The sequence below is a fragment of the Poecile atricapillus genome, chromosome 3, assembly GCF_030490865.1.
Source record: "Poecile atricapillus isolate bPoeAtr1 chromosome 3, bPoeAtr1.hap1, whole genome shotgun sequence".
NCBI lineage: Eukaryota > Metazoa > Chordata > Aves > Passeriformes > Paridae > Poecile > Poecile atricapillus.
This window is the reverse complement of record NC_081251.1, coordinates 109,295,347-109,583,704: the sequence shown is the minus strand read 5'-3', so window position 1 is coordinate 109,583,704 and position 288,358 is coordinate 109,295,347. Positions and strand designations below refer to the sequence as shown.

Below are 288,358 nucleotides of genomic sequence, written 5' to 3'. Positions count from 1 at the left end.
GCTTGGTTTGTTTAACTGGTTGGTTAAGTTGGTCAGGTACCTTCTGCTAAACAGAGCAATATAATCATCACTTTCCTTTTCTACAAGAAATTGTTGCTGTTTTCCTTTTTTACAATGTTGATTTTCTAGACCTTACACAGTGTATTACATCCCTCCACAGTTAGAAGTCACAGGTGATTAACATTATGCCTATAGTATTGTTCCTCTGAGATACCATCCTCCACCTGAGTCTGCTCAGGGAAACTTGGCCATGTGTATGGACATAAATGTGGTCTATGCTGTTCTAAAACTGGATCAAAGTATTATTTTCCTAATCTCTATCTCATTGGAAGAGTTGTTTATAAGGTGCTCACATCAAAGGCTTATTTTCAGAGTGCACAGTTTCACACTGCTTTCAGATATGTGGAAGAGCAAAACACCCCAATGCTGAAGAAATTCCCTTTCTGTGAAACAGTTAAAAGGATGAACCCTAATCTTTAATCCATGTTTAATGTTTAACCCTAAAGTTTAATCCACCATTCCGTCTCATGGATTCTTTTTGACCTAATATTCCTCAAATGACACATATAATTTTGCACCTCTAACGGCGGCTCCACAATCTTCAGCATCTTGACCTAGCACTGTGCATTCAGCTCCTAAAATATTCTGACTAGGGTATAGTGTGAGTCACAAAGAGCAGAAAAGTGTTAACATCTATCATTTTAAGTAACTGCTAGTAACATGCTGTCACTAACATTTTGACTGGTTGTTACGGGCAAGTCATTAAAGCAATAGCTGTCATCACCTGAAAGGTGTGGAGGGACCCAAGAAATTTCATCACACCTGAGTGTCTTTCCTTTCATGCTGCACTGAACCCAGATTAAATTAAAATACCCATTTTATGTTTGAATTAGAGAGTTCAGCAATGACAAACCACATGTCCATTTGTATGCAGGCTAACCCATGGTTGGGATTGTGGTCACACTTTCAATGTTCCTAAACAGGCAGAGCAGGAGTTGTTTTATGATATATTCTTCCATGGAGTGTGGCTAAAAGTTTTCATTGTATCAGTATCTTTATAAAAACCAAAACAAAATGAAAGGAAGAGAGAAGGTATTGTCAAAGTGTAAGGTTTTCCTTCCATTCGAGTATTAACTGATGTTGTTTCACTTTTTCTGTTGATCCCTAGATACAGTTTCCTATTTCTCTGTGCTTATCCATTTTTCCCAGTGACCTACTGTTCACTCTGTGAAGCACAAATAAATGTGTTGGAAGGGCAAAGTAAGCAGTATGGCAATAGAATTATTGCATTACTCCTGAGCTGTAAAATGCCTGAATTCCTTGAATTTGATGCCATACAGTAGATTTTGCTGATGTAGAATTGAAGCCTGTGAAACGTAATCACTGCTGCTGGGTTTAATATAGCTGGTGGCAGAGCCCCCGTCTGCTCGGCAGGAAGCAAACCTGTGATGTTTAGGATTGAAAGTTCAAATTTAGCCCTGAGAGTTGTTGTGATGGAGAAAAGAATAGGTGATTAAAGTGTTTGCTGAGGGGCCTGTGGAGAAACCTGGATCAGATTTCTTTGGCATTACCTGTGCCTCTGGAAGAGGAGACAAGAAGCTGGGATCCAGGCACTGAGTTCCTGTCAAGCTGCCAAGTGGCTGGAGTCTAATGTATCACACCTGTGAGCCATTTCCATTGAAGTAAATGGGATTTGCACACATTTGTCTGAGAAGAGGATTTAGTTTCTCCTAGTCTAATTATTAGCTGTTGGTTTTGATGAATTAAAAGAACTTTTAATGGGGAGCCTTGAAGATTATGAAAGTTCTGAGTATGTGACATGAACCACAACTACATGTCTGAATAATTTTATTTAGGTAGGGGTTTGTCTTCACCTCCAAGAAGCTAGTTGTTGTTTTGTTTTTTTCTTTTTAAAAGAAAAACTTAGTAGTTAAGGTATATAAACAGTCTTGAATAAAACACAACAAAGGCAAACACTGCCTGAGGTCAACTTGCTTGAATTTCCCTTAGGGTAAAATTGAAAAAATCCAAAATCACACACAAGAAAAGTAAACAACTATAAAAAACAAATCCCCAGAAAACAAACAAAACCCCCAAAAAGCCCAACCCGTACCTTTTATCAATAAAAGCAAGTCCACATTTAGCATAGGATATTATTTTCCCCTTGGTATCATGACCAGGTATAAAATATTTAACAAATATACGCTGAGACATGGGAAGAACCCAATGTATTTTCCTCTGCTTGGTTGTGAGTGTCCTTTTAGATTGAAGATGGGAGTACAATTTGCAATGAGAACAGCCTCGTGTCTGCCCTCGTGGCAGTCTCTGAAACCTATTCCACTGAGTTCAGCAATATTTCTGCTGCAATATTTTTCTCCAGCTCACCAGGCTGGTTCATTGGCTAGAGGTAATGGAGCAATATCATTTCAGTGCATGTTAAAACCTCCACAGAATATTGGGGAAAGTAAGTTCCCTTATTACCCTCTTTGCAATCCAGGAGAGTACGTGGCTGTGTGTAAGGAGCTTGCTTTGCAGTAAGCTAAAATAAACACTTGACATGCTAATGAAAGCAATCTTATACCAAACCACTAAAGTATTAATGGTGTCTGTTATTATTCTATTAGATATATTGTTCTCTGCCTCCAGATTGTTGGTAGAGAAAAGTAAATGTGAACTGTGCAGCAGATTCTTATGTCAGTGGTTGTATTCCATAGATTTTCACCACAGAGATATTGTCTGTGAAAATGGATAGACTAGGAAACATCTTTTACTCACAGGTTCCCTGCAGTATTTCAGGTTTGACATGTGCAAACATGCCATATAATTTTCTTCTTTTTTGTTCTTTTTTTCTTTTTCTCGCACCGCTTTCCTGCATCCTGGCAGAGTAAAAGCAGCCAGGGATAATTCTGCCTTTCCCTCAGTCAGGTGCATTCATTGACAGTGATTATAAAGTGTCAGGTGAACAAAATATGTTTGGCACTAAACAAAACATATGCATGTCTCACTTCAGTAGCTTCATAACACAATCTTGAAGTGGTTACACAGACAAAATGGCAGTACTTGTCACAACATAGCAGCCACAAGTTGGCACAAATGGCACAGTCACCCATTCCCATCCTACTTATTGCCACCAAGCAAAGGCAAGCCATTTATACAAAAGCCTAACAAAACAAAAATTTTAAATGTTCCTAGTTTCTCTTACCTACCTCCCCATGTGTCCTCCCATATATAGTTAGCAGCATGGCATGTGTAACAGGGAGAAGCAAAACTCTTTTCCCTTTCCTTCTTTATGAGATTTCTTAGATATAAAGCAGAGCCTGCCAAAGAGCTTCCCATCCATTCCCTCCATGGTCTGTGTGAGGTCAATATTGTATCAAAGATGAGTAACACATCTAGTAACAGCAGCACAAATGCCTGCTTTTTCTCTTCCTCCAGCAGAAAAATAATCAATCCATACAAGAACAACCATTTCCTTGCCCTCCTTCAAGGGATGTGAAGACATAGCTGGAGCTCTGGAAGTTGTCTTGCTCCAGTTTCTCTCATAAGCTGCTCCCCAGATGAATGACCAGATTCCTTCTGATAGATTGATAGGCTGTTGTTCTCCCAGGATCACCTGCAGAAGGAGCAGGTCTTTTGGAGTTATTTGTCCAGGACATACTTTGTCTGTTTTCCATTCACTTGGTGGGAAGGAGAACAGGTTGATGAATAAGCCAAACCACAAAGCTCATTTTGAACACAAATCACCTTTAACAGAGTTTATAGTGTTGGTTCCTTTGCCTGATGGGGTCATCACAATTTGGCCTCTTGGCTTTCAAAGGTAACATCACGTCTAAATGTTGTGTCAGAAATCCAGGCTCACCAGCTGGCACCTGCCTGACTTGGTGGATGCTCTGTCCATGAGAGATGTCAGTCTGGTGATTGAAGTACGCAGCAGAAATGAGGCAAAATAAAACTGCATCTGATCTCAACAACTCATAGGTCCAGCAGGTCATGGCCAGTCATTAGCATTCTCAGAAAGAGGGAGACACCCTGGCTCCTCATCCCCTCTCCCGAAAAAGGTTTTGTGAAATGGTAAAAAGTGCACACTCTTGGGCCCAGAAAATGAACCTCTGTTTATGGCTTAATCCTCTAATTGTGAGATTAACATAAGGCTTCCTCTTCCTGCTTCTCCTTTACTTGCCATGGATTTTGCTGCTGTGCTGCTCACTCTCTAGCTTCATGGAGAGGGATCTAGTGTATGCACCCACCACAGTCCATGGCACTTGGCTAGTGCTACATCCTTCCCTCAATCCTCTCTGGAGCCTGTGGAATGCACACAGTAGCTGCTCTTTCTTGCCATTGCAGAGAGATGTTCTAAGCATCTCTCCTAAAGGTCTTCTAACACTGTGCAGGCCTGATTGTCTCTCTCTTTAAGGGATGAATTAGTATCTAGATTTGACTTCTGATTAGTTCTGCAGTTTATAGCAAGGTGTTATTTTATCCCTTGATAAATTGTAGCTACATTCATACTTTGCATCCCACAGGGCAGTCATTCTTCAGTAAATTTTTTCTCCAATCATAATCTACTAAAAATGAACATCGAGACATATAATTATGCATCAAAAAACACAGTCATTTATTCAGCTTTAAAAGTGTTGCTTTTTATTAAGATAGCTTAGAATTTACTGCCTTCTTTTTTCCACCAAACCTAATCCTTTAATAAAATGTTAAATGAAGATAAAGTACTACAGAAGAAATTCCCTGGGAAGGATGTGTATCAAACATGTCTGTGAGACGCTTCACCTTAATGCAGATGGGTTATGTTTAAAAAGTGGCAATTAACCTCCATCCACTGTGGTTGATAGCTTCTCTTTTCACTTCTGTTTTGAAGTCCACCATCTGTCCTGACTGATTACAGCTTTCAGAATATTAGGTGATCAGCTTGCACTTAGCCAGGGGTAAAATAGGATGTTATCTGTATTTTCAGTTGTATTTCCTCTCTGAGCAAACATTTTTTAGAAGATTCTTTTTATCGGTGAAGTGGCTTCTGCTGTTCCATTAAATTGCCATGCAGTGGCTGTGCAAAACTCAGAAAACACAGCTCATTTTGGCCTCCATAGGTGATGTGCAGTCCTGTTGTGTTGGCCATTTACCCATTTGGGTTTCTTTTGGCAACCAATTGTACATCTGTGTAACAGCACCAGAAAGACACTTGCAATTCCTGTTTTCACCCTGAATGCTTTGGAGTAGATTGTCTTCCTTCTGAGATGAGCTAAAGTGCAAAAGACTAAGTTACTGGGGTGATTAATGCAGTGTTGTCAGAGAATTCCACCCAGTGACCCACCCTCAGGCACCTGCAGGGGGCTCATCTGTCAAGGAACTCATTGCTCATTTCTAAGCAAGATGTGAATAGCAGTAAACCATTATGATTATTCAGGTCCACTGCAGGAGATGGGGCTGGTCCCTTCATTCCAAAATGCTGAGTATTCCTAAGTAGTCCATAGTTTTGTTTGCATTTTGTGAGGGTTTTTTATGAGTGTAATTTTCTCTGTGACTTCTCTGTCTGTTTCTTCAGTTGGTGAAAAATCAAAATAGGTCTCAAGTTATTTTGACTGTGGCTTGGAAAAGATGCCATGTGGCCATCCCATGTAGTATGTATTTGCTCAGACTTCAGGTACACTGTAAAAATATGAACAAACACTAAATTTACATAGTAATGATTTGTTTCGCACTTGCCCTCATGAGGTCTTTTTATTTTTCTTGGATAGGACTAATTGTAGGGCCGGGAATCAGGGCTTCTTTATACTGTTGTAAGCTCTGCATCAACTCAAAAGAGCAATTTCTGTCCCCTTTTATACACAACAAGAACAGAGGCAATACTGTGCAGCACAATCTTGAGTCAATGGAGAGTCAGACCCAGTGAAAAGCCAGGTGAGCACAATGTTCCCAGCAGTGAGTTGAGACAAACTAGCATGCTCCTGTCTTCTCAGGACTCAATTTGATGCTGTAGCTGTTATCCCCTGGTTCTTCCCTAACCAGAGGGGTTATGATGAAGCTGAGTTAGCTGTCTTCTGACCCACAGAAGAGTGAAGCAAGGGGAGCATGCATGGTGACTTCAGCGGGCTTTAGCCAAGACTCTTGGATTTCTCAGGGTGATAAATACGTGAGATACAATAGTTTTATTTTTAACCTCTGAGATAAGCCCTCAAGCTACAGTTTTCTCATTCTTTTCCCACACTCCTGGACAAAATGCTGCATGGAAATGAAATCCTGTTATTTATTGGACTGGCAGCTTCACTGGGCTGGGTGCATTCACAGTAGCATGTTCAGGGCTGCATCTGCAGCATGGTAATTTGTTGAAGGAGCACAGAGGGCAGAGTCTCATAACTCCATTAAACAATTACTGCAGATAACACGTTACTAACCCTTCTTAAAATTTACCCCAAAGGGGTTATATACAAGTAATGATTAAAACTGACCTAAATCATAATTTAATTAAAAGAAATTAAAATGAAAACTGAAAATGTTCAGCAACTTCAGGCCACCACATTAATGATTCACTTTAATGTGTTTGTAGTTCTGCAGTAATGGCCTTTGAGTGTATGTGCTTCTTGGTTTATGTCTGATATTATTTTACCACTGGAATATTTTGAAAATGGTTGCAGGCTGTATGATCTCAAGTGCCTATATGGATGTACACGTGCTTTCTTCTCACATTTTAGGGGTTTCAGCGAAGCCAGCATATCAACTTGTGTGCAGAATGCAGATCAAGGCCTATATTTTTCACTTTCTCATCAATTAGTTTCTCTGCTATACAATAAGGACCTTCATGCCATTAGTATGATTACCATGGCAGTATTTCTGGGCTGTAAAAAAGATAGTTCAAAGCTGGCATTCTTGTCTGACAGCCCTTGGTTGTACTTGCATTTGTTATACAAGAAGGAAGCACAGGTCAGACGAGTGGAGAGATGCCAAAGTCACTGGCCATGCAGAAAAGCAGAAGATGCTCCTGGACTTGTGTGGCAGAGCCATTCAGAGATGTCACAGGATTAAACCCAGTGTCCCAGGATGTGGCACCTGCACAAATATGGATGAAAGCCTCAGGTGTTGGCCATTTGTCAATTTTATTTCTACCCCAGGAAGGAGGAGGAGGTTTGAAGAAACCTTATTCTAAACAGTAACACCCTATGGATGATATGAATAAAGGTTTCTCAGTAGCAAAACCAATTTTGTTATTAATAGTATCTGTATTCATTAGTTTGACTTGATCCTTGTGGATCCTTTCCAGATCAGGATATTCTGTGATTCCTTGTTGGAGGGGTAGAAATGGACTGCTTTGTACTGCTTATGCAGAATTTCTTCCTTTAAATACAAACATACAGTATCTGCAATTCTGTTTTCTTCTGAAAAATGTCTTTTTGCATCCATTTTTGAGGCACTTTAGCCTAATCTCTAAGTTGTCGCCAGCTGCTTGTGAAGAAAGGTGCTGCTGAAGAGGAGTAGGTGTGCAAGCAGACCTAGCATTTCCTCAGCTCTGAAATGGGAAGAGCCAAGAGGCCAGCAGGCTATTAATATTTTTGACTTGCCATGTCTGTCATAAGAACAGTGGAAGATGTAAGAAGCCACATATTTCCAGGCTCTTGCAGAGAAAACGTGAAGAATACTAAAACCTGCTCCTAGGGTTTGTTCCCTGACTTTTCATCCAGATCTTGTCCCAGGCCTCTCCTGTCTGATGGCTGGCTTATTATTTATTATATTATCTGCTTGATTTGGGGGCTGCCACTGCAGCTGGCACCTCACTGGGCATGCTAAATGCCTCTCCATAACAGAAAGTGGGCAGGAATTCTTGGAGAATCCTCTTTTCTGGTGGAGTTAAAATTGCCTCTGCCAGCTTGCTGAGCATGCTGATTGATCCTTGTTTAGCTTCTTTTCTACCAAATACATCATTTGGGGAAGGGGAATGGATTTTCTTGATGACCTCAAAGAAAATGCCATGGGAAGACAGCAAGAACCTATCATGCACTAGTCCATTGGCAAGAGAAAGCAGAATATATGGACAGAAGAAGGTATTTTAGTGTCTGATGTACTTGTTTTGTTTGTACAGTACAACTGTAATCCTCAAATTTCTATTTTTTTAGAACTCACTGTCATGCCAGAGGGAAAGAAACAGATGTTCCCATTTGTCTTGTGATGTGGCTCAAAATCATTTACATTTTCTGGCCTAAAATGACACGACATGTCATTTGCCACTTTTTGTATCTCCTTTGGAGTGAGTGACAGATTGCTGTTCAATTACCACTGTAATAGAAAAGCAAATATTGTGAGGACATCTTTCACCTAAAGGAAATGCAATCACTGATTGCTGCAGTAGTGGGAAGAGAAGGATGGCAGATACTGTAGAAGCCATCCAGTGGAAAAGACATTTTTATTATAAATAATGTCATGCGGAAGATTCAAGGAAAATGTACTGGTTCTGGCTTTTCTGCCTGGAGAAAAGGAGAGCCAGGGGTGAATAAAAATATGGTGAAAAAATTGTCTCACTACTCTTGTAAAATATATTTCCAGCTCTTTGCCTTGAGGACGTGCTCCTTAAAGCCTTTCCATTTGCTCTGCACCCAGTTCCAGTGGAGAGAAATAACTGCAGGAAGACTCTTCATCAGTCAAAGGCACTCAGTGAGAGACTCATTAGAATGGCTTTTTAAAAGTGGAAAAACCTGTTTGTCAAAGACTTTGGGATTAGTCACTTTTCCACTCTATAGTTTGCTTTCTTGTCAGTGTATTCATGCCCTGCTTCCTTCCTTTCTCACAAGATAAATAGATACTCCAGGCCAAGCAGAGCTTAACCATTCCTTCTGAAAGTCATTTACTTGATCATCACTTGTCCAGTCTTAATTTTTAGCATTTCCTTTTCCCTATTTCTACCAAACTCACTTGCCAGGCACAACACTTATTGTCAGTATACTGATCAAGATGAATTTTCATGTCACGATCCAGTCAGTCAATAGGATTGGGTCAGAGTGCAAGAGGTGAAGTTTCTGTTTAAAGTCTTTTACCTTTTTCTTTCTAAAGGAACAAAATGAAGTGAAAAAATATTGGGAATCCTGTAATTTATGTTACAATATATAGTTGTTGTTGTTGTTGTTGTTGTTGTTATTATTATTATTATTATTATTATTATTATTATTATTATTACTATTATTATTATTCCAGTTCTAAACAGTGAATGTCTGCTGAAATAATACATTTGGGTTTTAGAAAATCTGGTTTATCTGATAATCTGCTGAATCAGATGATCATATAAACTTTCTCTTGTAGTTTAAGTTTTCTCTGCTTGACTTAAGCAAGAGATAGAGTTCCTTAGCAATAAATATGAATTAACCTGGTTTTAGTCAAATAAGCTGTGGTTATAGTCATATATCCAGAATGGATGTAGAAACAAGTATCATCTGGAAATTGATTTTTAAATTGTGAATGCAGTAAGGTAATGGCTGGAATTAATTTCAGTGATACATCTGACCTGCTTTTTCTGATTGTAAAGTTCTTTCTGCATAGTGTGAAACATGTTACACTTGACCATGATTGAATCCTTGAAGCTTTGGCACCACTCATTTTACTGTGATGCAATAACCTCTTTTGGTCTGACCTATTGGTAAAGATTTTTCCAGTGCTGCTGCACTGCTGTGTTACAGAATTGTCTTTATTTATGAATTGCTTGCTACACAGCTTGATGGCACCAAGCCTGTGTTTTAAGAGAAAAGGGGTGGGGGAGAGAAAAGTTTAGCTAACTTTCTATTTTGCATGAGGTCTTATTGTGTGTGGACAGGCAGAATGGTGACTTTGAAAACAATAACTTTTGATTTCAAGTCAGGGAAAGAAAAACCCTGCAGGTTTTGTCACTCCATTTAGGTCAACCACATAACATAATTTTTTACAAGATAGAGCTCACTACTATGCTAGGAAATCACTATGGCAAGTCATCCATTAAGGTTAGAATTCATACTAGGAGTTACCAGGTGGGCAGGAAGCACAAGTCCCCACTGATGGCCATCAGCCACACCCTGCCCACCTCTCTTCTCTCAGGTGATGGTGTCAAGTTCCTGCTTCATCTCCTCTCCTCCTGAGAGCAGCTCTTGCAGGGCCAGCCTTGGAAATAATTCTCCACTAGTCCCATCTGCTGGATGCCAGGAAGAATTGCCTGCTGGAGAGAGGGAAAGCGTCATACCTCAGACTTTCAGTATCAGCTGAGGTGCAGTGTGCCACCAGACATACATCTGCCTGTGGAAAATACGTGCTCTCTCTGTTTTCCTTCCATCCACCTAAGCACATTTGGACCACTGCTATTCCCATCACCAGGCTCCATGTGTTAAGTAAAAACAAGGTGGCCAACACAGGGAACTTTAGCTGTGTTGCTTTAGAGAAGCTGTAATCAGAAAACCCAGCAGCCAGCAAAGATCACAGCAAAAAAAAAAAATATGTGTATCATTATCCAGACATTTCCAGGCCTGGGAATGAATTTCCCCTCTTGCAATGTATATGCAATCAGCTTTTCAAATACCTCATTAATGCTGGTGCTCAGCTGTTCTTTTGGTGGGAAGGGAGCATGGCCATGGCATCCAATCCTGCATGCAGCTCTGCAGCCTCTCATGTTATTATGAAGCTAAAAGAGCCTTTCCCATCCCTGAAAATAAAGAATTCCTGATATATTTCTAGTCAGGGTGAGCAAAGTTTAAGAGATCCATAGATATTTTTCAGGGTATTACCCATTCTCAGTGATTATTTGCTGTTTGGTACCTGCCTTCCAAAAAAGAGCTGGAGGGTAGAAAATGGGTAATGAATGTGAAGTAGTGGAGAAAATTGGGAATGAATGTGAATGTAAAAAGGTGAAAATTCGTTCAGTCCTAGCAGTCTTACTTTGGTTTGATGTGCTGTCTTCATTACAGCCATTTGTGAGGAATTTTTATACTTTATGTTAAATGGTATTGTGGCTTTTGCTTTAAAATTCAGTTCTTTTGATTCTTACCTCCCATAGGCATTGAAATAAGTTCTGCAGGTCAGAAACACAGCCACTTCAAGGATTCTGTTGAAATAGAAAAATAATAGGAGGAAAATAATGCTAGGAAGAAACCTCTTTATAAAATACACAGAAGTTCAAGCAACAATTTCATTTATTGCAGACTGTGTTTAGGGAAACATCCCTTTACTTGGTACTGTTATTTCCAGTGGGCCTATTGAAATAAAATCTATAATCCTCATCTTGAGATATAAAAACATGACTGGTTTAAATGGAACTGGTCATGTCGGCAGTTTTTTTCAGCTTACCTTTACATCTCTCCTTTTTTATTACAGCACTTTGCTGTAAATTAGCAGTTTGTGCTAAATTGGTTACAATTAATATTGCACTGCTCCAGTTACCAATAAAAAGATGTATCATAAATAATTTTTATGTGTTTTTCTCAATAGGTGGTAATGATGCAGCGGATAAGCAAAACACCGATGAAAGTAAGACCCAGAGCCAAGAAGCAGGTTTGTGCCCAACTCCTTAAAGGCCTGTCTTAGGTTTTATCCACTTTAGTGAACAACACCCTTAGTCAGTGCTTTTGAAGGGGAATGTTGGTACATTTTCACCAGATTAGCTCATGTCTTGAGCAATTCTCCCATTAAAGACCAAATCTTCATTCATTATGAATGAATGTGTTGCAGAGCAGGAATGCAGACCCCTCTCAGCTTACCAGCTCTACATTCTCCCTTTAAATTGCCTAATCTAGGTAATCCTCTCACTAGGAATAAGTATTTTTTTCCCCTCTGCAAAGAGTAGGAATGAGGGGAAGAAATTTGGGGAAGAAGGAAGCAAGCAGGAGGCTCCTTCTGATGAAAACTCATCTCCTCATATTTTTAAAGGGTATTTTCAAGTTTTAAAAAATTGTCTACACAATGGTTATGAAGATTTAAATCCATAGAGAAAAATATTGCATATGCTGTGAGTGAATGTCAGGGTTCACAAGTGGTGGGTTTTGCAGGTGACATGCTTATAAATTATTGTGAGTTCAGTATGTTGGAATAGAGTGTCACTCCATGTTCACAAGAGATTTTTTTTTTCTGTTTATGGTTGTATTTTTCATGCTCCACAACTCTATTCCTTGCAAGAGACAGCTATGCATTGACAGAACGAATTAGCTACCAAAAGGCCTGAAGTAGAAATCAAAATGTCTGTCTTTATTTCTTATGTATTTCTTTAACTGTAATATGACATGCAGCACACTGCTTTTCTCATTTGGTTAGGATTTTTTTTCCCATTGGAATGCAGAATGTTCCCTAAACATATTTAAACCAGAGAAAGCGGTTTTCTCTGGAAATACTTGAGCTGAAGGTGGCTGGTCAACAAACACAGCAGACACATTTAGAAGACTTGGATTCCTGACTTAATTGATTTGCTTCCTGTATTGTGGTAATGAGAAGTCCATTGAATGAGGGAGTCCATTGGTGTAGGTAGAAGGGCAGCTTTTCTCCCTGCCTTCCACAGGTCACTGTTGTGCAACTGAGTGTCAACATCTGATGTTGCCTGTACGTGCTCAAAGTCCTCCTGTGTTTCAAGCCTTTTTTGTCACCTCTTCTGTATGTGCCTAATGTGGGGCAGGCAGTGGGAGGTGAAGCCAGAAACAAAGAGTATTGCAGAATAAAATAGATTCCCATGGACCTCAGCAAACTTTATCCCCCCAAGATAAGTGCATGATGGTGTTTTCTAAGTGTGGGAGGGCAACCACTTATCCTTCCCTGTTTTTTTCATTTTCATACTAGCTGTATTTTGAACAGGCCAAGGGGACCAGGGAGAAGAATGAGTTATTCCATGTGAATTGAGATTCTGTTTCAAATCTCTGACTAGACTGGGGCATATCTTTTTCCAAGCAATTTTGAGCTTTTAACTTTACCAAGTACTGCTTGACTGCTAGCTCACCTAAGAGCTAATACTGCCTGGAGCTCCTGGCTCCAGTTGCAGAGGTTCCTGTTAAGCCTGATTGTAGCATCTGCAGATGCCCAATGCAGCCCACTGTGCTTGTCAGTCATCAGATAGTCACTCTGATGGGGTAAGCACTTCAGTTTGATTGAATAAAATACTCTTTTTTTTTCCCAAGAGAATTAAGGAATGTTTACCTCTTGAAACTACCACTTTGCTACTGTAGGTGTTATAAATGCATTATGCTTTTCCCAAAACTCCTTGTTATGACTTGTTACAATATGAGCTGTCAGAGCTGGTTTATCAGAGCCATGATATACATTCTTTTGCTATCTTGTATTGGTACTCATGTTTCATTATTCTCATGGAGAGTGTCAAAGAAAAGATACAGACATTTGAGGTCCCAGATCCAGCAAATGTCATTTAGGAACGTGGTTTAGGTAAATGCCTCAACATAATGTCATTCCCACTCATAGCCCAATAGTCACCTCCTTGGCCACAGGCAGATGGTGTTGCAGAAAAGAATTATTTGGCTGAACAATTTTCCCTCCTGGTTTACATAGTGACAGGAACAGAGAGGGCCACAGTTACCTCAAGTTAGTTACATCCACTTAGTGAGTCTCTGCTGCTTTCTGCTCTGTGCATTGTGGAGACAAAGCATCACCAGGAATTTTGAGGCTGCTGCTTTTGCACCCTTACTTGGCAGTGGAAAACGACCTGATTTTCCAAGATTTCCACACAGTTGTGTGCCTAGAAGATTTCTATACACTACAAGTGACCACTGTTAGGAGCAATCCCATCAAATGTTAATGTTATTTGTATTATCTAAACCAAAAGGCATAAACTTCCTCTGAGTGTGACAAATCATATACTTCAGTATTGTGAAAGAAAATGTAGGACAAAAAATTGATGCTCTATTCTTACCTGGTCCATTACATAAAGATTTGTATATTCTCATTATAGTGAAAAATATCATCATATTATAGAGAAAAATACATATTATAAAAACAAAACATAGTAGTGGAAAAAACAATAACAGTCTGAAAAGACTGAAAATTTTAAGCTGTGTGGGGTTTTTTTAAAGTCTGGCCTCCAGTCTCTCATCAGTGAGCTTCACAGTTACCACATGGAAAAACAACATGGCAGGTGGTTCTGAGATCTTGTTTCAATCTAATTAAAAGTACTAAAGGGCTGTATAAGGAAAAAAAAATTGTCAGCATCATCAACAATAACTCTTTTGAAAGAAATTAAAGTCTAGAAATCGAAACAAAAGCTTATAAATATTTTAGAACTATAAGAATTAGCAAGAAAAATCAACAGGGAAAGTGAAAATGTTTTATTAAGTTCAGGTACCAGTTGTATCTATTAACTACAGTAGTTTTACCTGTGTGCTCTACTATTAAAAAAATCCAAGCTGCAGATTTTTAGGGACTTTTTAATTTCAGGCCTGATTCATGAAAGCTTCTATTTTCAGGAAAGCATTTGGATTCCAGTGGGATTCATGGACATGATTCAATTAAGAATTAATTAATTGTTTTTTTCTCAAAATATATGGATTATATGAAAAAAAGAAATCTCAGAGTGAATAGAACACCACCCTACCCATGAAAGCAATAGCTGTTCCTCTATCTGTATTATGAGAAATTGAAATACAGATTTGATCTGGCTGTACTGGAATGTTAGTTTACATCTTGCTTAGCAAAGACTATCAGACCAGTAATAGCCAGTGAATGGATGGAAGCCCTGTAAATGAAATTCAGCTCCAATATCTTGTCTCTATTAGGTGTAGCACTTTTTTTTCAGTAAAGTGCTTCATCAGTTTTCTGTTTAATGAATAACTTCTCTTTCATTTCCTTTGTTCTTATAGGTGAAACAAAAGCTTCATCTGTAGCCAGCCTATCATCAGAAGACATTGAGCTGAGTGAGAATAAAGGTACAGATTGGAAATTATGTTTTGAAATATCCTATCCTAAGAGGACATTTCATAAAACTGTTTTTTTCCTTTGTCTGGAAATAGCCAAAATCACAGTTAAACAATACATAAATAGGTAAACACTTGGATTTTCATTTACCAACGGCTTTGTAATACAGCTAAGCATGCACATCTATCTCAGCAATATCAGCTCCCTGTTCAGTGCTCTCATGATGCAGGAAAAGAAAAACACAATAGCTATAAACACATCAGGAGGAGACAGGAGGAGATGAAGTCATAATAGAGAGGCAGAAAGTAATGTTTATCTTGTGCAGACTGTGCTGGGCACTCAGATCGTTTAGTTTGTAATAAATATTTAAAAGTGTCACAGGGCCAAATGACAGGAAGTTTAGGAAACAAGAGAGATTATCTAATTTAAATGTTTCAAGCTGAGATTTTTCCTGTGGAGTTGCTGGTTTACCAACAGATAGGAACCAGTTTTTTTATATTCCTATAATAATCATGCTATTAGTTGATTATGCTGGTCTACATTTTTTAGCATTTTTGTGGGGGTACATCAGAAAAAAGTCCAGGTGTTATACAAAATGTTTGCTACTGGTAATCCAAAAGAGGAGTTATGCTATCTATAACAAATACAATCCATCAGTATGGCCTTCAAGAAAGACTAATAGAAAATTTTCATGCATTGTACTCAGATAACATAATTATTAACATCCATTAACTTATTTATTTTAAAAGATTCAATGTTTAATTCAGCATCACTACTTGACTCTCTTCTCATTTTTCTAGATAAGTGTGACAGGGTGTGAGATCCTGCCCTTTTGTTCCAAAGCTACATGCTGGACAGCCCACATACTTACCTGATTATGAGTTCAAAGCCCTTGTGCAGGTTGATTTAAGTGCTCTTTTAACAGATTGATTTATCCTGCAAAGGAAAAAAAGAACCACAAATCTTTGCAGGAGCACTGGCTTTTGCTTTTGATACATCACAAATTGTAGCTGTAGCAAGGGTAGTGGAAGGCAGAAATAGTGATGGATTCAATCCCAGCATGGTTGGTGATTGCCTGTCATTAATTTCTCTTGTTTTGATGACATTTGGCCTGTTCATGTATTCTGTTTCTGGAAGAATCCCCATTTTATGTGTTTCACAATGTGAGGGTCACAGTGAGGCTTTGGGTTTGGATTTTCCTTTTCTGTCTGCAGTCAGCTGATGATCCCTACAAACTGGTATAGTTCTGAGTTCTTGTTCCTAACTAAGAAGATGACTGTCTGATCTGCTTCCCAGTGTTTTTACACTGTTGCATTAGAAGACTCTTCTTAGGAAAGAAATCATCTTTGTGTGCTAAGTCTCACTTTTCATATATTAAGAGTATATATGGTGTTTTCCCCTCTTCTCTTGAGAGGCTGACAGAAGAGATAGTGCCCCGAGAGATCCAAAGTGCATTATCTCTTTGATGTCCTACCTCTCCTCATAAGAAAGATGGGAAGCATCTGGTAGGGAAAAAGGAGTGAGACAAGCTCTCCTCCATAGATTTTGTTTGTAAAAATGTACAATTAAAAAAAAAAAAAAAAAAAAAAAAAAAAAAGGAAAAGCTAAAACTGCACTTTTGTATTTGCTTGCTATTTTTGCTATTTTTTTTTAATGGAAACAAGAATTTTGAACATCAATGCCATCATTGTCCAGGCCATGGTTTTAATCCTTATTTCCATCAGTAGATTTTCAGCTTTGCAGATTTTTAGTGTGGGGGTGCTGAGGTGTTGGCAGAGACTGCACAGAGAAGCTGTGGGTGCCCCATCCCTGGAAGTGTTTGAGGTGAAGTTGGACAGAGTTTTGAGCAACCTGGTCTAGTGGAAAGTGTCCCTGCTGGGGGGTTGGAATGAAATGATCTTCAAGATCCCTTCCAAGCCAAACCACTCTGTGATTCTTCAATGTTTCTATCACTTCAGATTTTGAGGTTTTTTAAAATAAATACTACTGTTACCAAAAAAGTGCTACCTCTTTTTTTTGAGAAATGGCACTTTTACAAAATCCTGGCATTTCTAAAAACACCTGATGCTCCCAAAATAAATTCCAGCTTTCAAATTGTTTGCCTACTGAGTTAACATGGCTAAAACCTCCAGGTTCTGGAACATACGCATTTCTCTAGTTTATCTTCAACTAAATGAACTGAAAATAAAGCATTTAGAGAAATTATGTTTTCCCAGTCCTTCCACCTAATTACTGTAGAAGATTTATGGCAAATAAATCTAGCTGCACATTCCCAAAATGCATAGCTTAAACCACTCAGAATAGCAGGGATAGCAGGAAGTTTCCTGCTATGAAAGTTTAGGTCTTTCAAATGTCAACCACTTGTGAGTGCACCAAAACAATTATTTTGAGTCCAATTAAAGTTGACTAGCAGTTTTTCTTTTTTTTTTTTTTCCTCCTCACACTTCTGGTATTAGAATATAGCAAATACATTGACATAGTTATTTATTGCTCTAAAATGTGGTGATATTCAAAACAGAACACATCCATCTCTGTTACTGTAAAGATCTAGTATTTTTGTTGTGAGTCCTCTTTATAATTTTTTTATAGGAAAAGGGGGAGGATGGGAACATGAAAGGGGTTTTCATGATAAGAGTGGAGGGCAGTGCAAGAGCTACATTTTGAGGGGCTTTGATTAAAAAGAAAACCTCTTGGGAGACTTCAAATCTCACATTAATCTAAAAGTGTATGTCTTCTTTTACCATAGGAGAGATCCTGTCCAGGAAAAAAAATCCACACAGACCCAGTTTGCACATGGCCTTTGAGCAAACTGAATTTTTTCAGTGTTCATCTGTCTACAGAGAAAAAAAAAAAGGGGAGGTGGGATGGGGAGGGAAAAAAGGGGGAATGGGAGTCATATTTCAAGAATATCAGGATTTTCAGTACAACACTGTTGAGGTATCCTCTTATTCCAGTCTGTGCCAAGTTTCTCTTTCCACTGTCTGCATGGAACTGTTGCAGTTTTACCCTTAAAAATTTGTCTGCTTAACTATGGTCTCTTGGGGGAGAGCTGACATCTCCAGGCAGCACCTTTGCAAGTGCTTCATTACTGTGCATATGGAAGTAGATACTTTATATATGACGTATTTCAAGTGAGAGATGCTTCTTTCTATGAAGTGTAAGGGCAGAACAAAGTGATTAAAGTCATTAATGTTTATGCAGCAGATAAAGGGTGTGTCAGGCAGGCTGCACTCAGTCTGGTACGTCTGTCTGCATGAGATTGTGCTGGGGCTACAAACTAATTTTAAATTGACCTCGTATAGATTGGATTGAACCTGTGTTTTGTTAAAGAGGATATGTATACATGCATGTGTGTCTGTGTGACAGAGAGTGTTCTGCATCTTCATCTCAGTTGCCTCTTCTACCAATTACTATCTAACCCAATTTAATGATTAGACTTTCTGGCAGGAAAATGTAAAATGGAACTGGATTTAGTACAGGTGAAGCATTACTCCCTACTATGCAAAGTTTTTGTGCACAATACATTGATTATAATTCATTAGCACTTAATAAGAAATGAATTTTCATTTGAAGGTCAACTAAATTAAATCATATACTAATTAATTTTAAAAATAAAGGTGACTGATTAATTATTTCCAGGTGTTCAGCAAAGTCTGGGCTTTTGTGGGAGTGCCATGTCACTGTTTTTCTGCATTCTCTGAAATGGAGTCAGATTCAGTTGGCTGGAGGGTTTGTGTTTCCAGAAAAATAATTAGGTATATGACTTGGCTAGAGGTTAGCCCTAAAAATTCTCTTTGGGCAACCCAGAACCCATTAAGTATCCTGCCTTTAAAATGTAATAGGTATAAATTCCTCTTTGGCCAGTTGTAGCTCTCAGTATGGAAAAATCTTGATGTCCTAAAGACATAAATGATTGAGAAGGCATAAACTGAAAGATAGAGCCTTTCAAATGCAAGGGAGCTGTGCAAATTGACATAAATTAGTCATTGGTAAGCACATGAAAAAGACTGGCTGAAAGGCCAATATGTTCAGAAAGAGGTGTTTAAAATCAGCTCTTAGGTATATATTAAGACATCTAAATGACTGACCTGATTTTGAGAAGTGCTGAGCACTCAGCAGCTACCAATGAAATGTTTTTACTTCACCCTTGGGCTATGATTAGACCTAAAATTTCAGCCTGGAAAATTTCAATTATAGGTAACTGAAATAGAACCTTTTTTAATGGAAGAGTTTCAACACCCTCAGCCATACCTGTGGCTTTGCATGCCTACTCAAGTGATAACATTTTCCTGTCCCTTGGTTAGAAGGATTCCTGTGAAAGCAAACTGGCTAGCACAAGCTGATTCGTGGGGTTTGGGGTTTTTAACCAAGGATGTCAGCACCACCATCCAACCAGCCACTTATTTTCTTAAAAACTTCCACAAGGTTCACTTCAAGCTGTTCATAATATGGGTTATTCACTTCTTCACATTTAATCTGACACATTTGACCTGAGTTGTGCATCCAGATGGGGTCCAGCCCCTGAACTTCTCAAGAGGTATTTCTGCTCTACCCTTCACCAATACTGGCATCTGCAACAGTGAGCACTAATCCACTTAGCTGGTTTATTTAAATCCTCCTTATTTTTTAATATTAGCTGACCTGAAGCCATTCAGCTGTGCTCCCATCAGACCAATGTGAGATCCTGCTCTTTCATCTTCTCCCCCCAGTCCTTTCCCCTGGACAGGCTCTAACCAAGGCAAACAGGTTTTTCTCAGCTTTTTCATTTCCCAGAGCCCTGTAAAACAGGTCCTGCCCCTTATGACAGGAAAAGGATGCCCACAGTTTTTATACCAGCTGCACCTGGAATTTCTCAGGTGGACAGAAGGTAAGATGCCCTTCTGTCAGCTTGAAGCACAAACAGGTGGGAGAAGTATTCAGTGGATCCCACCTACAGATATGAACTGTTTGGTCTATTACCTGAAAACCTGATAAAATATCTCTACAAGTTATTGCACCTGAAAATGTCGGGTTCACCAAGCATTTTAAACTTTGGCTCCAATAAATCTAATCAATTATAAAGACAGATTAAAATGAAATCTTGGTGAATATAAAAATAACATTTTAAAGTCAAAGCTCAAGAATCTCTTCCTAACTTCTCATAAATCGCCATTTTATAGTACTTCATTTTAACATATTTTCCTCAGTTTATGAGGCAAAAGAATACCCTAATCATGTGGCAGCCTCCGTGCACACCATTACCTGTAATTTTAGATGTCTGCTTGATTTCTTTCACTCTGGAAACATTCCAGTCATTTATCACAGTATCATGCTTAAAAAAATAAAATGTACTGAACCTGTTCTTTCCTAATGACCATCATTTTCCCTCTTTGATCTTCTTACAGCTCCCTAAAACACGGTGATTTATCTATGCTGTGTACAGGACCCAGGTGTTTTGCACATTAGAAACTACTCAGTAAATAAGCTGTACAGAGAGTAGCTGGGGAAGTGAATTTTAAAAGATCATTAAAACCACTTAACATTCAGTTCTTACATCTCCCCTCTTCCTTAGCTTTCTCAAAATTGTATTTGAGCAGCACTGCCTTGTACAGTCAGAAGAAAAAAATGAATGGTATGGAAAAGCAGGGGATTTATGCAGGATTTAAACAAAATAGTGCCTGACTATTGGCAGGAAGGATAGGATTGATAGTTTATTGCAAGCTACATGCTTTTCTTGGAGATGAATTCAGCATACAGTTGATAGGAGCAGTGAATATACCTGCAGAGTATTCTGATTAATTTATTTAAAGCCTAAATATTTTGTAAACAGGTTGTTGAAGACTGGGGCTAGTTCCTAGGTGGATTCAAGACACTTATTTCAATAAAATGGAGGGTAGCAGAGACCAGCACTCCTGACATGGACACTGCCACTCCAGCCAGCAAGGAGGGATTTTAGAGAGCTAAGGGTTGCTCAGACTTCATTGAGCACTTAAGCACCTGAGGTGCAGTAGATAAATGTGGCCTATCTTAGTCTTATTTATGCAAGAAAATGTCCTGTTTGGTTCATTCATGTGTGATGTTAGGAACTGTACTCCAGTGATACCAGAAACACAGATTTTTATTTTTTTCAGTCCTGACTGGAGGAGTGTTAACTTCTACAGTTTTACTTACCCAAGGTAAATAGTGCCCAGTGTGTCTGTTACCAAAAAGTTAAGCAATACTGTGCTGTGAAAGAATATCTTGGCTTGAATTCTCTGGTATGACTTAACAGATAATCAACTGTGTTAGGAGAAGACTAACATTGCTTTATGCCATTTTAAAACATCAGGTGAATAAGAGGTGAACAAAGGCCTTAGGGATGGCCAGAGCTCTTGCAGACCCTGGAATCATCCAGGGCTATAATACTGAGCTTATGCACAGTTGCACAAGGCTCCAAAGGGCTAAGTGAGCACAGAGGATCAGCTGAGCCTGAGGAATACCACTACCCTACCGAAAACTTACATGCAGAAAGTAGTCTGTCATCAACATTTTTACTGATCACTGCCCTTGGTTTTACACTTTCACTTTTGCTTGGCACAGATTTGCTTCATAAATCTGGGTTTATTCCATTGCTTTATTTTATTCTTGTTAATCCTAAAAGTAAATCTGCCTTTGGACCTTGTGGCTTGAATATTTAGTGCAATATTTGGATTTGAAAAGAGGGAATCTTCGATATGGTCTTGACCTTAAGGATTTTGGAGCTCAGAATCTTCATGGTAAAAGCAATCAAGACAGGTTCCTGCTTTTGAAGTAAAACTGGGAGACTCTTACGACTAGGCAGCAACTTCTGTCCATTGTCTGTTATTTTTGGAGACATGCTTTGCAAAAAAACAACTTGTGAAGAATTCTCATTGTAAATTGCCTGGGATAATTTGGAACTGAGTGCAGTTAAATTGCTTTCTCAAGCAATGGGGCAATGAGACAACTGCTTATGATAACAACGAAAGTTTTAACACAAAATTACCATTTCTTAAGAATAAAACCCATGGGACAGACTGCCAGCTGTGCCCATAGGTGGGAATAGCAATGCCATTCCTCCCTCTGTGATGCTGCGTGACAGATATCACCATGATAGGACACATATGCCAGCCAAGCATGAGGCTTCTTAAAATCCATTATTGATTGACCATTGCATGTAATTGTGCCAGTGATGCTGAGGATTGGTTTTTGCATTAAATTGGAGTCATTCCTCAATCTGGGAAAAACTGGTGGCACCAGTGAACTGGGATTAAGGGAACCAGTCTGGGAGTATGAAGTATTGTGCAATAGGTGTGGGATAAGAGAGTTCTAAGGGAGTGATGGGGTAGAGCTCCTTGCATATCCCCCTCCCCATGCAGATGATACTATACTTATCATCATTTTTGACTGCTTGAAGGGCTATATTTGAGTCCTGGCATCATGGTACTCTAGGCAGAGGACTTCTGATTCCAGCTTTGCCAGTACAGTTCCTTTACAAGCATGCAGCTGTATCATACAAAAAAAATATATTGATTTAGTGTATGGAGTTACAGGTAGTACAAACCTTGGCTTGTCTGAAATCCTGAGAGCTTTGTCAAAAACTTCAGCAAAGCCAGAATTTCCCTCAAAGTGTTCCAAGTTTGCTTGAAAAATTCCCTATAGAATTTTTTGCTATTCCCATTTATACCGAGAGATCCTTCAACTGGATTTTTTATTAAACTCGGAATTTGATAAAATTCTAATTTAGTTTTGCTCCAATGCAGGCTGATAAGGGTAATCCTTTGAACCTCATTGTACCATATGGTATGAAAGACTGGTGCAGTGGTCCAACTGAGAAGAGTGAGCAGAAATTTAAGTTAATGGTAGGGAAATAAAAGTGCAGCAAGAATAAAGTTTTACAAATTGTACATCAGTGAGTTATTCTACTTTCAAACTTGGGTTTTTTAAAGTTATTGTCATGCCATGAAGGAAGTAAGAAACTGTGCAGGTAATTAAATATTTGCCTTGGGGGATTATTTGCAGTTAATTAAAGCCACACAATTTCAGCACGTACCTTTCCTACAGATTATTAAATTTGGATCAGATATTAGCAACCCAGCTTTCTAGTTATCCATCAGAGATTATTTTTTGACACATTCAGGAACAGAGTTTTATAGGAGCATCCTTGGGTATATTGTAAGATTTGTTCAGCTATGTTGTAGAGAGGGATCTTCCAGAATTTAAGTTGTAAATACACTGTCATAGTGTAAATTATTATTATCATGTGCTGTAGATCTTTTGGCACTTTCACTTGCTTTTTCCATTGAGCAGGATTTTAGAAAGCATCTCACATGGGAAGACACACACACTGATTATCTGTTGCTGCTGTTATGACCTGGAGTGGACTTACTCCTGTGGTTTTCAAAATGTCCAGTTAGATCAGCACTGGTTTCTAACGAGGCTGAAAGAGAGTTCATTATCCAGTGAAATCTGTGTGTGATGAGGATGAGCAAAACTAGATTGACTGTCTGTGTTGCTGTATTACCTGAATGCAGTGGAATTATGCATTATGTATTTCTCCACCCCCATACAAAAACTGACTGTTGTCAGAAAATGTTGTTTGACACAACAAAATAAGGCCCTGTGTTTATGAAGGCCCCACATAGCCCATCAATTGGACTTTCTGCCAAAATGTAATTGAAGTCTCACTGTGCCACTGGTTCCAAGCATTGCTTTGGGCAGTTCATTTTGATAGTCTGCCCCAAAAAAGAAAAGCACTCTTGGACACAATAATGACCTTGGGAGCTGTGTCATCAAGTGACATGAGGCTAGGATTTGCACAGGGATTTATGGGATTTAATGTTTCTGGAAAGATTTAAAGTTTCTGGAAATCCAAGCATGAAAATCTGTTATTCTAAATAAATAATAAATCACTTTATTTATCAAGTAGTTGGTTCATACTATTTCTCATAGATTTGTGCCACTCCACTAATGAGGAATAAAATTCTTGATGGTTCTGTTGATTATTCTTATGCATCCTTCCTTGCCAGCACCTGGTTCAAGGCTTGTACTACCAGCAAAAACCTGCTCAGTAAGGGTAGGGACTCCAAAATCAATTTGAATAATTGAAACCCACATATATGCTTCTGTAGTTTATAAGACTGTAGTTAAACAGAGAGTAAATCTGTCAGTGGATCAAAATGCCAGATATGAAGCTGTCATGTAAGAGCTCCTCTAACTCTAGTAATACATTTCCAGCATGAAAACTGCGTCAGGATTTATTTGTTTGCTTTTTTCCTCAGATTCCCTGAAAGACTCCAAAGTCATGCAGAAGGGTGATTCAGTGGATCCCGTGATGTGTGAGCAAGATCAAGCCAAAGGTAACGCCAAAGTTTTTTAAGATGGAGATAATGAATCAGGGTGAAACCATTTCTTTCATGGGAAAGCCACATATCTCTAAATAGGTTTAGCCATAACTGATCCTGAGTGCATAGCACTGTTATCATGTCCTCCTATGTTGTTGTGCTTCTGAAAGCCTGTGGGGTATTTCTGTTCCTTCTGCTGACCATCAAGTGCAAGCACTTTACAGCAGCTCCTAAGAGAAACAGTGTCAAGGCTGAGCTGCAAAAGATAAAAAAGCTGTAAGTGCTGCAGGGTCACTTTTGAGCAGCTATTTAACTAACATAATGCCTAGTATTGTTAAGTGGTATTTTCATGAGTAAAATGTGTCTGACACTGTTCACTTAATAGAAGAAAAAAAGTGGTGCTTGGCTTAGAAGTCCCATGCTGTGTGTGAGGTTCATGTTTGGTTTTGATGAATTTAGCGTTGCCTGCATGCAGCATCATCATGATACCATTTTCTGTTTATTGTATTAACAGGAGAACAGGATATTTCTGCAAATGAGGAGATAAAAAGTGGGGAAGATTCCCAAGGCTCCTGCATGGAAATAGAAGGTACTCCTTGTGTCTTGAAATCAAAAAGCAAGATTAACAAGGGAAAACACTAACACAGAATCACAAAATCATAGAATGTCTGGGATTGAAAAGACCTTAAGGATCATCTAGTTCCAACCACCCTGCCATGGGCAGGTACACCTTCTGCTAGGCCAGCTAGCTCAAAGCCACATCCAGCCTGGCCTTTCAGGGGATGGGGCATGGACTGTGTGTGCCTCTGGGATTGCAGTGAGTCCTAGGGAAGACCCATGCTTGGATGAGACATGTGGGATTTTGTGATAAATCCCAGAAAGTTCAGTATCTTCAAGGCTTTACTCTGAACTAGAGCCCCTTGGATTTCCTTGGACAGCTTTTTTATTTGTACTCATGGAGGAAAAATCCTTTTTCTCTGCTGGTGTTTTAAATGGCAAGGTCTCTCGTGGGTGTTAATCCTTTCATGTCCATTCTGAAAAGCTTTACTCTTCATCTTTTTATCAAATTTATTCAGATCCACTGTTGAACCAAGAAGACAAAACAGAAGTTGAGAAACCTTTGATTCTTGGTGCAGAGGAGAAGGAGGAGGGAAAAGAAGAAGAAGGAGGTGAGCCTATTATAAAACACATGGAGACAGAAAATGGTTCAGGACTCATGTTATCCTTTTCTATTGTGAAGAAACATGGAAAGGGCACATAAAAGCATTTTTTTCCGCCTAAGAAGAAACCTTTTTTTATCTTATCTTTTAGTTGGATTTGCACAGGAAGCTACATGCAAAAAAGTGCACACTCAGGTTCAAAAGTGACATTTAAATACTTCTCTCGTTTTTACTTTTTTGCATTTAAGTGCATAACGCTGATTTATGTCCATGTAAGTATCCTTTTGATCACAGTTGCTTGTATCATTCAGAGTATTTAAAATAAATGTGTAGGATAGTTATTTGTGAGGTCATTAATAGAGATTTAACTATAGACTAACTAAAACTAGTAATTCTAATGAAGAAAACAATATTTGAAGTCAGAATGCAGAGTCTGATGAAGTGGTATTTTTTTTTTTTATGGCAGTAAAGTATTTAAAACTTTGGGAATGCTTTTGCAAGGAAATGTAAAAGTTTAAATGTTGGATGCTTCTGGAAACCCAGCGATCATCTCACCATTTGTAAAAGCACATGGTTTTATAATGTATTACATAAATAATTTTCTAATTTTAAAGTAACTACGAGTTAATTATATGGTCATTTGGAGAGCCCAAGGATGAATTTTACCGTTCCAAATTAAAATACAGACATGATTTTTATTGAAAATTCAGGTCAATATTAACTGTGTTGTCCTAATTATGAAGTCCTTTCCTCAGTGACACTGACACCAACTTACTTGCAAACCTACATTAACAATATTGACAATTTTCTTCACTGCAAAGCCAGGTTAACAGAACCTCTTTGTTCTTATACAGCTAAACAACATTTCCCTTCCTTTATTTTTAAATTTTAATTGCCTATCCAAGTTGACACTGATCACATCTCCTTGTTACCATTTGTGTTAGTGGTATTGGTTTTGTGCTGTGTTAATGATGATGAAGGTAGCACTGATATAATTCTTATGCTCAAATTCAGGTAAATGGTACCACACTGCCTCAGTTGCAAGCCCAGGTTATACAATACAGGCTCTCTCTCTGATTGCAAATACCAATGTCGTTATGCTAATCTCCTCAAATAGAAATTATTTACATATTATTTTATGCATTATCACAGCTAAATTGGACAAAATGTACCTTCGTTATTTGCACATTTTCTCCTCTTTACTACTTTAGTGTCCCCAATAGCTAGAGACTGTCATTTAGTTCTCATAAGAGAGATTATATTTCAACATTTGTTCTACTTACTATTAAAATATGCATTGTTAAGGAAAAGCAGGTAATGTCAGAAAAGGTTTGTTCTTGGCACCTTTTCCTTTTCCGGCCCTTGATTTAAAGGTTTCAAATACTAAGTAAAAAGTTCTTGATAAATACTTTGGAACTTGTTCCTACCTGGGGTCTCAGGTGTTGATACTGTGCAGGATTCATCTGATCCAAGGCTTGTTGAAGTCCATAGAAGGAGTGTCATTAATTTAAGTGATCTTTTGGTAAGTTCCATGATAAGAGGAGATATGTTGAGTCTGTGTGCAGGATAACAGCTTATAAATATTCTGTTCAGTTTCTTCCAAATGTACCCTCTCTGGCACAGGGAAAATAAATGGGTGCTTTTGCAGAGCAGGAGCAGAGAAGGAAATAAAGCCTTTCCCTTGCCTTTTTTCATTCTTATGGATATAAACACTTTGTAGCTCATTTTGCTAGGTGTTTCTTGTTCTGGTGGGCACAAATTCTGCCACGTGGGTTTTGAAGGTTTGCCATAAAATGAAGTGGGTCTAGGCAAAAAGAGGTAAAAAAAAAATAAAATCAGCTGAAGTTCAGACTGATAAAATAAGATATATTTCCCAATGAGAGACTCCTCTTAATGGAAAGAGATTACCTGGCTTTAAAAAGAGATTTAATATGTGAGATTATTTTATGTAACCCAAGTGCTACCTCCTAAAGTAATTCAGCTGAATAGTTTTCCAGCAGCACACACGGTACATTTGACATAGGATAAAACACTGTATTTTTGTCTGAGAACATGGGGAAAAGGCTAATGTGAGACTGCTAGTCCTGTTAAACAGAAATTCATAGATCTGAAGCCAGTTTGACCCATTCTGGATCTATATGCATAGCCAAATGTAGCAACTACTAAATTCCAAACTACCTGGTCTTTCTCTTCTATAAGAGATTTTTTTGTGTGTGTTTTCAAAGTCATCCCAGAGCAAAGGGTAGCACATAGCTTCTCTCTTCTCTGTCTCACTGGGAGCATTAATTCTTGGGAGTCATCTGCAATCCCTTCAGTCCTCAGAGCTGGAGCTGTGTAAGCCACTAAAGGACCAGCTAAGAACAAAGTCCCTTTTCCAACCTAAATCTGGATTTCTGCTCAGTTACTGATTGCGGCTTTGAGGCATGCTAGGAATTTTTTCAATGATGTGGCTTTCTGTGGAAAAAATGCCTGTTTCGTGCTGTTTTAGAGATGTGTCTCAGTTTACGTGAGCTTCTGACAAACCATAGGTTATCTTCTGGTTTAATTGCACGAATTTTACTGCTAGCTCATCTCTGTGTTTTGGGGTTTTTTTAAGCTTGCAGGGTCCTTTCTGTATAGTTAATTTCACTTCACAGCTCCAGGGTCATGTTGTAGTGTGAATTCCCAAGGAGTCCCAGATCCTGGTGCTTTCAAGGTTCTGGGATGCTGGGAGCCCAGAGGAATGAAAAATCAGAATCTTGGCAGTCGCACTAATATATCCCATTGCCAGCAGTAAGAACCAAGCCAGATTACTCTGAAGAATATAACCATGTGAGGCACTGTGTGTTTCATAAAAACCTGCTGTTGCTTTTTCCAAAATCAGTAATAAAATATCACATGTGCCAATTTATTCCCTTTTTTCCTACTTCAACTTGAAGTTACATATTATGAGGGAGCAGCTGAAGGAAAAAGGCAAACTAAGATGCCTTTTTCATTTTTTTCCAACTACTATAAAGCACTCATTCTGGTTCACAGAAGAATAATGAAAATGTATGTTTCTTATAAGTCTGGGGAATATTCTCAAATCCCTTTATTAAAAACCAGAGCAAGTGGTGTTCACTGACCTATTTGCTGACTAGGTAAGTGTACACAGTTTTAACAGACCTTTTGGCAGTCCCTTTATATGTACACTTGGAAATAGTCCTGTTGTGTTGTAATGACCATGCACTGAACACTTACTTGTAGGTTTAATCAGCACATTTATTCCACAACACAATTTGCAGCACATGGAAGTAAATCCTATATTTGCATGAATATGCAGCCAATTTCTCCTCTGAGCCCACTCTCACCTCTGTCCTTTCCCATCTCTTTCCATCTCCATCCATTGAGACGTTCAATATGATAATTTCCCTCACTAATCACCCTTAGAAGTCATTTAACTTTTCAAAGGGGTAGGATAGTGCTCTGCCAGAGCACTAGAAAATGAACAGTTATTGCTGTTATTTCTCTGTTTGCTTTCTTCTCTATTCGGGCTGAAATATTTTGTCATCTTGTGCCATTTGGAGCATAGTTTGAGCTTGACCTGCGATGCTTCTCCACATGAGAAACATATCCTCACCTTGACCATGAGGTTAGGGCTGGCTCAGGGGCAGGCTGAGGGAGGTTTCCATCATTTGCAGTACATGGGATTTCCTTTGTCAGTCTTCTGATCAGTGCTTGTTTATTCTAAATTTGAAGTCTGCCTAATTTCAAATATGAAGTCTGCCAAGTTCTGTTCTAGCTAAGCCCAGTTTTGCTCAACAGTCTTTGCAACATGCATAGCTGTAACCTGTAACTCTGTAGGCAACACTTTGTCCATTCTTCACTTGTCCATTTTGCTTCCACAGGAGTGATAATTTTATGGCATAAAATCACTTGGAGAGAACTAAATGTTCCAAAACCTGGGGAAAAGAGCTCTCATGTCTTATAACTTCAGTCTCAGGCATTTATAGGATTTTATATTCATTGGTACAGTTGTAAATAATATCAAAATAATGACTTTGTTATCAAACAGTCAAAAATTTCAAAATTACATTGTGGTTATAGAGAAACAAAAGAATTCTTGAGAAAGATCTTTTTGGAGAAATCTGACATTTTTATTTCTGATTAATGGCAATTTTATAGCTTAACCAAACTCCTTTAGTTCTTCAAGTGGAGAGAGATGAGACATTTTGGGGGAAAAAAAAATTTTAAAAAGTCTTCCTTAGAATCTTTAAGTTGGTAATTTCACTTTGTTTGGAAAGAAAAGAATATTTCGGAGTGTTGTGGCTTCTGAAGATCTAGTATAAAGTCTCCAACTTCAAAAAGGAAAGTAAAAAATGTCTTGAACCAGATATAGTGCATTTGGTGTTTGATAAGAACCCATACTGAATAGATTGGATGCCATTTTTTTGGCAGTTACAGCATATCCAGACACTAAATATGAAATACATCTTTTAAATCCTACTCTAGCAGATACTGATGTTTGGCAAAGAAAGGAAAAAAAGTGCACCATTGGATGTTTTTCAGAAATGCTGTAAAGGCTGTGGAACCAGAAAGTTGCAAATGGGTATTTAAAGCTCTAAGCTGTGCAGAGATATGGGCTGTTGGGAAGCAGTGGATGGGACTAGTGGGAAGTGCAGAGAGATATTTTGAGTGCAAATCCTGAAAGGTGCCCAGCCTATGAAGCCTTGCTGTGCATACCTTTATTTTCTTGAGAACCACAAAACTCCAGTGAACTTTTCAGCTGCAGTATCAGCCAGTTGAGGAGATTTTGTGACCAGATTATGTTTGCCAGCCAGTTTGCCAGATTATGTTTGTATGCTGAGTTTGTGGTGGTCCAAGGGCTGTTTGGCTGTATCAGGCACTCTGCCCTCCTGAGGACACTATAGCTGTGGCAGAAAAGGATATCCAAGTAATTTCTGTGCCTCATGGAAGTAGCCAGGTGAGGCTCAGCTGCATCTTCTCTGCTCCACTTGCACATTGCAGACTGCAGAAGAGGAGTGGGGGTTTGGCCCCACTGGCTGTGGGTTTATGTTTGTGTGGAGGCTTTGGCAGTTGTGAAGTGAGAGGTGTCCAGGTTCTCATCAGCAAAGAGGCTTCACTGATGGTGCAGGATGGGGCAGCAAATGGGCTGCAGACCTCCTGCAGGGCTTTCCTGAGGGTGCATCCCTGAGGATGCTGTGAAGCACTGTTCATTGGCAATCAGGGTGGTTATTACACTGTCTAGTCTGCTCTAGATATTGATTTCAGTCTCTTGAGGGGAAAAAAGTCATATTTATTTTCCTTCTACAAAAGAAATCTCTTTCTTTTCATTACTCTCCATGTATCAGGTTCTAGCCTGAATGTACATAAAAGATAGGTAGTGCAGGATTAATTTGAAGTTTTAATTATGTTTCATCACTTGCAAGAAAAAAATATATATTTTTTTTTTCTGTGTGTGTGTGTTTTTTGAAAAAGAAAGTAGAAAATGTAAGGAATTTTTCAGCTTAAATGTTTTGCTTGCTGTCACAGTCACTTTATGTTACCAGACTTGATGGTAAGGCTAAAAGACAAAAAGACAAAAGGAAAGAAAACAGGAAAACAACAATAAGGAGTACTGTAACAATGATAGTGTTTAAGGTTTATTATCTCTATTTGATTGTTTTCTTCTTTTCATTTACAGTAAACAGAATAGAAATAGTATTATGAATTGGAAATTTTTATGGCATTTAAAAATATCATCTCTTTGTTCCTGCTGAAAGTGTTGACAATGCAGCCTTTGTTTAGTTTAATTAACTTATGTTACAGCACTGAATTGAATCAGACTCAGCATTAAATCAAGTAAAAGAAGCTTTAGAATGCTTTTCCATACGCAGAAAAAAAAAAGAAAGAGAAGAAATTAAATCCTTGAAAATGCTGGAGGAGAAATTGGATATTTTTAATGGAATATATTGAAGTGCCATTTTCATTTTGATCTTCCATGTTAGGAATGCTGAAAAATATAAAATCATGAAATCCCAGTGAAAAGCAGATGCTTATGATGTCATTCTTAGGCCTCATTCGTTTATAATAGTATTACATGATATTACATGTTTTTTACTTGTGAGCTACAACTCTTGAAGAGCTTTAAGATACTGATAATCCCCTTCTCACATATGAAAACTGGGGGATAATAGAATCCATATTCCAAATGGTGGGGTCCAAGTCTACCAGTCTTTGGTTTTAGCTCACCTCTCCAGAGATACAGCAGTGCCTTATGCAAACAAAACATCTATTTCTTTCAAACTATCTCAAATAGCACCCAAGGAATGAGGGAAAGGAATATGGGAGAGAGTCTGACATCTTAGAGACAGTTTCCTGTAACATACTGAAAAAGCAGGGCTCACTGGCCAAGGACTGCACTGTTACAGATGGCATCATAGCCAACAGTATTTCTGGAAATAAGCTTTAGCGCCTCCAGAGATATGGCACCACTTTAACATATACTGTAGAGCTATAGAGGTATCTGTTTGAACAGTGAGCTTAGCTCCTGTGTGCCACAGTAAGAAATTCAGTCTTAAATTCAAATAGGTCCAGCAGACCAAAGCAGTGCAGGCAGTTTCACCAGGAAAGAATTTGATCCCTCACAGACAAATGTTATGTCTTTGTGCCGTCTTCTACAAAAGGAATCTTCATTTTGTTAAGCACTGATAAATTTTAGATTCTTACCTCATTTAATAAAGTTTGTTTATGATGGAATGCACACAGATCCAACTGAGCTGGCTCTGGAACTAGAAATTCTGTGCTCCCACTTGCTTAGGTTTTAGATGAATGTACCTCCTTGTCCAGGTTATGGCACTATGTTATAGCTGTTTCAAAAACTCAAATGGCCACACACTTAGGGCAGCAGGGAGACAAACTGCATTTCACCGAGGACTTACATAAAATAGAGTGGAGTCCAGTCATAACTTTTTGGAAACCACAGCCAGTGGGGGTGGAGAAGGCATGATTTGGAGAACTGTCTTTTTTTTTAAGTATGGAACAGGAAGGAATTAAAAGAAAACATTATAGTCCTATGACTGAATGATTCTCTGCCTCATTCTTTGAGAAGTAGAAGAACATTTTCACTTCACTGTTCATTTTTGTAGTATTGCCTGGTGCTGTGGTGAGGAGTAAATCTTGTTCTCATATGAGAAGGGTGGCGTTACTTGCTCTATACTGTCACATGGATCAAGGGACACACTTTTTGATTCAGCTCTGTTTTCTCTTCTGTGTTTTTCCACTTCAGGCTCTGCTAATGAGGTACACCATGGCTTCATAGGTGTCCTTGCTTCTTGTGCTTGGAGAGAGAGGCCAGAGCTGTACAAGAAGGGATTTCTACATAGTAAGGGGAGATGTGTGTACAGCCTTGTAAAGTAGAGGTCTCTCTGTGAGGGTATGACCCCAAATGAGATTAAACCTTTCTCATTGCTGCTGACCCAGAGCAGGAAAAATCCCACCCAATCTCACTCATCTTTGAAGCATAATGCCTTCCTCTGTATTTTCTCTTCCTTTTTTCTGCACGTTACTCATAACATTTTGGCAGCAGGTATTCTGTCCCCTCACCTTTTCCTAATGTGATTGACAGATGAGTGTTCTTTTGAGGTCTTGCCATCTGGAGCAGTCTTCCTCTGCTTGGTTGGCTTTTATCACATTTTGCCTCCAGATGAGCATGCAGGGTCATCACCAGCATACCTATCCCATAGTATCAACCCAGCAGCCCAAACTGACCCTGTCTTTAGCCACTCTGAGTAGTCTACCAGAGAGAAAGCTCTTCCCTCCTGCATCTCTGGGGCTGCATCTGAATCAGGCACTAGTGTCATCTCAACATATTGGTGCAGAAGTGCAGCTCTTTGGGACTTTGTTATTTCACAAAAGCTCAGCATCTTTTTGGGGTCTTGCATGATCTCTGAGGGGGCTGTCCTGGAGCACTCTTGTGTGCTGTGCATGTGCTCATAGCTGCAATTAAACCAGGACTCTGAGTGATGAACTGTGAGTTGCAGCTGCAGACAGTCTATGGGCAACTGAAAAAAAACACTTCACTTTTTTTGAAAGAACCAAGAGAAACATGAAGAGTATGGAATGGTGGGGTTTTTTTACTTACCTTACACATGCTTCCATGTTTATAATGTACTTGATTAACTTGATTAACACTACTTTGCTGAAACAGTTGCCAGTGATTTTCCTCCCAAGTTGTGACTTCTGTCCTGAGTTCTAAAATCCATTGCTTTCTACAGCCGGTAAATTTCAACCAAAAGATGACCTTCATTACAGCTTCACTGTTGCAGGGTCTTTACACTGAAATTTTGGGGTATATAAGCCCTTTGACTCATTATTCCCTGTTGTGGATGTGAATGTGCCTTTACTGTTTGTTTGTTCTGCAGTCACTGTGCCAGTAATCATAACTACCACAGAGGCCACCTTTATTGCATTTACATCATCCTAAAACCTCTCAATATTTATATTACTTGACAGCCCTTGAAAGACAGCATGTCTACACATTCAGTATTTTCTCTGTGCAGGAAATAAGCAGTTACTTACAGGCTATGCCATTCTTACCTGGACAAAAAAATTGGTTAAACACTGTTCTGGACTTAGAGCAGAAAATATCAATAGTCTCTTCTCCATTGTCCCCTGTTTACAGCTAACAATGGTTTATAGTCAGGGGATCAGGATAGCAAATTCACTGTATCAGGGCCTAGAAACATTGAGATTCCAAATTTGTCACCAGATGCTATCACAGCTACAAGGTTTTTCATCAGGTAAAGCACAAGTGCTGGATGTGTTTTCATGGTCTGTCAGACTGAAATGTAGCACAAAGGTGTCAAATGAGAACAAATGGAGATACCTCAGGAGCTTCAAAATAAGTTGTCAATATGCTGAAAAATCAATGCCTAACTCCAGCAGCTCAAGTCAAGGAAATTAACTTGCCTGATTCTTCCAGCTATCCTAGCTAGAAGGAAGATTAGCAGGAAGCTCACAGACTGAGCAGGGAGATAGTCAGCACAGCTGGGTCTGAGCATCACCCCCTCTCTGGGGTGCTGGTACCATAGCATGGTGCCTCCATCAACCCAGCTGGTCTGGAGAGGTCAGAAAACTGAGGGGGACTTGCTGTTATGAGTGTACAGCAGCTTCATTGTGTTTTGTTCTGCTCTTTTCTTAGCATTGAAAGATCTCTGCAAGTGACACATTCTCATGGGTGCTGTCCCAGCAATGAAAGGGGCTTCCCACATGGCTGTCTTGCAGGAATCTCTAAGACACAAGGATCAGGGGTGGAACCCTTCCTGTGTTAATTCAGATTTATTTCCAGCATGCTCTGATCAACAGGGTATGAGGCCAGGGTAAGCACTGGCATGGTCCCTCTCCCTCACTTGGGTTTAGATCCTCATTGCACCCAGTTTTTCATGGCTGCTGCCATCACACCTCAGTTAAGCCCCTGGCCCTTCTTCGTGTGATCTCACCTCACAGATTCATGGTGTTTTGCTGTGATCCTTACCAGCACACCCAATTCTTCCTTTAGATATCAGGAGCTCCTCTCTGGTGGTCATATTTCCCTCAACAGCTGGATTGCCAAAAGAGACCAGAGCTGTGCTCTCATTTTTTGGGGCTTCCTCCTTGGGACAGCAGATATTTTACAATTACCCTCACATGAGCATAGCTAACAGCTTCCACACTTATCTCAGTCTGGTAAAACTGGCGTCCTCTGTGGTTTTGGTTCATCTCTCTGTCTTCCAAAGCAGTAACTGACCAGTGTGCAGTAGGTACAGCTATTGTGGTATTTTTAAACAGTTGTCAATGTTTTTAATGCCTGTATCATCATAAATCTGCTTGCACATAGAAACCTGAGTCTTGAATTGCAGATAACTGAGGTTACTGGGAGGTTATTGACATGTCTCAGTAACCACACAGCAGTACTGCAGGCTCCTGCAGCTGGAACACAGCTGGTTTTCAGGTAAATGGCCAAACATTTGGATGCTTTTGTAGCTTGGTTTTGAATCTCCTGGCACTGCAATATCGGCAAGTTTGCTTTAAAAAGAAAAGAAAGTTAAAGGAAAAAGTCTTTAAACAATATTTCTAGTATTGCCTGCTTCCAGCATGTCATAGAATAGATTTCCTGGACACGGTTCTGCTTGCAGATCCAGCTGGCTCTTGAAGTGTGTGAGCATGAAAAGCAGATGATAAGAAATACATATATATCTTGTACCTATCTAAAGGAACCCAAGTCATCTTAGAAATTGATGCATACAGAGATCACAGAATCTGCTTATGAAACTGTTCCCTCTGGCGTTGAACACAGCCAATGTTTAACAGTACTAAGTTAAAGGTGTGATGTCTAAGACACAAGAAATCTTTCCATAGTGAGAAGAACTTTCAAGGGGAGCCTGGGGGAGAGATATTCATGTCAAGATTTGGCTGTAAAATATGGTTAATGCCACTTGTTCTTATCACAATGGCTGTGGGATATTTAACCGCCAAGGTAGCCATGACCTGAGGCTTATATCTGATCCTGGAAGCAGCAGTGCCATGCAATGTGTGAGATTGCCAGAACCATTTCCTTCTTGTAATGAGGTCTGCCATTCAAGAATAGATACAGGTTGCTCTTGCCCAGCTTGTGAATCCAACTGGATCGCCAGCGCACAGCTGAAAAAACTGGAGAAGGATCTGCATGTAGGAGGGAAGGAAATCAGCCATACATATTCACATTCCAGAAGTGAGAATGAGCACAGCAATTTTTCAAAGGTTTGGTTGCAGCTTTGGGTGTCGAAGCCAGCTTGCTCCTCGCTAACCTGCACCTGTAAACAGCTGGATACATATCCATCTTCTCCAAGAGGATGGCACTGATGGCACTTTCAAAGCTCGTAACTGACAAAGCCATGTAGAGCAGAGATAGTTCAGATTTTACTCCAGCGTGAGAAGTTTGCCCTTTGAATGTTGTGATTTTTCTCTAGCTAGTCTTAGAGATAAGAAAACACAGCTGAGTCTTATGCAGGCCTGAAGAGGGTGGAACACATCAGTGGCTTGCCATATTGCTGCAACACCTGGGGCATTTGCTTTGAAATCTAAATGCAGGCTGTTCACCTGTATTGCCAAGTACAACAGAAGCTTCCTTCTGGCTGGCAGGGTGGTATTAATTTAAAGAGAACACCATCTGTGGAGCCTTGGAGAGCAGCAGTCAGAAAAAACAGGTAGAGAGGTCAGCAGGAATAGTCTTGTTCTCATCTGGGGGCCTTGCCACCTGCATCTATTACCCATCATTTCTAATTAGCAGGTGTATCTTGGGGAAAACTACTACTGTTTGCTTTCCTGAAGATGCTATTCTTACTAAGAGATGTTGTTTTTGCTGAGCCCTATAAACTCATTTTGTGAGCTTTCACAGGCATTTGGGATGGGAATGGTCTTGGCAACCCAGTAATTAAGGAGTCTTGTACCTCCCTACTGCAAACTGCCGCTTTGTCTTTCCCCTTTCTTCTCAACGCTGTTGAGAAGGTGGTTGGAGATTTTTCATCCTTTTTCATCCTTTCAAAATCTTTGTATTTTCCCATCTCATCAAGCATCACTCAGCAATGCTTAATTAGCCTAAGGCTTTTTAGGCCCCCTTATTTGACCGCCAGAAGATCAGTTAAGGACTTGAACATTTTCAATAAAAGTGCTTGGAAAGCAAATCCTTAGAGGCAAGTCATAGGTGCAGTTATTGTTATTTAGTTGTTCTTTCTTCTCTCTCTTCCGTCCATCTGTCTCTGCTCCCATCCATCCATCCATCCATCCATCCATCCATCCATCCATCCATCCATCCATCCATCCATCCTCTTCTTGTCTTTCAGAACATTCAGGGATGCTCCTTGTTTTTTGGCATTGGTTGACAGCAACTGATATCTGGTACTACCCGGAGAGCTCTTACCTTTGGGCCAATTCCTGAGTACCATTGTTTTTAACCTGATTTAATCTGTTTAGATCACCCAAATAAAAAATGGCAAATATAATTAGCTAACCAGTACTAGGAGACAGTTGAGTTAAGGTGCTTTGATTTAGGGTTTGGGATACTTTTTTTTGTTTGCTTAATTCCCACACTTGTTTGAAACTAGCTTGTAATCTTTATTTACAAGATCAGAGCAGTTGAAATGAAAGCCTGCTTAATTAACAGAAAAATATATTTGCATCTTGCTTTGTGTTTGACATTGAACATCATTTGTTTCTGCATTGTCACATACACTCTTTTATTACTAATCTGTAAGCTGTAACTGTACAGCTGCAAATGAGATTTACAAAAAACCACAAATCACAGCCTTTTAACTTTTTCCCTCTCTCCCTATAAAATGTGAGAACTAGCTGCTTAACCACGTAAAGCACAGATTTTGTGTGGAATTCCAAATACCTCAGAGATAACTGTCACATAATTTTGCCACATAATTGAATTCAGTTGCTGGTGTTTTGCATTTACAGGTAGATGAGAGCATCCAGCCGTCAGGTGTTTGCATCACTAGAATAAAATGCCTGATAGTTTATCTGCTCAGGAGACAAATATTTAGATATCATTAAAATGGTTAGCTGTATATACATGGAAATGTCCATGGATGATGGGGTAAAATGTGTGAGGGAGTTTCCTTGCAATCACAGAGGATGTGACCTCAATTACTGCAGTTTTCTCCCTGACACTTTCCTTCACGTTGCACATAAAGTTGTTGCTGCTGGGGGTTCACCGCCCAGAGGAGGAAAGCGCCTTATCAAAGGCTAGATTAAAACGCTCTTCATATGCTGTTCTGATTCTTGGCATTTTTTAAAGCCACTGAGGGAAGTAAAATGCAAAGAGCATGTCTAAACGAATGCACAGTGTAGGTTTGTGTCATGGGGGAGTGTTATTTCTGTAATGCTGCTCCCTCCATTTGTGTAACTCAGGCTGTGGCTGAAGAGGAGCATGGTTCCCCAGTGTATTAACATCCCTGTTTACAGACCATGTGGCAATCTTTGAAGTGCTAATTGGCTTGCTTTTAAGCAAGTTGTTGCATTTTTCTTTTCTATTTGTTTTCCACTAAAAGGAATGTTAGTATTTTTATGATGGCTGGCGCTTAGCGGAGCTCCTCTGTATAAAGATAACAAATGAGTTACAGGACCTGACATTCTCCCTGGGACTGTTCTCAGAACAAAGCAAGCCAGTGGCATTTCAAAGCCTGTTTTTAAAGTAGCTGGTTATATACTCTGTTTATCAGCATCACTAGGAAATGCCATTTCTCTGGTATTTTGCACCATCTCTTAATTGACTGGGAGGTGGAAAAATCTTTGGGCAAAAACTTATGGCAGGGGTGGTGGAACTTGATGATCTTTAAGATCCCTTCCCAAACTGTTCTATTATTCTATGACCCCAGGACCCAAAGGACACATATGGAGAAAGCTTGAAGCTGCTCCATGCTTTCTGTATCTCTGTGCTGTCCAAGAGCTTCAAGTAGTTGGTTCTGCTGCAGGCTTTGGGAAAGAAGAGGTGAGCTCTAAACTCTTGAGAGCAGCTGCTGCAGGTACAAATTTCCAGGCACACTTTGGAATTGACATCTTGATTTTCCTCTTCCTGCCCTGCTGCTGGGAGTTGCTGAGGAGGCATTGCCTGGAGCAGCAGGGGCTACCCATTTGCTCACTGAGCACCCCTGCTACTGATAACCTGGAATAAATCAGAATTTGGAGGGTATGTCCAGTGGAAAGCTGAAGGAAGGGGCAGGGGGCTGGTCCAGCCTTGGATGTGCCCAGCCAGTGTGGCTGAGGACACCAGAGGGATTGTCACCCAGCATCCCCAAAGCCTTGGTGATGAGGTTTGTGCTAGTGCTGTGCCTCTGCAAAATACTTTGTCTTTGATCCAGTATTCTATATAACCAGGAATTTTGGTCTGGCGAGAAGGCAACTCTTTTTCCCCACATTTCACAGGTTTCTAGTTTCTGGAGACTTCACAGATTTGTTGCTATAAACCATCACACACATAAACTGATTGGCCCACTAGCAGCCTTTGGCAAAACTCTTGAAATAAAGCCACCTTTTTGAGGTCTGATATTCAAATATCACCCCTTGGGAGGGATGGCCTTTTGTTAAAAGCGTTGCTCTTTCAGTGGAAACCTGGCTGCATGTGGCCACAATGCCAGTGATCCAAGGACTGGACTGTAATGATGAATGCCAAAAAGCACAGCTACGTGGGCTTACTCTGGGGAATCCATTCTGTGCACAGAATGTGATCCATGGCACCTAGAGTTCTTATAATTTCCATCAGCTATTTGCACAGTTCTTTTGTGTATGGGCTTTGAAAAGAGCTGCATTAATTCAGGGTTTGTAAATTGGAGGACAGGCAGAAATAAAATGGGTCTAAACTTTTAGGCTTGCTATAGTAAATATGCCCTGAGATGAAAAGTAGGTAAACTGAATTTAGAGAACTTTAATTTGGGTTCATTTTCATTATACTTACTATTGTACATTAATGGTTGCACTGTTAATTTCTTGCTTAGGTTATTAATTGCTCTGTGTTAAGGAAATGAAACTTAAGTGAAGAATTTTTCTGATGGGAAACGTACAGAAGGATAAGCAGAATCTTTTTACCTATTAGTATTTTTACTATCAACATTAATGATTACTGCTTCACAGTGTTCTTTACCCATGGAGTGCAGAGCCTAAATTCCATGATTTTACATGCCCATCAGCCTAATTGAGGCATCTCTTTCATGGACTGCCAACACAGTGGCACCACTGTCATATACATTGATCCTCTGTGACCAACAGGCTTCCTCCAGCTCTGCTGCTTATAAAATAGCTTGCTTGCCTCTGCCAGAAGTACTTGTGTCATGAATGACCAGTAAATACATTCTTAAATGCTTCCTGCTGGGTAATCAGAAGTAGTTCCTTCTTGTTCCTCCTTCCATGAAAATGTCTGACAAAATTGAAACGTACTCATGTCCTTTTAAATTGAGGGGGGTTTCACTTTTATTTTTGTTTTTATCAGCAATCTGGTACTTTCAGTTTATAGTTTTAGCAAGAGCCAGCAATGTTTCTCTGGAAATCTTGGGCTTCACAGGATACATTTGTATGACTCTCTGAAAACATGACATTTCACATTATATTACCTGTTCCTTTAAACCAGGAAAAACAGAACATAGTTGGATTCAGGAGAAGGTTTGTTAGAGATATTTTGATGGACTCCTCATGTGCCTTTGCAGTGGGTTCCCTGTACATCAGGACCATCCCCTGCCTGCAGAATGCAATAGCTCTAGTGGCTTTGTCAGTGTCAGGGCTTCTCCCTGAGCCTGAGCTAGGCACAATGCCTCCAAACTATGGCAGGTTTTATCAGGCTGAGGATCAGTGCTTGGCTCCCTCATAAGGTTTTCTATCAGCTCTCAACATTGTCAGAGATATCCAGGGTGACTTGAAACACCACTTTAAGGTACAAGGCTTATTTCTTCCCTACCACCCCAAAAATCTCTACAGCTGTAAACTGAAATGCCACAGACTTTGGACTTAAAGCACATCTCATGTATGGACCTCTTTTTGGTGCTTACATCAAAATAACTGGGCAGCAAACTAGGGAAGGTCTAGATTTGCTATGAGCTATAAAATTTCCAGGCAAAGACCAATTTTCTGTCTAACAGACCCTCCCCTTTTAGAATCTGTATCATTTAAAATATGTTCTATGTGAAGAGAGCCATGCAAGGTGTTTATTTTATTTCCTGTATTTTCTTAGATACATAAACATCCAGTGCACAGCTGTGGAAGAAATCTCTTTGGTCTCTTCGAATTGGCAGATTGATGGTTTTTAGTGCACTGAAGTGTGGTTAAAAATGGAAATCATACAACTATGAGCCATTTAGACTTTTAAGTCTACTCAGGCAATCAAGATATATATCTAAAATATATTTATATATATTTAAAAAAACACAATAAAGCTTGTTTTTAAGATGGTGAAATTTTCTGTTTTCAGTGCCCAACAAAACCATGATTCAAGGCCAGTGACTTAATTCTAGATGACACCTCTCCTAATCCTTTACGGCTTAATCCTTCAGTTTTATCTGTGACTCTGAGGAAATGTCTGTCAGGGCTGAAGTCACTTGCATTGGGAGATTAGCACTTCTGCCTTCTTTTGAAAGCTTCAGTAGTTCCCATGAAAGTAAGAGGTGCCAAGGTATTTGTGGAGACTGTGGGCAGTGACAATCCTCACATCAGCATACAAATTCTTGCAGACCTGGGCCATGTGCACATTTGTAGAGAGCAGACCTGTAGCCTCTAATTCTTACCCTTGTGCTATGTGCTGGCAAAAGCTCTGTATTACCCTCCAGCTGTGGGTATTCAAGGGAAGAAGAAGAGGGGAGATGTTGCTGCTTTACAACCCAAGTCTGGAACCACTATGTCAGGTTTTTTTCCTAAGCTCAAAATACTTGAAAGATATAAAATGGAAGTGCTCTAGGCATCTTCAATTCCTAAGCTAAGAAGGTCTTATTATGAATAAATGATAAAGTATGGTCCAAATCTAGCAATCTGAAGAATTTAGCTTGAGCAAGTGTTTTTAGTGTGTGTGTGTCATCCTGCTTTAGCAGGACAGAAGTCTGCCATTATCAGCTGCTAATACAATTATTCTCTTCTGGTTTAATTGGTAGAGGTTTTGACTTTGGTGCTAAGATTGCAAATACAATCCCTTATGTTTTCTGGAACCCTGTAGGAGAGAGCTGGCATTCCAGGAAGGGCTAAGTACTCCAACATGCCAGCCTGGAATTCAATACTTTTCTATATCCTGTGGTATTTCTGAGTATCCCACAGCCCTAGCTGCTGCATTCTGGCTGATCTTCAGGACAGCTCTTTGTAAGGAACTCATGTTACTCATCAGTTACAAAGAGGATTTGAGAGAGTGTTACTGACTAGTTTCAAGGAAAATTACAGTTATCTTTCTAGACTCAAGTCTGCTAGTTCTTGTGGTAGACACAGGTTTTATTAGGAGTTCTACAAATTCTGTTGAAGGAAAAAGAAGGGAAAAGTCAGGTTGTTGGTTATACTGTCACTTAGCTATCTAAGCACAGATTTAAAGAGATGCTGTTATCTTTAGTGCAGTGAGAATTGGCATGGATTTTTAAAGTCCATGTTTAGGATTCAAAATAGATGCCCTGAATTTCAAAAATGCTGAGCACATCCAGAACACTTTATGAAGTGAGCCCCCTTTGAAGCCAGATGGAGCTGCTGGGAGCTTGAAGCTTTTGAAAAAATGAATCTAAACTCCCTTTTAAAGTGCTCCTAACGTTAGTCAGCTATTGTTGAAAATGCTGACCTATGTGTGCTGGCATCTGGAACAGCCTCTATGTTAAAAGATAGTTTGATGGATAAAGGGGATATGATCTCCAGTGCTAAAGGGAAAAATCCTGCACTTTTTTGGAAGTGTATTCTCTGATAAGGAACATAGTGAGACAATTTAATCCTCCTCTTTTTTACTCCTGTTTTTTTTCTTTAAGACTTTTGTTCAGACTCTGTGCTATATGGTTTTGGCCTCCAGTTTCTGTTTGGTGCTTTGAGGTATAACAGAACTTTGAGAAATTTTCAATAGTATGGAGCGAAGGCAGGATGGTTGAGGAAAAACATGCCTCAGGTTTCCAAAAAAGTTGCTCCAGCTTTTACCCAATGTCACAGTAATGATCTAGACATAAGCCAGCCTTGGTCCAACTTGCTGTTTGAATTTAGTATCTTTTGATACAAATAAGTGTCTGATGTATGTAAAGCCTTGGGTAAATTTCTGGTCCCTTGTTCTCCTTCTTGTGAAGTTGCTGGAGTGACCAGTAAGAGCAGAGTGGACTTCTTCAAACAGTTAGAATGAGTGTGTGTAAGGGGAAGTGTTGTTTGGAATAAAGTGGTTTGGGAGATGAAGAAGCCCACCATACCTGCACCCTCCACCTAAACTGAGCAGAAAATCTCATAAATCACCTGGGTGTCAGTGATGATAGATGTCAGAGTTGATGTACCTGGCTGAAGACTTCTCCATAGCAATCTACTGTAGTTCTGATGCATGTTGCTAGCTTTCTGCCTGCCTACCACTACTGAGTCCATCCACAGGGTTGAGAAGAAGAAAACTTTCCTCTCTTATGTGTCCTGTAATCAGAAAGCTGTTCTTGGTGGTGTTGCTAACTGCTTTTTTAGGTGACTGAAAAACACAGTGGCCTTTCTCTTGTAGTTACTGCTGTTCTCATCTTCTTTTCCCAGACAACAAACTGGAGCCATCTCCATAACTAGAGACTAATTCAGCACAAGCACAGCAAGTGAGACTCCCTAAAATCAAGAAAAAGTGGGGAGGGACAGGACACAAACAAATACTCATTAAAAAAAACCCTCACTATATTATGCTTCTCTTAACTGGAGAAGGAAAAATAAATACTCTGCTTCAACAAATAGGTCAGATCCATATTTTACAAATCCGAGTTCAGTTGGGCAGTACTCTGGAGCTGTTTCTAGAGAGAAATGGTGATGTTTGTTAGTATTCTTTGCATTATGTTATCTAAATGTAAATTCCTGTCTCTGATAAAAGGTCCTAGTTAGACTCTAGAATTTATGAACCAAACAAAGAATGAAATATGAAAAAGTTTAGAGGAAAAAATCTGCAGCTGTCTTTGTGTAATTGTTACTGAGAGCTGATATAAATGGAAGAAAAATCAAAGGCAGCAATAGCACTGCACGTTTTATCTCACACCCTATGATGCATATTAGTGTTGTTTCCCATAGTGAGCCAGAAAGAGCATTTACAATTTTAGAAAACACTGCATAATGGCTCTCTGCAAGAAAAAGAAGCAAGCATGCAACTGCCAGCACTGACACTTGGTTTTTCTTCACCTGCCAAATTGCTGTTCTGGAAACACTGTTGTGGGCAAAATTTTTCTATTCCACAGAGGTAATTTTGAATTTGGTCTTAAGGTTTTCTTCAAGAAACAGAGGAAATAAGATTCACTAATGTGAAAATCTAAATCCATTCCCTAGCCTTGCCAGGAAATATTGGCTAGGTCTGTCATCACGTGGAGATACTGTCCTGTGGTGATGTTAACACCCAGGTTGGTGGATTACTTTGTTCTAAAGCAACCTACAGGAGCTGTCCTAATGGAGTATCTTCTCCATTGTGGTTTTCAGTGTTTTGGAGATACTCTTGGCTTCATGCTAGGGGATGAGTGTCAGGAGGGCAGGTAGATTTTTCAAGTGTTAAACACCAGCTACACTGTCAGTGCCTGTCTGTGTGCCTTCCTTGGTCCTGAAGAAATCTGATTCTAAAGAGCTGCCACTGAAATTGGTAGAAGAGCATGATTGCCACCACACAGCTGAATTGCTTGCCATAGTATGGAGGTTGTTCTTTCAGGCTTGTCTCAGTTTGGGAATATGTGGCATGTGATTACATCTGTCCCTGCTGTTATCATACAGTGTTTTGGGTTGGATGGGACCTTTAAGAGCTTTTTAGTTCCCATCCCCTTGCCATGTGCAGGGACACCTTCCAGTAGACCAGGTTGCTGAGTGCCCCATACAAGCAGACCTTGAACACTGCCAGGGGTGGGTCATCCACAGCTTCTCTGGGCAACCTGTGCCAGTGCCTCACCACACTTGATTTGGGGTTCAAATCACCACTCATGATTTAGGTCCTCACATGCCTTAGTTGTATACAGTCTCTATTCAGAAGAAAATGTGGTTATTCCCTGCTGGCATAGAGCAGCTGAAGATTAGAGCAACCCTTCCTCTCCTTTAGTTCTATTATTTACTGGTGAAACATCTTACTCCATATTGCTGCTATAAAATTTTTGCTCTTATATTCATCCAGGTATCAGCAGAAATTATAAATGGCATCCATGCTTAGGAGGTAATACTCATTTTTGGTATGTTTGCTTTCCCACCCATTCCTTGGAGGCTGGCTCACTGCTGTGAAGAAGGATGCCAGGCTTTCAGAGGAGAAACTCATCAGCATTAATGATGTCCTCTGTCAGAGAAAGCTACACGGATCTCCAAAAGCCAAATTTCAGCCTTGGCTTCTCTCCACAGGTGTTTTCAGGGCAGGGTGGGAGGTATCACCTTGGGTAACATATCCATCACTCTGCTATTCCCTTCTTTACAGAAGGAAAACAACTCCCAGCCATTTATTTATGAAAAATTGTTTACTGCCCTTGAAGACAGATATGTACACAAAACTGTGCTCATGTGTGTGTTTATTTAAACACCTGTTCTATTTTGATTAGTCCCCCATCAAGGTCTGAAAAAGCCAGTCCTGAGAACTTGAATAGGTGAGGAGCTCAGTAGCAACAGGAGTCCTTTAGAGCAGATTTGTATTTATCACCATATAGTTAAAGCTGAGTGTAAAATTTTGGAGTGTTCCTGAGTCCCAACATGGCAGGCAGTGGTGCTGGGCTCCCCAACAGAACAGAAGCAGAGAAGCAAGCCAGGAAGCCCAGTCACAGTGCTGAAGGAAAAGAAACAAAAAAAGGAACAAGCAAAAACCACAAAGCAGCAGTATCCCTGGTCAGAGACACCACCAGGCTGTGTGGGCAGCCACATCACCCCACGAGAAGGAATGAGCTGCCCCTTGCCACCCCTCTGCCCCCAACTCTTGCAGGAAACCCCAGTCTGGCTCTCACCCATTGCAATTCTCCCACAGTGGAGGGGGGAAGTGGTCACCCCAGGCACAAAACAAAAAACTAAAAATGGTAAGGGATAAAAAACCATCTCCAAGACACTTGCTTAATTTATTATTTTTTTTTAATTATAGTTATTCAATTATTTACACAATTATTGTGTCTTGGCAGGGAAAAAAGACGTGATAAGGTTCATCTGTAGGGTCTTTGAGTGCTGCTAATCACTGCTTCTTTATAAGCAAACATGTTTCACTTTAAATAGAACATTGAGGTGCTGGAGGGAGTCCAGAGAAGGGCAGCAGAGCCCTTGGAGAAGGGTCTGAAGCACACGTCCTAAGAGGAACAGCCAAGGAAACTGGAGGTATTAGGCCTGGAGAAAAAGAGGCTCAGAGAGGGACCTCACTCCTCTCTACAGCTCCCTGAAAGGAGGTTGTAGTGAGGTGGGTCTTGGTCTCTTCTGCCATGTCTCAAGTGAAAGGGTGAGAGGAAATGGCCTAAAGCTGTGCCAGGGTAGAAGATGAGAAAGGTGGGATCAGAGCTTCTAGAAGAAGAAGCTCTAGAAGAAGAGTGCTTTGCCATTGGAGTAAGTTGCCCAGTGTGGTGGGATCACCGCCTCAGAAGTGCTCAAGAGGCACCTGGATGTGGCACTTAGGGATACAATTTAGGCATGATAATTGTGATGCTCAGTTGAGGGTTTGGCTAATGGTCTTGAAGGTTTCTTCCAATTTTGTGATTCTGTGATTCTGTGATATGATTATCACCTTGGTTTTAGAAAGCAAACAGTTTTCTAAAATTAAAACTGAATACTTGGGCAGGAGCTGATGAGCCTTCAAAAAGGTGAGTGCTCTTTCCAAACAGCAAGTTGTTTCAGTCAAGTATGCTCTACCTCTGGTTATCCAAATTTTATTGAGGTTTGCAATGAGTTTTATTTGTTTTGGAGTTTTATAATTAATTTTTACTTTGCCTGCTGGCTGTGGTACCCTTATATCACAAAATATTTGAGAATTACGGCATCTCTATTCCTTCCTGTTCCATGTATTAGAAGAACTTCGTTCAACTTCATGTGTCTCTCCTTGTTGTAAATATTGTGTTCTATTTTAAGCTGCAAAATTTAGGTTGGGAACTCTGGATAAATATCAGGGAAGAATCTTTCTCCCACATTGTAAATTGTTACTGCATTTCTGTTCATTACAGGTAACTGTCTGGTTCTTGCCCTGTTGCTCAAAGCTGAGGACTGGCTTGGTCTCCTTTATGTTTGGAGTTATTCCTTAGAAGCAAAATAGAAAGTTTTTTTTCCCTTTTTTTGAAACAAACCATGTCGCATTCTGACAAATCTGCCTTGCTTAGGAGATCCAGGATCTCTTTGCTATCACAATCTGCCATTCTACAGTTTCCTCAAGATCATTTGAAGTGCTCAGCAAATCCAGTGAAAGAAAGATTGAAAAGGAATAGAGGCAGAGTGAGTGCTGCTGATGGCAGCACAGGCTATTAAGTTGTTCTGTTTTTTGGTGGGTGGACCAAAGGGAAAGAAGGGCTATTAAAATCTTAGGGCTCCCACATTGGTTCATCAAAATTAAGGGCAGGAGTCCTCACCACAGATTAATGGTGCAAAGAGGAATGAAAGCTGCTGGAGAGAGTGTGTGGAGACAGTGATACTGTGATGGGAGTAGAGGTGCAGAGATCATTCTGCAGGCAGCTCTCTTTCAACAGGCTTATATGGCCATGGAATTCAGAAGATATTTTTGAATGCCCAACATCATTCCCTCTGGTAAAAGGTGTGCATTAGGAAATATGTAGATGTCCTGAGGCTTCCACAAAAGGGTCCCCTAGTGCACTAATTCCTCACACCAGCTTTTAGGATGAGGCAGGTAGTGATCAGGAACTGAACCAAATCACTCCTGAGTTTTATAAACAGCAGGAAAAAATGACAGAATGGGAAAGAGAGGTAAATAGTCATACCATTTCTGTTCCCTTCCCTTGTCATAATGCTACTGAGCATGCTATCTGCCTTATTTGTAGGTAGGGTTGGTGCACAAGTGCTTTGGAAGCCATTCAGGACAGGTGATCTACTAGTTTGATCACAACCAGGCAACATTTAGTTGTGTTAGCAGCCAGGGATTGAGGGATGAGATGACATTTTCTGGGTGCTCCATTTCAAACATTCTATGCTGCAGGCTTCTTCTCTGATGACAGGTTTCTCAAAAAGAACATCTGGAAAATAATGACATGGTCTTTTACACATTTTCCAGAATAAAAAGAAAAATCAAAAAGGCTTTTCTTAATGTACCTTGTATTCATCAAGAGCCTGCTGTGTGCATGTTTATCTTGTTTTTAGACAGAGACAAAATACAAAAAATGCTTCTGATGGAGAAGAGTGATTTTAGATGTGCCAAATTTGTGTGGCTCTTATGTACCATATTGCTGGGTATATATAATCCTCACTAGCCTCCTATTCCCACCTTTGGACACTGGTAGGCACAATGAGATTTGCTAACAGTATGTTTAATAAAGGGCTGGAAAGGGATAAGGATAAGCAGATCTTAGACACTTTTAAATTGCATTTTTTAAAAAATGCCATTCAGCTTGAGCTGGGAATAACAGTGTCTGGGAGCAGCACGATGCCTTTAGGTGCAGTTGTGTGCACAGACACAGAGAGCTGAGCTGACACACATTGTGCTGGAGGGACAGGGAGATTCATCATTCTTTGTTACTCTGGAAAACAAAGACAAAATGCCAAAAAAGAGGGTACATACTCCATTTAACAATGAAGGGGCTGCAACACAAATCCAGAATGATGCTCACTCAGTGCCTTGAGAAGCCCAGCAAAGCTGTAAATCTGCATCCTTGAGTTTTCTGTCATCTCTGTGGTGCATAATTGCTGGGGACAGGGTGGTGGTTCATCAAGGTGTAATATTCCTGATAAAACCGCTGGAGATGTTTGTTATTTAGTGAGCCACCCTGAATAGCAAGAGGCATGGTGGTGGCAGTGCCATTCCTGCCAATTCAGAACTGTCGAGCTTGACCTGTGCATTGCAGAAGGACAGCAAGGGAGAAAACTGCCCTCCAGCTCAAACACAATGAAGTACAGATGGAAAATGATTGATGGGTTTTTTTCTTAGAGCTCCAAGAGCAGCAGGTTGGGTGCTTATACCTGTAGAGCCATACAAGAAGACAGCACAAATATTTGATGTGGTAGAATCCGGTCTGATTAAAAGGGTCAGTCATCCCAGATGGATTTCAAACAGGAGTCAAACAGAATCCTTGTATCACAGACAGCTTCAGTTTCTAAATGAGGCAGCATTTATAATGTTACTAAAATACAGCAGTAAACAAAGTACATGAAGGCTTGACAGTCACATTAGCAAAGTGCTACAGTGAAATGACTGGAAAGAAGGGAAAAAAACAACTCTGGCTATTTGCAGAGCAAGAAAATGAGAACTGGTTTTGACAGATAAGACAATGCAGCTGTTGGTCAGAAGAAATTTGTCTGGTTTTTGGTGGGTTTTTTTGGTTTGGGGATATTTTTTGGGGTTTTATTTTGTTTTGGTTGGTTGGTTAGTTTGTTTTGTTTTTGTTACTGCAGATGAAAAACGTGTGTTCCAATTTTAAACAGAGAAATTTGAATTTATTCTTTTTTAATGTGCTTGACTCTCTCAGTCTCATGATTAGGGGAAGCATATTTACAGCTAAACTCAAAACAATGAAATTTATTCAGTGGTTATGAATTGGAGAAATCTGGATTGTTCAGAATAGCTGTAACATGGTTTTCATATTGCATAATGGCAGAGGTTATTTTTTCAAAGTATGTAACACGAGTAGAAGAAACTGCTCTACAAATAATTTACAGCTAATGAATTTTGTCAGGTTAAACATTGTCCATAGGCAGAATAGTATTTTATTTGAATTCCTGTGGCAACACCCAAAATTGCAGAGCAGACCAGCTATGGGAATAACAGCATTGCTATTTTGCCCATAAAAATAGTTTTCTGGATTGTTGTAATATTGACAACACTTTTCTCCCTCAAATATTCAGAATTATCTTAGGGCCAGGATTTCCCACTTATTACAAGACTTATAAAATTGGGCAAAAATGGAGCATGTGATAACACTGACAGAACTAAATTACACATGAAACTTGTTCTTCTGTTTGTCTTAAAGGGGGTCTCTGACATTATTAACAAGCTAGAAACTAATAGCAGGAACCCAGGTTCCTGGTTCAGAGCTCACTTGACATCCCTGACCCACACTCAATGCCAAGGCTGGTCTCAAAGGCTGGGCTCTGCCAAGAGAACCTCCCTTGAGACTCATGAAAGAGAAATAAAAATCCTTAAGGTAGGCAGCTCAGAGCAGAAACTCAGTTCCTGGGCTGTTACAGCTTCTAAGCCTGCATTGTTGCCTGCTTTTGTTGCTTGAAATAGATGTAAACCTTGTGCAAAGGGAGAAGGAGGATGATGAGGAAGACAAGGGTTACACTTTTCACTTGTTAGAATTTATTGGGGGTTTGGAAAACAGATGTCTAACCTCTATATTTGGGCAATTTTAAAATTGATGCTAAGGTATCAAGAGCTACCACAAGAGTTTCATGTTAGTCTTGTAAACAGCACGTGAATCTAGAGGGGGAAAAAATCATATTTCTCTAGAGGAAATGGTGTATTACCTGTAAGCATGGTAGCATTCAGGAACACATAACCACAGAATGATTATATCAAGGTGCTTTATTAAGAGCTCTGGGTGTCAGGGGTACACATACCCAAATCTGACCTGCCTTGGTTTTGAGCTGAACATGTTTTTATACTCTATCATTATATGACTTACATATTAATTATTAAACTTACATTGTTCTATTGTATGCATTGATTTTACCCAAGCATGGATTTCTCGTGATCCCGCTCAAACCCCTAACATAGTTTCTCATGATTCTTTAAACAATAATTATATCTAGTCACATCTAACAATTGTATCATTTATCATATACTGATTACACAGGTGCAGTTTCACATGATCTTAGCAAGCATGAGGTTTAACATTTCCCAGGGCCTACTTTTCCCAGGGTTTGCCAAGCCTAAGTTTCTTCCTAGCTCCCTGAATTTTCTATGATTTTAAAATCTTTTGCTATCAAGCACTTGAAACATTACTTCAATTTTACTAATTACTATTAAGGGGGGAAAAGCAAAGATGAAAAAAGAGCAGAGATTTCTGTCTTCCTGGTATATACTTGTCTTATGCATTGGAAAAGGCTGGGAGCCCCGTTTGCCCATGCCAGCAGCCCATTGTTTCTTAGTGCAGGGCTGGTTGTGTAAGCAGTTGGCAAAGGGTTCAGGTAATGAGCTCTGGCAGGAGTACAATTGGAAATGGGAATTGATATTGAAAGCAGTATCTCCTGGGCTCCCTCCCCTTCAGGAACCCTCAGCTCCTGCATGGAGACCTGAAACCTTTTGCTTGTTTGTGCCTTAACCTGAAGGAATTAAATCGAGGGAGAGGCCTCATGAATAAATTGGTTGTCAAGGCAGTTTCTGGTATTGATCAAATTCTGCTATTTATGTGAATTGGGCTGATCTCGGAGTGAACTTGAATTGACTGCACAGCAGGGAAGTTATTTTGGATAATACCCTTTCCACATGCATGGCAGTATAGTGAATGTTCCTGTGTCCATCCCACAGTAATAATGAAGAAAGAAATTAAATTTATATTAACTGAATTTGTAACTCTTTCCAAAAATGAGATGGTAAACTGTGCAAACCTCCTCCCAAGATTTGTAGTGGTGCTCAGCTTCGTAAAAGTTCAAAATATCTTCTGTCTAGTTTGGCCTTGGTCATTGTTTCCCACTAATTTTCTTGCTGACAATATCCAATAATAAACTCTCAGTGTAAAAACCACTGATGCTGTAACAATCCCTACCTAGAAAAGATGGGGAATCAGGGTTTTAAATGTGGAAAGAATGTGAAAAAGCAGAACAAAAGCAACCCTTCTGACAGTATTTATGATTCTAAATCTCTGAAAAAAGTAATTTTGCTGATCTATCAATGCTGTTGCAACTCTTTCTAGGTTTGCCAACCCCCATCCCATGCCTGGTGGGATCACTGCAAATGGGAGACAACTGGAACAAAGCACATGTGCAGAAATTTACACATGCACATGTGTCCATAAAATTCTCTTTTCATTAGCCTCCATCATCACCTCTCACTATGCCAATAAACCTTTGCACCTGTCAGCTGCATGAGAGATTTCTGAAATGGAAAGTGAGAAACCATTCAGCAGTGTGGCGAAGCCAGGCATGCTGGCTAGTTAAATATCATGTGATAAGGGCTTGGAACTTCATGTGGTCATCTTCAGGCAGTGACAAGGGGAGAAACTGGGAGGCAAGACATAACCTGCCATATCATGTCTCCTTTATTTGGTTAATAGATGGTGGTTTAAAGGGGTCAAAGTCAGATTCAGAGGCAGCAGCTGCCAGTCGGAGCATGTTGGTGTTTAGCAGACATCCCAAATACCTACATCAGACATCCCAGTGTCTTGGTGGGTAGGGCTGCGTCCACTGCACTCAAGTAGAGACAGTCAACAGCACAAGGGGAAATGGTTTTAATGTGAAACAGTAGGTTTAAGACTGGATATTAGGAGAAAATTCTTTTCTCAGAGGGTGGTGAGGCCCTGGCACATATTGCCTTTTGAAGCTGTCATTGCGCATCCCTTGAAGTGTTCAAGGCCAGGTTGGATGAGGCTTGGAACAACCTGGTCTGGTGGAAGGTATCCCTGCCCATGGCAGAGGGATTGGAACTACATGGTTTTTAAGCTTCCTCCCAGCCCGCCTAATTATTCTGAGATTTTTCAAAATTTTATTTTTCATAGAGCTGCATCCCTCAGATAATCAAAATGTATCAAAATTGGAATGTCTGTGTATCTTCCTTGATTAATCAATGTGTTCATGGTCCCTTGAATTTCATATTGATTCTGCCAGAAGTCAGGCAGGGATTTTGAAACACCTGCTCAGTCTTGTACTTGACAAATCCTTGCCATATACACATCATTTGTGTGGGGTCACCTGGGTTTATCTTTTGCATGAGCCAAAAAGACAGGTGGGTCAGCACTGGGAAATCTTGGGGATGTTGGTACATAATAAACCACAGGAGATAGCCACACTCGGTCTCATGAATTTCCTGGAGAATCATCTGGAATTTGATACACCCACAAAGGGGCCATTTCAAGCAGATATGCAGCATTCTCAGTCACAGATGATTACAGGCATTTTGTTTGTGTCTGTGGGGACATGATTTTAAACCAGTGAGGAAGAGATGAAGCTGGTAATACAATGATCCACTGAAAGCTTCTGCATGAGAAGTAAGGTCTGTTAAAATGATAAGTAACATTTCTATCGCTGTAAAGTCATCCATCCCCCAGGCTTGGTAGGACCATAGGTCAGGCATTGGAATAGGCTGCCCAGGGAAGTGGTGGAATCCCCAACCCTGGAAGTGTTCTGAAGGTGAGTGGATGTGGCACCATGTCCATGGTTTTGTGGTGTACTTAGCAGTCTTGGGTTAACAATTGGACTCTGTCTTAGACGTCTTTTCCTACCTTAATGTTTCTATGATTCTATAGGTAGCGTGCCAGAAGTTGTCAGTGAAAATAGCATTGACCATCACAATGAGCAGAGAGGAAGTTAAACTGCCCATGATACCATTGGTTTGCAGATAAAATTAGAAGGAAAAGTGGCTGAAATTTTCAGTGGTAGATATTTTTTTTTGGACAAAATTAATGTAGTACACTCCAGTGGATTTAAAAAGCCCACTTTAGAATTCCACAGGAAAAAGTAGGAGGTTTTTGGGACAGTGAAGGTTTCATCTGTGTTGTTGACGGACTACATTATTTCAGTTTAAGAATAAAATGTTTATGAAATATATTACTACACTCTGCTGTCTCATTATTACCACCCAAATGCCTGGTTCACTTAGTGACCAGTCACCTGATATCCTAGAGTTCAGTCACAGGATGGGTGCAACAGGCTTTACAGCAGCCACAGAAGTAGAGAAGTAGCATGATGGAATGTAAATAAAAACTGACTTCTTAGCCAATGGCAGAATAGTAGAACTCTGTCTAAAATAGCAAATCCATTTTTTTTTTCTTTTCAAATGTTGTTAGGAGTTTGAATCTAAGCTTCCAGACAAGCCTGAGGCAGAAGAGATAAAAATGTTGAGTTACAATGATAAAATGCATTTTCCTACATTCATATTCTAGTTTCTGTCTGACTACCCAGTGTATTTGAACTCTTCACTGTATTTATTTTCTTTCTGCTAGCTAGAGAAACTTTATAACTGTGATTAACTCCCCATCATATATTGTGTTTTATGAGCAGAAGGGATTCTTTAAAAACTATGAGAAAAGAATGGTGGGGATGCAGAAGCATGCACCACGATGCAATTTTAACAATCCCAGTTAAAAAAGAGGATGAATTGGCTAAAAATATTCAGACAGTTATTTTCAAGCCATATTCTCCCTGTATCCTCTGTCCTCTTCTCTAGTGGGTGCCACTATACAACAGTGGAGTCTACAAAGGTAAGAGCATGCCAGAAGCAAAATAAAAAAGCCAGGTATGAGGAGTCTGAGAATTAGACATTAATCAGGTACTGTGAGTATTGATTTTTCTCCTTCTTTGGCTTATATTATAGGGATACAAGAGCAAGAGGAATCTCCTGTGGAGCCTATGAAAATTGACCTTGCAAGTCAAGCAGCAGATGTTTCAAATAAGGATGGTATGTTGTTCTGTTATTTTCAACTGCTTTTTTAGGGTAATGGCTTTAAAATGACAAAGAGTGTGTTTAAATTGGATATTATTAAGGAATTGTTCACTATCAGGGTAGGGAGGCAGTGGAACAGGTTGTCCAGAGAGCTGTGGGTGCCCCATTCCTGGAAGTGTTCAAGGCCAGGTTTGTGGGGGCTTGGAACAACCTGGTCTGGTGGAAGGTGTCCTTGCCCATGGCAGGGGAGTACAATTAGATGGTCTTCAAAGTCCTTTCCAAGCAAAACCATTCTGTGATTCTGTGTATTGTCTGTAAGTTGATACCTAGCATTGCCCTTCTGGAGTTTGTTTATATGTCTTTTTGGGGGTTTACACCATCTCTGCTGTCTTGTGAGTCTGGTGGAAGTAACTTTCAGTGCTGTAGCCCTGCTTTTTGGGTTGATTGGGTTAACATGTTCAGTTGGTGTGTTCCACACTGCTGCTTTTTAAGTAATATTTTAGACCCTCTGTAATGTTGATCTTCATATAGAATTGGCCAAGAGGTGGGGGCTCTAACTGCAGTCAGAAGATTATTTCTGAATATTTCTGTGCTGGTGCCCAGCTCCATCGAGGGGGAAGTGTTTGGCAGTATAACCACTCTGAACTTGTATGTTATTCTAGGTCAGCTATGATTCCCTTTCCTCCTCCTTTCAGTATCCATGTGTAGTTCAGTCTGGTAACAGTTCTCTCACTGGGACTTTTACTGTTAATAAAATAACCACAATTTAGTTGACATAGCAGCAGTTCCAGTCAGGTTTGTGGACATAATCAACCCAAAATTCCTGACTCGGAAATTATATTCCTCCAACACTGACCTCCATGAGACAATGATCCACCTGTGTGGCAAATTCCAGCAAGGGCTGAGCACTAGGATACTACTCGAAATCTGCAGTGTGTAAACATCCTTGTAAACAAAAAATAATTGACCTTCTGAACTCACCCTGTCTGTAAAGAAATAATGGTGGGAATGAACATCCTGGTGATTAGGCTTTGGTGAGGCAGATCCTTTTTCACTCGTCTTGGTCATGTCTTGTAGCATAACAGAGCTACAGGGTTTTGTTGGTTCTACACAGAGGGGCTTTTTTACTTCCCCAAACAGCAGTGGGCTTGGGATTGGGTGTCCAATCCTCATTTTATACCCATAGACTCCTCTCTGTAGTGAAGGCTATTTTTTATCTCTTTCCTTAACCTCCTCAGCATTGACATAAAATAAATTGAAGTCACACTTTTTTACATCTCAAAGACAAACCAATTATATTCTTTTTGCTATTAGTTACATGAAGAATCTGATGCTGATTTCCTTTCTCTGATGTCAGATTGTACTGCAGCATTTGAATCGATGACTGATTAGATACTGGCCTGTAAAGAAGTTTGCAAGCACAGGAAAAGCAAGTGTGCATAATGAATTTTCTTTTTTAAAAAATACAAGAGATTATGTTGTTACAAGTAGAAGTGCAGAATAAAGCCAAAAGCAGCCTTCTCAGCTCACGCTTTGAACAAACCCAGAAGTCATAGCACATTAAAACATTTGAATTGTGAATCCATGGGATAGTTTGGGCTACTTAGTGAAAACAAATCCAAACTTACTAAAGGAATATCTTAAGGGATTTCTGGCTGGAAAGTGACTGCATAGCTGTTTCAACATGTGCCATAGGACAGGACAGCGGTTTCTGAAATGAGTGATAGGTTTCTCTGTTTCAAATCTTGCTTATATTGTAAGGTCTTCTACATATGACTCATCTTCTACCTTCCTTTCCTTTGAACTTTCTAAGTTATATGAAAGGACAGGAAAAGGGTGTTTGCTTAGGCTGCTAAACAGTACTTCACTTGTCAGGGAAGTCTTTGTTTCTAGACAGCTTAAATTGGTATTAGGATTATATTACAGGATGTTTTTCCTTGTGGACATATACTGCGTGTTAAAAAAAAAAGAGAGAGGAAGGATCAAACTCATTCCCTTTAACAGTAATTTTTATGTAGATTGCCTATTTTTTTCTCTGGTCCCCTTCTTTCCGCCCCAAGAGATCTCATTGTTTCACAGCTGAAAGCACAAGCATATATCACTGCATCCCCTTGGCAGCCCAGCTCTTGTGGTTTAATTTCATGTACGACAGCACGGTGAAAAGTGCATTAGTGATGCAGAGAGTTTAGACAGCTTAGGTGGATTTCAATATTGGTTCATCCAGTGGGCAGGTCCATGAGAGTGATATATTGAAGAAATTACTATTATTTGAGACCTGGGCTTGATTCTCCATCAGGAACACTGTCAGAAGGTGCATCTGTAGCCTGGATTAGGGCCATGATACAGACACATATTTGTTCTGCCAGTTTCCTTCAGCCATGAGAGCAGACCCTTTTATATTAAATTTCTTGTACCCAGGACAGGTCTGCTGATTAATTTTTTAATGATGGCAAACCCCACCTTTGGTGATTGTGTTCTTAGAGGGTATTTCTCTGACAGCAGCCTTTTTTTTAATTTTTCTTCTTTCCTTATTTTTTCTTTGTCTTTCTTTCTTTCTTTCTTTCTTTCTTTCTTTCTTTCTTTCTTTCTTTCTTTCTTTCTTTCTTTCTTTCTTTCTTTCTTTCTTTCTTTCTTTCTTTCTTTCTTTCTTTCTTTCTTTCTTTCTTTCTTTCTTTCTTTCTTTCTTTCTTTCTTTCTTTCTTTCTTTCTTTCTTTTTCTTTCTTTTCCTTCTTTCTTTCTTTTCTTTCTTTTCCTTCTTTCTCTCTTTCTCTCTTTCTCTCTCTCTCTCTCTCTCTCTCTCTCTCTCTCTCTTTCTTCCTTCCTCCCTTCCTTTCCTTCCTTTCCTTCCTTTCCTTCCTTTCCTTCCTTTCCTTCCTTTCCTCCCTTTCCTTCCTTTCCTTCCTTTCCTCCCTTTCCTCCCTTTCCTTCTTTCCTTTCTTTCCTTTCTTTCTTTTCTTTCCTTCTTTCTTTCTCTCTTTTCTTTCCTTCTTTCTCTATTCTATCAAAGCTATAGAGACTACTAAGGCCGTTTTTCCACCTGGTATTAGTCAGATCAAACTTTTCACAATGGGATTGCTTGATCATCATTTTTTGTTTCAAGCCTGTGGAAAGCTGAATCCTGATTTAAATCAAAACACTAGTAATTCGTTGTCATCTTCTGTCCAGGTCTATGGCATAATATCCTAGGCTAAAGAAATGCACTCTCTCTCTCTCTCACAGATGACTTTAGCTTGGCTCTTGAGTCTCCCATTTACCTGTCTTCTCCACTTAGGTGCTGGGCTGTCACTCCTGGCTAGCTAGCCTTTGAGCACATAACTCTCTTGCAGGGATGAGGAATAATGTTGCACTGCCAAAGCACATCCCTCAGGTCAGCAACAACCACAGGGCTGTGATGGATGGCAATTATTTCCTGGGTTATTTCTTCTCCTCTTGCAACTTTCATGCTTTTGGGGCAGAAATCACTGCCTGATCATCATTTGAGCTGATAATTTTGGCCCCCAAAGGGTCAAAGATGGAACAGAGAATGTCCACATCACACAGATATATCCATTAATGGCATAAAAACCATCTGTGAAGGTGCATCGGGAGGTGCAGGTCAAACTGAATTTAGGAGACAGGCTAAATGTCTCCTAAATTCAGACATTCTCCTAAATGTGAAGGTGCACTCTTTGCACTCCAGGTGCTTCTCTGAGCAGTTGGCTGATATAGCATATTATGGGGAAGTGCAACAAAACTGCTAAAGTGAGTTAGCAGTTTAAAACCTCTAAAAACCTTGCTTGTCAGGGAAAAGCCCTGTTTCAGCTTGCGGTGGGATTGGATGTAGAGCACCCAGGGCTAATGCTGCCTTTCTGACACCACCTCGTGCTGTGAGCCACATCCCCACCACAGCTGGTGGCGGTTCTTCCATGTGTTCTTGTGCTGTGTGCTTCACTGCTGTGCTGTTTTCCAGCCAAACAGAGAGAATTGTGTGGCTGTGCTCATGGCAGCGTATGTTGGGGTGCACTCAGTGGTCTGCAGAAGCCCTCCCTGTCCCTAGCAGAGCTCATGCAAAGCTCGTAGGAAAAAGTTCATCTGGGATGCTGACAGAGCCTAACCACAGGTTTCAAGTCTGGATTTATTTTACAGGAGGTTTCTGTAGAACATGAGTGAAGGCTGATGGTGTTTTCAACAAATACTGCCAGTGAAGCTGTCCAGTGTAATGAGGCTGGGAGAGGATGCTGTTGTCAGTGTGCAGCAGCCTTCCTTCAGTGATCTTTTTATTAAGCATCCTGTCTTTGCTATGCAAATATAGTTAAAGAAGGCAAGCCTGCTAAATGTGATGCGCATCAGAGCTCTGTAATCAGGAGAGGATACTTTTTGTATTATTCATCACTTACATCCAGGAAGCCATTACAGTATCTTCTCTGCATATGGAAGATAAATAATTTACAAATAATTCATCAAAACCATAACAGGTACATTGACATGATATTGATTCAGAAAAGACTTCATACTGCCTGGCTGGAAGTAGCATCGTTACTGATTTGGGTTTTTTTTCCTTCCTCTCTCCCATCTTATCTTAGTTTCCAAATCTCCTAGTCATGTTTGAGGTTTTTCCCTGTCACCCATGTTAAATGCCTCATAACCTACAAGTGATAACACAACACAAAACCAGGGTAAAGAAAGAAAAAAAATGAAAAATGGTTTTAATATAAATGGCTTAATTCCATTTCAGTGCAGAACAAATACTAGATACTAATCTAAACTGCAGGTATTTATGTTTAGCTTCACTACAACCAATCACACCTGCCATTGTTTAGATGGTAGTTTTCACAAATGTCATGGTGAAATTAGTTTAAGCCTTCTATTTCATTTTTTTTCTGTAATTTTAAATTAAAATAAGGTTGGCTTTTAAATGGATCTTACACTAACAAACTATTATTGTAGGACTGTAGTGACATAGCCTCTGAATCCTTCCCTAGGTTCCAGCAATTTACAGTTCAAGAACTTCTGGAAGCAGCATCTCTCAAACAGAGACAAGATCAAAAGTGTCACAGCTTGACTCCTGCAATTTAGGGCCATGGCTAATGGGACTTGGTAGTGTTAGGTTTTTGGTTGGACCAAGTGATCTTAAGGGTCTTTTCCAACCTAAATGATTCTGTTTGTCTATGGAAATGGATCTATGTTCATCCTGTGGCTCAACCCTGAGTCTTACCAGGGACTTTGTCAGAAGCCAGTGTTTGAATCTGAGGGTCAAGAACACTTGGTCCAGTGAAACTCTAGATCACTCTTTGTATCACCTGTGTCTCTGCCTGTGGCCTGCAGAAAGAGATGAAGGTCCTTTGCACCTTGAGCTGGACTCCTTGGTCTGTGCTTCCAGACTGGATGGACGTAGACCAAAGGGGAAAGCTGGAGCCAAAGGCTTGCCTTTCTAGTGATGCTAAAGCTTTCCTTCCTTCCTTCCTTGCAGGACTGTTTGTCATAGTGTCCGGGGAACTCCAGGTTAGGATGGGTCCCCTAAGGGACCTATTGATGACTTAAGAGATTTCTTAATGCAATAAATGTCCCTTTTGGTTTAAAAGCAGTTATTACTCCACATGATAAACTTCATGAGTATCATTAATAGAGTTTAATGACCATCTCATTTCTTTTTCAGCTGAAATGAATAGTCAAGTTGAAAGTATAAACGATCCAATGGAAACAGAGCGGAAAGCTTAAGTAACAGGTAAGACCTTCACAACTATTTTTTTCTCCCCTATTTTCCATACAGTTTCTGTAAGAAAACTTGCTTTGAAAGCACCTGACATAAAATTTACCAAAAAAAATAAAAAAAAAAAATAGGAAGACAGAATACAAAGAACTGTTTCAGATGGCCTGTATTACATAATAAAAAGAAAGATTTAATTTGTCAAGCAGATATTATAGCAGCAATCTGCAGCTGTAATGGGTTTGGGTAGTGCATGGTCTGACATCATCAGAAGGCAAAACAGCACTGAGATAACCAACAGAAGAATAAATGAGCAAACAATTTTTGGCATTGCTTTGGAAAATGATGGGCAACTTATACTGGTTGGAATGAAGCTCAATTCTATATGAGCTGTATTCTGGGAACAAAAGTTTCACATTGCAAGGGGTTTGTTGCCCTTGGCTCTCCAGTACCTGATGTCTCTTCAGCAATACCACTGAAAAACAAGGCAAATTCAGACAGCTGCCTTTTGGAGCTTTTTTTTGGCTTTCCACACTAAATGATAGTGCTGTGGCTGGAGCAGCAGTGGCTGTTGAGACAGTGTTTTTCATAGGCATAAACACCATTTCTCCTAGACTAAAATGAATAATGTAGTGGGAAGTCCAAGGCTCCTCCCTAACAAAAAGATGCAGTAGCCATTTCTCTCTCAGAAGTGATTTCAGTGCACACTTCTTCCCTTGGTGTTGGGTTTTTGAGAAATTCCAGTATTATCAACAGCAACATGCCATATTTACCCTTGTAATGGGGTTTCATGTAGCACAAGGGCGAGTTGTACAATGGCAGCAGCTGTAACACAGAGATTTTATTATTTGTTTATTTCTTATTGAACATAACTCTTGGTCCTTATCTGCATGCAGGTGATGTGTTACTGTACTGCTGGAGTGAGAAGTCTCCCTGATGGTGTCCCATTTAAAAAGTACTGAAGCAAAAATAGGATGCACCCTCAAAATATTGATTAAAATACAGCATCCATAACTCTTCCTCTCCCTCCTTTAGCTTCTTGCTCAAACAAAAAAGAGAAAATAATAAAATCCTTAACTTAAAAAGACATCAATATGTTAATACCATTAATCTGTTTAAAAAAAGGTGTTTGAATATTACAGTTTTCATGTGGCCCTTAAGAAGTCTGTTTCTCATGCTGCATTTTCCCATAGAAATTATTATCTGTGAATGTTTAGGGCTGGAGTAATTTTTGCTCATGGATTAGTAATCAATTAATAAATCTCTCCAGTTCCACTGCAAGATGTGGCTTTGCAGCCATCTTTCTGATACAAAGGGTCAGATCCTGGGCACACCATGTCTTGCTCAGCAGTTCAATGGAATGCACAGGATTAGAAGCAGGCATCAGATTCATTACAGCTCTCTGTCAAAGTCTTCCAAACTCCATTGCTACTGTTTTAATTACTAGGAGTGACCCCCAGGGAGGATTGATCATCCTGTTAAATCTCAGAGAATCTCACAAGGGTTGTTTTCAAGCCATGGAGGTCCATTTGCTTCCTATTTTTAGTACTGTAATATGTTGTTTGTCACCAAAGCACCTGCCAGAGCTGGGATTATCTGGTATCATCTGTTGCTTGATGGTGCTCTGGAAAACCAAGGCACCCTGGATAAGCAGAGGTAAATTGCTCAACCAATATTAGCTGTTATATATAAGCTGTGTCACACACACATATTGGACAAGAAAAATAAACCATAGGTATCTGTTGCTGTAAACATGAGACCTGGATTCTTTGCAGACATTTGAAAAATTTACTTTTTTCTTTCCACTTTTCTCTCTACTGCTGTGGCGAAGGAGGGATGCAGGAGAGGAGAGACCCAAGGAAACCCTACGGGCAGGCGCTGACATCCTACAGCATCATTCTTGGCTGAAAAGAGCACACGGAGATGATCAGCGGGTTGGGAGGGGGGGAGCTTTTGGGGGAATGAGTCTGCTTTTAATTTCTCTTTGTTCTTCATTCCATTTCGTTCTGTAAGCCTGTTGGAAAGAATCATAACATCCCAGGTCTAACAATGTTTTTCAATTAACCCTGCATTTACAACAGTTTCTTCTGAAATGTGAGTCCCTCTCTTACACTGGGTCTTTTTTCCTCCTGCATCATACCATCACACCTGTTTCCAGGCCCACCCCTTTTCTAGCATCTTTATCTTCTTCCCCATGATCAGCCTATGCTGTGCCATGTCCTTACATGTGAATAACACATATGGCCTCAAACAGCCCGCACCCCAAATCCACCCTGCTTTTTCCAGTTAGTTCTGCACATCTCAAAACCAGTGCTGTAAGTATGACCTTTGGGTACAGGCAGGCAACAGACATTTCCTCGATGCTGGAAAGGCTGTGCATTCGTGGCATCTTTAAATACAGCTCCCGGCTTTAACAGCTTCACACAGTAGCTTTTGTGAGCCCTCATTACATTTTCCACTGCATATGCATGAATTTTTATTTTTTTTTTAAAAGCAATTAACAGTTATTTGGATAAGAATGTCTCTCCATATGTCAATTGTTCTGCCAGCAAATGCTGCGCTGAAATTCGTAGAAAAGGAACAAAAGGTTTTCATGTACATTTCCCAACTGTACTGTAACCGAAACTGACAGAAAATACACTGGATGGAAGAGCACGAGACCGGTGTCCCTAGTGGGATGTGCTACAAACTGTATTTTAAAGTGCTGTTAAGAATAATCTGGTGACTTTAGCAAATTGATTCTAATTTGATATTTGTAAGAAAATAATTGGTTCTGTTCTATTTTTTTTTTCACCCAAAATATTCCTTAATCACAGAATAGGTATTTAATATCTGTCCAGAAAAAAAAAAAGTAAAATAAAAAGGTAAGACATATCTCTATCCTCCTGTGATCTGGGTTCATCCCAGCTAGAGCAGTTTCAACGATAAATCCTGTGCTGGAGTAACAACAGCAAGTCAAGGGTGACCCAAGCATACCTAATATGGGCTAGGACAGTCAGTGATTGTTGTTAAATCAGAAGGGTGTGAAGGAGAAACAAGGATTAGAAAGTAAAACAGTAGAAGCATCAGATTATATACTGAGAGTACAGCCCCTAGAAAGGCATCCCCCCACACCTCCCTTCTCTGTGGGACTCCAGCATGTTTGCTTGAGGTGGGATCACAAGGTGTTTATTTCTGTGTGCTGCCTCCAGTGGTGCATTCACCCGGCTGTGACTTGCGCCGGAGAGGGTCTCAAGGATCTACTTCATCACCTGGAGTGGAGGGAAAACTCCAAATTGGATCAATTGTAGGAGTAAATGAGCTAATGTTCATCTGTTAATTGGTTTGAGAATTCTGCTAAGATTACCTATATTTGGTAACTACAGTTCCTCTGGATTTTGTTCTCTCCAAATACTCTTGAAGGGACTCCTTGTTCCCTTTGAGGTGCCTCTGATGCTTTCCTTTCCCAGCTTTGGGGTCATGCTTGACAGAAGATGTCTTTTGGGATGTGGACTTTTCTGCATGCTCCCTTATGTTTCTGTGTATTTTCCATACTGCGTTACTATGATTGAAACAGGCTGTCATAATAGGTAGGTCAGGAGTGGATAAACACATCAGGAGGATGGCATAACTGTGATAACTGCAACAGACTATCTAGTCCCCTAAATGTAGTTCTGTTTGTGCTTCCCCATGGGCAGCATTAACATTAGCCATGAATCAGATGTCCCTCTGTTTTCACCAACTTTGGTTTTAGCAAAGGAGCCAAAGGGGCGGCCCCACGGGAGGCTGGATGCTGAGGTGTGGTCATTCAGAAAGAGATAAAGATTCCTTAAATGTCTTGTGAAGACTGACTGGCAGTTAAAGAAAAAAAATAAGCTGCAAAATGCATCATATTAGACACTCTCTAGCCCCTGAAAGTAATTTCATTTTGCTTTTTATTTAACCTTAGTAGACAGTTGAAACAACCATTTGCCCAATGATGTGTTGGCAAAGCGTGAAGTCCAGAAAGCGTAAAGCAAGGAAACCTATGAGTAGATTAAGTCCTTACTGTACTATTTGCAGCCTTGTTTATATCTGTCTTCCTTTGGGTGGGTTTTGATTTGAGTTGTTGGCATTTTTCACCACTCATAAAGTGAGTATACTTCGGCAGCATGAGTTCTCAGCTGTGTTAGTAATAGTCGATGCAGTCAGCCTCTGATGTTCTTCTGGAGATGGAGGAAGGTAAAGAGCTGATGTTGTGGAAGAACAAGTGTTAAATGGAGAATCACCATACTGGTATTTATGTCAAGGATTTTGATTTAAACAAAATGTATTCACAGTAGGTGGTGTAAAGGGAGTAGCAGCCTTTGGGTGCTGATGTTTGCATTCAACATAAGAGGCTGTGCTTGATTGTTGTTTCTCCTGTGTCTGAAAGTGCTCACCCCTACCATTAGGCACAATATTCCTCAGGCTGGTGACTGCTCCCGTGATGACATCCAAAGGTGATACTTAGACAGTCTGTCATAATGGGTCACTGCAGCTAATTGTCACTCTCTATAAAGCACTGAGAAAGCCTCTCTTGGAATTAACACTGTTCTGCTTTAGGACTTGAATGAAATTATATTAAAAAAAAAAAAAAAAAAGAGTTTTCTCTATATGCAGTGCATGCCGGCTTTGCTTTTAAAATTACAAAATTTAACAGAGTATGTGGATCTATTTTCTTGGGGAATAGGGATTTTTATCATATTATTCATCCAGGATTTGCCTTACCCTGACATTTGTGATATAAGTTTTAAAAAAGTGTAAAAATTGAAGAAGGTAATTTTCTTGACCAAAAAAATATGTTTTTACTTCAATGCAAAGAAATGTAGAATGTTGCTTGAAAAATGTCTTCTAATAGATGGTCTAGTAGTTATATGGGTTAACGTATGCCTTTTTTGTTACTTTGTCATTTACATGCTTAACCTGAGTCTCGTTACTTTCCTTGTAACTTAAAGAACCAATGCCTTCATAACTATCTTGTTAAAGCAAATCGTTAATAAAGCTTGTCCTGAAGACAAGGCAATGCCACTCGTGTGTTTATGCCCCCCTCACCCTGCCCATGGTGCAGAGGTCATTTTGGCTTTCCATGAAGGACATTTTGGTTTGGATGTGCCATCAGCAACATATGCAGCTGGATCCTCATTAAAATTTATCATTTGGCAGATTCTTGTAAGAACCAGATACCTCCTGGCAGGGAGGGATTTTTAGAAGATTTTGCAGCTCAAAGGGGAAAAGACATTTTGGTCCCATTGCTGCACAAGAGATGTTACAAAACCTGTCCTGTTGCATTAAATCCCATCATCTGTACCTGTCAAAGAATACTCCATATATATGCAACTCACAGGTATAATAGAGAACTATGTATGCTAGATGTTGTCTGTCCTTTCTACCATCACTTATTTAAAAAATGGATAGGTAGAGGATACTTCAAAGATTGCCAGAGTGGCTTTTCTTCTTCCATGACATTGATGTAGGTGAAATTGTGTGAACCAACCCAGCCTTACTCTTCTCAGCCAAGGCTTTAATCATCAATAAGTGAGGGGGCAGGCTGTGTGGGCTCAACACTCCCCAGCAAATGGCTTCCTTCTCTGAAGTTTCACCTTTCCTTGTGTGCAGCCCTTGGGCTGCCAAATGGAAGAGGAGATGCATGGCAGAGGGGAACGTCTGCCTTTTTGCCGTATGCAGGCCCCAAATGTGTGTATGGTCTGAGCTAACCTGAGAGACACAAATACCAGCAATAGCTCTGCTTCTCACTGGCTTCAGCTGGTTTCACTGTATCTCCAGAGCTGTACAGCAGTGGAAGCTCCTACTTTACCCACACTGTGCCTACTTCTGCTGCAACAGTGTGTGTGTTTAAAGAGAGAGCAAATAAATTGCCTTCTTAGCTAGAAGAAAGTACTGTCCATCCCACCCTTCTTGACTAGCACAGTGTCAAGAGGAAGAACTCCATGCCATTGTTGGAGTATGAAAAAGGGCATGTGTTAGAAGTGGCACAGGTCCTCCACAGAGATGTTTTTTCCACGTGATCTGGATTAGGAGAGTCTTCTTGACAGATTTCTAAACAAAGTCTGAAAAGGAAGGTGTTAAAGTGATGGATTTGTGCCTGGGAAAGTCTTCTGTGGAGATGATTACATTGGGTGTCAATCTGTGTCTACAGAAACAGGGGCCCTATTACCGATTTCCCTAAGCAGCTTCTCAGAGAGAGTCTCCAAAAGAAATTGGGTTACCTTTCAGGATTTCCATGTGAATCTCCTCAGAGGGTTATGTGCATGCTTTAAATTGGCTTTGATTCCTCTCCCTAGCCCCCTCACACAGCAGCTTCTGAAGGGGTCATTATGACCTTGGCTTATTTGTAAGGTAAGAACTGTGCTTTGGGGATTTTAATTAGACTTGGGGTTAGGCTTTATTTATTTATTTTATTTATTTATTTAACTGAACAAAAAAGTGTCCAGAGACATTTAAATACCCTAATTTCTCATTCCACTAGAATTATCAGCAGCTCCTTAAAGTAAATGTCAAATCACTATTAATTGTTTCATAATTCACCAATAAAATATTTATCATAATGAATTCCTTAAAAAAAAAAAAAAAAAAAAAAGAAAGAAAACTAAAAAGATTCCTGATGAAAATGCAGACAGTGGAGGAGGTACCTGGGGAGGCTGCTCCATCTGGTGGCAGCTCAGGACTCGTGGTTGGGGGTGGGGGTGCCTCTTATTTACATTACACACAGGTGAAATTGTCCTCCAGTTTAACCCTGTTAAGCATCATCCGCTCCTTGGCAGAAGAGCATGAATCCATGCACTTGGTTGATGTTGGAAAACTTGGTTAGCATTGGCCACTAGACACACCTCACCTATGAAAATTACCTTTAAAATTTAAAATCACCAAGCTCTTCCTGGCTTTCCCCAGGAAAGAAATGGAACAAGCTTTTATAAATAATTTTCAGTGCCAGTCTGGGTAGCAGTGCTGCCACCAGCTGTTGCAGAGGCCAGGGAGCCTCTTTGGCCTTTGCCCTCTACTTCCAAGTCCTACTTATTTCACACCAGTTTCCAAGCACCTGCTTGGTAGAAACGTCCTTCTGGATGGGACATGTAAGCCTAAATTATAAGATTTTAATATATTTTTAAACTATATAGCAACAGCAAGTCAGGAAATGGTTTTTAAATAGAAGCAGAAACAGAGGAGGAGAGATCAAATCACAAGACAGTTGAAACAAGCAGCAGAGACCCACAAATCCAGAAGCACACAAATGGCCATCATGAAATTAAAAATCCCTTCTGTGCCTGGTGTGCCCTTCACAGCACCCCCACACCAGAGCAGGGTGTGTTTATGATTTTCTGCAGAAAAGGGAAATGAGAGGCCAGGTGCTGAGGAGACATTGATCGCCTCTTTCTCCCCATCAAAGCAATTTTTATGCAGTATATATTCTGTATTTACTATAAACTATATATATATATATAAAATTATATATAGCAGGTGATGGGTAGCTAATGTATTTCACACCATGTAGGGTATATTATTATATACTGTATGTGTGCTACACCTAATTTAGTTAGATAAAATGCATGCTCTATAGAAAATGCATTAGCTCAAACTTGGGTTTATATAATCCCTAAACACAGGTAAAAGCTGTAACATAATGTCAGTATTTGCATACAAAGTATTTTGTATTATATAAACTAAAGCATCCAATATCATCTAACATGGAGTTGATATACACCAGCAATCTACTACAAATGTGTGGTTTAGACCACATATTATAGACAACATATAAACGATATAAATGTAGATAAATGTGACTTGGGATATAACTGCACCCAACAGAACACTCTGTATAATGCAGTATATAACCTCTATGCTATACTATTCCATTGTGTACTACTCCTTTATATAATATATTTGTGTCATATCATATAGGAATTATATCATACTACATGGTTTGTCTAGTAAATGTCACTAGCAAGATACAATAAATTACATAATGAAACATAATAAATCTTATCATAATGAACTATAATAAATCTTGTACTACACATAGTATTTACTGTAAATACAACACATTATATGTTTATATGATATGATAAATGATGCAGTAATTAGACAAGTTTTAGTATAGACTGTATTTTATATCTTGTATGTATCTATTGCACATATGTCATTGTGGATTTTTTTTTTTGCAGCATATCTACTTAATAAAATTGAACAAAATTCTATATAAAATGTCTTATGTAGGATCTATCATGTCCCAAAGACAACTCCCAGGATAGCTTTATATGCAATCCCCATGTATTACATAGAATATGTAATAATGTACACTAGATGTTACTGAGGAACTTTTCATCAGAAGAATATTGTGACATGAGAGCAGGAGTCAGAGAACAAAGAGGACTCTGTGGTGAAGTTGATTTCTATCATGAGCTAAAAACAGAAGTTTTAAAAACCATGTTAACAAAAAGCACTTATGAGTGCTGCTTTGTTGCTGTTTCCAGTCAAGCCTAGTAAAAACTGTAAAAGAGAAAAAAGTAGAATTTAATTTCAGAAAAGAATATAAAGGTTGCAATCACTTTGCTTTTATCCTTTGTCACTGGTAGGCTGACAAAACTTGTAATACAGAGAAAGCATTCTGACAGACTTGCACACTTGTTTGTTTTCCAGACACAAAGGGGTCCCTGGATCATGTTTGGGCTTGTTTTTTTCTGCTTGACTGTATTAATATACAGTTGGATGTGGGGCAAACTAAATTTTTTTAGCCCAGTGAGCACGGCAGCAGCTCAGGAGCTTGAGCTAGCCAGCCACCACTCCTATCTCCCAGCTGAGGACTCCGAAAGAACAGCCACTGCCCAAAGTTCAGGCCAACATTTCCACAGGATGCTGCAGAATTGGAGGGGGATGGAGATAAGCATACACCTGTGTGCTTGGGAACGGGAGGCAGTGGTAGACAGTGGCAGACAGAGACTTTGATCCAGCTGTAGACAGCACATGGCAGCCCCATGTGTGACCCCAAAGAGGAAAAAGAAAACCCCACAAGCAAGAAAACAAAAACAAAACACTTTTATTTAGCCAAAAAGAGAAAAGAGATATGGAGCTGTGAGCAATAAAAATGCTTCCTGTTGTTTTAGCCTTGCTGTGGGTGGAGAGAACAGACCTGAGATAAAGTATTTCCTCCTTTGCTGCAGCAGAATTACCCAATTCATGAGCCATTTTTAATGCTGGTAGAGACAACCTGCTGCACCTCCCCTGCAATGACTGGCCTTGTATGTCAAGCAAGAGAGACAGCATAATTGAAACTACTTCTGCTAAAACTCTGACTTGCATTGCTGAACCCCAAGGAAAAGAAGACTTAAAGATGGGTTATGCTTTTGGGCTTGGTGGCTTCCCAAAAATGGCTAAAAGAATAATAGTGTCATAGGAAAGCAGAAGCTCCCATGGGGAGTTAGGAAGGGGTTGTAGGCAGCAAATGCCTGTTTTGGTCCAGCACTGCTACATAGCACACACCTCTCTTAAGCCCCCTATCCTGAGACCTGCTTGGAAGAGATGATGTCCCAAAGACATCTGCAAGTCCTGGGCTGCCTCTGTGGTGCTGGGTTGCCACAATACTCTGGTCCTCATTGTGAGCATGAGCCTCTGGTAGTCGGCATCCTGTTCAAGCCAATATGAAAAGCCTATCTTTCAGACACTCAGCTGACACAACCCAACACTCACTGTCTCCAGTCAGCTGAAACTAAAACCAACCTTAAACAAACAATTGTACAAAAAAATCCTCTTCAAAAAGTCTGAATCTGTCAGAGGGAAAAAAAAAGCTTCCACAGCTTCACAGTATTTTCAAGCCATTACAATGAAAACGATATTTGGAAGTGGCCATCATCTCATCAGGGCCTCTCTGCACTGTTCACCACTTTCTGGCTCCATCCTGGTTGCCTGTGGGTGAAAGAATCACATTTTGAAAGGAGGGAAAGTCTAATTTCATCTGTTTCTGAGGAAGTGATGACAACCCTTTTCTTCTTGCAAGTTTCTCTTTTCCCTTACCTCAAAGATTGTTGTGGTCTCTGAGAGACTGCTGCTCCTTGGGGCAGCATCATCACAACTAGAAAGCCCCCAGTTAGATCCCCCACTAGCCTGATGCACATTTAAATAGCAACAGGAGACACTCAAAAGCTCCAATGTTCTGCTGAGAAGTAATTGGACTATCCCAAATTTTGACATTTAAATGATTAGAAACTTTTTTGTCATTTTCTTTACTACTTTACACTTCCCTTCTCTGAGTCTTCTTACAGGGTAGAGTTTGTGAAGGACTGGCAGCTTAAGCTGTGAAACCAAAGACAAGACACTGGCAGGAAGCTCAGAATGCTTGTTCAGGCATTTATGCTGGCTGCTGCTGAGTGACCACAGGCAGGCTCATGTTACATGTTAGCTGGGATTAGTGCCCTTTTTTTTATTCTCTTTGGGGGAAATACGCCTTTCTGAGGATTTGGAAACATTAGAGGATGCCCTGCGAGCACTCATTGCCAGGGGACAGCTATTGGACATTGCCAAACACAGATGCAGGGAGGGAGTAAGACTGCATTAAGTTTGTATATATTTTAACTCAGTGGCAACTAATTGCCAGGCACCAAACATAAATAACTTTGTGACAGGAAAAAAACCTGAGATAAGGTATGCTATAAGACAGGGTCTCTCAGCATGGTCAGGTTGCTGCTGGAGGTATTTGAGGCAGATCAACCTCCTGTGCAGTGTTTTTTAAAGACTAGAAGGGTGGACAAGGCCAAGGATTAAGGGGCTCATTTATCTTTGTACATCTCCCTGGCTTCATTCTTCACTTGATCTCTTGCAGTATCCCTACAAATGCTACTGGCATTAATGCAAGGCAAAGCCATACCCATCTCTGAGCCTGGGTGAGGTGATTGTTGGCCACTCCAGGACCTTCTGGATCCCAGTAACTGTGGTGAAGCAGGACCCAGAGGGTCGTCCACATATGTGGTAGATATGTGAGTGCATCCAGGATGAGGTTTGAGGCACCTTCATCCCACAGTGCAAGCAAAGCTCACCTTTGGCATCTCAGGCATCTACAACCCTCTCCAGTTTCAGCTCTGCGAGACAGGCATCATACTCCACAGGCTAGAAGATAACCTGATCAGGTGGTATGGCACATGGCCTTGATTCATCCTCTGAGCTGGAACTCTCTCCTCTCTGTGAAATCTACAATGGAGAGGCAGGTCTACCCCTTTCTTTAGAGATGACAGACGCATCTCTCAATGTGGATGATATTTAGGAGGGACCCAGCATTGTTGGTGTCCAGCTGGGAGGATCAGAAATACTGCGTTCTTCTGATTCTAGATTGTCCTGATCAGGATTATTTGGGGTTTAGCAATTGAAATTTGTGAAAGGTATGATTTGGGGCATCTAACTCTGCTCCTAACCCTGATAGCACCCATGATGACAGGGTGTACTTCAGTCCTTCATGCTATTTCATTAGCATACCTCCCTGCAGGGAGAGTTAACATCTCTAGTGGGCACAGGCCTCCTTGGGGAACCCTTGGTGTGTGGCTCAGCTAATTGGAGAGGCCACAAGACACCCCCTGCTCATCTAACAGCCTCAGGAGTGACAGGACCACTCAGGGCATGAGGCATGTGTTCATCAGTCATGTAGGGCACTTTATAGTGGCATTTTATAGTGGCATTAAAATATTGTAGCACATAAAAAGTCCTAAGTAATGGTTAGTTTGGGCTTTGAGACATTGTCTGTGTACATTGGGGATGGCAACAGACAGTGTGAGGGCTGGAGGCTGCACAGACTGGTGCAAAGATGGTGCTGAAAGCAAACTAACAGCACTACTCCCTGCCACTGGAGTATGATGGCCATACTGTGCAATTATTCTCTTCTCCTTTTAAAACCCTGCAAGAAAAAAAAAAAAAAACACCAAAAAAACAAGTATAACAGTTTTTGCTGCAGAGTAAGCTTCTTCTGTCAATTTCAGCTCAGAGACAAATTCTGGTCAACATGGCTTGCAAAAACACATATTCACTAAAGCAAAGAGCATATGCAAACACAGAAATAAAGATGCATATGCATAAACCAAAACAAATATCAGAAAATAAGGCAATAATTCTCTTCTTATGAAATTAGAGCGTTGACATGATCATTTTCCTCATTTGAAACACTAAACAACCCAGTCATAGCTAATTAGGGCTGCAATATTCATCAAATATGCCATATTGATTACAACGTGCTCTGAAACCAACCAGTCTCTCCATTTCAGATATTGAACCATAAATAAAGCATCAAACAGAGCCAATGTTTCCTGATTGCTATGGGTAACTTCGCACCCTCTTCAAACACCCAAAAAGATTTCAAACCCATCATCCTAGTCTTTTAACACCACATCTCTCTTCCCATCCTTCTCGCTCTCCTTATTTTGGGGCATGTGCAGTGTATTCTTCTTTTGGGGAACATGCAATGCACTCAATGCTATATCAGCCAGAAATGTGGTGACAAAACCAAAGTATGACTGCTGGTCTCTGTGGATGCTTGACTGGCACTTAAATGCATTTTTAAGTATTGGAAGGGAATCTGTAAGCAGTGGATCAGCTCTCAAAAAGGGATTTGTTTCATTTTTAATCTGCTTTTAAATTTTTTTTTTAAATTAGCCCTTAATCAAGTGAATTTATATTTCAATCCATTGGGCCTTATTTCCTGGAGAGCTTAAAACACACACTCATCCTATTTATCCAGACAGACAGACATACTCTGGAGTGAGGAAAAAACAGCAAAATAAGCCCAGAGTTTCCCATCTAACTGATTTCCCATTTCCTCCCCAAATCCCCGTTATTTGAAAAATACCTACTGGGCATTAAGAACTGACACACATGTACCCTTTCCCTTCTAGCTCAAGTTTAAATGGGAAGACTGGTCACAGCATGCCCTGGGCATAGGCTAGGGGAGGTCACACTGCATGTGATGAGAAAACCCCTTTTACCCAGCGTGGGGGTCAAAGAGGAGACGCATGGTCACAGTTCTCATATCATCTGAGTCTGTGGTCTGGAAGAAAGAAACAGCAGCTATCACCTCTCAGGAGACATTTGGTACCCACACTGCTGGAGAAGATGTGCTTCCTCTCAAGCTGTGTCAGCACAGCAATCAGACAGGAAGGAAAATAAGAACTAAAACACTCTGTGTTACCATTTTAGACCAGTTGGCCTAATTTGGTGGTGAAGGTATTAACTCCTTGTTCTGAAATTTTTGGTAGGTAATAGCAAAGAAAACCTCAGCCCTTTCTGGTATTTCTGGCAAGAAATAATTTACCATTTGGAACCATTCAGAGAGTCATAGAATGGTTGGGTTGGAAGGAATCTTAAAAATCCTTTAAAGGTCCATTTCCACACCCCAGCCACACCTTCCCCTAGTTGGAAGCTCCCCAGGTCAACATGCTCAAAGCTCCCTCCAGTCAACATTTCCAGAAATGTAGCATTCACCACTTATCTAGCTAATTTCCCAGGACTCCTCAGCCTTATTAATCACAAGTGCATGCTATAATGCACCAGCAATACACAAGACTTGGGGTCTAGAAAGATGAACAGCATGTTATGATTTAACTTAATGAATACAAAAAGTTATTTTCTCAGTTGCAGGCTTCAGTGAGAAGCTTGCAACAGTAGTTTGGGAGTCCTGGACAATGAAGAGAAAAAACTGTTATTAAACTATATGGAGAAGAAGTAAATATTTTGCTTGCAGTGAGTATGGCATGTCCCATTCATTAAAAGCTGGGAACTGAAGAGTGGATTTTTTTATTTTTTTATTATTATTATTTATTATTTTTTATTATTTTTTATTATTTTTTATTATTTGGGGGGGAGCAGGCCGAGGTGGGGTAAGAGTCATGGTTGCAATGAGTTATGAAATATAAAAAAAATCAATCAGAAGCAGATAGTGGAAATGCTTTAAATCCAGTCATGCTTTCTGCACTCTCTTACAGAAAGGCTGTTGGGAATTTTAAAAAAATTACAGTGAAGGAGAAGAAGAAAATAAACAATGAAAGAAAAGAGAATGGGAAGAGAACAGCTCCCAGAGCATGGCCTTTGTTCACAGATGGGCCAATCTCTTTCCCACTTGCTTGGATGAGAGCAGAGTTGTTCTGCTTGTCAGGCTACCAACTTCCTGTTCTCTTTTCTTCGGTTGTTTTTGCTTCTTTCTCTCCTTCACTGTCAATTTTTTTGTCATCATTTTGGCCAAATGATGAAATGGCACTTCCCAAAGATACTCCTCTCTGTCAAGCCCTTGGGCTCGTGCTAGTAGGGGACAAGGGGCTGGAGAAGTGTGGGCTGAAGGCTCCAGAGGCCTGCAATGCTAACAAAGAGCAAGATCCAAGCAACATGCATTCAAGAAACCTACAGGGGGAAAAAGAATTGGATACATTTTCTCATTTTGAAAGAAATATTTTGGATGCACTGACTATGCAGCCCAGAAATTCTCACCAAGCTTGAGATGTGTTGGAAGCTGTCCTGCAAGACAAAACTAATTCAGAACATCTTAAAGCAACTGACAGACTTATCTGCACTTTGTCTTTTCTGGATAAAGTCCCTGAGAAAACTTCTTGAAAACATCAAGTTCCAGAAAACTTTAATGTTCCTAGAAAGCTCCCCAAGATTTTCATTTAAAAAAGGGTATAGCTATTGGTGTGCTGAAACAAGACACCCTGAAACTATTTAAAGAATGATTGAATGTTGAAAAAGTAAATCTTCAAATAAAAATATGACAGAGCAAGAAATAAAGTTTGTATTTAAAATATTGTCTGTATTTTGTAGTCTTTACAAAGAGATTCACACATCATTTCTATTCCTTCCCTTAACTGCCTGATCTTGAATAAGATATAGCAACTTGCCACAAAAGAAAATGCCCTTAATTATTGTTTGAGGCCAAAGCTTTGTGGAGCCTTACCCAATGGGAGCTTTGAGTAAGGAGGTTTTGTCTCAACCCCAAAGGCATCACCACATATCTCACTACAAAGATATTCATCCTCAGACTATACACTGACTCATCTGCTCCTACAGAAATTGCTGTCAATGCATTAAAAAAACATTTGGAGTTCCAGTTTGGATCAATTATATTAACTGAATTTTATCTCTCCTGCTATCTTCTGTGCAAAAGACATCAGATTTAGCAACACAGACCATTTGGATGGCCTGAATTGATATGGATCCTTCAGAGACAAAAAGTGCACAAATGAACAATGAAAGACACTTTCTTCCAGATGTTGCTATGGAGTCAAGGTATCTGAGGATACAAAATTTAGTGATGAGATCGTTGGTTTCAGGCACCCAAAGTCCAGAGGGGAAATCTTGGACTGATGACACTGAAGGCAGAGCAATCCCAGTATCAGATATCTGGGGCTAGACATGCTGTAGGAGATCCCTGGATTTTTGGAGTCATGGGATATACAACCACTCTAGTCTTCATTTCCCAGGACCCTCTCGCATTTGACAGCTGCCAATTTGCCTGGGTCTTTCTTGGCACTACCTTCTCTGCTCAGCTCTACAGCAGCCTCAGTGACACACTGCCTGGGTTCCACTTTATTGTATGCTTTAAGCTCAACTCCATCCCATCTCTTCCCTCTGTCTTTTCTCTGTCCCTTCCTTCAGTATTCCTTATCAAGACAATGGTATTAAAGTCAGGAGCTCATAAAGAAGCAACCAAACTAAAAGGCAGGGTACTTATTAAATGAGCAGTCATTTAGCACATTTAGGTTTTCTTCTAGGAATCAGCAAAGATTTTGAGCCCGTTATTTAAGAAAACCTGTCTGCAGTTTTCAAGGATCAACATTTGAGAAGAGATGATGGTGATAATTTTTAAAAATCTGTAATCTCTCACCAGTCATCTACTCATAAAGAAGAATAAAATTTTCATTTATATTGCCCATCCAGTTTCTTCAATTAATAAATACTTCTTTTCAGTTCTTTTTTCTGGTGAAAGCCTTCATGAGCAAGAATTCCATCAATAACAGAATTTACTGAACCATTCCAAATGTCCCTGCCCAAGTTCTGAGGTGGCTTCAATCTCTAGGTCATGTCAAAGTATTTAATCTTGAAGGGAAAACTATCGAATTCAGGAATAAGAAAATTAAAAATATTGAATAATAATACTTTAAAAAAAATATAAATCTGACTGAAGCTAGAAAGAATTCACAAGAATCTGTGCCTGGTGGAGTTCACCATAGTACAACTCAACCTGACCGTTGTGACACCTTTCTTCTTCTCCCTACCACATAGTTATTGGCATGCTGCTTTGGGGTGATTTTATGAGGATACTCTACTCCCTAATCATCTGCTTTATAGATCCTGCAGAGCTTTCAGGTGGGTCCTGGTGAGGTGTGGGCTTTCTTCAAGGACTCACTCCAGAGCGTGCTGGGTGCAGCACCGACCGCATGATAGATTGTTGCTTTGCTAGGTTAGATTTTGCTGATTTAAGCAAGAAGTCTCCTTTTTTCCTTTCCCTGTCTTGGAGGCTGTGCTGGCAATCCTTTTGGTGGCTTCTGTTTTGTTTTCAGCTGCTTGCCTTGGTTTTGGTCCAAAGTCAGGCGACCAGGACCTGCAGGGGGACCTCAGGAAAAGCTGAACCAACAAGAGAAAGGACACCAAAATCCAGGAGATTTGTCTGCTGTGAGGAGGAGACCAACTCCAGAAATTCAACAGGTTCCCATCTCTTTTGCCTGAGCTGCTGTATGAACTCTCTTTCACTACCTTAAAACAAAGGGAAGGCCACCATTCTGCCCTCCCCACCACTCGGCAGTCAGTGCGTTTTTCTTCCAGGGACATTTTCAGTTCTTGGTTCTGCTGTGGGTGGGGAGCGGGAGAGGTAAGGTTCTGAAAGTTCAATATTTAGAATTTATTCTATCTTTTTTTTCTGTGCTGTGCAGGCACCTTGTTTTGTTAATAAATATTTGTTTTGTTAATAAAAAATTTGTAAAGAAAAATTTGTTTTGTTAATAAACAGTTGGGGATTTTTTTCACTTTCACCCACTATTATTTATTTCTTTCATTTGCAGAAAAAGGGGATTACTGAAGCCCCTCTCTTTAGAGAAAACAATCATATCAAAGTGTTTTTCTCCTAAATTTGTCTCTGAACTGAGAAATATGCCATGTGCTCTGGCTATCTTGTATTTGCTTCACCATCTTTGACCTTTCAATATCTCATGGTTATGTCAAAACAGCTTTTGCCCAGTGAACTATCACAGAAAGGAATTAGCTTGCACAGCCCACTCCAGCATTTCTGAGCCAGGACTGAGGTAGCCTTATTGGCCTCCATGGGATGATAACACATTAAAAAGTCCCTTTTGCCATCTCATTTATTACCCAATATGGCATTGCATGGAAATATTAGAAGATCCAGTATCCACAGAGATAGGCTAATTTTAATGATTAACTGAGGAACTATTAAATTTGACTTCACTGCTCCACTGTCATTATGGAATTAGCATTAACGGCCATGTACTTTCTGCAAGATATGTAATGAGACTTGCTGGAAATGACAATGCCAAAGATCTGGATCTCTGTAATTATAAACTCAGTATATATAATTTAGAAAGAAAAAAAAAATTTAAAATCTCTCATGAGCTTCAGTTAGTTGCCAAACTGTGCTCGGGTCCCTGGAATGTGAAGCCAAATAATTTTATTTTTCCTCCCTCTTGTCTTCACTCTGAGTCTCTTGCTCTCTGGTTGCTTTTAATTAAGCCTGGGTAAAATTAGCAGACAGAAAATCAACACTTTGAAAAATGTCTCATTGCAGGATGATGGCAGGACAGCTTGAAAACTCCAGCAATTTTTCATTGCAGTGGCTATAAAGAGTGCAGTAATGTCAAGCCTCCTGGAAAACCTATCATGCTTCCCATTGCTTGGGAAAACAGAGGACCAGAAGAGAGTAAATCCAAGACTTGAGGCATTGCCCTTTCCCCCATCTAAGTTGTACATGGGTATGTTAAAATTTGCCACTCCTTACTTTGGTGGCAATTCCCTCCACATGAAACACATCTCCCTTCCGTCTCCACCGGCACCATACTGTGTGTCATTTTTCTTTGGCCTTTGACTTCATTTCTACCTCCTTTTTGGCCCTTTTCAACACTTTTCTGGCTGCAGTCTTTGTTCAAAACCTCTCAATCCTCTGGTGAATAGCCTGGTGCTCTTTGAATATCTAAGCTCCTCCCTTATCACGTGTTTTAGCTGTTTTTACTTTTCTGTCATGAGCATCTGATCTACCCACTGGAGCTTCCTATTCTCTGACAGCCATCTATGCCACATCATCTCTGCCACAATTGCATTTTTCACTTTGTCTTCTCTTCTTGATCTTCCCAATCCTTCTAAAACATTTGTTTTCACATATATTCCAATGTTCTCCTTTTGTTTTCTTCTGCTAATATCTCATGTCCTTACACCATCTTCAGGGCAATGCTCACCTTTAAGCGATAAATCTTCCTCTCATCCTGAAGACCTCCCTGCCCCTTCAGGCTCTCACATATTCAGTAGATGAACAACTGACTCTCTGGACAGATAAATCAATAGGAAAGTTTTTTCCATGATGAGTCCTGGTCCTCTTCTGCCAAAACAAAGACTGTGGATGGCAGAGGGTCTGAAATGGAAGCTCTTACAATACAAAGAGACATCTTGGCTTTGATATTTTTTCTCCAATCTTTTTCTCCCCAGGGATGATGGACAAACACAGTCCTCATTCTTACCATCATTTTGTAATACTCATATGGGCTTGATGTGTCACCTTCTGTCCAAAATTGAATTTCATTTCCAGTCCCGCGTGTTCTCTGTTATCTTCCCGACAGGACTTATTTATCACTGACTTTGAAGAATAGCTCTTGCCCCCAAAAGTCTGCTGTATTCACCTGCAAATTTACTTAAATTTTGCTTTTTTTCTTTAGCCCAATCACAGTGCTAACACCTTCTCTGTATTAGACAAATACAGAAATGGTTTTTATTTTAAACACTCTTCTTCACAAGATAGAGCCAGTGCACTGTTTGGTTACCTGTAGGGAATATCTTTGTGATGCTCCCTCTTTCCTAACTTCCCTCTCTTAACATTTACAGCAACTACATTTCATACTGGTTTTTAAGATTTATTTTTTTTAAGTGGAAATATAGAAGAGTATTTTTACTCCAAAATTCTCATCAAATACTCCTCTTCCGTGGCTCCTCTTCATAGAGACATCTCTACTGAATTAATAGTGTCCATAGCACATCCTAGAAAAGTTGTCCTGAGCTGTCCCAGAGCTTCCAGGAGATGGAACTATGAATGTGTGAAAGCTGATTTGAGAGATGCCCTTCAGTGTCCACACTGGCAAACTGTTGTCAGGAGAGCTGAGGATCTGGCAGCAAATAGCTGTTCTAATTGTGTTATTGTTGACAGCATTTCTGTAAACTCTGCATCAAAACAGAGCGAGCAGTGCAGGTGGCAATGCAGTTCAATTGTCGTGGATTTATCTCTGGAGAAAGAAGGGATTAACAGACTTTTCTTAGATGACTCTGACTTGTGCCTCCTCCCAGACAAAGTTAGGACAGTTTTTTTTCAAGACGTACAGCTTTGGGATTTAAAAGAGTAAACTGTCAGTGATATTGTAATGACAACACCAAGCAGCACAAGGACAGAAAAGGTTGCTGGGATTCATGAATTTGGGCTCTCACAGCGGGAATTAAAAGATATATTTGTGAATGAAATAAGATATTCACTATTTTTATGGAGTAATTAAGAAAAAAAGAAAAGAGCAGGCTAAAGATTCCTTGTGGCCACACAAATCCATCCTTGTTTAACAGGGTGTTGATTCTATTTTTAAAATTCACCCTGTGGTGCCAGAGTGCCCATCTCTGTATCCTAATTGCAGGTGCTGTCTGTGCTGCTAATGAATGGTGTTTCAAGGTATCCCCTACAAATAAGTGTAAATTGCTGTAAGCCAGCACCCTTGAATACGTTTCAGTATTTGAAGTCAATTTGTGGGACACTTGTGATCCTGTTGCTGACCTGTCTGTCCTCTGTCTTCTTGTTCCTCCTTTTCTGCCTTTTCTCAGTAGCAGCCTATGTCTGCCAGCACAACCAGGGCTTTTCTGTTTTTATCAGCTGCTGTGAGTCCATGACTAAAACAAACCTTGAAATATTTTGAACAGACAGATGATGATACACCTGGTGAAAGGTTTTGAGTGATTGTTATTACGACTGTGCTTACCTTTCTTCAGCAACAAAGCTACAAGAAAAAGATGGAAGCAGAGGGAAAAACTGCATTTTCTGAAGTCAGTGTTCTAATTTCTTCTTTTTGACATTTGCACATACTGTTTTGTCTTCAAGAATATAGGATGTGCCCTTCATAACAAAAGAAACTGAAAGTTGAGCTGTTCAAGTGTTTTGAGCATCCAAAGGAGGTGCATGAGGATGGTGAAAGGTCTGGAAGAGAAGCTGTAAGAGAAGCAGCTGAGGCCATTTCTTCAGTCTGGAGGACACTGGCAGGAGACATCGTTGCAGTCTACAGCTTTCCCAGAAAGGGAAGAGCAGGGGCACGGAACTCTTCTTTCTGGGCACCAATGACAGGACTCAAGGGAATGGCCTGAAGCTGAGTCAGGTGAGTTTGGTTTAAAAATCAGGGGGAAGGTTTTTCCCTCAGAGGGTGTTCGAGCACTGAAAGAGGCTCCCCAGGGAACTGTTCACAACAGTTCACACAACTCTTCACACCAAGTCTGACAGATTTTCAGAAGTTTTGGACAAAACTCTCAGGCCTATGGTGGGGTTTTGGGCTTGTTCCCTGCACAGAGTCAGGAGATGGATCACCCCTGTGGGTTCCTTTCAACTCAGGATATTCTATGATTCTCTTTCTTTCCTGTCTTCTGGAAGATATTTAGGTCACCCTTCAAGTTAACAGACAGCTAAGTCAGGGGCCTCTCCTTTTCTTTAAAGGAGAAGAAAGAAAAAAGCATTTTTGATGCCACTGAGCATCTCTAGAAGTCAAAAGGTATCATAAAGAGATCCATGTTGGCTTTCATGGCACTGCTTCGTGCCAAAACCAAGTTATCATCCTGTATTTCCTACAGTCGTTTTTTCCCTGTGGCAGAAAAAAGCAAGTGGGGAATGACATCATGGCAACTGTACATGTTCCACTGCACAGCTTCTCCAGGGACACATCTGGATGGTCCTCCTGGTACTGCCTGTGTGCAGCCTGCTTTGCAGCCCAGATTGCAGTAGCAAATACTATTTCCTAGCACAGCTCAGAACTTGTTGCCCATTGGTTCCTTTACTTCTGCTTTGTGTTTTATCCAAAGTCACAGGTCCAGACAACCAAGTATTTGGAGCCCTTCCCTGGCTATTTGCTGGAGATAGTTTATTGTGGAAACAAATCTTGACAAAATGTTAATTGACCTCCTTTCTTGTATTTATTAACTTTTTATTTCCAGTGGTTTACAGAATGAAGGTGTTTAATGTAACAGATATTGTTACTTTTCTTTGCATTACTCGAGGCAAAGTTGGTGTCATCCCTAAGTTTGTCCATAGCATTTCCTCAAAACAACCCTGAGCAACCTGCCAACTTCCCTGGCACAGTGGGAAGTTTGCAATCTCCCAAGTGGCTGCTGCACTCTGGTAGCAATCAGTAGATACATGGCCATGAAATGAAACTTGAGGAAGGAGATGGATAACTGCCTGTAGGTGGGACCTGTTGATTGGTGGTGGATTTTGCTGCTGCAGCAAATAAGGGAGATTTTCCTATGAAGCTTTTGCCTATCCTCTGTTCCCTCTCGCTCACTTCTTCTGGTTGCTGGACTCCAAGAATACTTTCTCAAAGCAAAGTGAAGCTGCAACATCAAGAATACTTGTAAAATGATTAACAATAACTTCAAATAACAGGGAACAAGATCAGAAACAACTGTATAGCTGTGTGGCCTTCTTAAGTCAGAAAGAAAAAAATAAAAATATATGGAATAAGGTTAGTTAACTTTTCTACCTAAATGAATATTATATGGACAAATATTCTGTACACATGCACCACTCAGCAGCATGTTTAATTTGTTAGGCACAAATGGATTCAAAAAGTGAGACCCTTTATCTTCATTAAAACTGATGAGAATGAATTGCAAGATGTGGCATTATTATTCTGGCATGATTCTCTTCATGTGGAAACCTCTGAAGCATTAAGGAGCACAAATAGGCTGCAGCATGGCCACATTAGGCTTTGCCATCACCACCTTGACAAATCTGAGCCGTTTTTTTTCTCCTGCACTGCAGGATGCCTTAAAATAATGGAATCCCACAGCAGCAGTAAATAAAAACAGGCAGAAATCTCTCTCATGTAACACAGTATTAGAGGAATATGCCTTCTGTTTTCAAAAAAGATTGCCACATATCTAGTAAACAAATGCCTACACAGCTCTTTAGCCTTTGCAAAATATTGCTTCACATTCCTCATTTTATGGCAAAATAGGTCACTCATTTTGACACTGCTCTTTCTAGGCTTACAAGTATTTTAATTAACATTTTCTTCATTATAAAGAGGTAGAGCTGTGCCACTTTTTGCTTTTAGGTTTTCTGTACTACATACCTTTCTTTTGGGCTCTCTCCCCCCTGTGCTGTCATTGCTCACAGAGCTTTTCAAGGCTTCCTGAAAAAGGCCATTACTCGAGCCGTCAGTCTAAATTAAGCCAAAAAAGAAGTTTAAGAGTGAGCAAAGCTTGTACACAGATTGCTCCAGCCAGCAGGTGCCTATGGGCTGGGCAAAACACCCTTGAGTTTCATAGGCGTAACCACAAGCCTCACTTTGAATGTCAGCACCCCAACAATATTCAAAAACTGCTAATGGCGTGGTGACAATGATGTCATGGCTTTGGGAAAAAGCATATATGGGACTGGTAATGATTTTGCACTATCTGGACAGTAGAGTAAAATGCTATAGCTGAAGGTAGAGACAGTTTTCAGCAAACCCTTGTTTTCACAATGGAACCTTTCAGTGTTACCCTACGTGGATGCCAAGGTCCTTAAACACAAGAGTCCGAACAGTCGAGTGAGGCACCAGGAGGTCACCACTGCCACAACAGCCTTCCCTTGCCACGTATGCAACCACAGAAGTAAATTAATTTTGCCCCTGGGACAGTGCAATGGCCTAATCATCTGGAGCATCTCAGAAGATTTTGACCTAACATCTCAGGACAATCCCCTTACCATTATTAGTTTGTGATGAAGCTGCTCCCATCTCTGGTTTTCTGGAGATGAGCTAGAGTTCACAAAGAGAGGCCGCAGAAATGTTAACTCCTAAATGCACATGTGGAGTAAATTCAACCTTCTATATTACAGCTCCATTACAGCAAATCCATAGCCTTTCATGGACACAAGCAGAGTGACTGCCATTTAAGAATAAGACTACATCTTCTTGTGGCCAAAAATACGTCTTCCCCGCAACTCTCAATTAGATCACAATCACAGCATTTCAAATCAACAGCTAATCAATCCTTCTATGTACTTTCTAGCCAAGGATGCAACCTGATCATTCATTCATTCATTCATTCATTCATTCATTCATTCATTCATTCATTCATTCATTCATTCATTCATCATCTTTTTTTTAGACCTGTTGCTTTAATCCTTGGGGCAGGAGCAGAGGCCTGTTTGGAGTTTTGAAGATGATCCCTACAGACTATTTCCCAGAGGCGGCACTCACCCAGCAACACTGCTCTCAGTTTCCTTTCTGCAGTTCAACAGCTGGTCCCCCTGTTGTGGGTCAGGTTTCTCAGTGCATTTTTTCCCATTTGTCACCTGGAAAGACACTGGGAAGAGGGGACGATGCCTCAGGGATGGATGGCAAGGTTAATTGAGTTAACGACAGAGTAGCTGATCCAGCAGATCTGGCATACCACCGGAATGGTTTGGGGGACGGGAGGGGAAGTGAGTGGCAGTTTTTAGCTGTGTGTGTGCAGTCTGTCCATGCTAGGAGTGGGGACAGTCGTCTTGCAGTTTTATTGCGTTGGGCCGGAGCTTATCTGACTTTACCACTTCAGCCCACGCCAGGAGTGGGTCACACCCCAGGAGCAGGATGACCCAAGATGCGACTGGAGCACTCACTCTATGGCTTTTTGACTGTCAGTCTGTGCTCTGAGGAGACAAGGACAAGAGGGTGGTCTTTTGCATGGGATAACAGAGGATTTATTGCTCTAGGGAGTCTTGGGGGCAAAAGACAGAAAATGCGAGCGTGCAACAGCTGAAATAGGGAGGTGGTTCAAAGGGAGGGTACAAAGCATCAGCTAATCAGAGATATCCTGGGGAGGGTAAAAGGCAGGGTTCACAAAATCATCAACCAATGAGGGAGGTGGGGGGGGGGGAAATTTGGTTACATGAACTAATCAAGAGTCGAAGTTTAGGGGATTTCCAAAGTGCAATTCCAAGCATGCGGTGTGCCTAAGACAGACTCAGGGTAAATTCACAACGTGGGGTGGGAGGGTCTCATTTGGACCAAACCACCAACTTAGGCAATAACAGAACATACCATTAACAAGAAACACGCTACAACACAGTTTTGTCCTGGACTTTCTTGCCTGTGACCGCTGCTTACAAGACAGAGAGAGGTCCCAACCACTCTCCACTGACTGAGGCTGGCCACAGGCAGCACTGAGGGCGACGGGTGCCTCCTGCCTGAGTTTCAGGGCAATTGCCACCCCTCCTCCATCTTGTCCCAGGCCGCCAGCGCCCCTCATGAGGGCCCGCCCCACAGCGCCCCCTGCTGGAGGCGAGTGCGGGCCGCCCTGGGGTGGCCAGCGCCCCCTGCCTGCTGCAGTCACAGCTGCACCCACGGGGAAACCCTGCTCGGTGCTTGGGAGGCGTCTCTCACTGTCTGCTCAGTTCTCCTCTTCTGTTACATGTGTATTTTATAGTAAAGAACCGTTACTCCTTTTCCTACGTTTTTGCTTGGAAGCCACATAATTTTCAAAGTTGTAACAATCTGGAGGAAGGGGTCTTCTTTCCGTTCCAGGAAGGTTCCCACCTTCCTTGGGAGATATTTGGCTTTTAAACCAAGACACCCTCCCATCTGAGATTTCGGTCCAGAGAGGGTAGATTCCTCTGGCATACGAGGTCCAGCCTTCATCAAAGATTGAACTCAAGACCCTTAACTCAAGTGCCTCTAAGGCTCTGCTTCAGCTTGCTGTTGAGAGGCCAATTTTCCCCAACAAATCCTGGTATCAGATCTTGACTAGCTCCTCCACTCATTTATTTTTCCTTCTCTTTCGGTTTTGCTAAATTCCAAATAGTCACCCCTTATCCTTGTGTGTCCACACAAGGTGCACCTCTCTTTAATGTACTGTTGAGGAAGGAGGAAGGAATCAATCCCAGCATATTAGTTATTAGATTTTTGAGGAACCAAAGTCTTTTCCTGGCATTTCAATCACAGAGGGAGACAGCTTTGTTCTTCTTCAGTGGAATGGGCATACGGAAAACTTCAGAAAGAAGAGGCAGGGAGAAGTGAACAGGCTGGCTCTGACCTTGGGATGGGTGTTCACTTCTTCACTAGTTTTGCTGGTATTAAATCTGTAAATAGATGTATATATCCAGAGCAAGGTTTCTCCTTTGTGTGTTTGCCTTCTAAAAAAAACATCGTAGACAAACCAGATTATCTCTTGGGTGTTTGGCCACATCACAGCTTCTTAGGAAGAGATTTGCATATTAAAATGTCTTCTCTCTGCTGAAAAACTTGTAGCTTCTCCCTTGGCACCTGTGGGTGCAGCCCTTGGGCAACAAGGAACAGATGAAGGTTTTATGTTGCCATTTCTGCCTGCAGAGGGATAGGGAGTGAATGATGGGACAGGGGGAGCACAGAAACCCCCCATTCCCTGAGGTAAAAGAGCAGGCAGGCACACAGCATAATTTAGAGAAATTAATACTTGGCTCACCAAAAGACCTCAAGGCATCACTGAATAATTTCAGGGGGAAACCCATGCTGGGGAGCTTTAATTAAACTAAACAGCTGGCAAAAAAGGATAGCAAAAAAATGGATTAAAAATGTGCAGTGTCAATGAGTTATTAATATAAACCCTCACCTGAAATCTCACCAGGGATGAAATCCTCCCCTGCTGTTGCAGAATGCCCAGCTCCTCATCCTCCCTATCAGCTGATTTAGGATGAAAAGATCTCACCCTGAAGGCTGGGGAAGCAGTGTGCCAGAAGGGATTCCTCTTGTTGGAAGAGGGAGAAATTACACAGCTTGGAAGCTGGCTTTCCTCTCATTGCACCAGCGCTGGCTGATGGCCAGGTCTTCTGGTGCTGCCTTGCCTTGGCTGGGACCAAGATGCCAGAATCACTCCATTTTGTATTTTGGAGAGTACAGGAATGGATTTTTCTTTAAACTGTCTCCTTTCAGACAGCACAGCTCAACTCTGTCCAGACTGTATAATTTTTCCCCAGGCTTCTCTGGACAGTGTTGTGATATTTTGCTTGGCAGCAGGATTTTGCTGTCCTTTCCCTGCTTACTGTCTGAAGTTGGACCCTCTTGCTCTGCTCTTGTTTGGAACCTCAATCTGAAAAATTTAGGCGCTGGCTTTGCTGTTAATTTCATTATTTTTTATGGTCAGCTCTTTTTTTTATCTGAAAAGCTGCCTCCTTTGCTTAAGTAAGCGTAGGAGAACCTGAAAGTTCTTCAAAATAAAGTCTCATATCATGAGCAGACACATTCAAATGTGAATTCTCTTTATTTCACAATATCCATCATTCAGCAGCAAACTCTATGCTTTACACTACAGCACACTGAAGCTCCTAAGTGAACCTGAGGATTTCATGATTCCTCATGAGAGGGTTTTGTCACATGACTGTTTGAGACAAGCCTAAAAAATCAATGGGTGGATCAATGCAAGTGAATATTTTACCCCTGCAAAAGGCACAAAGCATCATCCACCCCAGCTCATGGTGCCTGACTGCTGGGGAAGGTTATCTAAGATACTGGCAGAAGTATATGGAATAAGGATTTTCAGAGGAGAATCTCTTAATTTCAGGGTTGGTTTGCTGATCTTCATGGTTACAAGGGCATGACTTCAGACACAGTTGGTTCACAGGCACCCTTTCCAGGGCTGAAAACCAATAGTCAGATGACAAACCACTGGCAGCAGTGTTTCCTGGCCCACAAAAACACTCGTGCACGCCAGGCCAAGCATGAACCCACTTCCCCTATTATGCACTGCCATGCCAGCTCTGAAGAGCCGAGAGCCCAAAGGATGCAGATCACAACCCTTGGTGCTGGGCACTACAATGTGCTTGGTGATGGTCCTTGAAGCAGCACATGAGCCTCTGATGTGACACACATCAAAAGTCAGTGTGGAGTGAGGTTTCTTCCCCCTCCATGGGGAATTGTGACGATGCACACCAGAAGTCTCTCTGGCAGTGATGGGGCATGTTGGAGCCAAAGGGACTGTGCCAGGTACCTGCTCCTCAGCCACTCACCACCTCCACAAGGCCTGTGCTTTGCATATTGCCAATCCATGAGAACTTTTAAATAATCATTGTTTGAGGGAGGGATAATCACTAGCTCTTAGTTTGCCCACTGACATCAATGCTACCAAAGAAGCCTAAACACACACTACATTTTCTGAGGAATTATCACACTATAACACAATACCTTTGGCTCTTATTGATCCACCCATTGAGGATTATGCAGAGCTGTTGACAGATAAGACTGAAAATATTAAACAGCCACCTTGAAGTGCTGGTACCATACAAAGCCTTTACTGAATACCAATTTGACCATTCAGACTGCTCCTCTCAGATAACCTAATATTTTTCTATGTTAACACTCCACAATAAAAGGAATCAATTATATCTATCAGTCTGTATAGATTTGGTGCTGCGTTTTTGGAAGCTTAGTCTTGTTCCTTCATTATTAAGCAATCAATAAAACATTTCAGTAGGAGCATTTTACTATTACATAATGCAAAATCTCATACATGTTTGGCTTCAGCTGATCCTCTGTGTTGTTCTTTTGTGGAGGTTGGATTTATAAATGTTTTTTTTTCCCTGTGACTACAAATTAATTATATAAAGCAGCCCTGACATGGAAATCCAATCTGTTCTTTCACAAACAGAGCATTCTGTTTGTGAATTATAAGGAAAAACAAAAACAAAAAATATTAGCAATAACAAAAGTCAGATGTAAATGTTTCAAATATTCATTTTCCTTAAATTAATTGTGACTCTTCCCTTTTCAATAAGACACAGAATAATTGCCACAGCTCGCTGGGGAGAGAACTAGAATTGAAGTACTGTCCTAGCTGTGCAGGGGGGGATGCAGCAGTGTCATAGATTGGTGGGATAGGAGTGATGGTCCAGCCAGGCTGTGAACACAAGCAGTCCACAAAAAAAGGTGTCAGTAAAATTTTACAGCAGTATTTGGGGCAGTGGATGTTGCTCCTTGTCCTCCCAGGTTTTTTTTTTACCTTGATCTTCTTTTTCCTCAGAGAGATCTATCACTCTCTCTGCATTGTATTATATGTCCCTGAAAAGCTTCTTCAGTTTTGGTCTGCCAAAAAGGGGTGAATAAGACAGTGAATTTAAGCAAAAACCTTCAATAACACACACCAGTTTTGCCAATTGATGGGTACAACAGAAAGGACACAGACACCAATGGAAAGAATGCTCTTTTTTCACTACTAGCATCAAGGCAACACAGACATAAAATGATACATTTAATAAAACAAAAAGCTTACTATGCACTCAGTTCCAGCAAAATACAAAATAAACAAGATATCAAATCATTACTATATGAGAAAGAGAATAGTGATCGAGAAAGAGACATCACCAATTGCTCTAATATGTTATCACCACCCAGATCCACAAGCTGCTGGGGAGCCCCTGTTGCAGCGATGATTAGGAGAACTTTCCCAGGAACTGGGAGATCCTAGCACTCCTAAGTTGCTGCAAGAGGGTCCAGCTTTTACAGACCCAAATCAGTAAGTCAGAATGACTTGCACATCCTTCTGTGCAGAAATATCTGGTGGTACACTTCCCAAACTCCCCAGACCAAGGCTTGGCCAGAGCCCAGGCCATGGATGGGAGGATTTCTTCAAATATCTTGCAGACAAACATTTGGTGATACCAGTTGGGGGTGTTTCTTAACATATCACGCAGACAATTACACAAGGTCATGCAAAAATCTCTAAAGCATCCTGTCTGGCATTAAAACAGCTAGCATAAGCAGTTTGGTGAGTCTGCAAACAAGGTTTATCTAATTTTAAATAACTAGCATAGGTGGTATTAGTAATATATTGTACAGGATTCATCTATAAGTCAGCCCTGGCTCAGACCTGTTGTCCAGACCCTGGCATTTCAAAATCCCCATTTTAAAAACTAATCATAACAGAAGTTTCCAGATTCCCTAGAGAACTTGACATATGTCCCCAGGGTCAGCCTGAAAGGACCTGGGTTTTTTTCTTTTAAACACAAACTTCTAGAAAACAGTATAGCTTTATCTAGTTTTATGAAGGATGTTCTCAGCTTTTAAAAAATCTTTGTGAGGGAAAGTCATACCTTGACTTTGGATTAAAAAATCAGCATTCTCCACTAAAAATTCTTTTTGAAAACAAATGATGTTTCTACACTGTGTTTTCTCACAAATATTTTGTGCACAAGAAAGCTGAGTAGTTCTCTGTGGGTTGCTTTTATACTGTCTAATGGCATATTGCTAATTCCAAGCACACATAGAAACCTATGAGCTAGATATCCAAACCACCAAAAGATTATCTAAAAAAATACAGTGGTGATGATTTCTGCCATATAGTTTTGGATTTTTACAGTTTATTTTAGTATTCTTTCCCATCTTTTTCTGTAAACATGAAGGGTATAAAACTGGATGGAACAGGAGATGGGGACACTTATTTTTGGCACCTGGAAGATAAGGATAGTCAGGATTCAGAGGGGTGATCTAGCCATTGTTTTCTAGGGCTTTTATGATATTTCTCAGCCATCTTTAGTCCTCCTCACTTCTGTTAGAAGAAGAGGTCAAAAATCTGATTTCTTCTCCAGGCTGCTTTTTCACTTTATTAAGGATGGCAACATCAAGTCTATCTGCTCTTTTGTGATGACTATCCTGACTGGTTTCTCTCAAACTTAGCTCTAGCTAAGACTGCTGACAGGAGTCTGCACTTCCAAGGGAGGAGGGTGATTCCTCCAAAGCCTTCCTTGCCACTAGCACAGCCTGCTCAGCATCGTGCTCTCACACTCTGTGGTTTTGGTAATTGCTTGTTTGCTTCCATCTTATTCACTCAGATTTAAAGACTCCCCTGCCTCCCTTCTGAGGTTGGAAATGGAGGACCATGTTCAGCTTTTAAGGTGTGTCTGAAATACTTTCAGGTTTACCTTCTGTCAACTGCTGAATGCATCAAGCTCCTGGTGCCAGTGAACACAGTCATCACCAGACAGCAGTGACAGCGAGCAGAACATCAGGGTGAGAGAGAATGAGAATGAGAAAAGATTAATATCAGACAAACATATCCATCTGTAAGAACAAATTGCACTAAAGAAAATGTCAGGGAGACTCAACAAAGTGTTAACAGAAATGGTTTTTCAGTCTTTACTGAGTTAAGCAAAAAAAAAAAAAAATTAAACATGGCCAAGGAGTCATTAATTCAATAATAATTTTGTAATTCTCTCTGAGAGCCTGGGAGAACGGGTCTGGAAAGGACTCTGCATCCCAGAGTTTTTCAGCAGGTTGTTGGCAGAATACCCTAAATCCTGCCAGTGGGAAACTTGAGGCCCTGGTCAGTAAATGGTAGGAATATAATACACCTGCTCTTTGGAAATGCTGCATCAGAATTGAGAGAAAGAAAAGGTGCAAATAATGCTTTTCCTAACATCATCCATGGCAGGCCATGCATGGAGTGGAATGGAATGGAATGGAATGGAATGGAATGGAATGGAATGGAATGGAATGGAATGGAATGGAATGGAATGGAACAGAGTATTTTCAGTTGCAAGTGACCTAACAATGAACATCCAGTCCAACTGACTTCAGGTCTGATTACAAATTCAAGCATGTTATTAATGTCATTATTCAAATGCTTCATAAATGACAGCCTTGGGGCATCCCTCTAGGAAGCCTTTTCCAGTGTTTCTCTCTTCTGATCTCCCTAATATCCACTCTAAAACTCACCCATTTATGCCTCTGGCCCTGTGGCCCTTGGGACCCCCATCAATTCGAGGAGTATTCACATATGGCCAGAGATATCTTCAACACCTTCTGGATGCTGACACAGGGAAAAGAAAAGGTTTGCTAGGACAAGAACATCTGAATCAGCTGCATTTGAAACACGGCAGCTCTGAAAAGGCAATGGAATTCCAGAATATAAATAGAAGTGAGAAGCCCACAGAGACAGTTACTCTCTGCAGCACACTCGGGGTCATGAAGTGAAATTGGTGTTTCAGGATCTGAGGGCCATGGGGGAAGTTTCAAGTTTCAAGCAAGTTTGGGTTATTTTTCTGATTTTTTTCAGTACAGGTATTCTGATTCTGCAATCATTTGCCCATTTAAGAAAATTAACTTAATGAATCTCCTGTTATTAAAAGGACTGTTTTCAGAGGGATATGATATACCCTGGCATCTCTGGGAGCATCTGCCCTCAACCAGGACTGGGACACCCCTAGAACAAGTCACCAAAGCAGATTTGCAGCAGAGCCTGGTTTCTTCATTTTTAAAAATGGATTATACACCTCCCACCCAGCTATAGCAACAAGTGAAAGGGCCAGTGATGAGAAGTACCATGTCAGTGGAGAAAAATCTCCTGTGATATAGAGAAGTGGGGCCTTAGCTAGTCCACAGAGAGAAGTGTGTACACCAAAGAGCCGGCCTGTCATCTGCATGTTAAATGCCTAAATTAGGCTCTAAGTCTACACACCTTCAAAATGCCACGATTTCAGCAACAAACAAAATAAGCAAGATACCTGGTCATTACGAGAAAGAGAATAGTGATTGAGGAAGATACATCACCAATTGTTCTAATACATTACCATCATCCAGATCCACGGTTTCTGGGGAGCCCCTGTTGCAACAATAATTTGGAGAACCTTCCCAGGAACTGGGAGGTCCACTCCTGAGTGAGATCTCCAAAGCTGCAAGAGGCTCCAGCTTTTACAGACCCAGATCAGCAAGTCAGAATGATTTTCATGTCCTTTTGTGTGGAAACATCTGGTAGTGTCTTTCTCACAGGTACTTCAAATTGCAAGTTGGATGCCTGCATTAGATCCAATTCACAGTTTTCCCCTCTCACCAACTCCAGCACATTTATCAATCTCCATTTTTCTAATGTTCATATAGTTATTACTATAAAAAATGAAACAAAGATATATATATGATAGGCTAAACGTACATACAAAACATAACAAAAAACCAGGTATTATATTAAAGAATTACAGTCTCATATAGGTACTAACAATGTCCTGGGCAAAAACCAAAATGATGCAGTTTTTCCTTTGTGGTTCTGCAAGACACAGTGGATCCATAGTCATTCACTGACCTGTCCTTAAATCCAGAGGAGTTTGGTTCTTTTTGCCCCACAGTGGGTTTTCACTGGCTAGATTGCTTGCAGCGCCTGTGGCATAAAAAAATCCTATGAACAATTAGCCTTCTGTAAAACACTTATAAATGCAATCATGCAGTAATTTGTAACAATTTTTGCTGGAAAAAAACCCACCATGTCTATTAGGAGCACTTCTAGATGCATATTTAAAATTCATAAATATTGAATTCTGAAATTCTCTCTTCCAGACTCAATTACTCTTACATATGTGAAAAACTGCAAACAAGTCTATTTTTACTTTAGGCAAAGAGGGAATTTCCAGCTGTATACACCTAATTCTATGTGTATAAAAATAGGTCCTTTTCCCCTTGTGCACAGTAAGTGTGCCCTCCTCGTGGTCTCTCTGAGGGAATGGTAGATTTTAAACCCTCACATCTACAATTCTCTCTAAGGCCCAGATATTTTCTAATAAGAAGAATAAATTATTGATATGGACCTAATGTGTGTGATTGTTTCTTTAAAGTAGCTCACAAGTACTGAATTAATTTTAAAAAATAAAATTGAGGGAATTGTTATAATGCTGCAGCATTTGTTCAGAAAGCTTTGGTCACAAAAATGCCTGACTTAAACTATTTCCTAGCACAGGGGAAAATGAAGTATTGACTGCATAGCAGTTATAGCTCTTGCTATAATTATTGCTGTAAACTTGTCAAAAGAAGGAATAAACTTAGTAATCAAGTCAACAAGCTTAAAGTTTACATTTTCCTCTAACACTTCCGGCAATGGCTACTAAATCATAACAAATTAGCAAATTATGTTACAGCAAAAAATGAAGTTTAATGGCACAGATAAATTGATGAATTTTTTAATCAATTCTTTTCAGCCTGGGTCCTTAAATATTTAACAATGGAAGCATAATGCAAAGATTATGTCAGAACAAAAAAGAAAACTCTCCAGTGAAGTTAGCAATGTGGAAAGGACTTTTTCCTGTTCAAAACTCTCTCTACAATGCTACAGCATTTTCACACTAATTTCAATTGGTGTTTCAGTGTCATTTAAATTAAACTACCAAAACAAAACATAACTGAAAATGAACAGATTTGCTAATATCCTCTTACCTTTCTAAAGGTATGACATGGAAGACAGGAAAATTACTAGGAGATAATCAAATTACAGGATCCCCTTTCACACAAATAAGGGCTCCTCTTGGGAACCAAACCAAACATATTTTGATGTTCTTAAAATTGCTATAGGTCTTTGTAAATTTTGCATGTTTTTTTGTGTCTCCATTGATTATATAATATCTTTAATGTAGAATATCTTCTCAGAAAAATGTTGACTTTTCTGAACCATTTACTTTCTCTAGGAAAATAAAACTTTTTTTGGTGCAAATCTGGCCTGTTTGAAAACATCAAACACCAAAGTAGACATGAGGGGCAGAGGTAAGAAAAGAACACAATGTATTGGCTTTTAAGCTGTGTTCAGTATATTTCAAGATCTTGTGTAGTTTTATGCTGCTGTAAAGCAGAGGACACTAATGGTGTCCTCCAGCAATTCATGGAATTACATCCATATGAGAAAAAGGAGGAAGAAAACAAAATGCTAAAGCAGCTGCAGGGAAACAAGATGGGTGTCCAGGTCTGAGGGCAGAGGTATTTGTGAAAAATCAGGAAAAGGAAATTATGAGAGGATATATATTTGCAAGAATGAAAACATAGAGATTACTACTGGGACCACTGCTGGAATGTCTAAGGAGAAAAGCAGCCTTTGGAGAGAGAAGGGGTCAGAATGCCTCCTGAAGAACTTTACAATCTCTCTGCAAAGCCAAAATTATTAAATTGTCTATGTGATTAAGATCTGCTATGCAAATTTGAATACTGCCAAAACAAAACTGTGGGATAAGAATCAGTTTCTAGCTTACATAACGTCATGACATCAACATTTGTCAGGAACATTTGGCGCTTGCCCGCTCACCATTCATTTTCAGCAGATCTGTGTTCTTCTCTGTGCCTATGTGCCTCTGTGATTTTGAGAGGGGTGATCCCAGAGAAGTCAGTGTTGACTTCTCTGCAGATGAACTTTGCCCCTGTGGTGTTGGCCATTGAATCTGTGTTTCTCAGCCATTCTCCTGGGCCTTGCAGCACCCCTGAGACTTCTGACCAGCCTCCATATGAAGACAGTGTCTGCTTGTCCTCATGCATATACCAGCTGGGATAGGAATGTTGCATTGGGCTCACTGTAGAGTGCTTAAATACAGGCAGGAGGTGTGTGTGTTCTTTTGAGGAGGGGAAATGAAGTTTCCTAACTTCACCTTCTGCTGCTTGCAGGAAAGCTACTTGGTATTGGCTATACTGCCACAGTGAGGGAGCAAACCAGCCAAGAGCTACATGATGGGGCTGCTGCAGCATCCTAAGAAACCACAGGTAAAATTCCAGGTGCAAGAGATCTCAGACCCACACCCAGAAATTCTGTGGCTGGAGATGAACCTCAGTTTTGCAAGTGCTGTGCCAGATGTGATGGGGCAATGGAGTGGGTCAAGGCTGTTGAGCAGAGACTACTCCATACTTTCTATAATTCATTTCACATCTCATTTCCTGAAGATGAGACCATAAAGTACAAGTGATTTTTCTCACAGGAGCACACTGATTATTCCCTATTAATTGCATTTGTGTTGTTTCAGTATTTTTAAGCCCCAAGAAGCAGGATTTTGTTATGTGACACTCTCCTACTGATAGTACCCTAATCCTTATAATATTATCCCAGCTGCAAGGAGTTTACAGTGGGATTTAAATCCCATGTCCCAGATGCTTCAACACCTTGGAGCAGGATGAATTTTGCTATCAAGTGTGCTTTTTCTGAAGCATGAACCAATGCTTTGATCAGCAAATTCCCAAAAGGAATGTAAAGAGAAGACAAAGTTCAGCATGTGGCAGGAGAGCCAGAGAGAAAACTGTGCAGTGCTTGCAGAAATCTCTGTGGCTGATGTGCTGTGGTGAAGAGTACAAAGAATAAAATATCATACTTTCTCTTTTCTTCTGCAGGCATCAATGTGGCCCTGATGATCTAGGTAAGTGTACAACACAAGCAGCAATTTCTACACAGCTTTCTGGTGAGATGTCTCAAAGCATCCTTCTCTACCAGATACGTGATTTTTTTTAACTGAAGGCTTCCATTTTCGCTCCTTGTGCTTCACAGTTGCCACCATAAAATCTTGGTGTTATTCTTATGCCACCCTGGCTAAAACTTGTGCCAGCACAGTGACATTTTGAGAACAATCCTGGTTCAAGACTTAAAGCTCATTTTTACAACTGCACCATTGTTCTGGGTTTGGTTTATCAGTGAATTTTCTCCTACCTGCTATCTGGATGAAGGGCAATGCACTGCCTGACAGACAATGGGGGCAATCAGAAGACAAAAAATGTAGCTGGGTGTCATAACATTCCATTGAAATAGCCCTGGCTGGGGGGTGGGTTGGAGGTGATACCATGAGAAAAAAGGTTAGGGGGCTAAGTCCACCACTAAGCCTTTTCTCCAACTACCACACATTTTTAATTACCTCCAGAATATTTTCTCCATGTTCTGTCCTTCATTTAACCTGTTTACACTCTTTTAAATTTAGTATCAGAGAACAGATTTAAAGTTGATATTTAAGCAGAAAAAAAAAAAAAAAGCTTTTTTGAAAAAGGCAAAATTTTTTAAGGAAAAAAATTAAACTTTTATTCTTCCCCATCTATTTGTCAATTGCCTACTGAAAGTGAGTATTTTCAGTGTTCCTGAATATATCACCCTGGAGGGAAAAACCAGACAAACATATCTACTTCATATGATTTATTTTAACACCATGTCTTTTATGTTTATAGCTTTACCAACTGCAGTGCTCAGCACAGAGGAGGAACATTACACCTATGGTCTGCCCCAGGGCAGCCTGCAGATATCTCAGCTGTGCACAGAGAAACCTTAACAGCCAGATTTGTCCAGAGTAGCTAAGACCCCCAAAGAAAACCTGCAAACCAGATAATTTTATTGGATCTTTTCTCTTTGCCTGCTTTCTCTGAACACTGTCATAAATGCCTTGGGCACTATGTAAGGGTGGACTTCTGTAAGAGCTCAGGGCTGAGTTCAGCACATGGATGTTCCTTCTTCCTTATAGATCTGAAACCTTCCTTCTACATCCTTCTCCTACTGCCAATAGTATTTTCTTTTACTTAAACAAATTCTTAGCTATGCATTCTAATGAAGAACAGCAATTCACGAGCAAGAGGTGTCTGGGACTGTGCTAATGGAGTGGCATTACTCGCTGTATCAAGTGCCAAAATAGCATTTATTAACCATCTCTGCTGAGGCTTCGAGAGCTCAAAGGTGGATTCTGCAGCTGGCACACCAAAAGGAGAAACAAAAAAATCATCCTACCATTAATTAAACATTTACTAAATATGTATTAAATTTTAACTTCCCCTGATGCACAAGATAATGGAGGAGGATTATTGGGATTGTCGGGTTTGGGTTTCTTCATTTGGATTTGTTCAGATTTAAAGACTATTATTATGAGACTCATGATCAATAAGAAATGCTTTAGTGATTCTTATTTATTTTAAGGAAACTCTACAAGCATAATGAAAAGTTTTTTTCTTATTTTGGAGATGTAATTTAAAACATCACAGCTTCTAAGAAGGTCAGTATGGCTTGATGACAACATTGATTTTTGCAATATTGCTGATAAACATACTGAAGTGTTTTCTTTAAGATAACTTCCATCTCTTTAAGACCTCTGTCAGATATAATTTGATTGGTAAATACCTACTCTAAATTAAACTTTCACATTAATTACAGTGCCACATCGCGATTTATTGGAAAATTATTCAAAAGGGTTAAGCAAGTAATAATTTTTTTTTTACTTCACTTTTGGGACTGGACTTTTGTTTGCAATTGTTACAGGGCACAGTGGATCCCTGAGGTGCAAACTTGGTCCTACTGAACTTCAAGTGTTTTGAATACTGATTTGCAAGGGGTGATAGTTTTCATGCTGATTTTTGAATCAAATTCCTTTGACAAAGTGAGTTTTTCTTGCCTTATAGTTTGCTGTCTGTCCCTCATAGCTAGCCTTACTGTAACTCATACTTAGCAAGCACTTTGGAAACTTTAATAGGAAGGGTAGGGGGTCTTTTATTACTCATTATTGTATTGCCCAGAGAGAACACCAAGCTTGGAGCAGGGATCACTGCCACAGAATAGGCATCTGATAAATCTGTCTCACTGATTTTTGTTTTCCTTTATGGGGAAAAAATTTGGAGTAGCCTTCTGCTGATGTTGGAGTGAGAATGAGCTTGCAGCCAGTGTGGAGGGCTCACTCAAAAGGACAAATCAGCTGTCACTCAAACACCTTTAGTTTCTGCCTTCTCTGGTCTATGTGTGGGGACAGATGGTCTGACTTCCCTTAGCCCCACTTTACCAGCAGAACCAGCCATTTTCCATGAGTACATCAGCAGCACTGTCAACACTACAGCCTGCTTATTGCATCTCCCACTCAGCCCTTCCATGGCTCATTTAAGTGATTTCACGCTACTCTTGCATGTGAAAAAGATTTGTGGCTGTAACTTTGAGGGGAAGGAAGGAAGGAATTTTCATTCCCACTGAAGTGAGGGATTTCCAAGGGCAAAACAGCCTTCACTCAACAGGTACACCTTGTTAATGGCTTTCATTAAAGAGAAATCCCAGCTGTGGCTCTCTTCAGTCATCCTGTGGTGCTGGATATGGATTGAAAATGGTCTGATTTATTAATGGTAAATAACACCTACGCCTGCAACGATCCTAAATAATCATGTCCCCCAAAGGGTATGGTCTTCAGAAAAGCTGCCTGAGAGATGAGGCCCAGCTAATGTAAATGAGTATCACCCCATCTGGGGGGACTTAGTAACACCAAAGATTACAGAAGATGATCTGTTAGCTTAAGAAGTAGATGCAGTGCTGCATATAAGTAGAATCTTGGCCATAACTATAATTTTAAAAGGTGCTAATGAACACTAAATCAGGTTTAAAAGCTATTATTGTATCATTATACAGCAAAGGAGGTGCCAGTGATTGCTGCACATTTTCAGACAAAAATAGCATCTTTGTTGGGTTTGGTTTTTGTTTTCATTCTTTCTCAACAGTGGCAAAGACTCCAAAGACATCAGTCGGCACACTTGCAGATATTTGGGTTTTGCTCTGCAAACACCTCCTGGTTGTCATTCTGGTGAAAGGAAGGGCTTTTTGCCTGAAAAAAGCTTACACAAGAAAAAGGATCTCAGGCACAGATGTGCTTGTGAATCTCCTTTGCTGGACTCCACCGGGATGTTCCATGATGGGGACACATGGAATCCCTGGATTAAGAGGCTTGAATGAGGCTTTCACGAAGGAAATCCCAGTGGTGAGATTACTCCTTTTCTGATGAGCATCTGCTAAAACTCTCACCCTTCCAAACATGATTGCATTGGAAGTCCCATGCCCGGGGTTCTTCCTGTCCTGCCTGTGCACCCAAAAGAGGCACAACCTCAGAGTGGCCCCATGTCATGCTGAGCTGGCCATGAGCCACCTCGACAGACTGACCTGCACGCAGTGAGAGCACCTTCGTGGGGTGGGTTTGCAGAAGCTGCTGCTCCTGCAAGAGACCAACCAGAGTCTTCACTGCCAAGAGCAAAATAATGGCTTGAGACATGGGAGATGATACTGCAGGATCACCCCAGAGCCAGTGAGCCTCTGCAGGCAGGCAGCTGTGTGCTGTTACTCTCTCACATGTAAACTTGAAGCAAGGCCTGGAACAGAGTTTAACTGCAGCATTTCAGAGGCAAAAATCATTCCCTCTTTCCAGCTAAATGCTGTCAGATACTAGAGACACATCAGAGTTGCCTCTTTGCTGCAAATGGAAGGCACTAATATCTGTGTATCTTTAAGGTTCAGGAAGGGTAGATGAAGCATATCAGAAACAACAACAAAAAAATAGTAGTCCACATTGTATAACTCCCTGCCATTCTGTCAATTTGTGTGAAATAATTCCTGTTCCATGCATACACGCATAAATATGCAAATTGTACCTTTTTACTTGGCATTGCAGCCCGCTGTACAAGCACCTGTCAATTTGAATTAGAGACTCCCCACAAAGTGCTAGGCAGGAATTTAGCAATTTAGCTCATAAAGGGAAAAAAATTTCCCCACTTTATTCAGTGCTCTTTTCCAGTCATGAAAGGTAAACATTCCTAACCACCTTCAAAACTAAATCTCAAGCAGAGGAATGCACACAGGAGTAACCAGGTCCTGCTGCTCATCTCACCAAAAATGGTCATTCCTCTCTCATATACCAAACTGTAATATTATGAATTAACTTTTCATTGGCCTCAGGACTTGAGATATAAATTGGTCTATGCCTGTGAGAAGTAGCACTGGATCAGACAAATGCTTTCCATGTCACCCTGAGATACCTGCAACATACCTCATAGCTGCATATGCTCAAACTCCCATTTTCCCCCCAAAGTACCTGGAATTCCCAGCTTTATAGTCTGCATTACTCCAGTGAATAGGTATTGGATAAGAGAGGAGTTTTGGAGCAAAGCCAAACACTGAGTGATCTTATGGGGCAAAATCAGAATTACCTGCACGGGCCTCCCTTTCCCAGGTTATCTGAGAAGAAAAGAGGATCAGCAGAGGAGGGAAAGCAGTATTTCCCTGGAGCAAAATTAGTCCTAGGTCTATCAAGCAATTACACTCATCTTTTAGTCTGACTGTTCATCTTTTCATTCACATTGAGAAAAGAGATTTTTGTCAGGCTTTGCAACAATTTTTTTGGTAAATATGTTTGCGGAAAACTTAATTTTCTAAAAGGCAGTTAATTCCCTAATTAAGCATTTTCTCCCTTTCTCATCAGTAACAGTGAAAATATATCAAGACAAATTCCCAAAGATGCCTGGCAATGGCAGCTTTTCCTTCTAAATCCCCTGGACAAGTTCAGTTAACTGCAATAAGAATATGAGGGATAACATCTGAGGCCCCTCTGGCCTTGCAGCCAGGGACCAGAGAAGTCTGTTCTTTTTGTAAAGTTTTCCATCTGTTCCCTCTGAGCACAGAGAGAATAGAGAGAAGCACATAGTGGAAGTGAACCATAACTTATACTCTGCATGAGACTTCATTTCCAAATTAAGGGAAAAACAGGGAAAAAATATGAGTGCTTATTAACAGTAGAGTTTGCAGTGGCAAGCAGATGCCTGGCAGGGCAGATGGACATGGGCAGCCCATGAGCTTCCTATGAGCTTGATGATTTGGTGCTGGAAAAGGGAAGAGCTTTGGTGGTTTGCATTTTCTCTTGTCTCACTTTTGGTTTATAGCAGGTAGCAGTTGATCTTGCCTCATGTAGCAGATTAAGGGAAGAAATGGGACTGAATCCGTGCTTAAAATACCATCATTTTGATAAGTCACAGGCTACCTAAGGAAGCTCTCCTTTGTTTAATTTAGCTGCATAAATAATTTGAATGAGATATTTCATGCAATGAGAAATAAGTCTTTGAGACTTTGGGAAACAGCATGACAATTATTCACCATCTCTGGGAGCATGAAACTTGTGTGAAAGGGCTCCTGGCCAGTCCCTCCTGGCTGGCCATTCTCAGGTCATTTCTCAACAAAGGCAGAGGGAAGCTGCTGTTGAGTCACAACCAGGATTAGGGTTTCTCCTGTGATGCTCAGCCCCATGGAAGTTCTTTCTGCACCTCAGTTGGTCCCTAACCAGCCCTGGGCACTAATAGTATATCCAAATGCCCCAGCCCCACTCACTGCATCAGGACAATGTGTTTGCTGTGACCATGAAACTGGGTGCTGTGGATATCCTGGACACCTGTCATCTGCCTTCAAATCCTTCCCAGCAACAATCTCATATATTCAATCCTTCTCTTTTACATCTCAAGACATATTTTTACTTAGCACCAAGAACAAACTCTGCTCCCAGCTACCTTTCCCTGTGCAGAAGCCAAAGTTCAGCTAGAGAACCATAAGACACAGCTGCACAACAGAGGAAACACCACAAAGACATATAAGCAACATGGCAGTCGGTGAATATTCTCTAATTATGCTGAAAAAAAGAGACATAGAAAAGCCCACACCAGCTGACACTTGGCTGCATCACCATGGTGCTAATTGGCTGCAATTAATGAGATGGCAGCACTGATGCTAGAAAGAACCCAGGCCAGGAAGGAATATCACTGATTAGCTAAAAATTAAGGTAAACCAGGAAGATCTCTCCACACTACTTACACTCTGCAGCCAGCCTTGGAAAAGCTTGCCAGAGAGAGGCAGGAAAATGTGAAAGAGAAGTCCCAAAATTCACAGTTCTTCAAAACTGACCAGAAGAGTCACAGGCTGTCCACCAACTCCATGCACACCATAAAACCCTGTGGCAGGTGGCAAGCACAGGTCTGAAAATGAATAGTACATTTAGGCTGTTAATGTTGTAAGAGACAATTCATATGGATTTATTTGCTGCTGATGTCTGTAAGGTGATGCAGAGAGATAGGATAAGACAACACATTTGAAGGACCAAGACCTGGAGTCACAGGGAACCTACACTGAGATCAAGAACAATCCATGAGGGAGCAGGTTCACACAGCCAGTGCAGCTTTCCAACTTCAGCAAAATCTTTGCCCTGCAATAGGCAAACACTTGTCCAGGAGTGAGGATTCAAATATGAATGAGTAACTTTAGCCCAGCTCTCATCATATTCCTTTGCTGACTCAAACTCAAAAAAAAAACCCCACAAACCAGGAAGCAACATAACATAAATGGGATTGAACTGCCATACAAATTATTTCCAAGAAAATGTTAATGTCTGATCCAAGGCTCTGGAGTAATTTGTCATCTTCTCACTGTTCCAAAGATCTGTTCAGACAAGTATAACATATCCTGTCCATTTTTTGCCCACGTAGAAAGCCATAAAAAAGCCAAGAAAAATCCATTAATTTTAAACAACAGTAGGGCAATAATGCTCACTCTCTTCACAGCTCTTGTGGGGACTAGTAGTAGTTTCAGTGCTTTAAAAGATGTAAGTCCTGTGTTAACCACAAAGTGGTATCAGGAAAAATGCCTGGCTCTCAGAAACAATTTGCATTTCCGTAAATTTCACCTCTTTCAGCTCAACAGATAAGGTCCCAGCTTCTTAGTATGTCAGATTCCTATGAGAGTCATATATATGGATATGTATGTACAAAAGAACAAAAGAAACTAAAATCCTAACCAACTAGTCAAAGCTCTATTTTATTAAAAATCTATGAATTTTTTTTATGATTTTCTTCTCAATTTGCCCTAAGGAGCAAATGGGTGATTACTAACCACCCATTTATTGAGTGAGCCCTGAGTTTATCTTGTTGCCTCCCCATGGCTCACAAATTTAGGTGTGTCCATCCTGGGAGCAGGATGGCATCCAGATGGGAGTAACACTAAGCAACAATATAATCTCTTGCCTCTTTTTCATCCCTCTCAGTGTTGGCTTGGCCACACACTCTTGCAGCTCTGTGCTCTGATGGCTTGGGAAGATGTAGAAGAGCAGTTTGGGGTGCAGTATGAGCACAGACAGGGCAACAACTCATTGCTGAGTCACTTCAGCCCATGTAGCTGTTGCCATGCACAAAGAGGCTCTGCAAAGGGGATTTTTACCATATGTCCTGGCTAATGGCTACCCTCAGAGAGATAAAACTAAGGGTCACTGTGATAAATTGGCTCCAGCAAGGTGCCCTTCAAACCTGTGTCACTAGGAGAGCACAGGGCTGCTGGGGTGGATCTGGAGCATGGTGCTACTGAGTCATTTGACACGATGCCTGTGATGCAGGAGCTTTGGTCACCATGGAAATAATGGATCAGCATTTTTCTTCCACATACTTGGGCTGGGAGCAAAACAAATTCCAATGATAGTGTTCATGTTTTTATAAGAGAGTCAAAATCCATTCCTTACTTTTTTGGTTTTTTACTTTTTACGGTTTGACTTACTTTCACCAGTATGTACAGGTTTATTAAATGAAATAGCTGTACCTATTTCATTAAAAGAATTAGTATAAAAATTTAAGCAATCTTTAGAAGACTTTCTGCCATAAACCTAATTTGCCTTCTGTGTCACTCATGGGAAATCAAGGACTGAAATAATTAAGGAAGAAGAAGTTCCTAAATGAAAAAAAAGGCTTAAGAGACCAGACTTTCTGTGTCAAGATGCACTTAGGCAAATACATTCTTTTCTTCACTCATGCTAATCCACACACTTGGTGATAATAACCTTCATGTTATACTGCTTTGACCCATCACCACTGCTCAGGATTTGCAGCATGATAAGATCCTAGTCCTGACTTTTTGCCACATAAAATAAAATTAAAAATCAATTTATACAACCTCTTGTAGGAAAATGACAGTGCTCAAAGGAAATGTGGTCAAAATATAATTTAATTTAAGTATGATAAGTTTCACACATCTCTCACTCATCAGTCAATGAACTTTCTATTTCATCCATTAGATGGGTGAGATTATTTTAAGCTTTTTTTTTTTTTTTTAAACTCTCGTGGAGCCAGTTAAGAGATAGTCAAAGATAATAAAAGATGCTTAAAACAACATAATACCTAATAAAACTGTGAGGTACTACTAGCCTGTGGCACAAACAGAGGGAATCTGTACCAGAGAATAATGAAGATTTCTGAAGAGTTGGGAGGTGCTTTTGATGGAAGGTAGCTGGATGTGGGCTCCTTCATCATTCCCAAATCAGCTCTCTGTTTGCTGACTCAACTTGACACCACTTCATCCTTCCACAGCTTTCATCAGCCTGGTGCAGCCCTGTCTCCTGTAACTGTGGATCTGGGAGCAGATGTGCACAGTTGGCTCGAGGTCAGAGCTGGATAAGAAAGTACCTGAAGGCCAGGAGAAGCTGTGACTCTACAGCTCATATATGACATATTGCTGTCAGCTGCAGGCTTTTATTCACTAAAACACTTCTGGTCGTCACATGGACAGTGACTAACTCAGTGAACAGGAAAAAGGACACAAAATACAGGGCAAACCAACAGCAGACACCATTATTATCTCCTTCCTCAGTTTTAAAGAGCCAGAGTAAAAATAAAATAGATTTTGTTTTCAATTAGGTCACCATCCACAATCACTGCTTCTTTCTGCTGGCCCCTCCAACAAAAATGGGCAACCTGATCTGGTGAAATATGTACCTTATCATGGCAGAGAAGCTGGCAGTAGATGAACTCTAAGATCCCTTCCAACTCAAACCATTCTGTGATGACATGAGTACTGCCTTCCCTCAAAGTGAGTTTCAGTATTTACATGTATCCTCACAGGAACCAGAGGGGAGAAAAGGAGCATTCCAGCATAGCCCACTTACAGCTGCTGGAAGAGGCTGATGCGAAATATTTGCTCAGATAATAAATCTTACCTTGCAAAAAATGCCTTGAGAGTGCAGAGGCAAACCAACAATTTGACTTTTTTTAGGTCCTCCGTAGCAGCAGATTATAGTAAAACAGATGGCACTACCTCGTTTTTTACCTCTCTCCAACTTGTCTGCTTACAGGGGACTTTGTGTCTTTCCTCTGTCATGGGATGTGGAGCTAAAAGTGAGGCTTGCCTGGGCAGGATGGGTAAGTAGTGATAAGTGCTTAATGCAAGCACTTCTGTGCACCTCTTGTATTGGATGTTAATCAATCAGCTTCCTGATCTCTAATTGCCACTTTGGCTCAGGTTTTTCCTCTTTCTATAAAGGAAAGGCTGAGTATTTGTATCTGGAATCAAAAGGAACCCAACATGCTTTTTGTGCATGAAGTTAAGAAGAGACTAGGCTTGCTACTCTCAGTGTGTGAAGAAAACAAAGGTTTGGGGGTGGGGGAAATCCAAAAGAGGGATATAATCCAAAAAGTTTCAAGTGAAAAGGGAGTAAGGGTAAGAACAGACAGAGTGAAAAGGCATTTGTAGAAGTGGAGGAAATTTGGTAACATGACAAAGATTAAATGATTGGTCAGGAAAGCAGCCTCCCTTCACCATTTTGAGAAAGATGTCTGAAGAACAAGAAAAACAAGAAGGTTATGTGAAACCTTTGCTGCAAAAGAAAAGCATATGCTACCCAGTGATAAATGTCCTTCTGCGTGCAGCAAATAAACTGAGGAGCTCACTGTGCCAAACAAACAATAAAACAAACTCTGAAGAAACAACCCAGGGTGCAGAAGATGGGAGAATGGTCCACACATGGCAGTGACTGATACAGCATCTTCCTGCAAGAGAGGGGCCACTGCACTCTGTGCCATTGCTGGGCCAGAGGCACAGGCTCTTCTCTGTGGCTTGGAAGGTGACAGGGCTGGCTGGTGACAGAAGGAAGGTGCTTGAGTGATTTCTGCCTGAGAAACTGCACTGCTGCAGCCCTGAAGGTGAAAAGCTTATACCTGATTTTGAAAGCAAGCAAGATATAAAGTGTTTTCCAAGGCTATGCATGATTAAATACAGAGAGGTAAGACCAGCAATTCCAGAATAACAACAGTTTGGGGTGAAACAAGTCAAGAGACAAAGGTCATTGCATTTGTTTTGCATGGCATGGTTTTTGGTAGCTGGGGGGCCACAGAGGTGGCTTCTGTGAGAAGCTGCTGGAAGCTTCCAGCATGTCTGGCAGAGCCAATCCCTGATGGGTCTGAAGATGGACATGCTGCTGGATAAGCCTGGGCCAACGAGAGAGGTTGGTAATGTCTCTTGATAATACATTTAAGAAGAAAATGAAACCAATGTGTGACACAGTTTCTTTCTAGCCAGAGAAGAGAAGGAGGTGAGAATATGTGAGGGAAACAATATGGAAACACCAAGATCAGTGGAGAAGGAGGGGCAGGAGGTGCCCCAAGCACCAGAGCTGGGATTCCTCTGCAGCCTGTGGTGATGACCACGGTGAGGCAACTGTGCCCTGCAGCCCACGGAGATCCATGGGGATGCAGAGATCCACCCACAGCCCATGGGGATCCATGGGGATGCAGAGATCCACCCACAGCCCCTGGGGATCCATGGGGATGCAGAGATCCACCCACAGCCCATGGGGATCCATGGGGATGCAGAGATCCACCCACAGCCCATGGGGATCCATGGGGATGCAGAGATCCACCCACAGCCCATGGGGATCCATGGGGATGCAGAGATCCACCCACAGCCCCTGGGGATCCATGGGGATGCAGAGATCCACCCACAGCCCCTGGGGAGGTGCCCATGCCAGAGCAGGTGGGTGCCTGGAGGAGGCTGTGATCCAGTGGGAGACCCGGAGCAGAGAGAGGGCCCTGCTCCCAGCCTGGAGCAGCCTGGCCTTGGAGGATGCACCCCGAGGGAAGAGACCCAGGCCAGAGCAGTTTTGGGAGGACAGTCTGGCCATGGCAGGGACTCACCTTGCAGCAGTTTTGGGAGGACAGTCTGGCCATGGCAGGGACTCACCTTGCAGCAGTTTTGGGAGGACAGTCTGGCCATGGCAGGGACTCACCTTGCAGCAGTTTTGGGAGGACAGTCTGGCCATGGCAGGGTCTCACCTTGCAGCAGGTGTGGTTTGGCTGCTGCTCATGAGAATGGACCCACCTGGAGAAATCCATGGAGAGCTGTCTCCCATGGGAGGGACCCCACGGTCTCACAGGGGAAGGATTCCTCTCCTGGATCAGGGGAAGAAAATCTCAGTGATGAACTGACCAAAACCCCCATGCCCTGTCTCCCTGAGCTGTCGGTGGGAAGGAGGGAGGGGTTCAGGGGAAAAATGTGCTTTTAAGGGCTTATTTTACTTCTCATTATCCTCCTCTGACTTTGATATTAATAATTCACTTGGTACTTCTAAGTTGAACCTGTTTTGCCCTTGGAGTGTTTTCTCCCAGTCCTTATGTCAGCTCATGAACCCTTAATTTTTTTTTCCTCTCAAGTAAGACAAGTAAGCAGCTTTTGTGGGTGTCTGGTGTTTGGCCAGTGTCTAAACATGACAGTCTAGAAGGAGTTTCTTGCCCTTCTGCCAGCAGAAATGGGTTTTTATCATCATCTCACTCAGTTTCAGCAACTTTCTTCTGTTCAAGTTGAATGTTAACAATATCCTTTGACCTCTTTGCCCTTGGAAAGGGCCAAAGGTCAAGTATTTCTCTGGCTGGTCCATGCCATGGGACATGAGAAAACTTTACTTTTTTGGGTTTGGAAATCAAAACACAGCAAAGAAATGCAATGTAAACACTGATAGAACAAAAAATTCATGCCTCCTCTTTCAATTGCATGGCCATTATCTTACTGTACCAAATTGCACAGCAATTTGGTTAAGTAATTTACTTGCTCACAAAATAAGAAAGAAAATGTTTCTAACACTAAAAGGCTCTAGGTGTTTTCCTGTTCACTCCCCTGGTTGGTGTTTACCCCCTGGCTTGGCTACCCCCATGCTCTGAGTAAGCACTACATTCTCATAAACACAATTTTCTCCTATTTATATTCTTAGGTACAACCCAAAATTCTAAAAAGCCAATTTGCCAATTGTCCAGAGGGACCACAAGCCTAGAGGATTGCAGTATTCCTCAAAGACTCTGGTAATTTCTCAAAAGACTAAGCAAATCTGGCTTTTCATCTGCAGCCTCCAGTTAAATCACCCTCAAAGTGTAAGCTTGGGAAAGCAGCATTTAGTCTTCCTTGTTTATCCTCAGCAGGTTCAGCTATGTGGTGGAGCAAAGCCTCCTTTTAGAAGTCCTAAAACAAGAACTTGGCATCAAAGCCTCTCTATTCCTGCAAGAGGGATTATGGCCATATGGCTTTGGAGTTGAATCAACTTCTTGAAAGATTCACATTCCAAGATCAAGGTGAATCTTCATCTTCCAGGCCTACTTGTACTCAAAGTTGCATTCTCTGAGATATAACACGGACAAAATTTAGGTCAAACTGACACAAATGAAAGTTATCTGCAATTTTTTAAGAATTTTAAAAGAAAACCTCAAAGGCTAATGAGGTCTCTCCTCCAGAGCTCTCTGACTTCTTATCAGTCCCCATGATTCCTCACTCTGCACATAAATAATCTTCTTGTGAAAGAATGCTTAACATTCTTGACACTAATTCCAAAGTATTATTTTTGAGTGAAATGTACTTCCTGCAATAACAAGATGGCCTAATAAATTGAAAATAATTTTTAAGAACAGCATAAAGATATAACAGGACTGAAGACAATACAAGGGGCTGTGATGTTTTCCAGTTCTGTCAGTGTGAGTGCACTGAAGTGATTTACAGACCTGCCATACAGAGCAAAACCATGGTTACATACCCAGAGGTGAGAAAGATTGATATCTCAGCTGTGAAGACTTGGCTCTTGTCTACAGGTCCAGGAAGGGATTCAGAGTGCCTCTGTAAGCCTGAGTGAGGCTTCTGACAAAGTCACTAAGAACTATTAAGTGCTAAACATCCACTGTTCTCTGAACACCTCCCAGATCTGAGGGTTGTATGATGAGGAAAACACCGACCACAGAACTCAGTTTTGATCAGGACAGCAAGGCCTTTTACTACCCATGTAGTGAGTAACTGATTTGACTGATTTGACCAGCACAGAAACAACCCTCCTCCTGTTCTTTCCTCAGCATCATTTGCATAGGCTTTCCAAGCCCTAGGATTTCTTATTTCCCATGTCTTTCTAATTTTGCCTTCAGGTGAAAGCCTTGCCTGTGCTGTCAATCGTGCTTTCATTCTTATGGTCCTGGTGGGGGAAACCTGCTTCATTTTATTAGGCTGTCATAAATCTTCCAAAGTCTGAGGATTTTATCAACTTCTGTGCTTCATCCTGTCAGCGATCTCATCCTTTTGTCTTGTCCCATTCACTCCCTGAGAGAACTTCAGCCTTCAGAAGTCCCCTGATCCCACCTGTCCCTCAGCTCTGCCACTCTCGGTTTAGTCTAATTTGGTTAGTGATGCTGTTCACCTCAGATGCAGGCACAAATAACACCTGAATCTCAGCAGATGGAGGGATTGCTATCATTTATCCAGGAGGAGGTTCAGGAAGCAGCAGAAAGGGGTTTCTTGGAGCCCTTTACTGAGCTGATTTTGCAGATTAAATTATGCCTCTGCATGAAGTAAATATCACCTCTTCCCCAAGCACACTCTTTACCAGGTGGATGTGGGGAGCAAGCACAGCTGATTACAGTATGACTTATGTTGGGCTACCAAGGGAAACATCCCGTGCTCATCCAAAGCCTTTTATTTTTCACAAGTTCTGGAATGAGTTGATTTTAAGCATAGCCATGAAACCTGACAAGCACACTTTATACTTCTCAAGCACATCCTCAGAGCATCACCACATAAATCCTCTGGCATCACTCCAGAGCATATTCCCCTTAACCCTTCCACAGCACCTTTATCCAGGACATTTGAAGGACACGTGGAGGCAACCGAGTTTGCTCAAACAGACATAAAATATCTGTAGGAGAGTAGGTTATTAACTGCAAATCAAAGGCTTTATCAGCACAGTTGTGGATCACAGCATAAAATGGGAATAACTAGAAAACCTTGAGGAACTGGGAAAAGTTGAAGCAGAAAGAAGTTCTGTATTGCAAGATGGTCAGGTGCTTGAGGTTTAACAAAGCGTTTGCCCTGTTTTGGGATGCAAAAGATGAGTGTGTATTGAGGGGCGGTAATGTAAAGCAAAAAATGACAAGATTTTGGCAAGGGAGCTGGGCTGAACCACCATCAGCTCACAGAAAATTTCCTCCTAAATGGTGGTATGAACAAATATTTACAGTGAAGCCAGAGATGCCAATATCGGTGCACAGCCATCATTTACTTTTACACAGCAGTGAGCTTCCTGGAGTGTACTGCTTAACACTTATTGCTGCTGTGATTTTGTTTGTCATATAAATTGCATCTTGGTGAAAAAATAGGCCTATTATTTCTGAGCAAGGGGGGAAAGGAGCACTGTGGGATGAGATGCTGAGTGAATCTAGCCAAAGGATTTGCTTGGAGATTGTGTTTGATCGTTTCCATGCCTTCCTGGGCTGAGTAGTTCATGGTGACCACCACAACCTCTCCCAGCAGGTGCTTATTTATACACATAAATCATAAAATGATCACAGATATCCTTGGAAGTGGTCAAGGCCAGGTGTCATGAGCAAACTGATCCAGTGAGGGACATCCTTGCCCATGGTGAAGGGGTTGGAACTAAATGAGCCCAATCGGTTCTAGAGTTCTGTGTTCATTTGATGATTTTATTCCTGTACATATTTACCTCAAAGGAGCTTATAATTTTTAAAAGCTAGCAGGAGAAAAGCACTCTGTTTTGCTCTCAAACTGGATATTTTCTTGAAGACCTGTGAGCCAATTCAGCTGGGGAATCCATGGAGCTGTTCTTCTTCCTGGGGGATTTCCTGGCACGATTTTCTTGATAACACTTCTCAATTTTCAGTCATTTTCTGTACACATGCCCTTCTCCAGATTAACTTTCAGGCAGGTGAAATCCCCAGATAATTTTGTGGGGAAATAACTGGATAGTCCAGGGCTCTATAGGTCCCATTGAGAGCAGTACATATGTACAGACCATCACTCATGGAAAAGTGAGACAGAATTAAGAAAAATCACTGTAGGAAAATAAGACCAAATTAACCCAAATTCACAGAAACACTCTATCACAAGTATATCACAAGAGACAGTTTCACATCTGAAAGGGCTTTTCAGTCCACATCTGAAGGGTAACATAAAAATGTTACAGGTTATTTTACTTGGCCTTTCAAATAGTATAAATTGGCAACTAAGCCACAATATTAATCACAAGATAAATGTTAAGTCAACCTGAGTTCTTTTTGTTGGATTTTTCAGCCTGCACTGCCACATTTGTGACCATTTTTCTCACGTCATGAGGACTGAAGTAAAAAATAAAACACTTTTTTGATGAAAGCTGATACTCAGAAGGAACCAAAATATTCCCACCACTGGGGTGCTTTGTAACCCCCAAACACCACGAGACACATGGTGGGAGCTCACAACAGTTAAACCTCTGCAGGGCTGTGCCTCCATCACAGTTTGAGCCCTCATCATTGGATTACTTCTCCCAGAAATGCTCCTCTGCCAGATCTCACACCGTTCCCTTTGAAAGTTCACCAGATTATGTTATATATCACGATACGCAATAACAAATAAAATGCTATTTGCTTTATCCCCAGAAGGCAACTTTTTAACAAGAGAATCATACACTATTGACAAGATTACTTAGCAACACATTCAAACATACAGAAAAAAGACTTTTGAGCACAGTGAGTCTTGGTATGAATCATCATTCTCTCCAGCTGTTTAATTACTCTGAGATTATGAGTGCATATGATGGTCTGCACTTTTATTAATGAAATATCCATTATTTTTCTTTTATGTGGAGTCAGGACGCACTAGGAGGCCTTCTGCAGCTGAGCCCTTTATGCCTACAATATGACTTAGGTAAAATATACCCTCAAACACTTTTGGATGGTGATGGATTTAACTGCTAGTGATCCTGGTCTAATCATAAGGTGACTTTGAAATACTATACATTTGGAAAAATGTCTGTTCTTCAGGAAACAGGCTTTGGGCATTTTCAAGTGATAGGGAGGAATGTGTCTTGCTGAGAACAGCACTTTGAAGTTGCTCCCATCTGGATAATGAACGATTAAAGAACAAATGAGTTAAGCTAAGTTAAATGCATAGATGTGCCCTGAGCACCCTTCATCTGTGGAGCACCCAGAGCATTTCAAAAGGGAGGAAGTACTTCTGTGCAAAGGAGCATTAGATACAGATCTGCATGCCCCCAGATGCTGACAGTGCTCAGAAAAGCCCATGTGAGCAGGAAACCAGACACCAAACGGTGTGTGATCCAACAAACTCAGTTCCACATGCATGGAATGCATTGGATCTGTAGCCCTGGCTTAAGAGATGCATCGTTTGTGGTTAGGAAAAAGGCACCTAAAGATGGACTCATGGATGCTATATGGGAAATACAAGATCTGGTACAGAAGCATTTGCCCAGAGGAAGAACGTCATTGTCTTATCCCTCAACACCAGGACTTATTTTCCAGGTGGTGCTGCAGAGAAGGGATCAGGTGCATTCTCTGGTCCCTAAATTTAAGTTCTGTGCTAATTCTTATCTCCATTACATGGCTGTCACCAATGTGGTAATTGTTGCTGCATCCTTTTCCTGCATCCAGCTCTGTTTGCATGATTGCAGTGCTAGGAGCTTTTGAGCTTCTCCTTCCATCTCACACAGGTAGGACAGATCCATTCTTCATGCACCCCAGGGAGGTCAGAGAAGGGATTTCCATTTGGGAAACTCCTCCCTGAGTTACAACCCTTGATGGAGCAATCAATGCAGCACCCTTAATAGATTATATATAATTAATTACAGCCCAGAAAAGGCAGATACTCCTCAGACATCTGGGCTTTTCCTTTTTAAAGTCAAGGAAATTGCAGTAAATAAATAAAACTGTGGAGGAATTGAGGACAGAAAAAGCAAATAATGCCTGCTGAACCTCTGGAGTTAAGGGATTCCCCAATCACCTGCAGAAACACTATCTGAGAGAAAAACACAGACAGGAACTGAAAGCAAATATATTTAGCTCAAGAGGAATTAGATGCAAACTACTGGCATTTCAATTTGAAAAGCATATCCTGAGAAAGGATACCAAAGCCTAAATCCTCTTTTTTCAGTTTGACAATCCCACCTTCCATGTGAGACTGTCCAGTAAAACACCACTTAGATCACCAGAGGAGCTGCAAAAGATAGTGATGCTCTGACATGGTTTTTAGCTCTGGGCATTACTGTGTCACTGTGAGCAGCAGGGGATGCATAAGAAGGTGGCATAATGCTTGTTTGCAGAACTTTTATGGCTAATTGACATTACTGCAGAGGTCCCCAGACAGTCTCTGGTAGCACTGGATAGCTGAGCCACGGAAAACTGTCTAATGCTGCTTCCTGTGTGGTACCCAAAAGGGGGCCTTATTTCTGACAGGGACTCCAGCAAAGAAGTCATGGACATAAATATATCTAAATGTGTTAAATCTGAGCAAAGACACTTGTAACTAATCTTTCTTCAACCAGTATGATTGTCTTACACGTTGCATATTTCCTTTAATTTCCAGATTCATTTTGAGACAAGCTAAATCCCTAAGGGACCATCAAAGCATCTAATTTAAGAGATATCAACATATACAAAAGAAAGATTTCCTTTCAATCAGGAAGCCCAGCTGCAGAAGCTCACAAAGGGCTTTTTTTTTGTTGTTTTGTTATTCTCTGTGTTTAGCTCATCCATCCAGGGCAGTAACAGGATGTGAAGACAAATTGCAGGAGAAGGAGAATGTTGCTAATGATTTCCCTTTTAACTGCTTGCTCAGCTTTACCTTTGCTAGGAAGGATTACCTGTTGCTGACAAAAGATGTCATCTTCACTCAGATTAATTGCACTCAAATTAATTACTGGCACAGACCAAGGCTGGCTATGTGTAACATCATTTCAGCATGTTAAATCTAAAAAGTTTTAAGCAGAACTTGCTGTAATAGAACAGCACATGGTTCGTCCAGTTAGATATAGAATTTCTGACCCCGTTACTCACATCTAAATAATCCTTTTAATGTGATCTGAACCATGATGCTTGGGTTTTCAAGCCTTTTCTTTCTCATTACATCTTCTCCCTTTATGTCTGCTTTTCCTACTTTCCAACATAATTCATCACAGCACGTTACCCTGAACTTTATTAGGTGACTTGTGGCAGCCCATTTCCCAGCTAAGAGCCCTGCAGGAGCAGTGTTCTGTGCTGCTGAAATTGCATCCCCCTAAAATATGCCACTTTCATGATTATATTTCCCCACAGCTCATGGTGAGTGCCTCACACTCTATAAAACACTGTAACACCACTGATTTCATCCAAGGCCCAGGAGCAGGCACATGTTGAGGATTGAAGCCAGCTTCAACAGTCCTGTTTAAGATTTTGCTGATGCAATGAGGACAACAAACCTCTCCATCTACCAAAGCCTCCAAGAAAATTCATGTATGCTCTGCTGGTGCAGCCATCAGATGACACAGGCTTATGGATGAAGGGCTGGTGCCACTCCAAAAGGGAGAAGACCACAATTCCACCTCTGACTTGGATTAGCGTTAGCTTCACCACCTGTAAATAAATTTTCACTAGGTTCAGCACCTGCCTCATTAGCTATGAAAGAATATGAAAAGTGGAGATGAGAAACTAAAATAACCTTAAACATATCACTCTGTCCACACCCAAACTCAGTACTCAGCAATGTTGCAAGTGTTCATTTGCCACCAGCCCGAGGGACCGGCCCGAGTCAGTGCTGAAGGAATTACTCCCCAGCAAGGCTCTACCTAGAGATCAGAGGAGCAGAGCCAAGGAATCACGTTTCCTCTAGCTGCAATCTACTTTGAGAGGTAAAGCACCCCTGAGCCTGGCCAAAGCACTTTACAGGCTAAACCAGGAGTCCTGGGCTTAAAAATAATGCTTATTGATGGGTATATAAAGGGTTTTCTTCCACTAGAACTGAGCTTGATGCTTGATAGGACAAAACCAAGAGTTTGGGATCACTGTAAGCAGAACAACTCTGCATACAGGGAGCTTATAAATTTCAGTGATTTCTCATACAGCCACAGGGCAAGACACAACAATTATACCAAACAGCTTGGTATTTTTCCTCATCTTTTCTATCTTAATAAATCAATAATGTGAAATGCAAGAGGTCCAGAAGGCCACTCTGGGCTTCTGTCAGCTACTCTGAGGGGACCCCATCTCTGGCTACATCCAGGCCAGCCTTACCATCACGATGACCACAACATGACACTATGGCTGCTCTGCAGAGCCCCAAACTACAAACACAACCATGGGGCACTCCTGCTCATGGTCCTGAGCAAAACCCAGACACATACAGTTCCTCTCAGGACAAGTCCTGGAGACTGGTCAATCAGAATCAAGGCTGCCATCTTTATGCAAGGCTTACTTAGGCAAAGCTCTGTTACATACCTCATGTGCTGAACTGGGGTGTCCCACAACTGGAACCCTGGAGAAGACATCCATGGGGTTGAAGGAAAACAGCAGGATCTGCTTCACAAGCCCCATGATCCCATGTGAGCCTCTTCCTTTGAGCTGCCACCACAAATCCAAATAAACACAAAGCCCCACAATGCCCTATCAATATGTGATCAACTGTGCCCAGCACAATTCAGCTGCTTTGTGACAATCACATAGCTCCGTTACCAAAGGTTCTGTCAATACACTGGCAAACAGCAAGAAAGTTAAATTAGTTCAGTTCATACATATTTAAGTACCATGACCTGCATTATCAAGCTCAGGCTTCAAATATTTGTAATGGCACAATTAGCCCCAGGCATGTTATCTCACTAGTATCAGCAACTGTATATATTTATCTACAAATCACACAGAGGGGAATTAAATGTTGCTGTCACTGTTGTCACGGAAACAAACTTCTTCTAAATTTTTAATTTTTTAATTTAAAATGTTGTATTCTAAGCAGGGATAGTCATTAAAGTTGTATGAGGATAAAGGGAAAACAAAATCTGGTGTATCTACCTATGGTGGAATTGATGTACACTGTAATTACAGCAGGATACGGAAGGAAAAATGTAGCTCTCATGCAAGACCGTGGTTATGAGTGTTTCTGCACATTACTTATGATTACTGTTGCTTAAGAAGAAAAAATAAGTTTTTGTGCATGTGCAAATTCTTGTCAAAAATTGTAGGTTAGAATACACAATTTACCTTGTGTATTGCAATTTTTATGTAAATACTAAGATCATCACCATAAAAGCGGTTGCTCAGTAGAGACAGACTTACAATTATATAACTGGCAATTTGTGTAGTAAGATGTAATAACTGATATCCTAATTTAGTACTTTCACAGAATTGGTGGTACAGTGAATGCTTCCTCTTTGAGCAAATACTTTCTAAAGCCTCCAGAGATGGACTATTATATCTGTTGGGAAAATTGCTGCAATGTCTTGTCATGGAATTTCTGTAGAAACAAAAAAACAGGCAGGAGTAAGAGGAAAACAATATATTTTGAGTAACATAAGGTGAGACAGCCAGTCTCCAGCCTTACAGACCCTAGAACTACATATAATCCGTGATTCACTGAGCAAGAGACAATACATACAAATCTTCTTTGAGCCCACTCCTCCAAAAACCTGGATGCCGAAAGATTTACCATCCTCTGAAAATCCAAACTCACTGCCACATTCTCTTTGCTTCCCATCTCCCCATGCTAAATCACATCCAGAGTTTGCTTTTCAAACTAATGTGTGAACTGTGCAGCCAGAAAATGATGCTGTGTCTCCAAACCATATCATAGCAATGCAGAAAAAGTGGCAAATCACAGGGCAGAGCTGGGAGCAGAGGTGGGCAGCACTCATCCCAGGGCTTCCTGCACCCTTGGGGTCCTCCTCACCATCTGGCCAGGACTCTTCTTTCCACGCTATGCAGTGAAGGAGAATTTGGCAACAGAGCTGGAAGGAAAGTTTGTTTTTCTGCTTTTCCTGGCCTTGTTTGTGTTACCTGAGCTAATGGCTGGCAAAGAGGGGCTCTCTGGGGTACCCTGCATGGCTGCAGAAATCCTGTCTGATTTCTCAAACATGCAAACCATCTGTCACACTGGGAGCATGGGCAGGGGGATGCCTTGGAGCCTTTCACTGCTCTCGTGTCCTGGCATGGCCCTCTGGAGCATAGATGTGCCCTCATGTAGCCCTGCACCAGAGCTGGTCCCACGTTTGCACAGTCACACGGCCAGACTGGCTGCAAGGGGACATGCCCAGAGCTGGGAGATGTGCAGGAGAGCTTGGCTAAACCCAAGAGCCCTCCTGCAGCCAGCCACTCCAGACCAGTCTGCCCAGTCCACTCCAGACCCCCGTGGTGCCACTAGTACCATCCCCCTGCAGCTGCACTGGGATTAGACAAGTGGAGGGAGTTTTCATAACTAGCGGTTGGATTTGGCCTATGGCCTGTTAACATAGGATACAGTTCTGCTGGTTTCCACTCCCAGGCCCTTTATTCTTTTTCCTCTTTACGGCTGTGAATTTGTTTGGTTTTCTCTCAAGTCTGTCCCTGAATAAAAGACCTAACATCAATTCTTGGACAGTTTTGTGATGGGGTTAGTAAATTAACATAATCTACAACATTAGCTGTAGATTTAATCCTTTGGTGTGTCAATAAGTTTCCAGCTTCAGTGACTTCCACCTGATGGAGTTGGAAAACTGTTGACATTTAGCACCATGGGGCTAATTTGAAAAGGGATGAGAGTTCAGTTTCAGTTACAAGTTTAGGTTTATTAGTAAGGGAATGAAAGCTTTAGGTTACCTGGAAACCAACCAGGAGACCAATTTTAAGTATAAAATTGTCCTTGAAGGTGTATTTCTGTGTGAAGGTGAAAACAAGGGGTTCACATCATAAAGCTGGAGGAAGAGAGAGGAAATACAAAAAAAAAAAAAAAAAAAGAAAAGGGTACTTCAGCTTCCTTTTTCCCCTCCCCATCTCTGCAATATGTAAGGGAAAAGTAAAATTGCACAAGACTGTGAAAAAGGATCAAAATGACACATGCATTCAATCAACAAAACAAATGCTAATGCAAAGTGATTTACTTTAAAAAGGGCTTGAGCAAAGGAACCAGAGGAATGGAACATCATTGGAAACTGTTGCACATAGGTAAAAGAACAACTTTATAAAATCACACCTTGCTTAGCTGAATTAATAGCCAGCCTTTAAGTTCCCATGAGAAAGAATCAGAGGAATGAGAATCAGGTTGCATAACAATCTGTTCTTGTAACGAAAAATAGGTTGTACCTGTAACAACTAAAAATCTGTCCCATGATAATCCATGAAGAAAATACGTAAACTAATCAAAAATAGTGAGATTTGATAGACATACACCCTGGCCATTTACCAACCAATAAACTGAGTGTCAGTGTATTGTTAACCAGTTAGAGTCAACATGGTGCCTTCTGATATTCCTATAAAAACATGAGCTATGCAATAAAGATTCAGCTTTTCTGCATGAAGAATCAAGAGTCCCATCTGCTTATATGGCAGTAACAGGTAACCTTATACAGGTAACCTGCAGAGAAACCACAGAGTAGCTCCTTTACCGTGACTTGTGGGAAGTGGTAGGAAATTAGCAGTGAGTCCTGAGTTTCATCAAGCAGGAAAACCTGGGGAAGGGGTGTTAAATTTGGCTGTTGAGGTACCCAAGTGACACCATCACCTTTCTTGGTCCCTTTTGCCTCTACCATCCTGCCATCACTAGTTTCTTGCATTTTGAATGGGTACCTGCCAAGGGAAGAAAAGTGTCTACTTGAATGGTGAATATTGGCCAAAGCATAGACAAATCAAAGGCTCACAAAATGAGTGAGTTCAATGTATCTTGTCCTGGTTTTGGCTGGGGTAGAGCTACTTTTCTTCCTACAGGTTGGTAGTGTCATGCTTTGGATTAGGACAAGAAAATGTTGATAACACACCAATTAGCTGATGCTAATTCGCTGAAGCAGTGTTTACACTAAGGCAAGAACTTCTCTGCTTCTCAAACCACACCACCATGGAAAAGGCTGGGAGGGGCACAAGTGCTGGGACAGCTGACTCCAACTGGTCAAAAGGATATTCCCAGATCACCTGGTCCAGCATAAAACTGGGGAAAAGCTGCTTGGGAACCTCTGCTTGGGAATTGGTGGGGCAGCACTCAGCAAGTGGTGAGCAACTGCACTGTACATCACTTAATTTGTATATCCTAATTATTTTTTCATTATTATTATTATTAATATCCCTTCCATTTCTGTCCTACTTCAATCCACAATTTTTACTTTTTTCCTCAGTTCTCTCCACCATCACACAAGGGCTGGGAAGTGAATGAGCTCCTGTGTGGTATTTACTTATCTCTCCAGTTAAACTACAACATCGCCTTTCCAGAGAGACTGGTGGAGGATAGGATTTTTCGTTTTTCTTTTTGCTTTCTCTCAGGGAATTTTCTTGCACTTGTTGCCCAAGAGATGGGAATGATACTTAAGAGAGACAAAAGATGTGGCCAAGATGGGGGTAAGGGGTTCAGCAGGCTGCACTCTCTTAGCTGGGGACTTTCAGGAAGGGCAGAGATACCACGATATTTTGGCAGGGGGTGAGGGGTTGGGCTCAGCTCCTCTCTCACTCTTGCTCTTGGGACTGGAGGTGAGACAGTGCTGCTGTTGATGTGGGGATAATTTGCTGCCACTGCAGAGTTCCATCCTTCACTGCTTCTCCTACAGTGACTGAGGCTTTGCTCTTAAGAGCAGCCATTGAACTGGGACATTTTCAACACACAACCTCACTGGGAAGGACCCTCACTATCTGTTTGTGTGCGTCAGAGAAAACCCCTGTATCCCAACCCTTTCCCCCCTCCAGAGGAGCTTCCCACCTTCCCTGGCAGACACCTGGTCCTTTAAACAAGGACAGATACTGACCAAGAAATTTCTTGCAGAGAGCTCTGTGCAGCCTTAATAACCACATCCCAAGCCTTCATGCCTGGATAATAAATCACTTAACCTTAAAGGACTTAAAGAAAGTCCTGTTGTTGCTGATCTTCCAGAGTATCATCAAGGCAGTCTCATTTAGAAGCCTTGTCAAAGGTAATTCAACAGTCTTCATAATGCTATAGTGAAAATTATGATGGGCCTTTTTTCCTGCAGTGTGCAGGATACCAGATGAGTGCTAATAAACAGGCTGAAATTTGCCCTGTAAAATCTCATCATGCTTTTAAAGGCCAGATTACTCAATATGACTTTTTTTAATTCAGCACTTGATTTAGTTCACACAGGATGCAATACATGTTGCCAATACACCCAGCATAATGCCAGTCCCCTAAAATTCGGTTCCACCACTACAAAAGAACAGAGGTAGTGAAATCCCCTTGCATATTAAATGAGCTGTGCTGAGAGATGCTCTTATTTGCTGATAGACTTGACAAATTTGAGCAATTCTGGTCCCATTCAGTAAATAATGTTATGCAAATATTAAGTTACCACAGATTAAGAAGTTTGTGATACCTTTGTTTTTTGAACAATCACCTGGTTTTGCTTTGCTTGTTTGGTCTGGGGTTGGTTTTTTTTTTGTTTTCTTGCAACTTTTTTTGCATACCTCCATTCTCCATTGCCTTTCAAAACAACACCTAAAACTATTCACACAATAGATACAGCCAAAGTCTGGTATGTAATTAAGATGTTAAGAGGTAACTTCATCTGTGTACATAAACCTGAGCACCTGCTTATGAAAGCAGGTGCCAGAATCAATAAGCTCAGGCAGCTTGGAAACTTGTCCAAGGTTTCACACACTGCTGAACAATCTTTCTGTGCTGGAGCCCAGAGGGTGTCTGCTGTACCTCCTGGAAGCACTTGCTTCCCAGAACTGGCATTTTCTTTTATCCACACTGCATTAATGAACACTCCCAAGCTCAGAACAGGACAGATCTGAACACAGGACAGACTGAGATACGTATTTAATTGTTCACATTCTCTTATGCTAATTTTCAGAGGGTTCCTCTGCCTCTGCATTGTCCAGCACTCCTTCTTCTGTTGCTCAGCTACTAAAATAATGAGAATTGGAGGTGGTTATGGATGAAAATGTGCCAGTTTTTTTCAGCAGTAGAGCTTTGCCTTCTCTCCTGTTGAACTCAGTGAGAAAAACAGGTGATTTGATACACATGTCATTAGCTTCCATAGAACAATTCTTGAAGCTCTCATTATCAGTAGTTTCATTTTGCACCTATTATCAGCATGCTACTCGGCACCATGGAAAGGAGTAATTTGCAACCCATACATCTCCAGGGTATTCACATTTTGGGAAAAAATCCAACCATGATGCAGAAGTCCTGAAAACACACTGATTTCCCAGGCAGAACAACAACAACAACACCATTAACAATTTTCACCTGCTCATTTCTGAGATTCTGATTTCTGTTGTAATTCCCAATATCAAAAATCAAGGACACCGATTTTTGCAGAACACAACCAAAATGTGGTTTCATTTGACAATCTCTGATCCATACCTTTAAGGAAACAGAAAAACAGATAATGTCCCAAGGTAACATAAAAACAGGTTAATGTGGAGAAAATACACTCTTGGGCAAGGATGGTGAAAAAGGCAGAGTCCCAGAAAGACCTAAACAAAGCAATAGTACATTACATCTACATTAAGTAGAAGGCTCTCTTCCCCCAAAAATCTTGTTTTAAGAAAGGCTCATGCCAGACATTGATTACAATGGAAAATAATAGAAAATAGATCATCAAAAAGTGCAATAACACCCCAAAAAGTTTTAGTGCAAGACCTTTGAAGGCTCAGATCTAAAAAGATCAAAACTGCATGTTGCACTTTGCAACAGGAGATCTGAACAAATTATCAGATGATAACTACCATTTGTCATACAATAAAGGATTTGCTTTCTCTTCAACTCTTCCCACATTCTTATATACCACATATTCTTAAAAACCATCTGTAAAACAAGACTACAGACAGCAAGTAATTGAAAACTTAAAGAATGAGAACAAGCCACCTGGAAAAAAACTGTCATGAGAAGATAGAAGAAGCTAGCAAAAGAAACTGAGAAGAACTTTGAAAGAGTCTGTAAACTTTTTTCGTAGACCTATTTCTTTTTTTGAGACCAGTTTCAAAAAACAACCACCAAAGTGCTGCCAAAACTCTGTGTGAGTGCAAAAGTTGTGCTACATGCTCCAATGTCAGCACAGCTTTGGAGAAAATTGTCAGTATTCATAAAGAAAATGAAATTGTAAAGAAGAAAAAGGATACGGGGTTTCCCATGCTGCCACTTGCATTTTTGTTTCTAAGGCTTGTTACACACTGCAAACATGAGGCTAAAACTTCTGCCTCCATTGGCAGAATCTTGCCTCCATTTTGTCAAACATTAATGTTCACCCCTAATATGGCTTCCCCACACATTCCTTTTAAAACTCAGTCTCAGAAAACCAAAAGAACAGTATAGTTTGTGATTGGGTATTTCCAGCAAGTTGGATGAGGTCTTTTATGGATTTAACTACCGTAGACAGGTGGCATAAGGAAGTTTACCTGTTTCCCACAAAATTTATTTTCAGGTCACAGTTCACTTTCCCTACTTGTTTCTTTCTCCAGTTGCACCAGGGGAGGTCAAGATTAGATATTAAGAAAGATTTCTTTGGTGAAGGGGTAGTCTGGCATTTGGAAAGGCTGCCCAGGGAAGTGGTGGAATCACCAACCTTTGAAATGTTTCAATGTGTGGATGTGGCACATGGTTTATTGGTGACACAGTAGCACTGGGTTAATGGTTGGACTTGATGATCTTAGAGGCCTTTTCCAACCTTAATTGATTATATTCTATGATATTTTTGTTCCTTATCAACTTTGTTTACATTGTATTAGGAATAAAAAGGTATATCTACAACAGCATTCCGGTCTGCCACCAGAATAATAACAAAGCACTCTCTTAAAATACTAAAACAACAATTTGAAAAAGTGGCAGGACCCAGTATATTAAAAATTCACTCAACAGCTTTGCCAAGATAATATATCGAGACTTTAAGCCTTTAACTGGTTCAGGGCATGCACAACAGCATAGACTTTAATTGCTCATGAAGCCTGTTCTGCAAAGGAGTATCTTCTATTTCCCATTATGAGGCTGGAAGCCAGATAGTTTTTGCTCTTTAGCATATCCTTTTTTTTTTTTCTTTTTTTTCCCCTCAGAATCTAATGAAACACAGAGAAAATAAACCCAGGGGTGGACATAAGAAACTTGCAAAGTTAAAAATAATTTATTTTTTCCAATTTTGGGGCTTTGGTGAGCTGGGACCATATACAATTTCAAGCTTTATCAGAGTCTAATACAAACCTATTTCTTATTCCCACCTACAGGAGCAAGGAGATTGCCAGGAGACATTTATCAGCAGTGCTTTGAGGGCTGCTCAACCTCCTGCCTATGAGCAGCAGCACATTCAGGGGAAAAGCACTTCCAGTTAAGGGAGATCAGGGTCAAGACCAACAAGAATGCTTTCCTCAAAGTTTTTTGCATTTTGATTATGCTATGCAGGAAAAAAAAAAAGCCAAACACCATCTCCAGTGTGCTTTTTGGCCTTTTTTTGTGCAATCCTGTTGATGAAAAACTGCTATAGGCTCAGCAAGGATATGAGCCAAGTGTTTTGGTGACTTTAATGGAGGCATGATTTCAGTTGCATGGGTAAGTGTGATAGCCCCATTAAAGTAAAGTACTTAAACACAGACTTTGCCTCAAATATATATAGACTGATACATAAGTTAGGTTTTACTTAAGGACATATCTCAATTACTGAGGCACTTTGAAAAAGTACCTCCCATACCAGGCCTGAAAATAACTTTCACAATGTTGTTGAAAGTGTCAATATGTTGAAAATAAAATTAATGGATAATTTTAGAGCCTGAGGATATTTAACAGAGAAATGCAATTGGAACATCTTTAAAATGGCTAGCAATTTCGACATGCATTTCAGCTTCTATTGAAAACTTCTCATGAAGTCTGGGTTTAAAGACTGTAGGTTATAAACAGCTATCATATTTTTTACTGATGTAATTATTCAAAGATGCCTCCTAGCTCAGCCTGAGCTTGCCATCATTGATTAAACTCTGGACATGAGTGAAAGATAGGTAAGATGGTGGGAAAAGCTGGTAGCCTGGGGTTGTGGTCCAATCTCATGCTTACATTCTTAACACTGTAGCTTTTAACTTGATGACATTGTAAACAGAATGATTAACAGACCTTTGTTATTTGCAATGTACACATTTAACACTGTAAGTTAGATAAACTAGACAAATCAACCACTTTATAGGCAGGTTTACACCACTGGAGCATCTAGTCCTCTCTGAATCAATCTGTACTGTAGACAAGAATCCAGTACAAATCTTCTTTTAAATTCAAGTGAAAAAAAAAGAATATTCAAATTTTTCACTTGACTTAACTCTTTATCAAGTTGAGTTTTTCTTAAACAGGTTCTCCAAATCCAGTGATATAAAATACCTCTAGGAGCCCGGTTTTCTTTTACCTTCCATAAACCAGCATTCACCATGGGGTGCAAAGGAGATCTGCTTGGCACACTGGTAGTTTTTCAACAAGACAACTCCAGGAAATGAGTTTAACTGTGCAACAGATAAAGCAGTTTACCATTTTTTGGACTGCTAGGCCCTTTCATAGAAGTGGCACACAGGAAATAATGTTATACAGTCATGCAAAATCATTTTCCTATAGACTCCAAAGCATTAATTCTTTATTATATGGTAACGGGAACAGGCCAAGGGAGAAGGAGAAAGAGAATAGTCACTGGCTTTGAAGTGAGATTTAGGATCATTTATTTATCATCCCCAATTTCTGCCTCTGAAGCACTCATATGGGCATCAGAGCAAGAGAGACACATGTACTTAACATTAACCTGCTGCAACACCAAACTCCAGTTACTCAGCTCACCACAGGAACCCAGCAAGCACTCAACCTCCACTTTCTGATCTGGGAAGCACAAACAAAGCCAAATGGCAGAGTGAAGAAGGAAGGGAAGACGCAGCCTTGTGGTCAGGAGGATGAAATGTGCACAGAGAGCCCTGGGAGAGCATGGAGAGGTGTAATAAAGGCACTGGGCAGAGCAAGAATCACAAGGTCAGGTCCCTGTCAGTGATCAAACACAGGCAGTTAGTGGTCCAGTGCATGAGAGAGTTCAGGAACATCCAGAACCTAGTGAAAAAAAAGTTTGGGAATCAACAGGTTTGATTGGAATGCTTAGCTTCCCAGTCAAAGGTATTAAGATACCTAAGTCAATTAGAGTCAGATAAGTCATACATATTCAAAGGCAATAAATCCTACCCTGCTGATAGGGCTTAGAAATTTTACCTTTTGTTTTCCCTGAAATGAATCAAAATTATAAAAATACTCTGAAAATTTAAATCATCCATTCTAATATTTGTTTTCTTTTTATATTTTAATTAGAGATGCTTATTGTGGCATGCTTATTAGAGATGCCTATTAATGGAACCCAGTTATTTTTAAACACCGTTATAGAATCACAGAAGGGCCTGGTTTTGAAAGGACCTTAAAAGTCCTCTAGTTCCAATGCCTCTGCCACAGGCAGGGACACTTCCCTGGTGTTTCTCATCAGGTTTCTCACAGTCCCATCCAGCCTGGCCTTGAACACCTCCAGTGAAGGGGCTTCCCACAGCTTTTTGTGCAACTTGTGCCTGTGTGTCACCACCTTTATGGTCAAGAATTTCTTCCTAATATCTAATAAAAACAGCTTAAGGCCATTACCACAATCCCTGCATGCCCTTGTCCCTCTCCAGGCTTCCTGCAAGCTCCCTGTAAGTATGGGAAGGGGCTCTAGAAGGTATTCCCAGACCACCAAATTTGTCAGGCATGATTTGCCTTTAGTGAAGGCATATTAGCAGTCACCAATTACCACATTATTTACCATGAGCCTTAGCACAGTTTCCAAAAGGACCTGCTCCATAATTGTGCCAGGCACCAAGGTAAAACCAACTGGCCTGTGGTTCCCTGGGTCCTCCTCATTTCCCTTTTTAAAATGAGGGTTATGTTTCTCCTTCTCCAGTCAGTGGGAACTTCACCAGAGTGCCACCACTTCTTAAGTATGATGGATAGTGCCTTAGACACTTCCTTGGCCAGCTCCCTCAGGACCATGGATGTATGTATCATATTAAATCTAGAACACTGCTGTTCCTATAACTTAGGTCATGAAATAAAAATGCCACCAGTGTTGTTACTTTAGGTTTTACTAATAATTTTTAATGACATGAAATACTTTGATTACCACATCACACCAGTGGTCAGTGATGTCAACTCAGAAAAAATCATTCACACTCTGAACAAATGGCACACAAAACTTACCTTTCATTATGCATTTTAATAACTGGAAGTTATTAAATTCTGATTTTTATACAACCAATAATACATTAGCATGTACACATAATTCCAGTCACAGTGTATACATATTTTTGAATCTGCAGCAATATAAAAAGAGCTCTACCTGTATATACATGTGCAAGTCTGAGTAAGTCCTGAGTCATTTTAAAGTACTATTATTTAAATCCTATAAATTTTAACTGATGCAAATAAACCTCAGGTTTTACAACTATTGTGAAGAAGCTATTTAAAAAACAATATATAGCACTTTGCATCAGCTTTATGCATAGCTATAAGCTCTGTACAGTGCAGAGTTTCCATTTACAGTCTGAATGATTACGAAATCTGAAAAGATGCTGACCATGTTGTTTGACAACAATTGCTTCCTTTGCTTCTTTTTTGGTGAGTGATTTGTTCTGCCTCCAAACAATCAAGCATGGAGGACTCTGACAGGGTTTAAATGATATTATTTCTGCTGCATATATTTTTGTAAGCATTCAAGTTACCCAGGCCCTTTAATTCTTCTGAGAAAAACTATACAATTATACAGTCAAATAGTTAAACAGTATATCTGGAAGGGAAAGAAAATGAAACAACAGTGGAGTCTGATCATTACCTTAAACATGACACTATGCTATAAGGAAACAAAGGATAGGATTCTTTAAGGAATAACTCGGACAGAAACCAAAAGACTGCTCAGAAACCTTCTGTCAGCATGACACACGGCCATGGTAAACATGAGATGCTCTCAAACAGCCAGAACAAATTATCTGAGCAAATGAGAAGAAAGCACTGCTGCCAAGAAGGGGATCCAAAGTCATCACAAGAGTCAGAATCTTTGTACAGTATTAACAAACCAAACACAAAAATGTCTGTATACCCCATGCCAGGAGAATGCAGGCACTACCTTGAGAGCTGGACACAGGTTAGCATGGGGGTGTAGCTATCTCTAATTGGCGCTGTTTGGATGCAACTTTCCAGGTATGAAGGAGACACATTTTGTTTTTCTTTTCCTCAGTCCTCTTGCACAAAAGTGAAGGCACCATTCCAAGTGTACTCCTCTAGCATAAGGATCCTGGCCCAAAACTTAGCTGGTCCCATGGCTACTGTAGTCAAAAACACCTTTCCTGAAGAAGGGTGAGAATTCACAGATGGTGTATTTTGACAATGTTAGCCCCACTTTATCAATGTTCAGTGGAGACGATGGAGATTTCAGCATTGCAGAGAAAAAGCTCCTGAGGTATTTCTGTGGAATGAAATGTAAAATGTCATAAGGTTTGCTTGATCAAATTGATTACAACCATTTTGAAAAATTAAATGAACAGCAAAAAACCCAAAAATATTTCCATGGGCTGTGAATAGTCCTTTCAATAACCATCAGTATTTATGCATTTATAAAACAGTCTTCTGAAATGTCTTTATTAAGCTCAGGAAAAGCAGATAAGAAGCATTTCCCACTTCCTTCTTATGCCCAGCTTGGCAACTCTTTTTTTTCTGTGGTTGTATGATGCTTCCTGATTTATTCTGCAGTCATGTAATGCTTTCTGCTAATCATGACATGCTAATACTACTGTCTAGCATTACTGAACACAGCAGGTACTGTGTTCCATTCTGCAGGATATTCACTAAATATGGACACAAAAGGACTTTAAAAATATTTCCCTCATGAAACTTCCACAATGCTTCCCTTGATTTGGGTTTGTTTTGATGAAGACTATCTGCAGAAAGTTTTGCATGAATTCCATATTATGTCAGAACCTACCAGAATCTTTTCATTGAGTTTCTCCCAAAATTTCCTTATTTTTTTTTTAAGTCTTACTAATGAGAAGCATGTGGGAGACACCTCCTTCCCTTCCCATAAGTTAATATTCACCACTGTGATATATCCACTGTGAAACTTGCAGTCACATTTGTACCTAGAGAAATTGGGGGAGGTACATTAACACAGTTTTCACAAACCTGATGAAGCTTCCATCATATGTGGGTTCATTTACTGTGACTTAATAACTTATAAATATAACTTTTGAACAAAACACTCTAGGTTTGATCAGAGAGATTCTACAAATGTATCCAGTGTCACACAAACATCTGCAAGGGAAATCTCATCTGGAGCACAGGGATAGACTCCTTTTCTACACACAGAAAGAGATAACTTTAAAATCATTCTCTAGTCTTGGATTCTGTGGGAAGTACATTTGCAAGACAGAGAAGTACATTCTCCTCTGAAGAACACAACATTTAGTTATTTGAATGCAGCAGCTATGGGGTCAAGGAAGTGGTTTGTTCAGGAAACTGTCCTAATTATTCACTCATTTCTCAAGAATTATTCCTACAAACTACAACAACTATCTATTTAAGAAACCACTTGTTTCAATATTACACAAAAAAGGAAAACAAATTTTAAAAAGCAAACCAAAAAAAGCAGCTGAGACAAAAACTATTTTCTTGGCAGTTAGACTTTCTATTTCATTCAGATCTGCCACAGGTTGTATTAAAGTTCATGAAAAAAACTCATTACAAAAATGCCTTCAAGATGAACTGCGATAGACTAACAGGCAATTGAAAGTGAGAAACAGAGAAACATTTTTCATAATTAGTTCTCAAAGGAGAGTTCTTTACAAAAAGTCCCAAACCAGTAATTCCTGAAGGATGAATATGGTAGAAAATCAAATGTAAAACATAGCATTCTGTTAGCATTTTAGCACTGTGCTGAAAAGTTACTGCAATAATTCTAGTTTATGACTAGCAAAGGCTCAAAGGTACCAAAATATCTCACTGGACACATCACAAGACCTATTGCATTCACCTTGCTATGTATGGCCAGATAATTGACTGTCATGCCTTTTCTGTAAAGCCATTACTCATTGTTTTGGCATGATAGCTCTAATGGCAAAGTAAAAAATCCCTTTGCTCTAAGCATACACTTATGTGACACACTACAAACAGCAGGTAAACTTCTTTTCTACATCTGTGCTGCAAGCTGATGAGTGAATATCACAGGTTCTTTCTTTGAACACAAAAAAGATCCTTGGGAAAATGGAAACAAGCAGACCCTACCAGATAATGATGGAATTAATTTTGTATGAAGGTTTCCTGCCATATGGCCTGACATAATGTGCTCTTCAACAACTACCTCTGAACAAATTAGCCCTCTATTAAAACCCAGATCTGCATTTACCCTGTTTGCAATGCTGATACGTTAATATAGCCCAGAGCTGCTGTGCCCTTGACACAAAGAAGCTCTTGCTTCATTGAAATACAGGCTGCTCTGCCCAAAGATGCTGGCTGGGAGTGCTCCCCTGTAGTGAGGAAACAGTGACTGATGGCAGAAGTGCTGACATCACAAGCATTCATCAAAGAGCTGTGGCAGGGCACTACAGGGCAAGATTGTTCTGTCCTGTTGGGTGCAATGGACAGCAAAGCAGAACAAAGAGACAGGAGAAAAAGAGTGTTCCTTGCAACGTATGGAAAGATGCTTCCCAAATTCAGATGTGACAAGGAGAGGACGAGGGTCACAGCAAGCTGGGAGAAGGGCAGCAGCACATCAACACCAAGTGCCAGAAATGTCAAAAAGCTCCTTAGAAATACAGAAGGGATTCAGCATGGACTTCACTGCATCCCAGGAAGCCACTGACTGGCCAGCAAGGCTGCATGAAGTGCTCTCTTTTGCCAGCACTCAGTGATAGGAGGAGAGATGTTTTCAAATCTTTTGTATTAAAATCCATTTCCCGCATCACATACAATTTCTGTCTATTTACAGAACTCTTTTGATGTGTCCTTGAAAAAAAACTTCTTAGGAGAGACTGGAGAGCTCAGGGTACCTTCATAGGTCCAAATTTTATACAAATTAATGATGTGATTTCCTACTGATAGCAACATTATCCCTGGCATGCAAAGCATTGTGTAACAGCTACTAGGTTTGCATGATTATCTAGGAAAGGAAAAACTAGTTAACTGTCAAAATATTCCAACACGCTTGGTTTTATTACTCATTTTTGTTTGTTAGACTCTGGCCATTTGTTCTGGATTATTTAGTCTGGTAATCAGTGTTCTTCCAAATGCACTTTTGAGTTTCATTTCACTAATAGCATTTGACCTGCTATGCTGCTGGTTTGCTGCAAAATATCCTAATTATATGTTTGTAAACGTCTCCGTGTGAGGGCACAAGTTCGTGGCACTGTAGCAGAGATGTAAAATGGGAAAGTTACACATCAATCATGTTGGTTGTTCTGGCTAAACACACACTCAGGAACACCCGTTTAGAGAATGAAAATACTCTGCATGTACAAAACAAGGATAGAAAGCCAGGTTAAAAACTAATCCAGAATAGGAAAAACAGTGGTGTTTGCCCTCTCCGAAGGCAATACAAACTTCAAGCCCTCTAACTTAAAATTTATGATGGCTGTACCTTCAAATTTTAACTTTGCAAATGAAACTAAACTGGAAAAAGTGGTATGAGGCACAAAGGCTCATCTTTCTTTACCTAGTCTGAGTAGTTTTCCCTCCCTTTTAATTATGCAAATAGCAAAATGGAAACCATTTAAAAAGCTTATTAAAAATCATTTTAATAGGGTTCACCTTTTTAGCAGTAGGCCGGTGTTCATCTCATGCTCAATTCATCAGCACAACAAAGTAATTCTAACCATTTCTGCACTACTTTGTGATGTGGGGACTTCATAATTTTATACATTTTAATGTAAAGCCATAACTTAATTTAAAGTTATTAAAGTTACTACAATCAAAAAGCTTTCTGAAATGTGAAAGTCTTCTTATCATCCTTTTAATTGTGGCATATTAAAGGGGAATTCAGTTCAGTGACATTGTTCCCCTAATCCATTACTAACAGTGATAGCCTCAGAGACCAATAGCAGAGCTTAGCAAGAATTGGATTTTTTCATTAAAATGTGGTGTGTTTAAAAACTCATCAACTCTGGTACTTTCAGAAAGTGAAAACACTTCAAGCTTTTACTTTCATACTACGATTTCTAGCAATTTCCCGAAAAAAGTCAGTGCTTAAAATACTTCAGAAGTTACATTTTTATATCGGCATTAGAAATACCACCTGCTAATACATGCCAGAGCTGAAAGCACCAGAAAGTTTAATAAGATAAATCTTACAAGGCTTTGGGGACTTTTTTAGGCAATAGCTTCTTTTCTGTGAAGCAATACCACCTTTTCAAGACATACATGTCAATCTGACAGTCAAAAGCTTTACCACAAGGTCACAGAAGGTCACTGGTGACAGAGGCAGCGCTAATTAACTTGCTCATCTAACTTCTAACATAGTCTTCTCTCTCCCTTTAATATAGTGCTAGTTCCTCCCAGCACCAATCACATAATTATTCTGTTGACTAGTGTTAAGTGCTGCAGGCTTTAAATCAGATCTTGATTTGAATTATCCACAGAGCAAAGTATACACAGGTATCACAGATCTTTCTATAGGATACAAATCTGATAACTAAAAAAAAAAAACCCAAAGCCAGACAGATTGAAGCATATTCCCTGACTCTAAAAGATTACATTATGTTGTAATTAGGTATTTGCAAAGTCAGCTCTTCCCAGGAAAGACTCTCCCCCAAAGCAAGCTGAGAGGCACATGATTCGGTTCCAATCTGTGATCACAAAAACAAGGATCTGTTTAAAAGACAAGGCATGCAAAGACAACCTGCTGGGATGCAGAAATGAGAGGGCATGTCCTTCTGCATTTGTTCCTAAAAAGAAATTGTTGGGCATATGCAAAGGAAAATCGACACTTGAAGATCCTTCTCCAAATTAATCAACTTTCTCTGTTTCAGACATTTCCATTGATGTGTTGAAAAGAAAAAAAATACTTTCCAAGGTGTTTTTGCAAAATACCAAATACTGCAGAAATGCTGGCTATTGTGTCTAACTACATCCTACTGCCAAAAATAAAGCTGGGCTGAAATGGCACTGACAAATGGTGGTGTCCCACAGAGACTTCAGGTTGGCAAAAGGCCCTGTCTAGAGACATGTTTTATACAGAACGCGGTTAGAAAATATCCAAGTTACCAAGAAAAACAGGATTTAAACTTTTCATTGGATCTGCTTCTTCCTTGTGATTTTTTTTTTTCCTTTTTTGATTTTTTTTGGTTTTTTACTGGCAAAGATGAATTAAGACACTGTACAGGGAGATAAGTTAGTATTGGAACGCAGAAGATGGAAACTCTTAGGAAAAGGACTGCGAGCTAAGCCAGCTCTGCCTTTTCCAGGACATGCATCACATCTCAATCACCACCCAGGACTGGATTATCTGGGTCGGGTATGGAAGACAAGGACAGCCATTAGCCACAACACAGAAAATTCATTTACAAACTGAGTTCCAAGGGAGCAGGTTTTCTTATGTGAAATATCCCAACATTACATGCCAAGACATATTCAAGCTGTCCAAACTGAGGTGTTCTGGAGGCAGTGATCCCAGCAGGCTCCTCCTACAGTCTGCAAGTACAGCTCGGCCCTGCAGGTCACAAGTCAGTTCACCACAGTTAAGCTTCCCCCTTATGTCTTCCACTCAAACCATCTACCTTTCCCTCTGGGGCCTACCTAAGGCACAGGGAATTTTTCTCCCATTTGTTGCCTAAAAGATGGGAATGATAATACTTAAAGGAGACAAAAGATGTGGCCACAATGGGGAGGAGGGGGGAAGGTGTGCAGTTGGCTGCAGTCTCTTAGCTGGGGGGTTTTCTCTTGGGAAGTGCAGAGATACTTTGAGACTTGACTAGGAGCCTGGGGCTAGCTTCAGAGCTTCAGCTCTCTCTCTTTCTCTCTCTCTCTCTCAGACCAAAGGAGAGATGGTTGTGGTCTTGGTGCTGGACTGCAGCTGCAGTGAGAATTCACTGCTACTGCTGAGTTTTGCCCTTCACTGCTTCTCTTTACCTTGCATAAGCCTCTGCTCACAAGAGGGCCATTGAACTGAGACCTTTTCACTACCCAACCTCACTGGGTCCCTCCCCTACCACCTGCTTGGGTGTCCCAGGGGAAACCCAGGACTCTCCCCCTCTCTGGAGGGAATATCTTCTGGCTGTTTGCAGGAGCCTGGATGCCAACTGCCCAGCGCCATGCTTTCTGCTGCTTTGGGGTTATTTTGTGCTACACTTTAACTCGACAGCCCATGTCCGCCCAGACCTGCGGCTCCTGCCACTGCTTCAAGGTTTTCGCTACATTTTGTTTGCCACCCCGGGTCGGCTTGCCTCTGCAGTTCCAGCTTCCTGCTCAGAAGTTACTGCTACAGTCCAGCTCGCCACACGGAATGGCTGTGGGACCGGCTGCTCCCTGTGGGTTTTGCAAAGGGAGCCAACTCCCCTTTTCTCTGTCGCTGGAGCCGCCATTCCCGTGTGAGGGGAACGCGGCCGAGCTGGCGGCACAGCGCCCCCTGGCGGCGCGGGGGAACCATCGCACCCGCCCCGCCCGGCCGGGAGCCACCAGCGCCCCTGGCGGCTGCGAGCGGAACTGCAGCCAGGGGAAAGCGCCCGCGGCCGGGAGAGCCTGGGACTGCGTTTGTGGTTCTGCTTGTTGGCGCTGCTGTTTGCCTAGTTATATATAGTTATATATTTTACTATATACTATATATATATATACATACATATATCTGCATACTCTAGTAAAGAACTGTTCTTTTTCCCATATCTTTGCCTGAAAGCCCTGTAATTTCAAAGTAATAACCATATGGAGAAAAAGGAAGGTTCCCACCTTCCTTGGCAGACACCTGGCTTTTAAACCAAGACACTGAGGCATTAGGACTGAGTAAGGGCCAGCTTAAGTAGTTTCAGATCCATTTCTGGATTTATTAAATTTGAGCAAGCAAGGGAAGAATTTGCAGATAGCAAGACTATAGAATATGAGGTACCATTGCATTGGAGGACAGCAGTCCAAAAGGATGGGGGACCATACCAGATTACAACTAATATCTTCACCTCCACCAGTTTCAGATTTAGGTCAATTTTCCACTCACCAGATATAACTTGCTCAGAAACATTTTGGTCTTTTGCAGGCTTTTTCTAATAAAGAAAACATGAAGCTTCAATTCTTTCCCCCAACACCTTGACATATATTGCAAGATATTACAAAGCAGATTTGAGCAAAGTATGTGAGCAGAACAGCATGTGACATTCAATATCCCAAGTATTTTAGGACCCTCAGGAAGTACCTAATGTCACCTGTGTATCAGGTGGAACACATTTATCTCCTGCACATATCCTAAGGTCATTCTATGCAGTTATGATTTCAGTGCAATGGGAAAAACACTTACTGCCAGGGAGACTAGCTGGTGCCTGAAGGATCTTATTTCTGTGGAAAAACTTGGAGAGAAAACATCTATAATCATGATGGGATCACCTGGCCCATTATCTTTTGCTTAAAGACAAGGATGGCTGGATTCTCCTTACAAAAAACCCTGCAGAATTAGACACTGTCAAAGCTCTGCAAAGCTTCCTTGAAGAGCTAAATTTGACAACTGCCTCCAGAATGTTACTGTCCCTGCTGCCAGAGACCTTGCTCAAGTTGCAGACGATTTGTGTTCACACTTTTTAGGAGAATAGAGACAGATCCATATGTTTGAAAATGGCAAGTCACCACCACAATAGTCACATTGATGCTGGGTAATTTTTTTTTCTTCTGTATATTTTCTGTATCACATATATTTGTAGCTCTGTAGCCTATTATTGCATTCATAGGTAGTTTTCCCAATACTCTTTCCTGCCTTAGTAGGCAAAAAAAAAATTCCAAAGCCCCTATCCTATCTTGGTTCCTCCTAGGAACCACGGCCAAAAACAGCTCTTCAGGACATATTTTTTCATAAACTAGTTCAGTTTCCATCTAAGAGGGGAGGAATTAGAAGGGGCTTGAAATGGCGGGGAATTGCATCACCACTTGTGTTCCTAATTGGTGATTTTTATCAATTATGCTGATTTGCTAAATTTACAAAAATGGTATTCACCCAGTGAGGGTGGGCTTTTGTGGACATTTTTCGTATCTGCCCCTACAGGCCTCCAATAAAGATCAGGCTTTATATTACCTCCTATACTAATATTATCTCAAAAGTGTGTCTTGTTTCATTTATAGGTTCTTAAGGCATCAACATTGTATCAATAGAGGGAGGAGTTATTTGCTTCAGCTTGGCAGGCATTAATTAGCCTCAAGGCAGCATGAACACAAATCAGGATTAAAGGATTGGCTCATTTTAATCAAACTCTTCCTGCTCACTTTGATTAGGTCTAATCAGAAGCAAGGCTTTTTACAGGTAATGCCTAGTAGTCAGCAAATAAATAAATAAATAGACTGAGAACATCCCAATCAGTATCACCGTACCCTGTGCTTGCATGTCTTTACAAGTCTACACACAACTCCAACACCCACACCAATTTTCCTCTAAGACAAATTCTACACTGTGAGTTTCCCTTAACAGAAATAACGCAAGTAGGACATTATGCTAGATCACTTTTTTAAAAAAATTTACTAGTAAATATCTTGCCCATTTGACTATGACACAGTCAAACTCTTAACTTTTTATAGACTGAAGCTGTTAGCTAAGAAGCTACGTGGGAATAGATGAGATTGAAAGCTGCTACCAAAAATGTTACATAGCTCTGCCCTGGGGTAATCCATAATATTATTTTATTCCTTATCTATCTGCAGCCCCCCTCCAAAATTGTTAGTGCACCTTTAAGACCTTACAAACGAGAACCCTGTGTGTGGAGGGGTTGTTATTGTGAATGCTTTTAAAATTGTCACTCTAAGGCAGTTCCATTTATTTTGCAATGTGGTATTCACTTTGTGGGCTACCTGGTCTTTGTTCAGGCAAAGGCTTTCCTTCGCTTTCTGGGTTCTCTTTTCAGTTTTTTTTTCCTTGGCTCATAGAGTTAGCCATTTTGACCTGCCCTGGGGCAAATTCCACAGGCACCCACCTGTTGCCACTCCACTCCAAGCTGCCCCAACTCGTCAGTGATGCCTGACCAAAGACAGAGAGGACCACAAGTCATCCAAGCCCAGACACCTTGCCTTGCCTGCCCTGTCATCTCTTGCCACAAGGAATCTGAAGTCCCTCCATGAGTTCCAGCCCTCGATCTGGAGAATACCAGTTGGACCTCCAGTTTTTGGGGAGATAAGCAGAGTGGGGATGGGCATGGAAGACTCACACCACCTTTCCCTTTGTCCTTTGAACCATGCGTTTGGCTGCAGAGCACCAGCTTGGGGGATGGAGGATGTCCCCCTAGCATTTTCAAATCTCTCTTCATTCTTGGGGGGGTCCACAAGATTTAGCAATTTTGTATGTAGCATTAATTTACCATTCTTTTTTGTCTGTTGCTGTTCTGCTTGTTAGTAAACTGTTATTTCTTTGCTTATCTAATAGTATCTTGTTCCTTATTGGTAGGAAGGGATTTGAACCCTTAAGGGGAGACAAGTCATTCCAGAGTGCTGTAATTTAAAATTGTCTCAAACCAAGTCAAATTTAGTGCCCAACTTAACAGGAAAAAAAGAGGAAGTAAAAAAATAACACTCTTGTCCCAAATTCCTTGTATTGGGTACAACACTCACTGTTCACCATGATACCCACTTTAATAATGGCTTTCTGACACTTAGGTATGTATACTTATCCATTGATATTGACAATTCTGCCCACATCAGGGACACAAACCAGAATTGCTGTGTTGATGTACTCTGTGACAATAATGTATGAAAAGATTAACATCAGAGGTAATGAGAGTTACTCTTTGGGATGTGCATTCTCTGCTCTTTTTCTGTCCTGGTCTCAGCTGCCTCTTTTGGGGGTTTATTAATAATTGCACCCAGCCAGCTGTGGGGGAAAAGTAGAAGATAATTTTTCCCAGCCTTTTACCTCCTTCTCTCCCTTCAGGTCTGACATGTCACATTTTGAGAATGTTCAGTAGCCTCTGAATGTTAAAGACTTCACATTTTTGTTTTTAATTATGTTAACTCTCCTTTATATAGCCTACAGCATGTTTAGAATCAGAGATGAGATTTCCAGAGAGGTTGTCCAGAGGTCCACCACAGCAGTGGAAAATTCTGAGTGGTGTGGGATGTGGGAGGATATAGGCCAAGCCCTGAAGAAATTCTCTGCCCTAATAGTTTGGAACTTTCCTCCTGAATAAATTCAGAATCCAGCTGAGGGGAAGAAATATCTGAAAAAAAATTGTAATGAGAGGTCTAAAGAGAAGAAGGTTATTGAAATGTGCTGGTTAATGCTTATCACACACTGCTCATACAGCAGCAGGTACAGCCAGAGGGGCAGGAGAAGAAATCAGCAGACACCCTGGTCACTCAGTCTGCAGTTAAACCAGAAGGGCAGCCTCCACCAACAGCAATTTCCCCTGTCCAGAGAAGGAAATCTAAAACCAAATCCATTTGCCTGATGAATGATGGGGAGTCAGGACCCTCGCAGCCAGCAGAGGAATCAGAAACAGAAATAATCACTGAGTCTTCGTGCTTAGAAAGTCTTCACTATCTGAGAAAAATCTCACCTGATGGCCTGACAAGTCATTATTAAGTTGGTTGATCTGAGTCTGGAACACCACAGGCAATGGTACAGTTTTGTCAGCACTGAAGCAAGGCACTTGGGATTCCTGTCATATGATCTGCTTATTGATCAGGGAATCTAAGGGAGGCCTGAACCTCTCAGACTCTGGACACAGCTTTTAATAAGTATGAAGGAGAGATACCTTTGCCCAGAAGATATCCAGCTGCAGCAAGGCCTTTGGAAGACCATGGAGCAAGGAACCCAATGCTTGTGAGAATTGGCTGTGATAGAGACCCTTCTTTCAGATGACAACCAAACCACTGAGAGTCCAGAACTGGTAAAATGTACAACACTGATATGGCTCAAACTCTCATAACTAGGGACACAAGCCTATGCCCTAGCACCACTGCAGTGATTGAGGAGGATGAGACAATGTATGAAAAGGAGGTTTTGAGTGTATGAAGACCCTGTAGACAGCCCGACAGAAGCACAAATGTCATCTGTGGAAACAGACCTGACAGAGCATATGTGGAAATTGGAAGACAGGATCGCAGAGACTGATCAGAAATTCAGCAAGGAACTTAAGGAGGGCCTTCTTCAAGTCTTGTCAGTACATACCCTGAGCCCCTTTCATCAGCAGCAAACATCCCCCAGGATGTAAGGAGAGGGGGTGCACCCCACAAGCTGACTTGTGGTTCCTTCCATATGAGCATGAGGAAGACATGAGAAGATGGGATGGAAAGCCTACTTCTGTCCTGGCAGCACGGGTGCATAAACTAAAGGAGAAAATTACTAACAGAGAGAGTTCCACCAGAATGAATGTAGCTCCAGTTTCCCAAGAGAAACTTCTACAGACATATGAGTCATGGACCAAATGAACTCCGTCCATATCTGGGAGATGGTCAGTGACCACTGAAAGTGTATTTGTATATAGCTATATGTAGATATGTATAGACATGTGTGTTTACAGTTGAAATGTATTAATTTGGGCATTAATCAGACAATATGGGATAAGGGGTGGAATGTCCTGGGGTAATCCATAATGTTATTGTATTCCGTAACTATCTGCACCCCCCAGTATTGTATCATAAGACTCTACCAAAACTAGAACCTTGTGTGTGGAGGGGTTGTTATCTTGGGTGCTTTTAAAACTGTCACTCTCAGGCAGCTTCCAGCTTTTTTTGCCACAGGGTATTCACTCTGTGGGCTATCTTGTCTTTGTTTAGGCAAAGGCTTTCCTTCTCTTTTTGGGTTCTCTTTTCATTTTTTTTCCTCAGCTCAGAGAGTTAAGAGTTTTGAGCTGCCTTGGGGTGAACGCCACAGGTGCCCTCCATAAAACACTCCTTTGGGCATGTTCAGAGGTACCTAAATGACTTTGGAACTAAGCAGGTAAGAATCAAGCTTCTTTAAGCAGCAAAATTGCACTAAAAAATACTGGGACTGACATTTTCAGCCTCTTGGAAAAGTCTCTCTATGTTTTTCATGCACAGAATAATGCATGTTTCTTGAATCAGAGTTAGTTTCCTCCAAAGTTGTACAGGTGAAGCAGATTTTACCTCTGTATCTCCAGAAGTGCTTGAATGACACTAAAATTTCATTTTACCCAAGGTGGTACTGAAATTTACTCAAATTCATATACCTTTTTGAATTTTCTTAATGTGCAAGCATTCTGAGAGATGCCAGTTATGATTCAAGGTAAAACTGCTCTCTCAGGTTTTCAAAACCCAAACTATTCATTATAGCTATTTGGAGCATTTTTCTGTGCAAGTCTAATGGCATGAGCACATTATGCTGAATTACTATAAAGCTACATCAATTGAATTAACGTCTGAAATCGGTCTATGTCCCAAATTACAATCTTACTCTGCCTAAAATTTGTTTCAAATCCACAGGACTTATTATTTCTTACAATGTCTGCATGATAAAAGCTTACATTTATTTGCTTTAGGCAGCTCCAATGGAAACTGAATTGTAGGCTGGCAGGGAAGCAAAAAAAAGGCAGCAAGGGCTATGATTTACAGGTGGTCTATCAGTGTGAGTCTTGTTTGGGAAGTGAATGGCCATACTGAAAAGGATCAAAACAGACCTGACTAGTGAAGGAAACCAATCTTTTCTCCTGTCCACAAGTCAAAACAAGTCCTGTCAAAATTCATTTAGAAAGAACGACAGGATTGAATTTAGCACACATCCCTGGGCCAGTAGTGACAGTGCGTCGTCATCTGCTGGAGTGGGCTTGGCAAACACCTACCAAACAACCTGACATGCATCAGCCTGTGCTTCCTCTGGGGAAATGCCGTGCTGGAGGATGACTGATACACTTGCTTTGGAAAGGGGTAACACTGAATTCAACCCAGTATCCTTCTCTGAGCACTCCTTTTATTCATCTGCCTACACCTGTATGTGCAGAGCCTTTAATAGAGACTGCAATGAAGGTACACAACTGCAAAACTTGATTTGTAGGAATATGCTGGGAAATTTATTCCACCCTGACAGCAAAACACATTAGGATGTGGAGCTAAACTGCAGCTCAAACTATATATTGTCCTATTTTCTAAACCTACTAAATCATGATACACATACCTCCTTCTTTTTCTGATACTCTGAAATATCTAAAAAGGAAAGGGAAAAATAAAAAGGCCTTCAAATTGCAAATCCTATTTAGTTATTTGGTTGTAATGTAGATAAACATTTGATCACAAAAGATAATTTTTGAGGTAGGGACCTGAAGCTATACACTTAAAGAAGCACCAAAATTCTTCTAAAGAGATACATATATTATGCCACATTATCTCTAGTAAACTCTGCAGAGCAGGGCTTCAGACCTGATTTTGAATTAGGCCCAGAGTTTGAGCAAATGAAACCAAACTTACCATTCCTTTTGCATCCAGTAGCCTGTCGAACCAGAGCTTAAAATGAACTCATCCAGAAAATAACCTCAGGCTATTGTTCCTTCTAAATGACCATCTTTATCATGTGTTTCTATTACAAGAATAATGTCTTGCATTGTTGCAGGCTACCTGAAGCTCTACAGTATTTAATCAAAGTAACGTTTCACTGGTATGGCTTCAGCAGCTGACCTATGCGAAGTTCTGCTTCTTTGTATCTAGTGACTGAAGCCAATAAGTAAAATTAATTGTATTTATTAATTTTTTGGAGCCAAAGGGGTCTCACACAAGAAGCAGAACCACTCAAAAAAAGATTAAATGCTTTGCTGCTGAGAGCCGCTGCAACTCCTCTTTGAGGGTTGATGCTTCAAAACCAGAAAAGCCATGTGCCTTGGGCTGCCCTATTGACAGATGGGAACCTGATATGTGAACTTGCTCTCAGATAGCTAACTGCAAAATCTTACTGTCTGCCAGCAAGACTTCAGTGCTGTTGTGGAAAAGCAGTTATTTTTGTTCTTAAATTTTTCAGTGGTTAATAGAGGTTATGAAAGGCATCTGGTGCAGACTGACTGTATCTAAGTTAGAAAATTATCTATGACATGGATTTCATATAACTGATATTCACAATATGGCCCAGCCACACATGCTCTCTTGTCTTTGTGGAGGCATCTATACCCTTTCCTTCCCTGATAACACTGCATCCCTATTATTTAATTTCTCTAGTGAGAAATTAAAGCCATCACTCCAAAAGAGTGTGTTCTGTAATTCAGACTATGAGTATGAAACAATCCTTTCTAGGATTATCAAAAACCAACATTTGCAGCAGTTTGCTTTTGCACCAGTAGTGCTACTGGTGTGCATTCATACCTGGGAAAAAAGAGAAGTGTTTCTTTTTATTTTCCAATAAGTATCAAATGTATTCTGAATGTGTTCTGAAGTCCATCTTACCTAGCTTCTGCTAAGAACAGTATTTATCACCACACAGTCAGAGGTGAACATTCATTCTTCAAGAGTCAGGCTGGTGAGCAGTTGCATAAAGCTCCTTTTAGAAAGTTCTGGTATTAGGGATGTTGTAAGCTGATGCCTGTGTCTAATAATTTCCTTTTAGTAATCACTTTGAGCAAACATGTATACAGTAGCTTTGAAAGGTCTTCATGAGTAGTGTGAGTCAGGAAAAAATAAAACAGAAATGGTAACTCTAACCCCACTTGATAGGATTTTTGCAATATAAACATCAATTCACCTATAGCTAGCATAGGTTCTCTCAGTTAAATATATTTAGGAATAGGGCAGTGAAACAAAGACTTGTGGGGAGCACTACTGAAGCTCACACTGAATATTCAGGTGATGAATAATCTAAAATCTCAGTAAAATGTTTCTGTCCTCATGACTTCAAGGAAAACCTCAAGGTCTGAGGCAGATTCAAACATCCTGTTTGCTCAAATTTGTTGACAAATATTTTGAGGGTGTTTTTCTCCTCAGATGTTTCTACTGCTGGCTTCCCCCAAGGTGTTAATTCAAAAACTAGTGAGACACTTAAATAACAAGAATCAATCCCAAGTTCAAGAAAAATGTGCTATTTCCATTATTTCACCTTTTCCTTAAGAACCAGATTCCTGGAGCCACCTCAGCATAATGTGACTTTTAAAGGGGAAACATGGCATGGCTAAAGTTAGAGACTTATTGAAAAAAAAAACCAACCCTAGAAATCATCACCCTCCAAAGGAACTCAAGTAAAAATACAAACTAAAAACTAAACAAAGGATTTGACTTCTAAGTTAGTCTAATTTTGGAAGGTTAATTTTGGCTAAAGGTAACAGCAATATTTCAGCCAGTCCAGTGTCTACAATACTTTCCCCAGACAGTTCTACAGATTGGACAGCAAAATTGAATTATGCAGCTCATTCAAGACTTATTTCTGCCTCTTGCATTAACACCTATCATGGAAATACTCATCGGCAGACATCAGGAAGTGAGGAGGTTAAGGACAATTATATTATTAATTTAAAATAAATTGAGCATGTCTATCTTTTAAAGAGGTTCAAAGTACCAAGAAAAAGAGCAGAGGCAATGCCAGGAAGGTGCATATGCTTCCACAGATCATGACACAGGCTCACATTGCCATACTGTTAATAGGTTGGCTTTTGTTTCCTGAGTTCTGTAAGTGGCAACAAAAGACAACACATGACTCCTACTAACTGCTGAGCTTTATTTCTAGATCACAGACCACAGGATATTCGGAGTTGAAAGGGCCTCACAAGGATCAAGTCCAGCTCTTAATGGAATGGCCAGTCTGGGGATGGAACCAACAACCTCGGTGTTGCCAGCGCCACACTTTAACCAACTGTTGATCCCTAAAAACCCCATCAGGGATTTTGTTTGTTTCTCCCTTAGCTGTCTGCAAACCAACCCGAGGAAATGCAGCCCTGACAACAGGGAAGAGAAAACAGTGAACAGAGACAAGGAGATACACTAAGGCTTGTGAGAGTTTTTGTTTTCCTTTAAGCAATAACCCATTTGGATTTAGTTGGCATAACAACAGTTTTTTCCTAAACACACTGATGACAGCAAGGGCAGGAAAGAAAGCCTAGTGAGTCCACGAATGCAAAGCTTCTGACTAAAGAGTCAAGAAAAACAGCTCAATCTGCTTTGTCAGCTTAGACCCCTGCCCAGTTTCTCTGCTGCACAATGGGAAAACAGGGCTAAAAATAATCCTCATACTACAACAAAGCATGAGTCTAAGAGAAGAAGAAAAAAGAATAATCAGGGGAATGATATGATACAGAAACACAGTATCCACAGAAGCTGGGATTTCAGGAAAATTTCTTTTTAGTGTCATTCCCAGACCTAGCAACTCACTAAGGAATAAAAGATACTTTGCAGTTAAAACAGGAATAGATACATTCACTGACTCAAGTATTTCTTGTGGTAAGTACTTCCTTTACAAAGCTTTTCCTTAAAAAAATATGAAAAAATGAATATACATCATCTGAATTCACTTTAAAAAAGGATCCTATACTCTTACCTACTGATTTCTATTTGCAAAAAAGGATAGATGCACACTAACTTCTGTTCATTAACTTTACTCAAAAGAATTCTTGGCTGTTTCATTTAAGGTGGTTTTAATCAAGCAAGGTTGGCTCTGAAGTGAAATTACAGTCTTTAAACCGCAAAACAATTAATTTAGAGTTTTGCCCTGCAACAGGTCCCTGATGAAAAGCTAAATTAATAGATTGCAATAGGGTATTTTGGGTTGATAATTTTAAATATAATTTAGATGTTTTCTCTTAAGATGTATAGGCAAAAACTTGCACATTATTTTCCAAAACTCTATGGTAATGTCAAATACAGTTCAAAAGACTTGATACCAACAAACGCCAAAGCAGAAGTGTTTACAGGGCAACTAAATATCATGCTGGGGATCTAAGTCGAGTCCTCAGGTTCATCTCATACAAAAATACATCCATGTAATGTGCTTTCCTACAAAAAGGCATTGTGAAGCTTTTGGTTAGCTAGCATTTGTACCAGCTAGGATAAATAAAAGAACTTAATGTTATACACAAACCTTGAACTTACTGTGATTTAAAAATCACAATCCTAATAATTTGGGGCTCTCTGGATTCTTTTACTCTAAGTAATTTCACCTCCATTATGATTAAATATTCCCACTTCTAAACCCAGGCTGAAATAAGGTAACACTACATTTCAATCTTCAAACAAAGCAAACTGCAAAAGCCAGCCCCCTGATTCTAGTTGTCTGGAAAGGTACCAAAACCACCACTGCTCTTCTCAGTACTTCTATTGTGGCAAGAATCCTAGAGATGATGTGTAGGAAAAACTAAATTCTTCCTAAACCATCTTGCAAAGGGACAAATCTAATTAGGCATAAGGAACTGCAGTTGCTAAGAGATGACCTGTGGGAAGTACTGAACTACCCAAAGCTATTTCAGTGCAAGAAGTTGAGGAAAAATGATATGGAGTTCCACCCTATTCAAGATGCATGAATACCTAATGCAAAAACTGGAAGAGCAGAGCAATTTCTTTATCACCATCACTAAGATGACCTCTCCACTAATAATCTTACATAACAGAATATTTGTTCAGAACAATTATTGGACTGGTATTTCAGGCCATAATTTATTTTCAGTCAATCAAATTAGCTCAGATGCTGGATAAAAATATACATTTGTGTTGGTTTGCTAGCTGTTCTTTGCCTTTTCTAACAATGCTGAATTAGCCATTAGCTCTTGACTAAGCAAGTAGAAAACCAAACAAGCTTTTATACCCTACTACAGCTATCACCTACAACACCTATGAAGCTTGAAAGAGATTGCAAAGTGTTTCCAGCAAATCATGAAACAGGATCAGGTGTGAAAGTCAACTGAATACAAGCCATGTTTCTACTTGATACCAAGGTCTAACACTCTCACCACCTTCCACCTGACCAAATTCCCATATGAGAAACACACTACAGTTGAAAAGCCAAGGACCAAAGTCCCTCACAGAGAAAATCCCTCCATTTACTACTTTCTCGTTATACACTGATGCATGTTCAAGGCTCACACTGGATTGAAAGCCACAAGGCATGAACAGCCAGTATTTGAAATAGAACTGGTGCCTGGGCCATCTGCTACTTCTGCAGTGTAATTGCCACTTGCACAGCACAACTCAGATGTTCTTTGAGCCTCCAAAGCATTACATGACTTTGGAAACTGCCACTGCTTAGGTGGTTTCTCTCACTCTTCACCAAGGAGCCGTGTGAGCTCTCCAGCTGCTGGCAAAGCCAGAGCAAACCACTGCAAAACATGTAGTGAAAATAGCATGATTAGCTTGTTGCATTTAATTCCTCATGGCAGGGATAGTAACATTTGCTTGGCTCCTTGTCCTCTTTATCTAACTTTCCCTTAGCCACAGGGCATCTTCAGTTTATCAACACTGTGAGTTGTCAGGACTACTGAGTGGAATGGCCAAGGGGCATATGCCAGAACATATTCATGTGAACAGTTGTCATATATTCTTATGCTTGAAAAATATATAGGTAATAAAGTTTTAATGACCTAATTTAGTTTAAATAGATACAATATAATTTAAAGTTAAAACCTGGCTATAGAGCTGTAAGTATTACATGGCCACAATCAAAGCATTGCTATACACTGCAGTTTTAACATTAGAATCATTACAATAAAATCTGTTAGTAAACCAATGGAAGGTCAGAAAGATTATGGGATTAATATTTTTACTGGTACAAAAGTATGCAAAATGAGTACTAGACTGGAATATGGGCATGCCTTTACGCCATCTATCAAGGATGTGAAAGAAAAAGAAAATTAATTTTGTGCTTCATGTAAGACAGCCTCACATCAGAAGTCAGTGGAAGGATGTTTTGTTGGTAGATCAAAGAAAAGGTGAAGTTCATAGAAAAAATTCAAACCACCTAAGAAAAGATTCCAGTTGTAAGCAATCTACTTTTATATTAATTTCTCTAAAGCTCTACCTAATACTATTCTAGCTCTACAAAGAATGTAAGTCTTAATGACTTGCATAATCAAGTAATCTCCATGTTGCTACAATATAGTTGCAGGGTGCAATTTAGTCTTTGATTATGCCTCTTCCTCTTCCTCAAAACCCCACTTCCTGCTCCTGGGCTGAAGTAAAACATACATTAACATGGAAATATAAGGACCTAATGTGTGATAGGAGTTAAAATCATGCCATCAACACAGCCCTGTAGAACTACCAAAACAACTCAAATCCTCAAACTCAATAACCCTATCCACAATAAAATTAATTTTTAAAATTAATTGAAAGAAAAAAAGAGTATGTTCACAAAACTGGGTTACAAAATAAAACTCAAAGATGCCTCAATATCGCTTTACTTCTGTCATGAGATATTTGGATATACTATGATAAAACAGTAAATCTCCAAATAACACATTGCATTTAAAGTAGCAGTATTTTTTTTCAACCTTGTCTTGCACAGAGACCAGTTGTCTACAGTGAACACTTACCCACCACCTTTCTCCCTTAAATAAATCTATCTCCTATGAACATCTCTAAGAGTTCCTTTTTTTTTCTAGACCAGGAGTAATTTATTTTTTAAGAGATGTTTCCTTACTTTGCAATTTACTGCTGCCATCTCCTGTGTCAAACAAGGCAGTAAGTAACTTGATACTTACAAACAGGCTATTTAATGTTGATCATATGAGAATGGCTTCTGTTGGTCAAGCAGGGAGTACCTAAACACACAGCAGAAACCTGTTAAAAAGTTGGTAATACCTCTAAGTGGCACCTGCGCTCTGCAATCACTCGCTCATCCTTGTTTCCAAAGAGTTTCTTTGGAGGGAATTCTAAAGTGGCGACCTGGAAGACATTAAAGGATGAATCAGCATCAGAAGTGATAAATGAGAAAATTCTCTTTAAACTACAAAGCAACTACCAAATATTCATGAGCTACGCTATATGCTATCACATTATCATTTATCACATTATATCACATTACACATTTCTACTGAGGTTATTGTGATCTGCTCTGTAGTATTGCTAAGATAACAATGCATTTTGTCATTAGAGAATGACTAGAAGAAAATTTAGGAATCACTGTTTGCCCACATAAATACTAAAACTTTGCAATCCAAATGTGATGTGATAGTATCAAAAGGGAAGAACAATTTCTGCAGGAAAGTGCGTTTTAAAAGACTGCATTTAGTCTCTTAAAATCCATGATCTCCAACTGTATGGTAGTGTAATTTGTGTGGTTTTACTTATGTTCTATCACTGGAACAAAGAACTATCCCTGAAGTCAAGCTCTTGGAGGTGCATTGGACTCCAGCCAACACCTGACTTGAAGCTTTTGCTGTGCCCTGAACTACCACTTCTTGTAACTCAGCTGTAGCTCAATGCCATTCACATGTGTGTCCACGCTGGAAGCTGACAGCTTTAATTTCTGAAGAGAATTCACACATGCAGGCAAAATCCTGCTTTATCACACTGAAAATGAGAACAAGGCAGTGGCACAACTGCTAAAAATAATTACTCAGATCTCTCCTTTGAGTTCTTCCAGAGAGGTGTTCAAAGCTATCTCCTCATTTCTTTTTCCCATCCTACAGGGGAAGTGGGGGCAGGGAGAGAAGAGAAAGAGAGAGGGAGAGAGAGAGAGAGAGGAGAGAGAGAAGCAGGGAGAGAGGGAACTGCCTCCCCTTTTTGTATACCAATAAATAAAACGCTTGAACTAATTAAAACCAGCTATATCTGGAAAACACACAGAAGACTCAAGAGCTGGTAACAAGTACCACTGAACTTGGTCTGCTAAGCCACTGCTGGGAACAATGCAGGAGAAAGCAGGTCCTCTCCCCATAATTTGTGCTTGCACTTGAAGGTAAATCAAACCCATTTTTTCCCCAGCACTCACATGATGAGATAGAATAACACAACCTCCCATTGGTATTGCTGGAGTTGTTTTGCAGGTGAAATCTCTGTGTAAAACTGCCTCCCCAGGTTGGCTGAAGATATTGAACCAATAAAAAAGATGCATAATTTTCTAGTCTATCAGTACATACAGGACTGTAGAGAATTTATGGCTGGTTACAAGGAGCAGACATATACTGATTTAAATGAGGAGCTCCATTATTAACATTGAATGTAAGCATGTTTAAAATACAGAGGAATTCTGCAATACAAATAATTTATTCCCACTCTCTGGTTCATCTCCAACTTCAATAATTTTGAAGGAATGTCTAGACATCTTAAAATTATAAAAGGGATGTGGGGCACCAGAGGAGAGGGAAGAGATGTCTGCTCTCCATCAGTCTTGCCAGTATGTCCCAATTATATTCCTCAAATTTCTCCAACCATATTCTTCTCAGTGTTCCTGCTTCTTCATGTTGGCAGGACAAACAGTACACAGCCAAACATTGTATCGTATAATAATGTCCTGGGGACTTATTATCACTGCATTACTCACTTCTTTACCTATACACAATTATAAGTACTCATATTTTCAAGGACTTCAAAATTCCACATATGCAGAAATTGTATTTTATTAAATAGTACTGCATCATGTCACTACCCAGAATAAGCAAAGTAAAACAACTACCACCACAGTCCCCTCCTGGCCATAGGGAGATATTTTTTTTTTTTATATTTATTTGCTAATAAATACTTCCATTATAGAATTTTAAAACAGTATCTATTAAAAACAATTTTCACAATGAACCTACCACTACAGCATCTTCAGACCTACTCTGTGGAGTCAAAGCAAGGTCTTACAGCTAAAATCAGGAATTATTTCTTTATCCAAATTAAGTTCCATCTGAACAGGAATTTGGGGACTATAACAACATAACTTTGGGATAAGCAAGTTGTTTTCCTAAGCTTTAAGAAAAGCTTAGAAGAAAACCAGTTGTATTTCATAAAACCCATGTGTTTTGTTGAACAGAGAAGTAGCTACTCACAGTTTTAACATTTCTTAATTCCCTAATCATTACCACGTAGGTATCTCTGAAAGCAAACCAATCAAAGTCCATTACTGCAGTCATATGCAAGACAAAGGTCTCAGCAAGTAAACTTTTGCTCTGCAGTGTTTAAAGTCATAACATATAAAAATCACATAAAAATCATGAGTTTATTGCTGGTCAAGAAGTGGGGATCTGAATACTTTGTATATTATAAAAGCCACCAGGATGTCAACATGCCAAACTATTCTTGACATACACATATAAAGTTAATATGTTTGTAATGTGCCAGTGTTGCCAGTATGTATATAGAATATACTAATTTATACATATATGTCACTTGGAAAGGTTTTTCATCCTGAAGAGATGTGTTATAAAGGGCTAATCAATTACTGCAGATTGCATCTCTACAGGGCTAGATAAGTTACACAAACCTCAGGCCTGCTGGAACATTTCTGTGTCCCACACTTTTCCATCGGTCCTCTGGCTCCCCTTTTAGCTAAATGATTGGCAGATAGCTATCTCAAATAAAGTACAAAGACCATTTCTGTCACAAAACAAATGACCACCCATCTACATGACAGAAAAGGCTCCAGCCACAAATTTCATCCTAATAGGAATAATAATCGTAATAGGAAGCCAGTCCGTTGTACTATATTTATATAAAAATACACTATTGGTATATTTACCAGAGATAGTGTGCTTATCATACATACATATATATATATATATGTGTATATATGTGTATGGCAAGAGCCCCACAAATATACAGTGATGATAAACATTCTTATCTCATCATAATTTTGATTTGCAAAAAAATTAATTAAAAAAAGGTCAGCAACACAAATATGCTGAAGCAATGATAAGTGTTAAAATAACTGTCTATAAAAATCCTCTGTCCTAATGTACTATTTGATATACAGACTCTGAATGTAATTATGTGAGATTCAGCAAAGCAAGATTCAGTAGAATTTTGAGGTTTATTTAAAATACGTTACTCATTTAAGCCGAAGTGCAGCAGCATATATTTCAATAAATTCAAATTTTGCTATTAGTAGTGCTACAGCACCTTTATAAAACTGTAGAGTAACTTCAGTGGAGATAATCACTCCATTAATAACTGGTACAGGTTAATGCACACAGTACAGTGTGTGACTGTGCAGCATTTGTTCTGGCACTGAAATATGTAAGAGATCTTGCAGGTATGGATTTTGCATCAAGATGTTTGCCTTGGCTCAAACACTGTGAGGGACTTTCACACTATCTGGATTCAGGAGTATAAATTATTCTTTCAGAATTAAATGTTTGTGTGCCCTCTGGCTCAAATTAATTCTTCAGGAGTCTCACCTTGACTATGAGATGAACATTTTGTGACTATGTAAGGTGTAACAGTGGAACTCGACAGGTAGCAAGGTAAATTATTCTCCTTCCATGGAATTTCTCCCTTCCGCGTCTCACTTCCTGCAGTGGCAATGGAAGCATTTGGCAGGCAGTCCTTTTTGGCAGGGATGTTTTGTCATTTTCTAGGGCTGCTGATGAGGTGATGTATTTTCTGTCAGGGGAAATTAAGAGGCATATTCCCCAGTCTGATAGGAAGAGAGGGCTTGAATGATTTCCTGAGAAGCTTCTGTATGTAGCATGCAAGATTCTAATTTTTATTTTGACAGCAGAAGCATCTCCCTACTAAAATTAATCACTGCATCGCTGCAATCCAAATTTCATTATATCCACAGGAGTGCGCACACACGTGCATGTCTGTACCATGGGCAAGGCTGGGACTATGCTTAGGCCCAAAAGGCAAAGCCAGATGATATATTTTAAAGTAGTACAGAGAGACCTCAAGACTACATATCAGCACCCCTAATGTCTTTAAGACATTAAACTTTTTACAGTTAATGATGTTTATCCTACCTGGCAATCATTGCTAGGCAGTAGCAGTTGTAGAAAGAGACAAACAGTCATTTGTAATTTACCCCTTAATTACTTTACAATAAATAAAGACCATGTTTTATTTCTGGATCTAGTTAGAGGCATGTTATTTGTCTGTCTCTGCAATATTATCTGTAAGAAACAACAATTGCCTGCCACAATGGAGTATTTGTGGGTTAGTACAACCAAATTTAGACAGTATTAGGTTCAGTCCTTAAGCAGAAGGTGCTTCGTACCCAGTACACATTATTTTCAAAGTAAACTTTGAAAAGCTGAATGGATTCCACTTCTCCCACATTCCAGTCAGGAGATGTTTTAGCAGGTGTTTAATGCTGGTAAGAGCAGATGGCACCTGTTCTATCTTACATACAACTCTGACCTTAAGATCCTGGGAACAGCACATACCTAACAACATCTCTATGGAAGCAAACCCTTTTAAAGTGAAACTATGACTACTTCATAGTCTTCAACTACTGAGCCCCAGGGAGAGATGCAAATTTGGAGATTGGCCTTTTGGAAACCAAGAGAGTGAAAATGAAGGCTCCAGTACCATGAAATGCTCTGCCTGGGATGGGGTGTACTCTCATTGCAGAACCTTTATGAAAAATAGTCATCAGCATCTGAAGGGTGTCCTTTAATTTCTACCATCATCTGTTGGAGACTTTTCACTGACGTTATGTCTGCTTGGGGACCTGCTGGATTTAATTCAGTTCAGGGGTTTTATGGTACAGCAGAACAGAACATGTTAATGAAAACTCTTGTACAATACTTTGCAGATATTTCAACATACAATGAGCCAAAGTAAAATACCACATAATACAGCCATGTATGTAGGCTTGTCACTTCTGAAACATGAAATTGTTCCAAGTGTTATGCTCCCTAAACATTAAAAAAAATTTCTGACATCAAGCAAAAATCTACAGATTGAAACATCTCATTATCTTTGGCTGGTACAGTCTATGCCTTAGTGCCTACAATAAGGTAAAAGACTTTTTTAAAAAAGAAAAACAGGGCAGACATTGATGGAGGCTGAGTCATCTTTAACCTTTCATCCTAAATTCTCTTTGTACTTCAATGTTTTGATATATTTAAATGGAGGGGGGAAAGGGGAAAAAAGAAAATTAAGGAAATGCTTACTATTTAAATTAAAAAGTCAGTCATCTTTAATTCTCATGTTACTTTTACAACGCTGAATTTTCTCGTTTTTCAAAAAGTAGGTCTGACTTTTGATCCTTTGTACCAGAAATCTCTGTCACAGATGAGAAAAATCAAAGAAAAGAATGTGGCACGATTTTGCAGCCACTGTGGCTGCACCTGACTTGATTTTGCAGGGAGTAATGAAAGAAAAAACTCCTACTTTTAGTTTTTGAAGTTTAAACAAAGTAACTTAAGCCTCAATTTCTCAAGGCGTACTAAGACTCACAGACTCTAAAGAAACTAGCCAGAAGCTGTATTTTTAACTAGGAACTTGCACCAAGTATTTATGGATTTTTCAAGGTGAAAAAACCAAACTCAAACCATCACAAGCTTATTTTCTATATTTTGATATATATTTTATTTGAGATAAATTACCTTTTCTACACAATCTCATAAGAAAGAAGTAGGCAAAGGTCAAAAGTTAACACTTACTAGACACTAAAGGTTGCTTTATAAATTCTGAAAACAATCAAATGGAGAACAAAGAGAAATAATTTGATATACTATCCATTAAAAATGAAAACAACAAAATAACATATAATACCACCTAAGTCATATTTTCAGCTGATATAGCTCAATCTATATGAAGTTGTGTGAAGAAACCTCTAAACTTATTCTCCTTTGAACAAAATAGAAATACAGTCCTCCACTGTGTAAACCCTTCAGCACTCTCCCAACATGTATGCTACAGGCAAGTCATGCCCTCAGAGGACAGAAGGAACAAAGACATTATTTTCCATTATCAATTAATCAGGAAGAGAGAATATCCAGGGAATTACTTTCTGGATATTCAGCTTGTCACCACTTTTTCTCTTCCATTTCTAATACTTTATTTTTTTCATCTCTCCCAACATGCTCTCTCCCCACTTCCCAGCTTCCCAACTTGTCTCTGTTTCAACACTGTGCTTTCCTCCATTCCTGCATGACCTACCTAATTCTTTTCCTTATTCCCCTGGGTCATTTGCAATCCCCCCTACTATCTGCCAGAAGGGAAGAGGGAATTGATATTCTCAGGAGGCAGCATATCCAAGGATTAGCCAAAGCTCTGAGGTGGACCCATATCAGCATTCTAATGAGTGAACTCCCTGGAGATGGCTAAACAGCAGCAACAAAAGTCACTATTTATCATAACAAACAAGGGTAATTAACCTCCTAAACTGAGGAAAACTCAAATGACCAGGAAATAGGAACAGGAAAAAGGATGTAAGCAATCTTCCTCCTGCAGGAAGGGTCCCCAGTGCCAGCCCAACAGTCAATCTTTCATTGTCACTGAGGGGAGCAAACTCTGCACCCAAGGTCTTTGTAGTGTTTCTGAGAGCCGAGAGCTGCTTTAGGCTCATCCCTGCTGTGTCTCAGCTCCCAGGCTTACAGCTCTCCATCGTTTTCTCTCCTTGCTGCTTCAGGCATCAGGGCCTGGATCTCACTCAAACACACACAAGGGAATGAGACTACCTTTCTTGGGTAGTCTACTCTGAAAAATCTTAAATAAATTGGTTGGCAAATACTTCCCTTCTGACAAATGCATGAGATTGCAGCAATGTACTGGAGTTTTGGGGTTTGGGTTTTTTTGGTGGTTTTTGCCCCTGGGTATTTTCTGTACACAATTTATGCCACAATTTTCTTCCTAGTTCCTTCACAGCACAGCCTTTTGTCTTCAAAGAAGCTGACCCATGTACACAAGAACATTATTTTCCTTCTGCTGTCCATCCTTTTTGCTCCATGCCAAAGGTTTACCTAACCACAGAGCTGTTTTAACCTTTTCATTTCTGGCTAGGAGCAACTCCTGGTTTGCATGTTGCTTTTTGCTCAGCCCCTAATGCCAGCAGCCCAGTGAGCCAGGTGTGTTTTATTCCCTCCAGCACACATCCCACTGAGGTTGGAGTGCACTGGAGACCTTCCAAGGGTTAACCTGCCAAGCAGGCAATTTGGCAACTTCTTTCAATTACAATTCCTTGCTTTTTTCCTACTTATCTCACTGGAACACCATGCATATATATATGTGTGTGTGTGTGTGTGTGTGTGTGTGTGTGTGTGTGTGTATGTATCTTGGTACAAGAAGCACAAGCACTTACATCTCCTCCCATAAATACATACAGTTCTGTTCCAAGTCAGGATGCTGTGACTAACCCCCAATAAATTTGTATTCACCAACAAACAAGCATCTTCTCAGGACACACAAGCTCTCCCATCTCTACCTTTAGTTCTGAGCAATTCTTTTTGAATTTTCAAGATCATTTTCCTTCCTCTCGCAGGTAAAACTGTTTCTCCAAAAAACATTTCAACTTTCTCTGTCCCACTTAAGAGGGACAAGAAAACAAAAAGATAAATTCTCCTCTCAACCACCCTGAAACCTCCCTATGATGATGCAAAAAGACCAAATAGGATTTGGTCATTCAAAGATTTCTCACTTTGAATCATGCCCACCTGCCCATCAATCATTTGTAATTATGAAAACGGTTTGAGAGCTCTCATATCCATGTTTCTCCTTTAAACCAGCAAGATGACCCAGACTTAATCTGCAGTTTTGGAGCTATGGTAAGATGGAGAGGCTGTGGTTTAATCCATGTAAATTTAACTCCATTTAGTTTGACTCCTGCTACCGAGCAAAATCAAATTAACTGCAGCCAAAGAGATTACCTGGCACTACAGGAGTATTTTCCTTAAAGCAATTCTAGACTACTCTGAATAATAGCATACCAAAATAGAGCCATATACCAGAGTCTATATAATATTTGACAAATTACTTCATTGTTTGGTCCATTATAAGCAGTACAATAACATTTAAATACAGAACACCCATGAAAATGAGCAATAGGATGTAACAAAGTTCATGCAAACCTAGCATATTCCTATAAAATTATGCAGTTTGGGGATTTTAATCTTTTATAAAAATCAGAAACTAATATAGCCAGGGCATCTTTCTAAATAGAAAACAATACCTGTACAGCTCTTAGGATTAACAGTGAAGGAGAGACAGACAAAAATTGGCCCAGATGGCAAAGAAAATATTTTAAGTTTCATATACAGGCTGTAAAAAGGCAGAATAAGATAGTGCAGAAGCAGAATACATCAACAAAATGATATAACTGCCTTAGAGGTAAACCAATCAAAACCAAATTTTAAAAAAAAATTAAATTTTAGTTGTAGCTGTGTTTGGAAAATCAGCATGAAAAATTCCTAACATACCATGTCTTTGCAACCTTGATTTTGCTCCCTTGTCCCAAAAGAGAAGTCTCTGGGAGAAAAATACCAGCATGGCATGGAAGACCATTGTCTAAGACAAGGGTATGTGCTGACCTAGAGATTAAATGGACAAGTTTAATACCTACTCTCTGGTGCTCTTAGGTCATGATTTTTCCAACTAAACATTAATCTTTCTCCATGTAGTCTCAGGTCTTGGTTAGTTCTTTAAAGAAACATTTGCTGGTTTTGCGAGGTTGTGTCTTCAAAGTTCAACACATCGATCAATCTTTATAAAGGTATGACTCAAACCCCACTTCTCAAAAAGGTTATAAAGTTATTTTCTGGAGATCTCTGTAGGGTTTATTTTTCTTTCAAAAACAGTTTGGGATTTGATTCATTATCTTCCTGCTGGGATTTCCAGCAAGGTCAAGGCTGTACCTGCAATAGCACAAGGTGGGCCATGCATCAACCCCTACTTCACCATGGCTGCATACAACCTTGCCCCAGCTCTGCATCACATTCCTGCTGATGCTACAGTGCCCATCAGGCCACTTGGACTCCACACTGAGAAGTCACAATACCAATTGATTTAAGCAATAGAAACAGGGTCAGAGAAGGGGATTTGCCACAGCAGTTTTTATGGCTCTCCCTAAGATCTGCTTGTTGCACATGAACTCATCTCAGTGACATCTGGCAGCATTTAATGACACAACCCCATCTCATGTGGCTGACTGATGCCGTAAATTTCAGTCACCCTTGCCTTTGAGAAATGTTAATAATGAAAACTCATCAACAAGCAGCAATGATTTGTACTGCTGACTAGATGGATGCCTTTCTGACTCCTCAAAATTAATGGCAGATCTCAAGGTCTTAAAGAACAGCTGTCACAGAGAAATACACCTGCAAACAAACATGCAGTATGCCTTCCAGTGTGATTTGTTAGAAAATATAAAGTGCTAACTCTCACAACAAACTGGACTGATTATAAGGAGAAGTTAGACAGCCTTCTGCATCATTTAAAGTGGTAACACCAGAGAAAAGGCAGTGCAGGCATGCAAATGGGAAGCTTAAAAGGAATTATTTAGTCCCCTCTCCAAAAGTAAGAGTGACTGATAGTCACACAGGTTATACATTCATTTTCACTTGTGTCTAGTTGTATAGACACTTTAGAACTAGCTGCTTTATCACAGACTTAAAAACTAGCTGTAAGCCTCATGCAAATTTTCCTTCCACTATTGCTGTTGCCACTAGGTAAAGCTTGAAATGACAGGTAACTAAAAATAAATGTAATAAACTTAACAGGTATATTTTCAGGAGCTTGCTTCACAAAGTATTTTGAATGTGCAGGGCAGAAAAGCAACTCTGGGTACAGAAAGATCACTGTTACTATCAGTTTCATGAGCAATGCCATATTTAGTACTGCTCTTGAGAGTCAGGATGGCGGGTAAGAATAGATACTTGTTTCCAAGTATAATAAAATTTCTTGATCAAGAACTTAAAGCTAAATGCTTCGTAAGTGAGACCCACACAGACATGGAAATCTCAAAGACACACTCATGAAAAAGCCAATAAGCTATTGAAACCACATCATTACTTAGGGCAGGGTTAAAAACAGAATGTGTTTTACAGTTGTAAGAATTTGGGTGTAGATTACATGTCAGTAATTTTGTAATTCCCACCTATCAAATGCTTTCTATAACAATGTTTTTCCGCAACAAACACTGCTTCACTGAGTCCATGTAAAAGTCATGCTGCTCCACCCATACACATTTTAGTAACACAGGAAAACAGGGGAAAACTAAAAAAGCACATTATTTTTTTCATTTTTTTTACAACACCTTTACAATGAGTTACAGCACATATGAGCCTTCAGGTACAGAAGAAATTGTACCAGAAGTACAAACCAGGAAATTATGCTGTTCTACCTATTTAAATAAATCCCTGCAGTACATTAATTTGCAATTACTTTACATTACTGTTACTATAAAAAAACTGAACTGAAAACTAAAGGTCTCCTTATTTATTCCCTGATTTAAAAAAAAAAAAAAATGTAGTTAGATTTGAATGTATGGTGATTAATTAAAGGATTTAAAATACTGCTAAAGCTCTGTTTCAATTTTTTTTTTTTCCAGAGAAGACATAACAAGACTAGGACATGCAGCGTTCAGCAGCAGTTTTAAAGAAATATCAAAGCATAATTAATACCCAATATTAATTATATTAATTACATTAATTAATATTAATTAATATTAATTAATATTATTAATATTAATACCCAATAGTACCTACAGGTAAATATGACAGAAAATAATAAATTCAATAAATAAGAAAGTAGATAAACAAAACCATACCTTTAATTCTTTTTGTTATTTGCAGCATTTTAACCAATTATAGATAACCTTCAATTAATCAAATGTTTTAACAACGTGTCCCAAAGTTTGGCACCCATGAGAAGAGTGCTTTTTCATCTCACTCTCACTCACATCACTAACATTCTCATATTGAATTTTGGTTTTCAGACATGGCCAGACAGCTTACCCTCCAACACTATTATTCCTGGCTTTGGTTCTGAAATATGTCCTATAGTAAACCGGACAACATCCTCTGCTTTCAGTCTTCTCTTGACATCTTCAATTCTAAACCTGCAACTCAATATTTTTCCTGAAAGCCACTTCTTTGTGTTTATTTTCATATTAAACCACAAGAGATTGTATTTTATTGATTTTTGTGATACAGGCATGTCTAATTTTTTTTTTTTTTTTTTTGCTTGGGCTTTCTTGCTTTAGGCTCTCTAGAGGGGTTGACAGTTCTCTTTTGTAAGATGGAGCTTTCTCTATGTTGTTTTGCAGAGACAGATGGTAAAAAGGCCCTTCCACTTTTTTTAATATATTTATATTACAGCAGTGAAGAGAGCTTTACAGGAAGATCTCACTGTGAATACCAAACAAGACATTAAAAACATATTTAGTACCTGTACTACTAGGTGCACAGACTAGAGAAATTTGTTTTCTTCCTTTCTTCTAAAGTCAAATCATTTCTAACTGAGAAACACAGTATTATTTTCACCATATTGAGTCTGAAAGATCATTAGCAGGAACATGATAAATGAATACTTAAAAAAACCCTTAAACAAAAAATGCCTCTTGTAGTTTGTAAAAATGCTAACCTTAAGGTCGGTTTTAGAATCATGGAATGGTTTGGTTTGGGAAGGACCTTAAAGCCCATCTCGTTCCAACCTCCCTGCCATGGAAGGGATGTCTTCCATCAGACCAGGCTGCTCCAAGCCCTGTACAACCTGGCCTTGAACACTTCTGGGGATGATGCAGCCCCAGCCTCCCTAGGCAACCTGTGCCAATGCCTCACCAACCTCACAGAGAAGAATTTCTTCCTAGGATCTAACCTAAACCTACCCTCTGTCAATTTAAAGCCATTCCCCCTTGTCCTGTCACTCCACGCCACTGCAAAAAGTCCCTGTCCAGATCTCTTGGAGCCCCTTTAGGTACTGGAAGGTGCCAAAGGTGTCCCCAGAGTCTTCTCATCCCAAGGCAGCTCCCTCAGTCTGTCTCCATGGGAGAGGCACTCCAGAACTCTGAGCAGCTTTCCAACCTTCCTCTGGACTCTCTCTCACATGTCCAGCTACTGTCCACAGTGCTCTAGATGCAGCCTGGGATGCAGTTGGCTTTCCAGGCTACAAGCACACATTCCTGGGTCACACTGGTGCCATTGGCAAACGTGCCACTCTTTGTTAGGGAGCACAAGGCTCAGCATAGCACTTCTGCTCTTTTACTCCTCTAGAGTAGCTAGAGAAACTATAAGCCATAAATGTTTATTAAAATGTGTAACAATTGTTACTAGATACAGAGGGGGAAATTTTTCAGAAGCTTTCCTTTGTTGCAGTTTACATCAGATAAGAATCACCTGTAGCTCAATACCATTTAGTTAATGAATTGGTCATTTTATGAATACAGCAATGCCAAAATAAACAACTAAATTTTCTTACTGTGCTGCAAAATCTGCAATCTGTATTTCCCTATTCATTCTCCTGGTGGTTTCAAAGAGAGGAAAAACCTGAAATATCCTACTCAAAAGATGCCTCATGAAGCACAAGAGGGGCATGGTATAATTCTCCAGATTACAGAGTGAATAAAGTTTAGCAAACATATACAGTTGGGCCAGTAATACCATCTAAATGTGTAAGAAAAAAACACAACAGGCAGTACAGTTGGAGCCTGACAATTTTTGTTACTGTCTATGCTATTTGTTCAAAATTAACCTGGGTATTTTCACAAAAACTAGAGTTTGAGCTGGGTCACTACATCGACTGATATGAAAGGATTCTACTTGAAAGACCTGCTTAATCTGGCAGCATATTCCTGACAAACCGAACAAGAACAAGCTGCTCTTCACAAACTCCATGGAAGACAGCGAGTCTGTCACTAACAGCTAATGATTAATGATGTACATGTCCAAAAGTCCCCTGAAGGAAGGTAATAATAAAAAAAACAAAAACCAAAAACAAAAAAAAAAAGAAACAGCAAAACCTCCAATCCTCCCCTCTGCTTTTCATAAAGCAGCACGAAGACAGAGACACAGGGTTGCAGCCTGTGGCAATCCCCAAGTCAACCAACAGCCAGAAATAGCTAAAAAGTGGCTCAGTTTCAATGAGCACCTAAACCTCCAGCTATATTGTCTAGGAATCCTTCTCAGAGGCATTCCTCTATCAGAGATAGCTGTTATCCATACAAAACTGCTTTACTGATAAAACAATATGAATATTTTGATATTATGCAAATTCAGTAGGTAATTGAAGAGAACCTTGAAAATCAGATGATCAAATAATCAAAGGAATTATTCTGTCAAATGGTTCATCAATTATGAGATGACAGACTCACACCTCTAAATGTTTTTTTTTCAATTTTTATGTTACTCATGTACAAGACTTTTGCACAGCACAATCAATGAAACCTGGCATTTGATTAAACTTGTTTCATTCTGAATCTATCAGAACTCTGATAAAGCTCAGAGAACTGTTTGGAAACTCACAGGTTTCAGCTGCTTCTAGGTAAAAACCAAAAATGGCCAGGTCTCATCAACAACCCCAGAAGGAAAGAAAGGAAGGGAGAAGAGATAGAGAGAAGCTGTATTTCTGCAGAATTGTATGTACCAAGCCAAGAAAATTTTGCTGCACTAATCTAGCACCCAAAGCAAGAACAAACACAAATTAATCCCAAAACTGGGTTTTTCAAAGGCTCTTAGATATTCAGATTCTGTTTTATGACAAGAAATTCATACACTGATTTCATTTACCAACTAGAAATAGATTGAGAATTGTGTATTATGCTGAAAGCAAATATGCTGGAGGGTTTGCTGTTGTCTGTGATTCTCCAGTCCTGGTTAGCAACTATGAATTCAGAGTGACCTTTTGAAATAAATACATTTCCCGGTATTCAAGCGTTCACTGAACTATATGATATGGTTAGCAGCAATGTTTTCCACACTTATTGGAATGAATTCTCCGGTTCATTTGCAGATAGATGTACTGAGAAATATGCAAAAAAATTCTTTAAAAAATTTCAGCAGTCTCATGCTGCAGAAAGAAAGGCCAGGTGAAGCTTCTAAGGATCTACCACTTAAATCCCATATATAAATAGTGTCAAACTAGGGCTGAGATGGAAGTACTACAACTATAAACCTGCAGGGTTGCAGAATGATCTGAACATAATGTAATTAGGAATGGGAGCTGGAAACGTGCATGTGATAAAATATGCTTCCTGTGTATGCACTTCCTGGCTGTTCTGGGTGACAAGAGTATGAATGTTACATTTAACTACATCATAATTACCATAATTTGTACTGAAAGAAGCCGAAGGCTATAATCATATGCTTAGAAAAGGTTTACAAATATGTGTTCTAAAACTTACTACTTTTTTTTCTTTCAATATTTATGGAAAGATGTATTACCATGGCTACTAAATTCCCAGGCTAGAAAGCAAAAATTAAGGTCTGTCCTTAATTGAAGATTCGTACTTCAAAAACTATTTTCTAAATGCTTTATGACATATAATTCTGCCAGAATACACATCATGGCATTTGCTATTTCCAAGCACATCAATGTTGCAAATAATTTTCACTTTTACCTGTGTCCTAATACACAATTTCCATTAACAACAAAAAAAAAGGCCTTTAGACTATTTTTTTTCTTGGTGCTTGGTGTTTGTCCTATGGTTCTCATATTAAATCTGTGAGTCCTATTATATTTTACCATTGTTTAAGACCAAAACCGCAGTACATTTGTCTGGACTATTTGGAAAAAAAAAACAAACCAAATTTGCTACTTCATATCCAGACACCCAGAAACATCCTTCCAGTTCAGCCCAAACACATCAACAAGCTTATTTCTTCACTGGATCAAATTTTCAAAGAAATAGACAAATGTTAAAATATTGTTAGAGACTATGCTTTATAAAGGGTCATAGGGCTCCATGAAAGAACCTGAACTGCAAATCCATATCCAGATAAACCTGAACTTTCTAAAATAATGATATAGAATCTGTAGCAAGATATGTACACTCATGTTCAGTATTAGATGCCATACCCTGCTCTCTCTAGTGCATGTAACCCCTGACTTTAAATTGTTTCTTGATATCAAGAGTTTCTAAACATCAATGTCAACAATGAATGCATTTGTGAATAGATTGGGACTTCAGTTACAGCAGGATCATGACTTTGGCATAAGCACAGCAGGATTCAGAACAAAATAATTTTCAACATCATCTTAGGAAAGTTCCATTATTTACAAATGTTTAAAACTGAACACTAGAAGAATAAAAATGTCCAGAATTTTGCATTCAATGTGAGCATACTATCTAAAGCTTACATACTACCTAAATATACAGTTACAAATTCCAGTAAAAAATCCAGTGGTAAAATCAGCAGTTCCAGGCCAACCAGTTCTGATGCAATAAGCTTCTGACTTCTGCTGCCAAATTAGCTCCTAAGCTCCAGGAGCTCACCAGTTGCACAGCAACAGGCTTGTCAGTCCTGCAAGCCAAGTACACCTTGATCACAGAATATTAACATAAATGTTGCATTCAATAAAACTCTACAGCTGCAGAGTTATAAACCAGAACTGGAGCAGTCAGACAGCCAAGATCTCAGCCCAAACACTGCCCCATGTGCTCTGCACAAGTCTGCTGCCTTATTGCTCCACTCCTGGTTTAATTTCTGTTTTCATTCTTCATTGGAAGGGAGAATTCTGCATGTCTGATAAGACATTAAAAAATAATTTAATCATTACATAAGTACACAGAAAATGCCTAATTATCCTTGAGATCATTCAGGGCAGAGGGGGGAGAATAAAAATCCTGAAATTCACACCAACCATGATAAAATATTGCATTTCTCTGGCAGTGATCTCTTCCAGAATCCAAGGATGTTCTCCTAAAATTGATGACTTCACCTCAAATTCATCTCCTCTCCATTATCTGTACCAGCAGTTCATGTTCAAGATTTCTTCCACTTACTGCTTATCAAGAGCACCAGATGTATGGACCACTTACAAAGGAAACAGAGATCCTTCCCTGGCAGTCACCCAAAAGAGGAGAACAGTCAAAAGGAAAGGACAGTGAGAGCAGTCAGTGGTGACTCCATAAACAGTCCATGACTCTTCATTAATCATTACATAGCTGAACTACACCTGAACAATAAGTAGTAGTAGAAAAGTGTCTAAAATGAACTTAAACAATTAAAAAACCGGTGTCTGCTCTATTTTAATAGCAAACATGCACATTATGTGTGGGGTGGTTGTAAGTATGGATGGATGAAAAAGGTACTGCCATCTCTGAGATGAAAACACTTGTCTTTCTTCACTGAGATGCAAAATACTTAGGAAGAAAAACAGACAGACTACTTTTTGAGTTTTGAAAAATCTGAAATATTTCGAAGTATTTAGAAGTGTTTTTAAAATAAGCTTGCAACGAATGCTTTGATTTCAGCACATTTTTGAAAACATTAACTTAGTGCTTCTGAAAAATCTGAGAAATATTTTCTGCTCTTTGAGTTTCATGCAATTCTTATAGGTAATACCCATATTATTTTTAAACTATAAACAGTTCCTTTGTGCCTTAGACCCCAAAAAAGACAAATACATACTTATATACAGACCTCCATAAATCAAATACAGACATTACAGCAATTATTGCATTCTGTTAAATAAGCTAGAAGTCAATAGCTTTGGCATTCTTGCTGAACAGGAGAGACATATGTCCTTATGTCCATGAATGAATCTACAAACACAAGCACGCCTTGTAGCTTCTCCTTGGCAGCTCTCCAGGGATTTTCTAATATTTTAAGTCAAGAATCACTGTTAGCAATAAAAATGCCTCTATGGAAGGTGCTTTCCTTAACAACAAGCAGAGATGTTTATGCACACAGAGTTTTCAAGACGACTGACAGGAATCCCATAAGCAGAACCTACAGTGAAAACCCCACAAAACCTGGATTCAAGTGGGACTTACGGACTCCCACATGAAGGAGGGACTTCATAAACCTTGGATTTGGTTAGGAGAAAGACAAATAGGAACTGTTTCTCTGCTCTCCTTTGAAAGAGGGTAGAGACAAGAAAGTGTTAGGAGAGTGAGATTTCCCTTACAGCAAGATGTGGATAGAAAGGAAAGTTTTCTGTAGAAACCAACGCTCTGGAACTATTCCAAAATCAGTAACTGGCAAGAAAAGATGAAGACAGAGGGAAAACCAGGAGAGTCTAACTATGGAAGTTCTCACTTCTCAATTGAGAATGTAGAGTCCATTGGCTCTCTTCTCCGACTAATAAACAAAAAGTACATTCATTAGAAAGACTTCTGCAACTGAAAGCCAAGTATGGTCTTGTAATAAAGTAATAAAGTAATGAAATGGTCATTACCAATCTAGCAGTGTAAGAAAGCTGAAGCTGGGCAAATGACAGTCATGTAGGGCCCCCCAAAAATAGACACTGTTAAATGCTTGGTAGTTATCTGCCACTGGCTCAGTCTCACCCTGCTGCAGCTTCTTCAGTCCTTCAAAATTTGCATGTGACATATTTTAGTTAGATATGCAGTTGTCAGCAGCCCCTTAATTACATTAGAAGAAATGTGCAGATTTATATGACATCTTGTAAGACTGGAAGATACTAGATAAGTTTCTGCTTTTGAAAGAGATACTTCTTTTTAAAACCTTCCTAATAAATCAGTTTGCCAAGACATCCCTTTGGGAATTCAGTGGCAGAAACATGAAATGCAAGATCAGCAAATTATTAAAATACTGATATAGTAACTCAGAGCTGAGCAACTAATGAGCTGTAAAGTTCACTTCTAAAAGCAGGACACTCATATATTAAACATGCCCACAGTATTTTTGCTGCTCATTATAAATATTAATTTAGAGTGGGAAGGTGAACTGTGCAAAATAAAACTCAACTCTGATAGATTCTGATAAGATCCTTTTAAAGATCAAGCTTCTTTGGAATAATACACAGTGACTAAAGACACAACTCTGCCAAGTTTGGTATTAAAATGCATTTTAGCATCATGGTGAATCCTAAATTAGTTCAATGACAGATAAGCAGAAGCAGACAGATGAGTTTCAATTTACCAAACAAACTGAACTACTACTTACATTGCAAAATGAATCCAAAATTACCATAAATTAAAGCTATTTTAAATAAAGGTAAAAATATGGAAAGCTATCAATCATTCACATATACAACATTGTTAATGAAATTCCTTCAAAGAAAACAAATGCCAGATCTTTACTGCAGCATACAATATTTTGTTTCATCCATCACAACATGCTCTTCCCCTCTGATAAACAAAGACACAGTAGTTTGTAGAAATGCTGATGAGTAGAAAAAGCCCATTGCATATTATGTAGGTCTCTTCTGCCCACAAACCTGCCATTCCCTTGTGATGCTCCAAGTCTCAAAGCAGGAATGGACACAACACAACAGCCTGTGCTGTGTAAAACAGAGAAGACATCATCGGTGCTGCAAGGGTTTCCAAATCAGGTACTTATGTGCCAGTACCTATCTAAAACCACTAGCTGACATGATCAAATGCTTATCTTGCTTCTCCTAATCTTCAGCAGGCTTGGTATTTAGCAAACATGGGTATATTTGAACTTCTCTGATAATTTAGTGAAAGCTGTTGTGAAGTGAAAGCTCATTCAAGGCTGGAAAAAGATACTATAGGCACCCTTGTAAGACTTGATATTTGCAGTGACTTACAAAACTTCTTCACAAAGGAACAGATAGCTTAATAAATTATGTGTTCCCTACATGGGAAATTAGATTTATGCTTTGGCATAACTAAACCAATCATTTTGTTAATGCATTAAATGTGAATCTCAGTAAGTTTACCTAAGACACAAGCATATGGCAACACAGAAGTGTCAATAAGGAACAAAGTGGCACATTAAATTAGCAAATGTTTTGACCTTGCAAGCAAAACCACAAACAAGAGAGAGGATGATAAAAGAAAATAAGCTGCAAAAGAAAATTGCCTCTATAAGATACTTACAAAATGAGCAGTGTAGAGAATTTAAAATACAGATAAAATCCACATGAAAAATACTATGAACTGTTAATGACAATAAAAACAACCTCAGCTTGGAAAACTCCAAAATGAAGAAAACAATGTACCTGTGCTCTAGGCTGGGATCTTTTCCCTTTGTACACTCTTGGATGCTGCTCTTTCTTTTGATCTAATATTACTACTCATGTTGTCATTGTTCTTCAAAGCAAACAAATAAATAAAAATTGAAAAACAACCAATTTTTCCTGTAACATCAAAAAAAGCCTGAATTTGTACTCTCAATCACAAATGCTTGATGAATAAAGGTGAAATTAATATGCTGCAGCACATGGGACACTGTAATAGTGGCTTTAAGAACATCAGATTCCTCCTGAATCCAATTACTGCCTACAAGAACGAAGCTGATCTCCCTCTGATGCAACTGTTAAAGAATTCAGTTGTTCCACAATGTACTGTCAGGACCAATAACCAACTCTGAAGAAGACTACTCCAGCACATTTTCCTAAATGGAGAAAATCAGTCTGCACAGGGATTCTTCTCCATTCTTTTCTATGTCAACTGGATAGCTGCCTGGCTCTTTTTTCTAGAGTTAGATGCAATTAGGATATTCCTGCTGACAGACTATAACTCTAAAATCCAGGAGGAAATGGCAATTTATTCAAATAAGAATATGATATGGACACTCACAAGTAATATTTTTAAAGCATTTGTGTACAGAGAACATTTCAATTTCCCATTAAAAACTCAACCTTACCTTAAAAAATTCTGTCATTTAAAAAAGATGACTTTATTTTATTTTCTCTCACTCCTTTTTTTAAAAAAACTTTTTCTTAGATATTTGGTGCACAGTAGTCTCCATTCCAGGTTTTCATACTGTTTTGGAATGGGAACAATCTTGAGCCCCAGACTCAAGGACTGTTCCATGCTCATTTCATTTTTAGCTTGAAGAGTATGTTAACGAAGACCAAGAAAGCATTTGCACACTATTTCATGTCTCTCCTTGAACATAATGATATTTTTTAATATACTGCCCATGAATATATGGCCCAAGCTTCTTTACTTGTGCTAACTCTCAAATCAGGGTCACTTTAATTGCTTGAATGATTTACTTCTTCTAATATCCAAGGGAACATGTAGGAAAGAAGAAAAATGTTAATAATTAAAAGTTATATGTGAAAACTAAAAACTAATTCCATAAATGCTCACTCCAATGAACTAAAGCTCTATCAGGCACAGCTCCTCATCCTGAATGCCCAGAGTCTCTGAAGTGGTCAGATCAATTTTTCATTTTACAGAAACTCGAAAGCCACTATTACAAAAGGGTATCTGTGGAGCAACGCTCTTCTTTCAAATGAGAAGTTGTCAGGACAACACGATCTGACTGCAAGTATCATGCAATGAACAAAACAGCAACCTCCAGAGAACGGCGCCAGTCAGCAGTAAAGGGAATTTATGGCCAGAAGCAACACACAGAGTCACAGTTTCACTGCAACATCCATTCTGTATCAAGCACCCTTGGATCTCTGAAGTGCTGAAGGGCTTGTCAGTCTTACTGGACACCTACGTCTGAGAGGAGTTATAGAATCATAAAATCATTTGGGTTGGAAGAGACCTTTAAAGGATATTGAGTCTAACCTCCTGTCATGAGCAGGGACATCTTCAACTAGATCAGGTTGCTCAGAGCTCCAGCTAACCTGTCCTTGAATATACTGGGCAATGAAGCATCCACTACTTCTCTACACATTGTAAAAATTGTGCCACTGTAAAAAAGTTTTCTTTCTTACATTCTACTCTGAATCTGCCTTCTGCAGTTTAAAACCATTACTCCCTGTCCTACTGCAATAGCCCTGATGCAAAATCTGTTCCCATCTTTCTAATAACCCCCCTTCAAGAACGGAAAGACTGCTATAAGGTCTACCCAGAGCCTTGTCCAGGCTGAGCAACCCAACTCTTTCTGCCTCTCCCCAAAGGAGAGATGCTCCAGCCATCTGATCAACTTAGTATGCCTTTTCTGGATCCACCCCAAGAGTTCCATGTCCCTCCTGTGCTGAGGATTCCAGTTGGATGGTTGGGTCTCACCAGAGCAAAGGTGGATAATAACCTCACTATTCCTGCAGGTTACTCTTTTGATGCAGCCCAGGACACGACCGGCTTTCAGGGCTGCAAGTACACATTGCTGGGTCATGCCCAGCCTCTCATCCACAGCACACCCAAATCCTTCCTGGTAGGGCTGCTCTGAATCCCCTCATTCCATATCCTGTACTCATACCGGGAACTGCCTGCACCCAGGTGCACTTGGCCTTGTTGAACCTCATAAGATTCCCATGGGCCTATTCCTCAAATTCATTTAGGTCCCTCTGGATGGCATCCCATCCCATCCCATCCCATCCCTCATGCTTCTGAGCTGCACTCAGCTCGGTGTCATCTGCTACGGGTATGCTTGCTCCTTCTGTGCCAGCTAATGGAGATACTTAACAGCACTGGTCCCAGTACGGAATCCTGCAGGACACCACTTTTCACTGATGTCTGTGTGGACCTTAAGCCACTGACCGACCCCCACTGGATGTGACCATCCAAGCAATTCCTCATTCACCAAAACAGTTCACCCATCAAATCCATCTCCTTTCAATTTAGAGGAAAGGATGTTGTGGGGACCATGTGTCCTGAGATGATCCATAATGTCACCGTATTCCATATCTATTTGTGACCAAGAATTGTTAGTCTCCTTAAGACTCTGCAGCCAGGAACCTTGTGTGTGTGAGAGGGGGGTGCTATTGTGGGTATTTTTAAAATCGGCCTCCTAGCATCTTCTGGTTCTTTGCTGCATGGCATTTGTTTTGTGGGCTGTTAGGTCTTTGCTCAGGCAAAGGTTTTTCCTCCCTTTTTGGGATCTCTTTTCATTTTTGGGGTTTTTTTTCCCTCATCTCAGAGAGAGTGCAGTTAGTGGGTTTGAGTTGCCTTGGGGTGAGTTCTGTGGGTGGCTGCCGGTTGCCCTGGGCTCCAGCAAGCCGGTCCAAATCCATCAGCTGCCTGCTCCAGGACACAAGACTACAGGAGCAGAGCCTCTCTCTTCCTGGCAGCTTTGGCTTCACAACCATAGCCATCCATATAGACAGCATTTTGCAGTTAGAAACTGTTTCAAAGTGAATTTGCAAATGCTGCTGGCAGCAAACAAGCCGGAGAGCTCCTGGGGCCAGGCCACCCCATGCTGGCACTGACAGGCTGGTCATTTTCCCCCCATCCCACAGCTGTGAGTGCAGAGCACAGCAACAGCAGCAGAGCCTGCGAGCAGCAGGAGGAAGCAGCAGCGGACCCTACATGAGCTGGCAAGTCTCCACCTGCAGCTAGAACTGATCTGTAAAGCTCCTGCCTTCCCAAGAGGGGTGTGACGGTATCTTGTCCCTTTGTCCTACAAGCCTGAGGCAGTCCCTGCCTTGTGCCATCTCAGGAAAGGCTTTTTCTGGCATTTTGGATCTCTCTTTGCTCCAGCAGGGTTGTGAGATTTTTGCAGTTTGTTATGTAGAAATTATTACCTTTTTCTTCTTGTCCGTTGGCATTCTGTTTGTTAATAATGTGTTATTTTTTTCACTTATATCTACTCATATCTGATTCCTTATTGGTGGGAAGGGATTGGAATGAAGGGGAAGGTTACTCATTTCAGAGTGCCCATCTATTAAACTGTCTCAAACCAAGACACCGTATCAAAGGCCTTACAGATGAAAAGAGATGACACCCATGGCTCTTCCCATGTGCACCCATATAGCCACTCCGTCATAGAAGGTCACCAGATTGATCAGGCAGGAACCGGGTTGGTGAAATTGTGCTGGCTGTCTGAAATCACCTCCCTTTTTGAGTAAACATATTTCAAAGCACTTTTTTTCAAGTCTCTACCCTTTTTTGTAAAAGAAATTTTACCAAAACTTACCTCTGGGTACTTCAATTTTAAAGTTTTATGCAATTCTCGGAAACGGCTGTACCGCCGAAATACTGTCCATGTCTCATCCAAGACTGTTATCTAGAACACACAATATAAAAAGAAGAAACAGAAGTAAACCCACACAGTGTACAACACTAAAACCCATTCAGTATACAAAGTTATAAGATTAAAATGGACAGTTCTTAGTTGTCTTAAATCTAAAAACTTTTATAAGTTTATTTAATTTTTCTTTAATTACAGTGACAGAACTGTATTTAATAAGGAGCACTTATTGCAAAGCAAAAAACACCTGAACACATTTATTCCTTAATCCACAGTGGTTTGACAAGACTGTAAACACATTAAAACATCCCCAGTCACCAATCACTTCTTGGTGCAGCTATTTGACTCTCAGTATTACAATCAGTGGGTGTTCCATTAATGAATAAATAACATCCAGAGTAAGTGCAGTGCAGCCTCTTGAAATATTCATAGAAATGTATATTCTTACACATAGAAACTCACAATTAATAAATACACATTTCTTGGACACATAAAGTTCATTACCACATAGAATGGGATTCCAGTTTGTAGGGTAAAATATTATACCAGCTTTTAGTAGAAGATATTTCTTTAAGACACTCTTGGTCTGTGTCTTCAAAATGGTGATAAACATTCCATTTATATAGGAAGTTTTCTTAAAATCAACATAATTACCCCTGTGAATAGAGTGCATAACAAGAGGAGCAAAGAGGGAGAGCAAACCAACCTTACCATCAGTCATTTGCAAAATTCTCACTAGAACTGAGATACTAAACACTGTCTGAAATTAGGTGACATTAACTAAGGACACTTCTAAGTGGGTCATAAAAGTGTTGTGACTAGAGCATTTGACTCTACAGTCAAAAGTCTTTCTGCAGCTCTAGTGATCAAAGGCTACCAAGTAGCCAAGCTGCAGGGTGAGTAAACATTATTCTACACTGATGAGCAGAGTTGGAAAGAGCCAACTGGCATTGCTTGAAACTGAACACTGCTGTGTTTTGAATCAAACAGGCCAAATATGTGGCATTACTCCTGCCCAGCTATGATTTTATGCAGGAAGATTAAAAAAAAGCAATTTCACAAAAGACATCTCACAAAGACACAGGCTTTTTAATCTTAAAGTGACTCCTAAAATTAACAAGTAGTTCTCTCACATGAGTGAATTAAAAAGTTCCAGAGGCAAAGAAAGTTGCAATGGAGTAGGATAACTGAGTAAGAGAAACAGAAATCAGAGAAACAAAGCCAGAAGAAACCAAGCACAAATGCTGCTACCCCATGCTTGCAACAAACCCATTTCTGGTCCACTCCTTCTCCATCCTCCTCCTCATACAGCAGCTGCCTTTGCTGTTGTATATGGAGCAGGGAAATTAGGGGAAATGTCTTGAAAACCAGAAATTATTGCATATTTTATGACACAAGGAAAGAGGTTTAGGGTGGGCTTTTTCTTATTTTTACCTCAATTTTAAACTAAAGATGAAAGCAAACAAAACTGGCCTTCTCAAAACTTTTCACAAACATTATAACATAGGTTCTTCTAGCATGTAACCACAAAGAAAACTCATTCTTTCTTAAAAAATTTGTCTTTCATATCATCACAAGATTCACTGCTACTAAAAGTCATCTCTGACTCTACTACTGCTATCCCTGGAAGTGTTCAAAAAAGGGTGGATATGGCTCTTGAGGACATGATTTAATGGTGAACATCTTTGTGTTGCTAGCAGGGTTGACATTTGGACTTAAGGATCTCAAAAATTTTTTCCAACCTTCACAATTCTGTCATTTTAAGACACCTACACAAAGGACTACATTCCCTCAGCATACTGTTAACAGTGTCTCAAACTTTACAACTCAGGTGAACAGATTTAACATTCATAGGCAGGTTTAACTAAAAACAATTAATAACTGTCAAGAATATGCATGTTACACTGATCTCAATTAACCATCCTGTTTTGAATAATTAAGGCAGAGGACTGTGTGATTTCAATGTTCGAGTAGACAATGGTCAAGTGTAACAGCTATTCATAAAACAATGTTACTCATCACTGCATTCTTTTTGCTTTATGTCTTTTTGCTTTAATTCTTTTTGCTTTAATTTAATATTTTAGAGTTGTAAAATTTTGCTGTGATAATTTCATTTGCGTATGATCTTTATTCCAAAGGGACCTCTTTTTTCCCCAGGGGTTTTCACAGAAGAGGAGCAACCCAGCACAAGGCATCCTGGACTCCTCCAGACACACAGCCTGGGGAAGAGCAGGCATCTCATGTTTGCTGTACATCAGATACCTGTCCAGGTGATAGGGTGGCACTAAACCTACCCAAATCAAATTGTCTGCAGCCAATGATTTATTAGCTTTCTTCTTCAAAGTTTAATAATAACGTGTTAGAGATGGACAGGAAGGAAAACAGCAGAGCCATGCATCTGTGCTGCTTGAGAACTGCTTTTTGGTGGCTTGGTTTGACCTGACTTGGTCCCTGTCACCCTCTTTGTTTACTTTGCTTTGTTCACTTTCAAAATTCTTGTAATGAGACTAGCAGGTAATTGCAAAATTTTATTGTTATAGCTGATACAATTGAAAAACAAGTTGCAATGCTAAACAAACTCTTAACTGGTCCCCAAAGCACAGCAATAATGTTATTAGGTCAGACAGAATCAAACTCCATTTGTGTAAAGAGAATTACACTGCACCTGGCATAGCAATAGCATTTCTACAACACAACCTTTTACACCTACAACTGATCCAACAAGTCTGGGTTGGGAGTATTTTCCCCCATTTAAAAAAAACAACTGTATGACAGACTACACACTGTAGGAAGGGGACAGGGAGATATGCAGATGTTTTGAACAAGTAAAGAAATTCTGAAAAGCCCTTTGCTTTTTACATAATTTGCTAATAAAGTGAAAAGTATTTTAAAACAAAAACCATATGGTTAAGTACATCTGCAAGCCAGATTTTGGAATATTCTTCTCTAGGAACTACTGTGATCCTAGATTTGCCTCAGAATTGTGTGTTGTTTTGTTTTTCTCATTCAAAGGCACCATTTCCTATGTAAAACCTATAAATCTGAAAGGAGATATCACAGTCTTGTTTCCTTATCTTTTCTTCTCATCATGACTGATAGAAAATAACCAAGGAGGCATTAATTCCACTGTATAGCGCATCACAGAACTTGTCCTCTTTCTGCCCCATAGCAACAGAAGTAACACCATGACTGGGGGAGAAAAAAAAACAATATTCCACCTGATTCTGAAAGCAATTAGAAAAAAACCAGGAAATGCTGAATGTCTTTATCTGGCTGGATAAACTTTCTACAGTCATCATGAGAACTTGTATTTCTTCAAGTGGACCTTGTTTGAACTGTTCTCACACTACAAAAACAGCATCTGAAAAGCCAGAAGTTTTTTAAAAAATTTCTTAGAACCTTTTTCTATTTTATTATTGAGAGCATTAGTCTGATAAGGTTGACAGAATATTAGACTTTTTCTTTATTTAGGCAGTTATGGGGCATGCATCATTTTCTTAAAGAACTATGTTTCAATGAGAACTGCCTCTGCCTTTATGGCCACTCTGCAACAGTTCACCAAACTCAGAATTAAATTTAGACTAGAAATGTGGACTTTTTGAGCAAATCCAACACAGCATCTGGCTGAACAGAAATGCAACTGGATCTGAAAGAAAGCACTGGCTTAGGGTGCATCTGCCTGGATCTTTTCTTAAAGACTTTTTGTCAGACATCACTAAAAGTCTTCGAACCACGAGAAAACCACTTTTGAAAGAATATCAAACAGGATAAATAAAAGGAGGGAACTCAGAACAATGAGGGAAAGCTGAATGAGAAGGCTTATCTACAACTTTCACTATTGACAAAGGATCCCTGCAGAGCTCTGCTTGATTCCAGACCTTGTTTCTATCACCTCTCAGGAGACCCTGCATGTCTTTATGAGAGCTGGAGTTCCACCTTCTCTGCTGCTTTGTTGCTCCTTCTGCCAACCATAGGTACTGTTTGCAACCATGGGCACTGTCCATAACACATGCCTCTGGTTTTATTGATGCAAAAGCTCTTCCCACACTGTTTCTAGCACAGCCTCGTCTGAATATCCTGACACAACATGAAAGGAAGGGGAGTTCTCTGGAATACTAATTCAGCTCTAACATAAATGTGTTTAGACCTGATTAAGCTATTACTGCTTCATCATGTCTTTAAAGACAACACATAAAATTGTCACTCAAACGGAAGCTTTTTTGGAAATGAATCAATTCATACAGAATACTTAATAGCAGACTAGCACAAACAGCTCCATGACATATTCCTGCTGCAAAAGAAGGTGCTGTCTTAACTCTAATAAATTATCAGTTTCTTCCTGTTTTGAATTCTCTCCAGTCAGTTCTTGTGAGACCCACTCAACATCTTTAATTCTGATCTGTATCAAGATAAAGAACCTGAGTGGACATAACATCCTGCTGGCCTATTCCCATACATGTCTACGTTGACAAGATGCTGAACCTGCACTAAAACAAAATATTGTTGGATAGTATGTTAGGGCTGAAAGACTTACGAATTGACCATGAAGCTGCCAGGGAAAGTGGAACTCATCCTCTCTCTTCTGGCATATAAACAAAACAATCTTTATTACTGCATGCAGTAAGAAGAATTTTATGTATTTTTTATATACAGAAATTTATTATATTTGTTCCTCTATATAACTATGCAGGATTTAATTACAAACACAATGACTAGAAATGTCTGTTGAAGCAAATACCTTTGAGATACCTAGGATTCACAGTTTTGGGCACTGTCTTAAATTTCAACTCAATTATCACTTGTCACTTTGTCAGGTTCCAAAGTTCTGTAACATGCAGATAGGTCAGCTATCCATTTTCCTGAAAGAGGAACCTTGTGGAAGAAAGCTTATTTAGGACCTAGCAAAGGAAATGAGATTAGCAACACCTCAGTCCTTTCCCACAACTGACATATATTTCGGATGACCTGAAAATAAACTTTAACTAAGGGAAGTAAGGTTGAAATCAGGAATTATTTTGACAGCAGACATGGTATTCTGACCTATGAGGAAAAGATTAAATTAATAGGTACATTTAATCTCCCCCCTCTGCCACATTTTCCTGATTTTTAAGGCAAAAAAAAAATACAAAGCCGCTATTCCATGTGTTCTAATTTTCTACAGAATAACTGTAGGAGCTTCTGAAGATTAATACAGATCAAAGTAGAGCTGGGAGCTCTGCATGGAAAAGGTTTAAAATAGAAAAGTTTGTGGAAGGTCTGTGGATTGTAGCATGGAGCTAAATCCTGACTACAGCAGAAGCAATCCCCTGTGAGACAGAGACCTGGAGGGAAAGGAAAAAGTATTAGCAGTTGATTGATTCATATGAGGGAATGACTGTAAGAAACATCCCCAAAACTGCCAAACTGCACAGACTCTTTCAACTGCTCCCTCATGATAAGATCTTGTAGAGGCTTACATGGGTTTTACCAGTGAAGGAAAAATACTTGGAAAAGAAATCCATCAACATATTCAGAACGGAAGCTACCTCTTTACTTTAGCTATCTTCACTAACCATTACCTAATCCAGTAATTCTCATGTGCTGAAAACTGAGTAGAAGAGTCCTTGGTGGAGTTTCATGTGAACTTACACATCTCTCAGCATCTCTCTGGGTCTGGGCTTTCACTAGCCCCAAGAAAATCAAAGTTCAACAGGCAAAAGGAGGTATTCCACCCACAAATGGCATGGTATGTTTCAAAATGAAAATTTAATTATCACAAACAAAGCTGAGACTGCCCATCTTAATAAAAACCTTTTCAAAAGAGAGAGCAGCTCCAAAATGGTCCATTACACTGTGAGGAAGGTCACTCCTCCACCTCACAGCAGCTAACAAAGCATCTGGCAGCACATTCAGTAAAGGAGGCTGCCAGTTCTGTCTCCGATGCCATGTATATCAGTTATGCTACACATATGTCCACACACACTGAGAACACATTTCCAATTAGACTTTAGATGTTGCTTTGAAAAAACACTGGCTGTGTACCAGAAGAAACAAAATTAATATGCTTTTTCCTCCCCAGCATTTCTGTGCAGAAAATCAACTGGAAGTTTGGAGAAGTAACACCTTGGAAATGCAGAGTGGGAAGAATAAGAACAATAAAGAGAGCTTGAAATGAAACAAGCCTTTGTCATGCATATATGAAAAATACTTTAATAATATTTTCATGCTTTCATTATTTCAGGTAAATATTTCAAGTCTAGGCCTTTTCTGTACCTGACACTTGCATCTCAATAAAGGCCTTTCCTATAACCAATAGGCATTTAATCCTCATCTCTGGAACTCCTCAAATTGAACTGACATTGTCTCTGGAACTGCTCAGCCCTGGAGTTTGGCCACTAGACTCCTCTGTACAATCAACCCACTTGGAAAATGCTTGTCTTTATAGCGTCCTATACCGTGCATTCTTCTCACCTCTCTTATTTAACAGTATCAAGGCCACTTACATAAGAGAAAGAGAACCAGAAATTGCACTTAGTGGAACAAAAGCATTAAAGAAAAGCAAATGATCAGCACTCACCTTTATTTCAAACTCATAATGTTCATCCTTTCCCTGCCCACACAGGACATACCGTGGAATACTAATTTTAATTGGGTCCTTCAGGTCATCTGGACTTGCTCCCAGTGAACGACAGACCATCCGCTTTCATGTACATACCAAATAGGGAGAAGAAAGGAAAACCAAAATCACTACATAAGGAAAAAAAGAAAAGAACTTCACTGAAAATGAGAAAGTGTTCTTGGTCAGAGAAGCAGGAAAAGAGGAGGTGGAAATTACTTCTAAAATGAAGGAATTCTTTGAAAACAAAGTGGATCCTGTCCTATAGGCAAGCCCTAGCATATTTTTATGCATACAAAAATTAAGGTGAAGTGTATTAAAAAAATATCCCTTTAGTTGAAAAGGTATCTTCAGCTTAGATATCAAAAACAAGGGAAAGTACAAGACTTTATTACCTCCCTTTCAAAAAAAATCAGTGCAGTAATCAAGCTTTCACAGTTAACTCTTTTTGTATGTCTCTATCTTTCATAATAAATTTTACAATATCATGCTAAGCTGCAGGGGTCTAGGCAATTCAAAAAGCTCTTAAATTTTAAAAGTTCAAACCTATTTTATAATTAAATAAGCAATCCACTGTCAGAACACTTCCCTACTATTCTTTTTAATCATACCTGAACCTCAGAAAACTCAGTTATGATAAATTTTTACAGTCTGGACAAAACAATCTAAAAATTTATTTCCAATGAGCCCTCATTCCTCTGACAGCCAGATGGAATATGTAACTCTGAAATTACATCAAAAATAAAACATTTTTACCACTGAAAAGATTAATGTTTTGCAGTCACTCTGCCCAAATGTAGCATAAGAATTTACAGTGATAAAGTACAGAAACTGCCTTTAAGGAAGTCCTCTACTTGCTCCATCGAACATATTTGGTCTGAAAACCTTAAAGAACTGGCAAAAAAATAACAGCAGCATGACAAACATAAGTTAAAAACCAAAAAGATTGAAAAACTATCACTTTAAAGTTATGACTATGTTATATATTTGTATTTAGCACTGCTATCCATCACTTGAGCTGTAACTGTATACTCAACATTCATCTTTGGAGCAACTCCTGGTGACTTCCTGTACACGTAAGACTGTGTAGGAGTTGGAGAAGAATTTAAAACTCATTCATAAACACCTCTGCCTGTTACAGAGAACCTTTTGACATCATCATGGCTCTCAAGAAGAGGAGGCTGTTATTTCATTGCCAGTCAATTATAAATGACAATTTCCCCTAATATTAGCATTAAAAAGAGTGAAAAAGAAAATACGAAGAAAGTGAATTTTTATTCCACTGAGTTAGTCTGAGTATATTTACCACAAACATTTTCTTGTTCTTTTATTTCAAGAAACCATAAAAGAAGTTTATGTTTGAATGGAAAAATATTTTTAGCGATCTTTGTTTTACAACAGATATTGTCTCCTGTCTATTTTGCTCTTCTGTAATTACTGCCCACATTACTGGCTTTTCAGCTAAAACTCATTTCTGGAGCACTGAAATGTAAGCTGCTCTTTCCTTGGGGGAAAAGAGAGAAATTCATTCCCCTGAAAACAACATCATCTGTTTTAAAAGAGCAATAAAACCATAAAGCCACTCTTAAAGTCACCTCTGTCAATGTGTAATTTATTTGCAGTCATTTTCAGAGAACTCTTAAAAACAGCTAATAGAAAGGAAAACAAACTCAGACACAAAGTGTTGTGGAAAATGCATCCTAATACATTAAATAATGTTTGCTATTCATAAACCATGATCTTTATGTTTACTTTACATAGTAAAAATAGTAGCAATATTAGAACAAAATATATTGCTATGAAGTTCTTTTTCATGAAAGTGCAGAGTATTCATTGAGTTAGATTTTTAAAAAAGCACAGAAGACAAAAAGCGCTAATGGGAAACATAAAATGCACAAACATTTAACTTTGGAGTACAATCAGAAAAGAAATTGGTTGCAGAGACTGATTTCCTTTAACAGCCTTGATCAAGACAGTCCTCTCAGATAGTGCCACTCAATGCTGACTTTGGGCAAGGCCCAGAAGAAATGCCACAGTGGTGTCAATGAGGGAGCCACTCCTGAGCAGGACTGACATGATGATACCACTCTGTACTCATTTGAGTACACATTCTTTGTTAAAAAAACCCTACAACACCTCAAAATAACACATTTTGCTCCTTTTTGGACTTCCTTAAGGAATTAGAAATGTAATGATAAAAACCCCCATAATTCTCTATCCAAACAAGGGTTCATCCTTCCAGACATAACTTCGCTACTTCTTTTTAAATCACATGTGAGTTACATTATCATGTCCTAACATATGGTAAAAACAAATGGGAAATATTCTTACACTAGGAGAGAGACTGAAGTCTAACTCTGTCTAGTAGATTTCACCTCTGCTTGGCAATATGCTTACAGAATTTAGAATTTCAGATTAGATACCAGTTTTTTCTGCCAAGAACCATCTTCCTCAAACAAGGCAGATGGCATATTCAAGCAACAGGATTCTAAAGATATTCAGCTCCCCTTACAAAGGAAGAAACAAAAGATAGGAGACAACAGCTTATTTATTATTCGAACATCTGACAGAGGTAAGTGGTAAAATAAATACCCCCTGTCCTAAGCAAGAGGAAAGCCTCAACTGATGGAAATATTCTACTAATGTCCAATAGCTCCATTTTTTCTTGGGATGTAGTAATAAAAAATACTGTAAGAGATGCAATCTCATAGCATCAAAAACCCCATCAGTAAGCAAGCAGAGAATGATGGAAGTAAGGTCAAGCACATTACATGGACAGAACTCCAGAGTTAAACTCACTCCATCTGTCAGGCAGTGTCCCCAGTTGTCAACTACCTAGCTGGAGCATGCAAAACATGCTCACAGATGACAGACCCCAAAACATCTGTCCTGCCACAGTAGCACGACCAAGGTTGAAATGCTATTTAAAGCACAACCGCTTTTGCACTTGTGACAAATTTTGATATGAAAGTGAAATAAACCTTAAATTTAAAACTCTGAAGAAGAAGAAGAGAATTGTCAATGATAATATTCACAAAATTGCATGTATAAAAGCTGTAAACATCTGTAGTATTAAGAGCATACAGTGAAAATAAGATTAAAAAATCTGGAGATGTTTTGAAATATTGAGATCAAGGGCATGAAGTAAATGAGGAACATGAGAAACAAAGATAATCAAGAAGATTAAGGAAAAGACAATCAAGGAGGAATAGAGAATACATTAATGAGGATAGATAGTATATGGAAGGAGCTAGAAAACACTGCCAAAATGGAAATCCTAAGACAGAGCTGTAATTATAGTTTTCATCCACCTACCATATAACATAGAAACATTTAATTTCCTCACTTTCCCACAGAATTGTATGTACATCATTATGAGAGATGTACAAAATGCAAGTACTCAATATTTATTATTACTTAGATGTGTGTACACAGTCTCTGGTCTTCCCTTACAGCTCAAAGGTTCCTCTTCTCTATTGATTAAAAAAAAAAGGGGGGAGATGAGATGGGGAAGGATTTTATCAATATTTATTAGACTTTTGTTTTGAATGTATCTAAACGTATTTGGATTTCAACACCTAGTCAAATGCATAATTAGCCAAATGGCTTCTTCACTTGAACTGAATGTTAATTTCCAGATTTCCAAAGGGATATGCAAACTGCTTTGAAGAATTGATGGGATGACTGTCAGCTGAGTATTTATTTCTTTTTCACAGTATTTAGAAAAAAACAATTCCTGAATCAGGTCCAACCTTGCTCCTTTTAGAAAATACAAGCTCAATTTTTGTGCACTTCTCTTTGTCTGACAAAACTGCACAACGGATATCATTCAAACAGTATCAAAAGGCTGTCTAATTGTGATTGCTGGGATGAAGCAATGTTATGTCAAGAATGTTAGGTGCAGAAAAAAAGACATTGTTTTCCTTTAAGAGACCTCTATGAGCAGTTGTAAGAACAAGACTCCTATACATAGTCTGCTTATCACTAATCTATCACTCCTATCATAGTCTACTTTCACTGATGCATACAGCAGTACATGAATATCACCTAATGAAGGTTTAATAGCTCCCATATTTTCAAAGAGTAAGTAAACCAGATCAGCTAACTCAGATTGAAATTAACAGGACAATCATGCTCCATTTGAAAAAACAAATTCATTTATATCTGAAGTCAATTCCAGGGAAATCTGCAGCAAATCTTTCAGAAGCTGGTAATTTAAATAAACATCATCATCCAAACAGTCAAACTGTAACAATCAAACTTCTCATTATGTCGCTGTAAATTCTTTAAATGAAATGTTTGTTATAGGTAAATATTGTGAGTAAACCATCTTCAGCAGAATACAGAAGTCGAATATTCTGTCCAGCAAAGCCAACTAGAATTTCCTTTATAGTGCTGATAGGAACTTCATTAAACACTGCCAAGGAACTTTGGCAGGTGCCTTGTTCAGCTGACAAAAGAACAACATACAGAATGGAACTGAACAAAAGCAAGCAAGCAGGTTCTGGGTCCAGTTTTCAGCAACTGCCAAAGACAAGCCGACAGATACCTTTCAACTCCTCCATCCTAACAGAAATTTGAGGTAAAGCACAGATGAAAAAATCCAGGACGTTTTCCAGAGAACAGACCTGAAATTTTAGAAAGACATCTTAATACTAAACTGTTCAGTGTCTTAACACTGAACTGTTTTCTAGCTTTTTGCTTTTCCAACGGCAGGCAAATTCTTCAGAGGGCTTTCTCACAAAGGCATCAGAGATCTCAGTGCTCATGCACATTGTGACAGCCTTTTGCACAGCGGATTCAGGCTGTTCTGTATCAGCTTTAGCACCATTACTAGTGTGGGATATGTCTTGACTCATGCCTGACTAGAGGAACACATTTACTTGCAAATTTCTCACAAATGGCAGATTTTTTTATTAATGATATTGCTTGGGCACATCTCTCACTTCCGTCACACTGACTTCCCTACTCCTTAATTTGTTTAGAAACCACTGCACTGCTGACCAGCTGACTACAGGTATCTTTGTAAAAACAGGAAAGCTTATTGGAAAGATATCCCAAACTGGAAGCATCTTCTGGTCTTACATCAAAACAAGAAGCTATTAACTTAAAAGAAACCAAATGAAGGCATTTTGTTGGAAGCTGAGAATTACTAGACTGGTCCTCAACTATGAGTTGCACTGTCTTTAATGGGCTGTTATCTTTATAAGTTGTTGTTTCAGAATGTACATTAGACTGAGAAAAGAAGGCACAATATGCTAAAGCCAGTTTGCTCATTAGCACCTATTAAGGATCCTGCATGAGACATCTGTTTCAAGTGGGAACAATCAGATTCAGTTCTTGAGCTGTCACTGTCTGGAGAAGTAATTATTTTATCATCAAAATGATTGAAATTTTCAACCTTGTGAATAAGCCACACTGTTAAAGTCGGAAATACGTAATGAAGTAGACAAAACATTCTGATACAGAACATTTGTATTCTTCAAAGTATTAGTACCTTTAGAGTGAATTAAAATACTTTTAATGTCACAATGACAAGCAAAGCTCTCCTGCTCTGAGTTACTCCTTTCATTCTGAAATGCCTTCTCTGATGTACAGAGGGAGGAGAGTCTTCCAAAACTGGAAAATAAAACCAGCATCTCTGTATATGCCTTCTGTCTCTTATGGTCTCTTACTTCTGCATTTTCTCCACACAACTCAGAAGCACAATTGCCATCTTTAGACAAATGGAAAGCCATAGTGTGGCTGCCACTGTTGACTTTTCAGTTAAAAATTCCAAAAGAAGAAGATAAAAATGTCTTTGTAAAATCTTCTGACCTAAACATTTCTTAAACTGAGGATTGCTTTTGATTAGATTTATACAATCATTCAGAATCAGTACAATCTCTCAAAATGAGAAATAGAAAACTCAACAGATGTGACTGATATCAGGTAAGGGAATAGTTGATCTTTTCAACCCCCCCTTGCTTTTTCTATGTAAAGTATCCATTTCACTTGGTCTATTTGCTTTACTCAAAAGAATCCAGGAAAGTCAACAGGCAATGCAGAAACTTACAAGCCCTTATTTTTTTTCCCACACAAGCACAAAAAAGTAATCCCATACCAGCCAAGAGAGTGCAAAAAGTCCAACACAGTTGAAAAACAACAGTGTAAAAGTCAGAAAAGTGCAAATTTGAGGTGTTTCAGCCCTCCGATTGTTACAGTTTAAATCCATGAAGGTATTTAGGATTTATTCACCAAGACAATAACTGTGTTTCAAGCAGCAGTTAAGACAACTAAAAATGGTGGGAGGGATCAGTTTAAAAGCCTCAGTTTAAAAATACATAAATACATATATGAATCCTTCAGGACACACTAACTGGCCTGATTCTTCTTGCTAACATATAGACACCCTTACAGAGTTCATTGTGAGTCAAAATGTTACATGTATTCTGAATTCAGACAATCATTAAATGCTCATTAAATGCTTTTCTCCTCTAAAAATAATGAAAATTATACTGTTCCAAGTTAAGAATCATGGCAAAACAATGAAGAAAGATCCACCCTAACACCACACCTTTCAAACAAGGAAGAGCTAGGTCCAATCTGAAACAAAATCACTTTGATTCCAGCTGGTAAGATGCGCCACCATCTCTGTTAGCCATTAATCTTGCTGTGAATTCAAAATTCTAATTATGCAGATAAACATTATGAAATTTAGTGACAGACAGGGCATGCCATAATGTAAGACAACCATTTCATTCTGACAAATTATGACCTACCTCATACTTCAACTTGCGTTGAATAGTGCTGTTATTATGTCTCTCATTATCCTAAGCATAAAAAAGGTACAGGAGGTTATTAAAAAGTGCCTTTCTTGTATATATTAATTTAAAAGTATAAAGAGGAAGAGACATTCTTTGTAATAGACAAGAATAACAATCAATATTTATTAACCCACTGGCTTAGAAGTCAATCAATCCACTCTTTGGATCTATTAGATCACCAGTGTTTGAATAGGCATTTGTTTGCAAGCATGAAATTCCATCAAGAACATTAATTTTCATCAATTAAATTTTTCTGACATAATATGAAGATTCTGTTTTATCTGCAAACTTTTTGTTGCCATTTACACACTCTTTCCTGCCAAAGAATCTCTAGAATACAACATAAAAATGCCACTGGAAATAAAAAGATGATTGAAATTTAAAAATTGATACCATACCTCATTTACTGTTTACATTTTTTGGTAAATTAAAAGTATGTAAACACAGGAAAACATGAAAATTACTGAATGTCAAAATTAAATCAGTGGTTAGACACGGTCCATTTAAAGTCAGGATGTTCCACCCATTTCTGCTCACCTTGAAACTTTCTGTAGACCAGGATGCACTAACATGATTATCCTCAGTGTTATGATGAATATTCTGGAGCCTTCTCTGCACTTCTTGTTCAATAAAGGCATTAATCCTTTAAGATACAGAAAAGTGTGTGTGTGTATGGAAAAATAGTGTATTTTTACATACAAATCAAGATAGACTACAAGGCTCTTTGAAATGTTTTAAACCCTAAGAACTGCACAGCTCTTAATTGGGAGGCTTAATGTTAGACCAGTTTTATCCCTCCTTAAGGAAGGAACACTGACTTTTGAGCGAGTGTTCATCTAACAGGCAAAGGTTAAAAATTTGTTATTAATTGAACAAATTACTGGACCACAGGTTCAGCCACTGCTGTTGGGAGCAGCTCTGCACACAAGAGGCAGTGAGGGTACAAGTGATGAAGAAGAAAGAAGGCTGGGGTTCCATCTTCAGTAACTTAACAGTTTGCCTTCATTGCTGCTGTGATATCAGCAACTTGAGCTGGCAAAGGTTTGGTCTTCAAACAGAAGCAATGTTCCAAGAGCTGATACTGACTGCCATTTGTAAGCATAACAAGGGTAGAGATTAAAGATTTTAGTGATGCCAGACAGCTGTCCTATTAAAAAAGGTTTAAGACAATTAAATTGACTTTGTTGCCTTAAGTATATATGATGCAAAACCATATAGACAAGTAACTGTAAACTCAAAAACTATTTTAATACTTTTCAGCCTACTGTTTCCCAACCCTGTATTCTAAAACAAACTGCACAGGAGCAACAGGTGAGGCTATTGGTTACTTACAGTAGAGCATCAATTTTATTTCCAGACCAGTCTTCCAGACAGAACAATCACAGCATTTAAATCAAATCCAATCCTGGCAGAATGGTATTCCAAAATACTTATTTTCTAAAGCTATTGCTTGCATTCCATTTCAGGAATGCAGGTTACCTACCTATCATCAACCAGTGGAGCAGCAGGTGGCTGTGGCTTTGTTGGGCTGGCAGGGGAAGTGCTATGGGAGAGTCTCTCATCTGATATTCCATGGTTTCCTTTCTGAGCTCCATCACCCTCATATATTTTTTGCTTCAGCTGCTGAATTTCCTGGTCCAAGCTATAAAGATATTGCAACATGTAATTTGCTTTGGTTTAGAGTTGATTCACATAGTTCTGATGGGAGTAATGTGCCTACACTGGTATACAGGTATGTAAGACTGCAGAGACTAATATTTATGAAGGTTTAAAAATCATAACTGTTCCTTAAGCATATTTAGATAGGAAAGTAGAGACAGCTCAAAACCACATTCCAAGAGTAGCATTAAGTCAAATAAAACAACTTCAATAACTTCCATCACCAGAGGTATCTAAATCTGTAAATTAAATATTAACTCCTAATACTTAACCTATCTATTAGAATCACTCGAATCATTTTTACAGAACTCTGTCAATGACCTCAGGTGTTATCTTCTGGTGTGAAAGTAAATGAAGAAAAGGGGAAAAGTACAGAAACTACCTTTAAGAAAGTCCTCTACTTGCTTCATTGAACATATTTGGTCTGAAATGGGGGGTAGGGGGAAAAGAAAAACTCAAAATACAGCACTAATACAAAAAAAGTCCCAAAGAAAACCAAAAACATTGATGTGGCAAAACTTCTCTATAAGAAAATCTTTGTGTAGTACACATGTACATTTTCCAGTTGTTCCATCTGTATATATGTTTTTGAAAATTCATTTACAAAATGAACATAAAGTAGTTATTGTATATATACAGCTAAGAAATCTTTTGAAACCTTCTTTCTTTCTTTAACAAATAAATTTAATTCCACACAGATTTATGCACAGAATACAATATGTAAAATTGGGTACTATGTTCTGACTAAAAATGCCTGAGGCATTTTGTATGAAATAAGAACTACTTATTGCAATATTCATCATATTAGAACAAAGTAATCTGCAGAACACTTTTTTCCCTTGTAATGTAGCTGAGATTAGATTAGTAACACAGTTATAATCTTCCCCATTTTCATTACAATATTTGTCTCTAAAAGTAATTGTTTTTCTAGAGGTTACTTAGAAATCAAATAATAAAAGAAAATAAGTTCTTGCAAAAACAGGAGAAATTATGCAAAGCTGAGATTCTACCTACAATTGTATATATCTAAATTGAAGTGCAATTCTATATTCCATCCTGGGGGTTAAATGAGAAAATTAGAGAAATGAATAATGTTGAGGCTTAGGCTGAATTGTTACTTCAGTTTTAGAGTGCTTTTTGCAGCACTGCCAGAAGCCATCTATTTCTTCTGATTAGCAGCAAAACAATCTTGTGTCCTGAGGGTAAGTAGATGAAAGATGGCTGATGTATACAGAAAAGTGTTTGCATCCATGGAAAATCAATTTAACTACAAAAATCAGATTTACATTAAAGGACCAACGCTTAGCTCTTGGTTTGTAAATATCCTACTATGAGAAGATATCATTTATATAACTACAAACTTAGCCTTGTGATGTATCCACCAGTAAATATACTGAACTGTAACCTGCCACGTGCCTCAAAGAAGGCTCTGAAGTTGCTTTATGTCCATTATAGTGCCCCAAACCTCTGTCAGCACAATGTGTGTATAAATCCCAGTTTAAGTTAACCTCAAATTATCATTTTGAGGGTCATCCCTGTTGTCTTGGGGTGATTCATAGTGATATTTAATCCCATAATTATCTGTGGCCAAAAACTGTTATGGTATCTTTAAGATCCTGACGCTGCAGACTTTGAGTGTCTGGTGGGATCAGGGGGGTTGGGGGCATTTAAAAAGCTCCCTGCCCAAGTTTCTTCACAGCTTTTCCCAGCAAGGTATTTGCATCACTAGCTGCCTGGTCTTTGCTTAGGCAAAGCCTTTCCTTTCCTTTTTAGTTTGTTTTTTTTTCCTGGAACAGAAAATTCAGTAGCAATGTTTGAGCTGCCTTGAAGACGAATTCTGCAGCTCCTTGTCTGATAACTGGGGGCATCCCGCCGGCAGAAGCGAGCAGAGCTTCCCTGCTCCAGCCCAAGCCACTGCTAACCAACGCCAAGCCTTGGACAGGACACATTTGGTGGCTTCAGCCCAGCTGCCATGCCTGCTCTGCTGTGCCTTGCACTGGGGAAGCTCTTCATCTGCTGCTGGAACTGCTCCGTGAGGCTCCTGCCTTCCTGAGACGGATCTGACACCATCTGCTCACTGCATCCTGCCAAGCCATCCCAACAGGCCCATATTGGGAACGGGGATTTTCCAGCATTTTGGGTCTGTCTTTGTTTCAGTGGGGTGGGGAGGTCTAGCAGTTCAATACCCAGCAGTTATTTACTTTTCCTCCCCTACCCCTGCCTATTGGCATTCTTGTTCTCAATAAAGCGTTGCTCTTTCACTTTCACCTATTTATTAGTATTAGTTTCTTATTGGTGGAAAGGGATTGTTGGAACTCTTAAAGGAGATAACTCATTCCATAGCATTCTCCTTAAAATTATCTCAAACTACGACACCTATAGATGAAAGCATTTTGAGCTTCCCTATGATTCAAACAAATAAAAACATTGTATCTAGTTATGATGGACTTTCACTTGTATAGCACTTCAAACAAATATTGCATGTAAACATTTTCAGAGAGTTAACACTGATCTGAACCAGAGCACATCATCACATAATGGGATCTAGATAAACAATAAGAAACATATATAATTCATATGCATATTCATATGGCATCATTTATTGTGAAATGTAAACTCAAAAGCAAGAGCATTAAGTAGCCTGAAATGTTTAACATACTCTCATGTATCTTTAGATCTTCCTCTTGCCTCAACAGTCACAAAAACATTCTGAATTGAATTGTTCAGGCCCATGGGCTATTCACTGAAAGACTTCAAAGTTTTATTTAGTCTGTGCAAGAGGACTTTGAAGTAAACAAGGGAAAAAAGAGAGAAGAAAAAAAGAGATCTTTTTACTTCCTTAGAATCTTCTCCAAACCTCAGTGTTCCGGCTCACAACATATTTTTTCATTTTTGTGGAACCTCCAGTTGTTTATAGCTCACTTTAGTTTAGTCAAGTGAGATACTCAGGATAGAAAATGAGATTTTATGTTCATGATATTTATGGAAATAATGGCAATGTTCACAAAATGATGAATCAGTACTGAAAATGCTTAACTAAAAGCCAAACAATGTAGTTATAAATGTTGAAAAAGTGACCTCTACACAGTCTATATAAAGCAACTCTTCTGATAATGGTGAAAAGGAACGGAATACAGAAGAGCTCTTCAATTTGGCTAAAGGCAAGTTTCTTCATTTAGGTGGTTTTTCCACATCTGTTTAAAGGGCTTATGAAAAACTATTCAGATAGATTAGTGAAATATTTAAAAAATAGATGACAAATGCTACCCCAAGAAATAAAAACTAATTTTTTTACTGATAGTCACAGGTTTTAAAGCTCCAGCATAAGCAAAGGTAGCTCATTTAAAAATGGCAATTCTGCACTTTTTCCATACTGCAGGGATTGAACATACTCATCTTAGTAAATTTTTGCTCAGGTCAAAAAAAAAAAAAAACCCCAAAGGTTTCTTCCTCTTCTTCCACAAAGAAAGATCCTTTCCTACCTGACTGACTTTTCTCTGAGGCTCCCATACTTAGACTAAATGTTATGCTACAAGACATCTTGAGTAAAACCAATGACATTGCTTCTGTGCCTAACGGGGACTGTCACCACACTGGGCAGTATTAAGGCCTCTGTATATTTTCCAATAAGCTTAAAAAGCGAAATCAAATTTTACATGGATATATGGCTATTTTATTTTTATTTAGCCTTGAAACCAGGGCTATTAACAAATTAAACATTTACCCCATTTACTTTTATTTTATTATGAGAAGGGTTCAGTACATCATCAGTTGAGAGAGACAGTTGGCAGGTTTACCGTAACAGTCTCCAAATCTTGAACAAACATCTAACTTGTTACTAATAGCGGAAAAAAAAATGTTACACAGAAATAATTTAAGAGAAAAAAGTTGTTAGATGATACATTTGGTCTAAGGGCAGAACATAAGGACGTCTGAGCTCTCTACATAGGTAAAACTATTTAAGTACTGTGATGGCTAATGCAAATAATATCCTGCTGAGGATGGGATAAGTATTCAAACATACCAGAACTTAATAAGTGAGCAAGAATCCTTTAAAAAGCAGCAGAATTCATCAATTCTGGATAAACTACTTGAAACTCATGAAGAAATTCAAGTACAGGGACACTGAACAAGTGCTCTCAAACATCCAAGGTATAAAATTATTGCCCTTTTGTGGACAGGTTCTGATAAATGGAAGATACCGCAGCACTCACCGTTCTCGGTCTTGCTCAAGAGCTTTCTGTTCAGCTTCCAGACTTGCCTGCAGCCCTGCCTGTTCACCACAGCTATTGTTCAAGGTGGCCAGCTTCTGTTTCTGCTCTTCAATTTCTAAGTCTATGGTGGAACGACGCTGCAAAGCAGAATGCCTCCTTTCCAACTTTGCAACAGCTTGCTCCAGTGCCTCTCTCTGCTGCTTTTCCCTTGATTCAAGGATTTCTTTTTCCTTTTTCCGAACCTTTCCTTCCTGCCGAGCTACATTGGCTGTGAATTCAAAGGTTTCTTGAAGCTGCTGCAGCTGATTTGTGCTAGCCCTATACTGGGAAAGCTGCTCTTCTTTTTCTTCTATTTCTTTCTCTATTTGATAGAGAGTATTATCTAACCCTAACAAGCCCCTGTCAAGGACTTCAGAAGCTCTTTGTTTTTCCTCCAGCAGAGCTGGCAAATGATTACTCTTCAGGTACTCAAGCTGGCGTACCTTAGATTGGAGCCTGTATTCCACTGGCTTTATCTTGTCAACTTCTTCAGCCTTAAGTATGGCATCCATAAAGTTTTCATCATCTCTCTTGAGATTTAAATGTTCTTCATGTGCAAATTTTAAGTGCTCCAGAGCTCTTTCTTCATCTGCTATTTCCTTTTCTAGGTGATCCATTTGTTGAATTAAATCTTTTTCCAAAATAGCCAACTGTTCCAGCTGTTTCCTTTTAAACTCTACAAAATCATGCTGTGCTTTTTCTAACTCTTCATGGTTTTCATCACCTTCAGATCGGGCTTCCTTGACTTTCAAAAGAGATTCTCTGATCTCTTCAAGATCTCTTCTCTCTTCTTCTACTCTCTGCACATCCCCTCTCTTCAGGAGCTCTATCATGACCTGCTTCTCTCTAAGCTGTTCCTCTAGGTGAGCCACCAGCATCACCTGCTCTCTTTCCTGTTCTTCAAGTCTCTTTTTTTCTGATTCCAGCTTAAGATACTGCTCATCTTTTTCCTTTTTCAGTTTTTCTAGTTCACGAAAAATCTGCATTTTCTCTGCTTTTTCATTATGATTAAGTTCTTGCAGTCGCTGCAACTCCTCTTTGACCCGGGCAAAAATTTCTTCCTGCTGCTTTTTCTTTTGAAGTTCTATCTCCTGTTGTTCCCGTAATCTCTCTTCTTCAAATTTTTCTTTTTCAGCCAGCAAATCCTTTAACCTGCTTTCAATGTGAACACTTCTCCGTTTCAGACTCTCCTCCTGTTTTCGTATTTGCAGCTGAACTATTTCTGTCTCTTTGCGCTGTGACTCTACTTCTTGCTGCATTCTTACAAGTTCTGCTTTGTCAGATTTTTGTTTTTCTTCCATCTCTTCTATTTGTTTCCTATATTAAAACATTTACATGAAGTTAAAAAGGTTTGGACTAAGATTTTTGACTATATATAACCATTTTTTTTTTTTAATAGTTTTATTTTGCTACAAGTTAAGATCCTTCATTGCTTGGAAATGACTCAATAAGACAAATCAAAAAGAGACTCATATAGTCTGCGTCAGTATAAAAAGCTGTAGATACATAAAATTATAGGAAGACATGTTATATACCACTTATGCTATTAAAAAATTAGACTGTATTAGTTTTGTAAAATCAAATTAAAATATTAATAGAACATATCCATGCACACAGTGCAGAGTAAATATGTATTTTTTTACAAATACATATTCTCATGCACAAAAACTTGCATAGAAAGACTTGATTAGCCTCACCAAATTTAAGACAACAGATGAATTAAAGCAATGATTCCACTTTAGCTAATTCCAACTGAATTACTGATAAACAGGATTATAAGATTTAAAACAAATTATTATGTCCTGTGTAATTTCTCTTGCTTGAGGGTTACCATCATCCCCATAATACATTTAGAGACAACCTGCAAGTTGGCTGGTTATTTTGCCAGAAGTCAGAAGAATTAAAGTACAAGCAAATCAACTTCTGCACAACCTGAATTCAAATTCCACCTCCACAACAAAAAAGGATAAATATCAGTGATCCTATGTAGCATTAGTTGCTGAATAATATCTTTCAGGGCTTCAGAGCTTCAGGATTTTTCTGAGTTTACTTCACTTAAAGATAAAGAGCATAAAGAGCATAAAGAGCTCTATCAAAATGGAGCACACCATCTAAAGCTGAGAAGACAGGAAGGTTTTCAGCTTGTGAATCCAATCAGTGCTGAGATCTGCAACAAGGCACAGTTATCACTTGCACAGTCTTAGCAGATATGATGAGCCAAAACAATCAACTCAGTTTGCCAGCTAATAACAATGCATTCTTTTGTATTTCAAACCAATTTCCACATAATGTTCTGAAAAACATGATTAGTATGCCCATTCCACACCACAGTTTGATATAAGAGAAGCAGAAAGTAACACGTGAGTTTCTCCTATAATGATTCAATCCACAGACAAATAAAGCACAAAAAAGAGATATGAATTAAGAATGTAATTTGTCATCTTTTAAAGTAAAACCATGAATATTAAGATCAAGGGTAATATATTGTATCTGTATAATCTATCCAGTTTCTTTGTTAAATATCAGTTAGCTCCAATTCAGCTACTCAGGATTGTCTGCTTGCTGAGAAACACTGAGATTCCAAATTAATGATTTAAAAGAGTCTATAACTTGTATATATAGACATACATACACACATAAATACCACAGAGAACAATTTTACCTTTTACTTTCTAGTTTTTCAAGCTCCTCTCGTTGCTGCCTCTCGAATTCTAGCCTGATTAAAAAAAAATAAAGAATACAGCAAAAAGATTGTTTTCTGAATATCACAAGAATAGGAAGACATGATGCAATTTTCTGTCTGTTTAGATGATAACGATACAAATGAAGTTTTATAAGACTACTTTCTACAAGAACAGAAAATAGTTCATTAAGGTTACAAATTAGGTATCATGCTGACATGACTATAAATAGAAAAAAAATAATTTCTGGGGAAAAAAGTATTTAAAAAATAAAGCAAGACATATAGATGATTAGCATAGCCTCTGTGAGTTAACTACATGCAGACATGGCAATCAATACATAGAAATTTAATTTCTCTACCTTAGACAGATCGGTCCTTTTACAGGGAAAAGACTGCCATGGGAGGCAGGGGGAAACAGAGCGATCAATTGAGAAAGGAATTGATAGAAAAAAAATATTAGCAGTACAGAATACTTTAAAATCAACAGCACTTTGTTTTATTGGAGGTTAAACTGGTTAGATCCACAGAACATTTATCATATTACATCTCAGAAGAAGAATTCAAACAATTATTCTTTTTAAACACATTTTTTTAAATGCCAATGACGGCTAAAGTAATTCTCTTCATCCTATGGTTTATTAACTTAGTCACTTCTGAGAAGGGAAAGGGCTGCAAAACTAAAACAGTGTGTGCTAATACTTCTGCCATTTCCTCCCAAGAAAAAGGAAAAATCCCAAACATTACTAGGATGTAATGAGAGGGGTTGAAAAACCCCACAGTGCATATTCAAGCACGGAACACAATTCAAACCCATTAATTTAAAATATTTTTAAGATTTTAATGTATTTAGTTTGACAAGGTTCTAAATAAGCATGGGAGAGCATTTTGTGTAATTTTTAATATCAGCTTTTATTACAGTTGTACACAAGTATTTTTCTTATTTTGATTTCACTTGAAAGATTTATCTTTTATTTAAGGACCTTTTTAATAACAAATATTGAAGAGGCAGAAAGCACTTATATATGGATTAAATTACTCAACCAAATATACACATGTTCAGTTATTCCAGGCTTGTTACAGTGTAAGGATTTGCAGGTTAGTGAAACAGTCCATAAATACTGAAAAAAATGCAAGACCACACTACAAATTAACTTCAACTTTTTGATAAATTGCAGTTTGAGACATCATCACCCCAATTATACAGATAGGTTTCTAAAAATAAGGAATTTTTAATATTTCTTTTTAAAGTCATAGAAATTCATACAACAAAAAGAAATTGCCCTTGGAAATATGCAAATAGTTCACTAATAATCTTACATTTATAAAGCTATTGTAACAAACTGTGATTCCTGCATGTTCAAGAAGCATCTTTCTAATGGCTGAAATAAGGGAAAATGACTACTTTCACAAATTCTGTATTTTAGGTTTCCCTATTTCTCACAAATTCATTTCAAAAAATGTCTTCTACAATCCCTAAGCAATTAGCCAATGCAGGTTTTTATAGCCAGATCCAGGCATTCAAGCTTTCATGTAACTGTCTCACCAAGAGTCCCATCACATTTGCATTAAACTAAGGGGGGCACTAAGGTACAGCAATGCTGCAGAAATCCACAAAGTGGATGCAAAATCTACAGAGTGCTGAAAGGGAACAGGCAGACATCTTGGGGGTTTTCAGGAAGCAAAAACTTAATCCAGTGGTTAACATGTGCTTTAGGTTTTCCTTCCCTCCTTTTTTTCATTAAAGTTGTATCTCAGAATTTCTCCCTTTGGCTATGATCTGCTATCTGAAGTTCAGAACTATTAGCTATCACTTCTTACCTAGAGCTTGGCTGAAAAAAAAAACATAATTATTTCAGTCCAAAATAATACAGACCCTGGGGAATACTGCTCTGGTTTGTGGAAATGCAGGTTTCCTTTGGGCTTTTGGTGTTTTGACTGTCCTATAAAACGCACAATTTGGCAGATATATTTTATATAAGTATAAAAATGGTAACTAATATTACTCTGGAATATTTGCTTTAAACTTATTGTGGGCTCAAAGTTATTTCAGGACAGGAGAGAATCTGGGAATGCTGGACAGGCCTGACTCAATTAACCTTGCTTCTTTAAAAAGCTACTACCAAAAAAATCTCAGCATCACAAAAGAAAAAAACTAAAATCACAGAGGCTATAACAGATCACTGTCAGCTTTACAAAGCACATATGCAAGACTGATGTTTTCATGTTTAGTCTATCCTAATAAAAATCTTTTTCACATAACCTCTATTCCCTTTATTCATGTGAGCACTACTGTGAATAGAAAAAAGCATATTAGCTTGAAATTAAAAAGAAACACACAGATATTAAAGACAAGAATCTACTCTTTTTTTCTTTTGTAGATCTACCACAAAGGAACTTAATCTGATCAGTGTTGAATTAAATAGACACCATTTTCCTTGAAAGTGTGTCTTATCTAGTGATAGGAGCAGTGTAGATAAGCTGCAGAGAAAGGAAGTCAGTTCTACTAGCACAGGACTATAGCAGCTTAATTTGCACAGCACAAAAGTGCAATCTGATACTACATCTGCTACGAAAGACTGAGTACTGGGAGGACAACAGAGACATCACAATGCTGCTCAGTACCCCAATTAATGAGATTAATTTTAAAAAAAGATAACAAATCAAACCCACCCCTACTAAACTTCAAAGACTCAAGTAGTTCATGCCGCTAACACTGACACATGATTTTGCTCATTACAACAAAAACTGTATAAAGGAGCTAAAAACAAAGAAATCTCCCTGAAGATACCTGACTGTGACTCTGGACTGTAAATTAAACCACTAAGATTAGATAAAGGGAAAACCCAATCTTTAATCATGTCTGGCCTAGGAAAAAATAAACAAAGCTGAAGGAGAGGAATGCATCCACAAGAAAACCAAATGCAGCAGAGATTCTTCCTTGGCTGAGTTTGGGGTCGGAGAGACCACAGTCTGCAGAAGCCAGGTTTACACAGACTCTCCCCCAAAATGATGTGGGTGGGTGGAGGAGGTTTCAGGTGCAACCTCTGGTCCGAGGCAGTGAACACCCATCCTCCTTTACACAAACTGGCCCTGCTGTGGAACCCCCAACCCCACAGACCACATCCAAAGGACATTCACAAGGCAGGCAGCTGAAGAAGTGTCATAATCCATCAGAGACCCCCTGAAGTGCCACCCCCAGTGTCATTCCTGAAGCCTTGCACCACAGGACTGCACATGATGCAACGAAGACAATGGCAAACCTCCTCCCCCTCACCAGGGACATACCTGGGTTATCCTACCTAGCCTGAGTGTATATTAACCCATTGGATTCTATGCTTTTGGGGGGACCTTCACTTCCAAGAAGCCCAGCTGGAAAGGATCTACAGAGCATCACTGGGATCCATGGAGTGGTGATATTTCCTTATTCTTATTCTTATTCTTATTCTCCCCTATTTTCTCTTTCTTTCTTTCCCTTTCTCTCACTCTCTCATATTTACTATCAAATAAAACCCATACTACTGCCACTGGCATACTGTTTCGTTTGCACCCTAATTCAGGCAGAGCTATTTCTAACAAGTTTAGTAACTGGTTCATGACATAAACCCATGAAAAGACCAAGGTTTCTCATCAGTTGTTTTACAGTTACAGTATCATGTAGCTAAGAAAAGGTCCACAAATTAAATCTTCTGCATAAATCTACACGCAAAATTCTATTTTATCCAAAGCTTATTGTCTGAAGCAGTGTTCCATGACACTATATTAAAGACAAAGACTGGGAAGAAGTAGAACAAAGAATTTTGCACATTAATCCAAAATTATATGCAACAAGATAGTTTCCCACATATGGGAAATCAACAGCCAAAAAAGAAAGCACACACAAGACCATCCCTCTGAAAATACTATTAAGCACAATGCTGTTTTTCACATGGAGAAGATACAAATACAGTAAGCAAGATCCATTATGTTGCTTTCACAACTGAAGGTAACACCCCACAGGCTCTTCTGCCATTGATTGCTAAAGATGCTGGATCTTACCAGAATCTTTATTTCAGCCTACAAAAATTGAAAATTTAGCTACCTCTTCTGGTTATTAATACTGAATCAGGAAGAAAAGGCTGAATTAACAGGCAGAATGCTAGCCATGAAAGCTGCACATTAAAAACCCCAAAGGGCCAGCTACTGAATCTTGGCCTACACTGGTGGTTGGCAGTATAAAATGACATTGAGAGAAACTGATACTCCAATCTATTGTAGGAAAGAATCAGAGCATTGCTCCTGATAAAACAAACAAAGAAACAAACAATCCCAAACAAACTAGATTTAGTGTAGGATATTCTTTTCCATTCTACATTTTTCCAGAATGCAAGATGCTCCACCCCCCTTCTTGGGTATAATTACCCTGCCTTTGATAGTCAGAGATAAGATTTATTGAATGTTTCATCCAGGCTGAACATAGTCACCACTAAGAATAATAACAACTGTAGCACAGCACTTGCTTGGCAGTATTCTTAGCTGGAAATAGAGAGATTGAAGTCTTCTTTATTCAAAATATATTTAACTTGCATTTATCCCAGCCCCCCGTTACCCTTAAAATAACACCTTCTGAACAATTATCTCTTTGAGACAACCTCACCACACAATCAGAAAAATTCCTGTGCTGTTTGAAGAGGAGGTGTTAAAAAAACAGCATTAGCATCAACATAAATAAATTTAAAATTGTCAGGGTACCCCAGGCTAAGCTGAAAAGCTGCTTTTGCCTAATTGCTGTCCATAAAGATGTATCAATTATGGAAGGTGCTTTCTTGTACTGATTTGTAGGGCTCAGGTAAGCAGCAGTGCAACTTTCAATTATTTGAAAAGCTGAAGAAATAGAAAAGTATACTTATACTACGCTTTTTTGAATCTTCTTTATCACCCCTATCTGAAAATAGAATGTAATTTATTAGCAACCAGTTCACAGTCTTGAGATCTCTGTAAATAGCTTGGTAGCAAGAATAACAGTCACACTTGAAGCAGTGTTAACACACTCCCTGTATTTCAGACATCATTTAACTATAAGTTATTATTACCTGTCCAATCTTCCTAAATTCTAAAGGATAAAGAGAGATTCCAAAGTAAAAGTCGGGAATAAAGCTGCACTATCCAAAGCTGCACTATATAATTCAATTTACAGTCAATTTTTCAAAAGCATATAGGTGGATAAATTGCCTTATCTCATACTCAAAACACAGGCACTAGCTATGGAAAAAAAAAATTAGACCAAAACACCATCAGTTCTCTGTAAGTCACTTTAGGAACAGTAGAAAAATCACTAAAAACAGCTTCTCTACCATAAGCATTCTATGTCATTGTAACTGCACAATAAAACTTTCCTCCATATTTTAATTTGGCCACTTACTCAGAGGTACTGGCAGAGAACACAAGACATTCATTTATCAGCCTTTTTATGCTTGTATTGGTATTATATGAACTCAAGAAATCATAATTGTCAGTTCAAAATGCATTTTTCTCAGGAAAAATAGTTAACGTGTAATTCTTAAGAAAATACAAACATAAAATTTGCCATGTCATTATTCCGCTGAACTGCTTTAGTCATAATGCTTCTGGAACATTTCAAACAGCAAAAATGAAAAATGATTGTAATTATAACAACTGTATTTTAGAATATACTCACCCTGGATTATAAAGCATAACTGCCGACAGATTCTCACAAGATTTAGAAAGATCAGTCATAGACAAGCTGAAGGAAGATAGCAGTCCACTCTAAGAACAGACCATAAAATAAAAGTATTAAACAAGCTTACAAACTCTTACTTTGATGAAATATTACCTAAAGTACATGAGGCAAATGCAAAAAGACATCATACAACAATCAAGGCATGTCTATATTAGAAATAAAACTGTGAAAAGGTTTCAATTTGCCAAACACTGATTTAATCTCACCTTTCTTTTCTCCCTGAGCTTAGCGGCTTCTTTAGGGTGGTTAAAGCGAAACATGTTGGTTCTTCCAAGTAATATAACAGCACCTGATGAGAAAAACACACACCACTCACTGACAACATTCTGCAGCTGAAAATACCATGTGATTCCTCAGACACACAACGTGTAAGCAAAGACTTCCATTAAGCAAAAGCAAAATGAAAATGCATTTTCACAAGAGTATAACCATGCATAGTCACAGCTACCTTAACTGATGCATACAGTGTATTCCTTCCTCTTCCTACTTAAACAAAAATGAAACCCACGTGTGTTCAAACACTGCATGAATATGACTGACTCGAGGTCAATCATGTCCATGGAGTTCAGTTAAAGAATAAACATAGGGAGAGGAAGCAGCTGCCCCAATTTGATCTACATACTCTTTAACAGTGCTACTTTGGAAGTCACCGACAGATGCAGATTCAACAGGAACATCCATAAATGTGACCAAGAACAAACTTCTCCATCCACTACTGATCACTGGTCAGGTTTGAATCCAGCTATACTAAAAGCTCTAGATCTCCATTATTTGTGCTCTCACATTTTTCTTCTCCACGTGGAACACTGAAGTTTATTGTTATTCAAAACAGGATTATTAGACTTTAATACCCAATAGCTATTTTCTGATGGAAGAACCTTGAATAATTCATATTGCTCAATGCACATCTATTATTGTATTTAATCAGTTAAGGTATAGGTCACAAATAAAGAGACTCTGAGCAATTCTTATCACATTTTAAAGACAATGGTACCAAGATTAATACTTCCCTACTAAGAAGTACATTGTCAGTGATGTCTCACTACTGTCATAACATGGAAGTCTTCCAAGTTCACCACCTCAGAATCAAGCATTTATCTGTCAGTCGGTACGAAGCATTTTTAAAAAGAAAAAGGACTCCATTACATTCAAAGTATGAAAAAGCTGTACTTAAACTCATCACTACAAATTCTTACCATCTGATACTGACATGATGTCTTTAGCAAGGAAAGCTTCTCCTAAAATCAGCTTAATTAGGAATATCAATTCAAACTAGGTGATCCTGTCTTAGCAAATAAATGGCAAAAAGCACTACAATCACTTCTTGCTGTCTACACAACACCTCCGTTTCAGATCACATTTGCAGTTTACCTCAGTCAAATCTCAAAAATAACTACCTTTCATAAATCTGTATGAAGTTCCTCCAGTTACTTTCAAGTGAAGATAAAAATAATTAATTGTAAACATTTGTGACCACTTCACTAGGTGAAAGCAACATAATTAATTAAATTTTCAGAATTAACAGCTATAGATATGTATCTGTAACTTTATAAATTTCAAGGAAGACAGGAGATAGAGACTCAACAGGAAGCACATGAGAGTCGGTCCTATATGATGGGTCATTTGAATAACTCATAGGTTTCTCTTTTAAGTACAGCAGGGCTGACAGTTTGGCCTGAAATCCTGAAAACTAGTTCTAAGGTAAGAATATATTTAAGGTGAATGACAAACGGTAATTGCGAGTATTAACCCAGATACCTTCAGAAATCCTACCATATGTTCCTATGACTAAAAAAATTTGGTAGTTCAGTTACATTTACAAAAACACCACATTAGCCAGCATTTTTCTTTATAGAAGAAATCCATAGAAGGAAGTGACAATTAATTCCCATCCTCTTATTATTTTTAAACCCTAAAAATTGGTCTAAAAATTTAATACATTTTCAAATGAACAGCTATTAATGATGAACGGAAATGTTTAAATATATCAGCAGTTAATCAATGTTACCTAAAAGTGGGTATTTAAGGATGCTGGCACTTCATGCTGTGAGACTTAATGCTAACACAGCTGGGATAAATGGATGGCACACAAGTCCTCAAACTAGTGAATTCATCAGTTTTGCACACCTAATGTCATGGTTGCCATCTTCCTCTCAGACTCAGTCTCCTTATACACACAAAAGGTTAACTTAGGCAGCAGTTTTTTACAACTTAGTAACCCTAGAAACCCTTTCCCCTTTGAGCTGCAAATTTTTGTCTACAGAAATTTGTGAGGGAAAAAAGTCATGTTTCCACTTTTAGCAGTACAAAAATCAAGTTATAATACGCATTCAAAAGAGGGAAATAGCATCTGAACTCCTACTTTCTTATGAGGCACACTGAACATTTTCTGCCTTTAAAATGCAGCAGGATAAAGAAAAGATGATTCATCACAACTCAATTTTTATTATTTACAGTGTTATTTGCTATTAACATCAATGTTTGTCTTGTTAACAATTTAAGCATTAGATTTACTCAAACCTAAGACCAAGGGGGCTGGGCTTTTTTTTTTTTCTTTTCCCCATCTGTAAGAGAAACAAGGACATATGCCTCTCATTTTGCATGAAGAAATAGGCACTAAAAAATAGTGAGTCAATGCCATCTCTCTACACCAAAATTCCTTGCTTTCTGCCAGCAACCTTTATAGAAGCATTTGCTAGAGTTCAGAAAGGATGCAAGACTCCATTTGTTTAACACTGCATTCTTCTTCTGTTAGCCTTTGCTGCTGTTGCCGGAGCCCAGCCATGCCCGGTTTCTCCTTCCGAGGGTGAGCCTTTGCTCCTGAGAGCAGCCATTGAACTTGGACGTTATTGGCACCCTGCCTTACTTGAAAAGGACCCTTGCCAACTCTTTGGGGTGCCTCAGGGGAAAAGACCAGGACCCCAAACCCCTTACGAGAAAGTGCATCTTTCCGACTGCGCGTGGCAGAGGAGCGCGACTGCCACCGCTCAGATCCGCTACTTTCTGCCGCTGCCTCAGGCTTTTTCACTGCACTCTAATCACCCCCTGCCTGCCAGGACACCCCGCAGCCCCTGCTACAGCTGCAGAGTTTCTGCTACCTCTTGCTCACTACCCCAGGTGAGCCCACCCTGCTGTCCCAGCTCCCAGGTTCCTGCTGCTGCTGCTGCTGCCCATTTTTGCCGCCCGGCCCGCCCGCCATTCCCGTGTGAGGGGAACGCACCCGAGCTGGCGGCACAGCGCCCCCTGGCGGCGCAGGGGAACCATCGCACCCGCCCTGCCCGGCCGGGAGCCACCAGCGCCCCTGGCGGCTGCGAGCGGAACTGCAGCGAGGGGAAAGCGCCTGAAGAGCAGGCAGAGACTTCACTGGACTTTCTGTTCTTGTTTGTTGTTAGCATTGCTGTTGTTTGTTTGCCTTGTTATACAAATGCATTCAGGTAAAGAACTATTATTCCTGTGCCTGAAAGCCCCTTAATTTCAAGTTATTATAATTCAGAGGGAAGGGGATCATATTCTCCATTTCAGGGGAGGGTCCTGCCTCCCTTGGCAGACAACTGTCTTTCATATCAAGACATAAGTGGTTGAAATTAATGAAGAATTCTCTTTTCACCATATGGTAATTCTTCAACAACAAAAGCACCACGGGATTTTCCTGGTGGTTTTGGATTGTAGTTGAGAAGACACAAAAAACTAATTAAGCAATAATCCCTTTATATACCCACAGATTTTTTTCAGTGCTGTTGCCAGGAAGAAACAAAGAGGCTGCCTGAAAAATGGCATTAGGCTAGGCAATACCTTGGTTGAGGTGTGTGGGTTCTGTAATCTGAATACCATTCACAGAACACTGCGCTCCGTTCAGTGGGACCAGGTTCACAGTACCATTGAGATTTTCAAAGATGCAATGCTCACTTTCCAGATCAAGGCCATGAAGAACTAAACACAAAAAAATAAGGTAACATAATTAGACCCCTCACAATTAGTAAGATTAATATACTAATAATAATTTAAGAACACATCGCACTACATATTGGAGAGTATATTTTCTCTTTATTCTGGACAATGTTTTCTTCCTTCCTTTATCACATCCGCATGCCTTAAATATTTATTGTTTTATTCTAGTGGAAAGAAGTGTGCTGGGTTGGTTTTTCTTTTTTTTTGTGTAATGGTCTTTATTCCCATGCTATTCACATATTTGTAGAGAGAGATTCTTTGACCAGTTTCACAAGGAAATAATGAAAACTTCTAAACGTTAAGGCAACCATGGTTAAATCTGAAAAGACAGAATATAGATGCCACTGTAGAGAAAAGTTCTTATGTCCTAAGACATTCAAGGCTTTTATCAATCAGCTATGCTACTTTCCATTTTTTCTTCAAGTAATGTGTGCTTATGTGTACTGTTTAATAACACAAAGCATCACAAGTTTGGTAGTTTCATGGAATTTATTAGAGTAATTTAAATCCAGGCAACATTTGACCCATGAAAATATACCAAACTAAGTTATTAGACTCTCAAATTCTCACCCAATAATTAAAGGATGCAGTTTACTTAATGAAACTGTCTTCCAGGAACTTATGCAAAGCTTATGTGACATGACAGTCCATATCTGGCAGTTAGTTGTGTTGGTAAGAAATCAATAGGAAAACCAATAGATTTTTATCAATTTTCAGGATTTTTTTCAACTCAAATCTAAAGTCCTGAGACTATCTTAGGTATAATAGTATAGCATAACAGTACTATCATCATATAAAGGTTAAGAGAATGATTTTGCAGTAATTGTAAAAGGTGCTATATGAAAAAGGACAGTATTTTTACAGGATGCTATTTCAAGAGAAGCAAGAAATAAATTGGTAACAAGCATATGAATATACTTAAAGCCTGCAAGCTATGCTAGAAGTCGTGCTCTTTGAAGCAAATCCCATGCAATTCAGCTTTCAGGTTTTCTAAAAATTAGAATATGCAAAACACAGAACAATTAACTGAAAACAGGAAAAAAAACCCATTATGAATCTTAGTTCACATACTAGGATACTGGAAGAAGAAAGAATATAAAAATGCCAAATTCCATACCAATATCCTGTTCTGTCATAGCATCTTCTCGGCCAACATATGTTTGACCCTCCTAATTAAGAGAGAAACACACATTATTTCCAGTTGGAATCTCCTTATCTCCCCCACAAGAATATAATTTATCTTTCCACTTTCTCAGGGTAACCTGAATGAAATATATATTTAAACATACATGAAAAAAAGGAATCATGTAGCATTTTCAGAATGCTATCACAGTCTTTATTTTACAATATTATCAGAAAATTCAAGTTTCAACTGTCCAGTGCAGAACCACCTTTGTAGTTTTGAGACAATCTAGATTTAGATTTTAAGGTCAAGCTTTATAATTACATGAATAACAAACCAATACACACAGATAAAAATACGAAACATCTATATCTGGTTAACCAGTTGACTCTCAGGATAAACCTAAACAGATATTTTAATTTCATAATTTCCAACCTTTTAAGAGTTTTTCTTACTACAACAGAGAAGCATAAAGAGCTTTTCTTACCACAGTAATGAAATCAGCACTATATATAGATAGCAAATCTATAATATTTATTTTTTATCTATAGATAGCAAATACTGTAATTTTTCTACTGAAAAAAATCACAAGGCATAAAAAGGCTGTGGAAACACAGATGTGTATTTACCTTCAAGTGGTACAAGATGATACCAGTACTGAGAAGATCATCATCAATGCCAATGAGATGAGGCAGTTCAGAATCTAACACAACACCTATCCCTTCTTTCCTCAGAGCCAAAGTTTGCTCCTATAAAGGACAAAAGTCTATTTATTAGGATATGCAAGCAATACCCCTCTTCCTTCTCTTTCTAAACCACATTTAATGTAACTTCTTCTCTGTAATATCACACAAAAGAAAGAGAAAATTTTTAGAATTTTTTGATTTTACATTTTAAATGTGACTTCTTTACTTTTGTTAAGCAGTCCAAGCTTGCTGTTGAGGAAATCTGTGAAGGTGTTATTTGAAGGAAACCAGACAAACAGCTGAATTACACCAGAGAAGGAATATCAATCAAGAGTGTAACAAAGGAATATTGTCTGAAAGCAAGCTGTGTGCCACCTTCCACAATGGTAAGGAGAATTTCAAACTCCTCAGCATTCACTACAGCTAAAGAACAGAAAACTGAAAACTTTTCAGTAGTCCTTTAAAGAAGCTGAACCTTGCACAATTAAAAACCCCAGAGTCCTGACAATTCAGTAAACCTAAACAGTTGAAATACCATGCAATGTAAGAAAAGCATTGCCAGTAGTAAATAAATGTAAGAAATATTCACAGCACATAATTTAAATTCTTCAAAATTCTTTTGGGCCACATTGCACATCCATCCACAGGTTGAAGCATCATTCAGCAAGACTTCAAGTGGGAGATTTCAGCCTTGCATAAAGTAATGTATGGTGTAGTACACAACAGTCTATGCAATAAATAAAAAAATAATTATACCTTTGAAATAAGTTTTAGTATTTAAAAAGTTCAATTTTCAAGTTGAAACAGAATCCTATTGGCTTCTAGGCCTGGAAGATAACAACAATAGAGACTGTGAATTTGCACACACACACACACACACACACACACACACACACACACACACACAGTCTTTCAAGACAAACGTGTTTTTCTGTGTAAAACAGCTAAGCCTCAAAAATCCATGAAGCAGAGGCAAAGTCAGCAAGTATTCCTGTGTATTACAAGGAGCACACTTTTCTCCGGGTGCCAATAAAAATGAAAAAAAAGTTTTCTGACAGCTTCATGACTACTCCTTTTCCAAGCCATCAAATGTCTTCTACAGAGCCAAAAAGACACCACACTGTTTGTAAGAACAAACAACACATAGATTGCTATATGTATTTTCCCAAGTACAGCAACTTGCAAGTCTAAAGAAGAAAGCAGACGTATAATCTCATTTTCCTCATGAAATGCAGAATGTATTCTGAATGTAGAAAAAAAGCATTATCAATATTGATACTGTCTAAAAATTCCAAGATGACATGATGACACATCATGTAAGACTCTGCAAAACAAAACTGGGAAATGTTGCTCTGGTCATGGATGAACTAAAAAGTTCTCCAGCATTCAGAAATAAAAAAATAAACTGTGATTCATGTGCAGACATTCACAATGATTCAGACATTCACAATGCACCCAGATACTCGTTCATATTATGAAAGAGTCACAGGATAAACCTAAAAAATACAGCTAAATTAATTGTTCCAAGAGAAAAAGTAATTTCAGTCTAAAATACCTATCACATATTAGATATTTACGGAGTAGCATCTACTGTTATACATAATTTATAATGTTCCCATATGACAAGGATGAAGACAAGACCCTGAGGACTGGTGACCAGTTACTGTTAGCATCTTTGGCCCAGTGGAATTGATAAAATATTAAAAGCTGAATATTTCTTCCACAGCACAACAAAGCATTTGCCAACATCCCTGACAGAGGAAAAAAATAAATATCCCAGGAGACAAAAAAATTATCACTGTGTGAGGAAAACAGCTCACAAATAATTAAGAATAAAGAAACACTATGATTCTTTATTTCCCAGTCTTTCAATATTCAACACATTCTTACTATAATAAGAAATTAATCATGCATAACTGCGATTTAAAACAGATGGATTGCTTTTTTATTCAGATCTAAAATTAAAGAACAGAAATTAATTTCTAGAGTTATATTTTGTAAACAACTACCATTAATACACAGAATGCATCCTGTTAATGGAAATTTTATAAGAAATGCAGCAGACAGTAGCTGTGATTAACTATAATATTTTTAGGTTAATACAGGCTGAAAAGAAGCTTTTATCTTCAGATACAGTTTACTAAAACAACCTGAATCTTAATCAGATACCTGGAGTAACTCCTGAATTTAAATGCTTGGCTTAAAATTTAATTCCAAATTCAAAAGCTTCTGCAGATATCCTCCAAATGCCAAACTGTGCACCTTTGCCCCAAAATGAAATCACAGAAACATCACCAACAATAAATCTTTATTACTCGTTCTTTAACAGTGAGAGAAGGAAAAGAAAAAGACTGAAAAGAAGTAATCAAACTGCCCCTCTTTCATCCTCAACAGCATAGGAAGAATGTTTCTGAAGAGGGACAGACATCTTTTGAAATAAATTGAAAGTCTCTAAGCTATTACAAGGTAGAGAAATTATTAGGTTTAATCCACTATTTGATTCACTTTCATTTGTGCTACATAATTTTAAGTGGAGAATCCATAACTCAAATGACAAGGGCATGAAAGGTCACTGTCCCTATTAAAAATTACTAATTCAGTAAATTTATGAAAACCTCAAGATGCAGTTGAAGAAAGCTGAATGTACCCACACGCTTCTTAGCTTGAATTATCCTTGAACACAAAAGTCTACACGTACTCCCTCAGTATTTAAGATGCATTCACAAGTTGTGCAAAATAAAGCAATTCAAGTCCTATCCACAAAGGAGCACTCTGGCTGGTACAAGTGGCTACTCTTTAAGAGCAGAAAGTTTTTCTTCTTTGGGAGCTGCTAGATCAAATGGACTCACCTGAAGAGTAGAAACTCAGTAATTCTGAGACAGTATACAAAAATCATGTCTTTAAGTCAAAGCTAAAATAAAGGGATCATATTGTATATTTAAATTCTCATCACCTTGACTTCAGCTCTGACTCAGCTGTCAGAAATATCCTGATACAGTAAATTCATTTACATTTATAGAGAGAGATATAAAATCTTTTGTGAAATCTCATTTCTTCTGTACTGATGTATTAAAGTTTACTGTATTAACTGATACAATGGCATCTCTAAATTGAGATATGATCTGGTAGTTTAAGAACAAATCTATGACTAAAGTACTCACTTGAGCTGAAAAGTTCATCATCATCACATACAACTATTCATTATAAAGACCACTGCTCTGACATACAGGATATCTTGAAGAGGATCTCTTCAAATGCGCACACAAAACTAGAAACACACAGTTCTACTTTATTTGGCCAACAAGATATTGAATTAAATTAAAAAAGAAAGTAGGTCCAAAAGGCATTTCTAACATTCCTTTGTCAATCTAATAGTAGAGGAAAACATTATGCTGCTATTGTCCCAGCATATATTAAAGAGTGCATGTATTTAGTGCACTGCAGTGAACAGAACCTCGCAGGGGAATTCAATTTTTGTCATGCTTTCCAATACAAAAATGCAATTCCCTTATTTAAATACTGAACAGACAGCTGCTGGCACACAGTCCTGAGAATACACTGTACAGACACTTTCAGTAAAACATGACAATTTACTTAGCCAGCATGATGTTCAGATTTCTACATTTAAATTATAAAAAAACCCACATTATACCAAATTTTAAAAAATATGTGCAAAAATTTGCAATGGCAAAGGTCTTGGGATTAATATTTAACCAGATGATATATGAGAAAATTCTTATGCTAACAGGTACTCTGGATGCATTTAATTTTATTGATAATGCTATTATATCCCAAATTCACAAAAATGTCTGACTATACTCAATGCCCTGGTACTAACATTAAGTCCTCTATAAAATGTATAGACCTAATCTGCACACAAGCAAAGTTCTTAATTCTTAATTGGTTTTACTCCAACTATGTATTCAATATACTTAACATTTCCTTTAAATCACTGGAAACAAATGTTCCACACCTAGAGGAAAAAAATATTCCACAGTGTTCAGAATTCAAACGCTCCTGAAAAAGTTGATTTCCAAACCCAGCAGATATGTGGCATTAAAGAGACTACATAAACAGAGAGAGGAAATAGGGTGAAGCAGCCTCAGCTGGTCATGCCATAATCAGCATGGGTGAAAATCCAAAACTTCTCTTGCTGAAGTCAGAAAATTTTATATTCACCATCACAAGACTACAGAAGATTAGTGACTTAAAATCACAATTCCATTACAGAGGTTCTGGACAAACACAGGAAGCTGAGGGCTGTACTTCTGGATTACAACAAGGAATATATGGCAATACAGGCAAACCCAATTCATACATGTGTGCACTAAGAGAGCTACACTGTTTGAGTTTCCAGAGTTAACCCTTCCACAAAAAGAAAAAATGAGATAAAAGTGTGGGCAGAACTGTGACGAATGTGCAAAGAAACCATGGGGGAAATTCTCAAACAAGCAGTGCTCACTTGATGCTTCTTATATGGAGAAGTAGAAAAGAAAATTGATTATCAGGAGTTCAAAGCCAAAAAACAACCCCTTGTTCTAAATACAAGGACACCACGGGCACCAATAATTTACATGGCTACAAGAAATTACCTGTAAAGAAGGTAAGAAAAGGAAAAGAGTGGACTTGTGGACAAAGGCTCAAAGTATCCATTGCCTGGGGTTCCCTACCTTCAAGAACCACAGACAGAAAACATGGAGAGTTTTCAGGAGAAGGATTGCTATCTGCTTGCCTTATTTTATACTCCAAAATTGAGTACAGCTGAATAAACCATAACTCACCTACATGGAGCTTATTCCCACCATTTGGGTGGTATAGTCCTAGTGCAGGCTTTGAGTGGATTAAAAATAACAGGATATAAGAGGAATATACTGCAGACAGACCTCTGTTTCTGTTTAATAAATAAATTATAAATTACCTGAATAATTCTAGACATAATTCTTCTCAAAATGCTACATAAACAGATTGACTACTCTTCTAAATTTTCAACTGCATTGCATGATTATTATTATATTTATAAAGATGACGGCCAACTACTAAAGTTGCACTCACAGTACTAAGAGGCAAGCACAGCAAAAAAACTACTAAAGCTGCCAGTAAGCCCCACAAAACACAAGAAAGCTGATTTGATTGGTTCTGTAATTAAAGGAAAACTTGCAGAATTTTACCTCTGTTTGAAATACCAGCAACATTTCTCCTGCCTGAGGAGAAACAGCTGAAAAGTGACCTTCTGTGTCACAAGTGCTGTGCCCAAACACCATAACAAGTAATTTTATAGATTACACTCAGGCTCTCATCCATTATGTAATATAAAATTATTTCAAATATTTGGTCTGAACTTGGTAGCAGCCAGTTTACACTCATGCACTTTGCACCACTATGGACACTCAGCTGAAATAATAATTTTCCTTCTCCAGCCTTTATTCATTGATACTGGCAGCAGTGCTATCAGTTCTCCTTACTGTGGTTATACCATGCCAAACTCCAAGCAATTTCCCCCAGGAGATGACCAGGCTCACCATATTCCAGCACATCCTTTCTCAAGGTCTTCTTCCTTGCCAACTTCCATGCTGTGTTCCCAGTGTGTATACAACTTTACCAGTACCATGTACACTCCTCTTTTCCACTCACTGCACACAATATCTATCTGATCCTCCCAGATTCGTGTGTCTTTCATGTGGATGGACCATCTTGTGACAGTAAAGTGTCATGCCATCCTCCTCCTTCCTCCTCCACAGTGTATTAAGTTCTCCACATTGTATACTATTTACCATCAACCACTCTTCTGTTATCCTTAGACTTACCCAATCCTCTCTCAGATGCTCTGCTAGAAAAATTAGCTTTAAGACCAGTGAACTTCACCAGTTAACACATTTAAAGAAACCATTGAACGTGATTAAGCCCAAAAATGTGCTCCATGACCACCTCCGCAAAAGCCCCTACAACTACAAACTTCCCTCTCCTCCCAGTACCACTGCTTCCATCACATCCTCTGTATAAGCATTTTTATGATATTTAAATCCTTTTATTTTATTATATTTAAATCCTTACTTCCACACTACATAAATAAGGAAATAGTTTCCTATACATCCCAGGGTCAAATGCTCCATCAGCATCCACCAAGATGAGAACCAGTCCCACAGTGTTTGTAGCAGGGATCACTGTTAAACAGACCTAGATCCAGCACATGCTGAACAGACAAACCAGGATCAGCCAGCTCAAGAAAAAGTCACAGACTACAGACAACATGACAAATATTCATGAAATAGGAAATTACTATTTAAAACCCAAGAGATTTACAGGGAGTTATGACTGTAATTTTGAAAGACATGGCAGAATAAAAGACACCATTTCAAAAAAGTCTTCTCAAGAAAAGCAAATTAAATTTTCTTCACTAGTCCAGCAAATATAAGCTCTTCAGAAGGCAGTATCACTCAAATTTTTGAGTCCTTCTCCAACTCACATAAGCATAACAAACATATGTTAGAGCAACAGTTCTGAATTTAATATTTGCATTTAGCTTTAAATGCTTAATTCCACAGTGTATATTTTAGCAAACTATCTTTTATTTGTTTAATTTTGGGAACAAAGTTTTAATTACTTTTCTGGAAACAGATGAAGGTATAATACCATACCTTCTTTCCCAGACATTATGTGCTAGGTTTTAGTAGGTCAGTAAAAGAAGATGCAAGTTGTCACTTATGAGACACTTTTAATGCAAATTCAAGGCCTATTAAAAGGTCAGAAATCATAAAAAATATATTCCAGTTGATCTCAAGGCAAACATTTGAGGATGTTAAAAAAAGACAGGATAAAGTGCCCTTTAAAAACTATCAGTTTGGTTTTGTGTACCCAAAGCACAAAATAATTGGTGTGTTATGCTGGCACAAATAGCATTAGCAATTGGCTGTCCATCATAAAGCGACTAGGATTTTTGATATTATACTTTTGTAAAGCAGGTAAACTCAGTTGGGGAAACAGAACTCTTCTTATGAAAACATCTTCCCTTTTCTCTAATTCCAGTGAAATAGAAGTCATCTTAAAATATACTCCAATTCTATCATTAATACTATACAAGATAAGCATATAAAATACAGATATAAAAACTGCATAATTATACATAGTATACTGTAAATTGGCTTGAATTCTCTAAATTGAATAATTTCTAGTAAAATGATTGAAAGACAGAAGATACACCGGAAATGCCCACATCCTTATATTACATGTAACGGAACTACAGTTCATTTCACAATTTCAATAATGAAATTAAAATGAACAAATCATTCTAACTTTGAACAGCCCAGTACAGTAATTAAACTGCTTTAAAGGACAACTTAAGAGGACACCAAATGCTTCAACTGTAATTGCAATACAATGACTTCAATTTCAATTATACACAGTAATGAATCACACATACAGATGCCAAAGAAGATCACAGCAGCCTTTAAAAAGGTAGGTTGAAAAAGAGGATAAACACAAAATAAGGGGAAAGGACAAGATGATAAGAGTATAAATCCAGAAATATAGTCAGGAAATAGGTACCATATGAATCAAAGGGAAGTGTCCCTTAAAAATAAATTAAATAAAAGCAACCTTTACTGAGATATCTTCAATCTGGCACCAGTTCCTAATATAAATGTCAAAAGAATTATCATATCTAATAAAAACCAAGAATACTGAAATCATATTTCATAGCCAAGACAGACATCCCAAATATTGACTGAAGGGTAAAGTTCCCATCACTTTTTTTGGTATGTTCAGCAGAAATGAAAAAGAAAAATTCAGAAGGGAGGAATCTCTTGCACTGTACTATGTAATCTGAACTACAATACACTATGGCATTATTGGCAGATTGCAGTTTTGCCACATTTGAGTATTTTTAAAATTTAGTCAATGAAAGGGAATTAGCACAGCTTTGCCAACTACTAACAGAAAGTAAGGCTTCCTTGAAAGATGCAAACCTGCTGTACTTTTAGGGAAAAAATGCAAAGCAATATACCCAATGTTCAAGAAGCAACCACGGACAATTGCATTTTGGTAACTGATCTGAACCTTAACTTGGATATCTGTCACCTTTTTTGCATTCTGACAAAAACCTTCAGGGAAATTCTTTTTGTTAGCTAATATAAAATAATAAAAGAGGAATTAGTGTTCTCCAGAGGAGGTATGGCATTTGTTGTATTTATATACTGTAAGAAATGAATCAAGTTTTATTTCTTCAGTGGAAAAGCTTTATGCTATTTTTAAAACTTTACTGAGATTTGAAAACACGAGTGTGCAAATGCTGTTTATTATGGCAGCCTTGTCTCTCACCTGAATTCTCAGTGACTCCTGATAGGTACTACAGCACCTCAAAACTATAGATCTACTGGAGGTGATTCATTCCACTACCTAAATTACCCCGAAATAAAGGATTCATGCACTGATATGGTGCAAAATAGAGCACTTTTTAATGACTTATAATGACTGGCAAATGAATATCACCAGCCATAACAAATGGAGAGCAAATCCCCTCTTTCGTTCCTAAGCCTTTGAAGCATACATGACACCAAGTTTCATTACTTCAGAAGTTAAAGATGACCTCACAATGGGTCTAAATCTAACAATTTGAACAAAAAGCAGATTAGATGTTTGAAATACTCATTTAAATGCTTCAATATCATAAACTATCAGAAGCACACGAAAAATCTCTTTCAAAAATGCTGCCAAAAAGGACTAGGGGACACAGAAGTAACCTTGAATTTAACATGTACAACACATCCTTTCCTGATGAAAACAAGGTGACAGGTGTATAAAGACCAACAAGATCACTGGTAAACAAAAGCTACTTGTTGAAACCAGGACAAACTTTGATATTGCTTTACCAAAAGCACTCTATGGCATTAAACTTTTAAATATGTTATTTTATTAATAGTGAAAACCTTCAGATTTACTGTGTAAAGCAGCTTATACTTAGACAAAACTACAGAGATTTAAACATAAAAACCAAATATAACCAAATTCTCTCCCAGGCATATTTCAATTAAGAGTATTAATGACTGTTTAAATTCAGCTAATCAATTTAGGTCTTAAGAGACTAGCAACTTTAAAGGAAAATGGCCAAAAGAAAATTCCTCAGGAGGAAACCCTCTAAAATTTCCCTGGGTTAGGGATACTGTAAGATACAATTTCCATGGGTTAATAGAATCTTAACCTTAAAATCCTCCTTAGCTTTTCTCTTATGTTCCCTATATATGATTGTAACTCTGGAATTCATCAAGGTCAATCTGACCATGATCTCCTTCCTTCCTTACTCAAGTCCACGTTGGATTTTGCTGCCATCTCTCCACTGACTGAAACCAGAGAAAGAAATAATAAGAGACAGCAAGGTGATCACATAATTAAAGACTGTTAACAGAGGCAGACTATTGCAATCCAGCTGGGCACTTCAAATATATACATTTCAGCTGCTCTAAAGAGTGGCTTCATACTTACCACATTATCTCATATATATTGCACTTCTCAATGCAAAAAGGTTTCTTTGCAGTGTTGGGATACGCAACCAAAAACACAAATGGATCTGAGCTTTTTTATAAGGGCCAATTAACAAGTCAAATGAACACCAGAAACCTGAAATTATTTGCTTCTCTTTTTTTACACAGATAACTCTTGGTTATGTGACAGTCTGACTGAGTGTAAGATCTACTGTTTTCCCCAAAATTCAGAGTATCCCTGCAGCACATAACTAGTAAATTAACAAATTCTGAAGATCAATTGGCAAATCAGTATTTCAAAGTCTGGTTTGCTCAGTTCTCATCAGAAAGCTGTCACCACAGAAGCTGCAGAAGCACAAATAACAGGAGGATCCCACTGGGGGAAAAAGAAACCAAACACAAAAACCACACACACAAAACACAGACAAGCAAAGAAATAAACAAAAGGCAAACAACCCAGACAACTATGGACATGCCATTTCTTCGTGCAAAATATAACGCACAATCCAGTATCCTGACTGAATTTTAGTTTTTGGATAGCTTATCTTGGTCCCTAGAGCAATCAAACTTTGTATGATGCCTAGAAGATGGGATTTTGAATTGCTTCCCTTGACCAGAAATTCTTCTTGAAAACAAACATTTCCACATTCAAATGGAAAAAAGACAAATCATTACTTTTTGGAAGATTAAAATGTGTTCTTTTCATGAGTCATGTTCAGCAGCTTTTTTGGCCTACTATTGTAGAATCATAGAAGCATTTGGGTTAAAAGGGACCCTCACAGGACACCTTCAACTAGATCAGGTTACTCAGAGCTCCACCCATCACCTTGTCAAACCCTTGTGCTGGCCATGACATTAGCCAGTCTATAGCCTGAGCAGAGGAATGCAAATGATGGAAGATGCTAAGAAACTTCCAAGAGCAGATAACAAACCAGTTTCACTCCTTATAGCATCAAAATGCTTCTTCAGATAATCAAAGGTCTGAGCACCTTTGGATTGCAACAAAGAAGTTAAAACGCTTTTCTTGATGTTTTGAAATAGAATCCATCTCAGATATGTTTCCTTATGCTCTGTGAACACAACAACAAAATAAAAACAACAAGGGGCAATGAAAAACAGTTGAAAACAAAAATAAACTTGCAACTTTTGACAATCAAGGGTTTAGAGCAGCATCTGTTCAGGAAGATACTTTTTAACAGACATATACCATAGAGAAAGTCTGATAATTGAATTAAACACATTCAGAACAAATCCTTCAGCAACAGTTTGTCCAGATATTGAAAACAGGATTTTGAAAGAAATTAAATGTGAATATTTAACAAAAAGTTCTACAGAAGTTGACATTTTGAAGATTATTTAGTCCTTGTCTCATCTGTTGTGGATTAATTAGTCCTAATTATGTTTTCTGTATTTACATAATGGCAAAAACTCCAGACATAGAAATGTTGATATTCATGGATGAACTATTACTAGGCCAGAAGCTGCCTGAAACCACAAGTCTTTTGCTGAAAAAGTTCCTGCAAAACAATGAGACTTCTTTCACAGAGAAGGAAGTTGTGCTTGGGGAAAAAGAAATTAAGTACCCCATAGAATTCTGTCTAAACCTTGTGTTTTTAAAGTATTCATACAGCCAAATTTACTTCAAAACATATGGGAATTAAGACACCTAAAATACCTTCAAGCACTGATACTTCAGTACCTAAAATAGGGATAACCTGAAACACTAGCACATTACCCTCCAACAAATAAAACTGAATCTGCACTCTCTTTAACAAGACTCTTATTGGATGAGTCAATCACTGCTGACAAGATATTTCTGTCCTTCTAGGAAGATTGCAGTGGAAAGAGAAGGATATTAAGTTACATTAGATTGTCAGTGTTCAATATGTCTCAGTAACATTTTCATACTCAGAGGGAAAAATATGTAAGTGTAGCAGAAGAAAAAATTCTGCATAATAAAGCAATCTTTCTATGGACTAACTGGAAAAACCTACAAGAGTCAAAAAAATATCTGGAAGCAATGGAGATATGTTTAGAGTGTTGCAAAATGTGGAATATGTAAAATTTTCTTAAGAAAGTATGTTCTTTGATGTTTAATCTTTGTTACACTTTTAAGCCTAATCAACAAGAAGGGAGATTTAACCCCTAAATCAGAGAGCAGCAAACAAGCTCTAAGTGATGTCCAAGTGTTAGAAAAACAAAGTTCTCATTGGTAAAATTGCCTAGTTAAGGTTTAGGGCTGGACATGTTTCAGTGATCTCAGACCTAAGGGAAAGCTAACAAACCTTGGGAAGAAGCATGTTCCATTTATAGTGGGCCCAGAGAATGCAGAATTTATGGGTCACAAGGACATATGGCAGAAATTCCAAGATAAGAAAGAAACTAATAAACCCAGCTCACCAACTGTGCTGAAATCAGCTTTGACTGGGTAAAAGATTATTTTGGCAGAAGATCACAACCACCAACCCTAGAACTCCACAGACCCTAAAGAAGAGAAAGCCTGATCAGGCACACTAATTCACATGGGAAGTGAGAGAATCATTAACCAACAGAAGAGGGAATACCAATTAATAAGAGACCTAGGTGACTTGTACCCAATGTACACTAATTCCTTTGTTTGTTAGAATGTATAGATAGTAAAAAGCTCTAACAGCTGGTGTGCTTGACTTGTGGAATACCACCAGGTACCCAGGACTGTTCAACTCAGAAATAAATGTTTAGTGTCTCTCCCTCTAGTGTTTAATTATTGGTTTGTTGCACATCAGGTAACACATCTGATTTTTGTGGTCAAGCGCTTCTCATGCTTGCATTGAGGGCTTAAACTACCAAAGGCCAAAGAGATGGAACAGACCCACTGCTTACTTTTGAAAGCTGCACTGCCATCCAGAACACACTTCATCAGTAGTTTTCCAGACAACTAGCATATACATAGTAATCTCCCAATAAAAGAAAATACTGGAAATGGACGTCAAGAAACACTAGAAATGGCAGCATTAGGGAAGTTATTGATAAGACAGTTGAAACTGGAAGAAGATTTCTCTATGCATAATATTGCTCAAAGAATCTAAAGGGGAAACAGGAAATTTCACTTCAAAGTATGAAAGAACATTTACTGTGTGGACAAGAGGAATGAGAGATAGAAGAGTAAAAAAAATATTTCAGAAGATTGAAATCTGGTTTGGGCTTACTAGTAACATTTCCTTAAAAGGTGAAGGAATAAGCACAGCTGAGTATTTAGCTTGCTGTGTTTTGGATGAAAACTGGTTACATAAACACTTTTTCTATAGGCTGGCTCCCTTAAAAATACTTATCATAAACAGATCAGATAAGACAAAATACTAACAGCTGAAAAAAAATTGATTGTGTCTAATTGTGACTGAGAAGAAAATTCCCAGGTTAAAAAAAAGTGTTCTGTCACTGAAGGACACGACGTATTGAGGGCTCCCCAGACTATCAGACACACAGCAGCCACTTTGTGAGGCCAAAAAGCCTTTATTGCAGGGTTTTCTCAACCCTTATATCCTTCTCTGACCAGGTCACCCTGATTGGTAGAAGGAACAACAGCTCTCTCATCCCATTGATGGGGTAAGAGAGAAAAACATGCTCAGAACATCTGTGCCTTGTTTTGGGAAAGTAATTCCTTATTCACACAAATAATCCTTGAGAGAGAATGGTTCCCAATACTTTCCCTTGGGAATAGTTAGCGTCTGAGAGCTTGAATATTGTCTCAGGTTCAGAAAATCATGTCCACAGTGTTCCAAGCAAACAACTCTGAAACGTCTGAGATTCTCACTGAAGTGACAGCCTTCACATTAAAGTAAGAAAAGCTTTTTTGCTCTGTATTGCATCAATGAAGCTGCTCCTCTTCTGAGTGGGTGTCTGTTTAAAAAGCTTTTGGTTTTTGTAAAGCTGCATGTACAATATCAAATTTCTATCCCGTGTTTTATTTCATTATGACATGGGTATGGCTTCTGGAATAGCAAAATAAATTTTGAATCAAAAGTAGTACATGCTATTTGGGAGGCAATGCGAACAGAAGAGGAGATAGGGAACACACCATCAGCAGATGGGTATGCTTCATCTTTCATGCACATGCCAAAGTTACGTTTGGAACTATCCTGGGACCTTAAATAACGTTTTTGAAATTTAAAAATAATGTTCTTCTTTTATAAGCAATGAATCAATAATTTATATAGCCATCAATGATGAAAGGGGATATTGATTTCCTTGTGCATATGGATAAGGCACAAATTATGTCTTCTCCTAGACAATGGAACAAAGAATTAACACTATACCATTGGCTGTATTGGTTTCAGTGCATTTAAAACAAGAAATTTAGTAGAAGTAAGACACTTCATTCTTTTGAGATGAAGAAACTTCTACTATCCAAAAACCACAAAGAAAACCACCACTGCAGAAACTTCCTAAGCAGTTTTTCCCCCATTTTCCAGAGCATTAGATCGTAGCACCCTTATCAAGCAAGAAAAGCCAATTAAAGAGTCAGCAAAAGGCAAGATCAGAAAACTGCAGTTTTGTTGTGAGCAGCTTACTGTGAAAATGCAGGTGCTCCTGCATCAGCCCAGAGAGGCATCAATAGCTGTCTGCAATGAAGGCCAGTCAAAAAGGCAGATGCAGAATGTAAAACCACTTAAATGAGCAACTGCTAAGACAGTGAAGCTAAAATGATGGAAAATTAATGATGCAATCCCTGTAAAGAATAAGGAAATTACAGGAGCAGTTCTCAGTCTCATGAGGTCAGCTCACCTTTTCCATTTTTCATTATTTCTCTTTCCCTCTTGGAATAGATTGTCATGAGCTCACTGCCAACACACAGCTGGCTACTAATACACAGAAACCCCACTATTGTGGTGGTGCCCCAAAGCACCTCTACATTTAATGTGCTTCAAGGATTTCCATCAGAAGCCTTGGCACATTCAAAGTTATTTTTCAGGAAATTTGGCCTTCATTCCTAGAATTCCAACGAGCAACTTAAGCTGAAATGCCTGCTCCTTGGCACCTCAGACTTCATACAGACAGAACTACTGAAATCTGAGAAAAGTCCCCTGAATAGAGCTGCAGGATTTGGCTAATTGTAAGCAGAGGTTCCTATTTTGGCTTCCTGGACACTAGCCGGTAAAATCCTGTTTTCCAGTGGCTTTTAAAACTTATACCATCAAAGCTGCTATTTTCCATGCTGGAGCATCTGCTGCAGGCTGGTTCCTGTCCCCACTAGCCTGGCCTAAAGAAAAACTACTGTTGTTTCAAGAAGTAAGGCACCCACAGCAAATTTGGTTTGTCCCAAGTGGAGGAGGCTTCAGAGTCTCCTATGTGCAAACACACAGAGCACACACTAGCCTCAAAGGGCAATTAAACCTACATATAGCAACACTGACATTCAGGGCACAGAACAAGACTTTTCTTGCCATTACTGACGCTACCAAGCAGGAGATATTGTACCTCCCAGCTCAGAGACAGCAACTCCACCCTCAGTATTCTTCATGCTGATGCTAAAAAGGGGAAAAGGCCTGGCTGGAAGACAGGCTATTTTCATTCATCTCCTCTTCCATATGCATTACAAAACAGCCTTTAATTACATTATAACATATTTTCTACAGGACCTGTAAATAATTCATTTCATAGACTTTATTCTGGGAATGAATTGAGAAGGCAGTAGACTATTAGCTACAGGACTCCTACCTCATTTGTTGCTAAAGCTGGATGATAAATGAGACAGGGAATTATAGAGAGAAAAAAAACCTAGGCTCATAGCAAATACATTTATTAATTTTAAAAGCTATTTTGGGGTTTGTATGTTTCTAGGGCAATGGGAGAATTAAGTGTTTCACTTATCTAGAGTTCTGTTACTGTTTACCTAGATATTCATCTCTACTTCTGTAGAGATTAATCTAAAGTAATCAATTTCTTTGAATCTGTGAATTTCTTCCTCTGGATCAACATGTGAGCCATCCTACTGAATGAAATTGGAGGAAGAAGGACTATGCATACTAGCAAGCAACAAGCACCAAGGAGAAAAAACAGACTTCAGGACTATCAACACAACAGTGAAGACTTCGCAAAGGAATACGCATAGTTAGATGAACATTCTTGACTGGTTGCAACAGCCACAGTCTGTGCTGCCACTGGTGTTTAAGACTGTATGAATCAAGGCTAATGCCCAGCTGCCATTTAAGATGCAAAGTCAGGTACACAACACTACCATGCACACAAAGATATCAAAATCACACAGCAACAAACTCCTAAATATACTGCTAAAAACACCAGCGGAATAAAATGGTTCCAGCATTTCATATCACATTGTCATTAGAAACAGCTCATTTGTGAGGCAGATATAAATTTGGGGGTCATCTAAACTGTTGATGTTGAAATGCTTCTTCCTCATCCCATAGCCAAATCCAAAGAGAAATACACATTTTGTCTCTCTCTCTCTTACTACTTCTCTGCTGATCCTTTGGGAGAAACAGTTTTTAGGATATATTTTTTCTTTCAGGAGCTTCCACTGATTTCAATTTAGACCACCTTCCTGGCACAAGATAATTAATAGGAAAGCAGAACAAATGCCCGGGAGGAACTGTTGAACAAGTGGCATCAGAGCTGTAGAAAGGATTTCAGGAGCAACCCATTCTGCCTGACTCCTTTCATTTGAAAACCGCCTACAAGCTCTAGCAATGCATTAAAGCTAAGCATGGCCTGAATAATCTACAAATGCAGGACCCCACTTGCAAGGAGGAGGGCAGTGAAATATTTGGCAGTATGGTTACTCCTAGACACTGGAGGGCCTCTTTTGAAATGCACAGCCTTATCAACTGAACTATTCAACCCTGGCTTAATCAGTGGTAGGTGAGCTCAGAAACGGTAGTCCCCAGTTGTGCTTCTCTTATGGCCCAGCTGGTTCCAAGAGGAAAAACAGTTTAAAATTGAAATAAAAAACAATCAGAAGCATTAGGCATCTCTTGATCACAACTTTCTAGCAGAAACTGGAAGTTAAAAGTGGTCAGCCCACCACAAAGGCATCACAAGCAGCTATAGCATCTGCAAGAGAAAAAGGAGATTTCTTAATCAGATGAACACAGGTGGCAGAAAGACTTGAAAGCAGACAATTATTCCTTTTGAAATCTACTTTTGACTGCTGCACTCAGCATTCCTCAGGTGGCTAGGACCCTTTCAATACTGCTTCTATTAGGAAAAGAGCTACAGTAGATGAGTAGTACCAGTTCCCAATTCAGTACTTTTTTCATGCTCTGACAACAGCAAGCCAAGGCTGAGACAGACAAAGCACTGAAAAAAATAATTGGTGAGTGAAGAGCAATGAGAGCTGCCCCTCTGAAGAAAAAGCAATTTGTATCTCAGAAAAACCATATAACCCCTTAAAAAGTTCCCGTCTGTTTGCTTTTATAGAAAATTCTCTCCATTCTCTTTTCTTTCTTCTTGGGTTGCATTAACCTAGGTATACTTACCAGACTGAACAAAAGAGGATTATTAGGTAAAGTAATAATCATCACTTAATAGCGGCATCTATTCAGTCACATAGTATGAAAAAAACAATGTCTCTTTAATGTAAAACCAATCATATTTGGATAATCTCTGTCCAAACTCAAATTCCAAAGGAGAATTCTTCTGACCAGAATAGATGATGTTATAAACTACAACCACTGCTAGCAACTGCTACACTAGGGAAATAAATACATAATGCACAAGGCCAGGTATAAGAAAACAAATTCTAATAAAACTGAGAGCTAAACTTGATATTACTCATCACTGCTCAGAAGGCAGGAGCTGTGGTTAAATAACGTAGAAGGACCAAGAACAGTAAATATTCCCTTGTTATCAGGCAACTTTCTTAAAAAAGATGGAAAAACCTGAACAAATTTATTAAATTTTCATGCACTGAAACTCAATTATAAATCTACAAAAGTGATTAATCAAGGGAAAAATGTTGAAAGAAGCAGTTATAAATAGGAACTGCGTATCATTGCCACTGGTGTTTCAACTACAAAATTCAGTGAAAGTAATTAGCAGAAGTGGCCTGGTGAAAGACCTCTATGTCCAAAATCCTGTTTGCCTTCTCCACTGTATTACCTGATAAAATAAAATATACTGCCTCTCTCTGAAACTGATCTCTTACATCTCTAAAATATCAAGGATACAAATTTAAGAAAATAAATATATTTTAAAGGCTTTAGCCAAATTTGTCAAACATTCTAGATAAACTGTCAGTGGAAAAAGAGGGTTGAAAAATGCACTGAAAAACAACTGCAATAAATCTTAATGTACATAATCACTTTGCAGTGCATCACAACTGTGAATTGTTGTTCAGAAGTGGTTTTGTCAGAACAGTTACTCAGGTTCTTCAGGACTTGCTCCTAGGGCAATGTTTTGGCATTCTCATAAACTTACTTTAGTGAATGTGAACAGCAATGAAATTCAAGATATTGCAAATAATTTTCCTTTAAAATATTTGAATTAAATCCAAATTAAGCACGCAGAAGAACCTGATTATTGTATCTGCAGCGACATCTAGTGCAAGAAATCAAAACCACAGTTGAACAGGCTTCTAAAGAAAAGATGCTATTTTCATTTATTGAGTGATTACTGACCAAGATAAACAAGAATAGCCAACATCAGTCCTCTTAAAACTTTCATAATATCTTTTCCTCTGCACAGAGCTCAAAAGCCAGGTCAAGGCAATTCTATTAAAAATAATATGTTAATAAGAGAATACTTATTGTGAACGTGCATTTTTCTTTTCCATACAAATTCAGTTTGATAAATTAACATATATTACATAATGGTTGGAAGACAAACTGTTGTTGAGAAAGCCAACATCCGTAGGAACAGAGCTGCTACTCTATTTATTTTATGAACTTTTCTAAAAGAAAACAAATTCAGCAGCAACATCTGACTTAAATTCTTTCTGCGAGCTTCATAGCTGTGCAATCCTGTGTTAATTCTGCAGAGATTTTTAAATCTCTTAAAAATTCAAGCAGATGACATAGCTTTTAGAGAGGAAACAAAAACTGGAAGCATGCAATAAGAGTTTTCAAATACAAACAGATGATAAAAGAAGTTATAAAATATCAAATAAGATTTATTCAAGTCGAAGTACAGATGTAGTTCTCCCTTTGGAAACAAACAGATATGCTTTGAACACAGCCAACAACAGATTATAACCAAAATGCAACATCAATATCTCTAACTAACAACAAGTTTACAAAAATTATTCACTTACTGAAATATGAAAAAGACCTTAGAAATAATTCCTGCCAAACATACAAATAAACACATATGCTAAAGCTGTGAATAGTTCAAGTACAGTATCATGTAGACATTGCTTTACATACAAATGCATACCAGTCTTGTAACTCCATTATTTTCATTTGACCTGTAAATAGAACCAATTTTAGAGTCTGTTCTTCACAGGCATGTGAGCAGAGGTCTTTAAAATTCACATGCACTTTTTAAGGGCAGGATTAAAGCCTGTTTACTTTTTAGAAGTTCTACAGTTTGTTTTTCAGGAGACAAGAGCTTGTACAACTCCTCTGCCGCCATCAAAAGTGGAGTAGAATTTTAGGAGTAGAATTTAGGTGAAAGCAGAAGGTGCTAATTGAGAGCACTTCTCACCTGAGGACTGAGCTTGTTAAAGCAATGACATGAAAGAATGAAGAAAACAAATGCTCATCAAAGGGCAACAGAGGCAGAACACAACACAAGTGAGAAGAGGAAAAGCTGACAAGTGGGTCACAGTTAATAGGTAGTAACAAAAAGGCAAAAACCAGCAAAATGGTGATATATGCCCAGCATTTCAGGCAGAAGAACCGAGACAATAGCTTTTAAATATTGTTCAGCAACTGTGGTTTAAAGATTATCTGAGAATGCAAATAAATGTAGACAAATGCAGCATTTATATAGAACACAACAAACTGCTCTTGAGGGAGCTCACTATGGTATGCAAGCCACCATGGAAAGCAAATTGTTAAAATAAAATATATTTGCTTGTACCACCCTAATCTACACCTCATAATGAGCAACACAACTGCTCTGAGTTTTGGTCTCCTAGTGTCTTTGCTGCATATAGCCAAGATTCCTAAAGAAAGAAAATTCCCCTGCTTAGATGAGTATATCCATCAAAATAATTTTTGGTATTAATTTGTATTTATTCATTATGGTGAGTCAAGGGTATTTAATCTCCCCCAAAAAAGAGGCATGACATAAACAAACAGTAGATGTTAATGTTTGAAGATAAGCAGTTTTCATACAGTTTTCTTCCTCAAGTAACAACACTTGTTAAGGCATAAATATCACTATTAAACAGTAGTCAACCAAAGCACAAGAAAGAAAAAGAATGATCAAATAAATCATCAATAAACACTGTTCAATAACATATTTAAACACCATGTGGTAAAGTGCTGCAGCAGAATTAGTATTATTGATGCAAGTGAGGTGGTGTCACTAAATCCAACAGGACAAAGCCAGCTGAAGTAGTGACTAGTTAAACTATTGATCACAAGAATTAGACACGCACACAAAAAGCCCTGTCCTTTAATAGACTCCCAAGATAGATCTCTCTACATCCTTTGACATCAGTTGACCATCAACACACAAAGCTAATGACACGATTAGAATCAAATATCAGGATAAGCAAATAAAAGGGAACTTTAAATCTACTTCAAACTAAAAATAATAAAAGAAGAGCATTTAAACACCTTTACACTAGCTACAAATGACATACATTAAAAAGCAACAGCTCAAAGTCATACCAGTTTCTACACAAACAGAAAAAAGGAAAGACATTTAAAAGAGAACTGGGAAGAAAAACCAACAGAGAATTATATAAAGGAGTGCACATTTTAAAAAGATTAATCTAAAAGCTGCTAAAGGTTAGAGAAAAAAATTGAAACATGCACAAAGGATGACAAAAAAAAGGTGACTCAAAAAAAAAAAGATCTCTAGGAGAATGACAACATATGCAGTCAAATAAAGCAGACACATCAAAAGAAGTTTTGTACCAATTAATGCCTCAAGGCAAGAGAAAAATCAAAAGCTGGATAGGTTATCCTAACATCTTAGACCCAATGACTGATCTTTAGCAGAACAGTATAAAAAGCACTAAACTAAGGAAAAGAGCAAACAAGATTTTTTTCCCTCCTCCTCCTCCTCTTCTTTTTGGAAATGTATATGAAAGAACAGTACAAGAAAGCAAAAAAAAAAAAAAATTCACACAAAGATCCAACAAGCTTGAGATGAAAGCTAAATCCTTCAGTTAAGTGCTGAGGTTGCAAGACATCTGAAGACAGAGAAGCAATGTAAAGCTACACTGTTCCGTAAGGTGCAATCCTTTAGTGACATTTAAAGAAATAACCCAAAGCCTGTGGAACCAAACACTATCACTTTGGGTTCCAATGCAGTATTTTACCCAACGGTGAAGCATCGTCCACATATTTATTAAAACTATTAAGCATTAAAATATCTTTGCTTTTTATTAAAAAAGACAGGTGACAGATTGCAATGCTAAGCAAGTTTAAGAGTGTCAGTTTGTATTACAGTGAGAAGATAAAGGATGAAAACAAACTTCACAAGTCGAAACAATGCTTGGCACTTCATGCAGATCAACAGCACCAAGAGCCTGCCATGGTACACAGTAAAGAATCCTTCATACAGAATCAGCACAAACTTAAACTCTGATGTATGCAGTGCCCTAAGCTTTGAATATAGAAAATGAGAAGATCTGGGCTTTAGGTGTGAGTTGACAATAATTCAGACTCCAGAGAAAGCCAGACAGTCACCCTCCAAAACGATTCTGCCAAAAGCACAAAAGAGAGCACACTACCAGTGCTACCATCCCCAGCCCAGGATATGTCCATCAGTGATCAGCAGAATGAAAGACTACACAAGATGCTCACAGCTGATAGTGGCATTCAGCCACTGCACACTACCCCACATCCAAAACTGACAACATTTGCAGATGGGATAGTTCAACATACTCAGTCTAAAGATGGAAAAACATAACTTCGGGTTGACTGCACACAAACGTCAAAGGGGATAAAAGCTACCAACGGAAATAAGGAAGAATACTGGGATGCACATGTCAGCTGCACATATGGTACAGTGCTGAGTAGAATAATTGAATTTTAAGCTGCCAAATACTTTTTATCAAAAGCTTACCTTCACATGGTATTTTCTGTTCCTTGGTACTTCCTAGCTGGATAGAATTTTCCATTCTCTATGAATTATTTTCAAGGTAGCATTTAGATGCTGCTGGTCTAATTTTAAACAAGGTTCAAAGTAACTGGCAAGGGTGAAAAAATTTAAGGAACATCTTCCCTGCAAAACATGGTTTCTTTGTGAGGCATCTTTGCCTGATGAAAGCACTGTACTCATCAAAAGCTGGGTAACTCCTTCCAGCAATATCTGTGGATCTAGTGGAACACACCAGCATGCCCTGTGATTCTTACTTGTATTTTACAAGGCTTATGCAAAATCATTTCAATTATTTTGGATTTAAACATTAAGAGATTTTTCCATCAGCCTGTGAGAACAATTCAAAATCATGTGAACTTCAATATTTAGAACTTAGTACAAAAATCATAACTACATACAATATAATAGGGAATCCCATTCAGCTACAAACAAGTGCACTTCCATCTTGCAAGCATATGCCTTAAAGATCTGGAGCAAAAAGTGTTAGAAAGTGAAAAGCAAATGATTTTTAGTTCTCCAAGCCTGTTGCAAGGCAGGAATTGGAAGGCACCAACTATCTCAGGACAGCATAGCCAGGGGGAAGCAAGGGAAAGGTTTTAAATATAATACAAACATGAAGTTCTATGTACCTTAATGAAGACTGTCATGAAAGTTACTGAATTATGGCATGGGGAAAGTGCAGGTGCGACTTCAGTGATGTGGACATATAAAGATGGCCTCACTTCTCAGAGTGCCAAGACAATCTGTTTTTACAGATTACAGCATGTATGGTCTCTGTGTGCAAGGGAGGGATGTAAATGACGAAACAAAAATCCCAGTGAACTCACAGAGAATTTATAACAAAAAACACCACTGCTCTCTAAAGTTTAAAATCTGCTTTCCAGTGACTCAGCCTGGCAAACTTCCAAAAGCCCTTTCCCACTCATATGCTGTCAGTGATTTCACAAATCATTAAACAAGAAGTGAATAAAAATATGGATACCTTCAGTGAAATGGTGTAAAATAAAACAGTACAACTAAGAAATCTTTTGCAGATTTTCAGGGGGCTTGGGACAAAGAAAGTTTAATCAACTGCCTTTAACCCAAAAATGGAATATAAGCTATATTCATACACTCAAATATCATCCTGTGGGAGTACAGTTCATACAGAAGCTGCAAGAATTATGGTAAAAAAGCTCAGTACTAAAAAACCAGAAATTACAGCTTCTTTAAGTCCTTTAGATTCAGTATTTAAATGCAGCTCTCCCTTGTTTATATGTATTGTTCAGTTAACACCTCCTCCAATCCTGTAATTTCTGTGCATGAATCAGTGCACTTCCAACACAGAGCTTTCAAAACTTCCCATATAAAACAATGCTCACTTCCACAATTGACCAAAATTCACAAATGCTGCATGTGACAATGGATGTCCCAATCCACAGTGAATAAAGAGAGATTTAACAAAGCATTATGTATGTATAGATGCTTCAAAATAAAATAACAGAAATAACATAAAGTTGAAGCCAAAACATAGCTGATGAATATGCAATTGATAATTTCCAGTTCAGTATCTAGACAGACATTAAACAGTCTATTCTGTCATGTAAACTGCTAAGTAGTTACCAACCCTGCTCCGTTCTCTCTGCTATTTGTGCTTTATTATATTTTATTTTAGTTTTAAGCACAAAGCCATTCAACTCACGTGGAAGTCAGATCAAAGACAGTGATGGACTTGAAGAAAAAAATTAAAGAAATCAAAAATTGATTTCAAGAAAGAAGAAAAATCAAGTTTGATATCAGTGATATGGAGAATTTTAAAATTACTTCTAAATGCTTGCTTGAATTGCACTACAAACAAGTTATGCTCAGCAAATCATGAAAGCTTAAGCTTTGTTTTCAAAATTTTTATTTAACAGAACAGTTAAAACACTTGGCAACAAAAATATTAATTGACATGTTAAAAAACAAATTGTGGGAATTATTCCTCTGTGTGTGTGTGTGTGTCTGTGTGCATGCAAATGCATGTGTGTGCTTGTACAAATGCATGGAATCATCAAGTAGCTCATTAAAATATAACCTCAGACTGCCACCTTAATCATGCACCAAATACCAATACAAAATCTCCCCAGGACAATGGAAAATCCATATCTACTGTGCACCACATCCACTGAGATACCCAATGTAAGATAAGAAGTGATTATTCACAAGTCTTGTTGGTACCACACAAATACCAACGATATGAGGGATCCACTTGTCCCTAGCCCAGGTTTTCTGCATTTGTAACTCAAAACCATTCATCAATTGAAACATTTGTTAAAAATAAGCTGTTTTGCACTGTGTGGTCACTATGGTGAGTAACAGAAAGATGGTGAATAACAGAAAGAGTTGAGCCAGAGATGACTTAGAAAAATAATATTTTTTTTAAGGAAAAACACTAAGGCTAGGTCAAATGCCAAGAGGAAAATTTATTTATTTGCCTTACTTTCAGAATATCTTGAGTTTCATTCCACTTATTAGTCCACTCTTTGGTCAGTTCTTGTACCTATGAAAGAAAACAAATATTGAAGAAAATCACATCTCTTCTTGATAAATGCATTCTCAAAGAAGTACTAAGTATTTGTGCAATTATTTGTGAAGTTTAATACTTAAACATACGGAAGAGCACTGATGCTTGTGCAATGAGTTGCCATACCTATAATACTTCTCCCTCAAGACACAAAATCGTTATTTATACTGTAAGATGAAATGAAATTCTGGGATAATTACTGCAAATAATTGTCTGCCTTCAAATAGTTTCATAAAGTGCTTCAGTCCTACGAAGTCTACTGCCACAGACTGATTCCTTAGCTATAACAGGACAGCTCTTTTCCCATGGTACAGGTAAGCATGTTAAGGCAAAAGTCCTCTCCAGAGGATGGCATGCAGAGGGAGAGGCACACCAGTAGCCTTCAGGAGCAAACCAGAGCAAAATTTACTGAAACTTAGAAACTACCCACTTCATTGTCATCAGCACAGAAGTAAGAAGATGTAAGTAAGAAGGCATTACAGACAGGGAGAACGCTGTGTATAGAATCATTTAGGTTAGAAAAGACCTCAAGATCATCAAGTCCAATGGTTAACCCAGCACTGCCAAGCCACTACTGAACCACATCCCTCTGAAGTGCCACATTTATATGTCGTTTAAATCTCTCTAGAGATGGTGCATCAATCGCTTCCCCGGGCAGTTTTCTCCAATGCTCAACAACCCTTTCCATTGAGAAATTTTTCCTAATATCCAATCTAAACCTCGCCTGAAGCAACCTGAGGCCACCTCCTCTTGTCCTGTCGCTTTTTACCTGGGAGAAATCTGAACCCCACCTGGCTACAACCTCCTTTTACATAACTGTAGAAAATGAGGTCACCCCTGAGCCTCCCTTTTTCCAGGTTAAACAACCACAGCTCCCTCAGCCACTCTGCCCTCACACTTGTGCTCCAGATACTTCCCCAGCTCTCACTGTCCTTCTCTGGACTCACTCCAGCATGTCAGTGTCCTTTCTGAAGTGAGGGGACCAGAACTGAACACAGCACTCAAGGTGTGGCCTCACCAGCACCAAGTACAGCGGAAGAATCACTTCCCTGATGCTGCTGGCCACACCACTGCTGATACAGGCCAGGTGCTGTTGGCTTTCCTGGCCACCTGGGCACATGCTCGCTCATGTTTAGCCGCTGTCAACCAGCTCCCCAGGTCCTTTTCCACTGGGCCACATTTCAGTTCCTTTTCCTCCAGACTGTGGTGCTGCCTGGTGTTGTGAGCCAAGGGCAGGACCCCACTTCACTTACTGAACCCAATGCCATTGGCCTCGGCCCATCGATCCAGCCTGTCCAGACCCCTCTGCAGAGCCTTCCTATCCTCCAGCTGATCAACACTCCCACCACCTTAGTGCCATCTGCAACCTGACTGAGGGTAACAGAGAGGCTCCCCTCGTCCAGATCATCAACAAAGATATTAAACAGGACAAGCCCAAATACTGAGCCCTGGGGAACACCAACTGGTTGGCTGCCAACTGGATTTAACTTCACCATTTTTCTTGGCTCAGCCATCCAGACAGTTTCCTGAAACAATGCACCTGTGCAAGTCCTGAGCAGATAGTTCCTCCAAGAGAATGCTGTGGGAGAGTGCATCAAAGGCCTTCCTAAAGTCCAGGTAAGCAATATTCAAGCCTTTTCCTCATCCACAAACCAGGTCATCCTCTCAGAGAAGAGATTATGTTGGTCAGGCAGGATCTGCCTTTCCTAAACCCACGCTGACGGGGCCCCACTCCCCTGGCTGCTCTGTACATGCCGTGTGACTGGACTCAAGATGAGCCACTCCATGACCTTCCCCCAGACTGAGGTCAGGCCAACAGAATGCTTAGGATTTGTCCTTCCTTTCCTAATCAAGCAGCTGTCCACCTCTTTAGCTACCTTTCATATAATGCCACTGTACAAAGAAAGAAGTCTTCAATGCAGCTGCTCCAGACATCTCCCCATTTGCCATCTGCATTTTTTTTGGTCTTTGCAGATTAGCTCCAAATTAATCAATGACAGATACAGAAACTTCTCCCACCTCTACCTGCATCTCAAGATTTCAACAAAGACAAGTAAGCATACTTTTCAATGCATCACTATAATTCCTAGTGCTGCTAACTGGAACATTAAAACAAAGCAAATTTCAAAAGCTTAAAGAAAGACATGAAGAAAGTCTTTCACAGCTCTATTCACCATACCAGAACAATTTGTATTGCTCAGAAACACTTCACTTCATTTTTAATTATTTCTTTTTAAATGAAACATTTTAAAATTAAACGACTCCAAATTATTCTTATATAAGGAAAATCAACTCATTAAAGAAAGTCACCATATACTTGTCAGGTAATATAAATATAGTGATAAAGTCTTTAAATCTATGCAAACAAATTAGCTACTGCACTCATTCAATTAGGAAAAAGCTGTAACCGCTGCAACATCTACCAAGAAGTTTCAGTAATTATGTCTATTGTAATTATCATGAATAGTAATCATATAACCTTTTAACGAGGCTGACAAAGGTAATAAAATATGCTTGATATACACCCCACACAGCAGGGCCAACACTTCTGAGCAGGGTAAGCAACGGTTATTGTCAGAACATGAATAACTTATTCTAATTAGACTGTAGTCAGCAATTTATATTACTGAGCTTACTCTTATATAAAAGCTTTTTGTTTGTACTCAAAAATAAGACTAAGGATATAAATAAAACAGGATTTTCAAAGCAATATGTTAATTTTCTAGTCCTAAAGGTCCAAGCAGCACTAAAGGGTAGGTAAACTCTACCATTTAAACCAACCTAAGGAGCCCCTTTTTTAAAGGCATCACATTTGATTGGCACCCTTTGACAGTATTCAGAGCTAAATATTTGCTGCCATGTAGTTGACTAATTCCCTCTTGACTCCTCCAAAGTATGACTTTTACTCTTTTTTTTTAAACTAATTTGCAACAGCTTTCAAAGCAAGCTAATATATAGAAAAGAATTAACACAGAATGATACAATAAAGACTGAAAGATTGCTAGTTAGAGAAATGACAGTACCATTATATCTAGATTCTTCTGGATGCTGTGAGTTATACAAACTCTCTGGAAAATTTTTCCAGTCTCAACACTTGGCTGGATTATTGAAAAAACTTGGTGAGAAGCACACTGTCAAGGTCTAGATCTAAGACCCTCCTCCAAAAAGATTGCTAATTAGGTACCTAACACATTTGTACACACCAGATTTAAATACTGAAATTTTCTAAAAGACCTACCCTACACCACAAGTTATAAATTATATGAAAAACACAGAAGAGGTGACCATTCTCCCCGAAAATCTTTTGCTGTTTTTCTGCACACTGAATATTTTGTTACTGTGATTAGTTGCTGCTCATTACTGTGATCTACTGGCTTTTCTTCCCTCTCTAGCCTATTTACAAAAATGCTTTTTCAGTAAGGCAAGCTGGTCAGGGAAGTCTTTTCATAAACAGAACTGCTACATCAATATCAAAGATATATTTTGCTCTTGGTTACAATGTCATATTAGTAAGATAACAAAATTACTAATTCACACACTTTCTGTTTTGTTTTTTTTTAAAGCATCAAGGCAATGATGCTGGTAGGACAAAACGTAGTTGCACATAAAGATACATCCTGAAAATTACAAACACTCCTACATCCAGACCACCCATATTTCCACTTCTTTGATGTTTAAAAACTGCTTTATGAAATTTTAACTCACCCTTGCTTCATTCTGCTGAAGCTTTTCTTCCATACTTAAAGCTGTTGGAGAATCCAAGAGTGCAATCTAAAACCGTAAAAAGTAAACACCATTTCAAAAAGAAAATAGTAACAATTTCTGGGGGAACCAAATGAAATGCAATTGTTCAATTTTTCTCAGTCTTTAACATAAACTCCTTTGAACTTCAATATGTATCATTTTACCTTGGAATTCTGTAAACAGAATAATCAAAATCCTGTCAAAGTAGGTATTTCAAACACAAATTGGTTTTGAGAATATTTTCACTAGCTACATATGCACGGTCTCACACATGGAAACCAGACACATTTATAACAGGTAACTCCTAATACAGCTTTCTTTATATTTCTAAAAAACATGAAAATTTATTAAGCATGAATAGTTATCCATTTTGCTTTAATACATGTGTATACTGTTTTATCTTTAATAACTTGATCTTAAGATAGCTGGCCTTAAAAGATGAAAATTACTAAACAACACAAACACACAGGCAGTACTCATTGTATGTGACCTACACTGAATCCAGCACCACATTTTGGTAATCAGTACCTTCAGATCTACAGAAGCATTTGCAATACAGTGTTCTGGTGATGCAAGAGAAAACCATGAAAGAAATTATGCAGAGATTTATACCACTGTGCATACATAACACACCACCTGCTGTTTTACCAACCATCACAAATTCAATTAGCTTAAGCTTAAGTTCTCTATTGTCTCCCACACAGCCATCTACCATATCCTACCACTGAACCAGATTTATTTTACAATAACCACTATTTTACAGCTTGGAACTAGGTCAAAGCACTCAAACTTCAAGGGGGTCCAAGTTACATCTACTAACTCTAAATCAAGCCATAATTTGAAAATAAATTATTTTTCCCCTCCTAGAGAATATGAAAGAAATGCAAGGAATTCAACCCCATAAAGAGTTTTTTAATTGTTTGTAACAAAGCAAAGCTCTCTGCTCCAGTAATCTACAATACCCGTTTCTGCTTCCAACAGTGCTTCCTATCCCCCTTTTCAGCAAAATTTTTATAGCATGAAATCCAGCTGAAGTCCTACCCTTCTACTAACAGTGGTCCATGCTGAACTGACATTTCACATTGCACAGACCATCTAAAACAGAATTACATAGTTCAAAAACCAAATCTGAAGTAGTACCTCAGATACTTCCAATTTGCCCATGTACAAAATCTAGTAGTCCTGAATGACATTATGTACAAGAAACAAGTGGCCTGAGCCAATTGATATTCTTTATTGTTACTTTGGTTCCACCACCCAACACAGGAGAAACTAAACTTAACTGAGCCTGTGCATGTTTACAGCAGATCATACCGACAGAGCAAGAAAGAGAATCATACAAAAGTGAAGCAGAGCATGATTTTTGTTTCCTTACACAACCACTGAAAATATTTTTATGTATTTAGCATGTTATGTGCCTTCTAATGTACTGTACAGCCAAACATAAATAAAACGTGTTTAAATCCACTCACACTCTACATTTTCATATTTACGTATCTTAAATACTTTAAACCTTTTACTTAAGATGCTACACAAAGTACCTCTTCAGTCCATCAGGATGGACCCAGAAGGTTCCTGCTCAATCTCCTTATGCTATGTTGACTACCTGTTCCACAGCACACTGCAATCCAGCTCAGATTATATTACGAGAAACCTAAAAGCTTTGTGATGACCAATTTTCACCCCCTTATGTTAAAAGAGCTAATCTGCTGGCCACATGGAAACTGATTCCATCAGGAAACTAATATTCATTCGTAGCCTCATAGAGCTTGTTTACTCAAATCAATATAATGAAAGATAATTATCTCATTACATTCTAGAAATAGATGTTATAACTCAAGGAAAATTACACATAAATTCCAAGTAAAGCTAACCTGATTCCCTTGAGCAAGCAGGGCTTTTAATCGGGCTATTTCAGCTCTCAGCTCACGGATCAGTTTGACGTTAGGATCCTCATTAATAGTAGGCTTGTTGATGATGTTTTTGGCTCTATTTGCATAGCGAAGTGTACTTAAAGTTTCTCCATAATTGACATCAGCAGGTGAAATAGCTAAGGACATGAAATCAGAAGCAGTTTATCCAGTATCATATGCTTCATTTATTGAAGTTAGTTTATATTTTATAAGTCAGATAAATTCAATGAGGGTGAAGAGACAGAAATATATTATTTACCAGTACGGATACAATTTGTTCTAACTTTCATGTCACTATAACTTTGCATAAGGAAACACTGTATGAGATAAGTGTATTAGGATAATCAGGTCTAACAACCAAGTATTGCAAAGAAATCTTGTTGTCAATCTATTTAACATTTTCATTTCCTCAGTAAACATAAATGTCCTATATGAATACTTCACAGGCTTTCTTGCAATTTTTTACAAGAACAGTCAGGAAAACCATGAGTATTTTTTAAGTATCAATGTAATCATTGAAAAGAAAAGACATTCCAGGTAAAACATAGTATGGAAATTAAAACAAAAAATAACCAGAAAGGAGAACCAAAACAAGAGAAGAGCTTCTATAATTTACAAACCCAGCTGTTCTCCTGAGCTGCAGGCATCTGGCAGCACACAGAACTGTCAGCTATCTGATGCATCAAGAGAAACCAGTATTATTTTTCAAGCAACCTAACCAGGAAAAACAATGCAATTTAAATGCAAGTGCTAATACTATCCTTCCTTTAATTTTCCTGACAATATATATGATGTTCCAAATTAAAAAGATAATTAAGGCATCCAAATAGACGAGTAGAAAACACAGAAGAGAAAAGCATCCAGAAATTTTAATGATCAAACTGAACAAGAGATCCAGAGAATTAGACAATGAAAACACCTGAAAAACTAATTAAGCAACTAAAATAATCTGTCCTTTCTCATTCTCTCAAAAACAAATATTTTTTTGTGGCAGAGACTCTCTAAGCTACAGAAGATGCACTTGGAAAGAGCCTATACTTCCCCTAGCTCACCCTCTCCCTTTCTTTATCTACTGTCTCCTCTCCACTACTCAATTATTCTCTTTCTGGAAGAATGTTACAATATGTTACAGAAATATGACAAATCAATATCAGACATATTTTTCTACAGCCTTTCCTACAGTTTAAAATGATCTTCCTGCATTTTGTTGTGCTTAATTATACAGAAGGCAGGACAAATGTATCCGGATAGCTTGTTGGGCTGTTAGGGAATTCCACCACATTAGCAGTAGAGTTACTGTTGGAGAAAAGATCAACAATCAGGGTTCTGCCTACCAGAAGCATCACTAAAAGATGAGGAAGTAGCTGAAAAAGAAGCTGGGTACTGTATTCATTAGTATAGGCACCGAAAGCTCACTGTGTTTCTAAAACTTCTCTTCCCAATCCCTCTGTCAAAAAAACAAAAGTTACTCAACCATGGAACTGCAAGAAAGCAGCAAGAAGAAAGTTTCAAGCACACCTTTACTTAAAAGAGCCAGAAAACCAAAGCAGAGTCTGGTCCACAATCATCTGTTGGCACTACTATGATTCTCCTGAGGAAAACAAGTGGCACGGATTCCAAAAACATCCCCAAAATCCTCCAACAAAGGAACTGAGAATATCCAGAGAATTTGACTGGTTCTGAAGGACCAGAACTTGATCTGAGACATTTTATTTCCTCAGTTCTGCTATCCCTCATTCCCAAAAAGGGACTATACCAGTTAAGACCACACTTCATTTGAGCAGGAAAGAGTGAGAGAAATTTCAGAGCTCCTCTTCTCTTCACATCCAGCGGTACCTTGACAAGTGGGGCCACAGGAACCTAGTGAGGGTCAATAAGTCCAACTGCAAGGTGCTGCACCTGGGTTGGGCCAATCCCACATCTGAGTGCAGACTGGGAGAAGAACTCATTGCAAGCAGCCCCTCACAAAATAACTCAGGGGTTCTTTTTGGTGGGTGAACATGAACCAGCAGTCTGTGCTCAAGGCCCAGAAAACCTGCCACATCCTGGGCTGGCAGTTTTAAGCTATAAGTGGAGAGATATAGATTAGCTATTAAGATGTAATTCTTTACCCAGAAGATGGTGAGACACTGAAACAGTGAAGTACTAAAGCCTGAACAACAGGCCGTGAGACAAACTTAACATATAGATGAACCTTCCAACTAAATGTCATATATATATATATATATATATTTGGTTATTAACAAAGTATAGTTATATACTATATACATAAAAAAATAAGTTCATTTATTGGTAAAACATGTATTTGCCTTTATATGTCTAGAAACTGGACAAGGCTACATCTGGCTTAATTAGGGGGGGTATTACAATCAAAGACAACTCCCCTGGTTCCTCCTTGAGCCCATGCCAGGCTTTGGGAGAAAGCCAACAGGAGAATGAAATTAGGAATTATGTCAGCTTGTTTAAGTATAAAAACTGGGCCACCATGATAGCAAAGTGGGGGAGCCTCATGGCCTGAGGAAGATGCACCACAGGAGCTCCCAGTTACCAGGTGTGGGTTTCCAGTCCTTCAGTGTGACAGCTTCCCCCACACAGCTGATGTCTCTCAGACTTGGATGATGTATTGTTATTAGGGTAACCTGGTGATGTTTCTTTCTTAATCACTATAGGCCTTCTTTCCTAGTAATGATTAGGTGCACTTCTTAGCTTATTTTTTTGTAATTCTTTGCTAGTTATTATGTGCTTTGCTTAGCTTATCTTTTTGTGATTGTTTACAGTTTTACATAATAGTAAATTACACTGTTCCTTAATTTGGTATCTGTGTCTCTGACCCTACCCACCAGCAAAACAAGGCCAGGGTGGATGGAGCTCTGAGCAACCTGGTCTAGTGAAAAATGTCCCCATCCATGGCAGGAGGGATGGAACTAAACAATCTTTAAGGTCCTTTCCAACCCAAACCATTCTATGATTTCCAACATCCAAAACTGTCACCTCCCCTTAAACATCATCCTGGCTTCACTTTGTTTTTTTGGGAATGGGATTCCCATTCCAATTTACTGACAAACCTGCAATACATGTGGCATAGGTACGGTTTTAAACTAAGTGATCCTTGCAGAACTTCCTATGGGTAAAAAGGAAACCATAAGAGTTTTCAAGACAACTGATCATAATTAAATTTAGACAAGAAGTTAAAATGTTGTGTGCCTTTAGAAGGTTAGATAAAAGTGACCACCTTTCCCACAGCATGTCAAAAGAGACCAGGTTGCTACTCATGCAACAAAAACCAACAGCTTGGAACAGCAACTGATTCACACTTTCATAGACCAGAGGCACAAAGCTTTAATTACACTGCGCAGAGTGTGAGTAAAAGACAGAGTGTTACTAGAAAGCTCAGAAAGGAAGAAATCACTAACATGTGTAAACCAGGTTCTGCCTTAACAAAACATCTGGAATCTAAACATTTACATCCACTCCTATTAGGAATGAACTATTCATAATTCAAGAAGAGTAAATTAAAAACACTTACTGGCAATCATTATGGTTTTGGAGTTTCCTCCTAGGCTATCTTTTAATAGCCAAGTCAACACCGAATCCCTGTAAGGCACAAATACTTGTTTCTTCTTTGAAAGAGGATTTGTTGCATCCTGAGATAAATCAGCTGTGATGAGGAGGTAGAAAAAAAATTAAAATCAGGTCTTTTCATCCATTTTCAAAAACATGTTAGGCCATTATTTGTGTAAGTAAACACAAATGTGTTTAATGATTAAAAACACCTTAAGACAGACAAGCACAAAAACCAGAGACTTACCTAAGGCAGAAATTACGTTTCCCAGAGTAACTAGAGATTTGTTAATATTCCCTCCTTCCTTTAATCTAACCCCTGTGGCACCAGTGGCATCTGCTCTCTCACTTCCAGCAAGATCTACCAAATGAATCTTGCTAACAGTTTCACAAGGCATCTCAGAATCAAATTTAGCCTACAGAAAAGAAAAAAATAAAACAAAGAAAAGTACATTAAGCTAAGAAATACTACACTTTTACTGAATCAAATTTAGTGGTCTTTTTCATGACATGACTGAATTTAACTTGTTTACAATAGCAGATCTTGAGAAGACAGGTGTATTAGAGGTGCTGCTGAAAGACATTTGATAATGAATGGTTGCATAACTCCCATATTATTTCTTTAAATTGTAAGATGTGCAATGTTTTAGCCATTTACAGACAAGCTGTGACACTGTGAGCTGTAATCTATGTGATGCAGTGACCATGCGCTGCATTCATTTTATTAAGCTTGTGACATTTGCATTATATTTATAGATTGCTTTCAATATGTAATAGCATGCACAGACAAATTTACACTCAATTTCTCCCCCACCTCCAAGTTCTCTTCATCTAGCAGCTCATCCATGGGCTTTTTAAAAAGCACCCAAAAACAACAACAAAGAGCAGGAGTCATTAGAAAAGGAGTTTACTACATATAAGAAAACAAATCACTATGCTCTAAAGAAACAAGTCCAATCTCTCTAAGGAGTTTTGTTTCATTACCTGAGTGAAGTTGATTGTGAAAATGGCATGTGACCTGCTGCTAACATCATTCATTCCAGTTGCAGCTGTCGTCCTATTTATATTTCCAGCATCCATAAGTTCCTCAACATCACTATAATTTTGGACTAAATGTTTAGACAAGTCTGAAGAAAAGCAGAGTGTTACAGTATGCTCACATATGCCCTTAATTCTCTTTACAAAAAGATTCAAATTACCCTCAATACTGCAAACTATTGCTGCAATTAGCATTTATTGTCATACTTGTTTATCATGTAAGGAAAGGAATGAGACCTCATATGAACACTGGACAACTTACACATTTACAGTAAAAAAAGAAAAAATTATGCAATCTTACTAAATTATTTAGTGGAATAACATGAATATAATCCCACAAGGGAACCTTCCCTGGTAGAGAACAGATTAAGACAATTAGATCCTAATAGGTTTTAATTTCACCTAAATATCTAAGATTTATAAATTATAGTCAACAAACTATTAAAACCAATTGCATCTCTTAACATTCCTTAAAAATGCATTATAAATTCACAGATAAAAAACTCTGTAATAATTTTAGGATTGGGAAAGCAAGCAGTGCAAAATTAGAAGCTATTCCTTCAATGCTTTGTACCGAAGTAAAGCACTGCATCCATCATGATTTATATTTTAAAAGATAAAATTAAAATATAATTAGACACTACATTTGAGAATATATAAAGGTAATAAAATATGCAGTGTAAAACGATTAAAGTGCTTTTACCCTCAACATATGGCCCTTCTTTTGGATGTTCCCGTATTCGTAAATTATTCGTTTTTGATGACTTCCGTCGGAGAAGGTCTCTCACACGTTCATTATAAATTTCCAAATAACTGAAAGAAAAAAGAATAGAAAGCCACTGACTGATTCAAGACCCTTTTATAAAAGGAAAGCCATATTAATGCAAGTTTGAAAGCAAGACATTTGGAGAAAGAAAATAGATCCAAAGTTGGCTTAACATAATAATGACTACAAGGTATTGTATCATAAAAGAAAAAGCTAAAAAAGCAAGAAGAAAGTGGAAAGAGAGCAGACATTAGCAAGATCGAGATCTCCTAATGTTAGTCTGAAATAAAGGGTAAAAAAGGGAAGATACTGTCTAATAGCAAAGGCATTTGCACTATCATAAAAATGAAGCAATAAGCACAGCTCTAGGATTGAAAGTGCAAGTACTGTGCATTTTGACTACAAGTGCCAAGAAAAATCAATTACAGGACTGAGGCCAAGCATAAAAAGTTATTTTTGAAAAATATGCACTTTTCTCAGAGATAAAGTGAAACAGAGTGGTTGTAACTGAAAGAAGTTTGATAACCTGCAAACTCTTAACACGCCAAGACCTACCTGACTTCTGTTCGAAAGGATGCCTCGTTCCGCTTTGTTTTTTCGCTTATTTTGCTGAATAATCCTTCACAAATTCGAGGAATCAAACCTGCATCACCCTGCAATAACAACAATTCTTAATTCCAAGGCTATATATGCATGCATAATATATTTCAAAAAATAAAATCCTAGATGACCAATGAAGAGTTTAAGACTCCAGAAAGGGGAAAAATCAAAACTTTTCAACAAATACTCTCTTGCCCTTTATTTAACTGCAGTCACCTTTAACCCTTTTGTATGTGGAATGTACAACCAGCTCCGTTTCTTTAATACTGGAATACATCTTGTCCCTCTCATTCAGTTTGAATAATCCCAACTGCTTTCAGACTGGCTCCCCAGAATAAGTCATGAACTGCCTTATCTCACCAGTATCTTAACTGCTTCTATCTCATTTCACTGTGGACTTGCCAACAGCTGCAGAGAGCAGGACAAGAGCCATCTACAAACAGCCATGGGACATTCTCATTCAAACCCCCAATTCCCAAGTCACAGCCCTTCCTGTGATGAAAAGTGCAGCAGGTCCTCTGAATAAATTAGTACACGATGAGAAAACTAAACCTTCATTCACTGTATCCCACAAACCAGCCAAATTAAATTTGATATTTAATTACTGAATGTTTGTCTCTGCAGATAAAGAGTTTTTATGTGTGAAATGCTTGGTTGGTTTAATAAAACAAACTGAATAAAACCTATCCCACTGAGATAGCCAGAAACTTAGCATGCAGTTTTCCTTGTTGGTCCAGGAGGAGCCATCTCCAGCCAAGCAGTAAGCTTTGGTGAGGGTTTTCCCCAGCAGCAGAGGAGCAGGAGAGCGCCACACAGGCCTGGTCTCAGCTGCCCCATTCCCACCAAGTCTCACTAGGTAGGTGACCAACTACCTGCTGAGTATATCTCCCCACTGCTTGAGGGAGATGGTAGTTAACACTAGCCCAGAGCCATGGTTCCCTGGAATAACAGGACAGGACATAGAGATGAGCTTTGGGGTAAGAGGTCCAGGCTCAGGAGCAGCTTACAAAGCAGTCTGTCAGCTACAATTTCCCTCCAGTCTAAAAACATTTAAGAGATTCAATGAGATGGACTTAACTATTCACCGTTGAAACAAGAAATGCTCCTGTGTTTAGAGTCAGGGGCCTTGTAATTAAGTAGGATGCAAAGTAGGACAAGACAGACCACACATTCAATGTGAACATAGCCCAGGCACTCCAGGCACCTTAGAGTTTGCCTGCTGGAAAACTACAGATACCTGGTAGCAGAAAAACACAAAGCAAATGGACTCCCCCTGCACCAAACTGTCAGAGCAAGTGCTCCATGGGCAAAGATTTCTCTTCTTCTTGGACCCCTACAAAAATCCAACCCTTTTTGCCCAAGCTCACTCGAGTTTGCTCTCATAATGGTCCCTCTGTCCTCATCCTTCAGTTTCCCTCTGCATTTTCTGTCACAGCAATCTTTTTCCAGGCACCACCTCCAAGCTCTACCTCCTTGTTCCTTTCCCCAGACAAAATTCCCAATTCATCACCCAGTCACTTCTATTTTTTAATTATCCTTTATCCCTTCATTTTGCCTTTTCCCAGCTTCTTCCTCCTCTTAATCAGAATCTCTTTATCCTTCTCAAACCAAGCTTCATTCTTTGAAATAATAATCTATTCTCTGCTTCTATCTTTCCTAGTTCTTCACATGACTGCACCTTGTGTTAAAAATAAAAAGTCCTAGATTAAGGGAGAAACTCACAGATTAATCAGGCTTTTTTTTTGACAATTGCCTCTGGCAACAGAGGAGCAGCCTTTCCCAATATATATCAATTATCAATCTCTATTTCCAGGTAAAGTTTCATGGTTCAGTGTTATAAATTCCTACACACATTTTATTTTAATTTTTTTTCAACAATGGAAGAGGGAAAACACTTTTCTTTCATCTCATGCTTGGAAACACCTGAATAGTTTTAATTAAAGCTTAGGGGAAAAAACATGGAAGATCTATCACAAGGTTTTAGGCAAATCATTACTGTCTGACATAATTCAGCAACCACAAAGAGAGGCTTAAAATAGGAAGTACAAGCTCTAATTGAGTAATTTCAACCTTAGCAATACAGTGTTGAGAAAGGAAGCACACACAGTTCCCAGAGTATTATGCTAGTAAAATGTACATCTTAAAGAATGTACACTCCTTATTGGAAACTGTATTTAAACATTGTCTCCTTTTCACCCACAAGAGCTGAAGGGCAGGATCAACTACAGCTTGGACTATTTTTTTTATGGCCTACAGAGTTTCCAGACATGGAAATAAGAAAAACCAAAATAGGCAGCTCACTCCAAAGCTGAATTTTCTCATTAAAAGCCTGTTCTTCTTCTATGCTATCTAACCAGAAAACTCCTTATTGCAATTTAAATGTACTGAGTTTTGCCCATCTACCTTGACCATAAGGAGCAAATTACTCTGTAGGAGCCTTTCAGGTTTTGGAAGACTTTTAATCTCCCATAGTCTTGCCTCCTTTGCATACCCAAGTCTGATTTTCCTCATATTTTATAGATCTCTGCTCATTTCAGTATCTCTGCTCAACATTCTAACTGGCCCACACCTTTCTTGAAATGACTGCTGAACACAGAATTGCAGAAGAAGCCTTCCAGAGCCAAGAACAGCAAATATTGAAAACAAAATGAGAACAGAACCCAGGCTTTTTAAAGGGAAGTAGGGAAAAAAGAATATTTATTTCCAATTCAAGTTTTCTTACAGCACTGTAGTGTCTCTGACAGGGCCATCAATTTTGCAGTATTTAACTTGCCAGCTGAGTATATTTTATATGCACTCTATACAAAGCCAGATTAAAGTATTTATGTATCATGCCAAGAAGATTAGACCTTTATTATTGAATAGTGTCAAACAAACTTCAGCTTCTATTCATTTGCAAACTGCTTTGATTATTACAGTCATTATATATAGTAAGACAGTCTCATAAAAATGTCACTTTTATAAATTTCTGAAATAGAAATCCACATCTAGGTCGTGAGATCTTTTCTGGTTACAAAAGCTTATTCTGCTTATGATATTGAGGTAAACACAAAGCTACTTATTGTGTGACAGCTAAAAGAAAAAGATTTACAGGTAATTTACTCTCCTAAGCTAGAGGAGGTGCATAGAGCCCAATCTTACTACATTTCAGAAGAGTGACCTATCCAAAGGAGGATAAGTGTTAATATTACCCTTTTCATTTCTACTGGGAGAAGACACAATACATTTCTTTTCCCAAGGATTAAAGAATGAAACCTGCAGAGTCTGCCTGGCAACATGCTTCATCAGGTCAGCCTTTCTAAACTGATCCACTCCTAAAAGTTTAGCAGGTTCTCTCTGTCTTTGCACAGTCACAGAGGCAACTGTGAGAAACCACTCCCACCTCCTATCGCACCTTCCTATTCCTGTAGTGCTCAGTAGCACATAATACTTAAATTTACTGTATACTCTCATAAGGATTTGGTGAACTACTATCATGCCAAATTTCTGCTTCTCACTTGACAGCCTTCTCTAAGGACCTATTTTAGTCTTCTGACTCTTCAAAAGAGGTTTAAAAAGCACATATCTTCAGAAAAAGCTGATCACTAATTTTCTCAAAATTAGTATCTCTTTTTTTTTTTGTCTTAAGTTGGGCATAGAAAATCAGCAGTAACATTTCAAATTTTTGGCTTTGTTACTGAACAAAAGTTACTGGGTTTTGTCCAAAACAACCGAGCATCACTTAAATAAACTTTTTCCAACTATAAATACCTTTCTGTAAAAGAAACAGCTTCCAAAACTTCTTACTAGAAAGTGTGATACATGGATGAGTTAATAGCATACAGACAGAAGCAGTATTAGAAAAAAATCCATAAAAACATGCTCCTGCAACAGCATAATTTTAATCCATTGCGAAAAAATATACACCTGCTCACTCAGTGTGGTACAAGAACTGGGCATTGTCTACCTCAAATTCTCCAAGGCTTTCAACATGGTTTCCCACAGCCTGCTACTAAAGAAACTAACATGCTATGATCTAGACAAGGGATCTGTGTGGTGGGTGGGAACTGGTTTACAGGCTGCACTCAAATGGTGGTGGCAAACAGCTCCTTGTAAAACTGGAAACTTGTCACAAGTAAGGACCCCAGGAATCAATAGTGGACCCAATGCTTAATTTTTCATGATGTTTAATTCTTCATAAGCGACATGAACAATGGGACCAAGTGTACCACAACGCAGTCTGATGAAGACACCAAACCAAGTGGGAAGTCAACACCTCAGAAGGGACAGCCACCCTGGAGGAAGACTGGGATAAGCTGGAATAGTGAGCTAACAAGAACTGCATGAAGTTCAATAGACATAAGGTCTTGCACATGAGAAAACATAATCCATGAGTGTAGCAAAGGCTGGGATCTATCTGGCTGAGGAGTAGCTCTGTGGAAAGCTATTTGGGGGTCCTATGGACAGCAAGCACAGTATGAGCTAACACAGCCAAACATGAGCAAAGAAAGCCAAAAGGATGCTGGACTGCATCATAAAAAGGGCGTCATAACAACCAGGGCAGAGATAAAAAAGTCATTATCTCACTCTACTCAGCACTTGTCAGGCCACACCTGGAATACTGCATTCAGTTTTGGTCTCTGCCATACAAAAACAACACGTGGACAGGCTGGAAAGGGTCCAGATAAGGGCCACAAGGATGACCAAAGAACTAGGAAGCTGCCATATGAGGAAAGGCAGAGAGAGCTGAATTTGTTCAGCCTTGAGACTAAAAGACTCAGACGAGACCTTATAACCATGTCCCAGTATTTAACAAGTGCCTGCCTACACAGAAGATGGAGACTCCTAGTTACAAGGAGTCACATGCAAAAGACCAGTGGTAATAGATACAAATTACTCCTGCAGAGAAAAGGACTGGATACAAGAGGACCATTTTTCATGAGAACAACCAGCAATTAGAATAATTGGAATAATGCAGGGGAGTGGTGGATTCCCCAACAATTGAAAATGTTAAGATTCATCTTAACAGGATGCTGGGCCATCTTCTCTTGACCATGCTTTCACCAAGGAAAGTTGGACCAGATGATCCCTGAGGGCCCTTCCAACCTGTTTTTTTATGGTTCTGTGAAAACACAACATACCGCATTTCCCATCATGGTATAGGACTTCCCAGATCCTGTCTGTCCATATGCGAAAACACAGGCGTTATAACCTTCAAAAGCAGATTTAAGCACATCCATACCAAGATTTTTGAAAACCTAAAATTAAAAAATAAATAAATGTTTAAGTCAACAGAAGCTTGGGGAAGAATATTGTCATCAGCCCAGTGTGGCAAACATTGAAGAATACCATAACACAATAGCAAAACACACTGTTATTTTTTATAGGAGAAGAAATTAGTATTTCAAATAAAATGCAGTCTTATTACTGTATTTCGTTTACAGCACTCCAGTGGTTTTTTAGTTCTTTCTCTGTCACAGAATACTTGACATGTCAAATAACTACATTCTTTTCTAAAGCCCCAATTTCTTTCAGCAATCTCAGCTACTCCATTCACTTTTCATTATCATTATTATCTACTCACTTCTTGTATCTTCACCAACTCTTCATATTCTACAAATAGAGTCCCCTCTCAAAAGGAAACATTTTGGTGATTCTGTCAGTTTCTTCCTTTGTCTTTTTGGAGGATTTTGTTTGGTTGGTTTTGGTTTTTTGCTTTAATCAAGAGTAGGAACATGACCCATAATCTTCTCTGTATTTTCCCCCTAAGTGGCTTTCACGTAGCAATGCTTTTTAGGTTGGCAAACATGGAAACTTGCTTTTAATGTGGTAAGTGACCCTCTTTCATCATTTAACGTCTTCTCTTTTACCCTCAACACGTAAAAACTAGTAATGATCCCTCGTCCACATCTCATAATATGAGACTCTTTTCTCACCTAATAAATTCAGCTCTCACCAGATACCTTCACCATCTTCCTCTACAATACTGGCTGCAACATCCCTCGCAGATTTGCCTGACCTTTCATCATCATTACCCCTCATTTCAATCCATACCCCTCACTGGGGAAGGAGTAACAGCTTGGTGCAGCATTTCTCCCAATTAAAATATTAATCTCTGTCTCACCATCTAGACATGATTTTCAAAAATCTCATAGATGTTTCACATAGTTTGGTTACTTGTCTGCACTTTATGTGCTTTAAGTTCTCCAAGCCATTTTTAATAGTGAATGGCACATGCACAGTATAATCTCACAGCTTCTCCCTGGATGGAGTGCTGGATAATTTCTTTAATCACTAATCTTCAAACATGCCTTTGGAATACTTCACTTGACCTTCCCTCAAGCAAAGGAGCTACAGTGCTGTAACCATTTATATTTATCAAAGAATAACATAAAGATCAGCCAAAGCTAATTTATTCCTTCCCCTGTTTTGCTCTGTGTCCAAGTATTTACCTCACCAAGTCTTTATGCACTACTGTTTTGATGGAATTTTCCTTTTTTAAACATTTATATATGTTTTGCATGTGGTTTGAGGTCATACATAGGACAGGTAAGGTCAGCCTAGTCGCAACACAAAGGCTTAACACACAGGTTAGAAGAGAAGACTGTCAGGATGGGACACCAGTTTGTCACAAAAGGGAAGTAAATATCAACATTCTATTTGTTTCTCAGTCAGGAATACAAACTGAGAAGCTTGATAGCAAATTGTTATCCCCAGTCTAACTTTGGAATACTAAAGTGCTTTTTGCATCTACAAAGCACATTAATATGGTATGTAGTATAAGACAGATTTCCACTTCTTATTTTTCTGCCTTTCAAATGGGAAAATATAACAATTATGAACAAAGGGCACTAAGCAACCACATTACCAACAATCAAGATCAATTTTATTCCTTGGCAAGATGAATGTGAAAAAGAGGCCCTTCTATGCCATTGGTGCAGTAAACTAGAATTTCTGCAGGAACTTGCTAAAAGCTTAACTATGAAGTCTTCCAATTAAATATGAAATTAATACAAGCAAAACAGTAGCTTGTGCAGAATACGTCTAGGAACTGAATTCCTATAGTTTAAAAACTCCTTTCATTTTCAAAGTGCTGCACACAGTGTAATTGAAACAACAACTGAAAAAAAGTATTTTTGTAGATGAGCAAGAGAAGTTCACACTCCTGCCATCACAGATAAAGGAGGTGTCCAAGGTTGTGGAACACACTATAACAGCAAAATATTGAACACAGACATTAAAGCCATGTTTACTTATTACCATTATATCATACCATTACTAATCCTATCATTACCCATCATAAAACTCATAGCTTAAAAAATATTGCTCAAGGCTGCTGCAGCCATCACTATATGGGCATTTTAATTTATTTTTGTTTCTATAGAATCCTGACGTGGGCAACTTACAGTAATCTTGCCTTTACCTGACCCACTCTGAAACAGGTAAATGGCATCAGAAGGAAAAACTTTGAAAAGGGAAACTTACCACTTATATGTGGAAACTGGACATCAATATAGACTACAGCCTGGATATCTATTTGAATGCATTCAACTTTACTTTGCAAATGGTTGTTTTGACAATTATTAACTTCATTATTTCACAGTAAATTTGGATTCTGGAAATAACCTGCACTGCAACAGCAAGAGCCTACTAACACCATGAATATCCTCCTGGGGTTCCTCTAATGTGGTCTTATCTAACATACCTTTCCAGAAGTATCTAAAGGCAGGTATCTAGAAGATCCAAGAATTCAATATCCATAAATTTAAGTCACAACTGGTGCATAAGAAGAAGCTTCATTTAGAATTAGAGCAGAAAAATACATGATTAAAGCTTCTTTAGTTAAAATTAAGTAACTGACCCTGCATGCTCAATTTAAAGTATTGCTAAATTCTAGCAAAGCCGTATGGCCTGAAACCTCTGCCTAAAACCATTTACTAGAATCTCAGGTTCAAATCATTGCTCTCAAATACATTACTACTTCAATTTGCCACAGTACTGAACTGATGGACAAATAAAATGAGTGTTTCCTAGTATTTCAAAAAACATAGAAAAAATATGTGTTACTTAAAAGAACATCATCAAGAAATAACAATCCAGTTTAAGAATATACATGATCAAAAGTTTGGATCAAACCCTAATATCTCACTGAAATAAAAGAAGTATTCAGAAAATATAAGGACATATCACTTACCCTGATGGTTAAATTAAAAATTCCAAGTCTAAATTCCCCATCAATTATAGTTATGATATATATAAAGGCAAAACTTGTCGTTCTCATAAATATTTAAAAATGGCTTCAGCTTACTGTTTCTTATGACTAGTTTTAATTGTGATGCTCTTTAGGATTAGCCACTTCAGCATCCCTGATTCCAATGATTACTGAATAGAAGGGATACATCCTAAGAAGATATGTACCCACCTGGCTTACAGGATATTCAGTAAACCACTGCATTATTTTAAGGGGAAAGAACTACTCTCACTTGAAGCTTACAGCATCAAAACCAAAAGAGAATTCAGTAATCACAACTTACTTGAGATTCACTTAATAGATTTATTAGGGAAGGACAAAGAACAGATAAGTTAAAAGTTCACATGAAATGCAAAGTCATAGAGGGTCTATCTATTCATCTGAATAATGCCTATAGCTCCAAGTTTAATTTTCTGTTCTGACTATGCAGAAAGAAAAACTGCTTTGTCCTTTCCTAAAGTGAATACTTCAGGGAGGACGAAAAAAGAATCTTCAATATGTACCAAGGCTTTTGGACCATGAAAGAAAAAAAAAAGAAACATCACCAAAAAAATCCAGATAAGAATGTTTCTAAGTGAATTAAAGTTATATTCTTGTTTCTCAAAAGTGTTTTTTTTCTAAAAGTTTTTCAAAACCAATTTCAGTGCTTAGAGATGCTGTCTAACTTAACCTTATACAACACTAATCAGACAAAAGAACTTGAAAGAAGGCATTCAGCCTGCTGTATTAGAAAATACACCACTTACGTTACTAGATAAGTTTAAAAATAAAGGAAAAAAAAGCAAAATTCAAACTCTCAGGTACCTAGAAAATTTCTAAATTACAGAAGAAGCACTTTCAATGGAAAGAAGTTTCATGGAATGCTTTCAAGACAAAGAAAAGGGAAAGGAAAAAGATCAATTATTAACTTTCAGAAATCCTACCATTTCTTGACAAACAAAGCTGGGACTTTTACTGTCTGCTGAGAAATAGGAAAAATCATAAGTAAATGTTTTCGTTCTTTCTCGTCCTGTGTCTCCAGTAGCACCCTCGGGTATCTATTAAAAAAAAGAAAATAAAGCTGGTACAACACATCCTGATGAAGTAATTAAAAACATTTGACAATAAATAATCAGAAGGCAAATCTAACATAACGCCATACACATTTAGAAATAATGACAAGTCAGATTATGATTTCAACAACACTGACAAAATTAGGAGGACGTATGCCCTTCAGCAAGAAAGACAGCCACGTCATAAAACAGCACAGCAGGAATTATCTGGATTTTAGCTTACTGCTTCTAACCCCACAGCACATTTTTGTCACAATACTTAGGTTCAGTTAAATGGGTCCATATATCTGTTATTATAATCAGAGATTATCCTACACATATAATTTATAGGAGCCAGAGAGACATTTGCACTGTGAACAGCACTTCAGTGTAGAGTCATAATTAAAAAGGTGTGACATACCTGCTGTTTAAGGCAATCATCATGTTCAAGACATGACAGCTGACACTGTACTTCAGCAATCCTCACCATGCTCCAAATCATTCTGAAGAAACTACACACTGAAACTCCTTTCCATATATTAGTCATGAGAAACTATCTTGCAAAAAACAATTTGCTGCACAGGGCTTCTCTTGCTGAGGGTAATGTTAAAATATACCATCAAAAGGTTATAGCAAGTGATGGGTACTTTGGGTTTGGTTCATTCTCATGGGAATTTCAGAAGACTTCTAGAGATTAAATAAAGACTTAATAGCTATTAGAAACATACCTCTATTCTATTGTTGGCTTTCATCTCCCAGCTAAGTAATGACCTGAGTGATAAACCTTGGAAGAAATGATAGACCCTATCAAGTGGTCTTCAGAAAATCACAGTGTAGCAAGTTAACAGTGTAACCTGGCTTCCCCAAAGCATTACTTTAACACTCTATTTTAACAACTAGGGGTTATTGACCACAGTGCAGCAAGCATCACAGTTTTGTCCAGTCATATTTTGGAAGCTATTGAGTTACAACCTCCTTTTATAAATTGTATTTACTCACCTTTAAGTTTGTGATTGTTGTTTTATTTTTTTCCATTGAAATAATAAACTTTGCATTAAGATCCTTCTCCCTGAAAATAAACCAACAAAAAAAACCCAGACTTGAGTATGTTTAATAAAACATATCACAGTTTTCCAGAGTGATACTTCCACCCATCAGCCTGCCACAGTCAATTCTCAGATTAATTAATTTTTATTTTATTTTTTAATTCTTGTGTCCAATGTTTATTTACTTCTGTGGCATATATTTGAAATACTTGCCTCCAAATCCCTTCATCTAGAAACAGAGCAAAAGCTGGAGGAAATCTGCTTCAGAAATTTAACTCTGCAAGTCAATTAAGTGGTTTGTTCTTAATTGGAAGTACTCTGATCCAAAGCCCAGTTAAGTCAAATATGTGGCTCTAAGGAAGGGCAAAACAGAACACAACAAGGTAAGCCCCAGCTTCTCACCAACATTCCAGTAGCAGCAGTTCCCATTTATCCATATGGTAACTGAATGTTTAAACCACAAAACCCTAGTATTTTAAAACTCTCTTAGAAATCAGGTACCAAACGTGTTCTGAGTTCTGATGCATCATGGCAGTGAAGGAGAGAGTACTACCAACAAAGAATTACATAGGTTTGTGGCTTCCCAAATCACAAGTATTCCAGGAAGGAAAAAATCCAGTTCCAAAAAAGTGTTTTCATGCACTCACATTTATTTCACAATTGTTTTTGACTGTTTTCAAAAATAAAAAAAATTAAAAATTGTGAGCTTAGTGTCTAAAGCCAGCATGTAACAGCCTGCTTGCCAGAGATGCAATTTCACTATTGTTAGTCATAAGAGCAATACAGGCTGCTCCTGAATGACAACCTTGAGCATGACACTGCCTGTGCTAATGAAAACATGCACATGGAAAAAAGAGCCACAAGGGAAAGACGTGCAGCACACAAAACCTCACTCTTCAAATGTTGACACACCTGTCCCATAATCATCTGCTAAGTCACCTGACAAACTGGTGTGCCTGACCAGTGCAGAGCAAAGCAGAGGGCTTTAAAGCAATAAAGTGTTGCTTCACCTCATCACACAATATCTCAGCAACTACTGGGTATTCGCTTGCACCAGCACAAAATGCAAAAGAGAAACTTCTTCCCAATAACAGGTCAACTGAGTTCAGGATTTTAGTGATTTTCTTCTTCATGGTGCACTAGATCACCCAACTCGGTTCATATTCAGTTTTCCAGCAGAAACAGTAAAGAAAAGCAAAACCCACTTTAAAATCTACATTAATGAATAAAGATTAGGCAAATAAATATACTTAATTAAATATCAACACATTAGGTTATTTTCTAAGCTAATAAAAGAGAAAATTGTAATAATTACAGCATTAATTATACAACTGAATTTAGATCTACCATGGAAAACTTTGAGGCATGTCTTATGACTACTCCATCTAGATTTAAGATACTAAAACACCAAAATACAGCTACAGATAATAAACAGAGAAATGGAGAAAAGAAATGGTATTTTTTTGCGGGAAATAGATCTTGGCATTGCAGTAATGCAGCCTATGGATGGAGGCTCTGCCAGCATCCACAGGAACTACCTGCCCTACCTCATCCACAGATAAGCTTCAGCCACTAACCAAAGATTCTGCCCCTGCAAATTCCAGCCTCCCTCACAAAGCAATATAAAGGGACCAGCTGCCAAAACTGATTCACAATTAACACTCTGATGATTTAAGAAATCCTGCTTCCCTCCTGAGCCAAATCTGCTCACACAGCAGTGCTCAGGGACAGCCTCCAGGATGTTCTCACTGCTCTTTCATACACCACGTGGAGTTCTGGAATCACAAGGGAAGGAAACTTACAACCCGTGATCCTGTGACCCCTAGCCAAATGACAAAGTGATCATGCAGGCAAGTTTCTTGGCACAGACACCAGAAAATACATCAGCCCAGTGCTGTAATAACCCCTCTAATGTTGCTCAAATCAGCTAGTCATCCAGCAATTAATTGCAAGGAGGAAAGAGGAATGCAGGAGAAAAAATGAGAAAAGCTATTTCAGCTAATACTGACACTCCATTTTAATATAAAACAATGTCAATGTTAGTACCAGATATGCTTAGAAGAACTAGTATCCTTCTCCTGTAATTGACTTGCTAGATGGATTATTTGTGCCAAGTTTTAATAATTTCCTCACAAGGGGAATACGGGTTGTGAAAAACTGCCCTAAACTGAAGATGATCTAGAAGCTGTATCAAAACATGGCAGGTCATGGAAGAATTCCAACAGAGATAGCTCTATGTCAAGCTTCTTCCTCTCCCTCCCTTACATTCCCTGCTTATTTTGAGGGCAAAGGCCAGAGCAGTTTTTGCATCTCCATGGGGATTTAGTTGAAGCCATACTACAGACAGCCAAGTATTAGCAGTGTCTCCAGATTTCAAGGCAACTTCCAAAGACCCCTGTTCATTAAGTCTCTTACCCACCCCAAAACTTTTTGAAGATTCTCCCACAGAAGGAAAAAGAGCATGAAAAGGTGAAAAAGTACTGTGACCTCAAATATAAATCAACAAAGGAAGCTTTAGAAAAAGCTTTATTAATGACCTGCAAAATCTGTTTTGTCTTTTTCAAAGTTCATTTTTAAGTTCCTTCCTTTAAGGTCTTTCAATGGAAAAGAGTGATTTTTTTTTTAATTTATGCACTCTGTACTATTCAGACATTGGAGCATTTATTATAGCTTAACCCACTAAAAATTCATTATATTATGATTTCCTTTATGGGAATGTTTGTGATGACCTGTCAAACATGCCTCAGAAGAGAACAGAAAGAATTAAATGCATTTCATCCATGGGGTGGTAGGGAAAAACCTAAAAGCACAGGACAGAAAGTGCTAGTTTTCCTAAAGAGCATTTAAAAAGATCACTTCAGCAAACCTGCAAGGCTGCACAGGACACAGCCACTGCCTGAACTGCCTGCAGAGTACCTGTTGAAATAGGTGGTCTGTCAAATATACTCTTGGAAATACATTTGACTGTAGAAATTACAGGAAGAGATTTATACTGAAAAGCAGATGTGTGATTTTGTTTTTCAGCTACCCAAAAACACAGTCTGAAAGTTCATAAAACAACTCATGCTCAATGGCTTTTCTTTTCAGCAAAGTTCCTTCTACTTCTTATGTTTGCATTTTAGGCACAACGTTAGTTATTTCCTTCTTTATCACTCTTCTTGTTCACTACCAAGGTCTATTTCCAGGATCACAAAATGAAAGCATAGGATTTGCTTCGTAACCAGAAGAATTCAAGGTAAATTTAACTGAAAAATAAGCACAAAGTGTGGCACAGAAAGAACCTTTCATTTTCTGGTACCTTGATAGTATAGTAACTGTGTATTTGCCCTGATGTCCCATCAAATTACACAGGCCAAGAGGACTTTTCTTTGTCAGCAGTAAATCAAGAGAGGAACACAAATTCGGCTTTATGCTTTTAAGAACCAAGCAAAAACCCTCCTACACAAGAAATTCTTCATTACTTTCTGTAACTACAAGAAAAGCAAAGTTGTTGCAATCCAAAGTATCACACAATTTTTCTTTCCTGTCAGAGGTTTTTGTTTGGGTTTTTTTTAACATCGTCAATGCTTACCAAATAATTCAGTAGAAAATACACTTTTTAAAAATGCAATTCAGTATCTAGGCACAGTTAAAAACTGGTAGTCTGTAAATAAAATATCTTCATCATTTTTTGTGGGTTTTTTCCCCATAAACATCAATAACAAGTACTTTGAATGTCACGCTGGCTGAGACCTAAAACCAGAACAAATCAAGCAATCTGACCTAGTCACACCATTCTGGAAATCCACTGTGGTTTGGGTTACTGGTACTACATGATTACACTGCATGAAAACCACAGCTGTCTCCACAGCAGAGCAGTAGCACAGCATATCCTAAGCACCCTGAGACCATGAGAGAAAAAAGCTGAATGAATCTCTCTGGATGCTGATCTCCAAGTGATGCCATGGTGTTGACTGATATGGCTACAAGGCCATAATTAAATGGTTGAAGCCATCTTTACACGAACATGTTAAAGATAACACCTATACATTGTGCATCAAGCAGCACAACCGCAGTCACAAGTCCTTCAGACTCAATTTGAAAGGAGTCCTCAGTCAGCCAGTGACAGCTGATAAGGGTGGCAGCTTCCCCCTTGCTCAGGAGAGCTCTGGAGGCTCCTTGACAGCTGCCCAGTTTCTTTGACAGCACATCTTCATTATCTTCAAGACCTCTACTATGCTGTCAAACCCAGCTGACATTGCCAAACAGATTCAAAAGCCCTAAATGAGCCCAGGCTGGCTGACAGATGAGCTGTGCCAGCTTCTTGAGCTTCACCTCACTTTCAGACAGACAAGAAAACAGAAGAATAATCTCCTGGGGACTGAAATTAAAATAAACAGCTTTCTAATGATCAGATTGCATTTGTCTCAGTAAGAAACAGAAACTCTGTACCTATTTGGTACTTTAAAAGAGAATTTTATCCTAAAGCAAGTTTTGAATGGGCACATTCCTGATCAACAGAATCTTCATAATTTGCTGGGACAGATTTATGATGGTACCCCCATTCCCTTCTACTGGCTTAAAAAAAAAAAAAAAAAGGTTAACTTTGAAAAGAATTAAAAGAGTGCTAGTCTCAGGACTTTCTCCACTGTGCAGCTGAAACCAGAACAATAAATCCAGTGACAGAGAATGCAGACACAAGGGAAATCTTGTATATGTCATGAAACAGAAATGATCTCTAAGTCTATTCTAGTACACACATATTGGTTCTTGTATGAAGGACAGCCTAGATTAAACGATTTTAGCCATAAGTATAAATTTTAACAGCAGCACTGAAAGCCAGCAATTTAATATACTGCAGTAAGGCTCCTAAAATATGAACTTACAGGTGTCCTTGTGTTGTCTTCTGTCAAATGATATCCAGTGTTCTTGGGAAAACCATGCACACTCACAGTAACACAGATTGATCACTATATTAAATCATGTACCTGACCTGGATTTTAATTTTTTTTTTAATATTTTAGGTAGCTCCACCCCCCAAGAATTCAGATCACAACTGGTAAGTGGCCACATAAGCAAATTTTTAAATCATACACAATAGCTAACTTAACGTTATTGTATCCACACACACCATGATCAATAATCTCCCAATAACCTGGAAAAGGTTTAATCTTCAATTAGAAGACTACCTCAACAGTAACTTTCCTGCTTTGCCTGCACACTGACCAGGTTCAGTAATGGTCTTAACAGCGGGAACTACTCCTGCACAGTAGGAAGTTTTAAGAAAGCCACATGTGAATCCTCCTCTTACACATTTCTGATAGCAGCCTTCAAGAAAAGGTAGCAGAAGCCCATCTTTGGCAAAAGCAACATAAAATATAATCTCAAAAAAACCTGTTTGATATGAATGACATTCGGGAATTCTCTTGTAACTATTATACCACTACGAAGGTTATCTAGGACTCCTGGATTTCAGTGTATATGATACTTTGTGTATTTGTTTTTAATATCTTGTTTCTTCCAATTTGTTCTTTTATCCCTACTACCCCAAGTCAAAGATAGTGCTGTCTTAACCTCTTGTGTACAGCAAAACATGATTCAGAACTTCAGTTTCCCTGCAGTGTCCTCGTCTTTCGGGGCAGGAAGTCCTCAAATTAGAAACTCAGGGGGAAAACATTGTGCCTGACTTCATGGCTCTTTTAGCTCCTCAAGTAATCCATAAGGCTTTTCTTCTGTCATTTTTTTCCTTTTCTGAGACACACAGAAACATCTGGACTGAACAACAAATGAGTTCAGTTATCTGAGCACAAATATCTTTCCAATGTGTAAGTATACAGAAGAATTATGGGTGTACTCCAAGTTTCTGCATCTCACTATTGCTTTGTATTTACAATACAAACTCTTTGGAGAAGAGTCTTCATAAAACTAATATTTGAAGTGTCTGACTCTTCAACAATAAGAACTTCAGCCCATCAGCAATAAAGACGCTGAGTGCCATCTATGCACTCTTTCTGTTAAATAACTCTGAAAAACCCTCACTCAGTAAATAACCCTGGCTTTGTACTCATAGTCTCTGCAAAACAGAGTACTTTGCTCTTCAATCAGCTGTTCTCACCAACAATACCTGCCTTTCAGACACTCAGACTTCTAAGAGTCTTCAAGTCCAAGGGCTCAATTAGGTTAGAAGAGCTGAGTTCTAATCCCATTTATTTAATAACTAGTCTTAATTTCAAATAAACAAAGCCTGAAAAACAAACAGACTCATCTTTCACTTCAATTTATCAGGAAAGCTACAATTCAGAGAGACTTATTCACCTTTTTTTCTTCTGGTCTCAGGGAATTGTCAATAAAAAGCAGAAGTTAAAAGAATTTTTTTGTTCATCATTTCAGTGATGCAACATGCACAGGTAACCTGGCAACATGTTTGATAATACTAAAATAAAGGACTTGGAAAACACTATTCTAAAACTAGACTTTTAAGTTCAAAATGCTTAAGACTAGTAAGTTTTGGGGATTGCAAGCTGTAAATGAGGCCAGTCTAAATAGGCTGCCCCACATGTGTTCATCCATGCTGCCACTGTGCTCCAGCCCTGCTGGCACTGGAAAGTCTTTGTTCTTCAATGCTATAGAGGGAGACAGACAAAACAAGGTAATGATTGTGACAAATCCACACGCTTGAAAAACTTTCCAAGTATTTGCATTAATGCACTAACGAGGACAGGAAAAAAAGCACATGTAAGCAGAGGCTGTAAGTGGGCCATCCTGACTTCTGATGGTTTATGGAAAATTAACAATCACTCCCAGCTATTAACTCTTCAGTTAGTGGGAATCCAGTACTTGGCTGAAACTCACTGGAGCTTCTTCTGCAGCAGACAAGTCCACTCCAGGTCTGCTGCTCACCAACACAAGGATAAAGCTCTGCCCCTGGGGACTCTCCCTCCTGATCCATCTTAGATACATGAAAAGAGCAAGATCCAATTTTAAAGACTGCGTACCCCATTTATTCTCACTTCTGTGTATAAAGCTGTGCAAAATCCACTGAAGAGGAGGTCTGAGATAGAATGGCAAGCACAGGAGCTACTTAACAGTCAACCTAGGTCTAGTCTCACCTTTCCATTGAAGTAAGATTTCCTCTAATTACTTTCTTAAAAGGTATTAGCTCTATCCAGCTGCCTGAGCTTTCATTCCCCTCAGGAGATTCTTACACAACCTGCACTATCTCACCAGCAGTAATTCCTTAGATACTATTTAAGCTGATCCATTATTAGCTTCATTCCACTACTTTGGAGATATTAAGAAGGAGCCATAACTAAGAATTTAATTTATCTTTTCAGCATTTAAGCCCTGAAAACATGTCTAGATTTGCATCTCCTAACCTGTTCTGGTAGTCCTAACACATAGAGCACGCATATAGCTTGATATTCTTTGAATCAAGGATTCACATCATTTTTGTTGATCTTTTCCAATGTAATTCAGATAATAAGGTTCAAGAAACAGGATTTTATGAGATATTAACACAGGGGCTTGCTGGGGGAAGCACCAACCACAGCTTCAGTGTTTGGCTCTGAAATGCATTTGCAAACAAGGATTACACTGAAAGTGCAGCACACTCCTTAAGTTCAAATCCATTGCTTCTAAGCAGAAAAACTTAAAAAAATAACCACCAAGAGAAAGGACACAGAAAAAAGAGGAAAACAAGTCATTAACATTCAAAGACTATGCACTTTAGCACAGGTGAGAAACTGTAGAGAAACAAACACCAGAGAGTGCTGACATTCTCTAGTGCTAAGCCTCTGTTTCAGCTCCCTAAGTTTCCCTGACCCCTAAATTCCAGCTCCCTTGAGCACTGCTGGCATTTGCTATTGTGGAAAAGCCTAAGGAGAGTCCAACAAGTTTCTCTAGAATATCCTGACCTGTGGCATCCAAATTCCCAGCCAACTCTCATCCTTGTTGATGGCTTCTTTATTTGATTTGAACTTCTTATTTTAGCAAAGGACACTCTCCTCAGACCCTGCTCCTTAACCCAGCTGTCCAGTACTGTGTTTTACCACCCACTACCAAACACATGGTTAGACCACCCTCAATTTATGTTCTTCAGAAGAGCAACTGTTCTGCTTTACACTTGCACTGTTCTCCTTAAACTCCTGAGTAAAATAACTTGGGTGGTTTTTTCCTCACTTCCCAACTGTTTCTTCCATTCCTACATAAACATACCCGAACTATTAATCTACCACTATTTACTAGTCTTACACCAAAAAAAAGGGCCTTAAAATGGATTGATTGTAAGATTTCTGACAGCTCTTATATATGACAACCAAGACTTTTCTGTAAGACCGCTAGGCTTTTTAATTTTATTTTCTAGTCCTTCAAGTCAATGCTCTGCTGTGAGCAAGTTGCTGCTTCTACTTCAGTTGCTTCAACAGCAGGTTCTCCAGCCCTTCCTAATTTTTTTAATGGTCTGTCTCAAGTTTTACATCTTAAACACATGGCCACACAAAAATCATGTCATTTCATCTATAGGTAAACCACAGATCAGATTCCCTACTTTGTAATCCACAACTGAACAAGTACTAGGTAGTAATTATTAAGGAGAGATGACATGGATGTTGTCAGGCTGATGTTCACTCCTCTGCTCCTCCCTGCAGTAGAGAACCTATCCTGAGAAGATTCATGGCCATACTGTAGAATAGAAATCTTCGTTCATTCCTTTTGAAGAGGTGAGAGATAGAAAGTAAAAGCATTTCTTGATGTATCATACAAAACTAAGAACACTTTTTCTTTATTTCAAGTGCTCTTAATATCAAGTTTACATGATCCAGGAACTTGGATCAGTCTACACCACTATGCATTGATCCAGTCCTAACAACAGAAGCAGCACACTGATGAAGGGACTTATATGTACAAATATGTATAGCTTGCTTACAGGTAGAGAAATGTATTTACTTTGAAAAAAAGGAAAAATCTGCCAGAGGTTATTAAATATGTTCAAAGCTCTGAACACAACATATAGCAAGGTAAAAAAGCCACATTCAGAACACTTAGTTCATCTTGCCAACTCAGCATCAAAGTAAATTTTTCCTGGATTCAAACTCAACCACATATAAAGATGGATGCAAGACAGATATACATTCACCCCAGGCACACCAGAGCCTCACCATATGCTTAAGGATCTTTCAACTTCTTTTTATAGTAGAGAAATTGTACATGATTATAAATCAAATTACAAGCACCACTTTTAAACTGAAAGTTCCAACAGTTACCACAGGAAATAGCTTGCAGATAAATGGCTTATCCTCATCGGTACAGTAGCTCAGAAAGTGACAGTATTGCAACATTTGGCCATATTTAAGCTCTGACTTATGTATCTGAGATCACTCTGGACACCTCTTAAGAGCAACAACCAGCAATCAGTGTTAGGAAACAGATGCAGTAAAAATTTCCCCATGTACTTCAGAGACAGATATGATACTCAGCTATGAGTGTCCTTCCTTCTAATCACTCCATTCTTCCTCATTCCACCTGTGATACAATGATGTTATGCACATTTTGTCAAAACACTCACTCTTTATAAGCTCATGAAAATTAAAAATGTATGCAGTAACTTGAAAATGAAAAATACACAGTAACTCATACTTTAAACTTGTCATTTATGAGACACCAATTCATTTCCTCTTCCCTGCATCGACAATCTTATAACACATTTTCCATGCATGTTTTTTGCTTCTATTCTCAATTCTAAAGCATGCATATTTAATTATAAATTTCATACTCCCAGTAAGTTCCTACCTAAATCACTTGTAAACATTTAGAATGGAAATTAAGAATTCAGCTGGCTCTTCACTGTTTGCCTGTTTATTTCTTTTTCCTGCTACAAAAACACCCCAGTCATAAGTTCCTTGTAAAACAAAACAGCTTCCTTTATATCTCTGTCTTTGCATTGTTCTATTAACTTGAGCTGTTGAAAAGTCTGCTATTGATACTACAGCCTGGATTGTGCAAGCAGATATTTTTAAAGATAAGACACTGGTCATAAATTTCCCACGGTACTCTGCCTGCAGCTCTACATGCAGAGGAGTTGCTTAGACTTACAGGCATAACCAAGAAGTTATCCAAGAGGGACAACCTTACACCTAATGAATAATCACACAGACTTTATTTGTGGATTAAAGCATCAGATCTTATCCCAAACAAATCCCAGAGTCACACAAAAGCTGTCTCTAAGCAATAGAACATATTTTCTCTGTCTCCCCACTATCAAATAGAAAAGCTTTTAATCTTCATGCCATAATTGTGAATGGCTGCATAACCACATGGAGCACTACAGTGTCTGACAGGCACTTCTGCCATCCCCATTGGTCACTTCTGTTTGGAGAGCAAATCCAAGGAGTCTGTGCATGCAGGAGAAAAAACCCTGATCATTTAAACATGAAATCAAATTAGAATTTCTATTTCATTATATTGGGAGTAAGAAGAGAGCCATGAAAAAGTCTAGGCAACTCATTTAAATTAGTATCTAAAAATGCTGAGAGCACTAGGGAAGCACAGAGAGGAATTTACTGCAGTGCAGCCCCATGTGCATCTTTGAACATCTGAGTGCAGACCCCTGTCCATCTCTGCAGGTAAGGACAGTATGTTTAGTTTGTTCAGCCAGTTAAATACAATAATTAGTTTATGCAAATACAAGAAACAGATGCAAAGGGTTAAAAATCTGAAAAAGCTGGCATCCCTCTGTTACTTCATGAGTTAAAAGCCAAACAGAACAGAGCTATCAGGTGTAAGAAATTGAGAGCCATTTAGTTTATGTAAACTAAAAACAAGACATGAAATGGAAGTAAGAAAATACTACTCTCTCTTTCTTCTTTAAAGACTTTGAACAGAGGAACATTAAGTGGTGCATTTATTTGAACTGTGCAGATGCTATGTATAATAGCCAGAATTAGGTGAGGCTTATCAGAATCCCAGATATCACACTATGCAGAAGACAGCAACTAGTAACCAGTCACCCAAAGTCACCTGTTCAGAATGTGAGCAAACAGTGGCTCAAATCTGATGACACTTCTCAACAGTCCCATCTCAAGAATGTTTCTAGTGACTGTGCTGGAAAATGAACCTTAGAAATGATGGTGTCCAAATACATTACCTTGACAAAGCAAAATACATCAAACACCCAAGCTCACTTCCCTGCCAATTTCTCTCTGATGACAAAAACCAAGGCTTCAGCCAGCTGGCAGGTTTTTTGCTGCCTTTAGAGAAACTTACAGCTATAAGCATAGACTTAAAGGCTGTCGTGGCAATTCAGTGTTGAATGAGGGAAACCAAATGACAGATGGAGTTACACCAAGTAATTGAACTTTCTAAGCTCATGCTACAACTGGTTTCAAAGCAGTAACTGTAAAGCCATTAGACATACATTTATTACATTATGCAGAGATAGAGTCAAAATATTTCAATGTAACATCTGTGTAACACAATTTGGGATGTTACTCCAAGAAGAATGGTTAAGGACTTTAACACCACCACTGAAATTTTTCCAGGTCAAGTCAGAGAAAATGAAGACTAAAAATAAACCACAGAAGAATTAAAAAAAATAAAATTGTTAGCTAAGCAATGGAACAGTAAGTAATCCTTAAACAACCCTCTCCCCATCATGTTTCATTCCAAAATCCATGTTCATGACTTATTACACAATTAGCAGTGCTGTGACACCACACTGTGCAACTGCTCCATAATGAAGGATTCTTCCTATACCCATTCATCAACTGTGTCTTCTCTAATTAAAAATGACTCATGAAGTAAGCTGCATTATATTATTAAACTTCAAACAAACCAAAACAAACTTAACTAAATTAAATTTAACTCCATACAGTATCATGTTAAGGATTTTGAAATTAAGTGCTGAAGAATGAACACCTGGCTGTAAAGTTCCTTAGAATGGGCAGAAAGGCTCTTCCTCTGTAAAAATCTCCAGAGACCCAAAAAGACAAAGGGAGCACAGCTGAGAGAAGACACATGCAAGGGAACACCTGCCCTGGCAGGAGGGCTAGACCAGGTGATCTCCAGGGACCACTTCCAACTCCAACAATTCAGAGAAACCACTCAGAAAAATATGATTACTGCTCCTAGCTTACAGTTCACCATGCCTTTCCTATTGCAACAGGAAAAGCTACTGGATCCTCTTAGGCTTAGGATCTCAGTTTTACAAAACACAGCATGAGTCCAGCAGTGACAGATAGAGAAGGAACACCAGCAACCCCAGTGCTGGGTCCCACACCAACCACCAACTGTGCCTCTGGAAAAAATCAGTACTTAAAAGTAACATTCCAGGGCACTAAATCCAGCTTCCTTGTAATGTTTCATAAACTTCTAACATCATCCCATAAACTCCAAGGTTTTAGGAACTTAAACTGGCAGGCCCTTCACAGTTTGCATGGTCAGACACCAGTTTTCAGAGAAAGCCTGCGTGTTGCCACACAGCTGTGACAAAGACCATTTTCTCAGCTTGCCCCTTGGGCTACACCAGGCCTCTGTCTGCCCTGCTCTTAGGTTTGCCCCTTTCCATTGTATCACAAACCATTTTCATCATTTTCTTGGTATGTTCAGATCCAGCCCCATCCAAGTTATCCTCCCACAAATGCAATAGAAACACCAGGTCCAGAGTCTTTGTCTAATATGCCTTTACCACAACACTTGCAAACATCCACTCACAGGTTACTGTGTTACCACTGCCTGTCACAACCACCAGTCCTCTCTTCTGCCACCTGCTTTCCATTTCTGTGTCTCTTTTGTCTCTTAGCTGCTCATAGGTACAGTCCTGCAAAACTTCTCCATGCTACCAAAACATTGCACATAACAAGTCTTATTAATAGCCTGAAGACCTATGCTAACTGTTGCCAGAGATTCTTAAAAGAAAAGTGGAGTGTATATATAGAATAATTTTTAAATTTTTTAAGAATTAGACTTGAGGGAGAGGGCAGAGGGAAACAAGTGGGTGTGACAAGATTATTCACCAACCCAGACCTCCAACCACACAGCTCCATCCACCTAATTTATTCAAAACCAACCCGCAATATTTTCCCTTTCCTACCTTCATCAGCTCTATCTTCATAAGATGTGTCACTCCCTTACTGAAAACAATAAGATATTGAGCAGGTTTCAGAATGTGGCAAATTGTGTGTTTTAAACACCCGAATAAGATCAAATGAGAGGAACAGTGGGAATCTGATGGGCTGCCTGTGCTTTAAGCCACTTTTTTTTTTGAACTGGCTACATCACTTCAGAACAAGGGAAGAGGAAGAGCACTGGCAGTAAAATCAGATGGGTTTCCACATACGGTTCTTAAATTAGACCATTAACTCTATCGTGTATATTATCCACATATTTCATGACAGAAAACGGTGTTTATTTCCCAGACACATCTCAGGAAGTGGATGATGAACTCCTGTCCATTCAGTAAATGCTGCAGACTGTCTGATCTATATATATACACCTATAAATATATATATAGAGAGAGAGACAGAGAGAGACAGAGAGAGACAGAGAGAGACAGAGAGAGAGAGAGAGAGAGAGAGAGAGATACATATTTTGAGCACAAGCTGATAACCTTTAACCATAATGGCTCCAAATGAGCTAGACAACAATCTCTCTCTCTCAAGCAGGTAGAAAAGGCTGCTGTTTCCAGATAAAGTAGGTTTCTTTCACATTTTAGAAGCCTGACTATACATCCTTGGCAGGTCCCTCCTCTTAGAGAGTTTTTTATCTTCATCAGAGTAACTTTTCCGTCGTTACAGAAGGACCAAAGCAATGCTTCAGACCATGACAGACTGAACTTCCCGGGCAAAGACCCGCTCCTCTCCGCTTCACCCGGGAACCACTTCCCAACTTCCCGGGGAGGAGAAGCGCTCCCGCAGTCTCTCCTGCTGGGCAGAGAGGCTCAGCCGAGCGCCGGGAGCCCCTGAATTCCCGGCAGAGCTCCGCCTCCGCCGCGGCTGTCACAGCCCGCAGAGCCGGGACACGGCGCTCCTCGCACCCCTGGTGAGCGACACCGGCTCCGGAGCGGAGAAGACCGGGACGGCCCCTCACTCACCTGCGGTTCATTGGCCGCACTCGCACGGCCACCTTCACGGAGGCCATGGCTCATCCCCGCCGGGCCCAGCTGGCCCCCGCCACCTCCCCGCGCCCCGCCCGCCGCCGGGACCGAGCGAGGCCACCCCCAGCCTAGGCCGTGTCGCTGTGGTGACCGCCAGCCTGCCCCAGCGGCGCTACGGTGGCCGCGCAAGGACACAACGCCCCTCGCCGTTCGGCTGCCCGGCCGCGCCGCGGGGCTGAGGGAGGAGGAGGAGACGGGGGAGCAGACACGGAGGAGGAGGAGGAGGAAGGCCGGGAAGAGGAGCTCGGAGAGGAGGGGTAGAAACAGATACTGTAGATGGTCGTATGTGAATTTCTCCATAGAAATTGAGAAATATATTTATTTATTTATTGGAGGAGCGTATGCTCCTATACCTACATATATACATATATGTATACACACACACACGCACACACACACATATATAAATATATATACATATATAAACTTATATATTTTTATATCTATAAATATATAATATTATAATATACAATGTATATTATTATATATTGTATAATATTATATAAATATAATTGTAATATTATAATGTATAATATATAAATATATATATACATACACATATATACATATATATATACATACACATATATACATACACATATATACATATATACATGTATACACACACACATATATATACATATACATACATATATCACAGAATCGGAGATTCAATTAGGTTGGAAAAGAATTCTGAGATCATAGGGTCCAACCTTTGACTAAACACCATTGTGTCAATTAGACCAGGGCATGTCCAGTCGTTCCTTAAACACCTCCAGGGGCAGTGACTCCATCACCACCATGGGCAGCTCATTCCACTGTGTAATCACCCCTTCTGCGAAGAAACTTCCTGAAGTCCAACATGAACTGCCCCTGGTGTGGCTTCAAACTAAAAAGGGGTTAACCCTCACCTGGGTACACTTGGTTATATAACCAGTTTGTTTTATATAAGCACATATGTGCATATATACACACATATACACACACAAATAGAAGTAGAAAGAAATAGAAATTAGAAATAGAAATAGAAATAGAAATAGAAATAGAAATAGAAATAGAAATAGAAATAGAAATAGAAATAGAAATAGAAATAGAAATAGAAATATCTCCCCATTATACATAGAATTTTTTATACACGGGGTTATAGATATATTTTACAGAGAGAGCACATATATATTATATACACATATATCTATGTATGGGGTAGATGGCTATGTATTTCTATTTATCTCAGTATCTATATGTCATTTCTATCTACATGTATCGATGTGTTTCTACATATATCACAGAATTGTTAGGGTTGGAAGGGACCTCTGAAGATCACCCAGTTCAGCCACTCCATCAAGGCAGGATCACCTAGAGCAGGTGACACAGGAACACATCCAGGTGGATCTGGAGTATCTCAAGAGAAGGAGACTCCATGCCCACCCTGGGCAGCCTGTTCCAGTGCTCTGCTACCCTCACAATAAAGTTCTTCATGTTAAGCTGGAACTTCTTGTGCTTTAGTTAGTGGCCATTGCTCCTTGTTCTGTCACTAGGAACCATTGAGAAGAGTCTGGCACCCTCCTCTTGGCACAGAGATATTTGTATTGATGAGATTCCCTCTGAGTCTCCTCCAGACTAAACAAGCTCAGCTCCCACAATCTCTCCTCATGAGAGAGATGCTCCAGATCCCTCTGTAACCTCTGCTGTAACATCTCCAGTAGCTCCTTGTCTCTTGTCCTGAGGAGCCCAGAATGTGGCTTTATTAAGGCCAAGTAGAGGGGGAAGATCTTCTCCATGGACCTTCTGGTCACACTCTTCCCAATACACCCCAGGATATCATTGGCAGCAAGGTTACACTCCGTGTTTTTAATATATGTTTTTCTTCTTGGCTGCATACATGTACATACATATGTGTTTAAGAGAAGGTGTTAAAACCATGCGTGCAGTCACTGTCACTCTCTTGCCAGTCTGCCCATGGTGAGATGCCACCAAGGTCAGGCTGCCACCATGCTGGTACCGTGGGGCTGGGGACAAAGCCTGGACCCAGCATCTCACCATGCTGCAGTACCTAGAGGGACAGGCTTGGCAAGGCAGAGACACAGGCAGCGCTGTCTCAGCAAAGGAAAGAAACATCTCCATGAAGCAGAAACGGAATACATAAGCATCATAATCAAATAACAATATTTAGATACATAACACAACAAATCTGCATTGTTTTTCTACAGCAGCTCTCCTGTTAGGTATCAGCACTCACTCCATCCTTTGAGTTTAACAAGAGAAAGCTAATTATCATCAGCTTGGCAAAAAGTGAGAGAATAAAAAAACTAAATTTAAATTTACATTAAATTCAGCATGCTGGAACACCTCTCCTACAAAGACAGGGGGTGAGAGTTGGGGTTTTCAGCCTGGGGAAGAGGAGGGACATCTCCTCTCCAGGAACACCTCATTGCAGCCTACCAGTGACTAAATAGGCTACACAAAGGCTGGAGAGAGACTTTTGACAAAGGCATGGAATGACAAGACATGGAAAAATGGTTTCAAACTTACAGAAGGCAGGGTTAGATACTAGAAAAAAATGCTTCACTCTGAGAGTGGGTAGGCACTGGGACAGTGCCCAGAGAAGCTGTGGATGCCCCATTCCTGGAAGTGTTCATGACCAGGTTGGGTGGTCTTGAACAGATCTGAGCAGCCTGGTCAGCTGGAAGGTGCCCCTGTCAATGGCAGGGGGTTGAAAGGAGATCATCTCTAAGATTCCTTCCAACCAAGCAATTCTCTGATTCTATGATATAACAAATATTTTATTTGGTGCTGTCAGTGACTGGAAACTACACCCAGGGTGGAGAAACCATTTAAAATGCTGTATGAACATAGTTTCATTCAAGCCACTAAGCTGTTGACAAGCCAAAAATACCCAGTTGCCAAGACACAGAAGATATTGGACCCTAACAGCTCAATTTTAGCATGACTCCTATTGACAACATATTGTCTTCAAAAAGGGGAAAGAATAATAAAAGAGATGTGACAGTAAAATCATCACCTGACAAGAAATTAGTATCAATGGCAAGAGAGACCTTACAGATGAACAACTGACCTGGGAGAAGGAGGATAGCAAAAAAGGGAAAGTGAGAGACAGAAAGACCACATGTTTACACTCCAGAGGTCTGCAGGAAGAACTAGGGTCAGAGAAACATAGCCAGGACAGAAGTTTAGAGGATGATTGACTAGTGGAGGTGGTCACAGTGGATGGGGTGGAAGGCTATCAAACACTGAATGACAGCTGAAAACCAGGTCAAAAAGAAATGCCATGGGGCTGGTGAAAGGAGAGGACGAAGAAAGAAGGCATAAAGGTGATGTCCCCAGCAGTGCACAGATCAACTGAGAGATGAGGTGACATTTGAATAGAGAGGTCAGGTTCAAGGGATGGTTTTACAGCAAACCAGAAACTATTATATGTTCAATTTTCTCAGGAAAGAGAAGGAATGAGAACAAGAATGGGCCAGGGCAAGGGGTTAGAAAGTCTAACTGGTGCAGCAGCTTAGAAGAAGGAGGAAGAAATATAAGGCCATATAGGAAAGAGGGAGGAAGGAACAATAAGCAAGAGAGGCAACAATGAGCAGAATACATTGTTGGAAATCCAGGAGGCTTTCAACAGCCAGACAGGACCTCTGACCTGCAAGCTGGAGATTAAAAACTCTTCTGAAGTTTTGGAGATGGAAAAGAAAGTAGTGAATTTCGAATGTGGATTTTTTCCTGAAGTTTCCTGAGGTGATATGAAAGGACAAACACAGGGTAAAGATGCAAGGAGGGAGACAGCTTGTGGTGCTGAGATAAACTTCAAGGGTAAAAGAGGAAAGCCAGAAGTTTTGGCACCAGTGTGAGGTTATCATGTAGTATGTATCCAGAGATCACAGGAGCACTAAAAAGAAGGAAAGGGATCAGCTCTGCCATGATGGAGAGGTATTATAGGGAGAGAAAGAAGAGGGGTGTTGGGAAATCACAGAAGTAGCAATATTTGTTAAAAATCAGGCAAGGACTGGGTCACTGTGGTGAGCACAGGAGCTGACACACTGCAGGAGCCAAACATTCAGGCAGGGGAACCCTCACCAATGCATTGGGAAAACTGATTAAAGCCTGTTGAAAACTTTATAGAGGACTCTGGGAGATGTGTGACTATCTGACAAGGAATAACAAAAACACATGAGAAAAATATAAAAATAAGCTAAAAATTGTGTAAGAAAAAAATAGACATGTACATGCATGCATAATAGATAAAAGAATGTAGGCAATGGTAAAAGCTACACAGGGCTCTTAGGAAAGCGAACCAAAATGTAGCCTAAGCTCTAGAGCATCTAGTTACTCCTCTCAAACAGTTGTGCTTTCCCTGTTTCTGCTTAGCAAAGCTTTTGGAGAAATACATGTTGTTCAGTAAATACATGTCCACGCGCTGTGTTCTGAGACATTCAGCCACCAAGGGCATATAAGCTTCTCCACACTCAGAGAAAACACTTTTCCACTTCCACAGTGAGTGCCCATTTGAGCTGGACCAGCTAAGACACCCACAGTACAGCTGGCATGAAGCAGCAAAATATCCCCAGGCTTTCCCATCCTCCAAAAATTCACCATGGTTTGCTATTCAGAAAGTTCTTTCCTTCACCAGGCCAGGACATGAATGCTGTGTGCAGTCTGTGGAGAGTAAAGCCTGACCTGGTTTGGTCCAGCAGAGTTGATGAAGCCTTGTCCATGGGATGTAACCAGCATTGAGTGCTCCTCTCTCTCCTGTCCCTTGGCTCAGCAATGAGTTTGCTTGAACTTTGCTTGAAGCTCCCACTGGTTCAGTCTGCCCCATGAAATTATTACACACCGTGTGTAACATCTCCTGCAATTTCAGTCAGGGACAAGTGAGTTTTACAAGAGGAGGACTCAAAAGAAAGGCTGCTTTCCCAGGGCTGCATCCTGTAGTTACGCTGCTCAGTGGGTGTTCTAAGGGCTGAGACTTAGGAAAGTTGCTCTGTTCTCAGTCTGGCTTCTACAAAACTTGTCAGAAAGGATTCTTTTTGAGACTTCTAGACATAGATCTGTCTTGGTTTAGAGACCAGTTCAGGAGAAAATTCTCTGGAATGAGTGTTTTCTCTAAAGAAAAGGGTTTCAGCAATCCCTTCCCACAGATAAGAAATGAGTATTAGTGGATGAAAGTGAAAAAAACTCCAATTGTTTATTGGCAAAGTGTCCACAGAGCATAGGGAAAAAAAGAGTAAATGCTAGACAGTGAATTGTCCAAACTTTACTCCACACATACACACACACCCACACCACAGAAAAAGAAAACTTAAACTGCCAGGGAAGAGAAAAGTAATAGCTGGCCACATGGCAGGAAGAACAAAATGGCACTGGCCTTTCTCTTTCCAGAAAGCAAACAAGTTCATGCAGCAGGTCAGGGAAAAAACAGATGGAAACCTGGTGAATCTCTGTTGTTTGTCTCCTCTTCACAGCAGATAAAGCTGCTGGATTTAGGTTCCTTTCTTTGGCTGGGTAAGGTTTTCTGAGGTCAGGCCAGGAGGAGTGGCTTCTCAGGTGTCCACTGGTCCACACCCAATGCATCTTCCATTGATTCTCTGATCTTGAAACAAAATCAAACCAAACAGTTCAAGGAAAAAATACAAAGAGCACCAAAGGATCACTGTCACAGCCCCCAAGGCCAGAGAAAAGGAAAAAAAAACTTCTTGCCTAAGCTAAAAACAAAAACTAAGCTAGCTAAGCAATAGAGTAATGCCAGTCCCCACCGCACCCAGCATGCCCAGAAGTGGCTTTCCAAAAAACCCACGCCAGAGCTCCAAGGCTCAACCTCCACCCCTGGACCCACCTTAAGCCACAACAACCATTTCTGGGCATGGAGCAGATGATTAGTGAATAGAGATCATTGTAAAATCACCCCAAGACAAGATCAAAGTAGAACCCCCCCCCAAAAAAGTCAATATAAAGGTATATGAATATATGTACCCACACCAAGCACCTCAACCTCCTTTCCTTAAAAACCTGGTGAAAAAAATAGCTGTCAGTTTCTAAACACTAAATATTTTACGCTCTGAAACACCTGGCAGAATTACAAACCCAGATCCTAACCAAAGTCAAGGCGCATGCATTCCCAAATACTCTTCTGCTCCTTTGGTATATCTTTAATAAACATGTGGTTCAGATAGAACTAATGAAGCATTTCCAAGGGTTTTCCTTGCATTGCCACCAAAACCCTCTCTGCTACCCTCCACTAGGAGTTGAGAAAGCAAGTTCCACCTGCAGTGGAAATAATCTTCAGACTCTAAGGTGGGATCTCTGGAGCTGCTGTGAATCTCCAGCCTCCTCACAAGAAGACAGGAAACGCTGGACTGACTTTTGACCACCACCTTTCCTTCTTGCTCTTATTTGGGGCCTTGCAATGGACCTGCACATTCAGAAACACCATCATCCTTTCCTGGGATTGCAGAAGAACACAATCCAAGCACACAAGATGGATGACAGGCTGGACCTTACTAATAATGAGTGATATTAAGTCTTTTGTTCAGGCCCTTCTGATGCACACTCCCCTTGACAATGACCACTTGCCTTTCCTTGCATTTACATGCAAATAGATTGGAAGGGCAGAAATTAATGAGTACCCCAACAGTTACCTCTTACCTGCTTTAATACTCTTGTCCTATCACAGTAAGAAGGAGACACCGTCCAGGACCTCTGCCTGAGCTTGCTGAGATACCCTTCCAGCTGGCAGACCAGGGAGGGGACAGAAGGACTGGCATCTCCCCATCCTGTGGGACTCACCATTGGGCTGGAGCTTGTCATCAGCCCCAGATCAGTTTGCAGATTAGCAAATTAGCATTCAGTAATTTGATGCAGAAAGGTCAATGCTCACTGCTAAAATGATGAAGAGAGTCCTCCGTGGAAGGAATTATCTTGTCATGGATCAATTCATAGGAAAGTTATTCATCTCTCCAGTCCTGGGAGTCCTTAGGAGAAAACACTTGCTCAGCATCGTCCTTCAACCCTGCTGCTGCAGGGCTCTTTACGCCTGAGGTGCCATGAAGACTCAGATGTCATTTCTGCTGTCTCTGCTGAAACAGATTGTAAACTCTTTTATCTCAGCCAGTAGAATCTTCCTTCTTGGGCTGTTCTGATTTTTCAGTCTGTCAAAATTATGAGGAATAAACATTATTGATGATTTCTAGTGGCATACATGCACAGTCCTTCTAGTCCATGCACACAGTCTGCTTTCCTGGGTTCATTCTCAAGCCAAGTTTCAGTCTGTATTCATACTCACTTTGCACAAATCACTTTTGTACATTTTTCAACTCATGCTTGTATTCCAGTGGAGGAGCTTGCCATGGGTAACTTCTCAAGGGATGAGTGGCCCTAGTGAAGCCAGGGCTTCACTACAGCTTCCCAATTGAAGGCTCAAATGGAGACACCTGATGGATGAAAAATAAAGGATATCCCTATATCACAGACTTAGTGAAGTACTATGCAAATTCACATCAAACAAGTAGAATTATCTCATTTCCAGCAGCTCTCAGCAACAATTTCAAATAAATAAGCATCAAGCTATCAGCTTGAAATTCTCATTTGTAGCTGCATATTTTTAATGAGCTGTCACCAGTGCTGGGGTTTGGTATTTTCCATTTTGGTCTTTCCTGCCCTTGTCTTTCTCTTTTTAATGAAATGCCATGGACAACAAGCCAATCCTCCTGCCAGGGTGTTGCTGGAGGATGTGGGTAGGAGTGAGGAATTTGGGGCAGCCCTTGAAGGTCACTTGGAGCTGGCACTGCCAGCACCATCCTTGGGAGTAGCTCAGGGAGAGCAGCAGCAGCAATTGCAGAAGAAAAGGTAGGACCTCAGTGCCTTTGGCAGCAGCAGCAGCAGCAGCAGCAGCAGCAGCAGCAGCAGCAGCAGCAGCAGCAACAGCAACCACTGCTGTGCCAGGCTGTGTGCCAGTGCTGTGCTTGCCACAACTGGGGAAATTAGCATGAACTGGTAAATGGTAGCAGGTTTACCTCTGTTTCCCTCTCCTCTTTGTCATCTGCATCCAGCCCTCTTCTTGACATTCACAGTTATAATGGTGATAATATAATCCAGGATGTGACTGTTCCACCTGTGCTTGGCAGAGACCATTCACAGCTCATCCAGCAGCTGGATGTTGTAATCAGTGAACACTGCCTGACTTTCCAAGTCCATCCCTTCCTGGAGAGCCCATCACAAACATTTGGGTGGCTGGTATAGGAGACAGTGGCCCGTTTGCAGTGCAGATAGCACTTGTGCTGGGATCCTCCAAATTCCTGGCCAGAAGGTCAGATGGCTAGCGGTGTTGAAAGGTGGCACCCTCACTGGCATCCCCTGACACATACTGTCCTTTGAGTTGCAAGGCAGGGTGCAAAGGTTTTACAGCCATATTGGTTTAATGTCGGGGTGAGGAAGCAGGCACAACTCCTTGCTCTGCTCTAGAAGGATCCAGAAGCTGCCAAGGTGCAGATGTAGCAGGACAGAGAAACACCAACATCCACACTAAAAGTTTTCTGTGGTCTGCTGGGCCTCAGGAGAGATGAGTTTGTAAATAACCTTTGAGTTTGATCAGGGGAATTAACCAAGCAAAGACTCAAACCACTGAGTGTACATCGTCATTTCTAAGCTGTGTTGGGCTTGATCCAGAACTGAACCAGAACAGCTTCAGCCAAAGCTTAGATAGAACTGAACTACAAAGTCACCAGCCTGCCTCTGCTGCTTTGATCTCCTGCTAATTGCTTCATTCACTCTTCTATGAGCTAATTTTCCTTTTGCTTTCCACTTCTGTTCAGTTTCAAGGCATTTTAAACATACTTCATGTGGAAATAAGCAAACAATGTATACAACAGAGGAGAAAATGTATTGCTCACATTTAGATATATATTCTGTAGGATACCACTTACTCCTTTGACACACAACTGTCACCTTGAACTCTAACTGGGAAAACACAGCCACTACATTTTTATTTCAAAATATTCATGGGAGATGTCTTTGCACAACAGAAGTTTGCCCTACAAAGAAACTTTTCTCATTACAAAGAGCACTCTTTGGGTTTCACAGAGTACACTCTAGCATTTTAAATGTGTTGCTGGCTTCTTAAAAGTGAGGTTGTTCTTGTCCCCTTTCCTGCTTCACTTTCACTTAAGGACCTTGATAATGAAAAGTATGCTACAGAGAAGTGTAAATGAAGAATAAGTGGTTGTGTTTGACATTTAATTTCTGCACAGTCAGAAAGAGAAATTAGACTGTCTGTTGTTCAACTCATTAATTTTCCCATCCAAGAACATCCAATCATCCAAGAACATAGCAGTATGTTGTTTCATTATTAAATATAATAGGGAGATGTTCTGATTTTTTTTTCTTATCAAGTTCTTATTATTTACAATTCATGGATAGTGCCAGTCTCTGAGCTCTCTTTTGCTCTCTTCTGGTGCATCATTCAATAACACCAAGGCAATCTGTTATGTCCAAAAGAAAACATGAAAAGGCCTGACAAGCAAGCAAGCAAGCTGCAGAAAGATCTAATAACATTTAATGAATTATTGCAGTGCCATGTTTAGAGATGTTCTCTTGGCAGTAGCCTGGGATTTACACAACACATTAACATGTCACTACTTGGGATCAAGAATAGCTGTATTTTTTGAGGCTATGTCAGGGACAAGCTCTTGGGCATGGCAGCACAGTTTTATCCATGAGGCCAAGGAAATGCTTTGTGTACATACAGCACTGACATTTACTCCTGGCTTTTTAAAACACAGGCGATGCATTCCCCCTTACTCCACATTTAAGCACTCTTTTTATCACTTTGATTGGTGCTAAAGACAGAGGAAGTTTGAGGCTGTAAATTCTCTTCCAGAGAAATCTCTTACAGATTTTCCAGCAGGACATGAGACTCAGTACCTAGTCATTGCCATCTTGTACCCCTCAACATGTCACAGTGCTGGAGGACCACAGAATTTAGCATTGAGCACCATTTCCTCATTCTCCATCTGGAGAAGCAAAACAGATAATGTCCATGCCAACATTCCCAGCAACAGATAAAGGCTGTGAAAGGCACCTGTCAGGCCTGCTAAACCCAGGAACTCAGCTATGTTTGCTGTCAGGGTATCTAGATTTAAGGCAGGAAAATGTTCATCAGTCTTCATCAACCTTGGAAGACACCAGGCTCCAGAACAAGGCCATGAGTGGCATGAACAGAAGCTTTCCTCGAGGCCAAAGAACATTTGGTTCATGGCATATGAGAAAGGAATAATAATTAACCTTTCTTCTTCTTCTTCTTTTCGGTTTTTCTTCTAACATCTTTTCCTTCTCATGGCGGAAATTTGCTTTCCCTTTGCCAGAGAGGTTCAGGGTAGGAAAGAGTGAGTTATTTACACTGTGGGTTTAGGGTACCCAATAATGAATGTTTGAGGCTGGACACTGGAAGTTCAAGGGCACAAAAAGTATCTCTGCATGTATTTTACACCCAGTTTGTTCCTTGGTATTTTTTCCCTTTTTTTCATTTTTTATTCCCTCTTTTTTCAATGGAAATGGAGGCAAGTGACATAACCAAGCTTAGAATAAAATTAGAAGAAACTTGGGAAAATACAAATTCATGCAAAGCCAAAGGTGAAACACTGAAAGCCACTGAGAAACGTTGTATTGACTTCAGTGCAATTTCATCACTATCTACAGGGAAAAGCAGACAAATAACATTCTTGGAATAAAGTTCCCTGAGAAAGCACTTAGAGAATTTGGGTAAGGCAAACTTGGAGAGAAATAAAGGGATTTTTCTAAGTACAGAGCACATTTATGTCCTAACACACTACTGCGTGAAACCTTGTTGTATTTAACGCTAACATTAGCATCAACAGATAAACAGACTGGAGTGTGGGTCAACTGTCCTAATAAGATAAGGCTTTATCTGTAATCCCTAGGGAAAAGGATGGTGGAAGACTGAGCTGCTAAATATGGTAATAGCCATAAAAAACTATTTTATTTATATAAATATATATATAACAAGGCAGACAAACAGCACCAGCAGCGCCAACAAGCGGAACCACAAACGCAGTCCCAGGCTCTCCCGGCCGCGGGCGCTTTCCCCTGGCTGCAGTTCCGCTCGCAGCCGCCAGGGGCGCTGGTGGCTCCCGGCCGGGCAGGGCGGGTGCGATGGTTCCCCCGCGCCGCCAGGGGGCGCTGTGCCGCCAGCTCGGCCACGTTCCCCTCACACGGGAATGGCGGGCGGGCCGGGCGGCAAAAATGGGCAGCAGCAGCAGCAGGAACCTGGGAGCTGGGACGGCAGGGTGGGCTCACCTGGGGTAGCAAGCAAGAGGTAGCAGAAACTCCGCAGCTGTAGCAGGGGCCGCGGGGTGTCCTGGCGGGCAGGGGGTGCATGGCTACAGTGTAGTAAAAAACCACAGAGCAGTGGCAGAGAAACGGCGACACTGGGCAGTGGCTGCCTGGCTCCCAAACATGGCCAAGAGAGGCTCCCTTGGAGGCAGGGAAGGGCTTGGAGTCCCTGGGTTTCCCAGCAGATGGTGAAGGGTGCTTTGTTTAGTGAGGTTGGGTGTTAGAAAGGTCGCAGTGCATCAGCCGCTTTTAGGAGCAGAGCTCCGCTTATGGTAGGAGGAGGCAGCAGGAGACAGAACCCTGCAGTGCTGGGGAATTCTCCCCACAGTGACCACAGCTTCTCTCCCCCTCTTATGCCGCTGAGCGAGAGAGAGCAAGAACCCAGACCCTTCACCCTGCCCAAATCTCACAGTATCTCTGCCCCTCCAAGAGAAAAACCCCCAGGTAAAGAGAGAGTAGCCAGCTGCACCCTTCCCCTGAGCTGTGGCAACTTATTTTGCCTTTCTTAAGTAGTGGTCAAAGTCTCTTAGCAATATAATCGGATAAAATTTCCTGAGAGAAAGAAACAAAAGGAAAATCCTAAACCAAACAACAAAACACTCCTAGCCACCTTTTAATAGAAAGTTTTCTCTAGAAAAATTATAACCAGCCATGTGTGAAAAAATTGCTTTTCAGTCTGAAACCAGGAAAAATTAATTTGATTTTGGATATTGAATGTTTAATATTGTAACAATAATTGTGGTGGAAAGGATTAACTTAATGCATCTGCACGTTTCATTTGAAGCCAGCACCTTCATATGCTCATCTATCCAAGCATCTGTTCTCACTTGGCTCTGTGGAGGTGGGGAATTTATTCATTCAGAGGTAAAGTCTCATCTCACAGAGCTGAGATTTATTTTACATTCCTGAAGGCACGATTGCATAAATCATAGCCATCGTGAAACCTTTTAGAAAGCCGATATATGTGCAGCTGCTCCGCATGATACTCTGGTGGGGAGAAGTTAAACCTATGTTTGATTTTGACCTCGAGCTACACTTTTTTTTCTATGTAAGGTTTTTTCAAGAGGATGGCACAAGAGAACCCTAACATTAGAAAGGGCTCTGCCACACTGGGGTTAAATGCGAAATAAGCCCTGACAGGCTCTTTGACTCCTAGCACTGCTCCAAACATAAGACAGCACAACACCTGCATTTTTTTTCCAAAGCCTGACAAGCATTAGGACCACTAGAAAAATTTATAGCCAGCTCAAGTCTACCAGATGTGGTAAATTTACAGCCATCTAAAGTACCAGAGTTGGTATGACTTACCATCAGCTCCCCAATGTCTACCGTGACTGGGAACTAAATTATTTAAATCAATAAATGTTTGAAAGAATGAGACAATCGAAATAGCTCATGAGCTTTATTAGTATCTGTACAGGGAACTAGCAGAAACTCAACATAAGCCTAGGCAGAACTTGTTCATGGGGCTTACTACTGCTGTTTGACCAAACTGCAGCAACCATTAACCATAAGACTAGTTATTAAATAAGCTTATTTAGCTTGATGCTGGCATGGGTCTGAGCAATTTCAAAGCTGTGCTGGCTTAAGAAAGAAGCATTTGGAAATCTAAGACCTTCTTTATAGCGTCTTATTGTTCATAGAACTGATGGTGAGCTGCCAGTATGCGCTGCAGACATCCCCGCTGGGCAGACCTCTTTCCTCAGGTAGCATTGGTGTTGCCAAATCTCTTGAAGTCCTCCTGCTGAGGAAACCTGTCTCCGGTTTCCTATCAGTCTGTGTTTTCAAGGGAATGTGTGCCCTTTCATGCAGGACACAGTGTAGTCCCTCCCTGTCCAGAGAGTGGGTTCCTCAGATCCTCAGTGATGCCATGAGCTATTTGAATCTACAATGCCCACCCATTTCCCTGACTTCCAGGCAAGCAATGCTGCTATAAGCAAGCTAAGCTTCCTACCCACCTCCATGCCAAAGTTTTCCAAGGCTGTAGCAGACATCAGCTCCAGCCTCCTATTGAGCTCACAGATACAGAACCATTTCCATCTCAGCAGCACCCCCAGATGTCTGTGGTTTTCATCAGGGGACCCAGCACATCATTTCAAGATTTTCACAATGGAGGGCTGGTCTTAGTGAGATTTTTTTACAAAGAAGGGAAGGAAAGAACTAGGCAATTTAATATAGCTAAGTAGGTAAGTGTTGGTTTTATTATACTGCAATGTATCTCATGCATGAGGATTCAAAAGTATTGAATTCAAATGCACAGTGTAAATCACATCACTTACACTGCATAAGTATGCTGATTCCAATAAAACTATACAAAAAATAACCCAGTTTGAAAGCAAAAGGAAAGGAATGCAAGTGTTCTTGCACAACAATGAATCAAACCAGCTAGCTGCAATTCTTCCCAGCAAAGAGTAGCAGTGTGGACAGATGTTACTGCCACCATTTAATACTAATAAAAGGACAACCCCAGCAACCTAAACTAATTTTAAGCTGTCGTGAATGGAGACACAGACCCTCTTGCTTCCAAAGAGAATCGAGTTTATTACAATCATGCAAGGCCTTATATACTACACGACTATGTTAGGCTTTTATATGTGCTAAAAATACTCTGGCTAAAATCATACTTGTTCGAATTCTTTGTTAACTAAACAAACACTGTCCACTCGTTCCTCTGACCAACCAGCACTCTGATGAAGCATTGTCCAAGGGAAGCTTACATGACTTGTTTCTGTCTTCATGCCAGCTGTGTTTCCCGCAGTGCTTTTCATGAATTGTCAGAGAGCAAAGAGGAACAAAGTGAGCAAAGGCCTTCTACTTCTTCTATGAGACTTTTCTTGTCTCCCACATTAAGCCATCTGTATGAAACTAAGGACACTAACCACATTTCAACTCTTTCAGCACATTAGCATACCCAAAGTAAGGGAATCACCATGATGATAAATATAACAAATATGAGGAGTTGCATACTTGCACCCTGAAATTTCAGATGAGCTTTTGCTACAGGGGACTGAGGCAGCAGTGTAATGCAAGAGATGCAAGGTTCCTGAAATTGTCAGTAGCAAAAAAACTGGTCTGAGAGGGAACACCATAAAGGAAAGCACAGTCTAGAAGTGCATTTTTTCACACTTTATAAAACAGAAAAATGAAATATACTTACTTGCCATATATATATATGCTGGATATAACTAATTAACTACAAATGTAAATATCTAAAATTTAATTCCGGTTTACTAAAAAATGGTAATTTATTTATTTTAAACAATGCAACAGTTGTCTGTTTCCATACACTAGAAGTGGGCCCAAAGAAATAAATGCTTCTGCTTATTGTTTTCCTCAGTAAAGGAGAAAGGCAACCTGGTCAAGAGAACAAGCAACAGTTGTATTAGCCATGATACAATGATTTTCCTCTGAAACAGCAATACTAAATAATTTCTTATGCTAGTGTATTCTTCCTCTGGTTAGTGAAGCTCTCTTGACTAAATTACAGTCTGTCAAGCAGTGTATTAAATAATTAAGAGTATAAGCTGCCAGTAATAAATGTCAGATGAATGTGTGGAGGTTCCTTTCTTTCAGATTAAGTAGCAATACACTCAAACATCTTTTTAGTGATTACGAAACAGCCTTATTAAATGAAGTGCAGTACATTTTCCCCCTTCTGTATGGTGGTTTTGTTTGCCTCCCTGCCTACTACTGGGTGTTTTATTGTCCCCCAACCAGGGTCAGCCAGGTTCTTTCTCTGAGTGGTTACAATTAATTCAGGTGGTTCAAGTGAAGTTTTGCCAAGCACATTGCCAAGCTCTTACAATACTAAACTTGTCCTGCTATCCCATTGTCCATTCTCTCTGCTTTGTTAGTTTGCAGAGATCACATAAGAGCCTGTGGACAATGCTCTGTAAATCCCTGTGGATTCCTCAGCTTTGGGCAACAGCAGCTAGTCCAACTGCTCAGCAAATCCTGAGTTATAGGGAGCAATTCCTTCCCTTTCACACCTTCCAACTGAATATAGATCACAAAGTTGTTCACCCATCAAAGAACATTTTCTATCTTCAATGTGAGGCTTCATGTATATTGACTTTGCAAGTGCTCACAGAGCCAGTTTGTACTTGCTTATTTCCTTATTTCCTGTCACTTTGCTCATTGTCTTTGTCCATGCTGCAGTGTTTAGTGATTTTGTATTACCTTCTCCCTGACACAGAACAGAGTAAAGGCCAGAGCAAAAGTACTGCAGTCAAATCCAGCCAGGTCACAAAACATTTGCAATTATGTTCCTTTCTAGCATGTGGGTTTAATTGAGATGAAAGTATTTCTATATACTAGAGTAACTTTGCTTATCTCACCATCTTCCTACAGGAAATAACAGCTGTGAGAACTGTGAAGCATCACCTTGTGTGGACCCAATCAAGGCCATGGAGGCTATCAAGCTTCCACCATACACAGCTCCTGGTTATTTATACCTCAGAGAATTTTGTTGAATTTAGAAAAGTAAGATGAAGAAAAAGAAAAACCACTGCTTTTTACTATAGGTTTCATAATAAACAGCAGCAATAACAATGAAATGCTGGGTTTCCTTGACCTTAAGCAAAGGGCAGGATGGGAGAAATGGTGGCTGAAAAGGTACTTTAATGAACCCTGTGCCCTTTGATTTGTTTCTCCAGAGCTGTTTGGCAACCTCTGATGAAGCAGGTACCTGTCCAAGCTGAAAGTGTGTTCCCACACTTTGGTGATGAATCATAATTGGTTATTAAGGTGCTGCAGGTACTCTAAGAAATTTGAAGTAATTTTTACAGTACTTCAAGTATTCAGGGACTTTTAAATAAACAACATAAATTACCATTTTAGTGAATATAACAGCTCTGTACCTCTGGGTATCAAGGAAACAGAAGTAATACAAATAAACCTTAGAGAAGTGAGGAGGAAGCCAACTTGAGGAATGAATGTCACTTTTATTGAACTGGCAGGCAGACGTGAAATCCCATCTGAGGAGCTGGAAAGATGCATTTTTTTCTGCCTTATTGCATTCAAATTCTGGAAGAGTAAATCAGCTGTCCTTAAAGTGACTGAGCAAGTGTAAGTGTGGCATGCTGTGCTGGATGAAATATAGAGGCCATGAATCCTTCCTTACTTTGTGTCAGGTTGACATGTTTTTTTTGTATTTGTTTTTTAGTGTCTTCTCTATGGGCAGTTGAAGGACTTTATTTTAAAAACAATTTATAAAATGTCAAGGTTTTTGATTCTGTGAGTCCAATTCCTTTATCTGCATTGACTCAATAACAAATAAGCAGTTTTGAACATTTATACTGAATTGTAAAGTTACCTGGACCGTACTGCTGATGTAGGTATAAAACAGTACAGCCAGCCTTTCTGAAAAAGAATTTTAATGTATTGTTCAGGCTTGGATTTCAAAGCTTTACTTCATCTTAACAACTAACTCTAAGACAATAAACAAAGAAAGATAAACACAACCCTAAAACTTGACCAGAATTGCTGCCTGTCATGTTCTGAATTTGTCGTATGTATGCATTCCATAAGGCATCCACTGGCACAGCATTTCCCCCACCATGGTCTGCTGTAAGCAACTGCAGAACACGCTGTTTTCTTCCCCCAGTGAATGACACTTCAGTCAACAGCTTATTTGCCTTTGGCTTTTATTTTTGACTCCCTTTAATCTATGTTTTTCTTTATATACTTCCTACATGCTCTGGAATCTGGAGTAATGGTTTTTTTCCCAGAATTATTACTGAACCAAGAACTCCACCTAATATTCCTGCTTCTTTACAAAGCAGTGGCCTGCCCCAAAATAATTTATAGCTTAAGCAAAAACTACTTCATTGATTATGAAGTAGCTCCCCTGAAAGAACTCCTTTTTTATATGTAAAATGTAGCAACTTCAAATTGTTTCTGAAAAAGCCTGCCTAATAATTCATGGAAATGAAGGCACACAGCCTGAAAAATTATTCCAAAAATTCAAGGGCTGCAACCTCTACCCTGTTAATTTGTTCTGAGACAGCACTACCGCAGGGATTTTCAGAGTACCTTCAAGAAATTACATTTAAAAAAAAAAACAGACTGCCTTTTTAATATTGGAATTTAAAAAGAAATATTACCTACTGATTGTTTACAGACATTTTGAAGTTTCTGCATTCTCCCACCTGCAGCACTGCATCCAGCTCTGGGATCCCCAGCACAAGAAGGACTTGCAGGGACAATCCAGGGAAGGGACACAAAGGTGGTTTGCAGGATGGAGGTCCTCTGCTATGAGGAGAGACTGGGGGAATTTGGATTGTTTAGCTTGGAGAGCAGGAGACTCTGGTGCAACCTAATTGTGGCCTTTCAGAAAGGGCCTAATTTATAAGGAGAGGTCTAATAAATAAGGCATCATAAATAAGGGGGAATCTGGAGAGCAATGGTTTCCAAGGTTATGGAGTGACAGGACAAGGAGGGATGGATTCAGACTGAAAGAGAGCAGGTTGAGACCAGATATTGTGCAGAAATACTTCACTGTGAGGATGGTGAGGCTCTGGCACAGTTGCCCAGAGAAGCTGTGCCATGGGTGCTCACGGCTAGGGTGGATCGGGCTTGGAGCAACCCAGTCTGGTGGAAGGTGTCCATGTCCACGGCAGGGTGGTTTGACTTTTACAACCCGAACCATTCCATGCTTTCCCCAGCTGCTGCCCTAGGTGCTGCGGAGACAAAAAACCAAAACGAAACAGCAACAACAACAACACCCCAACAAACAAACAAAACAAAAACAAACAAACAAAACCCAAAAAAAACCCCAAAAACCCCCCCAAAAAAAACAAAACAAAAAAACCCACCCCAAAACAAAACAAAAATGCAAAACAAAAAAATAAAAAACAAAAAAACCCAAACAAACCAAACAAAAACCCAAAACCAAAGAAACAGAACAGCTCCAGAGGACAACCAACAGAACAACAACAACAAAAAAAATCCCACCACACTTATCTTTACTTACCGTTCTATTAGGCTGGGACAGAGCCAAACCCTGAGGCAAGAAATGCCCATTTCGACCGACAACAAACTTTTATCCCTTTTTATCCCTATCTGGTTTTTATCCCGTTTTACCCCTCATCCCGCCGCTCCCCCTCGGCGCTATCGGCGCTCGGCGCATCGACTGTTCTGGGAGCGGCTTTGCCGCCTGCGCTGCGTCCCGGCAGGGCGGGACGAGCCGGCTGCCATCGAGACCGGGGGACGGGCAGGAGAGGAGAGGGGAGGTGAGGGGGCCTGGGATCAGCGGTCCAGGCGCTGGGATCCAGCGGGGTGCAAGGAGGGGCTGCCTCGGGGTTCCCTCTCTTCAGTTCCTGCCCCGCCGTTGCAGCCCTGTCCCGCCCGGAAAGGGAGGAGCGGGGCGGGTGTGCGGCCTGCGGGCGGGCAGACGTACAGACGGACAGGCCGGCCCCAGGCTCGTGGTGCCGCTGCCCGGGGCCGTGAGGTGCCGCCGGTGTTGGCAGCGCCCCGGCCGCCGCTAACGCCTCCCCTGTGTGTTCTGCCCGCAGGCAGCTTCATAGGTGCCGCCGAGAATGGACATCAGGCCGAACCACACCATCTACATCAACAACATCAACGACAAGATCAAGAAGGAAGGTAGGGATGGCTGCCGGTCTCCTCTGCAACGGGGAGGTTGTCCGGTGAGGCCTGGTCATGCAGTGCACGTGGCACTTGTCTTACAAAGGGACTTTTAGGAGCTCCCGGAGGTCTCCGAACGGGAGGCGGTCATGAGCCGAGTTCTAGGCAAAAGTCTCGGAATGAATCGGTAGCTAAAGCAAACAAACGCACCTCCCACTAGATCAGGCTGCTCAGATCTCCCTGCAGGCCAGTCTTGAACATTTTCAGGGATGGGGAATCCTCAACCTCTGTGGGCAACCTGTTCCTGTGCCTTACCACCCTAACACTAAAAAATATTTTCCCAATATCACATCTAAGCCTCCTCTCAGTTTGAAGCTATTACTTCTCTTCCTGTCACTCCAAGCCATTGCAAATAGTTTCTCTCCATCTTGTAGGCTCCCTTCAGGTACTGGAAGGCAGCGCTTAGATTACTCCTAAGCCTTCTCTTTTCCAGGCTGAACAACCCCAAATCTCTCAGCCTTTCCTCATAGGAGAGGTGCTCCATCCCTCTAATCAACTTGGTGGCCTCCTGGACTTGCATCAACAGGTCCATGTCCTTCTGTGCTGGGTCCCAGATCTGCATGCAGCACTGCAGGTGGGATCTCACCTGAGTGGGGCAGAATCCCATCCCTTGCAGGGCGCTGCCCACCCTGCTTTGGATGCAGCCCAGGACATGGTTGGTTTCTGGGCTGTGATTACACATGTGCAGCTTGTGTCCAGCCCTTTCTCCACCATCACCCCAAGTCTTTCTCCCCAGTGCTGCTGTCCATCTGTCCATCCCCCAGCCTGGATTGATTGATGCTGGACATTGCCCAGGTTTAACACCGTGCACTTGGTCTTGTTACATCTCATAGGATTTCCATGGGTTAAATATAGGGTATTAAAGTACCTGTTAAGATTACAGATTACTTCCTATTTTAATACAGGTGATAGGGTAATTTTTAGGGAAAGTGTTTTGAGAGAAAACCTTTTTTTTTAATAAAAAAACCACTACACTATAGTTAGTCAGGAGCAGGTGGAGAAAAGTTGGAGAAAGTGACAGTGGACTGGTATTACCAAATCTCAACCTCAATAAAGAAGAGGCAGCGCTCTTACATTGCTAAAATAGTTCAAATATAATGTTTTTGTCTTAGAATGATTACACAGTACAGATTATTTATTTAGCTTGATTTGGATTGGACTAAGGTTTAATTTGGCATATATTCAAGTGATTGTAAATAATTAGAATAAATCCAATGCTGCTGTAAGCTGCAGTAGTCTCATACAAAAATAATTTGGATCCACGATATGACAAAATACTTAATGTAAATGCGAAAATTGATTAAACAGTTACAACCAAACAACCAAAATTTCCAACTTTAATTAACCTTTAGCTAGTTGCTATTTTGCTGCATTCTTGTTTTACATCACATGTCTGTACTGCTGCTTGTTTCAGTCTTGATTTTCTGATCAGTCCGAGATGGCTGTCATGCATCATACTTGATTGTGTGAGGGAGTGTGTGTGTTTATACATGTATGAAAATATGATTTTACATACCCTTATGTAACTGTGACTCCCTTGGAATGGTAGAATGGATGACACTAGAACATTTTCCCTACCTGAATCCTTGAGGTTTGAGACCAAATGTTGTACACCCTCTTACAAAACCTGAACAAATGAACTTGTACTGATGGCAGCAGTTTTGACAAACTCAGGTACTCACTGTGTCAACTAAAGCTTGTAAAAAACATTGTTTCCAAAGATAGCAGACTCAGTAGAAGTGAAAATTTGCATGTAACCTGTTATAATTTGTTTTCTCCTTTGGTCCCCAGAGCTGAAGAGGTCCCTATATGCGTTATTCTCACAGTTTGGCCATGTGGTTGACATTGTGGCTTTAAAGACCATGAAGATGAGAGGACAGGCATTTGTTATATTTAAAGAACTTGGATCATCTACCAATGCTTTGAGGCAGCTACAAGGTTTTCCGTTTTATGGGAAACCAATGGTAAGTTACTTTGTTACCTTGTAAAGAAAAATGCCCTGATGGTGTGATACAGTGTTTTACTACTTGCACCTTGAGAATGAACGATCATATGTAGTTGTTATCAAAGGATTACTCAGTCAGGTCACATCTCAATGGGTACCTGCATTTGTGCAAGCTGGAGGGATGCTGAAGAGACTGCAGTTATAACACACACTCTGAACTTAACGTTCAGATTTCTTAATGGGGGGGGCTTTATGTGTTTCTGTGCTGGGTTGAAGTTTTTAAGATTTTTTTTTAAAAATTAATTTTTTTTTAAAGTTTTTTTTTATTTTAAATACTTTCATTTTACTCATCATGCCTTCCATTGAACTGGTTAAATTACTTCTGTTTTGTTATTGAAATTAGATTAGTTTTCAGTTACTTTATGTAGACTAACATAAACTACTCTTAGATTTGTAATGAATAGCTATAATGCGATATTTCCTTTTTGAGGTAACAGTGAGGAGGGTGAAGATCTCCAGTTTGCTTTCCAGATGTGACCAGTGATTTTTTTTTAAATTGATGGCTAGTTCTGCTTGACTGTAGATCACCAAACCAAGCAGCTACTTCAGTATCACTAGAGGGAAACAAATACAGTGCTGGCTAATAGAACATGGTTTAGTAATGTACTTCATAACATGCAGGATAGCGCAATTGACATGCTTTGTTCTTGCCTGCTCGGATAATTAGGCATCTCTTAATTCTGAAACTGTTGGTGAGGTGTAATGATACATGCAAATGGTCCACGACTTCAGCAATGGGTGGGTACATTACTACTGCCTCTCAGCTCATGGCTTTGAGCACTGAAGAGAGCAGTTGTGCTGCTGAGCCACAAGCTATTTGCCTTAACACCTTCAGAATCTCTGATTAAATTCTTACCACAGAATTTTGCAAGCTCAGTCTGCCATTTATCCTTAAGCAGTTTTGTGCTCAGTACAACTCAATAAGAAATAAAAAGATTAAGGCTTCATAAGCTTTCAAATGTACTTCCCTCTTTGAACATTGCCTGCAGCCTGTGTACTCTAAGCACTAAACAAAAGCATTAAAAAAAAAATCTTAAGATGCTGTGTAGTTTTGTATTAAGGTAGTCTCTGATAGGAAAAACAATAGGATTGTGTGCATAAATAACAATGTTACACCCTGGTATAGTTATACCTGCATCCGCTCAACCTTCAGCTGTGGGGGCCTTTGTCAAAAGAACAGCAGCATTTATGCAATCCTGTTGGGATTAAGGTGGATAACTGTCTTTTCTGTTTAAGAAGTTTGAGTTTTTCTGAATTTACATTTCTGCAGAGATCTGAGAAATCACTGTCAAATTTTATCTCCCCAGAATGGGATTGAAAACTCACAGTTTTAATAGAAGCTAGTGCCAATTTTCTAAAATCTCCTCTGTGTAGCTCAAATGTATCTCTCTGTAGGTGCTACCTTGACAGATGTTAAGAGGATGTTGTTAGATAAATGAAGTTCTGATTTGAATGAGCTAAAGTTAGTAACTTCCGTATTAGGGTGGTTTTTTTTAGACTTCTGTAATTGTGTTCGGAAGTAACTATGAGAATTGGTTACTCTGTAAGTGTACCTACACTTTATAACAATGTTTTTAATATAAAAGGTTTCTGCAAAAAAAAGTGCAAATACACAGTTAATGAAAGTGGTGCAAAATATTCAGTATTATTAACTGCAGAATATACTCTGTTTTCTTTTTTCTTTTAAAAAGCGTATTCAGTATGCAAAAACAGACTCCGATATAATCTCTAAAATGCGTGGGACTTTTGCTGATAAGGAAAAAAGAAAGGAAAAGAAGAAAGCCAAAACTCTGGAGCAGTCAGCAAATGCACCAAATAAAAAGGTTATCCAGGTAAGCTGCTTCTCTGTTTAGAAAAAATGAAAACAAAACAACACAAAACAAACAAAAAACCCCAAACCAAAACAAAAAACCAACAACAACAATAAAAATATCCCCACACAAATGCTATTCTAAATAATTTTATAGGACTTGATGCTGTCTTTTTTATATTTCAGTTTCCTGAATTGGGGTCTGTTGATTATCTAGAGCTCTTGAGCATTTACTAGAAGTTGAAGGAGAGGGGGCTGGTTATGCAGTCTTTGCTGTTTCTTTTCTTTTCCTCCTGCTATTACCAGATGATAATATAGATGTAGGGCAAAGGTACAACAAACCAAAGTAGAAACTAGCCTCTTTTAAAAACAGGAAAAAAAGAAGAGTGTACTTACCTTTAGTACTGGCTTCAAGTGCTCAACCAGCTTTTCTCTTCAGTGTTTTAATCCCATGTGCCCAATGAGGACAGAAGCATGGTAAATGAGAACAAGACAATTCATTCATTTATGTTAGATATTAGATGTTTGATGTTGGATTAACAGGAGTTAGGTTGGAATTTATCTCCACTAAGGGTTGGCCTGCCTAAAGTAACAACATTTAGGAGTTTTTGTGCTGAAGTATAGCAGAAAACATCAAGGCACCCAACCAGATCCACCCAGTTTTTATATTGGACATGATATTCTGTACTGTGGAATATCCCTTTGTCCAGTTCTGGTCAGCTGTCCTGGCTCCCTCCTGGCTTCTTGGACACCTGCTCACTAGCAGAGCATGGGAAACTGCAAGTCCTTGATGTGAGCAAACACTACCTATCAACAACCAAAACATCCGTTTGTTATCAGTGTTACTCTTGTGCTACATTCAAAACACACTGTACTAAGGAGAAAATTAATTCTGTCCCAGGTGAAGCCAGGATACCTGTCTAGGCCTTCATTTTCAAAACTACTTCCTCTCTGTCTATTGAATTAAATCCTGAAATGTGGAGAAGTACTTCACTCAGCCATTCGATTGATCAGATTGTACTGACATTATTTCTTTTGATTGCCTGGTTTTGGAGCTAAGCAAAATTCACATGCTTTGTTCCCTTTGAGAAGTATCTCACAGGCGCCAAATGTTTCTTGTATTCCAAGTCAAAAAAACCCTTAACATATGTCTTGAATTGTAGAGAAACATGGTGACATGTGCCTGTTTATTTCTAATGAAACTCCTCTGTAAAACTATTTTGTATTTATTTGCTAGGGAGCAACACAGAATGCAGCCAATGCCCCAGGTACTACACCACAGAATCAGGTAATGTTCTTTATTTTTATCACTAAAAGCATTAATGTTTATATT

The 288,358-nt window shown here is 39.3% G+C and overlaps 3 protein-coding genes and 1 long non-coding RNA gene across 11 annotated transcripts in view; 2 read left to right on the top strand and 2 right to left on the bottom strand.

The window, feature by feature from the left end:
* MACROD2 (mono-ADP ribosylhydrolase 2) overlaps positions 1–65,358 on the top strand; it is an 858,369-nt gene extending 793,011 nt beyond the window's left edge. For all 3 annotated transcript variants that reach the window (XM_058834012.1, XM_058834013.1, XM_058834011.1), the window contains 8 exons: positions 11,440–11,502; positions 14,799–14,864; positions 24,111–24,188; positions 24,688–24,762; positions 25,250–25,342; positions 54,585–54,668; positions 60,290–60,358; positions 62,172–65,358. In XM_058834012.1, the coding sequence (XP_058689995.1) occupies positions 11,440–11,502; positions 14,799–14,864; positions 24,111–24,188; positions 24,688–24,762; positions 25,250–25,342; positions 54,585–54,668; positions 60,290–60,351 (521 nt within the window). In that variant the 3' untranslated portion in view covers positions 60,352–60,358; positions 62,172–65,358. The remainder of the gene's footprint in view (positions 1–11,439; positions 11,503–14,798; positions 14,865–24,110; positions 24,189–24,687; positions 24,763–25,249; positions 25,343–54,584; positions 54,669–60,289; positions 60,359–62,171) is intronic.
* Positions 65,359–126,616: 61,258 nt separating this feature from the next.
* KIF16B (kinesin family member 16B) lies at positions 126,617–264,278 on the bottom strand. 4 transcript variants are annotated; one of them, XM_058836038.1, is made up of 27 exons: positions 264,149–264,278; positions 250,040–250,109; positions 248,933–249,046; positions 244,900–245,016; positions 239,735–239,832; positions 239,117–239,226; positions 238,360–238,502; positions 237,623–237,791; positions 237,341–237,472; positions 233,776–233,951; positions 231,863–231,928; positions 228,074–228,133; positions 203,867–203,986; positions 203,232–203,283; positions 201,959–202,096; positions 198,373–198,455; positions 198,104–198,192; positions 192,789–192,821; positions 192,409–192,462; positions 189,708–191,063; positions 185,318–185,476; positions 184,372–184,477; positions 183,790–183,840; positions 176,990–177,112; positions 170,380–170,469; positions 147,407–147,490; positions 126,617–128,000 (listed from the first exon to the last, which is right to left on the bottom strand). In XM_058836038.1, exons 1-27 carry the CDS (start codon positions 264,193–264,195, stop codon positions 127,842–127,844), a joined length of 3,999 nt encoding a protein of 1,332 aa, XP_058692021.1. In that variant the 5' UTR covers positions 264,196–264,278; the 3' UTR covers positions 126,617–127,841. The 4 variants fall into 4 exon arrangements, with proteins under 4 accessions (XP_058692021.1, XP_058692023.1, XP_058692022.1 ...); XM_058836040.1 differs by lacking the exon at positions 185,318–185,476; XM_058836039.1 differs by lacking the exon at positions 192,789–192,821.
* A 13,490-nt stretch (positions 264,279–277,768) lies between these two features.
* LOC131578008 (uncharacterized) lies at positions 277,769–282,724 on the bottom strand. Of its 3 annotated transcripts, none has more exons than XR_009277355.1 (4): positions 282,650–282,724; positions 281,671–282,246; positions 280,881–280,927; positions 277,769–278,920 (listed from the first exon to the last, which is right to left on the bottom strand). It is a non-coding gene; the product is annotated as an uncharacterized LOC131578008 (long non-coding RNA). The 3 variants fall into 3 exon arrangements; XR_009277353.1 differs by lacking the exon at positions 282,650–282,724 and having other exon boundaries at positions 281,671–281,831; positions 282,066–282,640; XR_009277354.1 differs by lacking the exon at positions 282,650–282,724 and having other exon boundaries at positions 281,671–282,640.
* Positions 282,725–282,736: 12 nt separating this feature from the next.
* Positions 282,737–288,358, top strand: part of SNRPB2 (small nuclear ribonucleoprotein polypeptide B2) — an 8,083-nt gene continuing 2,461 nt past the window's right edge. The window contains exons 1-5 of the mRNA XM_058836362.1: positions 282,737–282,798; positions 283,081–283,168; positions 285,002–285,174; positions 286,907–287,047; positions 288,263–288,313. Coding sequence (XP_058692345.1) covers positions 283,105–283,168; positions 285,002–285,174; positions 286,907–287,047; positions 288,263–288,313 — 429 coding nt within the window. The 5' untranslated portion in view covers positions 282,737–282,798; positions 283,081–283,104. The remainder of the gene's footprint in view (positions 282,799–283,080; positions 283,169–285,001; positions 285,175–286,906; positions 287,048–288,262; positions 288,314–288,358) is intronic.

Excerpts from the sequence above, each read along its gene's own strand:
- KIF16B (XM_058836038.1), bottom strand. The coding sequence starts at position 264,195 with ATGGCCTCCGTGAAGGTGGCCGTGCGAGTGCGGCCAATGAACCGCAG. Across the intron at positions 233,952-237,340 it reads CAAAACCATAATGATTGCCA|CTATTTCACCTGCTGATGTC; the intron begins GTAAGTGTTTTT and ends TCATGTCCTTAG. Across the intron at positions 192,463-192,788 it reads AAAGGACCGATCTGTCTAAG|GCTAGAATTCGAGAGGCAGC; the intron begins GTAGAGAAATTA and ends TTTTTTAATCAG.